The sequence below is a fragment of the Saccoglossus kowalevskii genome, chromosome 18, assembly GCF_978046115.1.
Source record: "Saccoglossus kowalevskii chromosome 18, keSacKowa6.1, whole genome shotgun sequence".
In the NCBI taxonomy this organism is placed as follows: Eukaryota; Metazoa; Hemichordata; class Enteropneusta; family Harrimaniidae; genus Saccoglossus; species Saccoglossus kowalevskii.
The window spans coordinates 29,117,810-29,359,765 of NC_140658.1; the positions used below are offsets into that span (position 1 = coordinate 29,117,810).

The window sequence follows — 241,956 nt, forward strand, 5'->3', positions numbered from 1 at the left end:
ACGAGGTCCTTTATAACGATTTAAGCGCGTTTCAGTGGACAAGTATTTGCAACACAGTGTTTTGAGTTTTGTGAAAATTTATGGAGTTTTAATGAGTTTATGAGTACGGAATATGATGGGAGGAATGATGCCTCCACGTGTTTTTTTTTCAGAGTTTTGAGATTTGTCGATGTACAGAGATATCGACGTTTTAAGAGTTGTTTTTGTTTACGTGTTGTTCCGGAATACTTCTGACGCTTTTTGAGTTGAGAGCACTTTGTAACGTTTTTTAATGTCTTTTTGAGATGGGAGTTTGGTGAGCTTATATACGTATTGTTTGATATCGCAAGTTTTTTTTCATGATTGACAGGTTTATATGTAATTCAGTAGTTTCTATCGTTTTAGTCTTTTCCCCGTCTTTTTGCCAGAGGAGTGATGTGTTATGAAAGCGAATTTGTCTTTGCATTCTGTTTCCACGCCGTATGACTTTTGTTTAGATTAACGACTTGTGAGTTCAGTTGAAGTTTATAAGCGTATATGACAGGAGTTTGATTAATAGCTTTTTATTCATTGTTTATTAGTTACCGCTTTGCAATGCTTTAACCGAGAGACGCATCCCTGGTAATCACGTGATCATGCTGTCGACTGCAGCGATTGGCTGATCGCTTGGTTACACCACCACGCCTTAGTTTTTTGACCTTTTGATATAGAGTTTGTAACCTTAGTAACGGAGACAGTGCAGCGAAGGGTTACCCTCAGCGGAACGTTTTGAGAAAAGTGAGTCGTTTGGTAGCCTTTCCCTTGTTTTTGATTTATAACCGTTGATATTTGTGACTTTATAACCATTGTATTTAGACTTTATAATCATTGTACTTAATTAGTGTGTTTTACTCTTTTTGATTTTTATCCTTTTTCTTAGTATTGTATTCAACCCGTATGACGATGAGTGGCTGACGGTATCTTTGATTTGTGAACGTGCAATGCCGAGAGGCATATCTCAGTTTGGGTGAAGGGATGTGTCATGAATTTGTTTTTGCTATCTGTTGACCGACTTAATTAGCTGATTATTAGCCGAATTGCTGTGTTATGTCTGTCATCGTGTAGGTCTATTTGAAGTTTTGGACGGAACTTTGCTCAGTGATTTGGAACTAATTACAAGATACCGTCGCTATTCTGACATCCGTAGTTATTAATGTAGTGAACGATTAATCAAAAGATATGACGTATTCAGTACTTAGTGTGATTGGCTTTATGATTGAAGGTTACGCCCTAGAGTCTTTTACTGTTTTGTAATTGGTTAGAGTTTTGAAAATGAATAAAGAGAGTTTGAGTTGGTCTTGGCGAATACTCCACGACAGACGCAGTCAGTCCGAGAGAGTCTTGGGGCGAGCCTTGACGCAGTCCAGTCTTCGGCGAGTCTTGGGTCAGCCTTGCGAGAGTCTTGGGGATTTTTTCCCACGGGCGCTGTGTCTTATAGAGTGCTTGATTGACCGACTAAGACGAGAGCTGAAACGTATTTCGTTGTGTGTGTCTTATTTGACTGTAAAGTTAAAGTGACTTTCCCGATCCCGTACCTCAAGGGGACGAGATATAGAGACGAGACGAGTTTCCCCCCTGACAAGTGTGGAGACCCCGAGAGAAAAGAATTTTACCCCTGACAGTGCATTTCATCAATTAATTACTAAATGTGAAAATCGTAATTTTCAACACTAATAATAGTCTCGCTACCTTAATACGGCGAGTTCAATTTTCAGAAACATCGGGCTGTGCTGTAGCTGGACTAGACATACCATTAGTTTGATCACATGTGGGAGAAATCGCGTCCTGTAGGAGACTGCCTGAGAAATCATTAAGGTATGTGTTGAGCCATGTTGCTAGTACACTCGTCAGGAATAAAATGATTCGCAATACCCACGTCTCGTGTTAAAAAATTCCCCTTTTTGTTGCCCCGGATGTTTACATCATGTTAACATTTTTCCCAACCAAGTCAATTATATTTATAGATTCATTACACACACACACACACACACACACACACACACACACACACACACACATGTTTATTGTAAAATAAACAAGTTTCTCCCGTTCAAAACAATTCATGAATCCAGGGGAAATCAATGTCGAGTTCGCTAAGGTGTTGAGCGATGGGTGTCAGACCTATGTCGTCATGATCCAATTTTAACACACAAACAGACACACAGATGTCCTGTTCAAAAACAGTTCATGAATCCAGGGGGGAAATCAATGCTGAGTTCGCTAAGGTGTTGAGCGATGGGTGTCAATCCTGTGTCGTCATGATCCAATTTTATCACACAAACAGACCATACAGACACACAGATGTTTATAGTAAAATAAACAGATTCACATCTGTTCCTGGATCCAGGGGAATATGAATGTCCGCTATCTAAGGCATTTGAGGGTGTCAGGGCTGCTATCAAAAAAACATCAATCGTTGGAGCGTATTTATCCCAGTGACTTCCTAGCTTAGTCAGTATGTCTAAACGAGCCACACTCGTTACACGGAATGACATAGCGTCCACAGATAATATAAGGTAAGGGATTCATTTTTACTTTTTTGTTTTTATGTTGTAAACACTACCCAATAATTCGGGATATGTGAGTTTTTTGTTTTTGAAAAAACTATCAGTTGAAACCACTAAGGAAGCATCTACCCATGAGCCTTTGCGTCTTTAAAGAATACTTATCTTTTTATGCTATGAGAGACATTGTTATAAATTGGCACAGAAAGTCTGAGTAGGTAGAAAATGTATAATAACGATGACTTGTTTACTAAAAAACGAATACTACAATATTTTCCAATGATGTCATACCACGGTCATTCCCAAAGAATGCCCTGACACAGCGAATCATGGCTTGCTTGGACTCAATGACCGAGCATATCACCCAGCTTTAAAACAATGATTATGTGCTGTGTTTTCCCAATTAGTTAGGGTGGCTTTTCACTAGACTTGACCTTTTATTTTGTCATGAAGCTCAACATATTGTGTAGCGTTACCCGCCAACATGTTTGAACATAGCAACGTTATTTTCCAACCTTAGCTCGTAAAAATGTTTTGTTTTTTAATCGGAGCACGAATGCACGCCCTCTATGTCTAAGTAATTTTTTTTTTGAATTGACCACAAAGTTGTAGCTGATTCAAAACTCTTGTCATTTTCAGACAAACAGAAGAAAGCGACAATTCAGATGAAGGGTAACTGATTTATTTATTTATTTATTTATTTATTTATTAACCATTTTCCAATTTTATGTAAGGAAAAATAAAACAGGATAAAACATGTTTTTTAACTTTTGAATTTACAGGGAAAGCAATTCACAGCTTCAAACTTTGTCAGACCTAGAACATGAATGTGGTTTTATAAGCAGGTGTGTACTCAAATACTATATGAATAATTCGTTCGATATGCGTGTGAAAATTAGTAAACAATATGAATAATAAAAATAATATAACTCTTATTTTTTCAATGAAGACGACACTCCTGAGAAATCACCTACGAAAGATAGTGTTTATTTATTTATTTATTTATTTATTTATTTATTTATTTATTTATTTATTTATTTATTTATTTATTTATTTATTTTATTTTCTTTTTTCTTTTATTTATTTATTTATACGATGTTGTATTTTTTTTGTACATAGTTCATGGTCTCCAGCCAGCAGTATAGCTACTCCAGATTTCAATCAGAAGTTGAAATTTCTTATTAAATCTGGTTCTGGCTCACATGTAACGTAAGTATACTTGGTAAAAAAACAAAAAAAACAAACAAACATGTGAGGTAAGTTGAAATGTGTTTTTCTTCTTTTTCTTTAATCTTTTTTGTCCTCTAAGAAAAGTTTGTACTCTATTTATGGAGAAATGAACACGCCTACCCACCCTCCGAGTCCAATAGGGCCTGTTAACTGTCCATCTACCTCGGGATATCAACACGGGGGTCGTAAAGACCATGTAAGGTATGTTTATTTGATTTATTTATTTTATTTATTTGTTTGTTTATTTATCTGTTTGTTTGTTTATATATTTGTGTATTTGTTTGTTTGTTTATACATTTGTGTGTTTTATTTATTTATTTATTTATTTATTTATTTATTTATTTATTTATTTATTTGTTTGTTTGTTTATTTATTTATATGTTTGTTTGTTTGTTTGTTTATTTAATTATTTATTTATATGTTTGTGTATTTATTTATTTAATTTGAATTTTATTACAGTGATACTGACACAGATGATAGTGACGAGAATATTACCGACAAGATTAATTTCAATCTTGTCAGTAAGAGAAAACGTTTTGTGAAAAAGTTTAAGGTGAGTGGAACGGACTGGGTCATAAAAGTTTCGCATACAAATGCCAATACGTTCGATGAAGTGCATAGCATATTACACGCTACTTTTCATGAACTGCTCGAACTGGCCACCTCTGACCTTGACGGACGTGACCAAATTCGCATTTCCATAAACGTACCCAACTTGAACAACAAAATTTGGCTACCATTTATACCGCTTGAGGACATGAATGTCGACAAGGTGATGTCCAAAGTGGAGAGGATTCTACAATCTTACCAAGATATATCCCTCGAAAACATCACCATCAGGACGGTATCTGTTGAAATGCCCCTTGGTGCCGGCAAAACACGTGGGAGAAAGCAACAGTTTGATACGAAGATCGCAGACAGGTTTCTGATGACCAGATGTGTTGCACAAGAGCGATCGTGGTTGCCATGGCACACGCCACAAAGACGAAAATCCACCATCGGTGTGGGATTCTATAAAGAGGAAAAAACAGCTAACTACTATATGCAAACCGTCCGAGCTAGAGAACTTTTACGGAAGGCCAGAGTCGAACAGGGACAATGTGGCATCGAAGAGATTACAAAATTCCAGAGCGTGTTACCCGATTTCAGAATACACGGATTGTCGCATGATCATTTTGACTCCATCATCTTTGTGGGCGATGTCGCAGAAGGTTCCAAAGACATATATCTGTTTCTGAAAGATAAACACTACAACGTCATCACAAACATGACTGGTTTTCTGGGAAAGGGCTACTATTGCACTCGGTGTGACAAGTCTTATTCTAACCGTTACGATCACGTGTGTCCGACTGGGTGTTTGAGTTGTGGAAATTAATGGGACTGTGTGGTTACACGATGGCAAAAACGCGGAAATTGTCACAGATTTTTCAAGAACGAAGAATGTTTTGAAAGGCATCAAAAGTCGGTTAATGGGAAAAAACCCTCTGCCAGTCAGATCAACGTTGCGAAAAATGTCACAAACTCCTCAAATATCATGATGGGTCTCACAAATGTAACAAAGTTTACTGCAAAACCTGCAAGTCTTTTCAGACGTATGAGCACCTGTGTTACATTCAACCACTCACCGATAGAAAAAAGAACCAAGAATCTGATGATTTGATGGAAGAATTTGAGGAGGATGACTCTGACAGCCATGGTATAACTACGTCTTTTACCATTTTGAATGCACGACCGACGAACATTGCACTCATATTCCAGATCTGTGCGTAGCGAGAATTCCACCGAATACGGAGAAAGTCTTCAATGGTCCACGTACCTTGAAAGATTTCTGTGAGTGGGCATTAGAAAAAGAGCATAATGGGATGATTTTCATCGCGCATAATTCAAAGGGGTACAATGGAATTATGATTCTGAAATACTGTCACGATCACAAGATACTACCCAAAGTCATCATGAATGGTTCAAAAGTCATGCAACTATACATCCGTCATGCAGATATCAAATTCATTGATAGCTTGAATTTTCTGCCCATGGCTCTATCTAAACTTCCTAAGACCTTCGAGTTTTTTCCTCACCTGTTTCCAAAAACCGCTGGAGACAATTACAGAGGACCGATACCCGGGGCTCGTTATTTTGACCCAGATGGTATAAAGGAGGCGGCTAGAAAGACATTCTACACATGGTACAATGGAGAAGTAGAAAAGATCTCTATTTATGATTTACGTAAAGAACTGCTCAAGTACTGTCGGAGCGACGTGCACATATTCGAGGAGTGTTGTTTGGCATTTAGATTGATGATGATGGATCTCACCAAAGTTGACCCCTTCAGCTGTTGCATCATGATCGCTTCCGTGTGCAACGTCATATGACACAATAGGGGTTGTGCCTGAGAAAGGGTACCTCAGCGCCCAGAATCAATCCGCAGATGCTATAAGATGGATGGAATACGAAGCACACGTCAATAACACGCATATTCAACATGTTCGTAATTCCAGAAGGGAGATGAAAATTGGACCTTATTACGTAGACGGTTATGATGCTTCTACCAAAACCTTGTATGAGTACTACGGTTGTTACTTCCATGGTTGCCCACAGTGTTTTCCCAGAAAGAATGAGACGAATCGCAAGAATGAACTCAGTATGACATCCCACTACGAAAGGCTACTGGCGAGGGAAGAGTGGTTGAAATCGAAAGGATAATCACTAGTCACCATGTAGGAATGCGATTTCAAAAACCTGATGAAGAACAATCACAAAGTCGAGAGGTTTGTCAGAAGCTTAGATATCTCAACATCAATAAGACCTCGCGATATCCAGTTGGCCACCCGACAGTCGTAACTAAAGACTTTATTGCAAAACCCACGGACTATTTCGGTATTATCAAGTGCGACGTTTTACCTCCGAGGAGATTGTATATACCAGTTCTACCTTTCAGGGTGAACAACAAACTGATGTTCCCACTCTGTTCCAAATGCGCAGAAACATTGAATCAAGACGAATGTCACCATGGTGTCAATGAACGCCAGCTGACGGGTGTTTGGTGCACTCTGGAATTGGAAAAGGCTGAAGAAGTAGGGTATCACATCACCAAGGTATACGAAGTTTGGCATTACAATGAGTCGGCAACAAATAACTCCGACACTGGAGAAGGAGGGTTGTTCACCGAGTACATCAACATGTTTCTTAAAATTAAACAAGAGTCTTCCGGTTTTCCAGCAGAGTGGTGTCGCACCGAGGAAGACCAAACCATGTACATCCAAAGGTACCGCGAAAGAATCGGACAGAAGCAAGATAACCACCAATCCAGGCCTCAGAGCTCTCGCTCTCTCTCAACTCATTCTGGGGAAAGCTGGGACAGAGATCAAACTTTGGACAGAGCACCTATGTAGAAACGCCCGCCAAACTGTTGGAAATGTTGATGGATAGTACAAAGGACGTCACAGATCTTCCTTTTGTCTCTGACGAAATGGTTCTTGTCCAGCACTGTGATAAAGAAGACTACATTACCAAAGCACCCAATACGATGTTGTACTGGCTGCCATGACGATGAGCTATGCCCGACTTAAACTCTACAGTGTTCTGGAGAAATTAGGTAGTAGATTCTTGTACTTGGAAACAGATTCCATCATTTACATCTAGCGAGCTGGAGAATGGGATCCACCGACGGGTGATTATCTCAGGGATTTGACAAGAGAAATAATTCCAGTGGATAATCACATCACACATTTCGTATCTGGAGGACCGAAGAATTACGCTTACCGACTACACTAACCGGACAAAAGTGGGAACCAGACAGTGTGTAAAGTGAGAAGGTTCACCCTCAATTACAGAAATCAGCTGGAAATTAATTTTGACTCCATGAATCGACTCGTTCGGATAACAAGCTGTCCTCTACACATCAAAGACCCTCGAAAAATAATGCGCAAGGGAGATAGAAAATTCAATAGAGAAGAAGTTAAAACGTACAGTTTAGTGTATGACAAACAGGTGATACAAGATGATTACTGTACCCTCCCATACGGCTTCTAAAAACAAAAAAACAAAAAAAAAATATATAGAAGCTAGATCATCGGTTACCCATCATCCATTCATTTGAACATTGAACAATCACATTGGCATGGGCTCTACCAAATCGGACGTGGTTCAATCACTCGTCTATTCTGGCTTATGTACACTACCTTATTTTGTTTTAAACTGGATGTTGAAAAAGTACATTGAAGAACGTAAAAGGAGACGCGATAACCAGCGAGGTCCTATGATATCGTCATGGATGCAAGATTGAAACACCCATTTACCTCTCTCGTGTGCGGTCCCACACAGTCTGGAAGACGTTTTTAGTCAAACAGATATTAGAACAATGTGACAGCGTCATATCTCCACCACCAGACGTTATCTATTGGTGCTACGGCGAATTTCAGCCAGCCTATTTGGAAATGATGAAGACAGTGCCTCGAATTAATTTTGTCGAAGGGATACCTCCACATATTGGTAGAATAATCGACCCGGCTAAAAGAAACTTGTTGGTGATAGATGATCTGATGACAGAAACGAGTAACGATAAACAAATCGCCCAGTTCTTCACGAAGGGATCTCACCATCAAAATTTATCCATGATACTGATTTTGCAGAATGTCTTTCATCAGGGCAGGCAATTGAGAACCATTAGTCTCGCACTACATTTCCCTGTTTAAAAATCCAAGGGACGCATCACAAGTCAACGTTCTGGCAAAGCAAATGTACCCCGGAAACATTAAGTTTCTTCAGGAGGCATTCCCCGATGCCACCCAAGAACCTCACGGATACCTCCTCGTGGATCTGATGCCAGACACCCCTGAAAAAGTACGCATTCGAACGAACATACTTTCATCTCAAGTACCGATAGTTTACGTGAGAAAGGTATAAAAAAGACAGTATTTCATCGTCAGTCATTTCACCATGTCATCCCATATGAGAAAGAACACTGATTTTCTCTCCGTATTGCACAAGGCCAACTCGAAACAACAAAAGGGGATAATTGATGGAGCCTCTAGTGACTCGATACAGTGTCTGTGTGAATGCTCGCTCAATGTGTTGAAAGGGACAGTCCAGCTATCACCTAGTCAGAGAAGAATATTCATGTCATACGTGAAACATCTCTGAGCACTGTCCAATAAGAAAACTCCAGTCAAGAAAAAGAAAAAAAATTCTGGTTCAGAAAGGGGGTTTCCTGGCCGCCTTGATTGCTCCCTTAATTTCGAGCATACTCCCTCCCCTACTCGGTCTTAAATAGATGGAATCCGTGAAGAGGTCTTAAATAGATGGAATCCGTGAAGAAGATGGCTTTAGTCCCTGCTGAGCTATTATCTACCATCCAAAACCAGAATGCTCAAATGACGAGACCTGTGGTGAAATCATTGACTTCGCTGGATAGAGACATGAACGACATAACGCAAATGCAAGAGTTCCCTGAAGACAAAAAAGTCAAACTGTACCAACAGGTCTATGCAAGTACTTGTTGTTGCGGGAGAAGGAAAACAAACCGATTCCAATCTACATTACGCAGCAATTACCCAGCGCTGTCGCTGTAGCCGATCAGGAATCTCAACCCAACAAAGGCGGTGTGCCAGATCAAATTACATCCGAAGTCTTACAAAGTGTTCCCAAGAGCATGCAGAGAAAAGCAAAGCTTCTACTTCAGAAAGTTAAACAGAACCAACGGGTTGACTGGGGTGAAAACGGTGAATTAATCATTGATGAACAATCCGTGCCAGGCACGCACACCATCGATTTAGTCAATGATTTTTTGCGTAAAAGGAAGAATTTCACCCCCTCAGGTTGGAGAGAATTTGCCGAAGTTATGAAAATGTCAAATGTTCCTCAATACCTTGTTGGTAATACAGATCGGTGGTCTTACATGCATACTAACACACTCAAGGGGAGAGTTCCGCAGAGACGTGGACCCCATGTGGTTTCCACTCCCATTCATCCTTGACACACGTGGGTGACGTATTAAATATAACCTCGTCGCACCCCCTCGATCTCACTTTGGTGCAGTCAGTCATGATGGATCCACGCTGTCCCGCTTTGCTTCCACTCTGTGCGTGTGAAATAACCACACCCCTAAATAATGATGAAGAAGATGGGCATCGTCCTAGACGAACGTGAAGAAATGGTTGAGTAAACAGAATACATATACTCTGCACAAACCCTCTAGACGGTCCTTTAAAAGAAGGAGGGTGGTGGTTTTCCAAGTGGATGAGCAGTAGGAGGCTGATCTATGCGATCTCTCCTCGATATCCATATACAACAGAGGATACAAGTTCTTATTGACGTGTATCAACGTTTTTTCGAAACTACCTCAAGAGCAAAGACATTAAGTTCTTTACTACAGGCAATGAGACAAAAGCCAGCATTGTGGAGAGATACAACAGAACCATCAAGGGAAAAATGTTCAGATATTTCACGAAGAACAACACATTGACTTATCTGCCTGTATTAGACGACATGGTACGTTCTTACAACAATACCCATCACAGAAGTATAAATACCAAACCCTCACTCGTTACCTACGCAAACCAGAAAAATGGTCAGAGACATATTGTACGGTGATCTAAGCACAGAAAAAAAAGGGGTGAAAGAAGAAGAAGATTTATAAACTTGGTGACAGAGTCAGAATCAGTAAAACCAAACACGTTTTCAAGAAAGGATACCTACCCAATTGGACCGAAGAGGTATTCACAATTGTTGGACATCTCAACACGCAACCACCTGTTTACAAAATTTCAGATTGCAACGGTGAAATGTTGGATGGTACTTTCTACGAAGAAGAACTTCAGAAAATAGTAAAGGACGATGATGCATTGTACATTGTGGAGAAAGTGCTGCGCAAGAGAAAACGTAAAGGCCGTGTGGAATATTTCGTTAAGTGGCGTGGGTATGATGATTCGTTTAATTCTTGGATCGGGGACTTGCAATGTTTATAAATACCGTTCACACACACAATGACCCGATTCATTTCAAAGCTCATCATGTCGGGCAGGATTTCTTTTTGACGCTCCCTAGTAATGCCTTGCTCGATGTGTTCCCGAACAACACGTTGACAAAATACACTGTCAAACTATTGAGAGCGCTTTTGTTAGATGGCAATTGGGAATTAGCATTGGCCGACATCCACTATCCAAATTTGTGGTACAACATCGTACATGACAAAAATAGGATCTTTTACGATGCCTCACCCAATCTGAGGGATCACAGAGAAATGAAATTTAATCTGGGCTACTACAACTCGAACGTTGACATTTGAGACTGTGGAGATTGATATAAGGTCTGATACGGGGGAGAAGGTGCCATTTCAACGCGGGCGAGTGATTGTGATGCTGAGTTTTCGCAAAGCTCGTCCTTGGCTAATGTGAAGAAAAATTAACAGACATCGACCTTACACTCCTCACGTGGGGGTTTATAGAAATTACTACATAAATCAGATTGGACAAGGATCTGTATTTTCTGGTGCGGGACTGCAACGCGGATATGGAATAGGAAGTATGTTTTCTGGATTGGCGAGATCGGCCGCACCTCTGTTAACACAAGGTCTGAAAGCAGTGGCAAAACCAGTGATTGATGCCGGTTTGGGTATTCTAGGTGACGTTGTACAATGGAAAACTTTAAAAAAGCGGCTTCGAGTAGAGCAAAGACTGCGGGTCGTCAAATTACTTCTTCAGTATTGAGCAATTTATTTGGAAGACCCTCTCAAATGGGGCGAGAACGCACCATCAAAAGGAAGAAGACAACAACGAGACGTGTCATTTCTTCCAAGGCTAAGAAGAGGAACTCGATCTCTTTACTATTCCTCCGACACATCGATACTGGTTCTACGCTTTTGCACATCAAGGGTAAAATCACGAATGCCAACTTGTGGTTGCATTCCCTCTTCAATCAAATCGACGTGTACCTAAATGGAAAGCAGATTTCGGACGCATCTCCCACCTACTCTTACAGAGCCATGATCGAAACGCTGGAAAAATGAATGTTGAAAACCCAAGGGCAGATGATGGTGACGCTAACATGGGACTCAAATGTCGATACACGTATACATCGCTCAGTAAGACGGTCGACATGATCGGACGAATACACGGAGACATAATTTTTCAACCAAAGTATTTACTCAATGGGGTGGAAGTTAGACTGAAATTACATCGAAGTAAAAATCAGTTCTGCTTGATCAGATAACCGAAAATCCAACATTCAAAGTAGTCATCACCGATGCTACTCTCCTGAGCCCCAACGTACAACAGGGTACTGCAAAATACCCCATTGATCGATGCGTTATGAAAATCGCTTCCATCCTGGCTGGTACTATGTCATTAAACAAAGATTTGGAATTCCTCGGTCAGTTGCCCAAAAGGATCATCTTGTGTCTGGTTTCTAATACGTCTTTCAACGGATCCTACGAAACCCATCCATTCAACTTCCAGAATTACGGTATCACATCACTCGTCCTCAACGTTAGAAGCGAGCAAGTTCCTGCAAAGCCATTGAAGGCGGACTTCACAGCGGCTGGTGGCAGAAGTTGTATCATGGCTTATTACACTCTATTTACCGGTACAAATAAAATGGGTCAAGACCAAGGCAAGGGCATCACTCGAGACGAATATCCCGAAGGGTACACAATCTTCGCATTTGACCTCAATCCCGACGAATCGGCCAGCGATTATCACCTCAATTTGATACAAGAAGGAAAGATTGGTCTTGAGATTCAGTTCAGACAAGCATTGACTGAGATTGTGCCCGTTTTGATTTATGCTGAATACGACAACGTTATCGAGATTGACAGAGACAGAAACGTATTGACTGATTTCTAGCTGCGATGGACACGAATCAACTGAATCGTATTCTGTCGACTAATTCGTACACTAGAAACATGTTCTTCAGTGTTTATGCTAGAGATCAACTGCCTAAGGCAAAAGTGTTGGAGTATCCCGCAGCGTTAGTATCAAACACCGATGACAGTAGCAGAGACGGGACACGTTGGGTGGCTTTTTATCTGAAGGATCCCTACCGTGGAGAATATTTTGATTCATACGGTAGTCAACCCTACTACACGGAATTTAAGAGATTTCTCGATAAAAACGTTTGTACATGGATCTACAATCATCAAATACTACAAGCTCCGTTCTCTACAGTGTGTGGTCAATACGTCCTGTATTACTTGCTGCGCAGATGTCGAGGGGAACCTATGAAGTTCGTAGCCGACTCTTTTACGCGTGATAGACATTTGAATGACCTTTATGTGAACAGATATATTGAAAACGTGACCGGACTCAACCTCCCTATTTATAACAAATATTTTTTCCCACGCAGTTTTACTAGATGACTCATGCTTTTGAAATTTCACATGTATATATAACTTATACCCTCTTTATATAATTATCGATTTCATAATATTTCTCTTTTTTTTCTTTTTATCACAGATGAGCGATTCTGATTAGAAAAAAGTGTGTATTGACTTTTCGATGTTACTCGTTTTTTCTTGTTTTTTTTATTATAATCGAATACTTAACAGCGTTTCAAAATGTATACTTTATATACTCAAAATGTCATTTTTTATTCTTATATTACTCAGTTTTTAATCCATTCTTTGTTGATTACTTACTCAAACAAAAAACAAAAACAAAATGTATACTTTATATATATTCTATATTTCAATTACTGTTTTTTTAATCCAACTTTTTGATTATTTACTCAAACAAAAAAAACAAAAAAAAACAAAAACAAAACAAAAACAAAATGTATATTCCATGTCACTGATCTTAGTAGTTTTACCCTTCTTTGTGTAATAAACTCCGTTAGTTTTCTAAATGACGTGTATTTATTAGTGTGTGTGTGTGTGTGTATGTGTGTCTGTCTGTTCCACTGATATCTAAAGAACCATTCATTGGATTTTGATAAAACTTGGCACATAGATGCTCTGATCTAATGCACAGATTTGATTAGGTTCGGGTAAAAATCTGTGCAATATTAATTACCTAATTTGCATAAAGATTAATAAATTTTTGGCTTTTCCCCTGATATCTCAAGTACTAATCATCACATTTCAATAAAATTTGGTACAGAGATGTCACAGGACACTGCACAGACCTGATAGTTTTTAGGGTAATATCAGTACATATTAATTAACTAATTTGCATAATTAATTTTCAGCTTTTGATATTTCAAGTAGTAATCATCACATTTTAATAAAACTTGGTACATAGATGTCATAGGACACTGCACAGACCTGATATTTTTTAGGGTAATATCAGTACATATTAATTACCTAATTTGCATAATTAATTAATTTTCAGGTTTCGATATTTCAAGTAGTAATCATCATAAATTAATAAAACTTGGTACATAGATGTCATAGGGCACTGTATAGACCTGATAGTTTTTAGGGTAATATCAGTACATATTATTACCTAATTTGCATAATTAATTAGTTTTCAGCCTTTGATATTTCAAATAGTATTCCTCACATTTCAATGAAACTTGGTACATAGTTACTCAAGGACTGTGCAGAGACCTGATTAGTTTTGGGGTAAATATTTGTGCAGATTAAATAACTTATTAGCATAATTAGTTAATTTTCAGCTTTTTGCCTGATATCTCAAGTACTAATCATTATATTTCAATGAGACTTGCTACATAGATCCTCTAGGACTATGCAGAGACCTGATTAGTTTTAGGGTAAATAATTGTGGATATTAATTACCTAACTTTTGTCCATGATTGTTCCACTGATATATAAATAACCACCAATTGAATTTTTAAGGAAACATTTAAAGAGTACTCATCATCACATTTCAATGAAACTAGGACTATGCAGAGACCTAATTAGTTTTTGGTAAATATTTATGCTTATTAATCATATAATTAACATAATTAATTAACACTGATATCTCAATTACTGATCATCACATATGAATGAAATTTGGTACATAAATGCCCTAGGACAATAGACAGGCCCGATTAATTTTGTCTAGAAATTTGTTCAGATTAATCCTCTAATAATAATTCATATTTTTTTGTTCTTTTCATATTAGTTGCCTGATTTACATAATTAGTTTTCAGCTTTTCCATCAATATATCAAATACAAGTATTTTTGAATTAATTTTTAACGTGTCTTCAATACTCTCAGCGCACGGGTGTTCTTTCTAAGCTTTCTATGATTTAGTTTGGAGGCAGCATGCATTCCAAGTTGCGTTGGGATTACGTTGATACAGTGTAATATTGTCGGCGCCGATGATCTCTTACCGGTGTGCAACGTAGCCAAAATAAAAGGCATGATCATTTGAACACTACTGTCACGCGAGAATCAATCTTGAAATTAGATTGGTATACAGGTGCATGTTGTGAATGCAGAAACAGGTGTATGTTATATTTAATTTATTCAAAAATCCTTTGTTGTGTTTGCGTGGTGTGGTCGGAGGACACGTCACTCTGACTCAGGACGCCGCACTAGCAGGACGGGCTTTCAGTCGTCCGTGTGCAAGCTGAGAGACGAGCCAACACGTTTATCACGAGGCACCTGTGACACGCCAGTCCAGGTATAAGCTGGGGCCAGGTTATTGTAGGAACATAAATTCCTTATTTCTGGCGGAAACCGTGTAGGGTGTCATAAATGAACCCGGTGTTGTTGGGAGACAGCGTTTACAGGAGGAAAATTTGTACAAACTCAGCAAGCTGTGCTCCGGGGGCTCGTCTGCACAGAGTATCATTGACCATTTGCCACTTATTGGACCTATGCTCTCGTATGGCGAAGCTTAGAAGCGACCGTACTACCAAACTTGAGCTTATTCGAACTAGACATCATCTACCGGAATCTGACGATATTGATGGACTGTAGCCTGCGATATCATGTACCGGAACCAGCCAAGTTCGACCGTCATCGTATCCTCAACCCGTGCTCAGCCACTGTCATTCTTGAAATCAAGATAGTTGGGACACTTATACATTATTTAGAGTTTATTTTGTTTACGTACAAACAGATTTAAATCTTAACAGTACTGTATGCTTTCTTTAAATTTATAATCTGTGCATAATTAATATAACTATTATAATTATTCTCACTTGACGCTGTAGGCGATTATTATAAGATATATTTCCGATGGTGACGAATATAATAAAATATATACTACCATACGTCTTGTATATGAACTTTAATGTGGGAACGATAGCTAGACCAAACATTACCAAATTGTTTCCGGCCCGTGCCAGTGACAACTACTATTACCAGACTGGTATGAGGTAATAAATTTGGGGCGAAATGATTCAAAAAACAGTTTTTGGCTGTTGCCATGGTAGCGGTGGGCCAGGATTGTTTTTTTTCCAATTAATTCCAATTAATGACGGTACGACCTACCTGTTAAGTATGAACAAAATCAGCCAAGCCAAACAAATCACAGAGGAGTTAAAAGCCGTTGCTGATAAAAACTTTGGGGTCAATTTTCTTTGTAATGAAAATAGACAAAAAAAAATTTGCCCATACTCAAGCATTTGGCGCAAAGGTATTAAAAAAAAAATCAGTTTTTAACTGTTGCCATGGAAACAGTGGGCCAAAATTTGTTTTCATATTTTACAACCTAACTAGAGTGAAGGTGTGACTTGCACCGGTTAGGCAGGCTTGAACTATGCATGTAGAACCAGCTGAGAGGTATACCTAATCCTATTGTTTGGTAACTATTTGCTGCAAATGCAACACAAATCAATATAAAAATATTACCCACACACCATTCTACAGGTTACTTGTATCATGCTGATTTTAGTATTAAATTGTTACCTCACAGTCTTCTCATTAAAAACTGTCGGGGATGGGTTGATATTTCATGCGTCCGTGTTGGCGCCAGAGCGTTGTTACACTGTTTCAAATTTCTAGTTGGTCGCGTGCCGGTCTTAGTGAGCAGTGTATTTTGACGTGTATAAAGATACATTGACAATAGATCTGCTTCCTGTCTATTTCGGGAAACCATCAAGTATTTTGTGGGACACACTCAGCATATATATTTTCTCAACCACAAAATTGGTGCTGAGACCAGGATTCAAACTGGATTCAACGGTTTCCGCGGAATAGACCAGAATTTCAGCGATTTCAAACAGTCTGCACCACCTCATCATTTCGACTCAGCAACTATGGTTAAATTACAAAGTTTACAGAACAAACGGAACAAGGCAAAGATAATTTTACTCAAGGCGATAGAACCCAAGAACATGTACGACGAAATCCACAACTCGATTACGGGGAAATCGCCGATTCTCAGGCTCGCATCAAGCGACTCCTAGATCTCCTCATAGCAGCCGATGAAAACGTGATCGATCCTTCCGATGATGATTATAACGAAATCACAGATTTTCAAACGGATATTGCCAAAAGATATGCACGAGTCGCGAGGTTTATCGAAGACTTCAAGATGAAACAACGGCACTCAGCAGTCGCGACAACGACGGATTTAAGGCAACAATTGACTGTAACCCACAGATCAGTGAAATACAAAACTTCACTTATCCACGGTCCCTCGTCACTGATGAAGCCAAACGACTAATCGATGGTTATCAGACTAATGAAGCAAACTACAAGTCAGCCTACGCCCTATTATAGAAACGCTACGGTGATACACAATTAATTGTACAAGCACATATGGAATCATTGTGGTCTCATCCAGCACCGAGTTATAATGCGACATCGCTTAAAGACTTTCACGATAGCCTTGAAACCACTGTGCGATCGCTCAGAGCTCTGGGAAAGCCTGAATCTGGATACGAAGAGCTACTAATTCCACTTCTACTCAAAAAGTTACCTGCCCAATTTCGACGTGACCTTGCTCGATCAAACGGTGATCAAACATGGACATTGGCAACTCTCAGTATAGCGATGATACGTGAGATACGTGTACTCGAAGTCGGGCTGGATGAGGACGATGTTGACGGCACATCATACCCTTCATCTATCTCTGAATTTACCACCAGCAGTCAATCTACTGGAGGTAACCAAGTAGCAACATTGCAAGGTAATGACAAATACAAATCGCAAAAACAATTCGAAATATAACCGACACAATGCTGCTACACGATACAATGACCGACGACAGACATCACAACGTGCGTCTAAACCGCCACACTGCATATACTGTAGAGGTAAACACTACACAACTGACCCCTTCTCTAAAATGGTAAAATAGTTCAAAAATGTTATGTGGAATAACTTACCATCGTAACACAAAGTAAACCAATTGAATTTAAAACCGAGAATATAAAAATGTATGTAACAGAGCTCAAAAACACTTTTTGAATATTATAAATAAATATATCATTTATTGTTGTTTTCGAACTCCCTATTCAAAAGTGCTGGCTACGGGCCTGGACCAGTCTATTCAACTAAGAGAAGAGGCCATAATACGCATACATTTCATATTTCCTCGATCAAAACACCAGACCTCAAGCTCGATAAACTCGTCACCAACTATTGGGACCTCGAAACGGTAGGCATCCATGACACCATCAAAGTAAGCGAAACCAGAGCCACCCACGATGAACAACATCGCCAATTTGTTGATCATTGCTTGTCCAGCAAGGACGGGAGGTATATTGCTACGTTGCCATGGCGACCAGATCATGATATTTTGTCGACAAACTCACAGTCAGCCACCTCACGCACCAGAAATATGATCAACAAATGACCGATTCACACACCGATAATCCTACTGCATTTAATTTGCAAAAGAATATATATGTGGACGACGTGGTTACTGGCTGTGCAACACCAATGCAAGCTTTGCAGTTTTACGAACAATCCACTGAAATGCTCGCTACACGTAAGTTTAACTTACGATCATGGAGTACGAATGACCCCCCCCCCCCAATGAACCACGAAAATCGACGGCTGTTCAAGTGACAAAGAAACAGTCTCAATTTTCGGTATTCTATGGAATTCTAGTTCCGATTATCTGCAAGTAAAGAAAATGAAATTTCCCGATTTTGGAAAGTTTACTACTAAACGAGACGTCACCTCTTACAGTGCGAGTTTATACGATCCATTGGGATTGTATTCTCCGGTTCACATCCGAGCAAAATTACTTATTCAAGCCCGATGGTTAAACAACAGTGATTGGGACCAAGCCATCGATTCTAAATTTCTCCTACAGTGGCAAGACATCGCAAAGGATCTCTATCAAGTAACAAAGAACAGCGAAATTCCACGTAAGTAATTTACGATACATGTTTTTGCAGATGCCTCAGAACGTGCTTACGGTGCTTCAGTATACTTGGTCTCTGAACACGAATCTACACTTTTTATCGCGAAGAAACGTGTCACTCCCATTGATAAACAAGCGTTGACATTATCATGACTCGAGTTGATGGGAGCATTGGCTCGGCCAGTTTGTATCGGAATCTCTTAAAGATAATTTCAATATTACCAAACGCCTACTGTGGTCGGACAATCAAATAACACTACACTGGTTGAACGGGAGAGAAACAAGATGTCTCTACTAAAAACCGCGTTTTGGAAATCACATCCCACCACCAGGAGTACCGCTACGTACCCACTTCACAGAACCCAGCTGACCTCTTAACCAGAGGTATTTCTCCGCGTCAGCTGCAGGCCCGTAGCCAGCACTTTTGAATAGGGGGTTCGAAAACAGCAATAGTATATTTGATGTAAAACGTGTTAATTTTATAATATTCAAAAAGTGTCTTTGAGCTCTGTTACAGACATTTTTATATACGTTGGTAAGTTATTTCACATAACATCTTTGAACTATTTTACTAATTTAGAGAATGGGTCCTGAGCCATTTCCCACCCACAGACAAACACAGACACACCCTTGATCCACTACGGTAAATTGTTGTACACATCTTGTACGTACCTTAGCATTATTGTCTAAGCATTTTCAAGATAGCGCACATAAAAGTGACACGATTTCATGTCGAAATCTGTCTACAATTATTCATTTTAGTATTAGTCAATTTTGTATTATGTAATTTTATTTTTGTACAGGGCCTCAGCCCATCGTACAAAATGTAATGGATAGAAAAGTGCATAGCACGTTTTAAAAACAATACAACATATATACATGTAAATATATGGCACTAAGTTAAGCTGGATTCATATTCATCTCGTCGCTTGAAAACTTTTAAAAGATACAGACGGAGCTAGTTGATATATGGTGTAGCAGTTTGTGTAGCGACGAAGTAAGCCCATACTGTCAGTATTTGCATAATTGCATAGGGTTATTGATCAGCCTTTAAATCATTATAAAATAGACATATAAAACAAAGTGAATTTCATTTTCAACAAAGCTAAATTCAAACGTATCACTGCAAAAACTAAAAAATTATTGATCTTTTTGTGTGTCTGCCTAATTCAACATTATGTTTATGGTCAAAACAGCGAAAACTCGTCAGTATATATTTAAGTCTATAATTTCTTGCCAATAAATCTCCCAGGTCATAATACTACTTTGATTTTCCGAAAGTACACAGCCTGGATGATTGTGAAATTGAGGCATGCCATTCTTGCTGACAACATTTTTTTTATTTTTTGAGTAAATATCCCTAAGAAAATTGCAGTATCTCCAACTTGTTTTTCAAACCAGACAATGCCGAAACCATATTTGAACAGGATATTTGTATGTGGGTTTCCCAAGTAAGTCTGCCGGTCTTGTTGTTTCAGTATGATATTTCATGTTTTTGGGTTCCAGCTATTTTTTACTTCAGGTAATTTTAACCAATATGAGATACGTCGCTAGAAATAACTCCAGCATAATGGCAGCCTTCCACATTCGTCCAACATCGCTACATTGGTTGTATAACTATTAATGCTAAGTAGTCATTCGCTATTTGTTAAACCGGCTATTTATACACTTTACCAACTGAGCGAACACTAGCACAAGACAAATGGCCCTATTTTCAAAACCACCACATCCTTCAGAGAGTGACTACCACTACATTATTGTCAGGGGCGGATCTAGGATTCTGGAATAGGGGAGGGGCGATAAGGTGGCCGAGGCCTAGTTCGCGAGCGCGAAGCCCTTGCGGGGGGGGGGGGGTAAAAATAGGGGGCCGCGGCCCCCTCTAAATCCGCCCCTGATTGTTTCAATGTTGTTTTAATATTTAACATCAGCTGCTTGAACGCGATCTTCATTACACCATCGCGGAATCACCGAATAAAAGCTTGCCCATTCATAACACCTTTATTTTATTTGCTGCTGTTGAGCTGAGATGGCGTAACTTCACGTTTGATATTTAAAGCTCGCTGCCACCAAAATGCTCATTACTATGCAATTTCTGATAGTTACCTTACTGAGTCAAGTGATTTAAACGATGATAATTATTTTAATTAATGCTGTTTTTTATTATGTTCTAATCTACGACCATAAATCTATTCACTTCCAAAATTTAGGGGGTTTGACCGACCCCCCCCAAACTACGGGTGACCGAACCCCCCCCCAAACTACGGGACTGAGCTGAGTGATTCTCGTATTTGGTGGTTTGGCCCCGATTGGTTAACTAATAGAGCATTATGGCCGAAATGTGAATTGTTTCCTACTCCTACCGAAATAACCGACAGTGTCAACAAGCAATCGGATGCTGCGACTGCGCAAAAATGTCTCACAGAAACTGCGATACATCATATGTCAACTGTCACTAAGCCAACTTTGGTGCAAACAGAATTCGGCGACATACTACCAGCTACAAATATGCGTGATACTCCATTGAATACTGACAATTTTCCGCGCCAAGTTGGACACATTATTGACAATATATTTCAAGTCAATAATTATCGAGATCTCTCTCATTGATTACGAGTTACGCTCTTGTACGACGTTTTGTCCATAATATTAAAGCTAAGCTAACTGGACGGCCATTGAACATTTCTAGTCGCCATGGAAACGTACCGACTGCGTCCGAGATCAACGACACTGAGCACAGGTGGTTGAAAGCTGTTCAACACATTCACTACTCGGACGAAATACTCTATCTACAGCGCCAGGCGAAACAAGTTGGACCACTTTGTAATCAACTCAAGTTATTTCTCGATGATGACGGGATTCTACGAGCAGGAGGCCGACTCCAGAACACATCTCTTCCCTATGATAGTATTCATCCAATTTTACTACCAGGGAAACACGCTTTCACGTCGGCGGTCATACGTGATACCCACCGTCGTTTACAACATGCAGGACCAAATGCAACCGCAACCAGTATACGCGAACGCTATTGGATTATATCCATTCGCCATATGTGAACATAGAACTCAATAAATGTGTGGTGTGTAAGCGAGTAGATGGGCCAGCCTATTCCAAACCGATCCCCGCTCCACTTCCTACTTTCCGGGTTCAAGAAGCAGACCCCTTTTCCGTGTGCGGTATCGACTATACAGGGCATTTATTCGTCAAAGATCCTATCTCAAAATCAGTTGTGAAAACCTATATTTGTCTGTTTACGTGTGCGATAACACGAGCAGTTCACTTGGAGCTTGTGCCAGACTTAACAACAACAACATCATTTATTCAAGCCTTCCGACGTTTTTCAGCTAGACGTAGTACTCCTAAATTTATTGTTTCGGACAATGCCACTACGTTTGTATCAGCCGCCAATGAACTCAAAACCCTGATGTCTGATCCTGCAGTTCAGCGATACCTGACAAATCACCGAATCAACTGGGAATTTGCTCTCAAACGATCTCCATAGAATGGGTGATTTTTCGAGCGTATGATAGCCATTACTAAGACTAGCTTAAAGAAAATTCTCGGTCGTGTCTGTGTAACTTATATCAACATGGAGACGATTGTGACGGAGATCGAGTCAGCAATCAACGATCGCACCCTTACACATCTTTCTACTGACGACAACGGTTTAAATCCACTTACGCCCTCCCACTTGGTCAACGGAAGAAATATTTGCTCAGGGGCGGATCTAGGATGCTGGAATAGGAGGGGGGGCGATAAGTTGGCCAAATGCCAAGTTCACGAGCGCCGATGGCGCGAAGACCTGTTGGTTGTTAAAAATAGGGGGCTCGGCCCCTCTAAATCCGCCAATGTTGTCAATCCTAACACCAATTTCGCTGCAGATCATCATATGCGTATTTAACTACCTTGTTAAGTAAGCTAAACTCTGCTGCGCATTTGTTTTGCGCATGCAAACTCCCTAGCTTAGTTGAAAAAAAAGTGTGTGTTCTGTGTGTATGCTGTCAATGTTTGCTCGATCGTGACTTGCGGTGTATGCAATGTCAGCCAAAGGAAAATTCCTCTCTGGGAAGGAAAAAAGAAGACGTATCCTTGTGGCAATTTTGTAGCGAGTCATTCGGGGGAACTGCGGCGATTGACCATCAGTGGTGAGAGTGACCGGGATGTAAACAAAGAAGATGGCGCAGCAGACGACAATATTACTTGTAATAAAGATATTCCGTCGGACGAAGGCATCATAATGGTGAATTTGGACATTTTAGCCAAGGGTTTAAACAGTTGCAATTTTTTGTTCTGAACATCTAAGACTTAGTAGTTGCGTGCGTTGCCTCCGTCAACAACGTATACACCAACAAAACACAACACGAAGAAGGGAAGACACGCGGTATGGGTTCATTTGACATTAATACTAAACTAGCTACAGGTATGTTTCTTATATTTTAATGTGTTGATATGTTTTTTAAGATTACTGCACCAAAGTGTTGCCTTGTCGTGTTAAGCAATTAAGAATGTAGTAATAGTAGATAGATAGTATTGTATTATCTGAGTTTTCTTAAATTCTGTTTGAATACTTTATATATTTGATACATTTTTACATACAATTTTTGCTTTAAACCACGTCTATAAATAGACATGTTGGTGGCACAAGTGCGAACGTGATAGAAAACACCACTTTATTACGCATTGCTTTAATGTTAACTTTCGACCAATGAGGGACATTCCCGCCTAGTGTTCAGAATCCCACCGAGCGTATAAATAGGACGCGCAAGTATTTTAGCGCTAGTCTTTACCGCGTTGTTGTGTTCAACGTTTGCTTACATAATTCTTTATGGTAAATTCTCCGATATATCAGTGGATATACTATATTGACGTAATAAACTACTCTACGTGTTCATTACTTACGTATTCGTTTCCTGTAATTGATTTTGCTGCATATCCTGGCATTTCTTACTTATTTTGAATATAACCCTGTCACAAATCATAACCCCACATGCCTTGAATTAAATTACTAATTAATTAAAAATATCATTCCTACTCGGTGCGGGGGGGGGAATTATTAGATTGGATTTTAAATTTAATTTACATAGCTATTTTATTTGTCAATATTGTCTTTCTTTAAAGGTATGATCAATGCTGGTATTTGCGAACGTCATGTCAATTCTATGTTTACTGCAATGTCAATACCAAGCATACATAGTACAACATTGAAATGAAAAGAAGAGAGACTGGTGAAGCAATTATACAAGTAGCCAAGGAATCCACTCTCCCTTGCAGAGTCTTCTTGACCTAGGGAGCCACAGAGAGCTGCAACTAGATTCTGCCACAGGCGACATTTTACACCAAACTTTTTGGTATTCCGCGTATTTTTAAAATTCTTTTGTTACTTATATTCTTAGCTTCTGTTGAAAAAAATGTGTGTTATTTAAAATAAATATATCATATATGTTTAAGTTCAGTGCTAAAATATTTTCAAAATGTTAAAATAATGAAAAAGTAGATCCTCGGCAGGAGACGTAGATGTGAATCGTTGGTTCGAATCGTCGGTGCATTCGCGTCGTTGCCTCAGAGTGATGCGGGTGCCTACCCAGTTTCCATTCTACAGCTATATATGACGTCATAACTGGGCGATGTTGGGACAAAGATAGCGAACTTCGAAATCGATATGTAAAAAGGTGTTTAGGTAATTTTCTCAAACATAAAATGCTAAGTGGGCGTGGCATTTTTTGTTCATTTTATATGAGTTTCACTCGCATAGCAATGGACCAATACATCTACTTGGGGCACCCCAAGGGAGTGACGCGAACGCACTCATGGCAAAGCAAAAAGTAGATCCTGTCATTAATATTTAAATTAGCTTGTGGCAGAGACTAGTGGGACGTTTCCTGGCGACTACCTAGCTTAGTGATAAAAGACATATAGTCTCTGCGACGGAGAATGCAAGGAGTCCTATGAACAAGCTTTAGATGATGAAATGTCTTCCTCCAAAAAACTAAATATTACATATTAATGTGTGCCAAGGTAATCAGTATTTTAACATTTTTCTGTAGTGGCCAATATTTAAAAACTATGTTAAGATTTTATTCATTGGTTTTTCATCGGCATTTAATACCATACAACCACATATTCTTATACAAAAGTTGTTGAACATGAAGGTCAACCGAACTTAATACTATGGGTTAATGACTTCCTTACAAATAGGTCGCAATATGTAAGATATAACAATACAAAATCTATAATCGTTCATACAAATAAAGGTGCTCCACAAGGTTGTGTTTTGTCTCCACTTTTATTTACCTTGTACACATATGACTGTCAATGCAATGCATCACAGCTATTTAAATATGCAGATTATACTGCTTTGGTTAGTCAGTGTGTTAATAGTGATGATGACTTTAGGGCAGAAGTTAAACATTTTTCTACTTGGTGTACTGAAAATTACTTAGAATTGAATGTCATGAAAACCAAAGAAATGGTGGTTAATTTCAGGAGATCTCCATTCACTCATTTGCCTTTATTTATTAATAATGTTGAAGTGGAAAATGTTGAGAAATACAAATATTTGGGCACAGTTATAAACAATAAGTTTAATTTTGACAGTAATGTTAATTTGCTTTTCAAAAAAGTCAATTCCAGAGTGTATTTTCTAAGACAATTAAGGAAATTTGATATTTCTAAATATGCTTTAAATACATTTTATACTGCTGTAATTCAATCAGTAATTTCTTTTTCAACAGTGTGTTGGTATGGTATTGTATTTACGACTGTAATTTGCACACAAGAATTTCATGCTGGACATGACAAAATAAAGTATATTTTATCTTTGTGTTCACATGTACTGAATGACAGTTTTCTTTACTTGAAATATATTCAGTGTTCCCTCTGGCTAGTTTGCTTGTGGCCAAATATTGTTAGCTAAATATGTAGCAACATTTCAATATCATTTGAGTTGAAATTAAACATTTAATCTGTTTTCTATTCATGCAGAATTGATGTGTCATATGATGGAGGATGGCAGAAGAGGGGAAGTGGGAGAGATTACAAAAGTTCATCAGGTAATATTATACTTTGTACTTGCCAATATTTGTAATTTATGGCAAATAATTTCACTAAGACAATGGCCAAACAAATTATTTAAGTCTGTGTGTGGTGAATAAAGTCAAATAATCAATCAATCAATCAATCAATCAATCAAAAAAAGAAAATTAGTCAATCCATGCAGTCAAATCAACCATTCAGTCAAAAAGCAATTATTAGTCTGTCCAGTCAATCAATCACCCAACCAATAATTTAACTAATAAAGATATTATATAAACGAATTAATAAAATATTTGGTAGTTGTAGTTAGTTTAATAAAATGTATTTTACTTAGGTCATGGTACAGTTCTACGCAATCAGACAAGCAAGGTACTTTCCTACAGTAAAAGATGTAAACAGTGTCATGTTTTTGAAGCTTCACAAAGAATGGGAAAGGGGACTCTGGTTAGGCAGTTCAAAAGCTATGGAGGCAGATATTGCTGTTGAAGCAATAAAAGAAATTGAGAAAAAAGTTGAAATAGACAGCATAACAATGGATAATGATACCACTACTATAGCTCGGTTGCAAAAAAAAAAATAAGAAATGACATGGTAAAAAATAAAGACAATAACCACACAAAGAAAGGATTCACTAATAAACTGTATAAGTTAAAGGAAGATAACGATTACAAGCAGTTATCAACAAAGGTCATAAACTATTTACAGAAGTGTTTTAGTTATGCAATCTCTCAAAATCGTGACAGTGTTAGTAGCATGCAAAAGAATCTGAAATCTATAATCCCACATGCATTTGGAGATCATACACATTGTGATGGCAGTTGGTGTCAATATTTAGTTGACCCTGCTAATTACAAACACAGTAGCCTGCCTTAAGGAAAGGATTTATGGGGTGATGATCTAAGAGCAAGTTCAGATAAGATTATGAAGTCTTACATAGGTAGTGCAAATGACTTAGCTAGGATGGGTTCAACACAGGGTATTGAAAATATGAATATGGTGATAGCTTCTAAGGCACCCAAAGCAAAATACTACAGTGTTCGTGTTGCAGCAGCTGTTGCTCAGAAGAACATAGGGCATACATATGTGTGTCCGATTGGTAAATTAGCTTAGACATGTAGTTCTACACCCATACTAATTGTATGTATGACTATAAATGCATGTATTTACCGGTATATTGACACAATATAGAGTAGTTAAATGTTAAGAAATTACGTATGTGTACAATCACACATAGTATAACTAAATTGTGGCACAGTAATTCACTGAATGTGCAGACATACATTGTATGTTGAGTATATACCCCTGTACTCACCTGATAGATATAATTATGAAAAATTTTGTTAAAATAAGTTAAACATTGCCCCCCTCCCCCTGATCATTTTATAGGCAATATCCCAATTTCAACACACATTAAAAAGACTGACTGTATGTTGACATTAGAGAATACTATTATGGTGAACCATATATTTTGTTATTTAATCATGTACTCTTATGTGTTTCCCCTAGGTCAACCAAAAACATAACTTGTCACCCAGTAGTGCATGTCATCTATCTGATAGCAGATTGGACGAAAAAGCTAAAACAAGAGAAGCAAAACTACAACGATTGAAACCGAAAGAGCAGAGAAGTAACAAAACTGCTGTCGCATACGACTTATTTACCACTTCCGTGTCACTGAGAATGTTCTAGAACCGTACTGTGTCTGGGTGGAATATTCTATATTTTTTAGAAAATGGTTGAATAGGTAATAGAACACTGTAGGAGGCAATAGAAGGTAATGGAACATTCTAGAAATTTGTAGTAAGTTCCAGACTCATTATGTATGCTGATGTAATGGTATATTTATAGACAGTGGGGGTATATATAGGGGAGTTGTTCAGCACTGAGTTCAGATCGGAGATCTCGTTGAATTGTATTGGAGTTTAAGTATCTAGTCATTGGAGTAGTGGAGTTTTACCGCGTTATTGTACTTGATGTTTGCAGAGTATAATAATACCAGTACCAGTTGAAACCTCATCTGTTGGCTCCGTGTTCGTATTTTATCATCGCCGCCAGGGAAGTCTTTCTGTTACTGTTGCCATTTTGGTATTTGAACCATCACACCTGTACTATACCAATTATGGTTCTGGAGTATACACGCCTGTGGTTTTTGACATAGAAACTACGTCTGGATGTATGTATTATTCTAATATTCTGGGATATCAAGAGAACTGGTTCTCAGCAACTATATGTCAGACAATACATAAGTTTGGCATGCTGACAGTGGAAAAGTCAAAATGTATCCAATGACTGAAACCATACAACTGCTACCGTTTTTTTTCAAATTTTATGGCAGAAACATCAGTGTATTCACCTTTGAATTACATGATGTTTAGGTAGATGAATTACATCCCAATGTGCTAAAAGAAAGAAAAAAAGTAAAAGAAAAAACTATGACTCAAAGAAACTCACTTTGAGGTAGTCAGTACTGATATACGGTCCGGCCATAGAGGGCACTGTTGCATATTAAACTCAGAAGTCCCCCCCCCCCCCAGTATAAACTAGATGTTTACTAGATTACAGCTAATGTTTCATTTCCTGATGTTTTTTATGCAGGTTCAGATGCAGAGATTACTCAACTATCTGCTGTTACTGGTGAGAAACAGTTTGAAGGTTATATATTGCCAAAACAACATATAAGTCCAGTTGTTTCCAGAATAACTCATTTGATGGTAAAAAATGGTGAACTGTGCTACCAGGGCCAACCAGTGAAAACAATGGATTTAAAAACATGCTTGGAAAAATTTCTGTATTTTCTTTTAGATGTCAAGAATCCTATTTTAGTTGGTCATAGTAACCATTCATTTGATTGTCGTTACCTAATAACTGCAATCAAGGAGAGTTCTTTTATTGATAGGTTTATGGCAGTTATTAGTGGTTTTGTGAATACTCTGCCATTGTTTAAATCTGTGTTTCCTGATAAAGGTTCATATGCACAACAAAGTTTGGTTGATGAATTTGTTGGTCAGGTTTATAGTGCACAAAATGCTAGTGCGGATGTACTTGCACTACAGAAATGACTTGAATGTTGCAAAATTGACTTGCCAACAATGTTAGATCATAGCTATACATTTAAATATGCTGTTAGTTATCACGATTACAATAGTAACAAGTCATCTAACTATAACACATTGCCTATACTAGTCAACAGCAAAATAATCAGCAAGTATATGGCACAGAAAATTGCAGGGTCAGGCCTGAGGTACAGTCACTTGAAGCTGGCTTATGCTAGAGGTGACATTGATGGACTTACCAGAAATACTTACAGAAAAAATAGATGGTACTGTGAGAGTTACAAAGTCAAAGAAAATCATCTTAAATATATATGAATATTTCAATAAAAAGTGAGTAATTATTGTACAGGATAGGGATGGTTATTTTTCATTTAAAAACATGCAAATACAAAATTTATATTATATCAAGCACATTCTAACTGAAGAACACACTAATATAAATCACACAATAATTAAAATTTACCTTTAAATGCATGGATAAAATTAACATTAAATTTTTGACATTATATATTTGTAATGTAAGGTAGGGAAAGGGGAACAACTAGAAATAGTGTAATTGTGATCATGACATTCTATGTAAGTTATCTTATTACAGAATCAGACATTATAAAAAAAATCTATTTTGTTTTCTCGTTTTTCTCTACCTTACGCATTATACATGGTTTTGGTGAAAACATTATTTTAGTTTGTTTGCGTTTTATTCGGAGCAATACATACATTATTGACTTTAAGAATACTTTTTATAAACGAAATGTTTTGTTTTTTCTGGTCGATGAATTTATACTTTCAACTTAAACTTGAAACAAACAAAAAACATGATTTGTATCATTATATATTTGTATTAAAATGAATACGTTAACGGTGGAAACCGAATATTAACTTTTTATTATGTACTAGTACTTGTTGACCAGAGGTGCATGTGGGTCATTATAATGTCCACGTGGAATATTATGATATACATATATGTGGGCATATAATGTCCAGATGAGTTTGTTATGTATAAGAGTCGTAAATAGTTATATGGTTGTGATATGTTTATGGATTGTTATAACGTGTATATGGGTTATGATGTTTATATGAGTGAAGATATTGTGCATATGGGCCGTTATTTCGTGTATGTGGTCGTTATAATGTGTATATTGGTTTTTGTGTAGTGTGTATGGTTATTACAATGTGTATATGAGTTATGATGTGGATATTTGTCATAGAGTTATATGTGTTGTTGTAGATTGGTTGCTATAGTGTTATATGAGGATGTGGGGTAGATGATGAGACTAGGTGGATGTGGTTATAATGCGTATATGAGTTTTTTCTAATGTGCATACAGGTTATTATGTGTGTATAGTGTTTTCTCGATGTTCCTCCTAATTGCTACCTTAAGCAATTTAGATTGTTTTGGTGAAAACAGAATTTTAGTGAGTGTTGGTCATCGCGCAGCGCATGTGCAATTTTTTTTATAGATATAGACATTTATTTCCCACAATCCAATGCACTTTTTTAATTAAATCACCGATACGAGTTTAGACCTGGGTGCATTCCCACCAATTACCACCGGTACCTTCAAATCACCAACAAATTACTTAATTAAAGCTTAGTAACCGCTCAGGTTGTACTCGTTGGTGTGCGGAACAGTCAAAGTCATCAACCTTATATAAGAACTATATCTCGCGCATGCGTGGCACGACGACCATCGCCCTTAAACTTTCACATTTTCTTTGCGTTTTATTCGAAACAATGCATAATTATTGACTTTTTAAACAATTCTAGACTGAATGTTATTGTGAAGATGGCACGCGTGGTATATCATAGTGTGAACATGACGGTATATTGGATAGGCAGAATTTATATCGGGACAAGGTAGAAAACACGCTTTAAATCATAGTCCGAAAGCCTAACTGTTGACCCGTATTTGAAGATGTGCTGGGAACCAGAATAGTTAAACTCTGATTAAGTGCTACCATGACATTAAAATCACATTTTTTGTGGATTAAAGAACAATACTCCATGAGATCCTCACACAATTGAGTGTTGATGTCCCAATTCAAAATTCATATGCAAGTCATAGGTTCTACCATACAAATGTTGTGACTAGTTTCCCCTCACCCTAACATCACTAAGTTGACAATGGTGGTGGGCGGGATGTGTAAAGGACACCAATATGAGCGTTTTCCCGACGGTATCATCCATGATAGATGTTTCCCAAAATCAAACGCGCTTTGTATGATTATATGGCGGATAAACAAAAATTGAGCTTGATAATAATTTAGAATTCTGACTGAGAATTAGCCAGCCAATGAGATTGTTTTAACAACCAATCAATCAGCTCCTTTATCGTTAACCAATCATGTACAAGGCCATATCTATTGTAACCAGTCATGAACAAGGTCAATATTTACTTTGAGTATATAAATAGGAGACAAAACGTCTCTTCTTCAGTTCGTTCAATAAAGTCATCTGTTTCAGTCCATACGCGGTTTATTCTTCCATTCAACTTGAACTACTCTTCTTAAAAATTCCCACAAAATGTTGACATTGAGTTCAAGCAACAGGAACGTCAGTCTCATGTTTTTAGGGGGGGGGCACTGAGCCCCCCGGAACACGCACACGTTCCAAAAAAAACAAAAACAAAAAAAAACATTATTATCGGATCAGATGAAATTATGGTTAATAATTCTCCGTTTTTGGTAATTTAATAAATTTATCTACCAACTAAAAGTTTGTACAGGTTGTATTATTGGGAAATTGGCATATTTCATTAGAAGTTGTGTAACTTGGCCCAAGTGTTAATCGTATGAACTACATGAGCTACATAAACATATTTTATATGATTTAAAATGGATTATCTAAATTTAATTATACTAGTACACAACACATGGTTTAACACATCATAATTTGAGATATGAGATGTTCATTATGTCATGAGACGGTCACACATGGGTATATAGCGCCCTCTGTCTGTCGACCACGCTATACGTCCAGGTTTACTATGAAATTGCGCTAACAACGTGGCATGGAGTTTGGATGTTCTCTCAACCAAATCGGCTATCCATCAAAATAATTATATAGCGCGTTGCCAAACAACGCACCAGATCCTTTGTTACGCTTGCCGCTGTGTTGCTGTTAGTAGTAACACGTGGGGTACGTTCTGGGTGTGATCAATAATTACAATATTAACAATTCATTTATGATACAGCACAAATAGCCTATATAGTTTTCATATGCGCACTACGGGAGTGTCAGCATGTATCTAGGACGGTCATTACAAGTGTTACCACGCACGCATTATTGCTACAGTGGGAATTAACGAACGAGTGTCATCACATGTATTCGACTATTTTCGGGTCGCATAGCAAATATACATACTTAAGGGTAGTGTGACCTATATTAATCAGATTAACAACAATGTTGTGCTGTACACTGTTGTACATATTTTAAATAGTCGTTTTCACTGTTGACGTAGATGGCGCCGTCATTGTGCCAGGTTGTTTTCGCTATAGACCTACGCATCTAATACAACGTATTTACTTACAAGAAATTAAAGCGCGTACTGCGCCGCGACTGCGGATGCTTTGTGCTGTATCGTGTTTAGTCATTACAATGAGATATTCCCCCAAAACCCATGTTATTTAACGAAACAGAACACAAATATTTCAAAAACACGCTTTCTTCCTCCAAATATATAGATTATACATTGTATAGAATTTGAGAAACAAATATTAGTGCATTTATTTACTTACACTATCTCTATGCCAACGGGCACACTCGTATCATTAGTGTATCACGAGTGCTCCTGTTCGTGTAGTGGTTTTGCAAACTGGATATATTGAATTATTTTTCAACTGAGCTTCACAATTGATACGGTAATATTACGTTATGGACCGAGATAATTTATACGGTGACATTACGGTATGGACTGAGGTAATTGATATGGAAATATTACGTTATGGACTGAGAGATTCAAACGGCGATATTACGTTTAGGACTGAGATAATTGATATGGTGATATTACGTTTAAGACTAAGGGAATTGATATAGTAATATTACGGTACATACTGAGAAAATCAAAAAAGTGATATTACGTTTAGGACTGAGATAATTGATATGGTGATATTCCGTTATGAGCTGAGATAAGGATATGATGACATTACGTTATGGACTAAGGGAATTGATATAGTAATATTACGTTATGGACTGAGAGAATCAAAACGGTGATATTACGTTATGAACTGAGGTAATTGATATGGTGATATTACGTTATGGACTAAGATAATTGATATGGTGGTATTACGTTATGGAATAAGGGAATTGATATAGTAATATTACGTTATGGACTGAGAGAACCAAAATGGTAATATTACGTTATGGACTGAGATAATTGATATGGTGATATTACGTTATGAGCTGAGATAATTGATATGGTAATATTGCGTAATGAACTGAGATAATTTATATGGTAATATTACGTTATGGACTAAGGGAATTGATATAGTAATATTACGTTATGAATTGAGAGAATCAAAATGGTAATATTACGTTATGGATAGAGGTTACTGATATGGTAATATTACGTTATTGACTGGGAGAATTGATATGGTAATATTACGTTATGGACTGAGATAATTAATATGGTGATATTACGTTATGGACTGAGATAATTGAAATGGTAATATTACGTTATGGACTGAGATAATTGATATGGCAATATTACGTTATGAACTGAGGTAATTGATATGGTTATATTACGTTATGGACTGCGGTAATTGATATGGTAATAATACGTTATGGACTGAGAGAATTGGTATGGTAATAATACGTTATGGACTGAGAGTATTGATATGGTAATATTACGTTATGGACTGAGATAATTGATATCGTAATATTACGTTATGGACAGAGATCATTGATATGGTAATATTACGTTATGGACTGAGATAATCGATATGGTGATATTACGTTATGGACTGAGAAAATTGATATGGTTATATCACGTTATGGACTGAGGTAATTGATATGGTAATACTACGTTATGGACTGAGATAATTGATATGGTGATATTACGTTATAGACTGAGATAATTGATATGGTAATGATACGTTATGGACTGAGATAATTGATATGGTAATATAACGTTATGGACTGAGATACTTGATATGGTTATATTACGTTATGGACTGAGGTAATTGATATGGTAATAATACGTTATGGACTGAAAGAATTGATATGGTAATAATACGTTATGGTCTGAGATAATTGATATAGCAATATTACGTTATGGACTGAGAGAATCAAAATGATGATATTACGTTATGGACTGAGGTAATTGATATGGTGATACTACGTTATGGACTGAGATAATTGATATGGTGATATTACGTTATGAAATAAGGGAATTGATATGGTTATATTACGTTATGGACTGAGGTAATTGATATGGTAATATTACGTTATGGACTGAGAGTATTGATATGGTAATATTACGTTATGGACTGAGATAATTGATATGGTGATATTACGTTATTGACTGAGATAATTGATATGGTTATATTACGTTATGGACTGAGGTAATTGATATGGTAATACTACGTTATGGACTGAGATAATTGATATGGTGATATTACGTTATGGACTGAGATAATTGATATGGTAATAATACGTTATGGACTGAGGTAATTGATATGGCGATATCATGTTATGGACTGAGAGTATTGATATGGTGATATTACGTTGAGGGCAGGATCGAATATTTCCGTATTATGATATAATAAAATGATGTAGTGAACAGAATAAATGGCAATTGTTACATACACTCTATTCAACCAAGGCGTGACGTAAGCTGATATTGGAGCGACGCAATTGAAATACATTGCACAGTACTTATAAATCACGCTCTCTGGTAATTATTAGGCTCTAATTAAACTACGCAATTAAACTACAATGCGCCCTTATTATAAATATCGCCCTCTAACGACGAAACGCTTTTCTAGCCTCAACACGACGTGCAAATCGGGAATGTACTAATATTGAAAGAAAACCAAAATAGCTTTTATTCACAGTGTTGTACTACCTCTGGTAACCAGACTTTGTCACGACTTGAATCATTGGCAAATATCTTTAATAGAGATGAAACACTATTGTAGGTCATTGTAGTGACATCACCAATTAACTACATATTAATCTGTGTCTGATATTATTATACGTTATATCATTGTTCTCTTCGATATTCCATCGCCACGGAAGAACAATTGATGATTTAAATGCTCAACACATGTGTTACCATTATTGATTAAACGCCGCCACCAAACCACCTTTCTGAGGAGTTCTCGCTGAATATACATGCCGTAAATCTATATTCATGTGCTTGAGTGATCAATTAATGATTGAAATAAATATTGATCGATTGATTGAAGAAAGGCTTGATTGATTGATTGATTGATTGATTGATTGATTGATTGATTGATTGATTGTTACTCTAATACATGTTTGATTCTGTTACGGTCCCATCAAACCTGTTTATGACTTCCATGACCGCATAGTATCCGTCGGACGATAACAGCATATAAATTCCTCTGATTAATTACAGCTTTGCTAGCCATATCATGCGTACGTGGCACCGAGACATGGCAAAACTCGAATCAAAAACTCTTTATTAGAAGATAAAACTGTAATAACCATCTGCGTTTTACTACTATTATATCTACAGACTTTTAATAATGTCTTTAATTTGCGGGGACGTGTGGAAATTGGCCCTATACGTGATGTTTGCGGTGTGGCATCGTTTGAATTGTTTCTTTACAGAACAGCTGCTTCATATTTCCGTTTCTTGTATTGACAAGAATTTTTTTAATTTTAGAACGGCCGTTCGGTCTCTCTTTTCTGACACCAAGGCGTTTCAGGTAGCTACGTGTATCAGGGTTAGTTTCGTAGAGGGAAAGCATTGGTACTCGATATTGAGCCCGGTTGAGCACCATCGAAGTTATATACGGTATTTAAACGGAATTCAAAGTAGGGTATATCAGAAATAGATCATAGTAAGGTATATCAGAAATAGATCATAGTAAGGTATATCAGAAATAGATCATAGAAAGGTATATCAGAAATAGATCATAGTAAGGTATATCAGAAATAGATCATAGTAAGGTATATCAGAAATATATCATAGTAAGGTATATCAGAAATAGATCATAGTAAGGTATATCAGAAATAGATCATAGTAAGGTATATCAGAAATAGATCATAGTAAGGTATATCAGGAATAGATCATAGTAAGGTATATCAGAAATATATCATAGTAAGGTATATTAGAAATAGATCGTAATATAGTGTCACAGTCGCCACACAACGCGAGATTCTATTTCATGTAACAAATGATGTATTTCACACACTTTGCATACGTCGAATGGAACGCACATCGAACACGGCGCGTCGTGATGTCTACATCGATTTAAGATAGGTTTCTTTTTTAAAGTTGGTTTTAAATCGCATGTCAGTGTATTTTGGAATGTTGTGTAAATTATGGATGTATAATTCTATGGCATTATAAAATATAATTGTTTTGTGTGCGTTACAGTACTTCGGCTGTTTCAACATTTTTAGAACAATTCCGTAAAACACACTAGTGAAGGAAAATTTGTTGTCACTTTGTAACAACTAAGATTATTGAAATAATTAGGAATAACACCACCCACCTGTGCCACCAACCCACAATATTGTAAGTGGCATATCTCCACATCTCAATGTATAAGTGTAATTGATTGCAAAAGAATATATTCTAGATAATTTCACTTATGAGTAGGGTCTACGTACCTTAAATAATGTATTGGTAGAAGCAATACACGCCACGTCTTGAAATAATCACGAGGGACGAACCAATGTAAATTTATATCTTTATATAATGTTTTCTGTATTGTGTGATATAGCGTAGCCCACATACTCTCCTATTCCCAGTAGAAATAATAAACCTCTATACTAATTAGTTTCAATGTATATGTTCATATTTGTAACAGAAGGAAAAACATCATATTGAGATGAAATACATATAACATTAGGTGTGTATTTAATACACATGTTCGATTTCTGGTACTACGTGGTTAGCTTATATCAACAGTAGCAACCGTAGATAGCATAACATCACTGCACTGAGGCTATATTACGTCACAGTATTAGACAGCGACGTGATATTCCGGTAGAAACTTGTATGTGAGCAAAGGTTGACGGTTTCTATTTTTGCAAATACCGCGGATCGGTAATGCATACGAATTAAAACTGCCGTCGTTCATTCCCATCAAACGTTTATTTTTAGCAATAAGACACCTAAATGGAGTTATTTAACATAGTAGTTGTTACACTGGTCATGATAGGATAATACATTTCAGTCGTCGATGGTATACTAGGAGTATGTAGCGACGCGGCACCGCCATTGCTGTAGCTGTGGGAATGACTTAGGCGTTAAATGGTTAGGTGATAAACATCTGTACACACACTGCTTCCATAAATATGCCATGTCCTTGCAATCTGACTACTAGCCACATCCGTTAAATTGTATACCGATTCAGTACTGTTTTACCGCACAGCTGCCGTACAGACAATCCAAACAATGGAATAGAAGGTTAATTTCCACAAAGCTAGGGTGCCCAAATCTGTGAAATGGCAAGTCAAGAGCAGAAATAATTAACAAGGTACGATCCTGCGTCCAGCTCATAGAATACGGAAGATTGAAGAATATATATTTGTAGACGGTCTAGATTATGGATAAACGTGAAGAGATAAAACGCTCCGTGGAGAAGTTGTTTTTAGGCGCAGCCGAAAAAGGGGACAAAAAAGCAATAAAGTATGCTTTAGAGAACGTCGTGGGATTGGACTTCAACTGCGTGGACCCGAACGGCAGGACAGCGTTGATAATAGCGGTGGAAAACGCGAGTACAGGTATGTCAGTCGGCATTTATAATTTATACTGTAAGCAGCCGAATCACCCCGGGGAGAGGGCATTGTTTTCGCACTTGGCTCATAACCGAGTCAACTATTTCAAAGACAATGGTTTCATTACCATCGAATCCTATATACGAGTAATAAAAATAGTTTAATTTCTGTTAAATGACATTCCGGCATTGTTCGAAATAATATATAGACCTGTGCCAGTTTACTAAATGTGTCTCGTTAATTTTAACACAATTTAGACAGGCGTGTGTGATATCGGGATAGCCTGCACTAAATCGGGAGTGAAGTTACAGATTCAAGTTTTAAATTATCACCCTTAGACACGAACATATTCTGGAAAAAACATTTTTGACTACAAATCGGCGCTGTAGCTGTAAAATATCTTTGTTCCCACTATCATGATATTCAAGTTGTTTGATGTATGTGACCGCGTGGTTACACGGCGTCGCGCACACCGCAAGTCATTGACCGTATATTGTGAAGCAACAATTTTTGAATCGCTTTCAATGCATTTATATTCCGATACCTGTCTCCCGCAAATTTGAGAATGGTAAAACAAAATTCAAAACATAATGTTCCCGTAATCGGAGCACATATACTAAACAACGATTCTAGTTTGATTTAAGTTGTTATTCTTGGTAAACTTTAACTATTGACGTTGCCATAGATACATTTTGGCACTGCGATTTGTCCGTAAATGCATAATAAATGAATGAATCCCCCGAGTAGCCATGTATAGCCTCTGTCAAGAAAACACAACTACTATATCTCTCTGGAATTCATCAGGGATGGATACACATGCAAAGAATCCTCAATCTTCTAGAAACGGCCTTCACCGCAAGCACGCCACTTCAAAAACCCACACAATACCGCCCTACCGTGTATAGCTGTAGACCAAGCGAGTAGCTTATGTCACGCCAATACAGTTTCTGCATGCGTATACAATGTGTAAAATATTTCGTAAAATGTTGTATTGTCAGCTCGATCCCGATACCATCAATAAATGAATATGGCATAAAAATACAGTCTTTGGGAAAGGGTAATGATCGGAGACATATTGTGGCATACATATCACTGTATAATTGCAATTTATTTCAGTTTTCATAATTCTAATAAAATACATATTAATGAATCAACGCTTGGTATCGGATTAATTGCATAACACATATGTCACATATCCCTTCTCCTGACTGAACATTTAGCCGATTCTGGCAATGTGATATCAGTTATATCAAAAATAAACAAACCCATCGTTTTTGCTATCAGTATATTTTGATTTTTACATCTGAGAAAGAACATTAATAGTGTTTCCAATTGTTGAAAACACCGCGAACAAAAAGCCAGTGATTACTCGGGCGGAGTTACGTCACAGAACGTTCTATGTTGCTAAGACGTGCACTCCTTTATTCTTATAGCCTCTGCGTGAGCTGCTGTAGAACGCCGGTCGAGAAAACAAAACAAACTCAAGTTTGAGAAAACCTCGAAGAACCAAATCTATATATGTTGCACAATGTAGAAGTAGTCTTGTTACACTACTCAAGAGTTTCAACTAGCCTAAAGCACAGGTTTTGTTTTTGTGAATTTTCTCCCATTGTTTTCACCGTTTTGGGTTGCCAGGCTGTGAAAATGCCCGGATGCTCACTCCCGAGAATAATATATTATATCAAAACAAAATTACAATTTCAACTCAAACATCCGAAATAACCTGTGGTTGATTAAATCTAATGAAGAGTGAATGACTTTCAAATCAATTGGCGCATTGCTTCACAAATCTAAACATTCCAGTGTAATATTAGAAGTCCTTATTTTTAAACGTGTTTAGGTCCAGATCCTATTTCTAATAACACGTCTGGTCATGGGTTTACCTCGGCGGGGGAGGTGTATAACAAGTGACTGGAAGGTGACGAGTGTAATGTCCTCGTGTGTTGATGCGTGGGCGCAAGTTGTGGTATGCATGCAATGTATAAGTGAACGTTACGCTGATGGCGATGTCTTGTTATGTCACCTATGTAATAATACCACACAGTCGAACTATAACATATTACATATATATATATATATATATATATACGTGTAAATTATTTAAAGTATTAAACGTAGAAATATTTACTCTACCAAAAGTGAGTCAAGTCAGCCATATGCTATAAATACAAATACTCGATGCGTTGACCCACTGTATCGTTAAACTACGGACCGTTGGTGATGGTTTTATTGCCGGCGTGGGATTGTGCATATTTTAACATGTCGTTTTTTTTATAAATAAAATTTGGTCACGCTATTATCTGAGATCTACTATTTCACAAGCATGCTTCCCAAGAGTAAAAACTCTCGTTAGAGAACATAAATCGCTTCCAATAGCAGAAAGGTACTGTATTAAATAGCAACCGTTTAAATGTACATTTAGATTGAGTATGTACACTCAGGAAATCGAAACGTATGTCATGTGCTACATTCGCGGGTGCATCGCTTTCACAGAAACCATTACATTGAATAATACGTGGCAATAATAAGAACATTGCGATGAAATGACGGCCGTTACTCTGCTGATGGTATTTAAATAGCTACGGAATTCTTGCCGGACTCTATTGGTTTCCTTCACAGTGAAATCAGTATTTCGTCCTTAATACAGCAGGTGTGTCGCGAATGCACTCAACAGGGCACTTTACCACGGCGTTTACTCTATTTCCCCTTGAATGTTTTTCGACCATTTTGTACCCCCCCCCCCCCCCCAAGTCTGGTAAATTCTGCCAATCTGGAGATAATCTCCATTTTGTGCGCATGCGCGTATGCACTGACTGGTTGGCAAGAACAGGTTGTTCGCACCCCAATATAAATACTGGTGCAGTTCGCGGTCTCTGTTATTAAATATACATGTATGTGTAAATGTTAAGAGCTAATGAATAAAGTATTACATAATTGTTGATTTAGACACAAGGTAGTTGTCAGAATTTCTCGATAATTCGTAACAACTAGAACTACATATGATTTTTCAGTATATGTACCCGAACGAAATTTTGAGATATGGTTATGACTACAATATCTCCAATTTCAGGGGTGTTTGACTCATTCTTTGTGCGAAAAGTAGTGACCACACTTTTTTATCGGGATTTCGTGAGCACCAGTCCAAAGTAAAGGCATCCATCAATCAGCGTTCTTGTAAAAACTCGCATCAATTTCAAATTTAAACCAATAGATTTTGCCGTCTCATATCACGTTATAGCTTTACTGACAAAAACACGCGTTCGATGTTTTCATGGAAACGCGACAAGGCATAATTGTGAGGTGAGACGCACGCAGCAAACTAGTAAAGATACAGAACATTTAAGTGCATTACAAATTAGCATTTTGCTGAGTGAAAGATTTCACATAAAAAATGAAAATAATAAACAAATTACCCGAAATTGTGTATAGTGTTACGCCTATTCTGTACTTTTCCTACTCAGAAATCGGTCAATACAACGTAATTCAAAAACCTAGTCCTCTTATCTACGGATCTTTATTTGGCGGGAATTCAGGAAATTCCTGCAGTATGGGTGTATTTATATTCCAAAGTGGGCACACCTCCATATTAAATATTTTAGTAGATGAATACTGCTTTTTCTATGGGTGCAGCCTATTGAATCGACAGTCAGTGCGCAGACTTCGTATTATGTTCATTTGACCTTTATGTCGTGTCAATATGTGGAAGAGTGATCACATGCATGAATGAAACACATTCCTTACCGCATTGCATTCTTTATATAATTCTCTTCTGTCTGCTCATTAACCCTTGCATACTACCTCTGACAAAATGATTGAATAACAACAAATTACTATTAATGCATATCCAAGTGATTTACATCCGCGGAAAAATCACAGGACAATGACTATATTCTCATTATTTAGCTGAAACGGACATTTGGTTAAATTTCCAATAAACAGTGAAGCATTCATTGTTGTTGTTTGATGTTGTATGCTAATAATCAAATTTAATTATAACCATAATCTTATAAAACACTAATACGCATGCGCATTTATCGTTACAGTACGACTGGAGAAACTATTGCAAATAGTTCATGATAAATCACATTCAAGTTTAGTCAAAAACATACAAAGTCATCACTAAAAATTACACGTAATTATACATATTACATCTTATTACCAACATAATAATAATAATAATAATAATAATAATAATAATAATAATAATAATAACTTACATAATAGGTGAGTGTTCTCATTATTTAGACGTGGCTGAGGCCACAATTCGAAGCATGTCAATGCTCTGTCTCATTTAACATTATTAAAATTAATTCAATTTAAAATTCAATTATTATTATTGAAACACTTCATTCTAATTAAAATCTGAAAACAAAAACTCGACGTGGGCGACGTCCTTCGTCATAATGTTGTAAATTAAGCAATACAATCATGTTGCACTGAACACGTATATTTAAAAACATGTCATTTTTTCTAAATACAATTTGGTCACGATATTATCTAATTTAAAAAAAATAAAATTAAACAAAAAAACAAAAACAAAAAAAAAACAGTTGCATTCTCTGTTCGACGATCGACAATTAACTGTATTAAAATTAGTTTTCGAAGTATTTTCTATTTTCCACTATAGTAGACTTCTGAGTTGTTTACTGTATTTCCTCTCTTTTGTAATTTTACTCATGCAACCACTATGTGCATATTGAACAAGGTAAAATATCTACCTCCTAGGTTAGCTCAAGTTGGAGCCATATTGGAAATAACAATGCATGATGGGAATTGTGAAAACAATAATAACTTAGTTGATAAACGGCACAATACGTCATATTTCGATCAGTATAGCTCGCGGACACCGTACCTGTCAGATGTTTCGTCAAGATATTAGAAACTGAAAAGGTTTAAAACTAAAGTTTTGCCGACAATAAAACTTAAATGCTCCCACCAAAAGAAACCCACACAAATTACAAATGAAGTACTTCAGTCATTATATGGATACTATTGGAAGCAATATATTGATACACGAGTGTTTAATGGGATTTGATGTGATTTATTGACCATTGAAATGACAAATCGTTGGTCAGCGGCACATTTAGCGGCACTGGGATTCGAGCACACTTCCACGATGGCCACTTGAAATGATAACGTGTTGACAATTCCATCGCATAATAAGTTATTACGTAATATATTATCAAAAGGTCTTCGTTTGATTGTTTTAGTCACAAACTATCACGAAATAAGATCTTGATGTACGAGCTTAATTAATCTAATGATAGTGTTGGACGCAGTGCGTGTGAAGATGTATTTTAAGTCGGAAAACGATTACATTCACGTAATATTTATACGATCATACTAAAGCACTGTCGAAACATCAACCAAGAGTACCCACGTGACCATGTCTAGTATATACTGAATGTATGAACGCCTTGCACACACGGAGAACTATAGTAATCAAGTTACAAAATCTATCTAGGATGGTTTTAATGTCTGGTATACACATTATCTTACTCACAGACTAGCACTGAACTAACTGAATGTGTCAATCCAGTAAGCACTGGCGTTAACTCAAAAACAAAATAATAACTTTAAGCACACACTCAAGCAAATTAGAATGAGATATGTCCGACGTTTTTATTCAAAGATTTGTAGGAGGAAATATATTTAGCGACAAATAATTGTTTTTTATTGTTGCTATAGAAATAGTGGGCTAGAATCTGTTTCTTCAAATTTTACCATCTATCTAAGGTGAAGGTGTGACCTGCCAGTTGGTCAGGTTTGAACCAAATCGGTCTATTCCAAAAAAAACATGAAAGACGACACACACACAAAAGTAATTATAAGGGCAATCCTAGCGGAGCGGATCGCCGATGCTTGTGGTTACAAAACTCGCGACCATACCAAGTATAAAATTACCTGACATTTTGAGTCCTAATTATTGTTTGAAATAGAAGCATTTACGCGGTTCAGTATACGGGTTTGCAAGAACTGTGCTCAAAATGTGCAGGTCAAAAGTATATTATTAGAAGTAGATACCAATTTAATCTTGGTATTTGACTCCACTCTCTGAACCCTAATTTGAAGAAAAAGATAAGGTAATTGTGTACAGATTGCTTGCTATCGATATCTTTGATTTGATTTATGAGATTCTAGATTTCTGCATCTCATTTCAGATGTCATTGACATACTGCTGGATCATGGTGTTGACTTGGGAGACGCATTGCTGCGAGCTGTAGACAAACAGATAGTGTCGACAGTGGAGGTAATTTGTGAACATATCAAGAAATCCAATCAACTGGTAAGAGAAACTGACTTACATAAATTGATTAGACCTTCGAGATGTTGCATGTGACCCGTTCATTGCTTCGTGGATGAGGCGGAGGTCGATGAGGAAGAGGAGGAGAAGAAGGGGAAGTAGAAGGAGGGGGAGGAAGAAGGGGGAAAAAAAGGAGGAGGCGAGTGCGGAGAAGCAAAAATAGGAGAAGCGAGAGATCGGAAAAATAAAACCAAAAATTGGGTTCATTGTCAGCCTATCTGGAGCGTTCCGTGGATGTCATACGGTCTTTATCCGAATAATATTCAGACGTGTCGATGTATACATTGAGAAATACCCCGCGTGCCTCTAATCCACTCAATTCTACACCCTGCATGAGGGTATTACTATTTGTTAAGTAACCATTTCGTTTTACCAATGATTTTGGAACGACATTAAGATTATTGCTGTATCTCGGGTTTAGTATCATGGTTGTTTAAGCACTGGCTTTTTGACCTCATCACAATTATGTCAAACGTAGTCTTGACGTGTATCATCATGGCTGACAGAGTTACTATTTCCTTCCATCCAAATTCAATCAATTAAATATACCTATGATTTGAACGTCATAAAGATAAAGCGAGCTGTGATAGTTCAGTTAGAGCAATTACTTTAAGAGTCAACGTGGATTACCAAGACATTGCGTGTTAATATTCATACTGTATTCTAATTTATCCTAAAAATTATCGTTTACAGAAGCCACGATAGTACGTTTTTATAAAATGACGTACGGCGCAGATGCGCGTGCATTTTGAATTAATTATACGTACCAGTAATTATAACACATGCACATTTGCACAGTTAATCAAATTAACACTATATTACGCGCGACTGAAAGTTCAGTTATGTGCAGTGACCACACAAACACTGCTACGACGCACCTTCGGGGCAAACGCGTATTATATCATGTCGTTCTCTTACTCTTGTTGCAAATGAATGGCGTTAGAACAATGATTTTCACGCGCGTATCGACGGGGAACGCGTTTTAGCCAACGGTCGCGTTTCTGACTTTATACTGAGTTTTATTCGACTAATTCCATATAACTCATCCCTTTAGTAGCACTGTACAAGCAGTATGTGATAGTAAAAATTATATAAAAGAAATTGTGTTAAATCTTGCCGTTCTCTGCATGTCAGTTGAAGATAACCTCCTTTCATATTTTGCAGGAAAATCTTTACTGCCGTTCTTTAAATGGGGACTTTCACCCTGATCTTACGCCACTTGTGTTAGCAGCGCACCACAACAACCATGACATCATCAAACTTCTCCTGGACTATGGTGCTAAAATTGAAGACCCAGAGTCATTCAGCTTCACATCCGCCAAATTTACGCTCCAGCATTCACAGGCAACTCTTAACATCTATAGGGCCCTGGCTAGTCAAGCTTATATGTCACTGACTTGTAGCGATCCCATCACAGATGCGTTTAAACTGAGCTCCAAGCTGAGGGAGCTGAGTGAGAGAGACTACGAGTTCCGAACTCTGTATTTAGAGTTGACCACTCAGTGTGACGAGTATGCAGCGGATTTACTGGGATGCATACGTGATACTAAAGAACAGGTGTTAGTACTGAGTCACGATGCGGAAAAGGTTTCAGCTGGAAGGCGAAATAGTCTGGAACTCCCCGTTGTGGAACAGGCTGTTAAGCATAAACAAAAACGGGTAAGTGTTGTAAATCAAAAGCGGGTAAATGAATATGGGAAAGTCGCGAGTGGGACTTTGTATTTACAGTTGTATTTCACCTTGAACAAAGCCATACATTATCGACAATTGCAGGTAAAAGGCTAGCTGTGATGACAATTAACCAAATGTTCCCAAAAATAGATTCGGAATTTGTCGCAAAAATCCATTTTAAATTTGAATAGTATATACTTTGCAAAAAATGTTAAGAGTCAACTTGAGTAGTGTTTGATTGTAAAAGTACTCGGTTTGTTGTTGCGGTTGAAATGCAAGCTATTTATTGCTAAGACATCTGATAATAAAGTATAATATTTCCAGCGAAACACAACATGATTTACAGGCGTCGGCCAACCAGGCATTCATTTATAGATGAACATCAAACTACAGTATTTACATGTAATGTGTTATATTGTTGTATTGGTAAACTGGACTTTGGGTTATCGTGTTCTGAATAAGTTGTCAAACTAATATTTATTTGTAAGATTTAATCTCGGTTCTTATACACATGTGTGCTGATGTTTTGGTATGTACAGTAACACACGCCAGGTTGCACATGTTGTGTATTAGTGCTTTTTTCCATCGAACAAACTGTGTGTTGCAAAGCAAGATCTCTAGTTTATCATAGTTTAATACTGTGAAGACGTTATTGGGTAATAAAGTAGAGTAGGGGTCTATCACGTATTACAGTGGTATCTATCTTCTGTGTGCACAGTTGTAAGCACTCAGCTAACACACCAAGAACAGGTGGATAATCAATCGTGTATATAAGTCTGTACTTTAACCCATCAACACTGATGTTTTTGCAATCTTATGTTTGTAATTGTTGTATCGCGTTTCTCTCAATTCCGTTAATTTGGAATAATAAGAAATTAACAGTCGTCGAAATTTGTAGTATATTATTATTGACAGTGTTACATATTTGATTTAAACCCGGCAACCCCAGCACACTATTAAGCGTAAGACAGATGCGTATTACAAAGAAACATGTAACAACTAAAACCGCAAATACTTGTGTTTGAAACATAACCTTCCATTTATGCAAACAATTAAAGAGATTAAACGCAGATTGCCTATATACATGCCAGCGTAGTACTTTGATGTTATATAGATATTCAAAAAGACAAGCGTTCGTTGTTGACACGTTTTCTTCAAATCTTCAAATGATTGAATAATGATTAGTGCCCATATATTTAAAGGCAGTATTCCAAACCCAGGGATTGCACCAAAGAATCATGGGACACTATTGTTTATGTTGTTTACAATGTTGATCTATTTTTTTGTTATCCATTGTAATTTTAATCCAGAAGTAATATTGTTGTGAGATTAGGCTTAACTTGAAGTGCCCCTTTAAGCTTATAATGGACGTGATGTAGATTAGCGAGATTCGCGAGTACTATTATTTGTGATTATCCAACTTAAATAGTGCTTAATATTTACATACTTAAATATAGTAAACTGTTCCATTGGAGCAGGCAAGGACTAACCATAGACTCTAGTCTCTTTCTAAGGTCTATGGTCTAACAGAATAGCAAATTAGTGTATATCCGTCAATGGCAGATTTGTAGTATGTATTTCCCATTTATTTGAAAAGTTTAATCCGAGAAAGGTCCATTCTTCAATTGTAAAACATTATTTGCTTCTGTTTCTGTTTTTGTTTAATCCGACACGGTGATTTCAATACCAGACTGCTCACCTCCATAACCATCGTAGAAAGAGACCAAGAAAACGAAACACCAATCAATTTCGCGATTTATGTCACTGTCTACATTATAGTGTATGTCACAATCTGTGTATGCTGCGGGTTATATCCCCGATACTAATATCGCAAAATAATGGGTTATACCACATGGCACTAATAGTTGTATCGATATAATGGATTACGTGGCGCGATGTTGGGTTATATCGCACGATATAATAGATTGCGTGGCGCGATGTTAGGTTATATCGCACGATATAATGGATTGCGTGGCGCGATGTAGGGTTATATCGCACGATATAATGGATTACGTGGCGCAATATTGGGTTATATCGCACGATATAATGAATTGCGTGTCTTGATGTTGAGTTGTATCGCACAATATAATGGTTTGTGTAGCGCGATGTTGGGTTATATCGCACGACTTATTGGATTGCGTGGCGCGATGTTGGGTTGTATTGCACGATATAATGGATTGTGTGGCGCGATGTTGGGTTAAATCGCACGATATAATGGTTTATGTAGCGTAATGTTGGATTATATCGCACGATATAATGGATTGCGTGGCGCGATGTTGGGTTGTACCGCGCGGTAGTGCGATACATTGAACACTTTAATATTAGTCACTGTACATATGCTATCTATGTTTATTCACAGTTTATAGCCCATCCTCACTGCCAACAACTGTTAATACAGCGATGGTACCACGGCCTGCACCAGTGGAGGAAACACAGTCTATTCAAGGCTATGATGTACACATTATACTTCGCTATCAGCTATCCAATGTATTCCATATGTTATATTGTGGCACCGGATTCGAAATCAACAAAGTTACTGCGGTCTCCGTATGTTAAATTTTCTATGCAAACAGCTTCCTCTATGGCATTCCTGATACTATTAAGTCTCCAAACATTAACTATAAATATAAAACCGTCGAGTCCAGAGGAACTTTTACATATAGCACAGTACGGAGACAAAAAAGGCCCATTCTCTGTGACAGAATGGTTGATTATAATATTTATAATAGGTAAGAATTATCATATATTAATATATGTTTATATATCATATGGCTGAGATACCGATTAACTCTCTTGCAACTCATACCTGTACATGTACCCTAAAAATCCCACCCACGACTAGTCATTGAACAAGAACTTGCAAGATGAACTTACAAATCAATGTGTTCCTCAGAAATTGGACAATTTAGTATTTTGGAGTATTTAGTGTACACACCAGCAATTTTCACTTTTTATTTTTAAGGCATGACGTGGGAAGAGTGGATATGTGCATTTACGAAGGGATTGTCGGCATTCCGAGACGACATCAAATCCAAGATGTTTGATTATACGACGTTTATTCTATACTGGACGTGGGTTGTGGCTCGTATAATTCTCTTCTCTCAGGTAAACGCAGTAATTGTATCGTGTTCTATGTGTGGCGTGAAGTACGGTGCTGGTGTATTGTAGTGTAGTGTAGTGTAGCGTAGTGTATCTGAGAGGTGGAAACCGCGACTTAAATGGTTTTACTTACTGAATTTATATTTTGACAAAACAATATTTCTACTTGCACTTCATTTAAATGGATGCAACGTAAATAACAAGTTTTTATTTATTTCACAGTTACATCTAAGATCGAATGTGTCCACGCCTACTTCAGTCAATGGAGCGTTGTTCAATATGTCCAGCATGGACTTTGAATTTATCGACGATGAAGATTATGGTGGTATCAGCGGTGACGAAGTTCAGGTCACTATTTCTACGGACATTCCTACGACCCAACCACCAAACATTGAACAGTACTCGCTACCCTTTTCTGCCGTTTTTGCGCATGGCATGTTCGGCATTGCCAAAGCTTTGAGTTTTCTTCGTCTCATACGTATTACTGTTGTTAGTTTACAAGTAGGACCTATGCAGATATCGCTGGGTAGAATGCTGCTGGACACCACCAAGTTCATGATGATATTTTGTTTAGTATGGATGGCGTTTGCATTTGGACTAAACCAGCTTTACTGGTTTCATGCAAATGAATCTGAACTAGAGTGCTTGATGGTTGGGGCGGAGAGCTGTAAACATCCGTTTGCAACGTAAGTGGGCTTTACATTATAACTTTACGCAGATACACGACGTAAGCGGGCATCAAATTGTACCTTTGCCTTAGAACACGTTGTAAGATGGCATCACATTTTAACTTTACTCCAGGATATAAGTGGGAATCACATTTTAACTTTACCCAGAAACACGATATAAGTGGGCATCACATTTTAACTTTACCCAGATACACGTGGGGATCTCATTTTAACCTTACCCCGGGCACGATGTCGGCGGGCAACTCATTTAACTTTATTAAGAAATACAGTGTTAGTGGACATGACATTTCAACTTTACCCCGGGGCACGTTGTAAGATGGCATCACATTTTAACCTTGCACCGAAAACTATGTAAGTGGGAAACCATTTTAACCTTACGCTGGGGCACGATGTAAGTGTGCATCACATTTTAACTTTACTCAGATACACGATATAAGTGGGAATCCCAATTTAACTTTACCCAGATACACGATGTGCGTGGGTGCCACATTTTAACTTTACCCAGATACACGATGTAAGTGGGTATCACATTTTAACTTTACCTAGATACACGATATAAGTGGGAATCCCAATTTAAAGGGGAACTAAATAGAGCCTATTTTGGTGTTTGTATTTATCAAGTTATGTATATTGATTATAAATTTGAAAAAAAAATTAAAAAATTGATTATCTTCAGAGTTATGATGATTTAAATATGAGAAACCATAAACCTGCGAAGGACTTCCGTTTGCGCCATCTTGCCATAAAAAAACGCCCTCATGAGGTATAAACAGGTAAGGTAACAAAGCATGATGACGAAATAGTATCTGATTAAATATAAGCAACTTAGGGAGCCATAGTTAGCTGGACTGGTGAATTGACTTCTAGTCTAGGTTGTTTCGACTTTTACGTTAATGTTATTTACAAGCATATCAACATACAAACATTATGGATGTGCGATTGTTTTTAGTCTAACTGTCTAATAAATGCTGTTTCCAGTACTGCACTGTGCGGCGTGCAAATTATTCAAAGTATCGATGCTGGAGTATGCAATCTTGAGTTCGTAGGGTGGTGGTGGAAACATTTTCGTCCATGTATTCACGGGGCTGCACTGGCAAATCATGGGACAAGTGTCGCAGGAACACCAAGCAGATTGTTCACAGACTTCCGTGTAATTTGAAATAAAACTTTCATCCGAACAAGGGGCATCGTCGACGATATACTCTCATCACTCACACTGGACTGATCTGAATCGTCACAGTATACCGTACTTCACTGATAATAAGCCCGGAGGCATGAACACGTAAAGGAAAAGTAAGGGATGAGTTTGTACTCGAGGACCAACTCAGAAAAAATTATTTTGTTTTGGGGTTAAACACTGTAACCATCTTGCAAACAACGAAAAATTATCCAAAAGAAATATTCGTTCACCACGCCGGGCTCGGGAAAATAATTTTTGAAAAAAATGCGTCATTGATTTGAACGATACTTACAATGAAGAAACAAACATGTTCATAAAAAACACACACATTTTATTACAATACGATTTACATACTGTCTGAATTTACGGTGAAATAATGGGTAGGGTCTGTGAGGAAACAGTGGACGAAGGCATTTATCATTATCTTCGTTTTGGTATGTTTTCGATCGTACGCAAACTCTCGACGCAAAACAATTTTCCACCATGAGGTTTTTCAGCACGATTTGACCTGGAACAACTTCCTTTGACATAACAGGTCATGTCTTTCATTAACCAATCAAAATGATGTGTCGTAATGATGAAATTTTCCGATTATTGACGATGATATTTTAGCGCAATGCGGAAGTGAATTACCGCAATGTTAAAATGCGATCTGTAGCACTGATTGCAACGAAAAAACGATGATTTTTTCCCCTAAAAACTGGCGATTCGCAATTTCCGAAATATAAACGACGGTTAATAGTAACCGTGGGTAAACTGAGTGTGGAGGAAGAATTTAAACACCTTTCTCGGTCGCCAACATGTCTCATCGTTCAAACCCTAGGCCTTTCATGATAGTCTCAAAGTAAACCATGCCCGATAACCAGGTACACGTCTTGACGATCACATTTTTGGCTTTTCGAAGGCTACTACTCAAAGAAATATGAATTACTCCAGAATTGCAACATCGATGTTCATCCTGAGTAAATGACAGAATAGAAACGATGCGAATCACGTTGTGTACGTTCGCCATGCACTCTGAACTTGAAATTAATGCGAGTTTTCTCATAAAACGAAAAGCATGAACCAAACTAACATGCCAATCACGATTATTATGAAATGAAACACACCTTTTACACGCATATTTTAAAGAATATCGTCGACGCCCAGTAAAAACACTCTGGGCTTATAATCGTGAATGCCCTCAACTCGATAAATACCAAGTAAAAACATAGGGATGGGCTTCATACTCGAGAGGGGCTTGTGATCGGGGAAGTACGGTACTTTAACGCAATTGGGCTTTCACTCTCAGAATACTGTGGTTCAAACGCATAAGGCTCAAACCCAAGTTTTAAAAAGCACATTGTGCATATAAAAGTTGAGTTTATACTAATAGTACACAATGCTTGGCAGCATGAACGGCTATGTACAATGGCGTATACGAATGCGATCAGATACTAAAACGTCATAGCTTTGAAAAGTACCCGGATGTTAAATATGTTCGTTCGTTAATTATTCCCCTCCATGAAAGACCTCCATGGCAAGCACTTCAAATGCCTATCCAAGCTACAGTTATAATTAAAACAAAATTAAACCACTGCAATATTATTTCGAATACAGTTTAGAATATACACAACTATAAATTAAGGCTGCATTTAGGTTCGCTTTAACTTTACCTAGATACACGATGTGCGTGGGTGCCACATTTTAACTTTACCTAGATACACGATATAAGTGGGAATCCCAATTTAACTTTACCCAGATACACGATGTGCGTGGGCACCACATTTTAACTTTACCCAGATACACGATGTGCATGGGCACCACATTTTAACTTTACCCAGATACACGATGTGCGTGGGTGCCACATTTTAACTTTACACATATACACGGTGTGCGTGGGTGCCACATTTTAACTTTACCCAGATACACGATGTGCGTGGGTGCCACATTTTAACTTTACCCAGATACACGGTGTGCGTGGATGCCACATTTTAACTTTACCTAGATACACGATATAAGTGGGAATCCCAATTTAACTTTACCCAGATACACGATGTGCGTGGGCACCACATTTTAACTTTACCCAGATACACGATGTGCATGGGCACCACATTTTAACTTTACCCAGATACACGATGTGCGTGGGTGCCACATTTTAACTTTACACATATACACGGTGTGCGTGGGTGCCACATTTTAACTTTACCCAGATACACGATGTGCGTGGGTGCCACATTTTAACTTTACCCAGATACACGGTGTGCGTGGATGCCACATTTTAACTTTACCTAGATACACGATATAAGTGGGAATCCCAATTTAACTTTACCCAGATACACGATGTGCGTGGGCACCACATTTTAACTTTACCCAGATACACGGTGTGCGTGGGCACCACATTTTAACTTTACCCAGATACACGGTGTGCGTGGGTGCCACATTTTAACTTTACCCAGATACACGATGTGCGTGGGTGCCACGTTTTAACTTTACCCAGATATACGGTGTGCGTGGGTGCCACATTTTAACTTTACCCAGATACACGATGTGCGTGGGCATCACATTTTAACTTTACCCAGATACACTGTGTGCGTGGGTGCCACATTTTAACTTTACCCAGATACACGATGTGCGTGGGCACCACATTTTAACTTTACCCAGATACACGGTGTGCGTGGGTGCCACATTTTAACTTTACCCAGATACACGGTGTGCGTGGGTGCCACATTTTAACTTTACCCAGATACACGATGTGCGTGGGCCTCAATTTTTACATCTTGTCTCAGAACATAACGTAAATGTAGTGTATATATCTATACATTCCTATATATTGTATAGAAAAATGCGTGGAATCCGCGTTATTTTCATTTGAACGTTATCGTACAATTCCAGCAATGTCAATTCTCTGTAAAACCAAAAAACGGAACAACATGCAGGATTTTATATATTATTTTATACATTATACGCGTCCACTTTTCGAGTGTAAATCAAAACACTCTGTGAACATTGGAGTGATTGATCTGTTCTATTTCAACAGTAAATGCAAAAAGTGATATTAATATTTCAAAGTTGAGTACTCAGTATCCAAGTGTGTATGTGAAGTAGGGTAAGACAGACACATATTTCTGTCGTATTTGGATTTTGTTAAAACAATTCTGTCAAATTCTGCCAGGCTAGTTATCTGAATAACTTCGACCCAGGTCTATAATCAACCCGGTACTCTTATTGTTAGTAGGAAAAGAAACGGTGACTTTAGTTTCACGCAAGACAACGTTAAATTTTGCTCTGTGCACAACATAAAGTGACACGGATACGTTGAATAAAGCGACGGGCGGGTGACTTCAAAAGAACACAATCTTTGATTAACACTTTCTCATTTAGCATAATATGATTGTTGTCCTTAGAATATGATATTGATTGTAGTTCAACCATATGACTAAAGGAACAAGTGTGTACGTTAGATACCAATACAAACACAGAAGATATACTTTGCCATAATGTGTTCACTTAGTGTAACATAGTCACTGACTGTTTACACAGTTGCTTGAGAATACCGAACACAAGACACATTCTTTATACTAATCATAGTTATAATATTACCACCCACGACTAGAACAAACACGTGTAAAATAGATTGAAGTGATTCGGAAACAGAAATTCTATCGCAATAAATGTTGGTATTCAACGCATGTCAGCCGAATAAATATACACTTCTAATTTCACAAGTTTTTGTTTCATTAAAACTTCAGATTTATATCGTATTTAGCATAAACCTTCCCGAAAAAAATAAACACTCTAAAATAAAATCCACAATATTTGCACACATTTTGACGAGAAAACAAGCCTAAAGGGTAATACATTTGACATTGTGCGGGGTGGATAAATTGTGGCACGAGGAGGGTTGTTGTTGTTGTTGTTGGCGAATATTGTATACATGTACCCCTAAGATTAATTCTATCCAGTCATCGCGCAAATTAGTATTTGTTTTCTCTTTACCCACGACAATTTTAGGCTGAAAATTCCACCCGATTTGTTTTAAAATGGTGAACTGTGAAAAAGTATTTACATTACACAATAGGAAATGATTTTTTCCCTACATTTTTATAGGATATCCGGAACACTGAACTCTTTGTTCTGGGCTTTATTCGGAGTGAACAATCTAGATAGTTTGACAGTAGAAGGCGATACAGACTGGGTAATAGAAGTTGTCGGCTACATCCTGTATGGCGCCTACCACCTGATCGCCATAATTGTCCTACTGAATATTCTGATTGCCATGATGAGTAATACATACACTCGAATCGATGTAAGTATCTTTCATTAGGAAGTGCAGGTAATTAGTCTTATTGGTTTGGACATCCCAACAAGGTCATAAAAAGTGTCATTAATGTGATTACGATTATATGTCAGCTGTCCGAATCGATGATTTATATCTGGGAATATTATTCACATAATTGCATACCAAAGAACAAAACAGTGAGAGAGGTCCGGTTCCATGCTTAGAGTATTTTACAAAATACAAATTAGATGTATAAAAGTTATTTCACGATTATAATTTGATTTGGTTTATTCGTGATGCGCTTAGCTTGTGAGGTGTAAACTGTCAGAGCGGAAATGCATACAATATATCAAAAAGTATAAGTGATGTGTGAGACGAGCTCGAACAACCAAATCTATATATGTTACACACGTTATATTGTTAAACTATTCAGGAAAGTCTAAACAACCAACCCAAAAAATATACAGTTTTGTTGAGAGTTTTCGACCGCTGTGTTTACCAGATGGGTTGTCGGGTGGTGAACATGCCCGTATGTTCGTTCCCGAGAATAGAAAACATTTATTTGTTTGTTTCAGATGGCGCCGATCTGGGTGTAACGTTTCGCAGTCAGTCGTCCGTAAGCCATCGTCGAAGCAACAACGTCCTTTTACGAATAGATAAAATAATTGCAGTGATTCTTTACAAAATATTCTTTACATTGAAAATACACAGGCCCTAAATGTATGTCTATTACAAAACAAATCATTCAATAACCAATTTGGCGCTTCTAGTTTCTTATAGGAGTGAATTCTACGAGTTATTTGTTGGCTATCGGAAAGCATATTGGCACAGTGTTAAAAAAGACCAGTTTTTATTGCGAATGAGTATTAATTTATCTGCACTAAATTCTAACGCGGGCCGCGTGACGAATGTGACATGTCGCGTAACGACTGTGAAACGAGGTACATGGACATATTTGCATTTTACATAATACCGAATACATACCATTAACTGAAGTATTCTCACGGCCGATACAGTGATCATGTACACGCAAGTCAGCTTGTACGTTATAAATTATCTATAAACCTATAGAAAAGTCGTTCACTATTTAAAAGAAATAACCCTAACCCCAACGTTTCATTCAAATCCAATTGAGAAAACTGGTTGTGCTATAATAGTTCTTCGATGTGCCGCAAAGTCAATCAGATTCTGGGCGATACGTCTACGCACACGCGCAGACTGGTCTTTCGTTGCAGGAGCGTGTATTCATCCGCGGTGACGTCACGGCGATCGTTTTGACTGGTCGACTGCAGTTTTCAAATTTATAAATGTTTATGCGCTTATGAACCGTAAATAATGTAAACGACTGAAAGCATTCTATCCAAACGACAGTTATTCGTAGCACGGACGCGTGCAGTGACTTAGGCTGATGTAACGCGGTTTAATTTATGCACAAACACAATCGCCCGTAAACTCAAATGGCCACTAAGACTCGCTGATAGCGAGAGAACCACGCTACTTTTTGTTGCCCTCTCAAATAGTCTACTCATCGCGTCCACTGATCCACTGATTTATGACAAAATAGTTATTTGGAAATATATGAGATGAGATGAGAAAAATGAGGGTGGGAGGGGGCAAAAACAATATTTTCTTGCTTTCAACGGGATCTCGGCGGCCATTTACGTGGATATTTACACAAACAGCGTCGAACACGGACCACAACTACGAATCAACTGTTCTAAGACTGTCAGAGATATTAAAACGGCAAACCTTTTTTTTTACATCTGTGTAAATACCGTGCCCAGTTTCGTTCTGACCATATTTACAACGCACATGTACGATGTCGGCGAACACTAAGATTTCGATTACAACTACTATTTTTAACATATTTAATCGATGTTGTTATTACTACTAACCATAACACATGAACTTAATATTGCGCTATTATTTTTCAAATGGCTGTAAAAAATAACTGGAATAGATACAAAGTTAACAACGTAGTTCGCACACAGCTGCTGTCGCCGGAAAACTTTAATTACACGGCGTTATTATACCTTTATTGTTCAATTGAAGACCCGGATGGACATTGGAATTGTATAGCTTATTTAATTGATGAAAATCAATAATATGTACACCGTACGTGATAAACTCAACAGTTAAAAGTCCCATCAAAATGAGGGACCACTTAATTTCATAAATAGAAACTTCCGGAAAACTGACTCATACTTACATATTTGTTTTTTTGTTTGCTGACCTTCGACAGGTGTCATACCTGCAACATTATTGTTAGACAAATCAAACAAAGGTGTACATGCAATTTACTCATGAATATGGACTCGTAAACAATTATTAAAAATTAATTATTTTCTCCCACTGCTTTCAGGAAGATGCAGACATGCAGTGGAAGTATTCCCGATCACAACTGTGGATCACTTATTTCGGAGATGAGAACACCATACACGCACCGTTCAACATCATTCCAACTTCAAGTACACTAATGAAATTTATTCGACGATTTAGTCGGAAGATGAATAAAGACTTCGAAGCCAAAAAAGCTGTAAGAGGCATCCCTGTTTTTACTCTGCATGTGTTTCTTTATTTCATTTGTACAAAATTGTATAATTTGCGATAGTTTTCTAACAACTTTTACATGTCGTGTTTGGTTAGCGATTAATTATCACATCATGATTAATTATTCTGTTGTAGTCATGAATTTGAAAACTCAAAACAACCTTGCACTTTCCTATATCTGTGACATTTTTTATATATGAGGTACGCTGTTATCAACAAAAACTCTCAATTACTAAGTTTAAACGTGTTATAGAGTTGTTTCATTTTGTGAATGACATGCCACTCAACATTTGAAATAGCAACAGTTACTTTCAAGTCCCGTTATGAGAAATTCCTGTAAACGTTCCTTTCAGATGGGACATATCTAAGCATGTAAGTGGATATTAGGGGACTTTAATAGGGGATTCTGCTGCAACCCCACAAATGTAACTCAGATTACCCTGTAATAAGATATTTATAAAATTATTCATTGACATGCATACCGATTCATGGTTATACTTGTAAATTGTAAAATAATGATATATGTAGATCTGACAAATAACGCTCTTTTCTCTACAAAACGCCTCATAACAGCAATTGGTGGCCGGTATCATAACAAGTCAATAGTTCATTTTATTAGATACTTAATATATAGACATATTGAACTCACCTGTGCATTTAGCGACGACATTTTATTGCAATTGTTTTCTAACGTACCCATAATTGTAAAATGTCGTGACGTTATATTTTAATAACGCATTCCGGCTGTTAAACGGAGTCTATACCTGAATAGTTTTCGAGTTATTCCCCGATAGCACGTATAATCGAAGGGAGCAGCTGTTAGTAATATCATCCTCATACATATTTGTTTTTATTATTACGCACTTATAAACAAACATGTAACTATGATCTGGTATGATCAATTTAACTTGAGCCAATATGACGCTGTCCTCAACGCGACGTGATTATTAAATTTCGGGAAATAGTTTTTTTCTGAAATTGAAATTAAAGTTTTAGGTAGAATGCTATTCGTGTGTGTGTGTGTGTGTGTGTGTGTGTGTGTTACATATGCGCATATTTTAGCGCATAACGCAGTGACAGCAAATCGTGTCAAAATCTGTCTATAATTAATTGTTTTAGATTTAGTCAAGAGTATTTGACTAATTTGATGGTCCACTGTCTTTCTGTTTTTTTGAGAAAAAAAACAGTAAATTACATTACATAAAATTTCATGAAGTTTTAGCAGCAGTTCACATAGACCAAAATATTATTAAAATATTGTCAATTTTGTTAATGCTTCTAAACATCAAAAAGTGCCCTGTAAGTCACTATATAAATTTGTCCACCATATATCACCGGGAAAAAATTAGAGATGTTGAGATATATCCTTGTCATAAAAAACAATGGTAAAATGCCAGAAACAGAACATGCTGTTTTCACTGAATTTTAGATTTTCTCCAAACAAAGTATGATGACCCCATATTTTCAATTCATTTATTTGCAATATATAAATATATATCGTGAACGTGATATACAAAGTATGACAATATTTTTATTACTACTTTAAGTCTATAGCTCAACATTCATCGTGCCTTGTTGTGTTTTATATTGTCCCACGCGATGCATACAACAAATGCAAACATGTATGTTTGTATATTAGAACGCGCGCTGCATAGCGATTATGGCGCGCTGCGTGATGACTATGGCGCGATGCGTGATACGCTGCGTCGCGAGTGTGGCGCATTGAATCTAAGCTTTTGCTCTTCTCAATTGATTACAGATGATGCTGTCAGTAAAGGGGGAAGAAGAGACTGCATACCGGGTAATGTATATGTATTATCTTTGTCATCTTTAAACTTACAATGTTTTAAATGTGGCTGTGACCGTCATGCATAACAAATAGATCAACGGAACTCAGACGAATACGACACCAGTATCACATCGTCGACATTTATCATCCACTCCCACATGACGCTGTCATCCTATGAATACTAATCAATTCTAATGTGTTTTATGATTCAAGTTCATGGATATCCTAATTAACGCGACAGATACAAAATGCAATTTACAGGTTCACGATACTCCCGATAACCTTTGAATTTGTTATATAGCATTTTAATGTGACAATATACATTTGTACGCAGCCCGGTGTGGTCAGTTAGGTTTTAACCGAGCTTTTAAGTTCCTTTTTCGATGTTTTTTGCATGAAGGCCAGGAAGCGCTTCCTACACACAAAAATATTTGTATTTTGTAGCCTGATCGTACGTAACTTAAACGATTATGAATTGTATAATAATAGTCTTTATTACGTGCAATTGATAATAAATACCCTTTGGAAATTTACAATAACAAAAGTATTATAATCTAAATACCGGTAGCGGTCATTACTATCTGAATCAACCACCAATTAAAGCAGCAATATATTTACCCAACATGGCCTGGCCAACATAGGAAAATATAATACGAAGTCAACAAAACCTTAAACATATATGCTTCATGCATCGTGGAATTAAGTAATAACTTCATCAATCTTCCATGTGTTGCATTGGACTTTAACATAATATTGTCAGGAAATGTCATAAGCATTCAAGCATACAAGTTATTAGACTGGAGGAGAATGTATAATGAAGTGTAAAACATTCCGACCCATTTTTGTTAAATACGTACGCATATTGTGAGCGTTTACGATGTAAACGATGGGTGTTGCTCGGCGATGTTTACAACGCGGTGAAATACATTACATACTGCCTGACTACCACCGCTTTTTAAAGTTGAAGTTCTTTCTATTGCTACATGTAATTCTGTCATCAGTATATATACTTATTTGCATGTTTTAAAACGTCACAGCTATCACACAGCGTCCTAATAATAAGTCCCAATGCGGCTTATTAAAACTCGATTAAAAAATAAACAAAAACATTTATTTATATGATTTTTGCAAACGTCCTGCGTAACAACTGTGCTGCGCTGCGTAACAACTGTGCTGCGCTGCGTAACAACTGTGCTGCGCTGCGTGACAACTGTGCTGCGCTGCGTAACAACTGTGCTGCGCTGCGTGGCGATTATAACCTTTTAATTTCTAGTACTAACCCATAAATTCTGATATCATTAATTCAACAGGAAGTCGTCAAACGTCTAGTGCAGCGATATCATTTTCGCAAGATGAGAGGAGAAGACGAAGAAGAAGGTGGTGGTGGTAAAACAGGGCCCGACCCATGGATGATGGCACTGAAAGAGGACATTTCAGGCTTCAAGTATGAAATGTTCGAAGCCATTGGCGATATGGACGTTAAAATAGACCAATTGCGAGCCAAGATCGAGGAGGATGACCCTTCCGCGACGGATGATGAGAAACGCGACTGTAGTACAACCAAGGATGACGATATGGCATCTCCCATCACGACGACGGAAGCCCAAGAGGACATCGACGTCGCCGCAGAGATTCTTCGTGCTGCGGGAATTGATGGAGATATAGCAGAACTGGATGACGATGAATTTATTGACATTGATGACCTCACCGATTAGATAGGCTATTTTTAAATACAAAGCTTTTTATATATATATGGGTTTGATGAGTCGTATGTTTCTGTAATTCATTTTATTTCGAAAATGATTCTATAACTTTTGTGGTGCATACGTTGCGGATAAAGTCTGTCATATCATCAACGAACACTAACATGATATATATATATATTTATTTCAAATCGGTGTTGAATGTTCGGACCAGGTCCTCGTTACACGCTGTACAATGACGAGATCATATGCCGTTAACCGAAGACCAATTTAATGGAGTAATGTGAGAGTCGTTATTCTAATTTACAAGGTAATTACTGAAGCTTGCGTCAGATTTACTGTCAAGCTATATGACGCTCACTACGAATGCATGATGTGAGCAGACATATACTTTATCCTGAGTCGCCCCTAAATAAGACGGCTCGAAAAAGTGTGTAATGGACGTGTTGCCGTGTTTATGTGGTCGTTATTTGCCTGTACTTATATTATTTCGTATAAAGTGTATTCTTGTTTACAGTGTAAGATGGTTGTTCGAAGTATCACTAACCTAAGATTGAAAATACCAATGCTGTACTACCAAGTAACAACCACACATGGTTGCTGCCCTAGGGTAAACTGTCAACATTCCCCAAACCCAATCAATCAGCGACTCAGCGCTCCCGAAATTAACCAGATGGTTTTAACATACGAGAGCCCAAAAGGTGTTTTTATATGGATTGAATAAATGATGTCGGTCTATTGGTTATGCTTTTACAACCTTTGGGAAAATAACATGTCAGTTAATGCGTAGTTAATTGCACATTCCCCGAGATTTCAACTGCAGTTAATACTTGCATATGTTTCGTCACGCATCAACCAAAGCGTACCAGATGTAAGTACGCATGTATTGAGGAATTAAAACAAATCGTTTCCTATTATTTGGCAAGAAAAGTTCTGGTTGATTAAAATAATAAAAACAATTAAAACATCTTTTGCTTATTTATTTTTGAGTTGCGGACTGACTTGGATTATTGTAAATTTTAATTCAGATGACAAGTGTATTAAAATGAATTTCATTTCAGGTATTGTTTCCTGTATCCGATTCCGCTCCTTAATAAGTAACCTTTAGTCAATATGCAAATAAATTGTCCGGTATGTAAATGAACTTTTATCATATTTTTGCAAAATTAATAAGGAATCAGTAATCTGTCGGATACACACTGCAGACAGATACAATTAACATTCAATATCCCCGGAAAATATCACCTGGATATAGATGTTGCAGATAATTTCAAAAGAAATGAAACATAGGACAAAACGTTTACATTTTAATCACATGTGGTCTCCATACTTGTGAAGTTCAAAGCCATTTTGTGTGTATTATGCTTACAAACGGTGTTCGCTGAATTGACATTTTTTTACTCACGCAGAGCTCCGCTGGGTAGCTATGTTTTTTGGATAATGGCCATGTTTACATAACGAGTCAGTTACATTCTCATCCTTTAATCTCCTGAGTTTTAATGTTGAATATATTTTGTGTGTAAAGTCCATGTACACAGTTTGACGTCAATTGATAGTTAATAAAATTGTTGGAAGTGTTTGTGTAAGTGTAATATAAGCGTGGAGTGACCGATTCATACAAGGTCACGCGGGTTGTATTAGTGTAGCAATCATGAAGTCTGCACAAGTAACTGTAATTGTAATGTACTTCAACCTAAAACTGTATTATTTTGTATTTGTGTTTCCAAACTGTATTGTAATAACACCCGAAGGCTCAGTGTGAACTAATTTGTGTACATGCATTATATATACCTCAATAAGTACTATAATAATCTATACTGGAGAGGGGGGAGAAATATGCCCCCCTAGTATAGAAACGAAAGTGTGGCTTACAATAGAATATAGCAATAAATAGAGTTATTAATCATTTACGTAAAGTCGATTCTCTTGATGTTATTTTGCACTAGTTGACACGACCAGCGCTGAATAACTGTATTGATGTGTGCGTGTGTATGAGAATGACGTAATTACTGTACACAGTTGAAAGGAAGGTCAGCAAGTGTTTACGTTTGTGTGCATGACTCTACTCTGAACACATGATTAAAGTATTTGAAGAATGATATACAATGATATACATCCATCCACTTATTGCAGCGTTGATTGACTCTTACTTTGGAGAGGTTTGAGCGGCATTAAAAATTATGCTTTCGTTATTTTGGAGTCATGCAATCACCGGACATTCTTTGAGATACAAGAGTTCAAAATGTCACAGAAAATTATTATTTATTGATTTATCAAAATTTTGCTCGACGGCATTGATAAAAATGTAATATATTATTGTTGACATGGATCCTAATATTGGGAAAACATTTAAACATTGACATATAATTAAGTAAGTTTTCAAGGGGATATTTTTTTTCTAATATATACAACGAGAGGTTACTTCCCAAAATGTATTGTCTATATGTGCAGTAACATGCCCAGTAGTACCATTGACGCTGCGTTCTTTAAACACCGATTTGACGCATATCGCGCAAGGAATGTCGGGAGTTTGTTCGAAAATTTGAACGTTTCGAAGTCATTTGTCGGCACGTATTCAACTGCTGTTCCAAAGGTGAATTATGCATGACATTAGTATTTCACCCACCAAAAAATATTTCACTAAAATATGTGATTAAAAGCAGCTTAAATTGTAAAAAGTAATATCAAGTTCCGTGTATGAACACTAGTGTAAAGAGGCGGCGGAGCGTTATTTTAGCCAAAATCGGCTAGTAAGGCGTCATATGTCACATCAATCTCCTTCCAATAGGTCTTAGCGATTTACCCTCCCCAGGCAGCCTTCAATTTTGTGGTCAATCACCTCACTACGCACGGTCATATTTTCGCAGTTGTTTTACCTGGAAACGTACTGCAAAAAGTAGAAAAAAATGTTTATGAAAACCGAACTATTTATTAATGTCGTAAATACGAACAATTTTAGCACGGACTATGTTGTGCAAGGTAATGTTACTGTTGTGATATGTCGCACGTGACAAACTTAAACTGAGGAAAGCAGCGTTCTGTTTACAAGTGTACATAGTTGGGAACTTATTAAACACTAATTTCACTCAAAGGGATTTCCAAACATCCCCTTTTAATCTTGTTTTCTAGTGAATATTTTAATAGTATTTCTATTTTGAACGGATTCGATTCTTTGCATCTAACAGCAATAGATCACAAAGCTTCTAGTCAGTTTATAGGGTTAATCATTCATTTTATAATCTGATACTTTGACATCTTTGAAAAGACTGCACTTTTCCAACGTAATTCATGTATATTTTAATTGTAATTACCCGAACATTTTATTCAGAGTCAGGAAGTAAAAAGTTGTATTAAACTAATTAAAGTAACCTAGTGACTTACGCATAACTGTATTAACCACCAAGGTTCTTGCAGCTCGAATATGCAAACGAGTTCTATGCAAAGCAGCTTTGTACAGTAATGATAAGTAACGCGTATCGAACTATTTGGAGTTCGATGTCACAGTTCTGTGCTGGGACAGCGCTTCCTGTGATGACACAACACAGCAGTACAACATTTGAATTCAGCTCGAACTTCCTTAAAACTTTTCTTATAAGTCTCCTGTGAGATTGGTCTATGTTAGATATGACGGATGTGCTCCCGTGCAACATGTGCATATTAAAATATCAACACAATTAACCGTTGTTATCTGCAGACACTTGCTACTTGTTCTCCATATCGTCTTACCATCAAAGAGTTGCCACTCTAAAACCAATTCAACGTGTTCATCAATCACACTACTCATATATGATTGACGTAACTTTGACGTAAACAAGTACTTGCCTAATCAAGTATGTGTTTTGCAGAGCCGTAGCTACTTTCTCTGTACCATCGGATGCGCAGAGAAATGAACCAACGCATAAAGCAGCAAAGCCATTACTAGAACTTGCAATGTTGTTTCTAATTCGGTGACCTAATTCATAACGATCTGAATGATTTGCGTGAATGACAAAAGTGTATTATTAGTGTGCAAATATTTGTTCAGGTCGTTATATCGATATTGACACAACAATTGTCACCGTCACGTGATGGCCACGTGAAAAAGAATACGTAGCAGATATCTCCAGTCGGTAATGAATAGATAACCACAGTGCATTGGGATACATAATTATTTCGGAATTTTATAGCCAATGCTTCGAAAAAAATATTAGAAATGTATGAAATAATAATAGGAAATTTAAACTATAGCATTTGTAATACAATCATAAACATGGAATTTACATGAAAAAATAAAACGTAGTTATATTCAATGCACATATAAATAAGATTCCGATAGGAAAATAAAAGATGGGTATGAAATAAGACACATCGGTCTCAGCTGAGGTGATGTAAAGGTTATTCACCTACGTCATTTTGAATGTCGTTGCTCGAGATTCTGTATAAGCATTACGCGTGGCACATCTCGCTAGATGCTTTTTTTTTGCGTAGCATAGAATTATATAATAAATCTGTATACTTCATAGATATACTTCCATACACAAAAATTATAAATAAATATAGTTGTTGAAAAAAAACCTTAAGAATTAATAATTTAGTGATTTCTTTTGCGAAACATAGAAATCATACAGCGTGTTACCTCAACACAAGTGTAAGTGACACCAATAGGTTAATCTAGTCAACACAATCAATAACATATAATTACTTATCATTACACAAATTTGTAAAATGTCAATTTTCAATGTTGTACATTAAATATTCTCTGTTATTAATATAATGCGTAATTTCTTTGACTTTATGACATTAATTACATCAATCAGACAAGGTTGCTGCTATTATTAATATTATTTGATTCTATTCGTCCTTGCAGCAGACCTTAAATTACTTGATGTAAGAAAAATTAATTGGTCACGTGACTGGGTTAATTCGTTGATTGTTAACAACACTCAACTAAAGAGAAAAACTCGTATCGTAAATTACTATTATTAACATTTCTGTCAAGATGAACCTCAAAAATGGAAAGATTGAATTTGAACAAAAGATTTATTAAGTCATTTTTTTATCACAAACAAAGGGTGACAACATACTATAATTTACCGATTTTGTTACCGTTCTATTGCTTGTGTTTAATCATTGTAAGTATTCTCGTAGCTATTTCTTATTTATTTAATCAACTGTAAACACACTTATTATGTTTGTTCATGGAACTTCAGTTTAGTGTCTATTAGTAATACACATATCACATTATCAACGTTTTATTGACATTTATAGGCAAATTACAAATACAAACATGCTGTTAATTAAATTTATTGATGTAGATTAATTATAGTTTGTAAATAATCCAAATGCATAACGCGAGTATCTTCTTGGGTCTTGGGATTGTGGGTATGAAAACCATTTGTTATTTGTAATTTATTCAAGGTCAACATCATTAATTCTCAAATCTGAACGCTGGGAATACACTAATTGCGCAATAATCGTGTTATGTGTGATGACGAAATACAATTAAATATTAATACAATAAGTGTAAGTACAATTATTTAAAGTGTGGAGTTATACAGTTCAAACCACGCAGCATCGAATGTTCCCAGAATGCATTTCACGATAACATTTATCACAGTTTCAAGCAGAAATGACATTTTGCAATCCCGTTAAAAATTGTACTTACAGAATGCAAACATACATAGGATGCACATAGATAATCCATGCCGGTATCTGGAATATTTACTCATACAAATCCCAAGCATCATGTTATAATAACAGATTGGCTGTATCACTGTTTCATAAATCATGTGCATAACCCCATTCACCCCAATATGCGGAATATCATTTTACGACCGCTAAGCAGAAAGCGAGTTAATAATACTCAAAAAAAGATATTTTATCTTCACATCGTAAGTTTATGACAACTCTTATCTTTTGTGGTTGTTATATACAATGATTCACAAAAATATAATGATGTCATCACGAGGTTACCTTATGAAGCGACCTTCCCGTATAATAAAAACCCACACATTGATTATCGTTAAAGCGCGGTAGTCGTCGCGCTGCGCATGTGCGACATTTGTATTGATAAACATTGATTTTCCCATAATCCAATGTGCTCTTCATATGGAAATCACAAGTAGGAGGTTTGACCAGGGCGCGATTTGCACTGATTACCGCCGGTGACTCCGTCGATAACTTCCAATCACGTAAAAATTACCTAATTGAAGCTTGGAATCGTCTCAGTTTGTACTCGTCGCCATCTTTGTTCATATGAGACCCATATATCTCGCGCATGCGTGACGCGACGACTACCGCCCTTCAATGACAACGAAACTATTCCAACTGGCGGCCATGTTACACGTTTTCGCTAAAGAAACCAAGGTTCAAAGTGGAGTCCCGAGATGACATATTGCTTACCCTTGTTCCGTGGCAACACTCTGGGTCGATTCTATTTAAAAATAAGGATATTCCAGTTATGTGAACATTTCAATTGTTCGCAAATTTAAAATGACATATTCAAATGTACTCTGCATGGAGTCAGACAATATTTTACATTTGCTAGTGTTAATTCTATTTTGAGTCAATAAATCTGCAAAGGAATTAGTTTGCTTTTCGAAAGTAATCTCCACATCAAATATTTCTGTATTCCATAAAACGCCTATTTCGTGTTGTTTTTTTGTCTGGGGCAGTTGACATAAATGGGGTCATTCGTAGGTAATACAGGAACAAACATGTAACATTGCTCGAGGCAACACTTGCGTTGTGTTTTGCAGGCATAACCAGGTATATTTTAGAACCATACATGTGTACAAGTGAAAAACCAATTGATCGACAAAAATTGTGTTTTTTTGACAACATGAACAAAAAACTTATATTTGGTAACTGTAAAAGTTATTTGTTTATTGTATATACATGCCCGTATTTATGGCATGCTTAAATAGAAATGTGCTGTTACGTTAGCACTGCTCGTAAAATTATTTTTAAGGCAATTACAAAACAAGCTGGTAAATTATATGAATTGCAAAGAATGTGGTTGTACATTAATATTACAACTCACACTAAAAGATGATGCCATATGTTGGAATAAAATGTGTTGACAGTTTCGAATCAGCACCGCAACGTATACTTCGTTTGTTTTGGGACGTACTCACGTGAATCAATTCTATACATGATTTCCATGCTTAGCTACAGTTTAACTCATTACTCTGCTATTCATACTATAATTTTACGGCCTCAAAGAAAATGTTCTTTCCATTATTTTTTTTCAATCATTCACCTGAATAAATTACAAATTTTCTATAACCACACCATTCTACGTGTTTACCGCCGGGTTGTCTGTGACGTTATATCAGCTGAATTACGCGTCCCACGCACATATGGGGTTAGGTGCTGAACGCGTATCTTTATTAAAGACACACGTACATCCGTGACAATTCCTACGTCAACAAGCCGCGGGTTATCGTGTCACTGCAACTTAATGATACCCTTCCATTTATGTTAGCGAAGATATTTCAGAAAATGGCACGCGTTTGATATAATTGGAAAAAGCTGACTCTGTTACTATCATTGACATGTGTACGCAGTTTTCATCGGTGGATTACCAACCAAGTATGTATAAACACAAGTCAGAAAACCACAGCTGAATGCTTGCTCTAAGGGTGCGAACGAAGATGTAGCGATAAACACCATGTGTTATTTGAGTGAAGACGTCATAGATCGTTCAACAAGGTGTATTTCGGTATCGGCACACATTATTGTAACAGTATATTAGAACCACTGGACTCGGGCACTGACACACAAAACGCAATATTCGAGTTACTTTTATAGAAGAAAATTGGTGATTCCGGACATCTACATGTTATTTTGATTGACCTGAACTTGTCTGAACCCTTATTTGTACGAAGTAGTTACGAATCTATTTCATACAAACCGACCAGACACATAACAACTAGCAAATGACTCAAATACCGATTAATATTTTGTTATAAATCCTCTGTGATTTTAAAAAGTATTTAGTTTTAAAATCATGATTCCATTATTTAATACTATTTTAAGATCGGTTCATTATATCTAATCCATAACATCTATGAAATGCACATATGACAATATTTAGCCATAACCCAGTTGGAATTCCACCATGTATAATAACCAATTAAAGTACTTGAAATATAGAAATTAGACGCCAGTGCTGGGTAAACCCAATGCAGATGAGAGCCGTTTCCACTATCCCCGCCTGTCGTGACGCAAATTAACTTGTCACAGTGTCTGCGCAAATGATAGCCAATTTTCTTTATGACTGTGTGACCCGGATGACCGGAGAGGAACGCAGCGAGCTATCACGCTTTGATTGCGTTATGATGATGAAGAATTGAGCTAAACAAACATCGATTTGGTTATATGAGTGTTTCTATTCCCTACCGGCTGACATGGTGTGACCTTATCTAACATTGCATTCCACCTGATACCGTCAATTTAATGCTTACTCCGAAGGCGCATTGTGCCGGTGAGTGATGACTGACTGAAGAATGGACAATATTATGAAGTAGAATCCTGTTAAATCGCATCACTGGAAAAAAACATCATCGCTGACTGATAGGTATAATGCATACTACTCGCAGATGGGTTTTTTAACTCAAGATACGAAGTTTGAGTAATTTTTTTAGCGCTCTGTCAAGAACACTAGTGGGTGAAACATGCTCTCTTGACGTCATGTGTTCGCGTCCATCATAGTTACAGACGGTAGAATCAGTTCTTAGTACGCTATCTTTTATTTCGTGAACGGGCGTACTAATTTCCGTCTATATTATCGGGTTAACATTCATTTGCAAACTATGATCTTGGCAAATGCCATATAATAAACATAAGTTATCGTCATAATAAATATGAAATTGTTGTTGATGACAACCTGCACGCATTACTGTCATTTCTCGAGATTGTGGGTGAAATCGCATTGTGAATAAAAAAAGCAACTATGAATATGAATTACTAGAGGAACTCATCTATATCTCACAACTTCACTTCCGGCATCGATTAACAAGCTAATACAGTGCAGGATAAAACTGTCTGTTTTTGCCGGATGTGCATCTGTTTTCCAAACGCTCACGACAACATTATTTAGCTATTTGATTTGAACAAAAACGGCGCCAGCTATTGTACTGGCAATTACGATAATTTGTTTCATCTGCTCGACTATTAAAAAATATAGATTTCGTTGTCCGCGTGATAAAATACTAATAAAAATATCAGAGTCATAGCGCCGCTTTGAAGTGTTGCTGGGGAAATGGAGCTTATTAGGGATGGCACGATTCCCTTGTCTCTATTGCTACAGTTACTGCAGGGACTATACTAAAATATTCGCAATGAAACTACACAAACCATAACGAATACAGTGCCCGGAAACGTCAGATTAAAAATTCTCTTGCATTCATTCGTATTCTTCCGCCTATGATTTGCCAGCTTATGTTTTTTTTCTTGTGTGTGTGTGTGGAACCCCTAACTTATTCTTAATTTTCAAATGCCATTTCACTCACTCTAAGTATCTGTATCGCGACGCAAAGTTTTTCCATTTGGGATCTATATCAGTCCCGTTTGCTAGTTTCGTCTTAGCGACACCGTTTATCAATATATTACGCAGTTACCCTACCGCGTGCTGCTTTAGATTAGAAACAACAGGATGAATCGGAAAAATATGGAAAAACTGTATCTCACCGCTGCCGAAAAGGGTGACAAGAAAGCGATGAAATTAGCGCTTGAGTACGCCAGAGGGCTGGACATCAACTGCACAGACGCGTCTGGTAGATCGGCTCTGATTTTGGCCATTCAAAATGGCAGTACAGGTTAGTTAACGGTTAATAGGTTTTGTGTATTTCTCCACAGTTTTATAAACTAACTACCGTAACGCATTTTAAGAACGGGTGTGATAGCTTACAACTCCACTGGTTTGTAGTATATACTTCATAAGTATTCTCAAAATAATGGTGTCGTGGACGTTATTCGGGGTTTAATTGTCAGATAATAGTGTGCTTAAAATGATACTTCTTTTAATAAACACTAACCCATTTTTAAACGGTAGAGTTCAATTATCATTATCTGTGAACTTGAATGTGTAGTAACTACAAGCTAGATAACATAGCGATGAGACTACACAGCCAACAATCTCGTTATATTTATTAGAGTAGGGTTATTTATGAATTTTCATCACTTCCAGTTAGCGAAAATACTTGGTAGAGAGTTTAAGTAAATTACACACTTTGTGACCATGAACCTACCAGGATCGTTTCACAGTCCGAATGGAATACAAATCTTGCTTCTATTGACCAGGTTCGTATAGCTGATAAAATGTGATCCGTGTACCGATTGTCAACATAAATCTTTAATAATAAATGACCGGGTTCTCTTGGGTTCGATTATATACTATTTCATAGTTAATTGTATATTTCAGTCACCTTCACACGTCGCTAAGGCGACCCCAACATTCATCTATCCCGAGGTCATTCATGTTTGATATCAATCACATATTTAGGAAATACTATAGTGAAGGATTCTTTTTAATTAGGTGTGTTTTATTATAAACATTTTCAATGCCTACGTGTCGACGTCATAAAGTTGATATTCTGGACAGTATTTAGTCGCAGATTCGGGGAAAACTCTGCATATGTCTTGGACCGCGAAGCAGTGGAATGTGCGTTGTAGCGACCGATATTCAGGTATGCCAGCAATGAGTGAGGAGCAAAACTTCAATGACATTATTCATTTCATGGCTTATTTATACTACATTTGAGCTATCCGGCGATGAACTTGAAATATTAGGTATCTCAGGTGACCGAATAATTTGACCATTATCTTCTATGTCCGGGGAATATAAATACATATTATTAAGAATATTTAGCGTATATTTGTTATTGTAAGTTTCATTTGTCGGCGATATTACGAACGTAAATAAGTGTAGTATATATCGGTAAAGATGGTTCCAAATTATTAAAATAATTCATACAAATATTTTGGCGGGAAATTTATGGAATTCAAAGGGATGATGTCCGATCATACTTAGCGCAACATCAACAATGAATGGAAGGTAGATGAAGCAAAACCAACCCCGAATGAATTTCAAGGTGGGTAAGATGAGTTCGGTGGAATGTACATTTCGAGTGTATATCTGTGATGGGACGGTGAGCTCACGATTACTACGACGTTGTACGAGATGTACTTTTTTCAATAACGTCATAGTCGGAATGTATTCTGGGATATACGAGTAACGACAATTGTCTTGGAGGCGCCGGATGCACCGCTGTAAATCCGTGTTGTGTACGGAAGTTACCGATTGAATCACGGAATGCTAGATATTTTGACGAAAATATAGACGGATATGTTTTACCGTTAATAGTATCGCAAGCTGATTGTTACTCACTACAATTATGTTTAAAATCGTGAGAGCACAACTTTATCGTCACAACGCATCGTAATTAGTGGATATCAAACGAAGCTAGTTGAGAGAGGGCATGGGATCAACTGAAAACTTCTCACACAGTCAAAACATTTGATTCACGCTTATTGGTTAGATAACCTCTCAGTAATGGCGTTATACATTTCGTCACGTGAACAGAATAACATCTTAAAACGTAAAACAACACTAGTGTTGCCAGTAACTGAAGTCACGCGTGACTAGATTTTCTGTAAATAGCATGAGATAAAAAGGAAAATAATTGCCGACAGAGTGAGTTTTGAAAACACCCTTGGGATACTTAGGAATGTTACATTTGGCTATCCGATGATCTGATTTTTTGTGTATATATCGCAAGAAGCTTCCCGGCGGTCCTCTCCATATGAACAGAGGGAGTAGTATCGTAAATATAAACGACACTTCGACTAAGCCGTTGATCACAATTAGCGTGCAGAATAAGGTTCCTAAGACAAGTGTGAGAACGTTTCTAAAAAGAAAAAAAGATGTATGATCTGTCAAGTAATAAAACCTGTCAATATTTAAATAAGTTGTTATATATAGAGACGAAGTGAATGTCATAATCCGCCGTCGTATTTCGTTTATGTACTATTTCAACTATTCTAAATCCGAAAGGGCAATACGCCCTACGCAGAATAAGGTTCCTAAGACAAGTGTGAGAACGTTTCTAAAAAGAAAAAAAGATGTATGATCTGTCAAGTAATAAAACCTGTCAATATTTAAATAAGTTGTTATATATAGAGACGAAGTGAATGTCATAATCCGCCGTCGTATTTCGTTTATGTACTATTTCAACTATTCTAAATCCGAAAGGGCAATACGCCTGTATGCACAGTGGACGCAATCAGATACCGAAGAGGATTTTAAATTTTTCGTAAATCACGTGATTATTTCCCGCGTGCATAATTCAACCTGACCAATGAACAGGCAATCCCATAATTCCGATTGGATTAATCATTGCTGTTTTATAGAGTTTTTATTTTGAGTTAAGCATGCGAGAACTATCGTTCAAAAACCAACAGTTATGAATAGTTTAGATGATATTGAACGCTTCAAACTGCACGCGTCAACAACCCCGACAAAATGCTATTAATTCAAATGTTAATTCACAGTCACTCTAGGACTTCATTAATTAGTTAATTTATTCATTGACTCACATAACAAAGAGTAAAAAACAACAACAAATCTACAACGTGTCAGATGAAAAAGACAGCTGTCTATCAAGCGCTCTAATGGCCGTGGATATAATCCGGCATTACTTGACGACAAAGAGCGCGCCTAAGTGGTTGTATTTCACGCGTGGATTCGGGAAATGGGATACTTTGCGTTGCAGTTACTTCCTGTAAATAGGAGACTAGTTTAATAAATGGAGTTCGTCGTTCAGTCCATCTTTGAACACATCACATCAATACAATGATCACCCTAACTACGGCGATTTCATGAAAGGTCGAGTACACCGATTCAAAACTGGCCCGAGATGAGATCAATTATCACTTCCCTTAAACACTCCATATGCTAATTGACCGCTAAAATATTGGTACAAGGTTTTATTTATGTTTTTTTTATTTATTTGTTAATTTTTGTTTAAATGGACATAATTTTGAAATAGCTAGATGTCTTGATTGTTATTTTAAGGTATAGAAACGAAATACGAAGGTTTATTTTGCGAAACGTGATTGTTGGCTTCCTTCGTGCTTCCCGACACTTCGTTTAACTGTTTTATTCATAGAACGCATTAACCGCGTAACTATTGACATTTTCTAAACCTATAAATTGGTATCAGATAATACGAATCGCCAGAATTATTAACCATCAAACGCCCATGCACAATAGGTTCCGTTTATCATGTCGGAGGAAGAACGATCGAATAAAATGAACTGAGCTGCGATGATTGTATATTTATCTCTCTGTGAGATCACGTCGTATTACATGTAGATGAATTAGTGAAATAATTTGGCAGAAGGAATTCCATTAGTTAATTACTATCGGTGACCGGGTATGTGAAACGATATTATCTATCACACGGAATTTAAGCATGGAATTCGGCTGTCCGAAGGTCAAAAGGCGGTAGTCGTCGCGCCACCCATGCGCGAGATATATGGGTCTCATAATAAACAAAGATAGCGATTTGACTGTTGCGCAGATCAACGAGTACAAACGTTATTAAGCTTAAATTAGGTGCTTTTTAGGTGAAGTTATCGAATGATAAAAACGACAAAAAAAAAACATTCTTGCGCGCTACGCGTTGCTATGCGCTACATGCCACAGGGGGCGCGATTTGTTTTACGTGAATCAATGCTTAATCATTTGAATTGCTTTTCTAGAAATTTATTTGAAAAGTCACCGTTTATTTATTTCAAGAGTGACACGTAGGTGAACCAAAAAAACACAAAAACAAATCATGTTTTAGTTGTCATTTTCTTTGGCATTTCTCTTATTCTGAATTAATAGCAAAAAGAACAAGTTTTCTACGGTTATGAATTTTGATTAAGTGTTAGCTCACATGAATGTGATGGACAATTATTCGTGTTTCGCCAACACTTTGAAAAGATATTTATCTATTAATGAAATGTGATGCCATTTTAATAATTATTTTGCAGATATAAACATTCACACGGTGTAATATTGAAGACACATTCGATTTGAACATATATCATACATAGTCATGTGACCTAATTAACATGCACAAATAGCATATCTGATGCACTATTAGACAGAGACATTCAACCAGTGCGTTATAGAAGACATTGGGCTCATGGTCTCAACATATTTAATAACAATATGTGGTCATGTGACCTAATTAACATGCACAAATATCATATATGATGCACTATTAGACAGAGACATTCAACCAGTGCGTTATTTAAGACATTGGGTTCATGATCTCAACATATTTAATAACAATATATGGTCATGTGACCTAATTAACATGCACAAATATCATACCTGGAGCACCATTGTAGATAGAGACATTCAACCAGCGCTTTATTCAAGACATTGGGTTCATGATCTGATCAACATATTTAATAACCATCTATTGCTTTTAAGTGTTTTGGTTACGTGATTGAGTGATAATACGTTAGGGCGATGTTATGTTTGAAGATGTTGTGTTTGAATGATGTTATGATTGGGCGAGTTTGCGTTTGGGTTATGTTGGGCGATGTTATGTTGAGGACGTTGTGTTTGAGTGATGTTATTATGAGGGGGGAATTCTTCTCTCTAGGGTTCTCCACACGTGTCAGGGGGGAATCTCGTCTCGTCTCTATATTGCGTCCCCTTGAGGTACGGGATCGGGGAAGTCACATAAGCTTTACAGTCAAATAAGACACACACAACGAAATACGTTCAACTCTCGTCTTAGTCGGTCTTTTGAGCACTCTATAAGACACAGCGCCCTGGGGAAAAGTCCCCAAGACTATCGCAAGGCTGACCCAAAACTAGCCCAAGACTGCGTCTCAAGACTAGCCCAAGACTCTCCAGGGATGGACTCTACAGGACTGGACTGCGTCTGTCCTCGTGTACTCGCCAAGACCAACTAAAACAACTTTATTCATTTTCAAAACTCTAACCAATTACAAAGCAGTAAAAAGACTCTAGGGCGTAACCTTCAATCATAAAGCCAATCACACTAAGTACTGAATACGTCATATCTTTTGATTAATCTTTCACTACATTAATAATTACGAATACTAACTGTCAGAAATAGTAGTCCGAATAGCGACGGTTATCTCGTAATTAGTTCCAAATCACTGAGCCAAGTTCCGTCCAAAACTTCAAATGGCCTAAACGATGCCAGACATAACACAGCCATTCGTTAGTAATCAGCTAATTAAGTCGATTAACAGATACGCAAAAATAAATTCATCATATTATGATTGGATGAGTTTGCGTTTGGGTTATGTTGGACGATGCTATGTTTGAAGATGTATTTGAGTGGTGTTATGTTGGATTGAGTTTGTGTTATGTTGGGCGATGTTATGTTGGGTTGAGTGTGTTATGTTGGGCGATGTTATGTTGGGTTGGGTTGAGTTTGTGTTTGGGTTATGTTGGGCGATGCTATGTGTGAAGGTGTGTTTGAGTGAGAAAGTTATATATGACGACGTTATGGGTATTGTGGTTTCAGATGTTGAGTTTTGGTGTTGTGACTATGTTTTGGGCGCTGTTTGAGTGATATTATGTTTGGGGTGTTCAGATGGGGCTTTAGATATGATGTATATAACTATAAATGAGATATCGAATGTCGCTCATACATCTCGCTAAAAGGGTGATATTGGGCATAGTATATAAGCGCAATACGCTATTTTTCCCGACAGACCAACTACAAATATGTTCGATTGAACATTTCTACATTCAACTTCTTCAACACTATTCAGAATATACCAGTATCAGGAGAGGGTAAACGCAAATGATCAGCATTTATAAAAGTCGGAAAATGTTGTATGGGTTGTGTACGTGTCTGCCGAGTATTGTGAAACACATATATTTTCAGTGGCATTTAATTGCACTGATGTTTTGAGCAATTTCACTGGGTTTAAGGTTCATAAACTTGGCAGGGAAACAATGACCTTTATTGTTATATTACATGTTATCCGTGGATTTGATTCAGTGGATTTTACTTATTGGCAAAAATAGCAAAATTATAAACCATCGAATAATTAATGCGTGTATAGGTCAAGCATATGACCTCTAGCAAGAATGAAGAGCCAATCAAATGAACATATGGTACCAATGTATGTTTATATTGCCAGTCTAGTGTGTCAAGCACCTTCTCTTACTGCCAGATCAATAATTTGACAAACATGAAAAGAATTTTTTTTCAGCTAAGCTAGAATCAACATTTCACTGGCTTTTTAGTTGTTTACTGTACAGCTACTTCGACGAGTTGTTAACATTGATGGCACGTGGTCAAACTACCAGCATAACTACTATATATGTCTTTGATGTACATGCGCTTAATTTGCGTACGGGTGAGATGAAAAAATCTAAATGAACGTCAAAGTCAAGTTAAATCATTACAACAATTCCTCAAACATTTTGCAGATTCAACAATTTGATAAAGCGATCGCAGTCAGTCGCAAAAGAAGTGGGCTCTATTAATAATATGTATATGTATATGTAGGTGAATATATATAGTGGAGAATGGGGGATATATCTAAATACCTTAAGAGTATTTATAATGTATGAGCAGCGACATTTTGAATATTTTGCAAACTATCCAAATCAAGACAGCTCATTCATTGCAAGACATCTTTAGAAATATTCTCAAATGGTAAGATAACAGACTGGCCCGTAGTTCAACTCTAAATGCTTGTTACGAGTTAAAACCTTCTTCACAATGACTCGCGCATTGCATCGAGGGGGAAAGTCGTAAGAGTAAACATATTCATAACGCAATCGAAGAACTGGTGTACCGTTCTACCGAGTATCGAGTTGTCAGAGTTTGTCCGAAATATGTTGAAATAATAAAAAATAAATGCAAATATTAATCTTAGTATAACTTAATTAGGTAAAACGGGAAATAAAAATCGGCTCATCGTCGATTCGAGACATAATAACAGTCACAGGTTTTAGTGGGCTGAAAAAAATACCAAAATCTGAACTTGGTCTCATATATAAATTGACGCGTTATAACACTGAAAATGTCAACATTTATATGACCAAATAGTGCCAATTTGTATTGTGCCAAGTATTTTGGGGATATTTTCACGCTATAGACATTTGATGACGGTCAATTTTGATATTTTCCAATGTCATATTCACCGTGACCTTTGAAAGTTCGGTATTTCGACATTGACCTATAACAAATCAAGTTTCAAATTCAATTCAAATCAAAGCAATCTATTTTTGCGGCAGACGTTCAGTCTATCAATTCACACAAGTACGCGAGATTTCGCAGTGAACGGAAAAATCACCTACTTATTACGCGTGAGCTGAATAAATTTCAATGTTCATAATAGCTCACACGCTTCAACGTTTGTTACGACAGTTCTATTTTTAGTAGATCAAAAAACTTCTCAGCTGCGCTCTCTTGACATGCCTTGCCTTTTACTTATTAATATTTAAAAATAATCGGCTGTCAAACTGGACAACGGTTGGAATTTCGAATACTAGATAAAACCTTAGACGAAAATGGCCGCGGAGATCTCGTTGAGAGCGAGAAAGCTACGAGACTTGTTTTTCTCCTCCATCAATTAACCACGGAATTATGGAAAATTCCAGAAAAATGTGAATAGGAACAAAAAATGTTGACAGATTTAACACAATGTTCTTGATTTAAATGTGCAGAGTTAAGAAGGCATATAGCTCCCCCCAGACGACATACTGCTTAACACATTCAAGTGACAACGTCCTTACCAGCGGTGTCATCAACGCATCTCGTATTTTGTATTCGAGATCGGAATAACAAATCGATTCGAGTTGTTATGTTTGTTTTGGGAAATAACTTCGCAGCTATGATCTATGTTCAGGCACGTCCCCGGGGATGTTGTCACTTCTACCATCGGTGTGTCAAAGACTTCCACTTAAAATGACGCAATATAATCGGTCAATTGTTGATAACCGGCGCATGATTGAAAGTTTCTCCAAAATCCAATTACGCCTTTAGGAGTCGAATTGCCGCGTTTCCTTCGCAATCGCTCAATATCCGTTACTCCATATGGGTGAGTTTTTTTTAGAAAAATGTGGGAAAGTAGATTGCTATTAATCGTGTAGGTTGTTTAACAACACCTGCCTCTATAGATTTTTGTGACACTTGTATTTGAAAGGTTACGCACAATCTTGACAATGTCGGTAAAATTTGCAAAGCTTTTCAATAAAATAGCGGAGCGTGTTCCGGTCGGATAATTTATCTAATTTCAAGTTATTATCCAGACATACAGAGCGAAACATCACGCACACGGCAATCGTTAGAATCACGCCACCTGTTCTCGGGTGGCGGGGGACATACGAGAATTTTGAAAGTCACGGCGTAGCCTTTCTAAGAAAAACAGTATATTAATATGCAGTGAATGCAGGGCAGACTGCGGAAAATCAAATTAGCGATTTATATCCATTGTTTGGGGTTGCTCAAAGTCACAGTGCCCCGGACGTCATCAAGCCACAAAAGTAGTTATGGACGGTGTGTTTATTAGTAGGGGAATGGACCAGGGGATTTCGAGTCAGTCTGAAAGAAAAATGCTGACCTTCCACAGTACTAGGTTAAAAACACGTGACCCTGCCCAATATCAAGCTGAAAAAATAATGCCCCTCTTCTCAGTATCAGTTAGTCCCAGTTCCGAAATCGTTCGTCCAGAACCGTTTCTCATACATGCTTTAATCGATCACATTAAAATTTAACACGAATACTATGTATGAAAACTTACATAAAATGACATGTACATCGATTTTCTTTACTATTTGATCAAATATAACTGACTGACTGCCATTTTAGCTCTCAAATTTGCTAAATTTAGATACTTATCACGAAAAGTGTCAGGAACCGCTTTGCAGAGATGAACATGATGATTTCATTCAAACGTTGTACATGTATCATAATCATGCTTATTGGCTTACAGATGTACGTCATATTTGTTTTTGAGATTAAAATGAAAATGGCCAAATAGCGGCCATTTTGTATTTATTCATGTCCATGCCAATTTCCCAATAATATATTGCCTGATTCAGTTGAAAGTTTGCACACGAGTACTATACTTTGACGGACATTTTGTTCTAAAATCCAAAAATTAGTCTGTAAATGTGGTTAAAACAGTTTCTAGTAGATAAAGAGAGTGATTTCATTCACACATTGTATCATATTAATATACTCATAGGTAATACCATACATTTTGTTGTTTTGGAATTCCACAAATTTGTTGAATTGTCTTCCTCATTTAGGTTTTTTATAGGTGAATCAACCCAATCTTGTCGTCATTCCTCTGCTCCCCACCATCATTATTATTATCATCAAATTCCGTGATGATCACTCCTTCTTTTTCTTTGACTTCATCCTTTTCCAGCTGTTCATAATAGTGGTAATTCTGTGGTGGTTGGAATGATAGTTATGATTGTGGTACTAATGTTGTTTGTTGGTGATTGTCATGATCATGAGAGTCTTAGTGGTCATAATACTGGTAGTATTGCGAGTGAGAGTGCTGGTAGTCAATGTTAGTTATGATAGTAGTAATATTATTGGTAAGATAAGTACAACGGTGATAGTGTCGAGGATACGTGATGGTCATGGCACATCAAGGCACACGTGATGGATCCAGTACTCTGATTGGTCCATCACGTTCTCTTACTTTGCTATATTTCCCTTAGTTACCTGACGTCAGCACATAGACTCGAGGTCGTTCTATATATGGAGTAGGGTTCTTCTTTTACTTTCAAAAGTTGGGCGAACATAAAACTGTTTCTTTTGTTATTTCTTTGCACACACAGCGGAAATTCCAGAACCCTCTTAATTATGAAGTCTGACTGACCAGGCAGACTGCCACGGGCATGGCGTTATTGTAGTAAATTAAATACAGATACGTCTACGGAGAACTAAAATTGGAATGTTTTAAAAATCACGTCACACAGTCACGTGACTTTGGACCGGAATCGCGGTCCAGTGGAACAATATGGCGATTACTAGTTATTTGCGCCGGGAACCAATCTGAGCGAAAATTAGATGTATGTTTACATCATGCCACCATACCAGATTCGTGTTAGTGCGTCAAAAGCAAATTCACTCAGACTTAAATTTGACAATTTCCGTTGAAGATCTGTTTTCAAATACTACTAATTCTAGAAAACCCTCACATTCAGATATAACTAATCGGACGTCGTAATTTTTCCCGCTAATATTCTGTACATTTTTATAAATTTGTGTGCAATTTCTTCTTTTATTTTGGACCAAATGGACAAACATGAACATTGTTGAATAAAAAATAGAAAAACTATTATGATGCAAGTTGAAGCGGGGAGTCGTCACCTGCGCATGCGTCAGATGGTCAGATAGCGTCATTGTTTACAAACAAACGTCTACCCATGAGCCTTTGCATTGTTGGCGTGCGTTGTTATCGTCGCTTGGGACTCAATTCCCGCGCGAGCGCAGGTGACAACCCTCCCACTTTAACAAAAATTAAACAAATGTTAACAGTGTACCTCGATAGGCGTCAACATGTTTCGATCTTTAGTCTGAAAAGTGAGTAAAACATTCAGTCATGCAGCTTAAATTAAATTTCGAAAATGAGCAAAAAGTATGATACATTCCAAGGTAACAAAAAATAGGAACCGTAGTCTGTCAACATTATCGCATTTTGGAGTAGGGGTCTTAATGTACTGACGTCACACCACTGATATTTTGTAAATCCCCCTCCCCGGGGATTGATTTCGACGTAGGTCCACGTAACGGCTCTAATTTATTTACAGATATTATAAAACTGTTACTTGCTCACAACGTGGCACTCGGCGATGCACTGCTTCGTGCTGTTGATATGCAGATTAAACAAATCGTTGATTTGATTTGCGAATATATCAAAAAAAGAAAGAAGAAGGTAAGAGCTTTCAGAGTTACCTATAATGCATATAATTGTTATTTTTAAATCTAGATATGATTTATCGTAAACATATAAACGTTGTTATGGACGTACAAAGCATGATTCGTTCTGTTAAATACCGCAAATGCGCATGCGCCCGAATTTTTCTGTATATACGGGTAATTCAAAGCGTGCAGGAGAGTTTTCATTGAACGAATAATTGATACATTTCAGCTAACATAACATTTTTTTGTCACAATAAATAATACCCTTTTCTAAAAAACTTACTCAAAACATTATCCACGTTCTTTTTCGACAATTTGAACAAAATTGAATTCATATAATTTATTTTCTTCTAAAATGTTGATACATACGCATAGGCAACCTTAAATTATATATATTTCGATGTTCCAAATAGTGCACGCCCATTATGGTTAGCAAACATCTATTGCTTGTTTTGACTACGGAACTAACAATTATTTTTACGCAGAATTCGAACTAGCGCTGTGCCCTCTACGGCGACTGTGGCGCGTTACGATTTTCTTGTCCTTTATTGGTCCCTCCGCTTGAATCAGACAGCGTTAAAAGTTTGTGGTTTAATCTAAAAATCAAATGTTAGCTCTATTAGTCACAAACATTCATATAGCTGAACGAAGTTTGTAAAAGAATTAGTCTTTTAGAATCGAAACTAAGTACCGCAGTATTTACTTGGCATTTTGCAAGCAATACGAATTCTTTATTTTAATCCACAATATACGCGTTATTTCTGAATTGCCCAAAACGCTTATAGACAACGATATATAGAAAACATCCAGTTTGTGTGTATTCCATGGAGAGATTAAACTCGTTCTTTTACTCAGATTTTGACTTGGTAACATGCAGTGACTTTGAATGAACAAAACGCCAAATAACTCATTGTATGTTGTATATTATTTCTATTTTTCTACAGGACGCCTTATACTGTCGTTCCCTGAACGAGGATTTCCATCCTGACGTCACACCAATCATACTAGCAGCCCATCACAATAACTACGATATCATTAAACTTTTGTTGGACTGTGGCGCTGAAATTCAGGACCCCGAGACCTACGAATTCCAGTCGGAAGCATACACCCTGGAACACTCTCTAGGAACTGTGAACGTCTATAGAGCTTTAGCCAGCGAGGCATACATCTCCTTGACGTGCAGCGATCCAATAAGCTCGGCATTCGAGCTGAGCTTCAAACTGAGAGAGTTGAGCGAACGAGATTATGAGTTCCGTTTTCAGTACTCTGACTTGGCTCACCAATGCGAGCAGTTTGGTGCCGGTTTGATCGGCCAGATTCGAGATTCGCAAGAACAGAATACGTTGTTATGCACGGACCCCGGTGAGATATTGGCCAATAATGCTATTGACGTACACATGCCGTATAAGGTGAAGAAAGCCATTCGATATGGTCAGAAATTGGTGAGACTGAATGTTATTACAATTCAACAATATGCTTCGACGCAAATATAGCCGCGAAAATATCACTGAGAGCCCGAAAGTCATGGTGACGATACTTGCTTTGTACCCCTCAACCATTATCTGCATTATCTTATGTGCTTTGTTATAATATTTGGCACATATGTTATCAAATATTATGAGGAGGCACAATTGTGGAAGAAATCATTGTATTGTAGGTGTTATTGTAAAACTCCGACCACAGTTGCAAAGTTGTCACTACGCTACTGTAATGATATAACTTTTTATCATAATACAACTTTATCATTTTTATGTCAGCTTTCGCTTTCTTTGTGAAAAGGAAGACCAAATTGAGTTTTGAATAGTTAATTCACTCAACGAACCAGACCGTATCTGACATTGGTGAAGAATCCTCCAAAAATTGTCTCCATAACAACGGAATAAATATAATCGATTAATCTTTGTCCGAAGCAAACCTCTCCTAAACAAAACGTGATAATTCGTCTTTAATATGTTATATGGCAATGAATAATCATTAAAAAATTCATATTTCCATGGAAACGAGTCTCAGATCTCTCACAAACTGTCCTTGTCCCTTCTAAGAATTTCATAAATATTCGCCTGTAACCTATTTAGGTTATCAATGACGAATCATTCATGAAATATGCTATTTTCCATGGCAACTGTGCCAGATCGCTAAAAAAGGTTTAATAGTGGAAAACGCGATCCCTCCTGCAAAATGCGACTTATCGAGCAATGATGAATCAATGACCAGTGGATCCAGTTCTCTTCCAAAATCTAATCAACTGGTGTTTATCAATGATTTGTGTCAATGAGGGGAACCTCTCCTGAGAATCATATGTGATGTTTTTAGTTATCTTGCAGACAGACAAACAACAAACCAATGCCGGCAAAACATGATATTGAATATTTTTGTTTTCTTACAGTTTGTGACGCATCCCAATACTCAACAGTTGCTGATTGAAAAATGGTTCAAAGGATTACCAAACTGGAGGGAACTAAGCGGCATGAAATCTTTCCTGTTCACCATCTTATTTGGACTATGCTTCCCGGTATTCTCGGTCGCTTATACAATCGCTCCGCAGCATAAATTTTCACATTTTTTGAAGATACCTTTCGTGAAATTTGTCTGTAATACTGCGTCCTCATTTGCGTTCCTGGTTCTTCTTGGCATGCAGACGATAGGTATCGACAGTGCCGTCGCTGGCGAGAATAAGCAAAATGAAGAGCGTTACGAAAAGTTACAACGAGAAAACCGTCCATCCGCTCTTACAGTGCAAGAATGGCTGATAGTTTTCTGGATCGTTGGTAAGTATTTATAGTACAGATTCAAAAAAAAATTTCATCTTAATAAGGATAGGAATAAAAAATAAAATAAAGTTCTCTTGGCAGAAAGTATTGCAGTAATCGTTCGAACAAGTCACGTGGCTGTCTTGCTCTTCACGATACCTCCTCGGCTACCTGCGAATAAGGTATATTTCTTACTTAGCAACTGAAGCCAATACTGTCGTCTGCTTCATTGTCTTAATTTCTGACTTAGCATACTGTCGTCTGCTTCATTGTCTTCATTTCTGACTTGAAACTGAACCCAATACTGTCGTCTGCTTCATTATCTTAATTTCTGACTTAGAAACTGAACCCAATACTGTCGTCTGCTTCATTGTCTTAATTTCTGACTTAGAAACTGAACCCAATACTGTCGTCTGCTTCATTATCTTAATTTCTGACTTAGAAACTGAACCCAATACTGTCGTCTGCTTCATTGTCTTAATTTTTGACTTAGAAACCGAACCCAATACTGTCGTATGCTTCATTGTCTTAATTTCTGACTTAGAAACTAAACCCAATACTGTCGCCTGCTTCATTGTCTTAATTTCTGACTTAGAAACTGAACCCAATACTGTCGTCTGCTTCATTGTCTTAATTTCTGACTTAGAAACTGAACCCAATACTGTCGTCTGCTTCATTGTCTTAATTTTTGACTTAGAAACCGAACCCAATACTGCCGTATGCTTCATTGTCTTAATTTCTGACTTAGAAACTAAACCCAATACTGTCGTCTGCTTCATTGTCTTAATTTCTGACTTAGAAACTGAACCCAATACTGTCGTCTGCTTCATTGTCTTAATTTCTGACTTAGAAACTGAACCCAATACTGTCGTCTGCTTCATCGTCTTAATTTCTGACTTAGAAACTGAACCAAATACTGTCGTCTGCTTCATTGTCTTAATTTCTGACTTAGCAACTGGAGCCAATACTGTCGTCTACTTCATTCTTTTAAGGTTGTAAATGTCACACGTTACACCACCACCTAGGCCACATGTATTAAAACGACTTACTGACGGAAATACGCCCCCACTAGAACGCAGGCATTCTTCGTAAATTTGTCTTACACCCTGTTTTCGTAATCGACCAGGTGCTCGTTCCAATTAGCGCTTATTTTAAATAAATAGGTTGTTGTCATACCTCACTATGACGCGTGCGCAACTGTGGCAATACTCTTTCACTTACCCATAAATTCCCTGTGTAGATTTTATGTTCACATGCAAAAAGCATTTTTCATGCGTGTAAAATACACTGTTTACTCAAAGTTTGACGACTATCACCCTTTAACTTGAAGCCAAAGAAATTGAAAAACCGAGGTAGCACGACTCAGTATACATTTTCTTCTTCCAGGAATGACTTGGGAGGAAATCGCAATAGTTTTGAAAAACGGGTCACGTGTCATCACAGACAATTTACAGATGAAAATATTGGACTATTCCACGTTGTTGCTGTTCTGGGGGTGGATAGGGTTACGATTTGCACTGTCAGTTCAGGTAATAACAGTGTTCACTTCTTTTCCAGGAGTCGTTCCAGTGTGTGTGGAATCCACTTTTACGAATAAAATATGTATTAGGGATGACGTCTATGTGTATTACTGCCGTTGGTGATTTGTTGAAATTGGCAAAAATAGTATCTTTCGTAATGACATTTGTTTTACATTAAGCGTTCATTCGTTATTATCACGAATTGTCATTGTACCATTAGACGTTCAATATCTTGTGGTATTTCGAGAAGCAGAATTGATATTCTTTCGAGCACATGGCTTGACAACTGATTTCCATTCTCAAACTATCATACCGCGTACTTTTCGGGCACGCAAAGCCTGATGACGTTTAACGCGAATATTGCCAGGTATAGTGTAAAATATCAATACGTCATCGCTGTAAATGATATGCACCATGGTCATGTGATAACAATAGCATTGATATAAACCGTTACTTCTCAGCCAGAATATTTCAATGTACTACACCCATGTATATGGGTACCCAAACTGAAAATAATTAAAAATAATAAACACTTCACCGTGGCGATACTTTATCGTAAACAGTTTTAGTAATAAAACATCACAATGAAGATAAATACATATATGAGTACGTGCCCCCGATTTACCTGTACCACAGTAGGGTTATACGTGTTAACTATTATTCCTACCAAAATACAACACAGAACAGAATAATTATTTAAACTTGCTCAAACATATGGTTAACCACTTTGCATCTTCAATAAATAATAAATGTGCTACTTTCAGCGCAACAAAAGTATTCTCTTCATATATATATAAATTTCAATGGTAGTTAAACCCAATCAGACAATCAACGAGAACAGTTAACAACAATTGTAAACAATCGACCAATAAAACCACTCGTTTCAGTTTAAATTGTGAAAATGTTAAAGTATGATGTTGCTGAGAGTATCCATAAGTATAGCACTTATTTAATTTCTTCTAGGTATTGGGAGGAACCAAAGAACCGTTGGTGGCTTCTGTGAACAACGGGACTCCTGTACTGGTCTACATCGATGACGGAGGCAACACTGGTGACGTCACGATCAAAATGTCAAATGGAACGATGTTGCCGGATTACATCACGACCGACCAAATGCTCACACAGATGACGCCACTTCCGTTCCAGAAAATTGAAATCTCGTACGCAGATATCATTTCTCGCGCTTTTTTCGCCGTCGCGAAAGTATTCAGCTTCATGCGCCTGATCCGAATTACGGTGGTGAACCAGCAGGTGGGCCCGATGCAAATCTCGCTAGGTCGTATGTTCCAGGATATTGCTAAGTTTATGATGATATTCTGTTTGGTATGGTTGGCGTTCTCCATTGGCTTGAATCAGTTGTACTGGTTCCACGCCCTCAAAGCAGAACTGCAGTGTAACATGGCGCACGTCGACGACTGTAAAGAAGTGTTCTCCACGTATGTATTCACTTAAATCATTTATAATTATCTCATATGAAAGAAAAAAAAGCTTAAAACACAGTATAGCTTATTACCAGGTACCTGTCATAGTCGCTATGATAACCAGGCTATTCAAAGAGTTGATCAGTATTACAGTTGATTTATAGTGATTTATAGCTGACGAAACAATTAATGTTATTTTTATTATCTTGTTATATATTTCTCTAAAATTATTAATTTATTATTATACATTTCATACACTTTTACTGTCCATACTTGAGTACTCGTTATATGTATTTCGTGAAACCATATCTGAAGTCATCTGAAATTTCACAATGATTTAGAGTTATAAATTGATCCGCATGTGCAAAGCCATCATCGATAAAATAGAGTTATGCTTACAAAGAACACTATAAAAACGATAGAACTCTGATGCAGGATAATACATGTACTTGTCACGGTCGTACATGTACTGATTTGAATAGGTCAGGTCAATAAGTGGCCATGATAATTGCACTAGCGCCCCCAATGTCGATACCAAAAAATAAGGAAAATCAAATCCGGACGCTAGAGGGCAATATGCACAAAGTGAAGGTTTTTCATTACTTTGAAATAAAATTGAAAAGTCTGCTCGAGTTAGAACGCTGTGATATTTAATTTAACTTGTATTCGTTGTATTGGGACTTCAATGACCAGTAAAATCAATGTACATGTATATAGGAGATTTCCAGAATAATTTGTCTTTGGTTTTCCCACACTTTTTCTTCAAAATAGTGCCACTAAAAATTAACCATTACTGCCCATGATCTGATTTGTCAACACAGCATGGGCACTACAATGAACACGCTTTTCTGGGCTATATTTGGAGTTACAAAACTGGACAGTCTTGAGATTTATGGAAATGACCGATGGTTCGTTGAGGGCGTAGGACAGACGTTATACGGAGCGTATCACGTGATTGGCATTATTGTGCTGCTGAATATACTAATTGCTATGATGACAAAAACGTACACAACCATCGAGGTAGATAAACCTTATACTCATTTCAGAGTGTTGGATGGGTGGAAAAGTCGGTCAGTTGGATTCATAGATGTGCCAACGAATTCACGCCATCACACGGCGTATTATGTGCATGAGACCACTTTCCCGGAAGTACCAAAACTGGGATGCAAAAACACTACTGCTTTGTCATGGCGGAAAATACAGACAAGTCAGTTTGCTGATAGTCGATATAAGGGAATTTCATTTTTGTTACGTCGATTGGAACACCCAGAAACACATATCACGCGTGAAAGTTTACGTTACACCCCAAAACGACATGCGCGCGCATGCGAAACGCCGACTTCCGGGAAAGTGGTCTGTGCGATAGATAATGGTCAGACTGGGTGTCATTTTAGAACTGGGTATACCTACATTCCCTTTCCCTTAACTTTAATATCTAATTTAAATAAATCAAATTTAACTTAGGCAAGCAACAAATGGGAAAAAAGTAATCTGTGTTTCAGACATCCTCTAAGACTACTCATACTACTATAACAACCTGTATGTATTTGAAAGCTTTAATAAAGGCGAATACGGTAGTGCATATGTCATACCAATGTTTATCTGACGACCAATTTTGCTGTTGTGTTTTTTTACTATTCTGACTATTGAATACATGGTTTATTTAATACCTCAATCACGCGAATGGCCTCCGAATCAGATTGCATTCCTACATGGGTTTTCAATGAGATATCGCAGTTATGCATATTAATGAGGTTGTTATGTCATTGTTTTATATGTCAGTCACATCTCTTGTCAAACTGCTTCAATATTGCTTGAGATATTACGCTTATGCATATTTAATAAGGTCACATGACTATATATGCTCATTTAATATGTTTATCAAATCTCTTGTCCAAAAGTTTCAACACTTTATTGGTTGAGTGTTCCTATCTGCAACAGTACTTGAGATATTACATTTATGCATATTAATGAGGTCACATGATCCTATATGTTCATCTGATATGATAGTCACATCTCTTGTCCAATAGCTTCAATATTGCACCAGTTTCATGTCCCTGTGCTTGAGATATTACAGTTACTCTAAAAATAGTCAGCAGACAATGTGTCAATGTTCTTTATGATTTATTGTTACACGATAATCTGGATGTAATTGAGTGCATACTTTCTTGAAATGTTACTTTCAATCTCATGCCAATAATGCTACGAAATGCATTATGGGCAATTACTGACGAAATAATTATGTTAATTTATTCACAGGAAGATGCCGACATTCAGTGGAAGTACTCTAGAGCTGAATTGTGGATGAGTTATTTCGGAGAGGGCGCTGCACTGCCACCGCCATTCAACTTGTTGCCTAGTAGACTTGGCGTTGAGGGCCTTATTCGTCGTTTTAAGCACGGGCTTTGTACCACTCCAGAGCACATCAAATTGGTGAGTAGTTCAAAAAAATCTTGTGAGATCAGCGCATGTCAAATCGGCTTTCAAATGGTTCTAAAACAAATGTGGAAGGTACTTACAAGAGTGTAACCCCAACCCCAACCCCAACACCGACCATCTGACCAATCAACGAGCAGCTTGTATATTTTTTTCAACGTATCAAATTCTGCATTGTGTATATGCTTCGACACACTTGCGAGAATACTTTTCTAGAATTTAAGTTCATATTTCACTTGCCGATAAGTTTATATATTTTTTTCAATATCACATATAAATATTTGAAAATAAATTACATTTTTTTTTTCAAAAACACTCTTGCAGCAACAACAATCCATGATAGAAACAAAAGTTAAGGAGTACGAGGTGAGTCCCCTCAGCTTTGATATAAACTGATTCAACGATTTAACCCGTTTAACGACACTCGTAAAGTCAATTTTGGCATTTTTTTTAAATTATCAATATAGGTAGCGAATAGAAAACTGTGTATATTTGGTTCATTGTGTATTACTTACATTAAAGCCGGACTCGGAGATTAAACGATCATTCTCGATTTCCTAAGCGATGTGCATGTCCATTTCCATTTTACAGGAGGTCATTCATGACGTAGTTCGACGATACCATTTTGAGAAGCAGCGTGACGAGGAAGAGGATGTTGACCCTTGGTTGGTTCAACTAAAACAAGACATCTCCGGATTCAAGTACGATATGTTCGAAGCACTCGGTGATATGGACAACAAGATCAACCACGTTCAGGCAAAGGTGGAGGACAGAGACGTGATTGAAAGCAGCGGGCCGGGAAGCGAAATGTTCCACCTTTTGGCGGATGCCGTGGCGTCAGAGCCACGTGATCGATACGCCGACTTGCTGTTCATTGACGATGAAGACGATGACGAAACCATTTACTCTATGTCAGATGTCCCGTCTCCTAGTACAACTACTGCCCTCAGTGTTAGCCGCGGAACGCTGGACAACCAAAGAGTCTGAATGTCTCGAATGTCTCAGCTTGATGCTTCACACTAAATCAACCAATCAGAGCTCGTGTTACACATTCTAGCGAGACGCCCTCTAATTGGTTGACAATCCTTTTCAGATGAGCAATGCATTTGGACAGTTTGAGTAGATGTGCGTCGGCGACTAGATGATCATACTTGAACAGAATCTTGCTATACGTGAATAGTCGAATAAACACGTTAATCACCATCTCTGCTCTCTGAATATATAACCATTGGCTATTAAACAAAGACTTACAAAACGTGAATGGAATAAACGCACTGAAAACATTTCTTGCTGAATAGGCTTTGAGGATGTAACTGTGATAAAAATATACATGTAGTTGCATTCTGTTAAACCCGAATATACGAATATAGGCATATGAATTATATGAAGAGTAATAACGCAATCAACTTAATATTTATGCTGTAAAGTATTATTAGGGTATTTGTATTTTCTAACCTGGGTTTGATCTCTGTAGTTAACAAAGTTGTGAATAAAAATAGGATTGCATTGAAAACTGCCAAAAGCGTGTCGTTGATTTGTGTTGATTGGCAATATACGTACAATGTTTAACTATAGTGTATATCATACATAGATATGTAGTATTATCTCAATTTAAATAATTTTCTGATCAAAGTATCATATTCCTTAGATGATATTTGAATAGTGTGTGCCTTTCTGTTGGTTGTTGCTTTGTGTGCTACGGGATCTCAATGGCGCCGATATTCTTCGAGATATAATGGTAACACCCACCATTTTATGCATTATCTCAAATATTTTAGTTGGTTACATCTGCTCTTATTGTGTTCAGACCTTATCACTTCATCACGCCTGATTTCAAAATCTCGCACTATACACCTCATTTATACATCGCGCCCTCTAGTGGCGAAGCACTTCCGTGATGTAAACAGATGCAAAGAAAGCTGTTTACATCACGAAGGATTTTAAACTCATGACGGGTAGAAATTATCCTTATTTTAAGGAGTTATTAATAGTTTAACTTTATTGTGAACATATTGAATCCACATGTACGATCAAATCATACACGCAACTATTAGTACTTTAATGAGCGCGTTTGATTGGTTATCCTTGCACGACATCACGATCATTGATTCGGGGCTGATTGGCTTGAAGTAGTGGGCGTTGTCTAAGACCACCGTGATGGACCTACTGAAACAAGACGACGCCAAGAATAATACCGCTTGTTTTTGGGGGTAACTTATTTATAGATATTTTCGAAAGTAGGTATTGCACAACATCGAAAATGTACAGGCACTTTATACTCACCAAGAAAATGTAGTAAAATTTCCATAATTTGCAGTAATCGATTGTATTTTTCGTGTGATATCATTGGCTTGCAATCACATTTTCATATTGATTTCGCTTGCTAGTGTAATTTTAGTCTTAACTCAGGAAATAAAACACACACACACGCACGTATTTATTTTGTATAAGATTATATTTTGCTCTGCATTTGTATATGCGAAAATATCGAAACGGATTTCCTTAAGTTTTATTGGGTGACAGTTAAATAAACAGTTCATCAACAATATGAAATTTATGTAAACAATGCAGCATTGTAACATAAACATAATAAATAATAACAATAAATAAATAAATAATAAATAATAACAATAAATAATAAAATCAACTCAGAATTTTAGAGATTTCGAAAACAATCGTTCGTGAGGAAAGTTAGTTCAGATTTCTCAAGCTGAATACACACTTTTCATGTTGTCCCCAGATATATCTCGCAATGTATATACAAATACCTAATGTACTGCTTCATTTAACAGTGACCTGGTGGGTGATACCTACAACACAAAATAAAAAAAGCTGGTGTATTGAAATCTCTGCCAAAAACTTAGTAGTTTACCTGGGAGCGACAACCGATGTAAAGAACGATCGAAAACTCCGTACTTTGTTGAAACTATCCTGAACAGTGCAACAAAACCAGTCAACTGTCGCACAAGTGATAATAATGCGATCCGTGGGGGGGGGGGGTAATATTAAGCCAACCGCTAACAAAATTCGGCCCGATTTTTGTGTTGAAAAATCCTTTGCATACGAACACCTAATTACACGAAGAACACATGGAACACTTTCCCGGGATATTTGAAACCGATTCGGTCATCTTATTGTAAGGTCTTCGCTGATTGGCTGCTGAGTTGGAATGACAATTTGTGATCTTATGCAAATTCAATTACGTAAGTCGCGAGGCTATTTAAAACGGCAACATCGCATTTTCAAATGATAGTTAAATCTAGACACTATAATATACATGTATTTACCACAACTGACCCCCGGGTGGCATTATATGACGGAGTATGCAATTGGTCGGCACTACGGTAAAAAGCGGTTCTCGGTTCTTCAGTACTACGACGATTCATTTGATAACCTCGACACACGTTTTACAGCGAGTTTAGCTGTCCCGCTTCCAGTAAGTGCACGAGTATTAGTTCTTACTGAGGAAAACTTTACCTAATGAATATTACACATTATTGTGACCTATATACGAATTATTTCCGGGAACAATTCAACTCAATGCAGCAGATGTGGTTAAAGTGTTGTCACCTATCGTCTGTTCAACGTCACCATAAAGAACGGTCAGTAGCGTATTACGTCATCAGTCGTTTGCATATTTATTGAGGGGCTTCAGAATGAATTGGGAATTGCATCATGTATTTTTGTCACGTTTCATTATAATAAGACCACACTATTGCAATACAGTAAAAACAACTTATGGGGGTCAATGGACAATTTTCAGAGTCTGAGATATATGTGGCATAGTATCGAAATAATAATATTCTATGCGCGATTAAAATAATATTGATACAATACGACGAATCACATGTGCGGATTAATATCGAACAGAATGCTGAAAATTAATTATTCACATTAATTTCCCTCCGTTATTGAGAGTATAGAATCGTAACCAAACAATTGTTATTAATTTTTCAGAGTTTCAGTATGATGCAAATTCCAATATGGTTCTTTATACTTGCTGGCTGCGTGTCAATTCTTCTTAGTATCGTCATTCTCGTGACGTGCATTTGTGGATATTTCAGAGTAGAGCCTTCCCCACCCGGTGACGTGGACGTCGTCATGGTGGCACGGGGAAGCGATCCCCCCGGCATGCCGCCTTCGTTTTTCCGAGACTGTCCGTCTAATGACAACCACCGGGAAGTCTCGTTAGAGGGTGTGAAGTTCAGTGATGGCAGTGATACTGGATTGCCGTTTGAAGATGAGATGAGGTTCAAACCGAAAACGCCGTATAGCGACAGAATAGTCTGTCTCTTTGCAATGGAGGATCCAATGCGAATATATGGAAAGATTGTCGGGTGTTCACATCATATGCCCAAGGCAATAACCAAGTGCATGAAGAAGATATTCCCATCGAGGCACACCGATAACGTTATCGTACGGAAGCCATACTTCCCTCTACCTATCGGAGATCCGCTCTCAATGTGAACTGTGTTCCTCCATATCACAGCTGTTAACCTAAAGATTGATGTATTTTGTAATTAACATAACCATGCTTTTCTGCACTGTCAATATTAATTAATTATTCGCACCAGACTCTGCTTAAACAAACTGCGAAATAACAAATCAGGGGTCTATATTAATTTGAATGAATATCAAATCATCAAAAAGACAGTTGTTATGGTGACAATCGGGGAATATTACGTAGAGTCTAAGGTGAAATTAACATGCTTACATGATGATTGGTTTTTCTTAGCTCCAGCTTCACCAGTCTTTTAAATTTCACATTGTACCCGCCATTTTTGAAAGGCGGAACCTGGATTGTATATTTAAGAGGCATAGTAATTACAGTATATACATTATATTATTCTCGACTTAATATTCATAAGTTCTAACCAACCTATTGTATAGATTGTATAGAGTAAATCATTATGCGAAAGGTAATGCTCATAGTACTGGTCGTTGTGTGTGGAGAGGGATGAGTCGAAGGTAGACTCGATTCGGGCGCCAGCCTGAGGTGAGTTGCGGTATATCTTGCCATGATTGAAATAAATATTGTTGGGACAGCATGCACACACTGGGTCAGTCGGAGGCGAGGCGAGAAGAGGCAGGGTACTAACTGGAATTCGTTAGGCCGTCGCTGATTGGCTGTTGAGCTGGAATGCCAATTTTTAGTTTTAAATACCCCCAGGAAAGTGTTCTCGGTTCTTCGCGTAATTAGGTGTTCGTATGCAAGGGATTTTTCCACACAAAAACGACGAATTAGGCCGAATGTTGTTATCGGTTGGCTTAATATAACCCCAACGGACCGTATTTTTGTGAAAGATTGGTATTTTTGTCCTGATTTGCAGGAATCTGAAAAACGCGTTTCACAACTTGTCTCTTATTTAGTTTTATGCGTCATTCAAGATGGCGGCGCCCATATAGTAAATATCATATTTATTTAATTATCACGTGTGCGCCAGCTGACTGTGACTCAGACAGTACGCCGTCGCACCGACCTCCGCTGCGCGTCAGTCGATACTTCCGCTGTATATATACCACATGCAACAAATACGGCACTCACATGATATCTGGGTCAGAAACAATAATGCCGAGCATTCATGTAGATTCAGATTTCCTAATACATGTATCTCCCCCGTTTGTATTGTTTTCGGGTGAATATTTCATTCGAATCTCCGCGTGTAACAGCCACAGAAAACAACACTCCTATTCATTTTATAAAGTTAGTCATTTATTGTAAAATCTAATGACATGGCAACTCGGACCTCATTTTTTAACACAGATCTTTCATATTTTACTCAAATTACCCAAAGATTTTATTCAGACTTAGAGTCTAACAACGTGTTATTAAACTGTAGTATCTTCTACTTTGAGTTTTACAGCTTTCACTTTTGTCAGTGGAAGGTAAGCATTGTATACGAAACAATATAAACTATAAAAATACGTTTTAAAAAAAATATATATATATTCGGGACATCAGGAAAACAAAGAAGACACATTTTTATTCGGTTTTATTCCTTCCAAGTAACCTAATATGCATTCGAAAACGTATGTACACACCCATGAATAAAAAATCGGAAGAAAAATAACGTCGGCTAATATACCGTCTGATTGTGTCCTACTCATTAGTTTGCCGATCTGTGCTGCAAACAAAGCAGGTACAAGCTGGTACAAGCAGATACAAATGTAAGGCCCTTGTTCCTTTATAAACATTGGGTTATACTAGAACTAATGCACCACTGGTTATAATTATGTAAGAGCCTGTGTTTGTCATCGTTGATAACTGGTCGACACCATATCGATTCTAAGTCGAAAGTCATAAGTCAGCAAAGTAATGTTTGGCGCAAGTCAACAACCCAAGGATGATTTGTGGTCAATATTGAAGGGGCAGCGATTAGTCGTATTTAGCTGTTTTACCACGTGGTCATCTTTCACTCCATGCCACCCTGCCCATTTCAATCGGAGGCATACACAGCTTATTGTGAATTCGACCCTTACGAGTGTGTACCTACAGATTATTACATTTTCGTTCAAGGGTTGGCCTTTCCTTTAAAAAATGTCCTACCAGCCGTCCTTGAGAACGTATCCGTAACGCATGTGTTAGCATCAGGTTGACTCTCCGATAGATAAGACACATACTACGATAAATTATTAACGAGATTAACTGTACACGGTCGTCACAAACAGGTACGGTTATTGTGTAAACCTCCGATGTGAAATCAACCTCAAACGTTGTGAGTGGTGAGAACGTCGAGCATAGTTGATATTGACCTTCAGTTTGAGAAACTGGACAGTTAATACCAGCAGGTTGGTAATTCGTAGCTTACGTTGCGTGGTTCCTTTGGGCTTACTATGGGGGGAAGGGGTTTCATTCAGTGATATTCAGTAATACTTAACACGTGTATATTAATATACGTACCCAAGAGAAGTGAAACATCGTGATTCAGTCGAACTGGGATATGATTTTCCTAGATAGACAAGTATGTATACATCATTGTATGTTAGAATCATAGTATTAAGTTGTAATATGGCATATTAAAATGTTTTCCAATAGTCGCCGCATGGGGCGCACTAGCTGAGCGCCACACTGATGGACGACACCGTGGTTACGGATACGTACGTCGTTAAAATGGAGGTGAACAAGATTTAAATAATACTAAAAATTAATTTGTCGTTTCCAAAAAGAAAACTTCGAACTGACCAAATGCTAAAAATAAAAGACTTGTATGTAGTCACAATGTTGGTGACCAGATTGACGCTAATTACGTTCTCGAGTATTCAGACGACACGGAAAATTACCAGATTAATAGAATTATCAATATTATCATTGGATGGACAAAATTATTGGTTTTGTCAGTACCATTGCGATTATTTAAATGAGTTCCTTTAATCGAAAGAATAAATTTCTGTCAATTGTTGGGCCAGATCGTGAAATAATTTACGGGAACCAATACTCAACATCTTATCTAATACATTCAACATGACCCCGCCCGAATATACTGGGAGAGATTTTATTTCCCCGTGTTCATGCAAACATACTTCCGGTATACAGACTTTTAATGACTCATGGTTTCAAATTTGGGTTGATTTAAATAACGCTTCGGCAGTTATCAAGTGAACTGAAATGAACATTGATTGAAAACAGTGCCAAACAACAACAAAATGGATCCTCGGACTTTTAAGCTCCGCAACAGCGCCATCAAAGATAAACTACTGAAAACATTGTTTTTATTCTAATCTGACGTCACGCGTTGTATAGTTCGTATATGGAATACGACTGTAGTCCTTAAGAAGAAATCTTCTCATAAATTTTCAGAAAGTTGGTCATAAATAGCTCCACAATGTACATTGGTTTATTGTGTACAATCTCCATGGTAACATCAAACCGCATTGTTGTGTTTCTTACAGTACCGTATTTCCCATATACTTGCTTTTCTGGAACAAATCCATAAAAGCGTTATAACACTGACAAAATGGCCACCATTTAAACACACAAAAAAAACATCATTTCTCAAAAAAAGGCTAGTGACCCGCAAATTTATTTAAGTTAATGCTATTTTGACTAGAGGTACAATATAATGCAAGTATTCTGGATATTTCCTTTTATGAGTAGACTTCTAATCTTAAAATACTTTTATTTTAGCAAATGATGTGTTTTATTTTCATATTACCTAGGTTGGTTAAGACTGGACACGTTTTTAAAAGTTGAGAAATTGACATATTTGTGAATGTAACATGTGTTATTGATATGTGATTATAATTAACAGAACACGATGGATTCGAATATCACCAGACATCTTACTGCGTTATTGCTCTTAATTCTCTGTTTACAAATTTGCTCCGCAGATTCAGGTAAGAAATCGTAATTATACATTGTTGAAACATATTTGTAGTAATTTGCTAGTTCACAATTAAAGTTCGTAAAACGAGAATAATAATTGAGTTTTATTGATGTAAAAAAAACAATGATAATTATGAAGTGGGGCACGTGAATGAACAAAGGCCCTCTCGGCCCGTGAAGGAAATAATATGCAAAATACCCGATAAACAGAAAAAATACTGAAATTGAAAAATACTTGTATTAGAGAAACTGATAATATGGTAACAAAATCATTATCAATACACAATATCTGCACCCGAAATATATTTTAGGAAGTAATAATAAGCAAAATATATCAAATGATACGTTTCGCACTTTGCTCCAATTCACAGTGTAATCATGACATACAATAAACAAATCATATAATCAATAATCACAATCAATTAATAATGTAAGTTTGTGTATAACATTTTTAACCTATATAGCTTTTGTGAAGAATAATAACAATGGAACAAAGAAATGTTTTTTAAACTAACTGAATCTGTGACTTATGTGCTGCTGAATAAGTGTGTTTACTGAAATTAAAGACTTACGTGAATCTGTATAAACAATGCCCAATAACTGAAACATACAACAACATATTTAAACACTTTCTTCATTGATATAATTAATGTACTCAATGTTGCCCTGTGGTAGTACTGTCTCAATTGCAGTCTCCCCGAGTACATACAATGGTTTGATTATTTTATTTTCAGCAAATATTTTAAAAGTATATTCACATAATTAGAACTCTTCTGAAACATGTGACGAAGACACTGTACCAACAATAATCTATATTAATAGCACCAAATTTATTATCATTTTTAATTTTTCTCTTCAATCTGAAAAAATATTATATTATCAAAATTCAGTAAGTAGTGTTTAATTAATTATCGTTATTGTTTCAATCAAATATATGTTATGTAAAATATTATTGTTGTTATAAAGTATGTGAAACTGAAAATATGTCAACGCACCAGTAACCCCAACTAAACTGCATTTTTCTGTTAAATTCTTCCTAACTAAGATCATGTCTTTGAAGGGATGTGAGCAAGAATGCAGTATGGAATTCTGTTGTTTGAGTTAAATCATTTACCGTACCAAGTCACACGAATGGAGGCCACTGTATATAACAATACAGTACACAGCTGCCGACGTTGGCTCTATCAATTACAGTTTCCATTCAAATAGATGAGTCATATAGTAGAGGAATAAGCAGCATACAATACGCATTTCCTATGAGTAACGCCCTCTATCGTCGAAACTCCTTATGACGTAAATGCGTGTAAGAAAAGTCGTTCACTTTGTCGAGTGGTTTATAGTCATCTGTCAATAAAAACATTTTTTGAGGAAAACTACTATTCTCTGAATATCATACAGTTACAGTTATGTCATTCGACGACATTGCTTACACTAAACACAGTCCCTCTGGACTGTGCACTAAATAACCTCACGTCACCCTTGACGTCACAGAATCGCGTTGTTGCTAGAGGGGGCGATTTATAAGGAAAGATGAATGACCTTATTTTTTATTTTTAAGCCCCGCATTTGAAAATATGTTCAGATTCATGTTCATTGTTTTTAAATATTACAGGATTTATGTCTTTATTTTACGTGCATTCTTATCTCATGTCTGAATCATGTATCTGTTACTGTAGATACTGTTACTCGTTGTCTTGTGTGTTGTCAACATGGTTTTCGCCGGGTTTTTTGTTGCATACCACCGCATAACGATTTGATTTAATATCTCTTTTTTATTTTTACTTTCGCAGGGCGTGACGAACTTTCTTTTATTGCCATCGTTCTCATCGCTCTGGGCGTCATCCTGGTAGCGGTACTTATATGTGTGTTACCCATGTGTCTCGTACTGTTCTGTTGCCAAGACTTCTACCCACGTCAAGACGACACCACCAAGAAGCAGCCGGGACAGGATAATGAACTAGAAATGGTAGAAACAAATCAGTCTGCGAATTTGATACCGTGATTAAGAAAACTTTTGTATGTAATTTGAAGACATACGCATAGTTACTCTAATGCAATTAGATAAGTCGTTACCAAGGAGATGACGAGACGGTGTCTTCAGTTACATCAACGCATATTGCTTCATAAACTGAGAAGATGGCCATGCCTGTTGATGAGTTCGAGTCATGTTCTTGGTATACGGCTGAAAATAGATTTAAATACTATTTCTAGTGATATTGTAAAACAGTTAGATTATAGTTACTACACATTGTAATCAAACTCAATATTTATTCCACTATTAGTATTTTTATATGGCATCATTTTTATCGAGACGGACGGAACGGAATAACATAAATTTAATATACATTTTCTATAATTTCATTCAATATCACATCCCAAGATATGCATAATATGTAAGCAATAACATCCTTTGTTTGCGCGATCCCGCAATTGAATTCTCTTCGTGTACGACAATATGGTCGTAAATGAAATTACGACATAGAATTTCCATTACGTCAATATGAAGTAACATCTTAACTCTTAACAACGATGTAAAAGTTAACAGTGTTAATAAAACATATAATACATGATGTAGAGAATACGCTTGCCGTAAAAGGGAATTGATACTTGCGTGGATCATATTGAAATGCGACATAGTGATTGTGCATAATTGACCATCACACCTAATATACAAAAAACAAAAACATGTAAAATAAAAATTGATGGCAAGGATAATCAGCAACGTCATTAACTAATAATACGTCAATTTAAAGGATTATACTATTTTTTTTCTATATCATCTTATTCGAGACGTAGTTATATGACTCCTAAGAGCTTCGCCACGGTGCGTGCCTGATAGATATTGCCGGCCCGGAGATTAAATTTAGTAATAACTATCTGGATATTACAAAGGCGTAACATGTGGGTTTTCTCTATCCGATTACTGTAGCGGTGAATATTTCACTGATCTGTGTTTTGCCGGGGGCTTGCAATGCACAAAGATAATGACTTGATATCATATTTTATCTATACTCTGTGTTGGTTCACAATTGTCGGCAACGAAGCTGGTTTAACAGATAATATTCCCGTTTTTTAATCACCTGTCGCTAGAGTGGTTACCTTGGCTGATTGTGCGTTGGAACATTCCGTTTGTTTGGGAAACTTGATATAACATTGTCGATTAACTGTGACTTCCAATTTGTTGACGGTGTTCGTAAAATTCGATATTTGAATTATTTATGATTTAACCGACCACATTTATATCTAACGCTTGATGGCGAAAGATGTAATCACCGAGTCATATTTGACCTTTATTTCTGAGTAAGAGGCACGTCCGTGAGATGGCATTAACAAGATAATGGGGAAAAAAATCTGAGAATGAATTTAAATAAAAAGGAGACGCTGAAAATGTACACAAGCATATATGAAATAAAAAATTGTATATCGGCCACTGAACGAGAAAATAATGTGCGCGAACAATCTGACCTCGTCACCCGACAGAAATGATGACTTACCCCCAAAATAATTGAGTCAAAATCCGAGTAAATGTTCTAATCAAGCAAGCACGAAATGTTATTATTACCACCAGGCCTAAAATCATTGTGTGTTACAACAGATGATTACGTTATAAATCATTTATTACATTATCGGTAAAAAGTTACTACATTATAAATTTGCATTACAGTATCAGATAATTATTGCTTTATTAGTTGTAACAAGCGCGTGCAATGTCAAGTAAAGTACAGGCCGATTTTTTTTCTCCACGTTTGTTATCACTTGACAGAGCTTTCCGCCTCATTTTTGAAAAACAATTTGACAAAAATCATGTTATCATTTGCGTGGCCTAATAGTCAACATATACACAGTGGACCGTATTTAGACGAAGGGTGAAAAGTATTAAATTTGAGCGCATCACTTGAAAATGAGCTTGTTCTATTTCTCACTGAACCGTATCATGAAATGGAACATTGATTAAAGAGGAAAGAGGACATTACAGTAATATTGTCAATTGCATAGCATGAAGCACTATAAGTCAAATATGTATGTATAAAGTACACGCAGATACCTGACTTTCAACACATACACGTGTTAAGTACAGCGATGAACTGTGAGTACAAAGACTTATAAATATTTTGAGAAATTATGCAATTGTATGATCTAAGGCTGACGGAATATGCCACGTAGTACAGTGTAGACATCATCGCTAGTTGAATATAATGAACACAGAACGACATTATTTTTTCAACACAATTCATTATTATAATAACTCGATTTAAGCGTTCTTTATTTCGGAATAAATGAGTAACCTGAAACTGAATTTGCTCTCCGTAAAAAACGCTCAAAACTTGCCTTGCTAACCTTCAGTGACGTATTCTTTATAACTCTAATAATTTTTCCAAGTCCCAGCGTAATGTGGACATGCTACTATATTGTACTTGCGTTTACAGAAAACAACTGGGTTGAGGTGGGGGATTAAACGACCGCAACCTGAATTACCAGAAGGCGATCTGCAGAACATTATATGTTTCAAAGGTGGTTACCATGGCGACTCAGACAGAAACAGCCCAATGAGTAGAAGATAGCGTCGCGATCTGTCTCACGCACTTCTAGACGGTGACAATAAATCAACCTTTGAAAGATACTATGTCCCATGAAAAATAGGACAGGTACATATTTTGATAAATTATTCAATACCGTAGATGTCGTCATTAAATTGTTATGAATCCTCTTTTTTACTTTACTTTCAGGCACACTTAATTTAATTGAAGCAACAGTATAGATATAGATATGTATTTCGTATGTCAAAGTATGTTGACTTAACTGTCCTAGCAGCATGCGTTCTGTAAACCAATTAAACGAATCCCGCATCCAAGGTGAATGTCAGAGGACATCCTCAGTTTTATCATAGGATCTTTTAGGTTTTACAAAAGAAAAAAGATTAGTTATGTAAATAAATAAGGAAGGTAAAATAAAAATCCGATAACAGAGCAATGCGTAACAATGCTGTCAGTCCAACAAAGCACATTCTTAGCATTACAATGATCTCATTAAAATAGCACATTATCAATGAACTTGCAAATAGTGGTAAATCAAAGTAAACATTAATTAAAGTCAAAATACTGGGCATTAGGGCATTACTCTATTTTTTTCATTTATTTAATCAATACATGACAGAAAAATACTAAGTGCATGCATGCATGTAGTGGCAAGCCTACTGAAAACACTCACTTGTGGCTCGATCACGGGAACCCAAAGAAGAATCGTACATTTGCCAATTCCAATTCTGAAAAGCTAAATATTCTAACTCTGAATATTTGAAAAATGATGCAAATATTGTTCCCGGTTAGATAAATTGGCTTGTTTTCAGTTGCAAAGTGGGACTGGACCATTATATAGATTATATGATTTTTGGAATTATTAGCAAAAATAAGATTCATGAGTATATAATCAGAAAGTAAAGAACTTGAATATGTTTTCAGAAAGTCGTTTATTTTTCGATTGCTCAAATAATTTAGGTGTATGGAATACATCTTAGATTATATATTGCTAAGCTGTCAACCCTCCCCACAACAAATGGTTTCACCCCAGTGATTCTTTCAGTTCAATTCACGAAATCCTATTTTATATCTTTCCTATTTGTTACTTACTGAGTTGAAGCAACGTGAAATATTCAGAGTTTCTTCTGTGAACATATTGGCAATGTAACTATGCTGAAATTGTTGTGCAAAACATGTCATATTAAGAAAAATAGACAGAAAATGTTTGCAGCCTATTAAAAGTCAACTCGGATGTAAACTTTGGATTGTTCAAATTCCAGTTTTGTTTCCTTGCGTAGATTGTCATTGTATATCGCCGAAATAAAGGATTGCAATTAACAATCCCAAACACTGTTTATTCCGTGCCTTAGTATCCTTATAAATCACCTTCCATTACATAAATGGAATACAATTGCAATTCGACGTACAGCCAATTTAGTTTTGTATATAGAATTACAAAGTGTAGATACTCATTCCATTTCATGTTTAAAGGACGCCCTCGCAATGGTGGATGTTGAGAGAATTGAAAACAACGATCAACAAGCAAGCCTGCACAAACACAACTGTTAACTACGTATGTATAACACAAAGCTGTATCAACAGCCATAATCTCTATACATAGGGTTGAGTGTTGAACTGTTTATTTCACACTGAATTGCGAGTGTGGAGTATGACGTTTACTAAGACCATAATATCCGTAGCGTATAGAACGTATACAATTGGGATACGAATATTATAGAACGATATTGCGATATTTATAACTTTTAGTTATTCTGCTACGCAAGATATTATCTATTTTATTTTCTATTTAGCTATAATTTTACATTAGTGACACAAAGGCATATTAGATATATATCATACCCGTGGTCATGGGAACGCCGAGAGAAAAAAATACAATATACGCTGAAATAATTATCATAATACACTCAGGTTGTCGTGCTCGTTCAGTGTGCGGTATAAGTGGAAGAGACACTAACGCATTTCGTCATTACATGCATCGGAGATAAGATGGCGGCGGCGTCTGTGTTTTTTATTTAAGTAGGTGCTGCATGTACCTCATCTTGACAAGGTCAGTTCTTGTTGTTTTTTGTTAATTCAGCGCTTCTTGTTCGCGCTCGATTATTGACGAGTTATCGCAGTGTACCACAGAATGTGATTATTTGGCATGGTACTGTTTGTTCTACACATACATACAACACACAGAGATTATTTGTTAATGAAAGCGACAGTTTTCTAAATAATTACTTGGTTATCTGATAGACTAATGAATAGACTGAGACACATGTGTGTCTGCAGTAACTGATACATTGATAACCATAGCAGCAACGGATTAGCTTTAAAAAAATCGTGTCAGGCATATGAAATTGTTGCGTTTATAGTCAAGGTTATATACACGGACACTGATCCGTACTTGGACTATCGATGGTTTGATTGATTGATTTCGTATTGATCCTGTTGACTAATCAATATTCATTCCATGTTGATTTACATGGATAGTTTCGCGTGTCATTCCAATTTTCCCTTGACAATCGATTACCTTTTCATATAAGGCCGTGTTCTGAGAAGTGTGTGTAAACCGTGTGGCGTATAGAATAATTGATGGATGTGTATGAAAAGAGCATTACTGGAAATAAACCCCGCACGTCATCTATGAGTCAAGCACAACTTAATAATCTTTACATTCATGTAGGCGGTGTCGGTTGGCGTCACGATGATTAACGTACTTGTCAGCTACACGCGATCGAAACGTAGACACATGTTAACTTGAATATGTCTTTACATGTACAGTATATTGCAGCTGTTAAGCTGTCGAAATCATTGCAAAGACCAATGTCGTGTTCGACCATGCTGCCACGCCAGGTCGATTAAATGTTGATTGCAATATTCACATGTTGTTTAAAGATTAACTTGTTGATTGCATTTTGAAAAGACGATCGAATGTTGACGAAATGTTGACTGAATGTTGACGTGTTGATTTAATTTTGACATGTTGACATTTTGACTAAATGTTGAATAATTAGACCTTGAATTTGACTAATATTTATTCATATCAAAAATGTGTATGCGTATATGTTAGTGTAAAGTTTGTCACAACATGGCACTACTCATGACGGACAACACCAACCAGCCACGCTGGTCGTTAGTTGTCAGATAAAAATCACCGATTTCACAGCACCGCTCTTCGTTCCAAACATGTCCATTAGTGTTTCGTGTTTCTAAGCATTACAAAATTAAATCGCCAATTTAATTACTGTACGGGTTTCCCAAGCTCAACCCCAGCGGATCAAAGCCGTGTTAATTTATATTATTTTGTTTAATTATGTCTTTAGTGTGATATACACACGTGCTTGCCAGACGATGGTGCTGATGCTAATAATGATAACATCACGCGGTAAACTATCATTGAATATCACACGGAATGTGATTGGAGAAGCACGCACAAACCACGGGGTATTTTTTTTACTCTGAAACAATAATTATATGATGTTGGTCAAAAGTCTTCGGCGTTTATACTATTTGTGTTTCAAGGAAACGGAGACATCAAATTACTGTAGATAGAGCACTTCTCAACGCAGTCCTAATGTTATCGTATTGTTGAATATGCTTTGCCCCATGCCTTTGCCCAAAACTGACGTTTAAGTGTGTATATGAACGTTTTACATTATTCATCGTACTGTGACGTTTACTTATAATTTGAAGGTGTTTAGGTTGTGCCCATCAATTGTATATCCAGTTAATACTGATTGTGTAGAAAATTGAAATGACTTGCTTGCCTTTGAAACGCAACCTGGATCAACTGCGAAACATGCCACTAATAATACACGCATGCGCAATTCACCTCCTTGTTCCCAGGCTATCGAAGGAGCTTGCCCAATTTGCTAAATTAGCATAAAGCCATTAGTTATAAAACGCTGAAAAGGGTTATTCAGAGGATAACTAAACCTCACTCAATCTACTATAATAACAGAAATATATGTATGCCCGACTCGGTTTCGTTGTGGAGGTCATGCACAATTCATATATGGAAACTGAATAATGTATAATGCATGAACGATATAAGTAACTAGATTAAATGGTTGTATTATTTTGTCGCATTTAAACCTGAGATTTATTAATTAAATGTTCATACTTTCACAGTATGTAGACCTTGTGTTCATTTATTCGAGCAAATTTAGTATCTACCATAACGGAGCCGGATGATAAGCAAATCAGTGTCATAAAATACGAAAAATATTGAATATACTAATTTTTACCAAAAGAATTAAAATAATAAAAAAAATCTACACAGCAATAATAATAAAGATGTTTACTTCTGTAACGTTCGGTCGAATTGCTACATCGTGTGGACGAGGGGCAGACTACTTATCGGTAATTCTGCGTTGGCAAGTACATGGACGTTGCGCATGCGTGAATGTAATTACCAGCTTCACGGAATATCTACGTTTACAATACCGCTTTTTCTATAGGAACCTTTAGCAAAGGCAATGACAATGACAATACAACACTAATCCTAGTAGAATTACACTTCAGACAAAAGCATGACGTGTGCACCAACCCCATAACATACGGACACGTTTTAATGAAAGTTTGTTACACGCATATGTGGGGGAAATCTAAAAATATCACAACGAGCCATTGCCTGTGATTAGAGAGCTAGTCAAAGCAAAACCACAAGACATTTGTGAAAGATTGTTCAAATATTAAGTGTGTTTGCGTCTGAAGCCTTATAATATTGTAATAAATGTATCCAGTGTATCGTACTGTCTTTTATTCTATATAGTATTGTAATAAATGTACCCAGTGTATCTTACTGCCTTTTATTCTATATAGTATTGTAATAAATGTATCCAGTGTATCGTACTACGACTGTGTATTATTCCGTATAGTATTGTAATAAATGTACCCAGTGTATCTTACTGTGTATTATTCTATATAGTATTGTAAGAAATGTACCCAGTGTATCTTACTGTGTATCATTCCATATAGTATTGTAATAAAAGTATCCAGTGTATCTGACTGTGTATCATTCCATATAGTATTGTAATAAATGTACCCAGTGTATCTTACTGTGTTTTATTCTATATAGTATTGTAATAAATGTACCCAGTGTATCTTACTGCGCATTATGCCATATAGTATTGTAATAAATGTATCCAGTGTATCTTACTGTGTATTATTCCATATAGCATTATAATAAATGTATCCCGTGTATCTTACTGTGTATCATTCCATATAGTAATGTAATATGTGTATCCGGTGTATCTTACTGTTCATTATTCCATATAACATTATAATAAAAGTATCCAATTCATCTTACTGTGTATTATTCCGTATAGTATTGTAATATGTGTATCCGGTGTATTTTACTGTGTATTATTCCATATAGCATTATAATAAAAGTATCCAGTGTATCTTACTGTGTATCATTCCATATAGTATTGTAATAAAAGTATCCAGTGTATCTGACTGTGTATTATTCCTTATAGTATTGTAAAAAATGTATCCAGTGTATCTGACTGTGTATTATTCTATATAGTATTGTAATAAATGTACCCAGTATATCTTACTGTGTATTATTCCATATAGCATTATAATAAATGTATCCAGTGTATCTTACTGTGCATCATTCCATATATTATTGTAATAAATGTACCCAGTGTATCTTACTGTGTATAATTCCATATAGTATTGTAATAAAATTATCCAGTGTATTTTACTGTGTATTATTCCATATAGTATTGTAATAAATGTACCCAGTGTATCTTACTGTGTATTATTCTATATAGTATTGTAATAAATGTATCCAGTGTATCTTACTGTGCATTATTCCATATAACATTATAATAAATGTATCCAGTGTATCTTACTGTGTATAATTCCATATAGCATTATAATAAATGTATCCTGTGTATCTTACTGTGCATCATTCCATATATTATTGTAAGAAATGTATCCAATGTATCCTAATGTGTATTATTCCATATAGCATTATAATAAATGTATCCTGTGTATCTTACTGTGTATTATTCCATATATTATTGTAATAAATGTATCCAGTGTATCTTACTGTGTATCATTCCATATAGTATTGTAATAAAAGTTTCCAGTGTATCTGACTGTGTATTATTCCGTATAGTATTGTAATAAATGTATCCAGTGTATCTTAATGTGTATTATTCTATATAGTATTGTAATAAATGTGCCCAGCGTATCTTACTGTGCATTATTCCATATAGCATTATAATAAATGTATCCAGTGTATTTTACTGTGTATCATTCCATATAGTATTGTAATAAAAGTATCCAGTGTATCTGACTGTGTATTATTCCATATAGCATTATAATAAATGTATCCAGTGTATCTTACTGGGTATCATTCCATATAGTATTGTAATAAAAGTATCCAGTGTATCTGACTGTGTATTATTCCGTATAGTATTGTAATAAAAGTATCCAGTGTATCTGACTGTGTATTATTCCGTATAGTATTGTAAAAAATGTATCCAGTGTATCTTACTGTGTTTTATTCTATATAGTATTGTAATAAATGTACCCAGTATATCTTACTGTGTATTATTCCATATAGCATTATAATAAATGTATCCAGTGTATCTTACTGTGCATCATTCCATATATTATTGTAATAAATGTACCCAGTGTATCTTACTGTGTATAATTCCATATAGTATTGTAATAAAATTATCCAGTGTATTTTACTGTGTATTATTCCATATAGTATTGTAATAAATGTACCCAGTGTATCTTACTGTGTATTATTCTATATAGTATTGTAATAAATGTATCCAGTGTATCTTACTGTGCATTATTCCATATAACATTATAATAAATGTATCCAGTGTATCTTACTGTGTATAATTCCATATAGCATTATAATAAATGTATCCTGTGTATCTTACTGTGCATCATTCCATATATTATTGTAAGAAATGTATCCAGTGTATCTGACTGTGTATTATTCCATATAGCATTATAATAAATGTATCCTGTGTATCTTACTGTGTATTATTCCATATATTATTGTAATAAATGTATCCAGTGTATCTTACTGTGTATTATTCCATATAGCATTATAATAAATGTATCCAGTGTATCTTACTGTGTATCATTCCATATAGTATTGTAATAAAAGTATCCAGTGTATCTGACTGTGTATTATTCCGTATAGTATTGTAATAAAAGTATCCAGTGTATCTGACTGTGTATTATTCCGTATAGTATTGTGATAAATGTATTCAGTGTATCCTACTGTATATTATTCCGTATAGTATTGTAATAAATGTATCCAGTGTATCTTACTATGTATCATTCCATATATTATTGTAATAAAAGTATCCAGTGTATCTGACTGTGTATTACTCCGTATAGTATTGTAATAAATGTATTCAGTGTATCTTACTGTGTTTTATTCCATATAGCATTGTAATAAATGTACCCAGTGTATCTTACTGTGCATTATTCCGTATAGTATTGTAATAAATGCATTCAATGTATCTTACTGTGCTTTATTCCATATAGTGCAGTAATAAATGTATCCAGTGTATCTTACTGTGTTTTATTCCGTTTAGTATTGTAATAAATGTATCTAGTGTATCGTACTGTCTTTTATCCTATATAGTATTGTAATGAATGTATCCTGTGTATCTTACTGTGTATCATTCCATATAGTATTGTAATAAATGTATCCAGTGTATCTTACTGTGTTTTATTCCATATAGTACTGTAATAAATGTATCCAGCGTATCTTACTTTGTATTATTCCGTATAGTAATGTAATAAATGTATTCAGTGTATCTTACTGTGCATTAGTCCGTGTAGTATTGTAATAATTGTATCCAGTGTATCTTACTGTGTTTTATTCTATATAGTATTGTCATAAATGTATCCAGTGTATCTTACTGTGTTTTATTCTATATAGTATTGTAATAAATGTATCCAGTGTATCTTACTGTGTATCATTCCATATAGTATTGTAATACAAGTATCCAGTGTATCTGACTGTGTATTATTCCATATAGTATTGTAATAAATGTATCCAGTGTATCTTACTGTGTTTTTATTCTATATATTATTGTAATAAATGTATCCAGTGTATCTTACTGTGCATTATTCCGTATAGTACTGTAATACGTGTATCCAGTGTATCTTAATGTGTATTGTTCTGTATAGTATTGTAATAAATGTATCCAGTGTATCTTACTGTGCATTAGTCCGTATAGTATTGTAATAAATGTATCCAGTGTATCTTACTGTGTTTTATTCTATGTAGTATTGTAATAAATGTATCCAGTGTATCTTACTGTGTTTTATTCCACATAGTATTGTAATAAATGTACCAGTGTATCTTACTGTTTTATTCCATATAGTATTGTAATAAATGTATTCTGTGTATCTTACTGTGTTTTATTACAAATAGTATTGTAATAAATTTATCCAGTGTGTCTTACTGTGTATTATTCTATATAGTATTGTAATAGATGTATCCAGTGTATCTTACTGTATTATTCCATACAGTATTGTAATAAATGTTTTCATTGTATCTTGATATGTCGTATAATGACTATATCCAGATTATGTGAATATATTATTTTGTATAGTAGCGTAATAAGCGTATCCAGTATATGTAATTGAGTATGTTTTCGTATAGAAAGGTAATATAATTTTGATTGTTTTTTTTCCTAGTAGTATCGCATAAGTGTATTTGCTTTAGTCGTATTTGAGTAGAATTGTGTAAACGTCTCTGTGGACACATACTGTAGGAACAGAAAAACGTACATGCAAATATTGAACAGAATGCGTTCATGTTACCGTTGCTAAGAAGATGTTCTGCGTAAACACATCCATGGCTTGAGAATAAAGAAATATCCTATGACTCAGGTTACAGACTGGATTATTATGAACAGTGGGACAAACATGCCACCGATACACATTGATAGTGATTGAAAATAACTGTTGAGTTGTAAGAACCTCTAGATGTAGCTGGTTCGTGGGCAATAAAGTAAATGATACGTTTTCCCCTGATGTAGAAGTCCTCCAAGATAACGTCAGTCGTGACTAGAACGCGTTACTTAGCAATTCCCACTACGGTAACTGATGAAATGAAGCCAAGGCAATTGTTAAAATATACTTTTCTACTCAATGCATTTGTGAATTTCGAGTGATTCGACTGAGAGGCCATCTGCCTGACAGATTCAGGCATTTGCAGTTGTTATATTGTTCGATGAATATTAAGATCGAGAATTAAAATTCATCTGATAGAATAGTGTAATACCAACTTGTCAGATGTCTCCAAATTTTACGGCAAATTGCCTGCATCCAATAGCCGTTGAGAAACAACCGTCGTCTTTAGACTTGTTGGGCTCATGGTAAGCTACAGTAATTACGCAGTGTGTGTTTTTTTAACCAAGAGCGTTTAAATAGACAATTAGAAGGCAGTGTTTTTGTCTCCAATTACATTATATAGTGGTAGTGCTCTGTTCCTCACATGGATGGAATCATTCTGTTTTTTACATCTGACTTTCAGCCACAAACAACGCACACAAGCAGGATGCGAAAAACAAAAATCATTAACTATACGTCACAGAGAAAATTAAAAAAAACGAGCCAAAGGGCGAAAAAGCAGCAACATCATCATAATCATATGTAACTCAAAGCAATATGAAGGTAAACGTAATTTGCACAGTAGTTTACCATCTGATAGTCGAGCACAGTCCACAAATCACACGAACAGTTTAATTTCCCGACACATGCTGTGCTATAAAAAGAAATCAACATCACGCCTAATCATTATCCTATATAAACCTTGTCTCAGCAGCAGAGACACCACTTCTACTCCCCATGTGCTTATCATTGAGACGGAATGTAATTTGTTAAGGATTGAGAAAAAACCGTGATATCATCAGCAAGCGTGAATCAGACTCTTTATCGGTACATTACTTCACCCTCTCAGTCTGCTAATTTTACCCGGCTTAAACTAAATAAATCTGTCCGTGTCATCAGCCGATTTAGGTTGTTCACCAGTCCATGCACATGCACTACTAATAATGCAGTCTTATCTCTTCCGGGCTCCACGACAACCACTGCTGAGATCAATCACGACTCACACGATTTCTACCCCGCACCCGTTAAGTGTATTAGCGCCGATATTACGCATATAACTTCACTACGACACCTTCTCAAATACCGGCTCGCACTTTGCGTCATGTTTTAACTCTAGTATCAAATAATCTTGAAACAGCGCTCTAAGCGGAAGTGACGTCACATTCAGCGCAGTAAATATCGTAGGCGTCGCTTTTTTTAGTTTAAATAAACACTTTTTGCAGTGGGATTATAATACATTTTGCAGCAGTGGGGTTTTGTCAATTAAGCTTTACATGGACTCCATTTTGAATACGAACAATGTTCATTTCTATATGGAATTGATTATTTGGATATTCGAAAATATCCCTGGAGTTGGTTATTCCATTAATGTATTAGACAGAAACATTATTCTTTAATTGCCTCAAGAGACATAGTCTGTATTTAGTCTGATTTCATCTTTGTTAGTGTTGCGAATACGTATACCATACATACATGTCTACAACCAGTTGGATTTCCACTTTAGTAATGATGCATCCAGACTATGATATTATCTTTCCACAGTAATGAATAATTCTAGTTCCAATTATATACTATAGTTACGTGATGGTTCGACATAGCGCCGTCCCCTCAACATATCGGGGGTCGACACGTTAATTGTTGTGAATACACTGTCAATGGTTATAATATATTCATAATATATTCATAAATACCACGAATATATATTTCACATAGATTATTTATTTATTGTGTTCTTGATATTTTTTTTATAAACATTAAATTATGTAAATAATGTATTCGAAGGCTCTGATGGAAATTATTACGTAATAACTGATGTGAAATATATGAATAAATTGAAATACAATGATAATATCTGTAATTTTTATTAGTGTGTCTACTGACATAGAAACAATATTCGCCCTTGGAATGAGATCGTCATTTGCAGAAAATAAAATCCATAGTCTGTTAAGTTTGTATTTTGACGGCCTTTGCATATTAAACTTTCACGAAATTTGAACACCGATAAATGAATGTGTTTGGAGTGCACGTGATTTCAAATCATCGCACATCGCAGACCCATAACTCTGAATGTCAGAAATGAAACAATACTTGGCATCACGATGTGCTTAATTACGTGACATTACTAACTCCACATGTACGTGATAACACTTAGCGTCCAATAGGCATAATTTAGATGGTTTTAACAAGCGAGGACAATCAGTGCAATTGAGCTGAATAACTAGAAAGGTTTAACTAAAGCAACACAATTTACTTAAAAACTAACACAAACAAAGTGCCTGTGATTACCCATAATGCTTATGTGGTTTGTACTAATAAACGTTTGACGAATGTTACTAGTTCACAACCAACTGTGGACTCTGAAAACATAAATAAATTATCTTCGTTTATCCAAAATCATTATGTTTCATATTTTGCTAGAGTAATTGTGTATACATAACTTACTTTATAACAATGCTAAATGATTCTTAGATAGCCAAGAAAATGTTATTTTTTCAATATTCATAATGACTTGACTTCAAACTGTTAAAATGTCAGAGCCCTACCGCAAGCGGAAGCCTACTCAATTTTTAATTTTAATATTTCTGGCGCATTTATTATTTTCAATATATTTCACTTAATGTAAGTCCCAAAATACAGAAAGTTTGCCTGAAGATAAAACTAATAATACACGCCCACATCTAAAGGTAAGATAATTTCTCAAATTGTTGATCATTTGTTTTAGTTTTTGCCTATGTCTATTTTGAGTGAAAACAACGATACACATTTCCAAGCGAAACAAACATGTACTTTTGGATATTGAGAAAAAACGTGTTTTATAAAAATCACACTTAGAACAAACTTAAAATAAATGTCATTTGATTTTGATAAATAAGTTTTAAATTGAGAAATCTCGAACTCTGCATATTAAAAACGCATAAAGAGAAAACAAGGAATAAATAGAAAATCATGACGTAATACATGAATTGCAAGAAAATTTGAAGCGCTCAGACTTCGCAAGTGTTGCCATCCCTAAGGTTCATGTATATAATCTATTTTTTTTGAAAATGATTATAATGTTCGAAAGATATTAATCTGTGCATATTCTGACTAATTATCAAGATTGTATCATTGGTGAAGCTAGGTTGTAGGTCTTACTTAGATTTGACCCCATAATACTGACGTGTGTGATAAGTTCATACGTGATGTGTATTGCCAAATATTATAGCTTTAATTAAGTTAAAGTTATTGTAGTTGAATTGTGATAAGTCTATATGTGTTGTGTATTGCCCCATATCATAGCCTTAATTAAGTTAAATTAGTTGAATTGTTATAAGTTTATACGTGATGTGTATTGCCCCATATTATAGCCTTAATTAAGTTAAAGTAGTTGAATTGTCATAAGTTTATCAGTGATGTGTATTGCCCCATATCATAGCCTTAATTAAGTTAAAGTAGTTGAATTGTTATAAGTTTATACGTGATGTGTATTGCCCCATATTATAGCCTTAATTAAGTTAAAGTAGATGAATTGTGATAAGTTTATACGAGATGTGTATTGCCCATATTATAATTCAGGTAAAGTATTTTAACGACGTTCCGAATAGACCGTTTTGTAGCTTTCCGGTGCGCGTTGTATTCTGAGTGATTACGTCATCATACGTTCATCTTGTTTTTGCATACAAACAAATTAACACAATGAATGTAAATTTAGTGGCGTTTCAACTAATGTATTCACCTCATATACAGTGGTGTGTGACAGACATATATTTTGACTAGTAATTATTAGTTAGCAATTATTTCCAAAATGTACCGCTTGAGGCTCAAGCAGTCAAATATTACTACAAGCAGCGCGCCACGCTTAGTCCATTTAATCCGGACAACATGTGCTGCACCATTTTCATTTACAACAAAAAACGATCAAAAATAAATGCTGACGCTGTCAGGTATCCAACTCGCGGTATTAAACTATTTATAATGTAAGAGATGATATCACAATAATAGTTTCTTTGAAATGCAAGTTTTGTCAATTTTTCATTGGCGATCAATCTTTACTGGAGAGACCGGGAAATGGAAATTAATGTTTAATGGAATGAAATATGATAATACGCAAAAAAGAGACCAAAATAAAAATGATTACATTGTGAATGTATCTATACAAAAGAAATGAGCCAAAAACATACTTAAAAGTTTATGTTTTACAATATCCCCTTTCACATTGCACTACATTTTCTACGGTGTGTTCCATTGCACATTGATTTTTTACTGCCTAACCAATATCTGATATTTCTGCTGTATTTGTTTTTCCAAAAGTATGTTTTGCAATGTGTGATCAGAATGTCAAATTTACCTCAACATCTTATAAAAGACAATTTATAGAGGTGCTAAAAACTCATCACCAACTCAAGTAGTCGACTTCATCGTTTGGCAGCTTATCTACATGTTTGTTTGTTTTTTCATCCATTAAAAGAAACAACCAGGCGCTGGGAATTAGTCTAAGAATTGTATAGTATGGTTATAAACTAAGTATAGTTTAATGTTGAAACTATTATTCTAACAAAAAATAAACATATTAGAACGCACAAAGCATATCCAAAAATAACTGTACAAAACGTATACAATGCAGTGCAAAACACATATGAACTGTAATATTCCGAGCCCGTTCTTATCTTCGTCAAATTATTATTAAATTACTTTAGTAAGCACAAAATCAGATAACAAGTGTTAAACAAAATTAAAAGAATGTGTTGGCATTTCCAGCTACAACTTTTCAATTTACAATGAATCAAACAAAGATGTCAATATCAAACAAACTACCTAAAGTCATTTACATTGATTCTTTAAGACACGTTTAAAACACAATGAAATACAATAAAATTCAATAAAATTCAATAATAATTCAATAATAATTCAATTATTCAAAGGTGAGCAGTAAGTACAGAATAAATATCGTTTCTAATATTGAACATTCAATTACAAAATAATGCTACGTTATATGTGCCTAAGTAGCAGTGCTAGTATGTGCAAAGTATGCATGTTGATGTCACACAGCTTAATTGGAAAGCTACAATTAATACATGCGATGTTATATCGAGCAATAGGTCTTAAAACGGGGGTGGGGGGTCGTCACTTGCGCACGCGCGGGAATTGAGTCCCAAGCGATGAACACACACGCTAAAACGCAAAGGCTCATGGGTAGACGCTTGTTTGTAAACAGTGATACACTATAGCCATCTGACGCATGCGCAGGTGGCGACACCCGCGCTTTAACAATATATAGTACCTTGAGACATATATCACTAATTTTTTCAGAGTTGAACGTTTCTCCCAAGTACAAATCATAATATACCTCATTTTTGCTTCAAGCATGTATATTAGTTGCCGAACAGAGTAACATAATTGAAATGTTTTACAAATACTATGAAGCAAACGATCTTTCATTACAAACAACATCACTCATTCCATTTTCCGCTTCACGTCTCTAAAATAACGATGTCGGTAGACAAATGTTGCTGTATCCCTAAACAAATTGAGCATGATTACAAAGCCCTGCACGTGACGTGTGCTGGGAGTATGTAAATGGAAAAACTAAGAATTCCATGGTGATAGCACATTTCATTGAACATAAATATTTCACTTACTTTGATATGTTTTCTCTGACAGCTCTCTGTCACGTAATTGGAGTTTTACAGTTGGCTCTGTCTATTGGGATTTTCTTTATTACAAATTGGCAGAAACTCCGCAACTCATTATTGCTAAAAACATGCTTCAGTAAGTGTTTCTTATCCTACCAATATTGCATTGGGCCGGTAATATAGCTATCATGCACTGGGGATAGTGCCAGAAACTTTTCTTGAATTTTAGTTAGTCATGCTAGTTAGTTATTTAGCAAGAAATCTATGTTGGCAGCAAAATCATGTGGCTGATCAAAAAAAAATTCTGGTAACAAGCCTTGGACATACATGCTACAAGCGAAATATAAGTTGGTCAGTTACAGCACTCATGAAAAACAAGTGTTCAAATTTTTGACTATTTTTGCTAGAAATCCAAGATGGCTGTCAAACCACATGGCTGATCTAATTTAGTTTTAATTTTATTTCGCTCGTAATAAACTTGGGTCATACATAATATATGAAAAATAGAAAAAAAACATTCAACAATTCAGCCATTTTTGCATGTGACAAACCGCGGAATACATATTGGTCGTCTAGGGCGCTAATAGTTTTAAATAATTCAGAGGAATATATGCATAATGACGTGAGCAGTCACCAGACTGAACCAAACAATGTATTTTCCATGCGTCGTGTGCATGTAGCATCGACCACACGCACCAAATGTTACGGTTACATATATCAATGGAACAGTAGACGCAATGACTAAAAAGAATGAAACACTATTTGTATCATGACTTTCTCGCACTAAACGAGATCTCGGCGTCAATTCGCTTCTAAAGAGATGTTGAGAAAAACATGTAAAATACATCTGAGTGCAACATCTTCATTCAGAATAAATTACAGTATATTCTTTCTATTAGTATATGGCGTTCTATTGGGTGGTGACGGTTATAACTTCTAATCCCACTTCGTACTGTTTCAAGTTATGTTTACTGTTTATATCCTCATCACAACATGCCATAACGGATTTCAACTCTTTTCATAAGCTTCCAGATCTAACATTGTTTTCGTCTGTCGGTCTGGGTTCAGAGTCCTCTATGACTACGAACAATTTTACTTGCAATTATGCACTATATTATTCAAAAAAATCTTGTAAAACATGTCTTACCGGAATGAAAATGTCGAAATGATTGATTACTGCTATTATATAAGGTATTAAGAAAACTCGTGCTACGTAATTAACCCTGGTTCGATGTAACGTTATACTAACCCTAATTAGAATATATACTGCATCCTATGCTATTGTATCCATACACTTAGGATTGAAGTCGTCTCGATTTCAACTAAGATTGTTTCAGAGACTTAATAAGTCTATAAGATTACATGTAGGCGTCGGATTATAAATATTGATATACATATTGTGTTGTTTCTGCACGTTTGGTTGTTCGTTTAACGTGAAGATAATTCATTTCTTTCCAACTGATTACATTAGTGACGTTTACACGCAACCGGACCAGCACTGAAACCACTAACTCTGGGAACCGCGCCCTCCTTTGATACCTCTAGAAAGGTGAAAAACAGGTATAGTGCTGTTATATATTCCAATTCACGGCGACAACACTTATTGTTGTATTATTCAATGAATTGGTGAATGTATCATCAAAATGTGCATATGCCGTGTCACAATAAGGTTGTCAATGTTCCCGGAAATAAAACAGTCGGTTATGAATTTACATATCGTTATCTGGACAGAAAAAAACACACCCTTTGAGTAAATCGGCCAACAGATTCGAGAGGTTGAAATTGATGACTACGATACTGACAAGTTATATATTACTTGAAAGTTGTCGGTTATGATTGATATGAAAAAAACTTATAAGTTATAATTGCGTTTTTACATCGAATTCACCCAATAGTTACGTTCGCGCACAGTGCCCTTGCACGGCTAAGAGATCAAACACGCCAGCCCATGCTATGCCCATGATCTGCGTTTAAGACCCGGGCCAGATCTTTAGCACGGGCTAACGAAGGGTTGCGCGAACGCTCAGCTCAGACTAAGCACTAAAAACGCCATTGTCAATGTTCATTTTAGAAGATTTATTATTATATTCATAACTATTCACTTCGGTATGCCATTGCTGACGTCTGACATTCAAAAGGAACACGACTAGGGAGTTCTTGAGAAAACAATGAACCAACTTTTATTCTGCAATCGGCACTTTATGAATTTGCTTTGGTATTGTTTTATAGCCGAATAACTAGAATGTATATCATAGTTAAAAGGACTGTAGATTTGTACATTCTTAACAAGTTTGTGCGCTCCTTAGCCCGAGCTAACCACTGTTTCCTCCTGTTCGTGTACGAAATTGAGTCTAGCCGATATGCAAACATACGGCATTAGCTTAAAATTTTAGCCCGTAGTAGGTGTAGCCTGAACACGACTATGATGATCTCTCATTGGAAATTGTTTACACTACTGCATATCTATCAGAGGCATGGATAGCAGAGTGGATAAATAACCACGAATGGGATTAATGGGATTAAGGTCGTTTAAACAATGACCAAGTTTACGAGGGAGAATTTAATATGTCAGAACAGCCTGTGCTGGAAGAGTACGGTGGTTCCGATCTAAGACTTGGTCTGATTGCATGGATATTCCGAACGGAAATCTATTAAAATTCAACAGAGCATTTGTGTTCACTGGTAATTTAACCTCACAACCATTGATTATTTGGGGCAATTAAACTGTTTGAAAGCACTCATTTCTCGATAATTTGATCTAACTCATGTATATTTAGGTTTTATATTTAGCTGCATCAGGGTAATTTTAAGGTATAACGTTCCAGCTTTCCGTCTCCACACAGCAGTTAAGTGGTTTAAAAGAGAATAGCGTCATCACAGTTGAATTATAGAAACGTTCAACCAATCAGATTGCTCATTCTATCTGGTAAAGAGAATACAATGTATACAACAGTGATCCAGGTGTGTGTAAATCGAATACGATAACATAGTTGTGACAGAAATAATTAGACGTATCTTCACATTCCCACTGCTGTACTCTTATTGATGGTGAAAGCACCGACTGGAAACCCCTCTGAATACATGAGACGGTGAATGAAATTTTAGTATTTCTAACAACGAATCTGATTGGTTTATGGCTTGGCTATCGCGCCCAATCATACCTTCAACATACTACAAGCTTATCAATAGACTTACCGCATAGGTTCGTGGAGAATTAATCGTAAACTATTCATGTAAATGTGTTATTTTTCTGATCTCACGAGTGATACACGCATGTGTAAAGCAATATATATTGACAATATTCATAACACATTTAAGATACTGTAAGCCAAACCAAGGAACGTTATGTCGTAGAAAGCCCATACTGTGCGAACATAAATAAAACCCGATGCAAGCAGGATATCAAAATACTAAACTCGGTCAATACGCCATCGTCGTATGTTCTTGTCTGATTCAACCACGTGAACACATGCGCATGTTTAAATATTCATCTACTGCCGAACACCATTGTGTTAGCAGTAGAAGCTCACACAGTCTGCCTGCAGCAGTCGGTACCTGGATAGATATATCCGCGTGATCCGTAACATTATTTTCGGTGAGTCAATTTGTACAAAGAACATCAAAGTTCATCCCATAGGCTGATGGTTCTAGTCTCGACGGTTTCCGCGCATGTTGTAGAGAATCGACCATGAACAGTAACGTATTTTGCGAATTTTACTAACACAAGGTAAGTATCTAGATTTGCATGACTTGAACATGTAACGTAAGTTATGTGAGATTTGAACAAATATTCTCAGTTGAGTTTCGAGTTATTTTATTGATTTGATTGTTGTACTAAGACCCGTTTTAGCTGCTCTTTCTTTCATAGATGTTCAACATTTCGCACATTATAATGTATATCTTTCAATGAAAATCTGAATGACCACGTGTTTACTACATATACTATGTGCTTACCATGTATTCGACGTTCTAAGTACAAATTTATTGCTCTTAGTACTAACTACAAAATAGCTACACACAATTGAATATTCGTCACGAAGAACGAGAGATGGTAGCCTAGCAACCGTATAAACCGATACTCGTGATATTGTATTCAATGCCTAGCAGCACTAGATCGATGTCACCATGGCGAAAGTTGCAATCCATGAATGTTAAAATATTCACACAGTCAGAAATTAAATTGAAATATCATACTTCCGTATATTGAAATTTGACAGGTAACACTTGAGTGTAATCCCACTTACTTCCGGTTAACCATGAGGTAATATCCGCTGTGTGGTGTGATGCAAGTGTTAAATATACGCCGAGTGCTCCCAATCATGAGAAAACTCTTCAAATTTAGAAAGATTAAAGTAGAAAATAAGAGTTTGAGTGTTGGTTTTTGCGGTAAAACTGTAAATAATGTTTCCCGTCCATTTTTTTTTCTAAAAATTATTCTACTGAGGAAAACACGATGTTGCAAATATGCACAGGTATGATTATATAGAAATAATAAATATATATATATGAAAGTCATTGTAGTGTTCTAAACTTATCGTGTAGTATCCATGGCAACATGGCAATCGTAGACATTGATCATACACGATGTGTATGCGGTGTTTTACTGCGTATTTCATATGGTAGCGAAACTGATTATTTGAAATTTGCTCAGAAATACCGTGACATTCATAATAAATAAATATGTTCACTATATGCAAATAGCGCAATTACAATACCATTAAATGTTGAACATCCACAGAAATAGATGCAGAGATGTTTATTCAATTGCAATAACAAAACGTCACTGTTTATGAGCACTGACGTAAATCACAAATTGAACACATATCACATTACCGTCTGCAACTACATGTTGACACTACTATTGACTACGAGCAGCAAAATGAAGCGTGATGTTAAATATTGATCATTTTATACAAGACAAGTATATATACTTTCACTTTGGACCATATTCACACGACACGTTGTTGCCCATGATTATAAATATTTGATTTTGTAAAAGGATCAATACGAATCGTTAAATGAATTCAGTGAAAATCACACGTACAGTCAAGTCTTAGCGTAACCGACATTGTAACACAGCAAATGACGGTGATTATAATGAGCCTTATCAAAATGATTATGAATAAATGAAAGTGGTAATTTGACATCTGGTGATTTCATACATTTCTATACGTCTGTTAACACTCTATGCTTGAGTATTCTTTTGTTCATTTAGCAGTACCGGATTCTGCCGTTAATTCGCCCTGGGCCATTAAACGCAAGTTTTGGTTTTAAAGCAAATAAAATGGGACCAAGAAATCGCCCAGAGCGATTTTTCGGTAGTTTTCAAAGTTTTTTTTTTTTTTTAATATTTTGGCGTCATTTTTCGGACATTGCAATCTTTCCTGCCGCCTAAAATAGTCTATTTACGTTTTTATTCAAGGGTATGTTTATTGTGACTAGCGTGAATGGGTAAGCTGCGTTCCGACAATAAGCTGTTATCACTGTAAACAATGTTTAATTCTTCTTCTAATGCTCAGTTTATCATTTGAAAACAACTATTTTTGTATTTGAAAAAAATAAATCAAGCCGTTTTCCCATCAAAATCTAAGCCAAAATAACGTACTATTTAAATGAGCTATGGTAATTTGAACACGTTGGCATCACCCAGCATTTTGATTGGTTAATCAGCGATTTGACCTATTGGTCAACTCATGCAAGAGAAAGAACATGGCGGATACCCTACAGCATCGAGCGTTTACATGGGACCAGAATCATAATCAAAATTAGGAAATTAATTTGAATTGTATTTTAATTTCATAACAATTTATTTTGTGTACGTATTATAATCACTATTGAGTAATAATCAACAAATGTGAAACGCAGCATGACCGGATTGCGCAACCGTGATCGTTTGCTACTACGCAATGCAGTTGTGTTCGGTAATATAAGCCCACAGTCGTCGTGTTTGATGCGACTCCCATATGCCATATACAACGCGTGTAAAATACGTTGCTTCTTTACAGAAAATTCGATCGCTGGCAACTGAACTATTGGTGAAGAAAGGCATGTCTTTAAACCACTGACAGGAACGCATGTGCTTGCCTATTTCCTTCCCAATGCTTTTTGAATGCACGAATCGCAGTGTTTAATAATTGATTGCGTCGAACGTGGGTTGTATTCCTGGTATGAGAATGGATCGTATTTCCTCCACAACCGCGCACCTGTTTTTGGCAGGCAGCTGAAAATACCCCAATTTGGAGATGCCTCATTGTTCAGGTATTATAAGTATAGGACACATCCATGCCGGTATTGATTATGACGTCACAGATTTGCATAACTCGTTCATTTCGGGCAAAATGTGTTTTATTCATTGTGGAGGCATCGAGTAAATAATTGATGATAAGCATTACGACAGCAGTAATTATATGTGGCGCCTTTCCCTCACTCGATTCGTTTAAGATGATTTTCCCAAATTGTCTGCGTCATTGTTCACGTTTGAGTCCCACTACATGTAATCTAGTATTATTATACATCTGTCACCGTAACGCCACAAGTTACAGCGTGCTGTAATTTTGCGGTATTTTACGAGGTATTGTCACCTTACCATATAAGGAAATGCGAATTCCAAATGTGAAATGATTACGCGCATAAGCGTCTTTTAATAATAAAAACAAACGCGGCTGCCACCAGGGTTTGTCCGTACTCCACACAAAGAAGTTCGCTAAATCTGTTCTAAACTTTTTAGATTTCAGCATTCCTATGATGTATCATTGGGAGGAAAAGATGTATAATAATAAAGTTATTACGAGGATACTGCGCAAAGTATGCACTCAGACAGTACGCCGTCGCATCGAACTTCGCTGTACTGTCTTCGTGCATACTTTTCGGTATCCTCGGAGTAACCTCATGTATACAACGCATGCAATACACATTGTTGTTCACACAAAATAATCTAGAATATAATTTTATCAGCCCTAGAAGCTTATAAGCGCTAGTTGATAACTGACATCCTTACCATAAATACAGAACAGAAACCAAAGCTTAATTTTCCGATGCGTGAAATAAATGTTAGAAGTCTGAAAAAATCTACGATGAACAGTTAATTCCTTGTTCAAGCTATCAATCCCACTAACGTCCAAATGCTTCCTAAATCGGACACGTAAAAGCAGCACATACAAAGTAATAACACAATATGTCAGGCTTCATCTTTAAACGAGCAGCTGATTAAATTGTATTATATGACGGAGGTCTTTGAGGGTAAAATATTACAGTTCGGTTATTACAACGCTTATGTCTCTAAGTGAGGGTTGTATAAGTTATACCACCGCGAGCACTCACAATAAATGTCGACTACGTGCGAAATCAATAACATATTATGTTAGTATATATAATGAACTTTGTACTCTGCTTGGCGTTCAACAATCAACAATCTCTCAAACTGAGATAATTGATTTGAAGAATATCTACTGAAACTGTACTAATCTGTTTATTTCATGGAATCATAAAGAATTTTACGGGTTTTGACTGACCTTTACGACTTTTTATTGGAGCAGATTGAAACATAGGAATTATGTATTAGAAAATTGTAATTGTATGAGCACTGTACATGAGGATGCCCCGGGGGAATTGACACAGCATGCTGAGCGATCTGCATTCAAGGCATTATAATAATAATTTGTAACATACGACGCCCGGGGAGACACCTAGACATCTTCCTTTGCTACTTTGAGAAAAAAAAAACTGTTTGCAAATTTAAAGATGATTGTATTTCAAACTGTTTTATTGTGGACTTTCGGATTATTACAAGGGTAGTTAAAATAGCCTTATTTAAGGACATCTCCTGTTTTCATACTGTTGGATTTTATAAAGTAGGCAAACAACAGCTTTAATTTGCTTTTAAAATGTGTACACATGTACAAATATGCTTACTTTTCGAGTTCAAGTTTACAATTGAATCATGAAACCCCTATGTATGTATCCGCTAGTCTCTTGTACATGGCAATCAAATATAAGGTTGACTTTGATCAGTGTGATGTCTGCTGTTTCATACCTAATGTATTAATATTGAAAATCTGACATGCCACTCGTCGTTTGTAACACAGAAAGATTTATGGTGCGCCTGATTGCGCCATCGCCTTGTAGGATGCACAGACGATTTGGTTATTTTGCACAAAATCAAATGATTCGTACGAATATAACCTTTCTCAGGGCATCGTATCAATTAAAACATTTACGTGTCATGCAGTGGCGTGATAAATATATATTTGAAGGAAGACATTTGTGATTAATGCACAACTGGCTGGGAACGAGGATTAATGCACAACTGGCTGCGAACGAGACAGCATGTTGCGTCACGTACACGGACAGAATACCACGTGATACTGAAACCGACGAGTTAATTATTGACCTTAGAAGAATGAATTACGCGTGTGACTGTACTACTGGCATTGTTAATGGTTTCAGTATGTGGAGCGGTTCATGAGTGAGAAACTCTAAAACTACCCTTTCTAAACTAGAGGAGATACAATTGGTGATATAACCTTCTTGTTTTTTGTAAATAGTGATTTTATAATACAAAGATATCACTCAACCTTTTGTTGAACAACAGATATGCAGCTATAATGTTCATTTCACAAATAGCCTATAATGATCGTAATATCAAACATTTTGTGCCATTGTGTGAAACCGATTTTTACTATTAAGTGTGGGTGAATGTCAAGTCATGCATTCTGTGCTGTTTTATCTAATATGACAATTAATTCCGTACTGACACACGTACATACTGATTATGTAACGTGCATTACAAAAAGTAAAGTCAATAACACCTTTTGATTTTAAAATTCTGAGCAATGGCTGATGCACAGTCCCTCTATCCCCGGTCTGGAAACGGTCATTGTATTAGGTGTGAATTGGTCTCATTCTTTGGCAAAGGCGCGTTGCTGGTATACGCAAAGCATTGTCATGTGATCAATACACAGTCGCTCACTATTTTTGACATCGTCAGTGCTATGTGTTTTTTTAAAACTTAGTTGTTTATTCCAGAATTCGAACTTTTTCACATAATTTTTTAATCAGGATATCTGTGTAAGGTCATATTTTAGCCCGCGAGTAGTTTTTTAATTCATCTATTTTACCAGCAGCGACACATTTTCACAATAAATTTTCATACTTTTACACCCAGAAATTGTTTGTGTATGATTTTGGGGTGATTGGAATGAACTCTATTTTATTTACCATACTTCTCGACGCGAAACCAATATTTTCCTTTGATTTTGACATTTTATGGTCGAAACATATCATTAAAAATTGGTTGGCTGATTTTTTATGTGTCACATCGCATTTTATTTACGTTAAATTGGTCGATTTTTATGCATGCTTTTTCGATCGTAAATGCAAATGGCGACGTTTAAATTGACAATGTACTCAATTCTGTGCTAAAAAAATCATTTATATACAAAGATTGAAGCATTGTTTTATACTTTTGCATCGAATAAAGTCATTAGTTTTTGTATAGTTGACTTGAACTGTTATGAACCTCCGAGAATCAGAAATATCACAGGTTTTTCGATCGACTACGTTAACATGAACGACGCCATTTTAACAAGATATTTTCAGCGATGTCAGCATGTTGGTACGTGAAGTTTTTTCCCTATTAAATCTAGAAGATGAACCCAACTCCCGATATTAATTTTTACATGGCTGGACTGGATGTTTATGAGTTGGTAGGCTGGTTTTGATGCGTATAAGGGTTCAAAAACCCCAAATTTCATAGTGCTATTTTTGTTTACATGCTTTGTTTACGTTGTGGTTGCCCAAATTTGAAGCCAAAGTGAAGTCATACAATGAGGTATCGCTTTGCATGACGGTAAATTTGCCGAATTTGATGAATATTCTGACTGTATTGTAATATGTTTGACTTCCTGGGTCCCTCGGCCCAGGTGTGAACGGTTTGTTTACCCGCAACGCGGTTCGAGACAAAAGTACGCTTGTCGTTTCCAGACCGGGGATAGAGGGACCGTGGCTGATGCTTTTCCCGTCCTTTGTTATGGACATGCATTGAGGAATGTTAGCATATAGTAGCGTGCGTAAGATATACACTCTGGACTCCATGGTACTATCAAATATTAATACATTATTTTTGTGTCCAGGGTCGGATTCTGAATATTTATATTGAACTGAGTCTCCTAACAAGTCTATTGGATTTTTTTCCAAAAATGTTCATTCATACATTTTGACTGGCTGAACACCTCTAAAGAAGGGGTGTAGTATCAGTGCCGGCGGCACAAGAGGGGCTACTAGAGGGGCGGTCGCCCCCTAGAAAAAATGTATGGGGCGCCGCCTCTCCAAAATCAAGCTGAAACCCTTTGTGTCAGCAAAATTTGCCCCTCAAAATGCAGGAAATAGAGTTTCAGAGGGTCTAGATTTCAATTTGTCAAGGGGGAGTGAGACCCCCTAGCAAGTTCGCGCCGAAGGCTGGTGAGCAGATCTAGCCGCCTCTGAGTATTTTCGTCTTCTTTGTTTGTTTGAACCAATACTTTAATATTATATATATTCATGCACAAATTAACTGGGGCAGACAAAAAATGTAACTAATAAGCACATATGGATATTATACAGGTCAGTTAAAATGGCTCAGAATATAATCTACTTTACTTAATTAATTTATTAGTCAGTCAGGTATTTGACGTTCGCTCGAAAATGACCTTGAATGCAATATTACGTTGACGAATCGGACGTTATCTGGACTAACCTGCATTTTAGCTAATTCAAGGGCATCTTTCGAAGACTTATAAATGTATTATGTAAACTTATTTCACTTTGAATTTACTGCTGTCTTGCATACACGACATATACATCAGCACTTACCAACACAACAGTTTAAGTAACTTGCAACATAGCACATACATTGTTATGCATTTTCTAGTGTTCTTGGCTATTATACCCACAAGATTGCCTCACAACTGAAACCAAACTAGCGGTTTATAAAATAAAATGGCTTCGTTTGGCTGCCTTCATTAAATGCCAGAACACAAGAAACTCGTAGTAAGCTTCAGACAATTTAATTCCTCTATGTTGTTCTCAGTTCGCTATCATGGTAATGTACATTTCAGTTACGTACATCTGTTTTCAATCACATATATTACTATCCAGCAAAATTTCTGACGATATTATTCTTCTGTGTGCCCGTGTTCCTCCTTTATATACCCAAATACATGCGGTACGCATTTTCTATTTGTAAACCTTATATTTGTAGGATAACGAACATTTCAAATTCACTGCAAATATTCGCACCCAATCGGATCCCTTTCACTTACTTTAGTTCTTGGATAACCAATTTGGATAACCAAATTTGGGATTATTCATATGTATAAAGAACAACACATTTCATCAGCAGACACTTTAAGTGCATGGTAACGCTCATTTCACTGTACCCTGAGACAGTGACATTTCAATTAATAAAAACATATTTTACAATAGCATATGGTAGTAAATAAATTGCATAAATTATAAGTTGATGTATTCGAAATTATATAAATATTGTATATTTAGTTTTCCCAAATGGCACCTAATAACCATATCCCATCACTGGGACTGTAACGTGCATTTCATTTTTAGAGATATTACGTAACACATGGCTAAACTAATGGAATATAAGAATGAAAAAATCTTCATTTTTATAACCCATATATGATAATTCCGTTCTCAGATTCGAGAGAACTGCACATTTGCACCTCCTTATTGTGTTTTGGGGAGAAATTCGTTTCCGACATGCTACAAAAAAGCGCCTTTCACGTGGTTCGATTAAACACATACATACATACATACATACATACATACATACATACATACATACATACATACATACATACATACATACATACATAGAGAATAACCGGTGATAGTTACTCAGATCAATAAAGTCAGCAACTCTGTGTTTACGTCCACGCCCAGATTTTATTTCAAAAATCAGAATCTATAACTTTGCGAGAAAGCATAAATATATGCTATATCTGCTATCAACAACTAAATATGCGTCATTCACAGCCGGAAATGTGATATAATAAATAAGTATAAAAAATAATGAATAATGCACCACACTCCCCTAAGTAGGCTGACTTTAAATTGCATTACCTGTTGTAATTTCCTGTCTGTATATCCCAGCGAAATAAAATTGGTATTATTCAAACATGTATACATGCATTGTATTTCCCGATGATTATTTTTCTGGCATAGATTGCTCTTATCGTAACGATAGCTACACATAAATTCAGTATTGCGTACGACTGTCATAGGGGAAAACATGACGTATTTTCGATACACATTTTGAGGTTTCCATTTTATTTTTTACATCAATTATTAATATGCCGCGTACAATACAGTATTGTTATGACGTACAAAATTAATAGTTGTTCATCATGATCATTGCCAGAGTCGTACATTCGTAAACCATAGTAAATATCTCATTTTTGAAGTTCATGTGTTAGTAAGGCGCTGGCATTAGGGAATTCATTCTACGAAGTGCACGTTTATACAACCAATATCATGATAGGTTAGTCAAAATACGGTCCACATTTAATTATATCATATTGATTTTAAAATTTCGTTTTTACTATCGGCAGTGAACGCTGGCGGTAATAACAACACGCAATTATGAGGATTTCTGCGCGCACAGCAGTTAAATTGGAAAATTACCACGGAGTAATTTATTTTCTGAGATGTGCACAACACCCCATTGTGTGTGTGACGTTTTCATATATACTCATGGAGAATGAGTAACTAGGGACGGGGCGTTTAAAATCATGGGGAGATTGTGGAATAGTTGTTCATTCTCATGCCTATGTTTTAGAGGGGATAGCATTTTTATGCCAATCATGATGGAGATTTTAGACACTCAATAAAAAAATGATCATGATTGAGTATTGTTATTGATTATTGAGTATTACATATGAATATAGTACTTCTGTTCAAACGTTCAACTGAATCAGATGATATGACCATCAGTTTATCATTTTTGTTTAAATGTGCACCAATATCCCAATATGTATAATTCTGATACGAAGTTTGATGAAATCACGCTGTTCATTTGGCGACAAATTCGGTATTATCTATAAATGTAGTACGTGTGTGCAAACTTTAATTTTTATTTGAATCTCGATAAAAATATGACGTCAAATAAGTATAATCATGATACAACCTTTGAATGAAGTAATGTCAGTAAAACGGTGCCGGGCATGTTTAAGCATCTCAATTTAGCAGATTTGAAAACAAAAAGCCAGTCAGTTGTATTTGATCAAATGATTAAATCAACATACACTGTCTTGTGTTACGTTTTATTGCAATCGTTCAAAACATGTCTGACATCAAATGCTCCTAACGCACGGAGCCCAAATTAGTAGTCTCTGACTTGAGATTTCCCCCGGCCCCTCCCCCCAGTAATAAACGCCCCGTCCCTTACTAGCGTTGGTGGAGTTGCGTATATCCAATAGAGTACCTGCACAAATCCCACACTAACTAATGCAGCATAACATGGACAACCCATGGGTATTGTAATTACCATAGTTAGAAAGAAATGTCCAATTAACTCACGATGTGATCTGATCATAAGTTATTCAAGTGATCCGCAAACGAAGATGTCGTGATGCATTACTTCATCGGGGTGAATGTTAATTTAGCACACGATCGCGAATAACACATATCGCCGGTGTATTCATTAGATTGACCAAGAAACCGACTGATATTGTTAATACATTCAGAATGTGCCTCAGCTGTGCTAAACACGTTTTTTGATTGTATCACATAAGGTCCTAAATTGTTCACTGATTTGTATTTTGGTGGTAATCCTAAATTGAAAAACAAAATGTTTAGCTACAAATAGCATTGATGTTTATTTGTCAATACATATTCAAGCCTGTATGACATTTATTCCCCATAATTGCTGACCTCAGCTTTTTACTAGCGAGTGTGACAAATCGTTCTTTTTGTTGTCAACTGGGTTACTCAGGGTTGGATTTCCCATTTTGACAATACTGGGAATCATTCTCGGGGATATTAACTCGTTCACTCCTCTAAATACACACAACACGATAGTTCAGTACAATACTCGTTGTCAGCAGAGCGGTGACCCAAGCCACCGCCCCAAGCTCAAACTTTATTAAACTCTTTTTAAAATCATATATTACTATACAGTCCGGCAGATTTTGACACAAACAGTGCCCTCGCCAATCACGGGTATTGTCTATAACCATCAAAATAGTCCATAACAACTGTATGGCAATTACGACTTCTGTTTTCATGCCAATAATTGTCTACCGTGACACGCCCGACAATACTTGTATGTGCTTAAATCCAAATACCTTCCATTTTTGTGTATTGTTCGTAGTGTTCGTATGACATTCCTTTGTTGTGTTATCGATCGGGCATAACGTTATTTCTACTTTTAGTTGTTGAATGGTATTATATATTCAAAACATGAGAGAGACGTGTTTACTACACAAAAAAACAACAAAAAACTCCACAATATTGTTCTCAAAAGCTATTTAATATATTTTCAATACAAAAAATAACAATCAATTAGTATCAATTAAATAATTGAAAAAATACGGGACATATTGAATTTTAATTAATCTGAAACAATATATAAAGAATATCATTTTCCCAGATGACAATTCGGAATGCTTCGTTGCTTTTCCCAACTTATGTTTATGATCTAGAGAGTCTATGTACATAAACAATATCCACGTGCTACTACATGAGCAGCATGTGGAGTAATTCGCTCTATCGATGGTATAATGGCAATTTATTTTGCCATCGCCGCATCAACCAACCACGGTCGAGCACAAGCACGAGCACCAATTTTCCTGAACAATCGTATCAATTAGTGAACGAACGTAGCCTTACTCATTTGATAAATTCAAAGTATTTCACATTTGGTACTTTCTATTGGCTATTATGTCATCATATAATTTCCCATTTGCGATCGAGTAATTTTCTTTTCAATTGACAGTGAGACAGTGGAGGAAGAACTCCGAGACATCTCGTCTAGCTACAGTGACCAATTTGTCTCACTAGCCTTGTAAATATATATGTTCACACACATGATCTTAATTCACTGAAAACGTGATCACGTCCACTAATTGGCGCTTCTGAAATGCGCAACAATATATGTTCAATGTAGCGATTCATTCAATTAGGGGAGTTTGATGAAATAAACAAAATAATCCAAATTGCTTTTTTGAGTCGAGATAAACTCATTTAGAGAATAATGGTATCCTTAATCATCCTGGCAATAGGTAATCAGAAATACTTGAGTATGAATTACTATTAAGGGTTAAATTTTCCCCAGAAAGGTTTCGCATATTGGTTCTCTGAAATGACCTCGTAGTATAGACGTTCTTCACTGGCTTCGAACAACATACGTTACGTATACGACGAACACGACAATATAAAACATTGTAACTGAACACCTGCCAATGACAATGAGCAATAACTACATTTTATCATTACAATTGAACGCCAAACAATGATAATAAAAATAACGTGAATCAGGTGCTGTAGTACAATAGCCGTTAAAACATAAATATAGTTGTGGTAGTTTTCAAGCCTACCTATGGCAATGCACACAATATACATCTATATACATCTATATGTTATAGTCGAACACCTGCCTGCCTGTGGCCATACTCACAGCATCAAATTATAGCGACCTGTGACAAGGAAAACAACACCTCATCGTTCTACTCGAAAACCTACCTGCCTATGACAGTAAACACAACCTCTTATGCAGCCATTGTCAGTAATGAACACTAATTCATATTTTGCATATTGTTTTATTCGGCTAGACAATACATTGTCAAAATCGAGTGTTCTGTGATTAACAAGTGTGTTTGTGTGCTCATTGTCCACAGTTCACGAATGAGTTCACAGCCTATTTTTGGCACAAAGTATAAAATATTTTAATATCAGACATCTTGATCACTGCACACAGTGCACAGAAACGAAGATCAAATAACGGCATGCACAGATGAAATGGGGTGTTCTCATATTACTTTTCAATTATTTCCATGGTTACTAGTTGAACGATATTCAGTTTCACTTCTTCGAGGCATTTGTTAGATTGTTACCGGAAATGCATACGGTATAGTAATCAGATCAGGTGGTCTATGCATGCCAGGCTTCATTTATTCAGTGTACCAATTTGAGTCCTAATTACCCGGAAGTTCAGTTTGAGGTTAAAATTAGTTCACCTGCAGATGAAATCACTTATAATTACATTCGAAAAAATGCTACCTCATTTTTGAATGATGTTGTATTGTATGGTACGTAGAGCAATAAATAAAATAAAAAATTGAACTCACGCTCTGAATGAGTTAGATAATGTAAATTCATATGATTGTTGGTCGTCAAGAGATAATTGAAATATGGCTCTTAAAGGCATAGTTAGTACAAGAAGTTGTTATTTGATGAGTAAACAAGACAAGTAACTTTACCACCATGCTGTACGATTCTATCTGCTGGATCGTGAATTGGTCATGTTGGTTAGGGTTAGGGTATAACATTATTTATATAACCGATCATACTGTTTAGTTTGATAGTTATACATTATATTATTAACTGTGTCAACAGTAGTGAATTGTTAGCTTTGTAAACAATCAGAGGTTACGTTATTTAAATTCCGCTGAAAGAATGAGTGCACACAAAATGAAGTCACAGTGAATCCCGCTGAAAAAATAAGCGTGTAGCCTATTTATAATGTACACCAGATCCCACTTGAAGAATAAGTATGTAAACACCGTGGTCGCCAAGTCTATTGATAATGTACTCTAGACTCCATTGGAAGAAAAAGGCTGTGGTCCTGAGGCTATCGATAAATTACACAAGATCCCACTAAAAGAATAAGAGTGTACTCACGGAGGTCACCTAGTCTATCGATAATGTACACAATATCTCACTTGATGAATAAGGGTGAACTCACTGAGGTCACCTAGTCTATCGATAATGTACACAATATCTCACTTGATGAATAAGGGTGAACTCACTGAGGTCACCTAGTCTATCGATAATGTACACAATATCTCACTTGATGAATAATGGTGAACTCACTGAGGTCACCTAGTCTATCGATAATGTACACAATATCTCACTTGATGAATAAGGGTGAACTCACTGAGGTCACCTAGTCTATCGATAATGTACACAATATCTCACTTGATGAATAAGGGTGAACTCACTGAGGTCACCTAGTCTATTGATAATGTACACAATATCTCACTTGATGAATAAGGGTGAACTCACTGAGGTCACCTAGTCTATCGATAATGTACACAATATCTCACTTGATGAATAAGGGTGAACTCACTGAGGTCACCTAGTCTATCGATAATGTACACAATATCTCACTTGATGAATAAGGGTGAACTCACTGAGGTCACCTAGTCTATCGATAATGTACACAATATCTCACTTGATGAATAAGGGTGAACTCACTGAGGTCACCTAGTCTATCGATAATGTACACAAGATCCCACTGGAAGAATAACGGTGAACACACTGAGGTCACCTAGTATATTGATAATGTACACAAGATCCCACTTGAAGAATAAGGGTGAACACACTGAGGTCACCTAGTCTATTGATAATGTACACAAGATCCCACTGGAAGAATAAGGGTGAACTCACTGAGGTCACTTAGTCTATCGATAATGTACACAAGATCTCACTTGAAGAATAAGGGTGAACACACTGAGGTCACCTAGTCTATTGATAATGTACACAAGATCCCACTGGAAGAATAAGGGTGAACTCACTGAGGTCACTTAGTCTATCGATAATGTACACAAGATCTCACTTGAAGAATAAGGGTGAACTCACTGAGGTCACCTAGTCTATCGATAATGTACACAATATCTCACTTGATGAATAAGGGTGAACTCACTGAGGTCACCTAGTCTATCGATAATGTACACAAGATCTCACTGGAAGAGTAAGGGTGAACTCACTGAGGTCACCTAGTCTATCGATAATGTACACAATATCTCACTTGAAGAATAAGGGTGAACTCACTGAGGTCACCTAGTCTATCGATAATGTACACAAGATCTCACTGGAAGAGTAAGGGTGAACTCACTGAGGTCACCTAGTCTATCGATAATGTACACAATATCTCACTTGATGAATAAGGGTGAACTCACTGAGGTCACCTAGTCTATTGATAATGTACACAAGATCTCACTGGAAGAATAAAGGTGAACTCACTGAGGTCACCTAGTCTATCGATAATGTACACAATATCTCACTTGATGAATACGGGTGAACTCACTGAGGTCACCTAGTCTATTGATAATGTACACAAGATCTCACTGGAAGAGTAAGGGTGAACTCACTGAGGTCACCTAGTCTATCGATAATGTACACAGTATCTCACTTGAAGAATAAGGGTGAACTCACTGAGGTCACCTATTCTATCGATAATGTACACAATATCTCACTTGATGAATAAGGGTGAACTCACTGAGGTCACCTAGACTACTGATAATGTACACAAGATCTCACTGGAAGAATAAAGGTGAACTCACTGAGGTCACCTAGTCTATCGATAATGTACACAATATCTCACTTGATGAATAAGGGTGAACTCACTGAGGTCACCTAGCCTATCGATAATGTACACAATATCTCACTTGATGAATAAGAGTGAACTCACTGAGGTCACCTAGTCTATTGATAATGTACACAATATCTCACTTGACGAATAAGGGTGAACTCACTGAGGTCACCTAGTCTATTGATAATGTACACAATATCTCACTTGATGAATAAGGGTGAACTCACTGAGGTCACCTAATCTATCGATAATGTACACAAGATCTCACTGGAAGAATAAAGGTGTACTCACTGAGCTCACCTAGTCTATCGATAATGTACACAAGATCTCACTTGAAGAATAAGGGTGTATTCACTAAGGTTAACAAGTCTATTGATAATGTACACTAGATCTCACTTGGAAAATGAAGGTGTACTCAGTGAGGTCACAGAGCCTATTGATAATGTACACAAGATCTCACTGGAGGAATAAGGGTGAACTCACTGAGGTCACCTAGTCTATCGATAATGTACACAAGAACTCACTTGAAAAATGAGGGTGTACTCACTGAGGTCACAGAGCCTATTGATAATGTACACAAGATCTCACTTGAAGAATAAGGGTTTACTCACTGAGGTCACCTAGTCTATCGATAATGTACACAAGATCTCACTGGAAGAATAAAGGTGTACTCACTGAGGTTTATCCTTGTACAATTTCGTTTTCCCAGAGTGTCATAGGATTCATCAAATGGGCATCCTTGTACAATTTCGTCTTCCCAGAGTGTCATAGGTTTCATCAAATGGTTATTCTTGTACAATTTCGTCTTCCCAGAGTGTCATAGGTTTCATCAAATGGCTATCCTTGTACAATTTCGTTTTCCCAGAGTGTCATAGGATTCATCAAATGGCTATCCTTGTACAATTTCGTTTTCCCAGAGTGTCATTGGATTCATCAAATGGTTATCCTTGTACAATTTCGTCTCCCCAGAGTGTCATAGGATTCATCAAATGGTTATCCTTGTACAATTTCGTTTTCCCAGAGTGTCATAGGATTCATCAAATGCTTATCCTTGTACAATTTCGTCTTCCCAGAGTGTCATAGGTTTCATCAAATGGTTATCCTTGTACAATTTCGTCTCCCCAGAGTGTGACAGGATTCATCAAATCGTTATCCTTGTACAATTTCGTCTTCCCAGAGTGTCATAGGATTCATCAAATGGTTATCCTTGTACAATTTCGTCTTTCCAGAGTGTCATAGGATTCATCAAATGGTTATCCTTGTACAATTTCGTCTTCCCAGAGTGTCATAGGATTCATCAAATGGTTATCCTTGTACAATTTCGTTTTCCCAGAGTGTCATAGGTTTCATCAAATGGTTATCCTTGTACAATTTCGTCTCCCCAGAGTGTCTTAGGATTCATCAAATGCTTATCCTTGTACAATTTCGTCTTCCCAGAGTGTCATAGGTTTCATCAAATGGTTATCCTTGTACAATTTCGTCTTCCCAGAGTGTCATAGGTTTCATCAAATGGTTATCCTTGTACAATTTCGTCTTCCCAGAGTGTCATAGGTTTCATCAAATGCTTATCCTTGTACAGTTTCGTCTCCCCAGAGTGTCTTAGGATTCATCAAATGGTTATCCTTGTACAATTTCGTTTTCCCAGAGTGTCATAGGATTCATCAAATGGTTATCCTTGTACAATTTCGTTTTCCCAGAGTGTCATAGGATTCATCAAATGCTTATCCTTGTACAATTTCGTCTCCCCAGAGTGTCATAGGATTCATCAAATGGCTATCCTTGTACAATTTCGTCTTCCCAGAGTGTCATAGGTTTCATCAAATGGTTATCCTTGTACAGTTTCGTCTCCCCAGAGTGTCTTAGGATTCATCAAATGGTTATCCTTGTACAATTTCGTTTTCCCAGAGTGTCATAGGATTCATCAAATGGTTATCCTTGTACAATTTCGTTTTCCCAGAGTGTCATAGGATTCATCAAATGGTTATCCTTGTACAGTTTCGTCTCCCCAGAGTGTCATAGGTTTCATCAAATGGTTATCCTTGTACAATTTCGTCTCCCCAGAGTGTCACAGGATTCATCAAATGGTTATCCTTGTACAATTTCGTTTTCCCAGAGTGTCATAGGATTCATCAAATGGTTATCCTTGTACAGTTTCGTCTCCCCAGAGTGTCATAGGTTTCATCAAATGGTTATCCTTGTACAATTTCGTCTCCCCAGAGTGTCATTGGATTCATCAAATGGTTATCCTTGTACAATTTCGTCTTCCCAGAGTGTCATAGGATTCATCAAATGGTTATCCTTGTACAATTTCTTCTTCCCAGAGTGTCATAGGTTTCATCAAATGGTTATCCTTGTACAATTTCGTCTCCCCAGAGTGTCATAGGATTCATCAAATGGTTATCCTTGTACAATTTCGTCTTCCCAGAGTGTCATAGGTTTCATCAAATGGTTATCCTTGTACAATTTCGTCTCCCCAGAGTGTCATAGGATTCATCAAATGGTTATCCTTGTACAATTTCGTCTTCCCAGAGTGTCATAGGATTCATCAAATGGTTATCCTTGTACAATTACGTCTCCCCAGAGTGTCATAGGTTTCATCAAATGGTTATCCTTGTACAATTTCGTCTCCCCAGAGTGTCATAGGATTCATCAAATGGTTATCCTTGTACAATTTCGTCTTCCCAGAGTGTCACAGGATTCATCAAATGGTTATCCTTGTACAATTTCGTCTTCCCAGAGTGTGACAGGATTCATCAAATGGTTATCCTTGTACAATTTCGTCTTCCCAGAGTGTCATAGGTTTCATCAAATGGTTATCCTTGTACAATTTCGTCTCCCCAGAGTGTCATAGGATTCATCAAATGGTTATCCTTGTACAATTTCGTCTTCCCAGAGTGTCATAGGATTCATCAAATGGTTATCCTTGTACAATTTCGTCTTCCCAGAGTGTCACAGGATTCATCAAATGGTTATCCTTGTACAATTTCGTCTTCCCAGAGTGTCATAGGATTCATCAAATGGCTATCCTTGTACAATTTCGTCTTCCCAGAGTGTCATAGGTTTCATTAAATGGTTATTCTTGTACAATTTCGTTTTCCCAGAGTGTCATAGGATTCATCAAATGGTTATCCTTGTACAATTTCGTTTTCCCAGAGTGTCATAGGATTCATCAAATGGTTATCCTTGTACAAATTCGTTTTCCCAGAGTGTCATAGGATTCATCAAATGGTTATCCTTGTACAATTTCGTTTTCCCAGAGTGTCATAGGATTCATCAAATGATTATCCTTGTACAATTTCGTCTCCCCAGAGTGTCATAGGATTCATCAAATGGTTATCCTTGTACAATTTCGTCTTCCCAGAGTGTCATAGGTTTCATCAAATGGTTATTCTTGTACAATTTCGTTTTCCCAGAGTGTCATAGGATTCATCAAATGGTTATCCTTGTACAATTTCGTTTTCCCAGAGTGTCATAGGGTTCATCAAATGGCTATCCTTGTACAATTTCGTCTTCCCAGAGTGTCATAGGTTTCATCAAATGGTTATTCTTGTACAATTTCGTTTTCCCAGATTGTCATAGGATTCATCAAATGGTTATCCTTGTACAATTTCGTCTTCTCAGAGTGTCATAGGATTCATCAAATGGTTATCCTTGTACAATTTCGTCTTCCCAGAGTGTCATAGGATTCATCAAATGGTTATCCTTGTACAATTTCGTTTTCCCAGAGTGTCATAGGATTCATCAAATGGCTATCCTTGTACAATTTCGTCTTCCCAGAGTGTCATAGGTTTCATCAAATGGTTATTCTTGTACAATTTCGTTTTCCCAGATTGTCATAGGATTCATCAAATGGTTATCCTTGTACAATTTCGTTTTCCCAGAGTGTCATAGGATTCATCAAATGGCTATCCTTGTACAATTTCGTCTTCCCAGAGTGTCATAGGATTCATCAAATGGCTATCCTTGTACAATTTCGTTTTCCCAGAGTGTCATATGATTCATCAAATGGTTATCCTTGTACAATTTCGTTTTTTCCAGAGTGTCATAGGATTCATCAAATGGCTATCCTTGTACAATTTCGTCTTCCCAGAGTGTCATAGGATTCATCAAATGGTTATCCTTGTACAATTTCGTTTTCCCAGAGTGTCATAGGATTCATCAAATGGTTATCCTTGTACAAATTCGTTTTCCCAGAGTGTCATAGGATTCATCAAATGGTTATCCTTGTACAATTTCGTTTTCCCAGAGTGTCATAGGATTCATCAAATGATTATCCTTGTACAATTTCGTCTCCCCAGAGTGTCATAGGATTCATCAAATGGTTATCCTTGTACAATTTCGTCTTCCCAGAGTGTCATAGGTTTCATCAAATGGTTATTCTTGTACAATTTCGTTTTCCCAGAGTGTCATAGGATTCATCAAATGGTTATCCTTGTACAATTTCGTTTTCCCAGAGTGTCATAGGGTTCATCAAATGGCTATCCTTGTACAATTTCGTTTTCCCAGAGTGTCATAGGTTTCATCAAATGGTTATTCTTGTACAATTTCGTTTTCCCAGATTGTCATAGGATTCATCAAATGGTTATCCTTGTACAATTTCGTCTTCCCAGAGTGTCATAGGATTCATCAAATGGTTATCCTTGTACAATTTCGTCTTCCCAGAGTGTCATAGGATTCATCAAATGGTTATCCTTGTAAAATTTCGTTTTCCCAGAGTGTCATAGGATTCATCAAATGGCTATCCTTGTACAATTTCGTCTTCCCAGAGTGTCATAGGTTTCATCAAATGGTTATTCTTGTACAATTTCGTTTTCCCAGATTGTCATAGGATTCATCAAATGGTTATCCTTGTACAATTTCGTTTTCCCAGAGTGTCATAGGATTCATCAAATGGCTATCCTTGTACAATTTCGTCTTCCCAGAGTGTCATAGGATTCATCAAATGGCTATCCTTGTACAATTTCGTTTTCCCAGAGTGTCATATGATTCATCAAATGGTTATCCTTGTACAATTTCGTTTTTTCCAGAGTGTCATAGGATTCATCAAATGGCTATCCTTGTACAATTTCGTCTTCCCAGAGTGTCATAGGATTCATCAAATGGTTATCCTTGTACAATTTCGTCTTCCCAGAGTGTCATAGGATTCATCAAATGGTTATCCTTGTACAATTTCGTCTTCCCAGAGTGTCATAGGATTCATCAAATGGTTATCCTTGTACAATTTCGTCTTCCCAGAGTGTCATAGGATTCATCAAATGGTTATCCTTGTACAATTTCGTCTCCTCAGAGTATCACCAGTACTAACCTGCTTTTAATTTAGTTTTCAGTGACGATATTAAAGTCTGATTTTAATTTCGAAATATAACAACTACAAAAATGACACATTGTCGAATGTGCCAGTCACCTTACTAACTTAGCTACTTGGCGTGCCATTAAATTGCCGTGGTAAGCCAGTTAAGCCAGTAAGAAGTTATTACTCTCCAGCTGAGTGTGAGTAATTATAAGCACATAGACACTGCCCATTCATTCGTCACTTCGCGGTCACGTAGGGCATATCCCACTATGACATTCACTCAGTTAACCAGTCAAGCGTCTAGTGACTCATTTAACATCATCTCGTCTTACTTGAACAAGCCGTTACATGTTAATTTTAAAATTTTCAAACAATGGCAGTCAAATTCCTTTTCTTCAGTAAAAGTATGTACAAAAGTAATCATAGAATAGCCAGTCTGCCACGAACGATTTTTAGGGTGATGTTATTCCATACAATATAACTAATACAACATAAAACAACATATCTTGGACAAATCATTGAACAGCAATCAGCACCACAAGAGTATTACATAACCTAACCGTGAGTAAAATCTGTCTTTTATGTTATCATACATTTTGTTATTAGTGAGCATAACCAAATTATAAATTGGGCCAGTAATGAATTCTATATAATTAAAATTAATTATTTAATTGCATTCCCAGGTATTCACTCAGCATTACAGTTTTATTGAACAATTTGTATGTATTTGCAACGATTTTCTTGTTAAACTTGGACGAATAGATAGGTTTCCTATTGGCTAACATCTTTGATCAAAAGTATTACAAAATATTCCATGGTTTTAGTTTGTGAATGGTAAGAGCAGTTGACTGTGGCGTTCACCATATTCAGTTTTGCCATCCTACCCAAGTGTAAATCATGCTGTATGATCAGATCAAATTTAAAATACTTGAGTAATTAGATGTTTTTGAGTTTTCCTAAATCCAGAAAATATATTAGTAGACTACATCAGTCAATGTTAAAGTCACGGGCGAATCCGAAAACTCCCCCTCTCAATGCGTGCGTCCTTCCGCTTCTGTATCTCAGACATGCCTAGCACATTCATTTATTTCATATAATTCAAGATGGCCGAATTTCAGCCATTTTAGTGATAACAACTCGTCAGATCGGATTGAAAATGACCGACTGGCGGTCATTTTTTTTTTGAAGAAATGCAGTGTCAGAGTTATATATTTCAATCAAACGTAATGGGTTCTTGATGCACTTAATTTTTTCCAGATTTGATTCAAAATGCTGATTTTTGATCCATATTGCTAACATGGATAGACTGATCATGATCAAATTCCATACATACGTCATTTAACACATTTGCATATGCATAAATGCATAAAATATATCATGGCTACAACATAGAGAGGAATCGCTCAAATAAACTGGCTCAACTTTGTATCATTTCTGTCACATGAGTGTAAATAGTTATTTGGCAGTCACTAAAACCTGGATAGGGACTTGTCATTGACAATATCACCACAGCTTTGATTGTAAAAACATATTGTGTGTGTCGAAAGGCTTAAGAGATAACCGGCTTAAACATAAGTAGTTGATACGTATATGCTAGAGATACCCTTGATGCTTGCCATGTTGAAATATTGTAAGTATAAACGAAAATATAAGCTAGCAACGCTCGTTTTTTTTGCCTACTACTATTGACAGGAAACCCAATTGTACATGTGTCTGAAGTCTTAAGAGACAAACAAGAGGACATATCCTAATGCATTTGTTGTATCCAAAAAATTGAAGATTAATGACATACTTCTATACTGTATTCATGTGTGCATTGCCGCAATAATGCCCGTATGTTACCAGAAAATGCTACCCAAGAACACGCGAGCATTGTTTAAAAATAATACCTTAAACAAGTCGGCGCTTGTTTTTTTATTTTATTCTCCTCCCTAGATAATAATATAATAATATTCTGCAATATGCCGGCTTTGCCGATGTACGCATGCGCCAATTCATCAGATAACGTTAACGGGAAAACTGTGTGGTCGAGGCAAACAAGCGATGAAGACTCGAGTGACTCGTGTGTTTTACGAGACGTGGAATTAATAGCGCACCTCCTTCTGCCATCGCCTTGTATTCTTCGTGTAATCCAGCCCTCCGACATCGCAATCGTGGACGGAATAACGACGTACTTTGGAACACGTTTTTCTGATTTACCTAAACGTGCCATCATACAATTTAAAACAGGGAGAAATAAGGTCAGTGCCCCTTCATCGACATGTTCATTTGGCAGATACTATCCACGTAACAGATGAATGCGATTACAAGTCACTGTGCAGCTCGTCACGATTAATCTGTACTAATTAGTTGCGGTGGCAACCGCGTAATTTACATATTTCGTCGATATAAATAACGTACTCCATTACATATGTGTGTCTCGTTACACACAGACATTGACAACTTAACGCGGGTGGCGTTCAAATGAATGTACGAGGTGTTAACACGTCATAAAATAATTAACCTGTGTGCGACGTGGAGCAGCGGACATTTATGTATGTTCATCTCAGTGCTGAATATCACATATAACGCACATATATATATATTCGTTTTGGTGGAAATCCACGCAGGATGTCGACAATAATATTCCGCCTCTGGCATACATTAAAATTTGACTTTGACCTTATAATCGATCGGCAATAACAGAGACGCAAGTAAAGAACTTACTATTACCTGATTTGTAGACTTCGATAATGCAAAAAGAAGTCGTCAAAAATATACAGTTTACTCTCGAGGTTACTCTCATTAAAAAGCTACATAATATGTGCTGCTGAAGGTACCTTTCCCTCTTTGGGTATAAGTGTCTGAAAATAGGTCCACAATTGTCAAAACTTTAGCCAGGAAATGACTCATATATCAAAAAACTCTTATCAGTATAAAAAACAGTCAAAAAGTGATATCCATTTTCGGGGGTCATGAAAAGATTTTAGCGTATGTTCAGTTTTGTAGCGAACATGTAGATTTGATATTGTAGACATGGATATTGACCTTGCGAGATTACGATTAAGCTATTTTGTTCAATTCTCACTTTATGAAGCAAGACACTGCAATATCTGAGTCATCTTGTTATCCATACAACAAGATATATAGAAGTACATAGGGGTGTGTGTCAGTTACTTGCAATTAGTTTACAAGCAACTGGTTGTGGCATTAAATCAAATTTAATTCAGCAGAATCAATACTGACGCGCTCTCAGTAACGTAGCAACCGGGTCACGACTCGAAACCCGTTTATTGAAATTTACCTTTCATGTCCTTCGGGAGCGTTACACATTTCACATCTCATTGCTTCCCAGCATGCATTTTCTACTTCCGAATAAACCTCAGAAAATCTCTTGGTCACGTGTTTGATAGTCGTGACTACTTGTATCGTCACAGCGGGAAGAGAGATTTGTTTCACTATACATTTTGTGCGCAAATAGGTCAATTATTCTGGCGTTTGATTTAATCAATTAGATGCAAGAGATGACATATTCAAATTACGCAATCAATTATTGTAGACCGAATACAACATGTATGGCGACTATGATTAAACTTTAATATTAATAAATCTAGAAGAACAACTTATTCCTTCTCAATAAGAAGATTACATAACATGTGATGCGTTTTTTGTATGCTATAAAATAATAATCTTATCAACGTTTAGGCAAAATAAAAATAAAGGCCTGGGGCAACATCCCAATTGCTTATGCAATTTTTAAAACAATGCTTTTGGTATCGATTATTCTCATGTAAATTTAACAAATATGCGTGTGGCATAAAAATCGATATAACACTGCCTGTAAGCTACATAAAGCATTCGCGCCGCGTCATGTTCAATATTCGGCGTTCTTTATTTATCAACCACGCGCGTGACGACTGTACCGTTCAAATATGCTAATTATCACACATGGTAAATTGTGTCACGGTAACATAGATCTAAAAGAGCCTACTTAATTATATATTCTTTCGAGAATCGGTGATGATCAGGGCCGGTTGAGATTGCACACCACCGTTACAATACATCCATTTCAAACAAATTTCAAGTCAGATATGAACTTATTAATAGAGTTTAAATTATCTGTGATACAATTTTATACACCTTTCACTAAGACTGGCTTATTTTTTATGACTGCGAATTCTCTTGACATTTTCATTCCTTATTTGGACGTCATACATCCATGAATTCAGATTCCAAGGTCTATCGAGATGATTTGATATAATCCACCCACGACACCAACTAAAACAGTATACGGCGACAAGTACCATTACATCACCTTACGAAAGAATAAGTCAAACAATGTCGTGACTACAGTATATTTAAAGACGGTTAAGCCTAATACACGTGAGCTTATCAGACATGGGTATAATTTACAGTCCAGTCAACCCTAGCTAATAACATGCGACAGGAGTAAGTCATCGTCGTATATTAAACAGAATACTGCCTTGGAATATAGCTGCATTTTGAACTGACTTGGACGAGTCTGATTTTTTAAAAGTGTTCATATCGTAGTCCTCATCATTTAATTTCACGTTTCAGAAGGTAACACAAATGGGACGTGTGATAATAACTAAATCCCAAAGAGGAGAATACACCGTTAATATACTAATACTTGAGTCCATTATTGAGGAACCGCTTATACGTAACGTAAATAAGACGTTCATATATTCGATGACGTGGTTGTCCGTTGAAAACTGATGACGTTTCTAGTGCTTCTGTAAGAGAGTGTGCGACTTATTGGAACGGTGGTGTGTGTCTCACTAAAATTGCACTTTCATTTTGCAATACAAATAGACACGTGAATTAAATGCTAACTGTACCGCGTATTGGTAATAATTAACACGAATCAAAATATATTTGAGTTTGTCAGAAATTCAGTCATAATCTGTAACAATTTAAAAACAAATTTCGAAAATGGAAAGATTTCAAGCAGTATGGTCGAAATACAATAACAATAACGCTGACAGAATATAATGGATTTGATATATCATTATCCAATTAAAACAATCATGGCGCGTGTTCCTCTGTGGTCGGCGTAAAAGTACACAGATGTGGATACGCTACGCTGACGCAAAGGGTTTTAAACTTCTTGGAAGATGAGATCATTATAATGTATGTTATTGTCACATTTAACATGGCTGACAGATTTCAACTTATTGAAAAAAAATGTTGTCAGATTATTGAAGTATATTTGAATGGCACGCAGCTTAGGCTTTTCGAACGATAACACGGCCAATGCAAGCTTACCACACCAGTGTGTTAAGTGTTTTCCGTGAATGTCTGTCTACTTATTTAATTGGTTAAGTTGCCATGGCGTCATTAACTTGTATGTAGTGATGAGTGCGCGAATTAATGTGAGTACCGAGACTGCGTACTTAGTCTTGTTTCCCACATCTGTTCGAACTTAGACAGATAAATTGTATCCGGCGAAATCATCGTTATCAGCGGAATCATCGTTATCATGGGAATCATACTGGGAACTTGTAATATGTCAAAACAACGCATTTGTCAATGACGAATGCCTTGAGCCGACGAGTATTTTATTAATACAGATATCATATATATATATATATATTTATATATTATTAAGTATGGGAACATATCGATTCGATTTAAGAAAATATAACTATAAACCTCATTCTCTGTGCGTTTCGTTAAAATGCGGAAGATCATTCACATCATTTTACACATGTTGATCAAGATGTGAAATTTTGTTTTTTGAAATGATCTAACAAAGCTGTTTATGTAGATTAGATTTGGCTTCATTAAATTCATATTACGAATCTAATTGTGCAAACATACACAATTTGTAGTCCTGCGGCATCGCCCTTTTATGTTGTTAATAATACACAAAACCCTTGTTCTACCAACCACCTTCCAACATACCGATATTGAAGTATGTCATTTAATTTCTATTTCTTTTTAGGAGGAATTCTCTTTGATCGCTTGGTGATGTAGTTTTGGTTTGTTACCATGGTTACGACACGGATTCTGAATAATGTGATAAATGTTCTAACCGTATTATTGTTTCATTTTTTCTTGACGGAAGGTGAGTAATTTACGTGAGGAAACGCTTTCAGAATCGTGACACAATGTACTGATTTGGAATTAATCGGTTTGCGTCGGTCGGACTACTTCAATGTGGTTTACAGTTTGTTTTACGTTCAGTTGATAATTTGTCATCATTCTATTCTCAGCGTGTATTAAAAATATAACAGAACGTTGGTTCAATGTAGGATGAATATCAGTGACGGCTAATACGAATTACTAGTTGGTAGTTAACCTCTCCGTATGTAATAATGTATGAGTAATGCTTACAAATAATATTTTTTAAAGGTTGGGCATTGCTACTCTCAAATTATTTCTGAAATGAATAAAAGCAAAAAACAAACAAAACAACGATGTTATTTATACACCATAAATGATTCCACTAATTTAATTCGAAATCCCGGTACATTAATATAATAGTGAAGAGTCGGACAGGGTTGTACTGGCCGCCTTCGTGATACAAAATGTGTACATGACGATTTATTTAGTTTTGCCATTATTTATGTTGTTTATTTATAGACATCAAATAAAACTGGTGTCATTCTTAGGCGAACATCAAAAGATAGCTATCTAAACATTTGGAAACAGACAAGGAGCGTCGAAGATATTTTAAACCAAATCTCTCGATGTATATGTTAATTTGACAATTACCGTCTATGTGTCAGTGTTGTCGTAACACCTATTTAATTTGATATATTAAGGTTTTAAATTGTCATTGAATGTATGAATACATTTCTCATATAGATGCGCTAACATGTCTTATTCCATGCAAATAACGTTTTTAGGAGGTATCTCGGACTCGTTTTTGAGTTTAATGTTCATTAGAGATTTCAATGTTCACAGCATAATAACAAATAATAAACGCAAAATTGAGTTTCCCCGAAAAATTTATGAAATGGTTCATCTTCTCCTTAAATTCACGACCTTTTCCGCTTACATATTTGTTATTGGTTTTCAAAGAATAATGTTTTATGAGGTAATCGTTGGAAATACATTAAAATAAATTATGTCGTGCGTTGGCCATTTCGCATATGGTCACGTGACCGTATAAGTCAATAACGACGTTTATTACTCTGATGGGTTAAACAGAATATCATTGCGAGCCAATTTAAATTAAAATATTTTGTCCGGTTGTAGTTTAAAGTTCCTGTCTCGTTGAAAAAAATAAATCGTAGAAACCTTCTAAGGGTATCCAATGGTAGATCGTAATATTGCAAATATTTTATTATATTAAAAATAAGGTTCGTTTTACCTGGGTGATACTAAATTTATGAGTGACTCGTTTTGCGGGAAACACTAGAAAGAGATAATTTGTAGCAGGAAGTGACAACCACGTGACACTCAATATTACGCGCTGATTAGTTTTATTGTGACGAGTATCGACGTGCATGCTCGTAGCTGTAAAACTCACCTTATCGAGTCAGTCTAACTTGAAGCAACCAATATACACGCGGATTACCCCAATAGACATGAACATGCAGGAGTAACTTGCCTCATCAGTGAAATGATTGTGGAGAAATGCTCGAAACTATCAACCTATTTTTTCTGCGTGTTTCATTGAACAAGTTTCTAATCAAAAATGTTTACAGTAATTAAAAACTACAAACGTTTCAACTGGAACCCTCGTCTGGCAAGTCACGGAAGGACTCTTTAAGTTGGTGGGTACGTGTGACCTTTTATATGGGTTGGAAATTCCGAAAACGTTCGCGGCTAACCTAGTTATTTTATTGTCAACAATTGGATATCGGACGCCTTTAGAATTACGGAGTCTTCGCAGTCTGTAATTGGTTGCATGCGTAAACTGATTTCAATTTCAATGTAATGATGTTATATCCATGGGGGAGGTTGTGTCTGCTATGGCTAGACATGACTCCTTTTTATTAGATATAATAGATGAAAGTTCAACTTTCGTTTAAATGTACAAATATTTTGTGTATCAACATAAACGTATCAAGGTATAGTACGCACATTAATTTGACTCTATTAACAATGCGACGATCCAGTGGTGAAAAAGTGTCTTCCGTTCGTTTCCTTCATCTAACTTAAAGTTTCAATTGTTTTCTATAGCAGGAAAGCCGACGGCAAGGAATAAATTTCGTTCCAGAGTGCGTCGAACAGGTACATTCAGCAGTGGCGCTGGATTCGTAGGAAGCGGAGGTAAGTTCTAAAACGATTTGGTTTCCCGGGGTTACCCAAATTGCATCGCAACGACGAGATAAAGAGTTTTTCGGTGAATCAATTCAGGATTTTCTGATTCAGCATGTAGTTATCCGTGCATAGTTATGACCTTCACACAGAATTTAATTATTTGTCCACGGAGTGCTGTATTCACGGTTTCCATGGTTACATCGTCGTATCACTCAAGCTTTAAAGAAGGTAATGGTACGCTCTGGCAACCAATGACGATCTGCGGACTGTTCACGCACGTTATCTACTTAAAAAATAGATAGCTTTGTCAACTAAGAAGTCTTTGGTGTTGCCGACAAGTCTAGACGGTGATGCATGATAATATACATCGCAGTGGATACGGTAATCCCCATTAAAATGTAAATTGGCCAAAATGTGCCGGATTATGAGATATTGTAGCTGTCACGCAACTTGTTTTTAACCAGAATAACAACATTTTAGAATTTAATCAGCCGATTTGAACTGATAGAAAACTTCACACTGAACACCCATAGCCCAATGAACACGCAACAAATAAAATCTCTGACCAGTGGATGAAAATAATTACCATGGATTAACAGGTGCTGTTGGTATATCGCCATTTATCGAGTGACAGTAGGTCAAAATATATCGGCAAATATCGAGTGACAGTAGGTCAAACTATATCGCCATATATCGAGTGACAGTGGGCCAAACTATATCGCCATACATCGAGTGACAGTTGGTCAAACTATATCGGCATATATCGAGTGACAGTAGGTCAAACTATATCGGCATATATCGAGTGACAGTAGGTTAAACTATATCGGCATATATCAAGTGACAGTAGGTCAAACTATATCGCCATACATCGATTGACAGTAGGCCAAACTATACCGGCATATATCGAGTGACAGTAGGTCAAACTATACCGGGATATATCGAGTGAAAGTGGGTCAAACTATATCGCCATATATCCAGTGACAGTAGGTCAAACTATATTGCCATACATCGATTGACAATAGGTCAAACTATATCGCCATATATCGAGTGACAGTAGGTAAAAGTATATCGCCATATATCCAGTGACAGTAGGTCAAACTATATCGCCATATATCGAGTGACAGTAGGCCAAACTTTATCGCCATATATCGAGTGACAGTAGGTCAAACTATATCGCCATATATCGAATGACAGTAGGTCAAACTATATCGCCATATATCGAATGACAGTAGGTCAAACTATATCGCCATATATCGAGTGACATTAGGTCAAACTATATCGCCATATATCGAGTGACAGTAGGTCAAACTATATCGCCATATATCGAGTGACAGTAGGTCAAACTATATCGCCATATATCGAGTGACAGTAGGTCAAACTATATCGCCATATATTGAGTGACAGTAGTTCAAACTATATCGCCATATATCCAGTGACAGTAGGTCAAACTATATCGCCATACATCGATTGACAGTAGGTCAAACTATATCGCCATATATCGAGTGACAGTAGGTAAAACTATATCGCCATATATCCAGTGACAGTAGGTCAAACTATATCGCCATATGTCGAGTGACAGTAGGCCAAACTTTATCGCCATATATCGAGTAACAGTAGGTAAAACTATATCGCCATATATCCAGTGACAGTAGGTCAAACTATATCGCCATATATCGAGTGACAGTAGGCCAAACTTTATCGCCATATATCGAGTGACAGTAGGTAAAACTATATCGCCATATATCCAGTGACAGTAGGTCAAACTATATCGCCATATATCGAGTGACAGTAGGCCAAACTATATCGCCATATATCGAGTGACAGTAGGCCAAACTTTATCGCCATATATCGAGTGACAGTAGGTCAAACTATATCGCCATATATCGAGTAACAGTAGGTCAAACTATATCGCCATATATCGAGTGACAGTAGGTCAAACTATATCGCCATATATCGAGTGACAGTAGGTCAAACTATATCGGCATACATCGAGTGACAGTAGGTCAAACTATATGGCCATATATCAAGTGACAGTAGGTCAAACTATATCGCCATATATCGAGTGACAGTAGGTCAAACTATATCGCCATATATCGAGTGACAGTAGGTCAAACTATATCGCCATATATCGAGTGACAGTAGGTCAAACTATATCGCCATATATCGAATGACAGTAGGTCAAACTATATCGCCATATATCGAGTGACAGTAGGCCAAACTTTATCGCCATATATCGAGTGACAGTAGGTCAAACTATATCGCCATATATCGAGTGACAGTAGGTCAAACTATATGGCCATATATCAAGTGACAGTAGGTCAAACTATATCGCCATATATCGAGTGACAGTAGGTCAAACTATATCGCCATATATCGAGTGACAATAGGTCAAACTATATCGCCATATATCGAGTGACAGTAGGTCAAACTATATCGCCATATATCGAGTGACAGTAGGCCTAACTTTATTGCCATATATCGAATGACAGTAGGTCAAACTATATCGCCATATATCGAGTGACAGTAGGCCAAACTTTATTGCCATATATCGAATGACAGTAGGTTAAAATATATCGCCATATATCGAGTGACAGTAGGCCAAACTTTATCGCCATATATCGAATGACAGTAGGTCAAACTATATCGCCATATATCGAGTGACAGTAGGCCAAACTTTATCGCCATATATCGAATGACAGTAGGTTAAAATATATCGCCATATATCGAGTGACAGTAGGTCAAAATATATGGCCATATATCGAATGACAGTAGGCCAAAATATATGGCCATATATGTAGGTCATCAGTGGTATATATAGCATATCTCCGTATACTATTTCCCTTTTCAATAATATTATTCAAGATTATTTTACTACACGCTGCCGTACAATTAAACGGCGCGTTCCCACTGTTTAATCGATACCACGAGGTGTCTGCCTATCTTGTGAAGTCAACAAATATTAGTGGACATTTTCATGAGTTATAATAATTTCTTCTATAAGTGAATATGCAACATTTGTGTGTATACCAATATTCAAAAAAATAAAAACAATAACATTGTCACGGCTGGATTAGTCTAGCGTATTGGCTAATTCGACATTCCAATCCACATGTGTTGTTTAAAGAACAATGCGACCAGGATCATTTCCTTTAAACGAATTTAGGTCATATTCATCGCAAAAATGAACATTTTTCGTAGTGTCGTTTCCCATGAAAGTTACTTAACCTTGTTCATTACCATTCATTCTTTCCCCAAATGTAAATAGGTGATTGAAAATACTTCTTAAATTTTAACGGTACGTAATCGACGCCCATAGCAAGTATTTTCAGTCGTCTGACCCATCGTTGTCGTGTAAAGAATTTGTTACATTACGTATATTTAGAGAAGAGGGATTTGTGCTAAGAATGCTTGGCAGCAGTACAACTACATTTGATTATAAATCTGTGTAAAGATTTCCCTCAGCAGAAAGAACATTAGAAATGTCTTCAGCATTGTATCATCTTCCCACCACTGGTAGCTGCTTTCTGCTTTTTAAAAGCTCGGTATTTATGCACACAATTATTTACCCAACCGTTATTTTGATTTTATTTATGCCATCAATTCATCCTTAGTAGACGGAGATTGCATTCTGACATTCAACGGAGTTCATTTTGGGCGTGATGGATCACTGGGCAGTAATTACGTTATATATCCCCATAAACTCGTTTATAAGTCGGTTCTCGGTCGGATCTTATGCATCGCCGATGGGGTTGAACCAGTCTGTGCTCAACGCCGGTTTGTCATAGCAATCAACGTCTAATTCCTGAGAAAATGATTCACTCCATGCAGCGAGTTTTGATATTCTGACGGTGTGCGTGCGAGCCGATGTTATAGGCGGTTTTCTTGTATAAATATTCAGAGTTACAATTAAATATGAATGAACTCACAGAATGTCACGTGGGACTCATTTCGAACACTACGCGGCGCGGCGACTCTAACACCATCTTTGTCAATGGCTTTCGTTTTCACTGTTTCTGTCGGTGAACTGCCCAGTACGTTTGAGGTGTTATACGAAAAACAACAAACTTAAAAGCCTGACCCCATAAACAGTTGTACAATAATCAATAGTCTCGTCCTTCAAACATATATGTATTACACCTCTGCATAGCAGGTAAATGTTTGATTTGAAACACCGGGAAATTCTGAAAAAGTTGCATTCTTTTGCATTCGTCGTAGACCTTGAACGAACCTACAAGTTTCTGACAGAATATTTCGCAAAGCAAAAATGTTATTATCTCGTTTTGAGGAATATATACTGTCGATATCATTGCTCCGGCTACAGTTATGAATGGCAATATAATTCAATTAAATACGTACATTTTTAAAAGTAAAGAGGATAGTCTCGATTCATGTCTGGTAGGTTTATAGACTAGGATTAACAAATTGTATATCCTTGCGAAGGGCTGTGTAAACGAAATCACATTCCGTTCAGAATCTAGAAACCCTAGAGATACGTGGATTTGATTGGATTTGATTGGAATTGTAGATCCCGGACTACTTCAAGTTGGCTTCTGTTCGTCGAAGGTGAGCTCATAGTTAGCTGAATGTTCATCTAATAAATGTAGGTAACCATGGTAACTGCACTGTACCGAGCAGGGTGCATCTGAATATGAATAGCATAACATATGCCACACTCAATTTCTATGACAACCGCATCTGTCGTGATACAAGGATGTGTTCAGCCCGAGTGGTCAACTCGGTGTGTAGTCAGATTCGTGGCAAAGCACTGTGGTGCAGTCGATGTCCGTTTACCATGCACTTGCAGACTCCTATGAGTAGATATGAAACGTGTCAATCCAGGTTAATGGATTAAAACTCTTATTGACCAACGTTCATAGATTCGATCGAACAATATTGACGATATAAAAAGCGTCTTGTTACGTCATAGAAGCACTTAGTTTTCGAAGGCGAGGCAATGCAACGGCGCATTCTTCTGATACACCAGTGAATCAGCACATACAATAGCACATAGACATTTCAGCAAAAAACGCTATGGACATTAACGAAGCCGTAGAGGAACGCCCTGCTTCAAATAATATCCAACTCAAGGACACGCAGACGTTTTCGATTAGGCGTATTAGGAATTCACGAGTTGTCGATATTTCCAGCCGGTAATAGGTTGACCTTTGTTTACAATCACGTATCCATTAAAGGTTACTGTAAACCTCATGGGGGTTTTCGTTTATATCACTCAGTCTGATGGTACGTTTAGTTTTGTAATATTTACAATTGAAATCGTCCTTGACTGAAACGTTCCGGATAGTTCAATTAATGTCACAATTTTATACAGGTAACATGGAGTGTGTTACCAATTATATATTTACATCCCGACACAAAATCTAATTGTATTTATAAGCGTACAAAACAGCGAACAATTACCGACTTATACTGCTAGAGACAGGAGAAATGCGTAATTTAAAGCGGTTGTCGGTTTTACTCGATTTTATTGCAAAACACTATATAAAGTGTGAAAAGACTAGAAAACTGTGAAAGAAATATGACGTTACGGTTGAGTCATTTCGCTTTACTCAAAAGCATGTAGATTTCCTGCCTTATTGTTGAATGAATTTCGCAATTAAGCAATATTAGGAAGCCGTCTATAACTATTTACCGTTGAACCATTGGACATAGGTACATCAGCAATTAAATGATATAATCTAGAAGGTTTTTGAGTACAAAATAATGATTTAGGATATAATGTGTGTGTTCAACCCCCTAGGAAATAAAGCAAAAAGAGGTTATTCAGATAGTATATGAAAGTAAATTATTGGCATCAGTAATTTACGATTACTTGGCATGACTCGTCTGCACAGGAAATCGTGGGATGTAGCAATGTAGACACAGTGCAATAACAACCGTGCATCCATCCAGCGCAAATGTAATTATCAGTTTGAGGGAAAGAATATCACCGCTTCGTTATTTCAAGGACTACTCGTGACCACATTCTTGCATGTACTGCGGCTATATTGCATCGTTAATGCACCGGAACCTGTATTAAACCTCCATGGTGCAGCCAACGTTACTTTGCATATGAAAGAATTATACCTCCACGCTTTGCTGTATCAAATAACTATATATTATTTCGATAATACACACAGCATTATGATTTATAATTGTATTTTAGCGTTCAACTCGTTTAATCAAGCGCATTAAATTAATATTACATAGCAGTAACACTCGCTGTCTATATTGCCTTCTTATGCGATATTCTCAATACCTATCCATACCATTTACAGATACTTTCACAATAACTTAGAATTATTAAGGGAGCTGGATCGTCATTTGCATGCTATATTTGCAACTTACGATTGTTAAAATGTGGACGTAAAAAAACTCAGCACAGTATATATTGCCTTTTATAAATGTTATTTCTAAGACAGTATCTAGATTATGTGGTAGATGACTTATATGTGAAACGTTAAAACAAAGTAGAACATAGTTGGCATGTGGTTAGAATGTATTTTTGTACATTTCCTAAAAGTTGAGTTGTAAACTATTTATTTTAAGACCTAGTGTTTTCAAAAATATTATGCCAATAATTTTCAAAGCACTTTTGACATTGGCAGAGGCAAACAGTAGACGCAACTGTAAGTATGTATAGATTGATATACGAGTAGCTATGAATTTAAGCAATATGATGAACTACTAATATAATCAGTAAATTCGACGCAAATATTGTTTGGTTTCTGAACCTGTAGATGACATATTACTAAGTAATAAGCAAATGACTAATCAGTGATAAACAGCGATAGAAATTACGCAATAACCCTGCAGGCACGCGAGCTCACTGGTTCTCATTGCACGGGGCTACGCCCCAACGAATTCGAGGCCAACAAAAAAAGAAATCTAAACTACCTTTCGATTTTTGAGTCGGGGTTAAAACACATAAATTGAGCATGGCACTGTAAACATAGTACAACTATACAGAGATAGGCAACACAGTCAAACTGTTGTTTTCAACACTCCGGTTAATTTGATATTGGCCTCATTTGGAGTGCATTGTTGATTTAGTCAGATCTTCTCTTGCCTTGTGGAAAACCTAATTTTACCCAACTTGCATATTATTTGTTTGCTATATTGAATTGATCATTTTAAAGTTTAGTACCAATATACAAGTGATGAGTAAACCTGCATAAGATGATTGTTTATGAAAATAAATTTGCTGCTATCTTAACCCTTTGAACGTCAAGATCTTTTTTGTCATCATTCACAAAATAATTGATTTTGATTAAACCAGTAGTCAAAAGAAAATTTGGTCGATTTGGTAAACAATTACCACTATAGAAGAATAGAAATAAATCTGCAAAATATTACGTAAAATGTTAGAATTAGAAAATGTCTGATTTATTTAGCGGAGTTGACGAAAGCATGTGCGTGTTTCTGTGAAGAAGAAACATGATAATTTGTGTTAAAAATAAGATAAAGTAAATAATAAAGACAAGCTTACTTCGGCGATTAATCATTTACCAGCAAACTGTGCCAATAAGTCTGAGCTGAAACGGCATATAACCTCGATACGGATACTTATATCGTTGGATAAAAGATTCTATCTTGAAAATAGTATTAACTTTATATCGAATTTGGTTTGAAGACACGCTTTAGATTTGTCGCGGTGAATACACTTACAGACGTTTGTTGTGCATATGCATGGCTATATAACAAGTTTAGGAAACACAACATGATAGAGGGGCGTTGTAAGGGCGTAGCCCAAAACAACTTCACGTTGTCCCGTGGCGTTAGCTGCTTATACACTGACTATTTAAATTTAAAATTACCATAATTTCCCACACAACAAATCTTTCTCAAATGTTTTCCACCTCAGAATCCATTACTACACCTGCAAATCACAAGTTGCAACGTGGCGCTGATTGGCTGCTCGCACTGTCAAATGTAAACATGCACTGCAAGATCCGGTGATTGGTTCTGTTATCTTCCGACTTAGTAGTTGCAAAATTATTTTAATATAAATAATATTTAAATAATTTATTAAATAATTTAAATAATATGTGTACGTGCTAACTTTTGAATGTATTTGTTGTTCCTACACAGGATTGCACTTGGAACCATGGGAAATAGCCCTAATCGTTGGCGGCGTTGGGTGTTGCGTTCTTATAGTGCTTTGTATGTGTTGCAAAACGAAGAAAAAGAAGGCCCAAGAACAACTGGAATACAAAGCCGTCAGTGAGGGAGAAGAGAGTATTCAACTCCAGGATAGACCAGTCGCCTGCAATGAAAGGAAAGACTCCTACCCAACATCGCCGGGATACCACAGTTTAAAACTTGGGGGTGTGGAGCAAGAGGATGAGGAAACAACGTCATGTACGCGGTTATCAGGCTCAAATGTCCCGGATAATATGACGTCACTTCCGACCGAGTCACTACACCAGAATGGCAGTGTAGTTATCCAAGGCGTGAGTTCCGGCTATACTACCGTGGAGTTTTCAAAACCACCAGAGGGGCAAACGATCTCTGTATCAACGGTTTCATGCTCAGGGCCTTCATTGGACGGAACTGCAGTATCACCCATATCAATACAGCCGCATCTTGCATCGCAATCGAATGACCTGCCACCGGAAGTAAAAACAGGCAACGGTCCCTATGTTTTAGCAGACTCCGCTCATCAAGGTACTCAGACGCCTGACGGCCAACCTCCGCTATATGCCGACGTTATAAACGCGATGAGGAACGAACCTTTAGTTCGACTTCGACGGAACTCACCTCCGAAAATGTGAGCGAATTTATTTGAGGGCTGATAAGTTTCTATACAGAGTACCCTCAACTATATATTGTTGAAAGCACGCCCACTGTCACCGTAGCGGCGTTTCTCATGGGATCGTACTTATCACCGTCACTTGTCTAAAACATGATCACGTACTATGAGTTAATGCGAAGCTACATACAAGATTGTGCCTGATTGGCTACCCAACCCTAACACCTAACAGTCAGACCGATCATAGAACAGCTTGTTTGTGGACAGGTTATTTGACGTATCAAATTCTGACTCGTATTTATATGGTTCGGCTCAATTGACACCTTTTACTGCCAATGCATGCTACCACGTTCCCGGATGTGCTTCCATCAATAATATGTACGGTGGATAAAATCACGTGACAAAATAGTATGAAAGTCCCAAATGAGAGTTGTATTCTACTCCTGTATTCAAGCCAATTATGGTTTTACAGTCGCAGTAATAACAAATAATACACGGCCGCAATTGTCTTCACTTGGCGTGCCAATATGAAACTTATATGTAACAAGCTCTTGTATTTGCCGATAATGAGAGTCGTGCTCATTTGTTACAGGGTATTTATTTTGCACTAAATCAAGTAAATTCGCACTTATCATTATAGAAATGCTGTGAAAGTGTAAAAGAAAAGTATTGCTGCAAACAGTGCCTGAATAATGCTTATGTGAGAGGAATATTTACTAATGGATGTTATGCTTTTTTTATTTTAATGTATGCTAATAGCTTTTGATTATAAGCATCTTTTTCTTAAGGGGTCCATCAATTGTAACTATGAGGATGGGATGGCTGGGAGAGTGTGACCAGTGCAATTTATTGTTCGCTGTGTCATATCCGTATGTTTTATCAAATGATATCAAATTGTCAACCCCAAAATTTCATTTTGTAAATTCCTAATTAAGGTAGCGGGACTATTATTTGCATACTTGTTTTCATCTTCCAGTTGTGACTAAATGACTACAAATAAACCCAGGAAAGTATATATTTTTAGAATCGCCAGACTTCAAGCTTTTCACAAGTGTATTTTGCATGCCTGTATCTACATTCTACGACGCGTTACTCAATCAAAGGTGAAAAATTACTTTTTCTGTAAAAAAAATAATTACGCATTTATGCTGACGGTAAGAAGTATTTTTTTCACTTTTCCTAGCTGTTCAATAGTCTGGTAAATTGAATGTGTCTGGTCAGTTTTATGCAAGCAACGCGTTTTAAAAAATAGTGTCCTGAATTTCAATTACTGTTTTAGTCGCATTGCCTCCAACTCAAACCACAACTCGTTGGTAAATAATCGATGAAATAGTTTGTCTGGACATATTCAAGTTCCTCTCACTGTCACCTTAAAGCTGTGAAAATTTGGTGTTAATCCGACGACAATAAGTATACGTTATTTTTTGTTAAAGACCTTGTATATTAAAAAACATAAACTCCTAGAAAACGTCCATGAAGTAACAGCAAAGATTTTCAAGCTTGTTTATCGGCACAATCAATTTGTTTTCCCATCAAGGTCTGTTTTAACATGTGTAGGGACATCCAAATGTGTAAGGCTATTGGAAACCAAAACAATAAAGGAATGGGATAGCTATAATTGGATAAATTCGGCATATGAACACACCAAAATCAATGATTTTTTTTCAGTGGCTGTGTGACCTTGTGTCTAACGCATTCATATGCAAATGACTAATCTGTGAAACAAACAGGGGCGGAGACAAACGACTCAAATGTTTGGAAACTCTCATTGTGTGTCAGACAGCTACTGGTAACACATCCTAACATTGCTTTGTCTTGAGTTTATCGTTGAAACTTATAGGCACACAGATTAAACCTGTGTTGCTGATTTTGGAAAACACTACTGAGGCTTCCTTGCTTCCCTTCAGAAAATCTACATTTTAACCAACTTACATGACATTCTATATTATGTTGACTTTATCACATGAAGGTTTATAGTGCATTTCATCAATTAATAAATAAATGTGAAAATCGTAATTTTCAACACAAATAATAGTCTCGCTACCTTAACCTAGAACTCTCAAACCGGAGTTGTAGAACTGGGCTGCCTATATTGTGCCTCTCTGATGTGCTCAGCCATTGTCTAGGGATCTCATTATGCTATTGTTGAACCTATACACATTGCACATGTGCCATACTCACTAATTTATTCATTTGAAACAGATTATATATATATATATACCTTTGATATGCATTATGGGTAATAATAGCCTGCATGATGCATTTGATTTAAGTAGTCTTTAATTTTACATGTGACTACAGGACACCTTATTTTTAATATTCATATAGACTATTTAAATTAGTTGAATTAAACAAAAAGAGAACACACTGAATGATAATAAAGATACACTGTATATTTCCCACCATGCAATGGGCTTAGACGATTGAAAATATCAATTGTACGTGTTAATTTTATTCAACAACTTAGAACCGTATTTGTCCACATATGTATACAGTACTTATACATCAAACACTTTCTATTGCTATCTGCGAAGTATTTTAAGCATGTTTAGGTTTGTAACGTATCTACAAATCTATAGATTATATATATCGTACTGCACTGTGAGTGTAAGTTCACAGACACTCACTAGAATGGTTTTAGAAAAGAAACCCAGAAAACAAATTTAACTACATATTTATCTAAGTACTATTGACCAAAAGCTGTATTTTCAAACAAAAGTAATTTGATGTACCAGAATATATGGGGCTAATTATTTTTAGATTTTTAGTGTTTTTTATTCATTTAAATGTTATACAATATTATTCGGCACATGCACATACCCATCCTTCAATAGAAAATCAATAGTCGTAAAGACATTTTAACAAAGTGCAATGGACATATTCCAATATATACGAGACAAAGTACACAAATTTACACACATATACTCGGACATAGGACAATGTAACCAGTAATGCAGAAATGTGCCAGACGATTGTATACTGGAGTCGTAGTTTGGTCTGGTAGAAGTGAGCGGTAGTGCGTGTACAACACATACAACGTTTACACAAAACGAAAATTGAACAATTTTATGATCCTGTAGATGTTGAATGGTGTACGTGATAAAGTAGATATTGTGAAAATGAGTACAACATATCACTTTATAATAATAATAATATCATTTATAATGAAGCACTTGTTATTTGATTGAAGAGCGTGTACATCTTTTTGATGATTTTGTTCAAATTGTACATTTTCTATTTTTCCGAATCTATTACTTTAAAAAAAACAGAAATGGAAAAATGTTATCATTTCGATGACCTAATTTATGAATTTGCTCAATAATGACGTCATTCAACAAGTGTACACATACTTAGTGGAATACACCATATCAGTATGTATATATACAATTTTACAAATCACTGATTCACTGGTTCTATAGTTTGTAATGCCATTTGCAAACACAATAAATGTAGTATAAATGATGAATGTCCGACCTTTCGGATAATAAATAATTACCGATTCGTCTGAAATGTTTGCTCACATTTTTATTAGGTAAAGAACTGTATCTGACATTAGAAACCGTTTATAGACTGAAAATTATAATGCTTTAAATAAAAACAAACAAACATGCAATAATGTATTAAAAGATTCTGAAATCGACACTTTCATTGCTGAACATGGATAACAAATAGAACAAATAATTATTTTCCTCAATCTACTTACGCACTTCATATTCTTTTCAGCGGATCAAAACATGTTTATATATAAGATTTAGGAAGTAAAGGCTTGGAAGAATGTGTTAACGAACATGGGTTTCAATAATACCAATTCCAATTTTGTTATTTCTTGTTCATTCCACAACACAGAAGTCAAGGATATTATTTTGGTGAAAATGATGATGATGAAATGTATTTAATTATACTACTTAATGTTTAAATAGAATTTTCCATGCACGATTGTTGGTGAAAATGACACAACCATGTTGGCCGAGAACTGTTTTTCTTTTTAAACAATGGTATACAGTTTATATTTGTTCATGAATATAGTATTTATAATAGCTGTTTAGATGTGAATAGTGGAATTTGTATTGAAATAAACCCCAAAAACGCATTATTTTGCATTCGTCTCTTCTTTGTTTTTACAATAACTCTGAATGACCACATTTTGAATGAATATTACCAGAAACATAGTTATATATATTTCAATAGATAATACATTGCAATTGTCATCGTGGTTTTTTGTTATTTTTGTGTTCAAATTACTATAGTGAAAGAACAATATGGTAAATGACAACTACGGCAGTTCTACTAAATGTGCACATACAAGAAATGTAAAAATTACTCATTACAAAAGATGTTGTTAATATATACAAAAATAGGCTTAATTGATACGTCGGTAAAGATTACTGAAAAAAGATCTCTAGAAAAGACACCCAAAACTTATGTGGTAACAACCTAGTTGAATTTATGTAATACATATTATGTTACATTATGCAAAAGTTTAAGAATCAAGTGTTCACGTATTTCTTGTTTTCGGCCAAGTAACGGTAAACTTTAAAATTCTTTATTATCGTTCTATCCATGCACACAATATCTGGCGTAAGCATGTTGTTATGTGCTAGATTATGTTTTGCCCACATATTAGAATAAACAGATTAAGTAAATTCAAGTTTTCCTTCAATAACTCCAAGATTATGTCAATATTAAACAATTCAATCTCTCAGACGTTGCCACAGTAACATACAATAACTGAAAAAAAAATGCATAGTAACGATGTATGATGCATGCTTGACAGATAAATGTTCTATGTAATAACTTACGTAATTACGAACAGTACATCTAGCAATTTGCAAATTGTTGGTGCTTTCAAACAATTGTATCGAAGAAGTGTCATTTAAAAGGTAAGTAAGTTATCTGAAGTTTGAAACAAAGTTTTCCATGTGTGGTCGCACTGTTTAATTGTCGGCTCTACTGTCGACTTATCGAAAAAGCAGAACTGTTCATATTACTGATTGTCCCGTCGTCGTTCGTTGGCGTCAATTTTACATTTTCTACTTCTTTTTGAGAATGGCTGAAAGGTCAGCTTGCTTTGATAATTTGTATATATGTACCTTGGGTGGTTCTTTCTCAGATTTGTATCTTCAAACGTAATTTTTGCTAAAAGGTGTTATTTTCAACTTTTTCGTGAAAATGCTAGACCAGTTGCTACGATATATCATAATTCGCAACCTTGGGTGGACCTCAGTTGGATTTGTGACCTTCAATTTTCTACTTATTTTGGATTTTTTTTTCACTTTTGGTACAAAGGCTATCCATTTCTTCTTCAAAATGGAAAATGCCTCCCCCAATTGCTTTTATATTTTATATGTAGACAGCTTGGATGGAACTCTGACAGACACATTTTCAATTTTAGTGTGAATATCTTTGTCATTTTTGGTAACAAGCTATATCAGCAGAGCTGTGTAAACCGATATGCTGCTGGCTTTGTCTCATCCCTGTCGTCCTATGGCTGACTCGAGAATTAGGATAAATAGAAAACTTGTTTTATTTAGCTTGCACACAATATCGGATGTAAGATTTCACAGTTTAGAGAAATAAATTGTTAAATGATCTGTGTCCATGGCTATTGTAAGTTTATCATTTGCCTTCACGCAGAGAGTAAGGAATCGATTCTTTTCAACCAGGTGTCTGTTAAATTTATTAAATTTTTCTGGCAAATACTTTCTTAGACAAATACTGCCCTCAACATATCTACTTATGTAACAGTGTATTTGAATCGAATCTAGGAATATTTTGAATAACTATAGAGGGCGGTGTTTCGATAAGTAGCAAGGGAAATAACCAAATAATATAACATATATTATACATACCACAATTGCGATGAAAGAAGTATATTGTAATATGCTTTGAGAATTTCCTTGTCATGTTTTCAAAACAAAAGACAAAACTATAATGTTTCTTGAAATACACAGTTTCAAAAACATTGTGAAATATTATGAGACAATTAGGAATATTTAACGCTATTTTGTTATAATTTTGAATTCCTTGCAAAAGCGAAATTTATTTATTTATTTCAACTTCCTTTATAGTAACATTGTGGATTACTAAACAGTTGTAACCGTGGACTAGTAGAATAAAGAAATAAGTGCATTAACATGGTACAGTCATTACAAACATAACTATGATATTAAAATTTACGTAATTAAGGATACATTAAACAAAAATTAAATATCAGTATAAAAGCATTGTTGCGTAAATTGTACTTATGTGCCAAGGGGAAATGAACTGCCAATACAAGTCTATGTATAACTTTTATTGAAAGTGCTGAAATCAATTAGTATGTTGTTATACTCATCCTAAATGTCTGCCGAGAATGATGAAACGTATAATTGTCTAATGAATAGGCTGCAGGCAGTCATGAATGGTGGTTTGGTTTGAAAAGTGTGTTTGTGCTCGTTTTCTGGAATACTTTTGAAAATAAGTGCTTCATGAACACATATGTGTTTGTATTTATATCATTAGATATGCGATCAAAACCGACTGGTGACGTGCAAAAAATGTTTTGAAATTTCTAACGATTGACTCGTTTTTCCCCAAAAGACGCATTTGTTTGTTTTATCACTCTAAGCCTTGTAACTTCGAGATGAAAACTCTGATTTACGCGCTGAATGGTTTAAACTATGGGTATGTGAATGTGTTTGACACTACATGAGCACCTGACTGTATATCTAACAATTTATTTTTAGCTTATTATTTTAGTTTTTTTTATTTCAAAACACGCATTTTCGATAGTCTAACATGAACTCGTGACCTAATATTTGTTTTTAAAAAAGTGCAGACACATTCCTGTGTGTGAATTTCATTTGAAAAAGACGTAAACATTCCAGCCAATTCGGCTCACCCAGTCTTCATTTACAGTGGTTCAAAGTTAGTGGAAGCGGCAGAAAATGAAAAATGAAACATCAGTTATGTAACAAACGCGTTTCATGCGTCACAAATACGGTTTAAAATTTTCTGACAATAATGATTTTTGCAAAAAAAAAACAACAACAAAATCGAAAATGTTCTATGATTACGGCGGCCATTTTCAATCCGTTATAAACGCGTTTTGTTTTAGAGGATAATCTACTCTTGACTTGTAATGTATCTGCAAACAACATTATTGTTGTTGTTATTGTTGTTGTAGTTGTTGTTGTTGTTGTTGTTGTTGTTGTAGATTAATTGTTGAACAAGAGATGTTAATGATCTAGGGTGCGTGATTCAAGGCGAGGATATGATCGCGCACGTTTGTTCTTAATTCAAGGCGAAGACACCGTGACCGCTTGTGTCGGTGGACTGTAAAACACAACCCGAATAAGAAGCTTCACAGATAAAACTGATATTACCCAATACGGTAGATGTCAAACGCTGCGAAATCTGGTATTTACAATTGTAGTGATCGTGAATTGCTTAAAGGTTTTTTTAGATATTGCGCCGACCGATAGCTTGGTTTAACTCGGCCAAGTAAAATGACTCATTCTTTTTTGGCTACTAGCGTGTTCGTACAAAACGACTTCTGTCCAATGCGACTGTAAAATAGTCCTTCCTTCGACCTATGCCAACATGACCCTGGTCGTCCTGCAAAACAAAAGAATGAATTATGTCATTCACAGAAACTGCGATAAGGAAACCAGTATATCGAAACATACAGACAGTCTGTGGTCGAGAAATTTCAGGAGTTTTAGTTTTAGAGCTGCCACTTTCGACATTGGTAATTTCTTCTTTGATCTACCACGTTTGCGCTTTCGGAATTTTCCAGACATTGTAAACAGTGATTCTTCTCTTTCAAATACGGAAGCGCAACTAAAGTTCACACTCAAAATCCCGTGATCCTTTTCAAACAGAGCGGTGTGTGATGCGCCAAACCAGCAGCTTCTCCCTAACTATTGATTACTAGTATCGTAATCTGTTGTAATCCGCGAACCAATAAGTTGAATCGTGAATAGTACAATAAAGTCGATAGATCCTGAGACATGCCATGTGTTTTTTATCATATTTCTTCAACTTCTAAACGTAATTTCATTCTGTAACTTACACTATTACTTGGATAATTTGAGCTAAGTTCAGAAAATCAAAAACAAAACAAAAATAAAATAAGCCACGAGCGAGTCGCTACCTTAATGTTTATGTATTTAAAATGTTTACTTACACCTGTAAATAAATCAGAATGATATAATGCGCTGGTGGGTCTCTAGACTGGCAAAGTCGGAACTTATTTTTTGTTTTACAAAAAGAAATAATTAATTATTTGTTGTTTTAGTCCTTTTAGCGTGAGCGCGAAAACTAAGCTGACCGCTAAAAAAATCCCGACTGGACGCATCTGCGGGCATTTGACTAATATTAATTATTCATGTGTCATTGTTTATTCATGAGTGGGTGTGTGATAGTAAACGTGACGTTTTAAAGATTAATTTGATTCGATCGCAGAGAGGATACTTCAACTAATGTAAATTGCATGTTCTTACATTTGCCGAGCTCTTTATTCTGGGAGTATTATGTTGTTAGCCTTGATTTTTCCTTTAACACAACTGCATCGATACACTGGTGAGACACAAATTATGATTTATTCTGGCGTGTGTATTGCAAGATTTACACCCTCCCTGCCGTGAGCAGCCTGTAGCAGAACAAAAATGGTGGACGGACGTTTCGGCTATGAACGCTACGGCCCCGCTACTACCTACGCTATTATGTTCGCTTTTCAAATTGTTTGTCGATGATTAGATTGAGTAGTGAATGACATCAGTATTGTTTTACACTCTAAGCTTATTAATCATGTCATTCAACTGATGAAAACAAATATATGTAATATATTGGTTAAGTTGAGTTCAATAATATGTCAAAGTTTTTAAAGACAATGTTCTGTGACCAGTCACGTGACCAAACTGTGCACACCAGCTGGTTACATTGTTCAAAATAGAATATCCTGTCATTGCCAGATTGACTGTACAAAGAGACCATTGACTGTCTTGAATTCTAAAAGAAAAAAAACTGGCAACAACAGAAAGTAAGCGACATTATTTTTTTTTCTCATCGAAATGTATGTGTTCGTGATTTTAACATTAATTCTCGTTGATAGAAAACAACTTAGAGGAATTCAGTGATCTATTAGTGTGAATATGCTACTCCGGCAACACTGGCATGTGGGAATGTTTGTTCTGAGTATCGAGTGAAAGTATACTGTTAAAATCGGATTAAATATAATTTTCACAGCATGATTATATATATAAATGTGTGCAATGCTGTGATATTTGACATTTAAATAGCAGTTTTAGTTGATACGAGTGACATCGAAAACAAACGAGCATCGTTTTTCTAATAAATTAATATGAATTTTATCATGTTTAACGGAAGAAAAATGTCGCTAAAATATATTGCACAATAATATTATGTATATATCTATATATATATATATATATAGATTAAATTTTAATAACGGAATGTGCTGCACATTATTTGGCTTTGAAGAATTATAATATATCTGCGATAAAGTACACCCCACACGGCGACAAAACAATAAGGACGTAGTCAGCGCTGGTCACGTGGTTAAAAGCAATTTTGCATTCACATCACGTCGAGTCCGCTGTTCATTCACATCACCTTCGACTGAACTGCCATGCATTGGACTGTCTGATTCGGACATATTTCTGTATTTAATGACTGCATACGGGTAAGTAATAACTATCTTACGCATCTTATGAAAATCATCTGGCATTTTATGTAGCTTCAAGGTTGAAAAATGAACCATTTCCCTCCAATTCTTATCCCTCCTTAAATGGTTCATATTTATGAATGGTTGGCCTTAAGTGGGGAAAAGGGCGTGGACATCTTTTCTAAGAAACTCGTTTCGCTTGCTCAGATGCGCCAGATTCGCAGTCATGACTGCGCAGCCTAGTTGGAGGGCATGGTTTCTCATCCAACGAAGTAACAGCATCGGCTAGGTGCGGTGAAAAATCAAATTTTTATTCTGTGAGAAGCTATGGAGCAGTTCATAACCGTTATTTGCGTGGATGAATGATTTGTGCGTGGTATGAGTCACTATTAATAATGTTCTAAATGTAATAAATTATTTATAATGTTTGTGGACGGCATGCCTAATCACACTGCCGTGTCAAGAGACGCTTGGAACGCGCACTGTACCCATATCATTTTTTTACACAAAGACTAATTATAAAAAACGCTATGCCCAATATTATGCCCACTCACGTGGTCAATAAACTAAATTATAAAAGCGGGTTTAAGTTAAAGCGTGAATTACCAGTGATTGCCTTCATAATGTAATTGAACTTGCGGTGGCTTGATTACCTGTGTGTTTATCATTTTTGACAGGTGCGATTGGCAGTTCAATAAAACAGATCTTCTTGCTCGAGCGTGCTGATACAGTTTCTAATTCACTGATGAATCGCGTGTACAGATGAGCTCATTGTATTCCTTTCTTTTCACTCCGGATTGTGCCTACTATAATGTATTCATAGTGTATATATATCCACGAACAATAGCTACTTTGTTTAAACAAATCCGATTTTCTTATTCAATATAGCGTTATAGTATAATCGTACAGTCCCAAAGAATGTTGTCACATTGTTGTTACGTCATATCATTGACGATAGATGTGGTGTCTCGGAAATCTAATATGGATATTGTTCAAACTTGATATGAATTGTGAGCGGCTACGATTCCGCCACTCCCCGAGGCTACTAAACCAGCGGTTAACTAAATTTTAAAAGCAATAACGAAATATAAATAACGTGAATTGTTCAAATAGGAATTTACGTACCTGCCACTATGTGTTAATGCATATCATTTGTTTTAATTAGTCAAGCTTGTCTATGGATTTTAAGAAAATGAGTACCACTAAGATTTCCACCTCCAAACAAATCAGAAAGCAATTTTGTATTCGTAATTGATACGAATATAATAATGCAGTTGATTTGGAGTGAGGGATTATTATAATTGCGACAGCAAAAAAATACCTTTTTATGCGTCGTAATTTGTCGTAAGTAGCGAAGTCATTCAGCATGGCCCACTGGCGAATCGTTGCATAATTTGAATACTGATTCTATTACTGAGCTAATAACTGACAATTATAATGCAACCGGTCGTTGTCAGACCACCTATTATGCCCTTGAGTAATAGTGCTCCCTAGGTTTGGTACGTAATGATCGAAATGAAAGTGACATAATAATTATTAGTATACTAGAAATGGAAAATCAAATTGTTGTTGAACGAATGATTTGTAGGTCGATACAACTCCGAATAATTACGGGTTCCTGGATCTTCGTCACGGTCGAACCCTGACATTTAGGTGTGTGATAACTCATCGTGTGATAACAACCAAGGGTTAAACTGAATAACATGACGATTAACTGATCTATGTTTGAAAACATTCGTATGAAAACATTTGAATAATAGATCGGTTTCCTTGTTGCATGGCAACAAAGCAATATAATATTGGTGGATCGTATAACTTGACGTGTGTGATTTGCATATATAAACATTTCAGCGCATATGCAGGATATGTACCGTGACGTCACATGAAATTCAAATATGTTTACAATTAATTATTCATCTTCATCAACAACATGATAGATTCTATTGTTCTTCCTGGGTCTGCAACAAATGCATTGTCATGGAAATATATTCAAACGTCACGAACCAAAGGAGTGACATTATTCTCCTTCCATTGACATTTCTCCTTCAATTGAAATTTTTCTGTTTTTTTCCATCAACAAATCAATAAAGCGCGGCACGGTTCACACTGTCACAGCGCAAAATAAAGAGACGTATGAAAAGTTCTAAAACACTTTTTTAGGATTAAGTTTGCTACATTATATTTTGTAATTGACTGTATGAAATCTAACAAGTAAAAAATAGCGTAATTACCTTGTTTTTGAATTGTGAACCTCAATTAGATATTCACATTCAAATCCAAAATGGCTGCCAAAGTAGGGAAATAGTAAAGTCATCGTTTCCATGGAAACACCGGGTACTAACGATTTGTATTTGCTTTTTGTTATTTGCCACACAGAAAAATATAAATATTTTGAATTGTTTCTAAAAATTCAATTTTTTACCAACTTTGATGCACTGAGAGATACATAGTGTGTATTTGTATGTGATTGCGTAAGGCCAACTGTCTTGCGAGTAATATACCTATGGCATACCCTATAACGCTCATCGACGATATTTATTGGTCGTTACTATGGTCACTGTCACTGTGATATAATGCTGGTTGTAAATTACCGATGTGATCTGTCCCGCGGGCGTAGATTGATTCTATGTGTAGATGGGGCCGTCTCTTAGAAGATTATGCGCACTTAGAGACGAGCGCTGATAGACTGTGTGACGTCAGATCCTCCATCTAGATGTTAGTAGATTGAGTTTCGTGATATTGTGATTGGTTAATTGTGTTGTAGACGTCCTTGCGATGAAGCGCAATCAACGCGCATGCGCGAATTGACACATTTGTCTGGATTGAGATTATACCCGAGTGTTGTTTCAATTAAACTTACGGTCTGGTTGCCATGGAATGAACAAAAAATCAGACGTCTCATTTTCTAGACAAGTACACATACGATGTACAGAAACACAGGGACGGCGAATGAGAAACGCAGGAGAAAGGAAACGATTCTGGATTTCTTCTAAGATCAGAGGGCCCACTCGACAATTAATAGCTTGTTCGGGTAGAGTTTTTAAGTTTTAAATGACCAATCAAATTGCGTCATTCAGAAAGAAAAATACACGTTTTTGCTTTTGGTAAGTTAATGTGACATTATTGATATATATATTTGTTCTCACTTCTCAGGTAATAAATGAATATTCTCCACAAAGAATATCGTACCATGTCATAAGACACTCAATCCGGCAATGTCATGTATTCGCTTCTTGACTATGTTACTTAGTGGTCGGTGCCATCAATGGCACACACTCTGTCAACCACGACGCCATGTATTTATCAATATTCTAGATCACTTTTATTAGATGGACAGTTCCCCTCCGTAAATAGAAAACCTGATAATATACACACGTTATGCGATTGAATCCTGTGTTGCGCGCTGTTATGTAAATTCACACGTGCTTGTAACTATTCACACGGCACATTCTCAATGGAAGTATTTTCTAGTAAAAAAATTAAATAACCAGACTGAATTAATAGTTCATCTCCAACCTTGTTAACAGCTACTTCAGAACCTACTCTGCGATTGATAATTGTTTTTTGTGTATTGCATAAGTATAATAATTATTCAATTCACGTATATATTTCATCCATACCATATGCCATAATATGCATAATCACGTAATGCAGACAATGTGGCGCCGTATTCTGTTTCCATAGTCGCATTACATGACTTGACACATATAAGTATACACTTGTGCAGCGAATTTTGTGTTGTTATTCAAGTTTATTTCGATAACACCATAACGGGTACATTTAATTACCTTTGTAGATACATTTGTAATATAAAATTCGCTTTATTTACACGTTCATGTGTAATCATTCCAAACATCTGTTCATCGTGTGAATTCGCTTTTCTCGACATTGTATCATTCTATGGAAGTGGATATATAGACATTGACGCCTAATTCTCCAATAGCTTCGAATACGTGACGCAATTAAGAAATATCATCAAGCATCCCCTCTCAGGGTATAATTAAAAACATTGAACACGCATCGTAAAATAGATTGAATGAGAAGTATTTGCAAATATTGCAAACAGCTTGTCAGTTGCCCGAGTACATATAATGAATACTGAATAATTTTGGTTATACTGTCCGATGAAACGACACAAGAAACACTACTAAATGTAACACGTCTGTATTTCTATTCACACTGGCATATAGATAAAAGTGCATCGTGTCTTAAGAGAGAAACACATCACATTTACAGATGATCAGATGAGACTGATGATTTCAAAGTTGACGTGCAGACTTGACACGTATAAAGGATGGCATTAGAGTAGCGAACTGATGTTATACAACACAACGTAGAATTAAATATTTCGCTGATAATTACGATCTTTTTACCATAGCTTTCTTAAATCATAATGCTACATAGAGCTACGTTTGACTCATTATGCTGTAGTCAATGTACATGCTATGACATTGCAATGCCCCTATAATAACCGAACTGATAAATAAGGTGTCGTATTGTCGTACTGAAGATATTTGCGCTAAATTATTAAAAATGCAGAATGGATAAAATATTGTTGTGCCGCGTCCCCTCAGTAGAGCCGAGTTAAAGTTCTACTTTGGGCTGAACACCAACAAGATTTCAATGAGGAAATTTACGCTACCTAGATTGATTTGTATTATATAATTAAATATTGTCACACAGCATGGTCATGTAGTCATAAACATGTCTTTGAAATGTATTTTTCCTGGCCAAATATTTATCATCAGCTCTTCAAAAAGACAGTGATATAAAATGTCGGGAACTATTAGCGAACACACCAACTTTCACTTGTAATTTCAACATGAATCAGAACATAATGTCGGAGAAGAACTTATTAACGACAATTTCTTAAATTATATTATGTAAGGGTTATCACATAGTTTTTATTATACTTCAGTGTGAGTTTATTTTGTTTAGATCTGTAATATCAAGTATTGTTTTCATTGACTGTATTATGTCAATTAATACAGTTCACATGCATTTGCGACTTCGCAGTTACATTCAGAATTATACATATATGTTGTTCGCATTTGTCAATTTTATCAGGACTAACCAATAAACCTGAGCTTGCTTTGAAGAGAACCACATTCCTGTCTTCTGAGATCTGTCACCAAAAGTGCACGAATTTTGCAGGAAACGCAGACGATTTTGATTCAAAAGCACCGCATACAAATTTAAGCAGATTAGTCTGCAGCATCACATCACGAATTGACTATCAATCACGTTCTGACGTAGACATTATGTTAATAATTGATGTGATTCGTGAATGTAAGATATCAGTAATGGCAAGATAAATACGGTTGTATTTCAATACGAGTACACACAGTGATACGGTTGTATTTCAATACGAGTACACACAGTGATACGATTGTATTTCAATACGAGTACACACAGTGATACGGTTGTATTTCAATACGAGTACACACAGTGATACGGTTGTATTTCAATACGAGTACACACAGTGATACGGTTGTATTTCAATACGAGTACACACAGTGATACGATTGTATTTCAATACGAGTACACACAGTGATACGGTTGTATTTCAATACGAGTACACACAGTGATACGGTTGTATTTCAATACGAGTACACACAGTGATACGGTTGTATTTCAATACGAGTACACACAGTGATACGGTTGTATTTCAATACGAGTACACACAGTGGTACGGTTGTATTTCAATACGAGTACACACAGTGGTACGGTTGTATTTCAATACGAGTACACACAGTGATACGGTTGTATTTCAATACGAGTACACACAGTGGTACGGTTGTATTTCAATACGAGTACACACAGTGGTACGATTGTATTTCAATACGAGTACACACAGTAATACGGTGGTATTTCAATACGAGTACACACAGTGATACGGTTGTATTTCAATACGAGTACACACAGTGATACGATTGTATTTCAATACGAGTACACACAATGATACGGTTGTATTTCAATACGAGTACACACAGTGGTACGGTTGTATTTCAATACGAGTACACACAGTGGTGTGATTGTATTTCAATACGAGTACACACAGTGGTACGGTTGTATTTCAATACGAGTACACACAGTGGTACGGTTGTATTTCAATACGAGTACACACAGTGGTACGGTTGTATTTCAACACGAGTACACACAGTGGTACGATTGTATTTCAACACGAGTACACACAGTGGTACGGTTGTATTTCAATACGAGTACACACAGTGGTACGGTTGTATTTCAATACGAGTACACACAATGATACGGTTGTATTTCAATACGAGTACACACAGTGGTACGATTGTATTTCAACACGAGTACACACAGTGGTACGGTTGTATTTCAATACGAGTACACACAGTGATACGGTTGTATTTCAATACGAGTACACACAGTGGTACGGTTGTATTTCAATACGAGTACACACAGTGGTGTGATTGTATTTCAATACGAGTACACACAGTAATACGGTGGTATTTCAATACGAGTACACACAGTGATACGGTTGTATTTCAATACGAGTACACACAGTGATACGATTGTATTTCAATAAGAGTACACACAGTGATACGGTTGTATTTCAATACGAGTACACACAGTGATACGGTTGTATTTCAATACGAGTACACACAGTGATACGATTGTATTTCAATACGAGTACACACAGTGATACGGTTGTATTTCAATACGAGTACACACAGTGATACGGTTGTATTTCAATACGAGTACACACAGTGATACGGTTGTATTTCAATACGAGTACACACAGTGATACGGTTGTATTTCAATACGAGTACACACAGTGGTACGGTTGTATTTCAATACGAGTACACACAGTGGTACGGTTGTATTTCAATACGAGTACACACAATGATACGGTTGTATTTCAATACGAGAACACACAGTGGTACGGTTGTATTTCAATACGAGTACACACAGTGGTACGATTGTATTTCAACACGAGTACACACAGTGGTACGGTTGTATTTCAATACGAGTACACACAGTGGTACGGTTGTATTTCAATACGAGTACACACAGTGGTGTGATTGTATTTCAATACGAGTACACACAGTAATACGGTGGTATTTCAATACGAGTACACACAGTGATACGGTTGTATTTCAATACGAGTACACACAGCCATACGGTTGTATTTCAATAGGAGTACACACAGTGATACGGTTGTATTTCAATACGAGTACACACAGTGATACGGTTGTATTTCAATACGAGTACACACAGTGATACGGTTGTATTTCAATCGGAGTACACACAGTGATACGGTTGTATTTCAATACGAGTACACACAGTGATACGGTTGTATTTCAATACGAGTACACACAGTGGTACGGTTGTATTTCAATACGAGTACACACAGTGATACGGTTGTATTTCAATACGAGTACACACAGTGATACGGTTGTATTTCAATACGAGTACACACAGTGATACGGTTGTATTTCAATACGAGTACACACAGTGATACGGTTGTATTTCAATACGAGTACACACAGTGATACGGTTGTATTTCAATACGAGTACACACAGTGATACGGTTGTATTTCAATACGAGTACACACAGTGATACGGTTGTATTTCAATACGAGTACACACAATCATACGGTTGTATTTCAATACGAGTACACACAGTGATACGGTTGTATTTCAATACGAGTAAACACAGTGATACGGTTGTCTTTCAATACGAGTACACACAGTGGTACGGTTGTATTTCAATACGAGTACACACAGTGATACGGTTGTATTTCAATACGAGTACACACAGTGATACGGTTGTATTTCAATACGAGTACACACAATGGTACGGTTGTATTTCAATGCGAGTACACACATTAATACGCTGGTATTTCAATACGAGTACACACAGTAATACGCTGGTATTTCAATACGAGTACACACAGTGATACGGTTGTATTTCAATACGAGTACACACAGTGATACGGTTGTGTTTCAATACGAGTACACACAGTGATACGGTTGTATTTCAATACGAGTACACACAGTAATACGGTGGTATTTCAATACGAGTACACACAGTAATACGGTGGTATTTCAATACGAGTACACACAGTGATACGGTTGTATTTCAATACGAGTACACACAGTGATACGGTTGTGTTTCAATACGAGTACATACATGCACTCATCGGGAATATAATGTTAAACTGTACGTGTGGCATTTGATTACACATTTGAACAGACATCATAAATGATTACACTATTTATTCATTAACCACCCTTCCTAACTTTCGTAACACCACTTGAGTAATACGGTTATGATAATATAGATCAGACAGGGTTATCTCATCCCGACGTAGTTTACAGTTTTCATCATGAATACCGTCTCGACACTGTCTTGAAACCATCAATCATGCCCGGCAAGACATTGATACAAAATCCCTATAAATCAGCGTGTTTGATGCAAACCATGTAATATTCTGAGTCTGATAAAACATGAACTGTGACGTAATTGCAGTTGATCAATTATACAATTAATAAATACGTATATATGCAGAGTGAACAATATTTATTGTCTAGTTGTAATTAGTTACTCGAATCAAATTCGTAAACCTAGTTTATACAACATCTTCACGTTTGTCTTTAACATCCACATAAAAAATTCCCATTCCACCTTGCAGGCCCCCTGACTTATCATATATTCCGATTGTGTTTCAGTATTGACAATTCATGTCTTGGCTGGCAGTGTGATTATGAAGAGACGAATTGTCTGGGTGTACGACCTGTTGTATCGCAGTCTTCTTAGAAACTAATGGGGTCAGCTTGGGACGAGCGTCCCAGCAGGCAGTAAAGCGTCGGCGCGTGGTCACCTATATCACGCGGTTTAGTTAATAGAACATATTTCGGATTTAACAAACATCTACATTGACTGTCTTTTAAATCAGGCCATATTCTTGACACGGTGAAGAATCCCTCTTGTCGATGATGATTATTGCCGAACTCGTAATTATTTGGTCTGATCAATTAAAAGCTTACCTGAGATCGAACACTAAACATATTTGACACTATTGTTGGCTAATGACTGGGTGACCCTGAATTACTGTGATCTGTACGCCGAATAACTGTGATTAGTTGAGCCGTACCCTGAATCATTGTGATTGGTTGATCTGTACCCTGGACTGAATCACTTACATAGTGTTCACGTTAAGGTATTCTCAAGAATGTGACTTTGACAACTTTGCCAAGTCATGTGAGTGATTATTACGCTTGGATAACACAATAAATTGGAATATTGTCTTTATGATATGGGCATACAACCCTTTCACATAACCCCATGCGGAAAATGTATGTAATACCAGCACTTGCAATTTGCACATAAAAATGTCAGTTGAGAGTGACATTCAACAAATATTTAAAAACATGTTTAAAAATATCACGCCAAAATTATAAATGCGTCTCTACCTGTCATTAATCAAAATCGATCGGGATGTTAAGCGATGCGATAATAACTTATTAAAACATGCGTGAATCGTGTGAATACCAATACTCGACACAGTATATTTAATTATTGGGTTCTTACACATTAGGACACTTCAAAAGAAATTTAAACTTGACATATCAGAGTTCACTTAAACTGGAAATTTCAGGTAATATCGATCCAATACAAAAATCAATTATAATCGATAACATTCTTGAATTTGATATGGTGGGGTTTTTACTATTGAAATATTTGAAAAGATATTTATCATTGTCGATATTGAAAGATTTAGGGCAAATGCCTCATAAATGAATCAGAAGTTATTCATTTTACGATATATTCTACAGCAGACAACAATGAGGATGGAGATACCAGACTGATTTCGAAACAATTATATTATAGCTGTAATTAATTAGTGAATGGTGGCCATTTTATCAGTATAGAACACTTGACCATTAGTTCACATGACATTATGATATATTTCAAATTGTAATCTGTGACATAAGGTAGAAACATAAATATCGTGAGTTTTTAACATAGATTATATAAAGCGATCCACCATGCTATATTGTTTTTTAATATTAATAAAACTATATGAATTTTCCCAAAATATGGCAGTGTGACCCATAACAGAATTTACCTTTACCGTGGCACTATATGGGCATGTTTAAACGAACATCTTTATGAGATTGTTTTCTGAAGTATATGAGTAGATTTCTACCTTAATAAGAATTATTTTCTCAATGATAATACTATTTAAACTGTATAATTCGCCCTATCAGCGCTATGACCAAACAGTGCACGTGTTTTTTATAAATACATTAAATAGAAGTATTTATTTTAATCTATATTATTATGAAATAACATTTTTATAATGGAAAAGGTTCATCACGAGTGTTTCTCTCTGCGGCAAATAATCGATGTTACAGTAAGTGATGAATATTTAAAGAATATCCGCACAATGGGAGAGAATACCGCGAGATTTTGAACAGTTTTACGAGATATATACACGGCTTGCGCAACTATAAGCACGCTCTCGCCCAATCAGAATGACGTATTTAGGCAATTGAAATGCTGGTATATTATAATTTGCTATACATGTTGACGTAACAAACTATCGATAAAGAGTTTTTTCCAGAGTTGAGTTATCGACCCTGTAACTTTGCGTAAAGTGAACTATAAATTACAATTTTATCACTTCCAAAGTACGAGTAGTTTTTATTATTCATGTACTGGGGTGGTTGCTAAGAAACAGATTAAAGCAATACAAAGGGTAGTACTTGTTACGTAATGATTCGAAAGAGATATGCTGTTCTTTGGGACCAATTATAAGACATATTGTCCGTCATGGTGGTAATGGCATTTTGCAAAAAACAAACAAACAAACACACGAACCAATCATGACAACTTCACAAACATAGTACAGACATAATCCTTCAGCAAAGCACTCGGTCAAAATAGAAATAAACTCAAAATTCATAGTGTTTCTTATTTTTAAAACAATACTTCCTGGATATTTGCTTTGTCTGTCCATGGAGTTTCTTTACCACTGACCTCGCTTCCAGTCTTCCTGAAACAGGAAGTGTTTGAGGGCGCACGACTTATGAAAGGGGTCCACATCGATCTTATTCCAACTGTAAGTGATGACATTATTTTTTTTTAAATTATAAGTATTCACGTCTACAATCATTATATGTTATCAATAACATATTTTGACACTTCAAACGAGAGCCCTCTAATAAAAACAAACCGTAAAGAATACGCTTAGTAATGGTTTTGTGGTGCTTCACCACAAAATGGCGGAGTGCGGTGGTAGACATATTTTTGTTGTTCTGACCGCAAGAAATTACGAGAAAAATAACTACCTCTTTATTCTTAAATTCTACGTCAGGCTTTTTTGTTTACCTCAGGCGCGGCAACAATGAACGACCGTGCGGCCACAAATCTCATAAAACATATTACGCTGGCAGTTCAGGCCGTTACTTCTCACTAACGTTATTTAACCAAATACTTAGGAATCTCGAAAGAAAAAAAGAAAGAAACAAATACAATTTTTCATAATACAATCTATTCCAGTAAACAAAAATTATCAAATGATACTCCAGCTCTGTAGGAACAGTGTATCGTCACTTGCTACTTAAGCGTGTCGACACACCCATGTCTATGAAATAATTATAGTAGAAAATATTCAAAGATACTGATCTACATCAATAATATGTAGCTTAAATTCCATGCGAGTAGGCGCAGTCGAGCAGTTTAATTGATTCACTAAAAATATAACAGACGTTACCATAGATCGTCAAAGCGCGCGAACTGCGGGTGTAGAGTTAATATTTCACGCGCGAGTTGAGCGGGATTTAAGATGGCGCCACACAAATGATTCAAAATACTATTCAAAGTTAAGCAAATATTTTCGGTCTGTTGTCAGAAGACTATTGCCTTAGCATTGGACAACATTAAAACCTCGCTTCACATAATTTTTGAAATAATTATAGAGTTCTGTTTGTGAGCGCCCTTAAGCTGTTCTTGTTGTGCTTATTGAATGATTTGCAATATGATTTAACAATAATATAAACATATGTCGTTTTTTGTGTTATTCAATTTTGAATTCTTCCCATCAACGACGCGGATAAGTACAATGCACGATTCTATAAAGGAAATGAGTTAATACATTACGAAATGACGCAAGCATTTATCTTTAATCTTCCCATGCACATCATCATCATGAAATACAATTTTATAATGGAAAAGTTTGGTCGCGGGGGTCCCCTTTGTTACATATAGCCGCCGTATCTTATGTCAATTCCATAGACGATCACTTTCAACATTTCACTCGTATCAGAGTTTTGTAGCATGCAATATAGACCACAGGGGAGTAGTCAAACAAACTAATGGCATGTATGTTTCAATCATACATTATTTGCAATTTGTGTCGACGTAATAAAATATCGATAAAGATCTCCTTTTTCCAGGGTTGGGATATTGACCCCGTGATATTGCATAAAGTGCACCATATATCAAGCGTTTATCACCTCAAATGTAAGCATAGCTAACTTATTATATATTGATAATCCTACCGATGATTGGCTAACATATAATAGCAACAATAGGGGATCCATAGATTATCAAATAAACAATTAATAATTCAAACCACTAAATAAAAAAGGCAGTATTTGTCACCCAATCTTTGAATATTAAACACTTTGTTCAGTGTGGACGAATTGAAACCACTTTTCAGTGCGTATAAACCGTGTTTTCCTTCTATGGCAGCGGGGTGATGTTGGGATAATTTGGGGTGGAGGTTCAGAGATAAATCGGAAGTAGGAATATGGTGTTACATCTGGACAATTGTGGATTTTTTATTCCTTCTGCTGGGAATATGTCGGGCAGTTTTGCCGTCAATTATCCCTGGCGGAGAACACTGATATGTTAATTAATTGGCGAGAAATTGAAATTGGACACAATATCGATACGTGTAAATCGAACATGGCACATGGCAAGCTTTCAAGTCTTTTTAATATATTAAATCAAATCACGTTAGGTATACTAAAATGAAACGCAGAGTCCTAGCTAATTGCAAACCTGAATTCAATTCCCTATGAATAATTTCAGACACATTTTCTCATGATTAACAATGAACGTGTTAATTGTATTAACAAGTAACACTTTGTTATTATCATTCCTAATCAATAGTATTTTCTAGATGTCTTCCAGGCAATGTCGGTTGATTCTATCATTATGAGGTTATTAGGAGGATACTGCAAAGTATGCACGAAGACAGTACAGCCGGAGGTTGCGCGGAGGTCGATGCGATCGCGTACTGTCTGAGGACAGAATCCTCGTAATAACCTTATTATTATATATCTTTTCCTCCCAAGAATACATCATGGGAATGCCGAAATCCAAAACGTTTAGAACAGATTTAGCGAACCACTTTGTGTGGGGACCGGTCAAACCCTGGGGACAGCCATGTTTGTTTGTTTGTGTTATTAGTGGACGCTTATGCGTGCAATCTTTCCATATTTGGAATTCGCGTTTCCTAATATGGTAGGATTTAAATACCCAGTGCAATACCGCAAAATTACGATACGCTGTAATTTACGTTACGGTGACAGATGTATACTAATAGTAAATATTAAAACATCTTTTTTATTTCTATTGTATATTCACTAAAAATTAATATTATAATTCTGATTATATGATTACTTCCTGTGCATCTACTCAAATAAAAGATATAAACGACGTGAAAACGCCTGCACCTGGGTTCCGACATTTATAAGCCGGTTAAGTGCGACCTTCATCCTAATTTGCACGCATGCGTGTTGCTAAAGTGAAGTATTTGTTTTATGATTCATCCATTCGGATTGCCCATGAGATAATTTGGAGGCTAATGGTATAGGTATTTGTTCAGATGCGCATGTTTTTGCCACTCAAAGTACAGCGCCACAGTAATCGCACCGTGATATGTTCGACATCGGTCCACATACCACGTAGATAACGAGTGTAAAATATAATGTTTGTTCATTTACACGAAGTGCGCTACTTGACGACTGCGGTGTTTTTAATCGCGGTGCCACAGTCTTCGGGAATAAATACATGTAGAAGCGCTGCTAAGTTAGTTCTGTAGAAATACAAATCGCGGATCCCGTTTGTGTGAATTCAAAACAAAGCTAATGTCTGAAACAATCGCTATTATTAGCATTTTTATTCAATGTCATCTCCGTTATCAGTACATTGTCAAGTCACTCAACGTACATCGTTTTCGTTATCCTTTGGGATTTCCAGCAAATGACGTCATTTGAGTTCAGACTGCGTGCAAGGTATAACCATGTAATTGCCGATATAGAGTGTGATATACACAGAATATTTAATGAATACATCTTCATTGCTCATGTCAAGTGATGTTAAAAATGGCGCACACGTCTTTAACTCACGTTTACGTCTACAACGGAAGCGACATCCACGCTTTATCTCAATAACTCCGTTACAATGGCGTTACACAATATATGTTTTTTTCAGATTTGTGAATTTTTGTCGGCGAATATGTTTAGTTATGTAATACATAATAAATAATGTGCAAAACGTCATACATGGTTAGATTCCAAAGTTTCCCTTACTTACATTTATGATCGATAAAGCTCTCTTCGTTACACTGTGTTATAGATGATAATCTTAATAACAATTATATTCATTGCCGTTGAATAAAAAGCAATGACGACATTATAAATACACTATTTTATAGTTCTACAGAGTTTATATAATTTATATAGATTCCAAAGTCAGTTAAAATCGAAATAGTCAAAAATATACTTGTGTCTTATATAATAAGACTTAGTTCAGAAGGAAAAAACACATGTATCAGTTACATATCTGCCTTTATAGCAATTATTTATACAACAATTATCATTGTAATTGTTATTCGTCTGTAGTCAGGCTGCTGGCTGAGTCAGACAATCAGATTACCTCTGCATGAAAACTATAAATAGGTATACTTTGATGCAGTCACTCATGCCAGTGAATGTTGTCGGGATTCTTTCAGAGAAAATGGCTGCAAAATGTTTGTTTTCATTATTAATATATTAATTTTTCTTTAATTATAATTGCCAATTTATGTTTAAATTATATGCAGTGGACATTAGTCTATACACATATCTCTTTCATAAAGTACCATACATCTATCGCACACAAAATAATAAAAATAAAATTAAACTTTAAATACACGACTGTTTCAAAACATTGCTGATATATTTTAAAATCTGAATCATCTTGTATGCCCGCTAGGTATAAGTTAAATTAAATATTAAATAAATGAACCAAGAATGAAATAACCTCAACATAGAATAAACATTTACAGCATAAATGTTGCAAAATCTTGTAGAACGCCATAGAAATTAAAGAATTCTATGGAAATCGAGAGTTACATATGTTTTCAATATTTTTACGGATGTGAATTATTCTCAATTCCGTGCAAGTTTTTTAGTAGATACATCACTACAGAAATATATATAAGAATTATTAAAATCAATGTCAGCAGTTGTGGAATTAATGAGGGAGAAAGTTCTTTAATATTCAACATTGTATAGATTTTATATAAAAAACAAATGTCTATAGCTCTTTATAGAATTCAATAGAACTCTAAAGACGTTTTTCGTAATGGCCCATTTCTTCCATTCAATAGCTCAGAGAATCTTACCACTGTTCTTTAGTACTGTCTAGGAATTTATTTAAGCACAGTTGTCTGGAAGGAAAAATAAGGCAGCTGACAATTTGCATCCAATTAAATATATTTAGGATTGCCAGGTTATACAAAATAAATTTGCATTCTTTAAAAAGTAGTACAAGCCTTCTTATTCTTATTCTTATTTTTAAATCTGGATTCAAACTACCAGGGAATTCAAACTACCAGGGAATTCTAGCTGCTTCGTCAAATTATTCTCAAGATGTTTTCAAAACTACTTCAGTATGGTATAACTAACTATGAAAGACAAGTGAATTATAAAGTTAAATGTAAAAATGGTTTAACAAGTGAATTATAAAGTTAAATGTAAAAATGGTTTAACAAGTGAATTATAAAGTTAAATGTAAAAATGGTTTAACAAGTGAATTATAAAGTTAAATGTAAAAATGGTTTAACAAGTGAATTATAAAGTTAAATGTAAAAATGGTTTAACAAGTGAATTATAAAGTTAAATGTAAAAATGGTTTAACAAGTGAATTATAAAGTTAAATGTAAAAATGGTTTAAGTGAATTATAAAGTTAAATGTAAAAATGGTTTAACAAGTGAATTATAAAGTTAAATGTAAAAATGGTTTAACAAGTGAATTATAAAGTTAAATGTAAAAATGGTTTAACAAGTGAATTATAAAGTTAAATGTAAAAATGGTTTAGAGGAGAAATATCATTTCAATAAAGGTGTTTATTAATAAGGTGTTAATTAATTTATTCCTAAATAATTTCTCGGAAAACATCACTTCTGAAACACGTGATCCGCCAATCTTGGGGAACATCCCTGTCTACACTACGCTGATGATATTTGCATAATTTCAGACACAAAACAAGGCTTATCTAGGCTTGAAATGATGAAAGTCAAATTATACCCCAATGAAAGATATCCGTATTAATGTAAATTTCTCCCAAAATAGGAATTTGTTATGAGCAACGTAGGTACGCCCTTGATTTATTCATCAAAAAACAAAATATTTTCACGGAATCCAAATCTCTAAAAACTCACTGTTGAAAGAAGCTATTAAGAAATTAATGGCAAACGTTATGTGAAAGTAACCTTTTGCTAAATAACACCAAGAAAAGCCATCAAATAAGTAAATCACCAGAGGCACATTTCACAAAGAATAAATAAGATAAATTTACCCTCACTGCCATGTGATTACTAACTACTCTTCGAACACAATAATGATGAATGTGTTTGTGTGACTTTTCACAAACTGGTAGTTTAATAATAAATGAAAACCTACCACAGTTTGCATGACACGCACAGTATTAAGTGGGCATTACGAGTCACGGAACTAGTCGACAACTCGTTTGCCTACTTAACCTTGCGATGATCGGCTGCATTAACAAATAGCTGAAGTGTTATTAGTGTGAATTGAATGTACATTGCAGATGTATACATTGAGTGTACAATTGATGAGTGAAGACATTATATTATTACAGATGGATTGTTTGTCATTTACGGTGAATGCATTTGAAAATTCATTTCAAAGTTCTAAATATAGATACTGACTTGATACAATCTTGTTCTATATATCTGCATATCGCCCAATTAAATGAGCGGAGTACATCAGGTGTTATTGGAAAATTCACAGACGACAACGTGACAACCCGTTACATCAGTTAGACGTGTATAGCTCCATCACCTGGATGATAAACACTAATCGTCATTCTGAAAAATGTCGTCCCTTTTCTTGCAGAAGTACAGTATCACTTTATACTTAGTAGCATAGTGGCGTGTGGTTAGTTACTAGGTGTCTGTAGACGGATCAAGCGTTCACCATGGCGGGACTTCGATTTGTGTTGTGCTACCTTCTGCTCATTAGTGCAGGTCAGTCACATTTACACTCAATAAATGCACACAGTGCTGCTGTTATTGGTTTTTAGGGGGTATAACAGTGGGCAGCTTATAGTCGTGTTTTTCGATTTGAACAGGTATTGAAGTTGCAGTCACAGTGCTCAGTAGTACAAATGTGTTTATTATATTTTATAAATTAATGAAGCACAAGATTTTTTTTGATTGATATAATAAACTAGAAAAATACGCATGCGCGTTTGAATACGGGTACGTACCGTCAATTGACAGTAGGTACCATGATCCCTTGTGCTGCTGAAACAACGTCTTAGTTTACAATATATCTCCGTATTTCATCCTAGACATTATAGTCTTTACTTATGCAGTGGGCACGGAGAGTAGCAGAGGTAGTGGTAAACTGGGAGATGATCAGGATGAAGAAACCGAGACTGCCCCGAAGCCGAAACCTGACTCTAGCAGCACCGAAGGTAATGCCTATATTAGTAATCAACATGTTTAACTGTGTCATTCTGTGATGGTAGTATTTAAAAACAACCTCTTCAATGCCGGTAACGGTTTGTTGCAAGGAGTGGTTCCGTTCAGGTTTTATTCTTATTAATTTTTTACAAATGGTTGTTTTATCAATAATTTGAACTTAATGAGATTAACTTTTCCAAGACAATTTGATGTTATCCGTTTTAAATACTTTAAAGCGAGGAAGTCACCTGCGCATGCGTCAAATGGAAATATCATTGTTTACAAAAAGCGTCTACCCATGAGACTTTGCGTTTTTGGCGTGTGTTGTTATCGTCGGTTGGGACTCAATTACCGCGCAGGTGACAACCCTCCCGCTTTAATCTTTTTACTCATATATATTAACAATAGCAAGTGTCAAAGTGTGTCGTAACCTCATATACAGAAACTACGAGCTAATTATACGTGTATTTTGGGTACAGGGAGATTTTTAAATAACAAAACATGTTTGAATTCCCACGTGGTATATATTTTATCACATCTATTAGACATCCACCATTCACAGCTGCATCTAACATACGCCTCTCACACCCGCTCTCCCACAAAATATATTATTTATATTATGTATTACAGGCGACATTGAACAGCATTCATACATTGTACATTCATTGTTTGCTGGGAAATAAACCTGCGAAATACACAGTAAACGTTACATTCAGTAATGTGAATCACTAAATTTATCAAGTATAACAAATTTTTGGAATGAATCTAGAACTTCCGAAAATCAAGTTATTTTACCACTCACCAGATAAAAATGTCAGAACACCGTGAAAGTGACTAAAATAACTTTCTCACGAACGTACCACGCCTGACCACACCTTCTATCTTCATTCACAAGCCAGTCAGCTTACAGCGTTCTCGGTGAGCATCGGTATGCCACGCTAGCACCCGAACTCCGCACAGTTCGATGCGCGTTACTTATCATCACTGCACAAAGCAGCTTTGCATAGAACTCATTTGCATATTCGAATATGTTCGAACTACAAGACCCTGTCGGTTAACAAAGTTATGCGTAAGTCACTCGGTTACTTTAATCACTTTATTAAGAGGTTTCACGCCCTGACTCTAATAAAATGTTCAGTTATTTATACAAAATATACATGACTTGCGTTAGAAAATTACAATCCTTTCCTACATGCCAAAGCACTAGTTTCTACTATAAATGACTAACTTTATAAACTTACTAGAACCTGTGTGTTCTATTGCTGTTAGACGCGCAAAATCGAACCCGTTCAAGCCAGAAATAGTATTGATATATTCACCAGAATACAAGATGAACGGAAATGTTAGGAAACCCCTTTCAGTGAAATTAGTCTTTAATGTTTCTTTCCCAACTATATTCGTTAACAGAACGTTTCTTTCCTCCAAGTTTTAGTGTATCACGTGCGCCATTTCACCACTATAACATTACCTCGCAAAACATAGTCCGCGATAAAATGGTTCGTATTTACGTTTTTACTGAAGTCTGACATTAATAAATAGTTCGGATGTCACATACGTTTTTTCCCCACTTTTTGTAGTACGTTTTCAGATGTAACAGGTACAAGAAAATGGCCGTGCGTAGTGAGGTGATTGACCACAAAATTGAAGGCTGCCTGTGGCAGATGCACTATTGCGTAAAGCGCAAAGGCCTCTGGGAAAGAGATTGGCTAGAACCCTCAGAGCGCAGAACGCGCCGCAGCGATCCCGGATGTGACGTTTCAATGGCGGCCTCGCTGTACATATTTGTTTTATATAAAGAATATCTTAATATCCATTCTGACACGTTTGCTGTCTATTTCGGGTGGCTAAAGTTCTTTCAAAGCCTTGAAAGCAACAGCGGCCGGGGCAGCAGCAGTGTAGCGAACGACAATTTGTTATGCGCAGTATCGTTGCGCAGTAGTTTAAATGACGTTATCTATGTGATATACCATGGTGACATGATACCAAGATCCCGTCACAATCTCGCTCTCGCATAAGCGTTCCAACTCAGAAAAAATGCGAATGCGCATGCCCGAGGTAACTAGGATACTGGGATGTCCAGTGGATCAAAATAGCTGCCCACGATATGACGGATTACGAGAACTATATTTTCTGTACATTTTCGATGTATTACATTTTTCACTATGATAGTGACAAGAAAAGTTTATTTTTTTTCATTACAAACCTTGAACATTGATATGCGTCATGTCAGAAGGTCGTAGCCTCAGTCTCGCTATCTACGAGAAGAGACTTGAATGGGATCTTGACATGATGTCACCATACAGTACTATGCGAGTTGCAAACCCCAAGTAATGTACCTCTGGTAATATCCATTATAATTCCATGTTATGTGACTGAGTCTCAACCAACCACATCATGTCCAACAGTGATATGTGATAATTAAATAATTAATAACATATGTTTGTGAGGGCAATATTAATATGATATTGATTGTGTCATGTGATCGAGTCTCAACTAATCACAGCATGCGTAACATTGAGATATGATAAGACGGCGACATGATGGGGAAACAAGTCTCTTTGCTCTTTAGTACTCAGTAAGATATCAGCAGGAATTTGTAATTTACAAATAATAGATTGATAACAAAAGACGATTTTTAATAATTCACGGCCGTCATCACACGTATTAATGACGTATACAACGCGCTTACTGTATATTTATCTAAATACATTATCACTTTCACTGACAGTTCCAACAGGTACATGACGTCTGTGACCTTTAAAGATGAAAATAAATCAATAACTCAGACATCAAAGTAACGTGTTCTATTCATTCTATGCATAATACTGGTAAAATCTTGATACTGAACTTTAGTACAATAGGTGGGTCTGAACGCACTGGAAAGTTTTACATCGATCAATATGAAATCAATTGAGTTCACAAGGTTAGCAGGAACACACCGGGGAATTCATAGCATGATTTTATCCATGTACATAAGTGAAACAAGGCGTAAAACATTTTGTCGGTGAAGGCTGACTATTCGCTTATAAAAGTTTCTGGGGAGGCTAGTCGAGAACTTTTTTAAATTCGCATGACCGCTAAAACCTTAATAATGGATACTTAAAGAGAATGACAACTACTCATAGGACAAAAATGAGAACAAAACAAGAAAGTGATTTTTCATTTGGAGTTCTATCTAAACCAAACAAATAAGACACACAGAAGCGTTCAAACACATAAAGTAGACAGATTACCTACCTGGTATTTTCTAAAATAAGGGTGTTTGATTTTTTCCTACATGTCCGTATGTAATAAAAAAGAGGGTACATATTTATTCACAAATCAGTGGACAGTTATTTTTTTGGAGCACTCATATATCAGCCAAGTGCCCCGAACAAGTCACACTGATGATTAGGTGAGTAGGGGTGATTGGTCACTTAATATCGTGTTTACTGTTTCTCAAAAGTGCAATGTGGCATTAATATGTTATTTATAAATTGAAAAAGTAAGTGACCAACCACAAATATTTCAAAATATTTGATACCAAGAACATTTAGATCCAGCTAATTTCAAGGGCTGCGCAATAGCGTTACCATTTAGCATGAGAATATGTAGATTGAATTAAATACGACATTACATTATTTTGTGTATATTGTATGAAATGCCGCCCTTTTGAGTTTTTTATTGACCAGCCACTTACTATTCGGCATTGTATGGGAACTTGTAAATTAACTAGCTATCTCACAATTACGTGACACTAGCAACATTTGATTATAACAGTGATGTAATATTCGTATACTCTGCAATTTAATATTTGTGTGATACGCACAGCATACAGCAGTTTAATCTCAGCCAGTACGATAAGATAAAACACATTGAGTATAATCTATTTGAACTCGTGTGGAATCACGAATGAGATAACATCATACGACTTTACTTTAATGACCTCTTATTCTGGTTATGTTTTAACTGATATATCTACGTACAATTTAGAGTATGAAATTACGTCATAGGTGAATATTTTTTTATATGTACAGATAGCCGCGATCTAAAAAGCCGTTTAAAAATACACGCAAAACCGTCGCCGCCCAGTTAAATGCTGCCACAGGCAGTCCAAAATATATCTGAATCTTTCCAGATTTGTTTCTATGGCGATATTTTTGCAGACAACGCAATATGCCATCAATTGTATGGTACTTGACAGCGATGGCTATAATTGTGTTACTTTCCGTATAATTCATCATTATTCCCCATTCATCAGTTATTGCTTCGCATAAGGTAGTGAGTATTTGTGATTACAACTACAGTAATATACGCACTGCAATCGCACCATTCCGTGAAACGAAACAACCCAATATGATCGCATATACATAATAAGATTTACTATTTGTAACTAGATCCCTATTCATCGATCGATGTTCAATATGGGTCCCATGCGATGTTGACAACGTGTATGAAATACGTACTAGTTTGTTTACGAGAAATTCGAACTCACAACTGAGTCACCGAGCTATGTAGAATGTTACGAGCCACACGGCGGTGCATAGCAGTATTAGTACCACCTATAACATTCATATCATGACAAACAAACAATAATTATCGGAAAAAAATATGTTTCTTCTCCTTCTAGACAGCAATTTTGAAAATGATATCTGCATAGTGAATATATGTCTGCGTAGTAATATCTTCTTTAATCAGACATGCCATGTTAAAATGGACAACCCATACAGGAGAATTTATTCAAGTCGCACAAATGTAGCGGCATAATCATTAATTATTGGAATGAATGTAATTTTACTCGCGTGATACTGCCTTCAGTACGACGAAACACAGAGGGGATTATACTCGATCATCCTAGACAATCATAAAACACATTTATACACGCACCCGTCAATTAAATTGCAGTGTATTGCTTTTGCCATTGAGAAAAGATTTCATTTTAAAGTTGATACCATTGGGTAAATGCACTAGTGTGTGTATACACGCCCTCTATGGTAGCGGTATATGTGCCTATGTAAACTTACAAAAACAATCAACTAAGTGATTGCGTGCCGTCAAAGGAAGAAAATCTCCATTACACACTCACCTGCAGGGTACTTTGTCTTATTACATATATACTGCAGTTTATTTTGATTCGTCCCTGAAATCAAAATCGGTATTTCCACAACCCATATGCAAATGAGGTCTGAGAGCAAACAAAGTAGTCCCTTCATGAGTACCATTTTTCGAAATAAACAATATTTAGAAGTACGATATTTTCCCCTTGGGGTACATGAATATACTTGCCGAGTGAAATGAAATTTGAACAACAGTAATGGTACTTTTAGGCAGTCACTTATTTTGAGTCAAACTAATTTGCATATCACCCATGCAATAATGTTTTCGGTATTTTCACGGTCGATATGCAAATGAACATGGTATTTCCATTGGCTACCGAACTATTTTTATTTTGTAAACACATTTTCGTCTGCTATTTTTATCCGGTTCAAATCGTTCAGCAACATTTTTGGCATGTCAGGTGTACATCACATAAAATACTATGATTGGGAGAACTTAATGTACGTTGATCACCTGGAAATTAAGTTATATAAACCTTGAAGGGCTCTGGAAAGACCCACCCGCAGTAAAATCAGCGATTACTATAGAGCCGCAACCGTTGAACATCGAGATACCAGGAGGTTTCTGCTGGCGACATTGCAGCGTTACTGAGTTCCAAATAAAGATTATTAGCGCCAAATGAGCAACATTTTAACCGGTAACCAAGACTCATTCAATCCACGACCAGCAAGCAATATCACAAAAGAAGTTGTAGCTTGCAGCTCAGCGACGACCGCTGTCGACGAAAGTCATCCCGTCTGTGGAGTACCGCAGTCACGGTTGCACGGCTTGTTTGCCAATGCACAATTCTGTGGCGGAACTTTTAACTTCAACATAAACAGTGTATCATAATCGTCCAGTTCAAGTTCTGGTTCTGTCGTGGCCCCAACTAAACGTCCACGAATAATTTATTCAGACAGTGATTCAGATTAGACGTATGATTATTATATTTCCACACAGACAGTGACACGCGTTCTACACTGGCACGCGCTGCTAGGGCCTAACACTGTCTTGGAACATATTAATGGGCAATGGGGTTCCCGATCTAAATTCCATTCGATTTGTTGCACGTTCTTTCTTTAATATGAAATAATCAAATATGGAACATATGTAATAATAACAGAACCCCACACCCTCCCTGTGGCTTTCGTTGCGTATGGAAGTTATTTTCACTCGAGATGCGGTGTATTCTGCTGTACTTTCACTCGCTACGGCCGCAGGATATACCGCATCACTCGTGAAAATAACTTCCATACGCAACGAAAGCCACGGGGAGGGTGTGGGATTCTGTCATATTATGCTTTGACCATTATTTTTGTTGGGGTAGTAGTTTAAACAGAAACAGAAGAAAGTGTCTCAATTTAGTCTATATATTCATCTACACATATTATTCTTTCATATATTATCTTATCGTAGTTTATTCTACCCCCATCCCAAGCGACACTATCACAACAAACAACAAATCTAGCACAATAGTACACTGTAGTTGAATATCCGGAACTGAATCGAGTGTATTCATAGAGCGTATTCGTGTATGAAAGGAGACACGTGTGTGCCATTCTTATATATGCACAGTGATCTAACATGGAAATAAGTTATAAATAAATAGGATTTTTGGCAGTACCGATTTTGCATAATTTATGTGAAACGGTAAACTACACTTAATCCAAGTCGGTAAAAGACAATTTTACACTCCGCTCAATTACATGGTTAGATGCATCCACATGTGTCCACTTTACTGCTAACTCAAATAATCAACAAATCTGTCAGATGAATATTACAGGTAAATTGGTTTAATTCGCATGAATGAGCGTCGCTTTTTCTTTGAATAGAATAATACATTTTTAATATTATTAACGGGTAACCGTATGGCCGTGTTGATGTTGTGTATGTCTGTCGTTCGGCTGTCCGTCCGTTCAACTTTTTCTCAAATACTGTAGCTTTTTTGGCTGAATTTGGAGGGTGATAAATTGTAGATCGTGAACTCTTTTTGGTGATGGATGTGATGGTCATCAAATGTATTTCTTGTGGAAACTAACATTAAAACAAATATAGACATATATTATGGTTAAGGCGTTAATTGGGAATAGGTCATTCTTGTTTCCATTACTGGATAATATAGGTCAAGATTGTTGATGCTGTTTTTGCTTATGTTGATCATTTCATATTTATCTTACTGTTACTGGTTACTGCTCTTCTAATGGAAATCACAAGTATGAAATTTGACTATGGCGCGACTTGCACTGAATACTGCCGGTGACTTCTTCGATACCTTCCAATCACCTAATTAAAGCTTGGAAACGTTTCAGTTAGTACTCGTTGATCAAAGTCGTCATCTTTGTTTATATGAGACCCATATATCTCCCGCAAGCGTGGCGCGACGACTACCGCCCTTTATTTATTGTTTTGGTTAAAGCACCATAGTCTTTGCACCTGCACAGTGTTCATGAGTCCCATGTGGCATTAATACAAAAATGGCGGCCGAACGCCGTACTCGGGCACACACACCACGTGATGAAGGAATTTACAAATGATATATTTTTCTTTTTATCGCTCAGTTATGTGGAGGCTAGAATTGACAGGAAAATCTCATTATTAAGGCCTGGAAAATATCCGAAAATATCGTTAAATAAAATTGATGATTCTTTGCGAGTTTTAATGAACCGCTTTTTTACTGGCAATGTTGCTGTTTCCTGCAAATATATTTTATGTAGTTTTCATTTGATATGTTCCATATATTACTCTATATATTATGCACACAACATGTTCTAGTTGATATTCCCCTAATGGCGCATTTAACTGTCATTTTTCAGATATGTGGGAACCCTGGGAAATCGCCGTTCTTATCATAGGTGTTCTGGTTGTATGTGTGCTAATCGCCTGTATCGTGTATCAGCTGATAGCAATAAGAAAGAATAGAGGCCCGATGGTCCTGGCGATCAACTCAAAGCAGAAAGACGCTGAAAAGTCCGCCGCGGAGAGCAAGAATGGGTACATACAGGCACCGATTGCTGAACATGATCCAAACGGATTCTTGGTAAACAACGAGGAAACTAAGAAATCAACCACCCCTAGTCCAACGGATGAAGACAAAGGTGTGACACAATCTCCGATTGTAAATGAAGATGAAAAATCTGCAGAAGCCCTCTCGTCGCCGGAAATAACTACAGACTTAACTGCGGACACGACGCGGTTGATCGAAGATAAGAAGGAGGCGGAGGGAATTAACGACAAACAAACTCCGCCGACTTATTTTGAAGTCTCCAATGAAGAGGAGGGGGAAAAGCCAGAAATCTGAAATTTGGCAGTTCCAAATTTTGCTATTGTATCTAAGATAGTTAAATTGTGAACACTAATTGGTTCGTTTTTTTGATCATGATAACCTGCATCCTGTTCAAAATATGGTGTGTTTTTATTGTCCATTTCCCGTGTAAACATATCCAAAGGTAATACCACTGAATAGTGAATACTACCACGGCACGTTGTTGTCCTTTCAAGCGTCTTTCTTAACTTTGATGGAAGTTTGTCGTCTGAACTTAATTATTCGTGGAAATATTGTCCATTCTGTTCACCCATCGCCATATTTACCCTACAGTGTCTAACCGCTACACTGAGGCTCCATTGAAATGCACATCTTGTGTATGTTCCAAACAAATAACGTTGAAGATTTTACACCCATGAAGCCAATGTATAGACAAAGAAGGGAACGGACGGCAAATCGGGTCTACGACCACGCCATGGCGTCTTATACCTAGCATTGTGTAGTGTTAAAACACCGAGAACACATATTTATGTCAACGATGTTAGAAAACATTTTTAAGGGAATCAACAGAAGTTATGTTTAATGTCATGCATACACATTGCCAGTATGCGAGTCCGGCAGATGTATTTCCTATTGTAATGTACATGTATTCAACTTCTAGCGAATTAGGGTAATAATTTGTAGTGAGTACTTTCCTCTAGGTCAAGCACTAATTAAAACATTCGCCAATAATTGCTTTTTTTTTATCCATCAATACCGGACGTGACTTCGTATCAGGAACACCTATCGGTTGCCTGGACAACGAGTTTAACAATGTAGCGTTGATGTCGATATTCGTGATTTTGAAATGCACGTTTTACAGGTCACTCCTGGACCAATGAAAGCTTCCAAATCTGGTCGATGTGGGCGATGTTTAAACAAAGGCATGTAATTTTAGTCGTTTTGTTTATCCTCGGGGGCGGAGCTACGTCACGGACGTTCTACGTTGCTAAGACGCGCACCATTGTACCACGTATTTCTATGGGCTTTGTGCGCGCTGCTGTGGAACGCCGGTGAAAACTCGAGAAAACAACACAAACTCAACTTTGAAGTAATCCCGAACAACCAAATTCATATATGTTACACACGTAGGGCTAATCTTGTTACACTGTTCAGAGGACTCTCAACAACCATCGCAAAGTACCGTTTTCTGTGAGTTTTTGGTCTTTGTTTTCACCGCGAGGGTTGCCAGGCGGTAGAAAATGCCCGGATGTCCGCCCCCGAGGATTGCCAAAAAAGTGTAAAATACTAGTTGTAGTTATAAATTAAGTGTGTTCTGTGAAATTCGAATAATGCCAGTAGTCGACCATTTCTATAATTCGCGCCTTCTGGCGGCGAAGTCTTTTTGTGACGTAATTGGGTGAATGGAACACCATTTACAGCATCAATATTGTTCTGATTTGATTTTTACTATATTCTATGTAACGAAAATACACAACCAAACTGAGTTGTACATTTCAGGAATCGCATCTACGCCATTTTGACATCGCAGTTCTTCGCCGTCGGAGAGCGCGACGTATTGGAAAAGATGTATAAAAATGTTACTTTCTACACGTGTCAGTTATGTGAATAATGATGACGACCTCGTTGTCGTATCACTCTACTATGCCGTATTGCAAAATAGCGTCATAGTATGATAACTTAATATGCAAATTTTGTAATGCTTTCAATTTGTATATCAATGTAATCATTATCAAGTCTGACCATCAATTGTAGGTTGTTTATATGTTTACGTACCCAAGTAAAATTTTATAATATTTAATTTAGTTATCATATTTTCTGTAAAAGGGCTTCCCATCTTCTGTAACAACTATTTTTATCACAAAACGGGGCCTTGCCTTAAAGTATATCTATGTAGTAGAACTAGACTGAAAGGTAGGCAAGGTCCATAAGGTGCTTTTAAATGTTCTGTCAACTTGCGAGAAAAGTATCAATGGAACAAAGAAAAAGAACACTCTGAGTCTATGGACAGCTGCTGCCAGAATTAAATTGATAATCACTTGTGAATGGTCGAAATGCGAATCGATCAAATAGAGATTCAGTTTGTAATGGATTAATATATAATTAATGAACCTTTTGATTTTGTGCTAATGACTTGAAGCGGCGGAGTCGTCACCTGCGCATGCATCAGTTGGCCTTAGCGCGTCATGATTGTTTAAAAACGAGCGTCTACCCATGAGCCTTTGCGTATTTAGCGTGTGTTGTTATCGTCGCTTGGGACTCAATTCCCGCGCGTGCGCAGGTGATGACCCTCCCACTTTAAACAGGTGTCATTGTAGATTGCTATACGGAGATTGTATTTACAAAACGTTCTACAATTGCAATTATGTTATCCAAAACCAGTTTTTTGGAATATGCTTAGATTTTATCACCTTGCTCTATTAGATTTATAAAAAACAATTTGTAAAGTTGCATTACGGATTAACTTGTACGCATGTGCGCAAATTAGTTGATACATACGATAACAATCACAGCGCATGCGTATTAGTTTGCGTATTCGTTTGGTTACATCAAATGAATACTGTTATGTGTACTGCAAAATCCTACTTTTGTTTTTAATAAATGATAATCCAATGATAATCATATACATGATCAAACAACAATTTTACGAAATATGTGTTTTCGTCTAAACAGTATCTTTAAAATTCTTCTTAAATTTGAATATTAATTCCAGTATGAATTTGATGCTAGTGAAAAAATAGTATGAATTTCCGTAAAATGTTCCAAGTATAAATTACAGTGAATGTTGTCTTTTGCAAAAGCTCAGTTTTACGTATAGTGTTTATAAGTAATAAAATACACTAGGTGCATTTGTCAATATGTTTGTCTTGTACTAGTATCTGGTAAATGAATTCTTCTATCGCCCTCAACGACAGTTCAAAATAGTTTGAGTTTCGACATGTAAACTCAAATATCAACCAAATGATGCACATATTATATTATGTACTGAAGAGGGCGCTAGTCGGAGAAGTTAGGCTGCCCACTCTGAGACCGCCGTTACATTCATTTTTGTATGCTCTTTGTATGATTGTATTAGCATGTAAGTTGCGATATTCCGTTTTGCTCATTACTGACACATTTGTCATAATGAGCACTTGATCAATTCATAGCACAATGCGAGTAAATAAATTAGCAATATTAATGATATTACGTTACTGAGCGTACACTTAAAACAATAGGGGCAATATTTGAGGAGAGAGAAGATTTTACAACCACATGAAAATGTTTGTAAAGCCGTTTCGGCTTTTGTCCTTCAGATGCTTTTACGGGTACATGTAATACCGACTATATTTTTTTTAGAAAAGATCATAATATACAATGTAGATAAAATGCAAAGTTTGCGCATCTGTTAACAAGTATAACATATTATACATATGTTCAATAACGACCTAATGAGTTAATTCAAGATGTGTTGTGAATTTGCAAATCTAAGAACATGCAACAAACAACTGACAAGAATATATAAAACAATCCATCAGAGCTAAACAACTGACTGCAAGGTTTCATAAAGTGCTGTAGAAATATGCAAAACTGTGTAAACAATTACAGCAACCCAGTCACAAAGATGATCTCAGGGACGATTTGACAAATTTTGATGAAGATAACTAATTGTTCACACTTGTCGAAACAGCCGAGCCATTTATTGGTTATATTCCTTAACGCCCATATCATCGGAACGATTCTATTGAATAGTTCCTTCTAACTATGTTAGTATTAATTAAATTGTAACAAGTAAATGAGTAAATTACCTTGTCGGAAGGACTGATGTATGTGTCAATTACGAGTACAAAAAGTGTACATACAGGGGCGGATACAGGATTTTTTTTATAGGGGGGGGGGTCCAAACTTTAAAATCGCCAGACTAAGTTAATGATTTTTGTCTATTACACAAAAACAAGCAGAGCTTTTATTGTATTCAATATGTGTCTAGGGCTATACTTGAAAACTGGAGATAAGAAAATGGGTTCCAAAATGTTGCAGATGATGAAACTTCCGTTCACCAATCCAAATAATCTCTGCAGTATACCAATAATCGTCTTCCTCCTCAAAATCACAGGGGCTATCTCGCGTACCAATAACAGACTTGAGGGTCCCGAGTAGAGAAGTTGGTATGTAGATACAGTCAGAGAATGAGTCAGTCAACCCAAAAATTCAGCCAACACATATATTTCAGTTATAAACAGAGACAGGTATACTGTTGATTTAATGCAATAACGTCAATACGAACCTCACCATATAACAAGCACAATATAGCAAAGCCTGCTAGTAAATGCTATACAATATTAACCCAGTGGCGCTATATCAAATTAATCCGCCAGGACCTTGCCTAGTCACTAACTAAATTAACCTGATTAACCTGACAGTGCCTAACGCTCAAGCACTGCTATACTGCTATAGACTGCTATGCAAATAAAGTACCTCCAACAAAGCAATAAATGCCGCCCACAGCAGTTCCCACGCTATACAAAAAGCAGGGCGTGTGGATGGGAAAAGTCAACAACGTCCACACAGTAAATACTAAATCACCACTCAGTACAAACACACATGCATGTACCCAAACACGCACACAAACAAGGTGGGGTAAATGCAATGATTAAAGTGCACATTGTCACAATAAAATCAGTAAAATCACCTCACAAAATGCGACTAACTAAACAGCTTAACCAATCTACCAAAGAGAGTGCGTCGCTGCCCCAAATACGCCGCCAAACGAAGAGAATCGTCGTGGTTTCTCAAAAGAGTGACCAAAAGGAATGTTGCCAAAAAACACCGTGCAAACACGAAATGCGCATACAGTATAAAATTACCTAAGATAATGACCACAAGCGGCGGTCAAAACGGCCCAGGTAACGCACGGGGAAAATTAGGAAAATTCACAACGCGTGCTACAGGGAAATGACGCAATCTCGACGGCCACACAGAAAAAAACTACACAAGTTGTTTCTCTCCTCCAGAGCAACGCTTCCAGAATGTTCCAGAATAACAATTTCATAACTTGTTACGTATAATACATAGTACGCAAAAAAATACAAAACTATTGAATTACAGAGTCGAAATGCATACAAATAAATAATGAATCACACAAAATAATAACTACCGAAAACCATGCTAGGTAGCACGTTTACCATAAGAGGGCGCTGTATCACAAAACTGCGTAGTGCATATTTAAGCGATTTAATTCAAACATTAGGCAACAATGCCATGTATTATGGGTTTAGCATGCCTAAAGTAAGCCCGGGTTACACCCTCCCCCTTCAACCCTCAGGTCGTCCCTGACCTATCCGTCTCTTCGTCCAACGTCCTTCAGACTTTGGGTAACATCCTTCAGACTTCGGGTATCATCCTTCCCGGCTCAACCCCGAAAGTGGAATACGCACATACACAGACACACAGCATACCAGCTGCATACACACCCAGAGGGTATGCGAACAATCAAAAAATAGTCCAACAAACCATGAACAGTTACAACAACGCTAGTCTGTTCACCTCCAGAGGGCATACACAAGGTGCTTTCTCTCATGCTCCGAGAACCCGTCTCAAAGAGACAAAGGTGGAGCTTTACTGCTGAGACGCGATGGCAGGGTCCTCTCCAGGTTCGCTATCTCCAGTCTCTTCATCTTTGTATTTCCTGTTCTCCGGCTTGATAGGTGTACCTGAAATACGAAAACCTGAATTGTGTGAACGAGAAGTGTTCCACCAGGAAAACCAACAAAGACACATAAAGACCTCAAGAAACCACAAAAAAGGGAAACAGAAAAAAGTACAAACAACCGTCACACTTGAAGCTAGTCATCTTTACTATACTTTTTCCATTATATATCCACAAATCATTTCATTGACGAGCGACATCTCTTTCTTCATACACTGCTGCTGCAATGCCATATTGACATATTTATCGAGCAGGACTGTAGGATTAGACTCATTACCATCCAGCAAAGCTCTCTGTGACTGATCAAAACCATACCTCAATGGTGGTCTGCATTCATGTGAAGATCTTCTGACGTTCAGGGTCTCTGTCACATTACCAGACGCACAAGCTATAACATGACTTGCCTCAGATTCATTGCTGTTCAGTGGGTACCTCAGGACTGTTCTGGGGCTCACTTTCAGGAATTGTAGGCTGCTCACCATGTCTGTCACCACCAACAACTTCAGATCCAACAGATTCTGCATCTTGGTGAACCAATTCAAACGCAGGGCTGGCCATCACTGCCTCAGCAACCACAGGCTCAACACTAGATCTCTGTGGTACTGGATGTTCAATCCAATACACAAATCCATCTTCAGAACTCTCTTTTTCAGACTCTGACTCAGATTCCGAACTGCTCGGCATGCACCTAGCTCTAGTTCTCATCCTGACTGATGCAGAGTCTTCCTTGCCCTCTCCCTCATTGGACCATCAGAGTAAGGCATGGGCAATGTGCTACAGTACAATAACAGATTCCTGTGCAGCACTCAACTGGTTCCATCTCCAGTCTCGCATCTCAATTCATAAACAGGCACATCAGGATTCATGCTTCTTTCCCCATCGATCAGCGATCTTGTGCTTCCCTCGTATATTAATGTTACGAACCAGCACTCTATCACCAGGATGTAAGACCGCTTCCTTTGCCTTCAATCCATAACGCTTACGGTTGTAGTCTTGATGCTTGACTACCTTCTTTGATGCTAAGTCATATGCAACCGTCAACCTCTCTCTCAGGCGTGACACATACTCATCATGATCGTCTCCCTCACAGCTGTCTGGTTGTAGACCAAGATAAATATCCACCAGTAAGCATGGTTGTCTTCCATACATCAAGTAGTACAGAGAATACCCAGTGGTCTCGCTTCTAGTGCAGTTGTACCCGTGCACCATCGAGCTAACATACTTCTTCCAGTCAGCTTTTTGATCTTCACTTAACGTGCCCAACATGTCAATGAGGGTTTTGTTGTATCTCTCACACTGCCTATTCCCTTAAGAATGGTAAGGGGTGGTGCGGGACTTGTCCACCCCTAACATCTTACACAACTCTTGGATCACCTTGGACTCAAAGTTCCTGCCTTGGTCCGAATGGAGTCGGATGGGAAACCATAGTGAAGCAGAAAATGCTCCATTAAAGACGCTGCTGTAGTCTTCGCAGTCTGATTCTTCGTGGGCACCGCTACCGCATTCTTGGTAAAGTGATATTCCATGCACACAAGCTGAAGGGGTTGACTTGTCCTAATGCTTCAAGGGTCAACTTCCGCATTGTGCAGGTCTGCACTTTCGCATCCACATAACGTTCCATCCTTGGCCAATAAAACCTCAACCGCAACAAGTCAAGTGTTCTCTCCTTGCCAGGGTGCCCCATGTCATCGTCAAGCGCTTCCATGGCTGTACCATGGTATGCTTCAGGCAGAACCAGCTGATAGCACTCCTTTCCTTCCGCATCTGTTAGAGCCAACTTAACCTCAGCAAACTCACCGCTTCTCTCCTGTAGAGAGGGTCTGTGGGATCTTTCAGCACACCAACACAGTCTACCAATCACTGGATCCTTTCGCTGTAGCTCCCTCCATTCATCCATGATGACAGTGGGAAGCGCTGGACCATGCACCCATTTCTCAGGTTCTTCCAGCTGATCATCAACAGCTTCCGCAGAGACTCCCAGTAGTTCCACCACAGGCATGGCTGAGGTGTGTTGAGCACTGCTTATGGCTGCAACAGTCTCCTTCCGCATAGTCTCACATTCCCTTACACCAGGCGGGATCCAATCAAGCCAGCCACCACGACCAGTATCATCCATAGTATACCCTTGTTTTGGTCTACGAGACAAGTCGTCTGCATAACCATTCAGTTTACCAGGTCTATACTGCAACTGGTATTGCGATAATGCAGCAAGCCATTGGTGTCTGGTCGCGTCCAATTTCGTCATAATAGTCAGGATACGCTAGGACAGGTGGGGTCGTCAGCCGCTCAACCAAAGTCTCGAATGCCTTGGCCGCTGACTCTCTGGCACCAGTTTCATCTTACTCCCTCTACCTCGTTCCCTAAACCTGCCTTCACCAGCCGCTGGAACACCTGTTGAAGTCTGTGCAAGTGTTCTTCGAAGGTATCCGAGTACACCACAATGTCATCTTGTAGTTCAGTCCTTCCAAACACTTCTCAATAATCCGCTGAAACTCACTGGCGCTGGTTGCCAGTCCAATGGGAAGCCTGAGACACTAAAAGTGACTAACCGGTGTGCTGAATGCCGTCTTCTCTACATCTCTGTCGTCCATGACCACCTGCCAGTACCCAGACTTCAAGTCTAACGTACTGAACAACGTCGCCTCCTTCAAAGCATCGAAAGACTCATCAATGCGTGGTAGAGCATACGCATCTCTGATAGTGTGCTCATTCAACTTTCGATAGTCTATGCACAGCCATGTGCTTCCATCTTTCTTGGTCACCATTACAATCAGGGACTGTGCGACTCGCGTATAACACCACTGTCAATCATCCCCTGCCACACCTTAGTTCTTTATGATGGGCCGGTGGTAAACATCTATGTCGCTCTCTTATCAGCTCATCATTCGTCAGCCTTATCCTATGCTTCTCCAGATCACAAGATCCTAAGTCATTGTCATGTTTGGAAAAAAACATCTGCGTTGCGTTCGAAACAGTCCTTCACCTCAGCCAACTGATGTTGATGAAGCTGGGCTTGAGACATGTCAAAGTTCACTCCGTTCACATCAAAGTGCCTACTCACATCATCAACTTCTCCCATACCAGTGTTCTGGGAGGTCGCACTGCGTCCCAGATGCTCTATCTGCACCACAGCGCTCGCCTCAGCTATGATCGCACCAGGTTTAACGACGACAGGTTTATCGATAGTGTTACTGATCCTCACTGGCACATGCAAATTCCTCTTGTGGCAACTCAACACGCAGGACTCGTCACTATATCACATGCCGTTTTGTTGCTGGGCTCCACCATGACCACATACTTGTCATGCTGAGTCCCACCACGCACCTTGCCCCAAACAATGCGGTCAGTATCAGGTCGCACCATAAGCGGCGTCTTGCACAAAGCCTTAACCTCACCAATATGACCAGTAGGACCAACAAACTTGTCTCTGGCTTTGAGTGCAAGAACAAGTTTCTCTGCCTACTGAGAAATTTTCCAGGCTGTAAATAATTCATCGCACTTCGCATAACTTTTGGATATTTTATAGTGGCACAATATTGCCTCGCTATTCTAAGAGTGACGCAATACATGACTGGTATTTTGGTAACCTTGGCTGCTAGAGCAATCGGCCTCTATTGCTTAAACAGAGTTCTAAAAATTATAATCTATTGATGAAACTATCAATATTTATTAAAGAGATTTTTGTTTACAAGCTTTAATGATAATGAACCCATTTTGATGTGAATAGATGGTATATGTTGTATGACGGGGAAAAGTGTTGCAAGATGTCGTTGTCAATTTTCGCGGTGGTCAGCAATTCGTATTCGTAAAGTGCAGTTAAACTTTTCTTCGCAGTTGGCTCTCGATAAACAACTAATTTATGCGTGCCTTTCGATCATACATACACAACTAGTTGATCTAATAGGGCAGTTATTTTGGGAAAAGTGAAACAAACCGAGTAATTTCAGTGAAAGTGAGAGATAAAATCAAATGTATTTAAGCCCTTTTGTTTTGTGAAACAAATTCAATCTGTATGGAGATCAAATCTATTTGATCTGTCACAAATCTACTCCTTGTCAAATCCAGGATGTTCACATATTAACCTGTGTGTGTCAAATTCACAGAATTATTTGCATAAATGTAGCAGTTTACTCATCTACATACATAATTAGTTTCATATCCTAGTTTGACACCATAGCTAAGTTTAGTATATTGAGCTTAAAATAAAAACACAATTGGTGAAGTTTAACAACATTTGAAATCCTGGCAGTCACACATCTTATTGCAAATACATTTGCTGTAAAACGAAATAAACTATTGGAAACTAAATGGGAAAGTTTACTTTTATTTATTCATATGTGATGTGATGCAGGTGAATGTAATAATTGTGGAATATACGCGAGTTTACTATCTATCGAAAATCTATGTCCGAGCTTTGTTACCGCACAGTGACATGTGAGAGGCTCTTTATTTCAACTATAATGACCTAAAACGACAAATTAAAAAATATCTTCCAATTTTTGAGATACTATTAATTCACAGTACCGTTAAAGTCCTATTATAAACCGCGGTTTATATTACAATGTATCAATTTAAAAATTGGGATCAAAAGCTCAAGTTCGGGGTGCGGTTTCTATTACATACATATTGCAATCACTAAATGGGCGTGGTCATTTTTTGTCCACAACACATGCACAAAACAAACAATACACCATACAATCTCTTGAATAGGCGTCGGGGAAGAGTGAAAGGCCTTATTTTGGTTCTAAAATAGGTGTTACGAAATGTTGAAAAATTACAGTCAATCAAAAAAAAATTCCACATGATACAAAAAATACTCAGTATTTTTAATGTAATATGCATTTATTTTTTTAATTTTCTTGGTAACAAAAAGTATATTCTAACAGAAGTTTCAAATAAAAACACGAATGCACTGCTTAGTAGCAAATGATCACATGTAGCTCGATCCGGCCATGCAACTTACTTGTTTTCGAAGTGTTGATATTGGTGATTATTATTTAGTAGTGATTACAATAACGCACGAAAAATAAATTCATTGAATTGTTATAAAATGCAAGTAAAATTCAACTTAGTTTCCCTGTAAGCGAATGATTTCAGTCACATGTAAACAGCCGATACGATATCCGCCATGCTTTTGAATGCTCACGTGACGTATTATTGACCGGATAGGTCAAGTCGCTAATTAACCAATCAAAATGCTGGATGGTGCCCACGTGTCTAAATTACATCGCTCATTTAAATATGTTAATGACAGTTCAGCGACCTCATGGTGAACGCAACACGGAAGAGATTTACCGATAATGTAGTGCGATCTTTTGCCTTTGATTTCCATGGGAAAACGGCATGATTTTTTTTTTAAATCAAGAAATTATTTGTTTTCGAAAGATAAATTATTCTTCAATGCTCAGTTTACGGTGATAAAAGCTCATTGTCTAAAACTTACGAAACACAGACGTATTCAGAAAGAGTATTGACAGAGGTCGCCGCCAGAACAAAAGCAGTTTCAGTGCCTGTCTGACATCTTATCACCGCTGAACAATAAATAGGTGTGAATATTTTTAGGCATGTTGTTGAAACAAATGAATAGGATTAGGAACAATGCCGTTTTGGAACAGCTGGTTGAAACAATGAAGTCAGTCACGGTCTTGTTGAATTGGGGGTGCGGTTAGTAATAGGTACTTTTCTAGTTTTCAATTTTTGTTAAGAACTCTTTAACCCCGAAGCCGGAATTGGGGGTGCGGTTACTATTACGTATGCGGTTTATATTAGGACTTTAACGGTATCCATTAATATATTGTTTTAGGACTTAACTGTTGATATTATAGAGCCATTTTATAAACGCACTTTGTCATATGTGATAAAGAAAACTCGTGATATTGTGCGAAAAAAGTCTATCAAGTTGAAGTTGAAGTTGAAATAATCTGTCACATAGAAAACTTCAGATATATAACATGTGCAAACACTGGGAAAATGGACTTTAATCAAAATGCTGATATGAATTGGAGTATCTTTGCAATGTTTGTCTTGGTTGCTGTGTGATCGGTATGTCTGATTATAAATATATCAATCAATATATTTGCCAGTATTGTGAATTGGACAAGTACAAACGTAACTCTAGCATCCCGTCCAGGTGACATTTGACCTCACTGTGCCACATCATCCAATTTTATCACTCTGGATTTGTTAATAATTAAATCGTACCAACTGCCGAGTAGTGACCTTTAAACCCACCACTGCGTTTTATTCTTTATTCTTTAGGTGGTGTCAAACTACCATTCTCTATTTCTACGCATTTGTGAATTCAGGACAATTACACGCATTTAATAAGGCATATATCTATAATTTTAAAGTATTAACACCGCGAGTGTACCAGGGTCACAGTGCGTCTTAGACCCGAGGGTATTAGGACCACGATTGACAGCCAATCCGCCAGGAGGACCTGTACACATCGAACAGGCGTGGAAGTAGGCTGTTACTGGCGTTTACTTGGCTACTATAGAGACGTGAATGTTCTAGCAGGTAATAAGGATACTAATTACCTCCTCCTTTTAACAGGTGTAGCTATATATAAGAAGTAAGCAGTGTTTGATTCCACAGTATTCCACTTCTAGATTTAGTAATGTTTTTGCATGCAGGTGTGCAGTTGCATATTGATAAACTATGTGGTGTCAATTTCAATAATTTGCCCTTAACATAAGGCATTGAAACGACCAGATACGTAATATTCAGACAAGTCATTGAAAATGACACAGTCCCCGTTAATTTTTTGAAAGTTCGCTTTGTGCTCATCATATTAAAGCAGAGGAGTTGTCGCGAGCGTGTCCTTGAAACTTGAGTTCAAAGTGGCGTATACAACAGATTGTTTATTTACATCAAAACACCTGTTCCGTGTAGTAGTTTTATGGCGAAAAATAAAAACAGCCGTCATTCGGCCATCTTTGATTTGATTATGAAACACACTGATATGTAGGATGTATGTGCCAAATACAAATGAAAATCGTACATAAAATGTGGAAATATAGTAGTAAGGCCAAAAAGTCAGATGGCTGTCAATCGGCCATCCTTGACCAGATTTTGAAACAAATTGTCATGGACTGTGGACATGCATCCTAACATGTATAAAGTACATGTATGTGCCAAATTTTAATGAGAACTGACAGAGCACGTCCAAGATACCGCATAAAAAAATCAAAGAAAGTTAAGAAAGAACTCCCGTGTGCTGAAGGAATAGCGATCATGATGTAATATTCGAGAATATTTGAAAATGATAAACAAATTATGAATAATCTATTAAATAAGGAGCCACCAGTAGTCATCTACATACAGTAGTTCAGAAGACTTCATCTGGATCAAACTTGACAAATCTTTTTTCCATTTAAATGAAGATATATTTTTATGTACGTTATACCTCAGTCCCCAGTCTTCCAGTATCTTTAACTGGAAAGAATCTAACTTGTTCCAGCTTTTAGAAAAAGATATAGCTAAATATGCGACAAAGGGTGCAATTATCTTGACTGGCGATTTTAATGCACGGACAAAAAATGAAGAGGACACTGTTATTTACAATAACCCAGACCATCAATCCTCTGACACTATTAGTAGCCTAAAAAAAAAGAACATCACAGGATCTCTGTTTTAAAAATCATTATGGTGAACTTTTATTAGACCTGTGTATGAGTTCTGATTTAGTAATCCTCAATGGTAGATGCCCAGGAGACATGACAGGGAAATTTACATGTCACCAAAGAGGTGGCAGTAGCACTGTAGACTACACAATTGTTAGTCATAGCCTTTTTGATCAAGTCAATCTTTTTCACATTCATCCTCTTAATTTATACCTTTCAGACCACTGCCAAATCTCTTCACACCTAAAAACAAACGCAATATTAAATTATAGCAAATCTAAAGAAACGTGTACTGCACCAAAAACAAACTTCACTTACCTTTGGAATGAACATTCCAAACTGCAATTTAGTAATGCTTTACAGACAAAAGATATATGTAAACTTATTTATAATTTTAATAATACTAATTTTAACAATGACAGAGATTCTGTTAATACAGCAAGTACTTTATTGTCAAACATACTTTTTGAGGCAGCTGATATAAGTTTAAAAAAACGTAAAATTAAAAATATTTCATCTACAAAACATAAAATTACTAAATCAAAGTGGTTTAATAATGACCTCCTAAATTTAAAGAAGGAAATACAGAATCTTTCATCTAAATTCAGTAAAGACCCAAACAATAAACATTTGAGATTCAAATGCTATAATCTTAAACGTGAATACAAACGAATGCTGAACAAAAGAAAGAGAAAATATAAAAATGAAATCCTAAATAAATTAGACAATCTTGGAAAATCCCACCCTGATAAATACTGGGAAATGATAAATGACTTGAAAGGCAAGCAACAGGAAATAAATAACTCTGAAAATATTGAGGACCAAAAATGGTATGAACATTTCAAAAATCTAAATGAATCTAAATCTGACAACAGATACATTGAAGAAACTAGTTGCCTTCCAGACTACACATCATCCTCTGTAGACAGCCTGGATGGATTTATCTCTGAACTAGAAATCCAAAGGGCAATTAACAACTTAAAAAATGGTAAAGCTACAGGTACAGACAGGATTAAAAATGAAATGATTAAAACAGGGCGCAATGCATTAATTAAACCCCTGCAAAAACTATTCAATTTAATCTTAGCAAGTGGCAATTTTCCTACCAACTGGAACATAGGTATTATCACACCTATACACAAAAAAGGTGACAAAGCCAACCCAGACAACTATAGGGGTATAACTCTGCTCAATACTGTAAAATGACTAATTTTCACTGGGTTTAAATTTCACTGATTTACCATGTCGGGCATATTCAGTGGGTTTTAAATTCACGGTTTCGTCATTTAGATAATGTGTTCTATGCTAAATTGTACATATTCACTGTGTTTTAATTTAGCGCATTTTTCCAGTCAGCGAAATAAGCTAAATTAAAACCCAGTGAATAATTACCCCCTTTACAGTACTCTGAGCAAACTGTTTACATCCATCATGAAACAAAGGCTTACAGTTTATCTACAAGAAAAGAACTATATAATTAAAGAACAAATTGGATTCATGCCAAAATTTGGCACAAGAGACCACATTTTTGTTCTTAAACAGCTGCTAACTAAATATCTTCAAAATAAAAAATATATATTTGCCTGTTTCATAGACTTCCAAAAGGCCTTTGATTCAGTTTGGCACCATGGCCTATTATACAAACTAAGACAAATTGGCATTTCTGGCAATTTCTATCAAGTAATTAAAAACATCTATCAAAACTCAACAAGTACAGTCAAAACCAAAAATGGCATGACTAAATGTTTCCCTGTTCAAAGAGGCATCAGACAAGGGGATGGCCTTAGCCCTCTCCTTTTTAATATATTCGTGAACGATATTAAATCACACATTGAATCTGGCAAAAATGACCCACCAATGCTACTAAACAATAGGCTCTCTTGCTTACTTTATGCTGATGACTTGGTTCTTTTGTCAGAAACAAGTAGTGGTTTACAAAACGCTATTAACAATCTACAGGATTACTGCAAACAATGGATGCTACATATAAACATTTCTAAATCTAAATCAATGATCTTCAATAAATCAGGCAAGCTTCTAAATAATTTCAAATTCCAAATCAATGGCTCTGAATTAGAGAGAGTCTCAGCATATAAATATCTTGGAATGAAACTAAATTTAACAGGGAAATTTGATGTAGCACAACAGGATCTGAAAAATAGGGCACTGAAGGCATGTTTCAAAATTAAACAGCTACTATATTCAGAAACATTAATCCCAATTAAAATATACTTAAAAATGTTTGACTCAATGATCAAACCAATTCTTTTATACTGTTGTGAAATTTGGGCGGGTGACATTGTGAATAATAAAAAATACTTTATGAATCTCATGTCACCCATGGAAAAAATGCACATTAAATATTGCAAATTCCTACTCAAGGTCAATAGTAGAGCAACAAACATTGCATGCTTAATTGAATTAGGGAGATACCAATTAATTATCACTGGCATCAAACAAATGTTAAAATATTGGCTTAGAATTAAAAAAATGCCTGATAATACACTAATATATGATGCGTACAAGCTTGGCATCGCTCTAGACAATTCTGGCACTCAAAACTGGGTATCCAGCATAAAAAATTGCCTAGAGTATACAAGCATGGAAAGTGCATGGAGTGATAAAAACATAGAAGATAACTTTATTGAACAAATAACTGACAAACTAATAACCAAATTTAAAGTACATGCCAGGAACACTCTAAACAACGATAATAAAGGCATCAACCACAAAAATAAACTTCGTACCTATAGGCAGCTAAAAAAGGACTTTACATTTGAAAAATACTTAGATATAATAAAAAACCCGCATCATCGATCTTCATTATCAAAATTTAGACTAAGTGCTCATGTTTTGCAGATTGAAATGGGAAGATACAGTAATGTAGAAATAAGTGACAGAAAATGTCCAGTCTGTGATGAAAATGAAATAGAGGATGAAGAACACTTCCTGCTCAAATGTAAACTCTACACAAATGTGAGAGAACCCCTAATTACCATGACAAAACATCTTAATAATATTACATCAAATGAAGAAAAAATGATAGCCATAATGACTAGTGATAATGAGTCAATTATAATAGAACTGTCGAAATATATTTACAACTGTTTCAATCTGAGAGAAGAAAATATTAAAAAAAACAGTATGTCATCTGCCTCAAAATCTAAATAGTTACATGTATTTTAATTTTATTTAATGTGTTTAATGTTATTTTTTTATTTTTACTTCTTTTTTTTTTCTATACTTTATTGTACACTTTTGTCAAGATCCTAATAAGGATACGATTACAATAAAGATTATTATTACACATAGACATCATATACCTACAATAAGCCTACTTAAAAATATGCATAAAAATTTCTGACAAACAATCACAATCTAAATATCTAAAATTCAAACCACTATCTTAATATCAATATGTGTGTCAATAAATATTATATTTATTTATTTTCACTTACGTATATTAATAAGAAAGGCATCACAATCTTTAGAGTCCCTTTGATTGGTTCGTATATCCCGAAAATTGACATGGTAAAATTACAACCATCATACAGCTCAGTACCATAACAAATAATAATTTACGGCAGACGTACTTCTTGGTACATAAAATTCAAAGTAATCCCCAACGCGTCTCATTTGTTACTGCGTATAAATTGACACTATCTGGGGCATGTTGCACGCGAGGAGTACCAACCAAAAATACACACAGGACATTTTAAGAGGCTCGAAACAAAACCTATTCACTAATTTTCGTTTCGAAAACATCTACGACGGCTTAAAACCCTGCACCCCGTCCCGCATGTTTTTTTTTACCAGGCAGGAGACGCCGCAATCTCCCAGGCAGAGTTCTATTACGAATATATCGGTGATCTAACCGCAAGGAACTCTGGGAAGGAGAATGGAGACCCCGGTCAGCGTGGCGTTGCCCCAGTAGTTTCCACTGTGCATCCAGTAGTTAATGCCGACATCACGGTCTATACATTCCACATGAAGCATGGTATTCAGCTTAACCATATTTTCTTTTTTGCTCCATGGCTTAACTTAATAGGAACAGTAACTCCATTTGAGTGATATCGTGCCGTGAAATATTCAATGAAAAAAATAGTGAAACACGAGGCCCAAGCTGGGGGCCCACATAAGGTGTTGCAATAGTGTAAATATAACAAAGCCAGACACCGATTGTTTCCTTTGCTAGGTAAAATCAATGTACAGAATACTCGGATGAAACAACTAAAGTAAACTAGGATATATTAGAGCCAATGAATTCGTAATTTCCGACGAAAAGGGCCGGGAAAAAATACCCCTCATAACAAATCACCGTCGATCGTTACAAATCACTGTGTTGTAGGGGCGGTAAACAAATGAGACACCGATTGTCAAATTGTTTTGGTAATCATCGTATGTCAATTCATTTCATTTGTTCAGGGTACTCTGACACAAAAATAAGGTAAACCAGCCTACTTAGTGCTAATGACTTTGTGATTTCCCACACGAAGAACGTTCTCAGAAATAATCCGACATGCTGATCAGCACACCAACAATCGGCATCAAAATTGATCACAGCTGTCACGGTAAATTCGGTATGTTTTACGAGTTTTTTTTTTCTCCAAATCCCAACATATATTTACACATGTAGGCGAATTTTGTCAGCTCTGTGTAAATAGATATTTTTACTGGGAATGTGCCCCATTTTACGTACGAGAAGCCCTTACACAATGCAGTAGTCATCAACACACATTAACATCCCATACCTACTAATCGACTTGATAGCTTCATAATTTGGGGAGGGTGGGGGTGAAAGTGCACCATGCAAGTTTCCAAATGTGTAAAGGAAAATAAAGGAAAAAAGTACAATACAATGTTGGTAAGTGGTACAAAGGAAATATCTTCTTACGGCAGTGACTTGATACAACTACATTGATGCTGGAGGTCACCATATTTGTTCTCACGTTCAATAATACGGTGATAAATCAGGATTCACAAGTACAACGAATTTACACAACATTTTACCATGAAATCGAACCTACCAACCATTTTCATATCTTCAACACTGCCATGGTTTTAGCAATGATGAATTTCACATTCGTTATTTTCTTGACTGGGCTCACACAGGGTTCAATGTTCCGTGGCTTGAATGTAATTGTACACCACACGTGAATGTAAACTAGCTTGCACAGTAATTCGTTTCACAGTCATTGAGGTTATATATTTGTTCAATTACCTATTTATTTTATTTACTTATACGATAATAACAAATCATACATGTAATTTCTTTGACCTTATCATAATGTAAACTGATACATGTCATCTCCCGGGCATTTGCTTCGTTTTTGTACAACACACTGGAAATACCAAAATGGCTGACACCATCATAAATTGCTGGTCATAAAAAATAGAATACGCATGCGCAACATGCAAATTAGTCCACTCACTGATTCCTATTAGTTGTATTCATGCAATTGGGCAGAAAAAAATTTATAAAAAAATACATCAAAAATGCTAAATTTTAATTAAAATTTAATCAATCATTAGTAACATTCTTACCAAGTTATATAAAAATCGTTTTAATGCTTCTTGAGATATAACTGAAATAGCTTAAAATTCACACATTATTATGCAGATGAGCTCATTAATATGCATGGATGTCAACCAAAAACTAATCAAATCTGCGCATTGCCCCAGACAAGCTATATATCAAGTTTCATTGAAATCCGAACATTGGTTCTTGAGATATCGATGGAACAGACACAGACACAGACACAGACACACAGACAGACACAGACAGACACACACACACACACACACACACACACACACACACACACACACACACACACACAGACAGACACACTGACTGCAAAGACTCCCTTTTTGTGCTTCGCACACGGGAGTCAAAAACAAGATGCCTGCCAGTCGACCATCTTTGATCCAATTGTGAAATAAATCGTCATGGACATGTATCCTAACATGTATAATCTATGTACCAAGTTTGAATGACAACTGACAAAGCATGTCCAAAATACAACATTTTCAAAAAAACAAGATGGCTGCCAGTCGGCCTTTTTGAATCAAATCGCTAAACCACTGCATGTGCATATATCCCACATAAGGTACTAGGCACATGCAAAGAATGAACGGAATCGGTCCAAGGGATTCTGAGATACGACTCTGGACGGACACACAGACGCACGGACGCATGGGCGGACGAAGACCGAATTATAAGTCTCCGAACGGGGACTAAAAAATGATAACGTATTTTGTGGATAATAAAATGTAACTGCGAGACATGTCTCATACCGGTATGGATATAAGCAGTGCATGATGGGATGGGAAAACAATTCATATCAATAATAAAGGTGCACTTTTAAGATGTTAACTCAAACTGTACATTTGAAATTGTTTCATTTTCGTCTTAAATATGTTAAAATTAGGTTCTTCAAATGGAAAGCAAGGGTTTCATGAAATAAATCCACGGCAACAGGGGGGGGGGGTATAATGAAGTCTTGTTATATCATCCAGTGCGCAAGAACGAACACGTAGATGGGTGAGGAGTCTAAGCAATTTGCATGAATTTTAATCAATTAGTATGCTGTAAGAGCTACTACACAGTTCCCACATAGACTTGGTCGAATCTGATTCCAGTTGTATTTACGCCAGTATTTAAAAGGGAACTAAATAGAGCCTATTTTGGTGTTTCTATTTATCAAGTTATGTATATTGATTATAAATTTGAAAAAAAAAATTAAAAAAAATTATTATCTTCAGAGTTATGATGATTTAAATATGACAAACCATAAATCTGCGAAGGACTTCCGTTTGTGCCATCTTGCCATAAAAAACGCCCTCATGAGGTATAAACAGGTAAGATAACAAAGCATGATGACGAAATAGTATCTGATTAAATATAAGCAACTTAGGGAGTCATAGTTGGCTGGACTGGTGAATTGACTTCTAGTCTAGGTTATTTCGACTTTTACGTTAATGTTATTTACAAGCATATCAACATACAAACATTATGGATGTGCGATTGATCAAGACAGGCATTTTGTTTTGTTTTTTGTCTAACTGTCTAATAAATGCTGTTTCCAGTACTGCACTGTGCAGCGTGCAAATTATTCAAGTATGGAGTATGCAATCTTGAGTTCGTAGGGTGGTGGTAGAAACATTTTCGTCCATGTATTCAGGGGGCTGCACTGGCAAATCATGGGATAATTGTCACAAGAACACCAAGCAGATTGTTCACAGACTTCCGTGTAATTTGAAATAAAACTATCATCCGAACAATGGGCATCGTCAACGATATACTCTCATCACTCACACTGGACTGATCTGAATCTTCACAGTATGCCGTACTTCCCTGATCATAAGCCCGGAGGCATGAACACGTAAGGGAAAAGTAAGGGATGAGCTTATACTCGAGGAACAACTCTGAAAAGATGATTTTGTTTTGGGGTTAAACACTGTAATTATCCTGCTGACAAATTATCCAAAATTATCCAAAAAAATTATTCGTTCACCACGCCGGGCTCGGGAAAATAATACTTATTTTTGAAAAAAAATGCGTCATTGATTTCCACGACACTATCAGGGGGGAAATTCTTCTCCTCTGGGGTTCTCCACACGTGCCAGGGGGAATTTTGTCTCGTCTCTCTATCGCGTCCCCTTGAGGTACGGGATCGGGAAAGTCACTTAAACCTTAAAGTCAAATAGACGCACACAACAAAATACGGTTCAATAGCTAGTCTTTAGTCGGTCAGTCAAGTACTCTATAAGACACAGCGCCCTGGAGTAAAGTCCCCAAGACTATCGCAAGGCTGACTCAAGACTCTGTCCCAAGACTCTCCAAGACTGCGTCTGTCTTTCATTAACCAATCAAAATGTCGTAATGATGAAATTTTTCGATTATTGACGATTTTTTAACGCAATGCGGAAGTGAATTACCGCAATGTTAAAATGCGATCTGTAGCACTGATTGCAACGAAAAAACGATGATTTTTTCCCTAAAAACTGGCAATTCGCAATTTTCGAAATATAAACGACGGTTAATAGTAACCGTGGGTAAACTGAGTGTGGAGGAAAAATTTAAACACCTTTCACGGTCGCCAACATCATGTCACATCGTTCAAACCCTGGGCCTTTCATGATAGTCTCAAAGTAAACCATGCCCAATAACCAGGTACACGACTTAACGATCACATTTTTGGCTTTTCGAAAGCTACTACTCAAAGAAATATGGAATACTCCAGTATTGCAACATCGGGGTTCATCCTGAGTAAATGACAGAATAGAAAGGATGCGAACCACATTGTGTACGTTTGCCATGCACTCTGAAATTAATGCGAGTTTTCTCATAAAAACTAAAAGCACGAACCAAACTACCATGCCAATCACAATTATTATGAAATGAAACGCACCTTTTACACGCATATTTTAAAGAATATCGTCGACACCCAGTAAAAACACTCCTTTTATATAATATTTATAATCGTGAATGCTCTCAACTCGATGAATATACCTAGTGAAAATATAGGAATGGGCTTTATACTCGGGAGGGGCTTACGATCGGGAAAGTACTAACAGTACTTTAACGCAATTGGGCTTCCACTTTCAGCATACTGTGGTTCAAACGCCTAAAGGCTCTAACCCAAGTTTTAAAAAGCCGTTGTGCATATAAAAGTTGAGTATATACTAGTAGTACACAATGCTTGGCAGCATGAATGGCTATGTACAATGGCGTATACAAATGCGACCAGATACTAAAATGTCATAGCTTTGAAAAGTACCCGAATGTTAAATATGTTCGTTCGTTATTTATTCCCCTCCATGAATGGCCTCCATGGTGTTTAATTGCAAGCACTTCAAATGCCTATCTAAGCTACATGTACAGTTATAATTATAACAAAATTAAACCACTGCAATATTATTTCTAATACAGTTTAGAATATACACAACTATAAATTAAGGCCGCATTTAGATTCGCTTTAAGACAGATCACACAATCAATGCGTACATACGTTATCACTGTTAATTATTATTATAATATACACAGTAAAAACAAATTACTTGAAAATAAAATGAACCGAGTATTAAAGCAATGTTTTTTTACTTATCTTCCTAAATTCTCTTCCAGTGATAAAATACTGCAACCATCAAGCTTGACATTCTCATATATAACAGGTCAATATATTTAGACTCATGGCAAGTATCCCAACCAGCTGCAGTGAGGGTGAACCTGAAGCAAAGAAGACAAAATTGTCTAAAGACGTAAGTACAGTAGTATAACCTGTACAAACAGCACGATGAGTAACATATATTGCTTCTTATTTTAAATTGCATTGTTTTTGTCAGGGAGCCTGGAGACATGACATTTTTGAATTTGTACATCCTCACAACAAAGTTTTGTGAAACTTTTTTGGAGGGTAGTATTATCTCTGATGTATTAATATTGTATATGTTTTTATTTCATAAAGCAATATAATATTGTTGGTATTTTGAAAAAAAATGGCAAATTATAAAAAAATACTTATTCCAGCAAATTCAGACTGTTTCTTTCTAGGCGTTCCAACGTATAGCTCCTAACTCTCTGTACAACGTTCCATGTATTAACCAAAAGTTGTAATTAAAGTTAGGCGAATGTGGTGAACCCATTGCATTAATATTTGCCAAATTCTGTCTGTTTGCTGCTCTCTATGCGAGTCATGCCTATTAATTATAAAAGGTCTGGCTATTCAAATAGTTTTCTCTTTTGATAATGTAGCGAAGCAGATGGCATGGGTTTGTTGTATAATGGCCGGATACAATACGAGTGTTCACAAGTATCATTCAAATCAGTTTTGTATTTGTGTTTTGCCTGAGAAATAGATAAATATGTTTCATTGTGATTTTATACAGTGAATGCTTATTTCTGCTCACTTTGTTCTGTCAAATCTGAGATAATCGTTCTGTTCTGCGTTTTACTTGGAACTTGTTAATTTTGTGATGTCAAGTTCTCTGGACATTGCGCTGAAAATTGAACTGTTGTGTCTCACATATTACTACATAACATAAGTTGTTTACGTGTGTCTGCTTTCAGTGTGAAAACATTGACCTACATGTGTGATACATGATTCAGGAAAATTATTGTTCGTTAAGTTACTGATACATTGAATTTCTATTACCAATTTTCATAATGGTGTACAACAAATCAACAATGCATTTTGGGAATGTGATGTCAAATAAAAGAAATTGTATTTATTATGAATGGTCTTGACAACAGATACATGGCACCAAGGGTTCATTTTACACTATCCATGCAATACATGCAATACATGCTTAGTCCAACTTTTTAATTATGTTTACCAACAGGACCCTGCTGTGTTGATGGTATGCAACAGATGGTTGCCTAAAGCATTAGACTACTCAATCTCTTTCATCAATAGACAACTAGCAATATTATTGGCAAGGGATGGAAAACGTGTGTATTCAATGGCAGTGGAGGCAACTGATGAAGACAAAAGGGATGCTGATAAACACAACATTGAATTGTTGTTGTTTCGTCATCGCAATAAAGAGTCATATACTCCAGATGAGGGGTGGTTAAACAGTTGGAGAGATGGTTTCCCTCAGCTTGAGGGAATTAAAAATGACATATCATTGGTGATTGGCCATTTTTGCCCTGAAGAAGAGTCCACTGCTGATGCTGCTTGTGGTATTCAGAAGGTTATGCCAAAAGCTCATCTAGCACTCTTCTGTCATAATACACCTACTAATATGAGTGATACTGCAAATAAAGACAAACTGGATAAGGACATTTTGGAATATGCACAGAAAGCATCGTTAGTGTTATCACTGGGCAAACATGTACACGATGATCTCGACCTTAAGTTTATGGCATTGGATCCTAGAGAAGATGGGTCTACGCCCATATTTCAGGTGTATATTCCCGGACCAGATGATGAGGTTCTCCAGCAAAACATAAGTCATGTTAAAATGGAATCAGAAGTTAACGTGCTTACAGTAGCAAACAATTCTACAGATACCTCACATTTTGAGTTGATAAAGTCTGCAATGGTTGATGTAGCAGAAACAAACCACAACAACCATAAGAACACTATTCTGACTGTTGGTTGTTTAGATACAAATGCAAATAAAGGCACAAGTAAAGACAGACACTTACAGGTCGTAACTCGTGAATGTACATCTCTAAAAAAGCTGATAACTCTTACCAAGCAGTGTAACCTCATCGTCGATCCAGATGTAAACAAGCCATTCAGTCTTACAGCTTTACATTGCATAGCAACTGCAACACCAGTACTTGTGAATGGAAATTCTGGATTTGCTCAATTTATTGAAGAAGAGGATGGTTTCGATGTACTAGCAAGCAATGCTGTTGTTGATACTGGCATTAATTTTAATGGAGACATAGAGATGAATAAAGATAAAGAAGAATGGAAAAAGCTCCTGTACCGGACACTGGATAAGTATGATGTATCTCTCAAATGGGCTAGCATGATGAAAGATGCCTTGAACAAGTCAATCACTTCTGGGCGCATTTTTCATTGCAGGGAAAATTTTGTGAAGTGCTGTAACAGCATCCTTTCCTTGTGCAAAGGTAGGAACATGTTTCAATTCATTCCATATTTAAATATTCAAAAACAGTAGATAATCAAGCTCCAACGCTCATGGTGTGAACTTGTTCAAACAATAAACTTATCCATGTATTTGAATACACTTGCTAGAAAAAAATCATAAAAGGCCTGTGCACAAGTCACCCTATCCCTGCATGTTCATTAAATAAGCCCAGACCAAACTGTTCAATCACTCATGTCGTAATGACTCTTTTGGGATATATTGCGTTTAGATGATGAAAAAAATGAAACACCATCTAATCCAGTCACTGGACTTTCCCAGCAGTTAGATGAAGACAAAAGAATTGAACAAGGTAGGACATTATATCAAACTTATTTGTATCACTTTAGTAGTTGTCGGTATGTATATATGTATACATATTTATATGGGAAAGTGCACTGGCATGAAAAGTAGTGTGTGAGATATGTAGCAGTTGCAAGAGCACAATGCACTTTTTATTTTATTACGCTAATATTCTCAGATTTCCTGCAAACTACTGAGTAAATTTAAGGATTCTGTCTGTTAAATTTGAATGAACAATCTTTTTGGAATCTTTTTTACAGAACGTTTTAAAATCAATAAGATATGTATCCTGCTGTCTCCACGTAGCCTTTACGATCAGAGTTTATTCTGTGCAGCTTTGATATGTTTTAACACCTAGTAAAAAATATCACAGGTTTCAAAAATATAACTTCTTTAATCATGGAGGGCTAATACAAGGATGATGCAGATTACGGCTTTGGAGTATGTTCAGAATAAGCTTTAAATATAACACCATCACCAGGATGCATACTCAAACTAGTTATTTAATTTGATTTCTTTATAAGGAATAATGCATGACAAAACATGTTTCTCTTTATATAATTACAGATCGTGATATCAATCCAGGTAGTTCTCCAAAACATTCTACAAATAGTGGAAACTCATCACATAACCCTACAGGTCAGTTAAATTTACAATAAGTATTTAAGTTTAAATACTAATTATTCTTCAATCACATAGGCTTGAATAATACACATTTGATTTGAAGTAACTGATTGCATGAAACAGGATAAAAATCACTGCTCACCTCATGTTCGTGAATACAAAATTGTGTTTATAATTGTGACAGGAGAATCATGTTACGAGCACGGCCGTGTAAATATATATGTCCATTCTGGAGAAAAACAGGTGGATCAAAAATTGAGGCAAATTGAAAATTTGAAGACTACTAGAGCACAAATAGAGGCAGAGGGTGACATAGAAACCAGAGAATCGAAGGAAGGCTGCCTCATCCTGCCCGTTATATGCAAGCGCGTCAGAGCATTGGATAGGCTTTGGTCACAGATGTGGTCAGGAGAGCTGAATCAGATGATTCAAAAGGAGATCGTCACACCAGATTTCCTGCAAAGTGTAAATTTAACTGAGGTCAAGTTGACAACCAATATTCTTACATGGGAGTACAACAGATGCAGAGCAGAACTTATCCTTGTTATTGGAGGTGAGTTATAAAACATTATCTGTCAAAGTTCGTTTGTAATATTTTTTCATCTACGTTTGGTAGCATTGGTATTATAATTATTAGGAGAAATTTAACATCATTTTTTCAAGAAGGTATTAGAAGATATTAGAAGATATTAATAACAATTTTAAAGGAAACCATCTTGAAGATTTGTTGAAATGTTATAGGTTTAACGTAACTATTCTTTTTGTTTGTTTACATAATTCTGTGTAACTGATGATGAATACGTGAGAGATAAATACCCAATGAAATCTGACTTAAAGCCAAGTGAAGATACAAAAGAGGTATACTATCAGGATAAAAGTCGTTTCTTAATAGAGATGTACTTTGCAAATCGTCTAACAATCATATGTGTGTGGTAGCAATAAGAAATATGTTGGTTTTCAACTAATGTACACCGCCGTACAGTGTTAAATATTGCAACAATAAGGAGACTCTTACAAAACCAAAATGTAGACATTTTTTACACATTTAGATTTGATTCAATTACAGGGACAACAGCATACTACATCAGACACAGAAGGCAAAGACATTATTTCAATGGAAACACATTGTGTCGGTAAGCTATAACGATACTATAAATGGTGATACGTTGGGGGATGGTTTCTTCATTTTGTCAGTAATCACTAAATGTTTCTTTCTAACACATAGTGGCTGTTGAATGTGACTCCAAAAACATCCACAGAGAGTTAGTGCGCAACGTGTTTCAAAACTACGGTAATGTTATTTCCGAACATTGGAGACGTTACGAGGATGTAGAGATTGCACGTTTCAATCTGGACAACTGCGATGTGATAAGGATTATTGATGATGTAAAAGATCAACCGGAAAAGCTGTATTTCCTTGGTGTGATGAAAGTCGTAGCAGTTAACAGTGAAATGGAATCTTTTGTAGAATATAACAAAGATAAGATGACTACATACGATGACAATGGTATGTTTATTATTAAGGTTTCTATTCATATATTACCGCATTGAATTAAGTTCATTCCAGTCATAATTATCCTTATGATACAGCTTAATTTAAAAATTAAAAAATAAATAATTGATAACATAGGATTATAAATGTTCTATATATTTTCAGCTCTATATGGTTTTCTCCACACAAATGGTGTGGATATCCAAAGTATCGTGAGAAAAACAATGGCTCAGTTGAAATCCAATAACGCTTTTCTGAGAGGTATGTCTCTATTACTGATTGAACCATCACCGGAGGCATATATGGGTGTAGCCACACACTTCCTGGAAGATGCCATAGAAAATAGGAAATTACTGATATCAAAAAATAAAGAGCTAAAAGAAAAGAGCGATTCAGTAGTAGAGTTGGAGAGAAGCCTGAAAGAAAGGTTTGTATACGAGGACAAATTACGTAAAATTCTAGCAGAATTGCAGATTGCTAGGAGTAGAGACAATGACAAGCTGAAAGAATTTGAAGTTGCGACATTGAAAAAAGATGAACGGATCAACGACTTGATGCAACAGTTATCAAAAACCAAGGAACAGTTGGAATATGAGAAGATGTTACATACTACATTAGAGAAGTCGGCGCAGTCAGATACAGAAACAAAGAAACAAGTTGTCCATGGTGCAAGCCCAGATGAAAAGCCAACAAATATAGACACTAAGAATGATAATAAACATGGCGATGGAAGTAAAGAGGTAAGTAAAAATGGACTTGTTTTCACACTGAGGTAACATAATTTATTCAGATAAAATGTATTCTTATCATACCTCTCATTGCAGGAATCAGTACACTCAGACACAGAGAAGAAAGAAAAAGATGTGTACAGTGCACTCCCCAGTGTTGATGAGAAACAAGCGACGACAGACACTAAAACCGACAATAAACAAAGACTTGATGTTAGTGGTAGGGATACTGGTAGTGATGATGGTGGCGACAATGATGATGATGGTGACAGTGATGATGGCGGTGACAGTGATGATGGTAGTGGCAGTGATGTTGATGGAAATAGTGATAATGGCAGTGATAGTGATGATGACAGTGCAAATAACGAGGTAAGTATTCAAATATGATGAAATGCACTGATATCAAGGTCTTGCATTTGAACAATCTATTATCCCGGAACACAACAAAGTTTTGCTGCTTTAAAACAATTCAAGATTCACGATTATATATAAAAATATCCACCACCACTTCCAATATTCAATTGACTTTCATAGCATATCAAATTATAGAATCACAGTCCTTAACTTGCTGACACAAAGTTTGTGGAGCATGACATTTGACATGTCAAATGAACAGTGCCCTCTAGTGGCAACTAGCGTCCCTTTTCTGTTTTCTGTGTTCAAATTTTAATAAAAGCACAAAATTTAAAACATTTGTATATTTTAATGTTATCATTAAAATAATATGTCATTCTTAGTTCTCTCTGGAATCAAATCATTGGTTTTAAAAATTTGAAAAACAAAATGCAACCTTACAAATAATGCATGTAAAATATTACATGTAGTATTCATATAATATAGAATCTGTACCCGTGGTATTGACCGTCGTAATTGTTTACGTTCTGTGTTTGTGCAGTGACTGGTTGGCACTCATACTAGTTATTAAATATACATATATGTGTTTCTGCTGATACAACAACTTATGAGCAATGTTAACACAGCGAGGCATTGAACAAGAGACTCTGTGCTCATTAAAATGCATAACTGTAATATCTAAAACACTGATGCAAAGGACAAGTGATATGATTGAACTAAAAGATAACCATACATGGCAATGTGAACTCATTTATATGCATAACTGTAATATCTAAAACACTGATGCATAAGACAAGTGATATGATTGAACTAAAAGATAACCACACATGGCAATGTGAACTCATTTATATGCATAACTGTAATATCTAAAACACTGATGCATAGGACAAGTGATATAATTGAACTAAAAGATAACCATACATGGCAATGTGAACTCATTTATATGCATAACTGTAATATCTGAAACACTGATGCATAGGACAAGTGATATAATTGAACTAAAAGATAACCATACATGGCAATGTGAACTCATTTATATGCATAACTGTAATATCTAAAACACTGATGCATAGGACAAGTGATATAATTGAACTAAAAGATAACCATACATGGCAATGTGAACTCATTTATATGCATAACTGTAATATCTGAAACACTGATGCATAGGACAAGTGATATAATTGAACTAAAAGATAACCATACATGGCAATGTGAACTCATTTATATGCATAACTGTAATATCTAAAACACTGATGCATAGGACAAGTGATATAATTGAACTAAAAGATAACCATACATGGCAATGTGAACTCATTTATATGCATAACTGTAATATCTAAAACACTGATGCATAGGACAAGGGATATGATTGAACTAAAAGATAACCACACATGGCAATGTGAACTCATTTATATGCATAACTGTAATATCTGAAACACTGATGCATAGGACAAGTGGTACGATTGAACTAAAAGATAACCATACATGCCAATGTGAACTCATTTATATGCATAACTGTAATATCTGACACACTGATGCATAGGACAAGTGATATGATTGAACTAAAAGATAACCATACATGGCAATGTGAACTCATTTATATGCATAACTGTAATATCTGAAACACTGATGCATAGGACAAGGGATATGATTGAACTAAAAGATAACCATACATGGCAATGTGAACTCATTTGTATGAACAATTGATATATCTGAAACATTGTAAAGCCTAGGACATGCAATCAATGTCACAATGAAAGCAATGAACTAAAGGTGATGACTAATTTATGAGATGGTCATATATAATCATTGGACCTCATTAATATGCATAAGCACATGGCTTATTATACATGTTTTGTGTATATTCTGAAAAAGAACCTTTGATCACCAAATAAGGTTAATATAAACTACCCAAATGGTAATCATGTGACCTCATTAATTATGAAACAGATGGCTCTAAGTTTGGGCTCCACTGAAGCAGCTTGCAACTTTACTTCTACTTTCTCTTGTAACATTTTTCATCATGTCATTCCAATATTGAAAGCTACTTCTTGGTTTGACAGATATATTGTTTTGAATTGTTGTATTGCCTCTCACTCAGGTTTTAGACGAGGACCTGAAACAATTTCATGCACTATGCACAACCAATGTTGAGTCGAGAAGAAGGATCTAATTATGATGTATTGTGGGTATTCCTTTAGAATTGCAACAGTTTTGAAACTTTGTATGAGGATTAGTGCTTGTCTGCCAATTACTAGCCATCAGCCATTTTCACCTTGTTCGACAGTCAGGTGGTTGTTTTGATTAACACAGTTGACCATGGTTAGGGGTCACCATACGACACTAGAAATTCTTCGACCATGTTTCAACTGTTCGTCTGTACAATAAAAATGCACTGCACAATGAAAACATTGCCACAATAACTATGATTTTAATTTTCTGTTTTCTGACTGTGAAAGGACAAGAGAAAGTTGTATGCTGATGGACGAGGTACAGCTGATGTCCAGAGTGATGACGAAGAACATGGTGATGACCACGGTGATGGTGAAGAACATGGTGATGGTGAATAAGTTATTCGTTTGAAAAAGACTGGTTTCTAACAGGAACAAACAATCTGAACAGATTGCCAAGATATGAACCTCCCCAAGCATCAATCTGACAGAAATTAAAGGTCAAAGAGTAACTGCTCTTTGAGTTAATAAATATTTAAGTTTATAAGTAAATATGTATTGTGTTTGCTGACTTCAGTTTTAAAAACGCAACTTTTGCATTCCATATCAGTCAACACATTCGGGAGATGGGATGGTGTTATTACCACACATATTTAAAGCCAGTAATAAACATACTAGTCATTTGGGATGCAATCAAAAAGATTAGGATGCATTATCCAGCAAAATTGTCAGTTTTTGTCCATGACGATTTGTTTCACGATTGAATAAAAGATAGCCGACTGGCAGTCATCTTGTTTATTGAAAATGTTGTATCTTAGACAAGCTATGTCAGTTTTGGTTCAAATTTGGTACATACATTATATATGTTATGATACATATGCATGGTGATTCATTTTGCGATTGAATCAAACTGGCAGACTTGTATTTAAAATATAATATCATTGTATTAATTATCATATTTTTGTCACATACATCATAATACACGCATGAATGTTTATATGTAGGAATATCTTCAAATAGGTGTATTAAATGTTCATAGTGAACAAATCAAAATAAATAATAAATGCATACCATCTCATACTTTGATTATGACTATGACTGACACTCAAAGTTGTATATTCTCAAACATACATTGTACTTATGCTTCCTTGTCATTAAATTGAAAAATGTTTTAATGTCCCGCCATGAAAATGGAAGAATTTAGGAAGAGTCTTGGTAACGCCAAAACATACGTTTATAATACTGCACACATGCATTTTAGTTGAGATTGGATACAAAAATATGAGAAAAAGCAAGTTTGTATCATATTACTTACTTACTTACTTACTTTGGCCTGTCGCCCCTCCTGGAACATAGACCATCGACGACAGCTCTCCAGCGTGTGTGGTTCTGTGCTGCAGTCTTAAGCTGCCCCCAGATATTAGATTCAAATTAAAAAAAAAAATTAATAAATCGTTTTTGTTTATATTAGACTACTCCTCTTTATATTATTATATTTTTGCACATTTACCTCCAGGCTAAAAAAATCTAAAGGAATCCATTACAAAATTGGATTAGGGTCAATTGTCCACAGAGACAAAATGTATTCCAGATCTGTGCTAACAGTCATTAGAAACAATAACTCATAGACACGATATCGTTAAAACATGGTTTAATAAATAATAACAGTCCTACCCCATATATAATTCTTAGAAACAATACCCAATTCTATTATGGATTAATCTTTTACCTAATATGGTGCTCCAATACCCACAATTTATATGAAATGTTGGCAAGACTTGTAGACGAAATAACTCAATTGTATAAAGTTGGAGGTGCTTTATATAATGTATAATGTTCAACAGCACCCTCTAGTCGATTTAGTCTATTCGGTGAATTATTTAATAAAAAGTATATATTTGTGTTTGTACAACAATACTCACAAGCAGAATATCAGAGAGAACTATCTACTCAGTATAGTAGACCATGAGTCAAATCTCAGAATGTGACTAGAAATAGAACAGCGCCCTCTAGTAGATTTAGTCTATTTGGTGAATTATTCTATAAAAAGTATATATTTGTGTTTGTACAACAATACTCACAAGCAGAATATCAGAGAGAACCATCTACTCAGCATAGTAGACCATGAGACAAATCTCAGAATGTGACTAGATATAGAACAGCGCCCTCTAGTAGATTTAGTCTATTTGGTGAATTATTCTATAAAAAGTATATATTTGTGTTTGTACAACAATACTCACAAGCAGAATATCAGAGAGAACCATCTACTCAGCATAGTAGACCATGAGACAAATCTCAGAATGTGACTAGATATAGAACAGCGCCCTCTAGTAGATTTAGTCTATTTGGTGAATTATTCTATAAAAAGTATATATTTGTGTTTGTACAACAATACTCACAAGCAGAATATCAGAGAGAACCATCTACTCAGCATAGTAGACCATGAGTCAAATCTCAGAATGTGACTAGATATAGAACAGCGCCCTCTAGTAGATTTAGTCTATTTGGTGAATTATTCTATAAAAAGTATATATTTGTGTTTGTACAACAATACTCACAAGCAGAATATCAGAAAGAACCATCTACTCAGCATAGTAGACCATGAGACAAATCTCAGAATGTGACTAGATATAGAACAGCGCCCTCTAGTAGATTTAGTCTATTTGGTGAATTATTCTATAAAAAGTATATATTTGTGTTTGTACAACAATACTCACAAGCAGAATATCAGAGAGAACTATCTACTCAGCATAGTAGACCATGAGTCAAATCTCAGAATGTGACTAGATATAGGACAGCGCCATCTAGTAGATTTAGTTTATTTGGTGAATTATTCTATAAAAAGTATATATTTGTGTTTGTACAACATTACTCGCAAGCAGAATATCAGAGAGAGCTATCGATTTCTTTCCGTCAATCATACATGTAGCCATGTGTCACATACACTTAGTCGTGTTACATATGTTTAGCCAAAACATGTACTTTTTGCCAAGTCATGTTACACACGTTCAATCACGTTACATACGTTCATCTATGTTATATACGTTTAGTCATTTTGAATTGAATCGCTAAACCACTGCATGTGCATATGTCCCACATAAAGTGTACTAGACACATGCAAAGAATGAACGGATTCTGAAATATGACTCTGGACAGATGGACGGACGGACACACAGACGGACGGACAGACTCAGGAAATCACGGACGGTCGGGGACAACCTAACATCCTAACATGTATGATCTATGTACTAAATTTGAATGAAAACTGACAAAGCATGTCCAAAATACAACATTTTCAAAAAACAAGATGGCTGCCAGTCGACCATTTTGAATCGAATAGCTAAACCACTGCATGTGTCCCACATAAAGTACTAGACACATGCAAAGGATGAACAGAATCGGTCGAAGGGATTCTGAGATATGACTCCAGACGGACACACAGACGCACAGACACCCAGAGACCGAATTATAAGTCCTCGTTTTCGGACTTCGTCCGAACGGGGACTAATAAACCATGTCCCGCACTATAATAATGAATACCAAAAATAGTTGAATGCATTTCCACTGTTTGTCAAGTCATTAATTGATCTTGAATCATAAAATTAGTGAAATGAAACTGACTTCATACAGAACATTATATGTTTTGTATGGAATGCAACTAAGATATATAGAGATGCTTGTGGTAAATTTCCGTATTTTCATCTCGTGCATAGTCACCTGTGCTCTCGCTGTCGCTCGCAAATGTCGTAAATTACGAAATTTGGACGAGATTTACGAACAAAATAAATATCTATTAGTAGGATTTACGAACACATTTTGTACAAAATACCCTCGCAAATCGCCCTCATTTAATTGTCAAGACTCGACTATGATCATCACGCGTGTTACGGTTTGAGTGATTGTCATTTTAAAGTTAAACAATGTCCCGTTACTTCTAAGATTGCAACAATTGTTACATGGTGATCGCGATCAACACGGAACTGCCACTGAATGTATTTTTCCACTCTAAAGTTATTTTGGTGTCATCGCACATGCGTAGTTTAGTCGACATGTGTTTCAAGATACCCCGCGACATTACTCTCAGTATGGAACGGTTTCATGTCGCCCTTATCAAACACGTGATTTGTTTATTTATTGAAAATGGAGACTACGTCAAAAAGGAGCAGACAACTGCTCGACGAGTATTTTTCACGACGAGATGGAGAAACCGCTAAATCGTGTTCAGAACCAGAAACATATGGGTGTCCTAACCCTGACAGCACCAAGAAACGGAAAGTTGATCGTACTGCAGCACGATTTCAGAAATAATGGAAGGTTAGCTGCGGTTCCGTAGCTCTTTGGTGCGTCATACAATCTAATTTTGCCCTACCAATTTCATTCGGACGTCTTGTTTTTATTTTTGTTGTTGTATGTCGAACATGGGCCGGCCAGTGTCTGTCACGTAAATAATGCGGTCGGCAACATAGGGCTATGATTCCACAGCTAATGGAAGGTGAGACAATGTTAGCGAATCGATCGAAAAATACTATAATTTGTGTAACATTCTTACCGGGCATTCTTAGCATTGAGATCGAGTTACAAGACCGAAAGTTACTTTTTCACTTTAATTCAGAAATTTCGATGAAAATAAATAGTCATTTTGTGTCGTCATAAACGTCAACATGCGGGTTTGCATGATGAGCACGGGAGATTACTTCATAATAATATTGATTGGTATAGAGTTTTTTTCTGAGAAATTTCCCGTGAAAATTTATTCACAGACTTGTGTTCTAGGCAGTGAACTTTTGAATGATGACTATTTTCCCCACTGTTAACAATGTGAGCTTATCATGAATATGTTTAATTAATACTGAGTTATTCAAATAAAGGTTCTGGTGTCTACCAGATGTTTTGTGATGTTTTGTTGTACCATCATAAATGGTACATTTTGTGGAGCAGACTGCCTAATTTGATGTCATGAAATTACACACAAAATTAGAGCTCAGGTTGCACCAGCAAGCACCATTTTCAGCATGCTGTTCTTGTTTTCGGCGGACGACAGAGGGGACACCTCCCTCTCCTTCCCCGTTGTGCTCGGTCGCGGGAAAATGCTCTGCAGTTTCCAGACAAAGTTTACTAATACTTTTTTTTCTTGATTAGTAAATTTACTATTACCTAGCAAATTCCAGAGAGAGCCCAGAGTCACTCATAGGCAGGGATTACTATCGTATCCATGTACGTATCTGTACGGATATTATTGTTTGTTCTATCAATATCTCAAACATCACTAGATAGTTTTGAATGCAGTTTGGCGAACTTTATGATGGACGCCATACCTGGGCTCTCTCTGGAATTTGCTAGGTAATAGTAAATTTACTAATCAAGAAAAAAAAGTATTAGTAAACTTTGTCTGGAAACTGCAGAGCATTTTCCCGCGACCGAGCACAACGGGGAAGGAGAGGGAGGTGTCCCCTCTGTCGTCCGCCGAAAACAAGAACAGCATGCTGAAAATGGTGCTTGCTGGTGCAACCTGAGCTCTAATTTTGTGTGTAATTTCATGACATCAAATTAGGCAGTCTGCTCCACAAAATGTACCATTTATGATGGTACAACAAAACATCACAAAACATCTGGTAGACACCAGAACCTTTATTTGAATAACTCAGTATTAATTAAACATATTCATGATAAGCTCACATTGTTAACAGTGGGGAAAATAGTCATCATTCAAAAGTTCACTGCCTAGAACACAAGTCTGTGAATAAATTTTCACGGGAAATTTCTCAGAAAAAAACTCTATACCAATCAATATTATTATGAAGTAATCTCCCGTGCTCATCATGCAAACCCGCATGTTGACGTTTATGACGACACAAAATGACTATTTATTTTCATCGAAATTTCTGAATTAAAGTGAAAAAGTAACTTTCGGTCTTGTAACTCGATCTCAATGCTAAGAATGCCCGGTAAGAATGTTACACAAATTATAGTATTTTTCGATCGATTCGCTAACATTGTCTCACCTTCCATTAGCTGTGGAATCATAGCCCTATGTTGCCGACCGCATTATTTACGTGACAGACACTGGCCGGCCCATGTTCGACATACAACAACAAAAATAAAAACAAGACGTCCGAATGAAATTGGTAGGGCAAAATTATATTGTATGACGCACCAAAGAGCTACGGAACCGCAGCTAACCTTCCATTATTTCTGAAATCGTGCTGCAGTACGATCAACTTTCCGTTTCTTGGTGCTGTCAGGGTTAGGACACCCATACGTTTCTGGTTCTGAACACGATTTAGCGGTTTCTCCATCTCGTCGTGAAAAATACTCGTCGAGCAGTTGTCTGCTCCTTTTTGACGTAGTCTCCATTTTCAATAAATAAACAAATCACGTGTTTGATAAGGGCGACATGAAACCGTTCCATACTGAGAGTAATGTCGCGGGGTATCTTGAAACACATGTCGACTAAACTACGCATGTGCGATGACACCAAAATAACTTTAGAGTGGAAAAATACATTCAGTGGCAGTTCCGTGTTGATCGCGATCACCATGTAACAATTGTTGCAATCTTAGAAGTAACGGGACATTGTTTAACTTTAAAATGACAATCACTCAAACCGTAACACGCGTGATGATCATAGTCGAGTCTTGACAATTAAATGAGGGCGATTTGCGAGGGTATTTTGTACAAAATGTGTTCGTAAATCCTACTAATAGATATTTATTTTGTTCGTAAATCTCGTCCAAATTTCGTAATTTACGACATTTGCGAGCGACAGCGAGAGCACAGCATGATACTTGGTTAGTTTTTATGTACAATCTGTACAAATTAATTATTAACTGAATATATCACATTTTTGTGTATCTTTAAAGCAGCTTGTTTTTTCTGTTTTGTTTTGTCAACTAGATTGAAACTTGACACAATTATACTTGCATGACTCATAATTACATGTTATATGCTAATACAATTATTTGCGTAACACGCTATGGCCATCTGACGCAGGTGATGAATCCCCCGCTTTAACTACGTCATAAGCCCTTTCCATTTAGGCAAAAAGTGGTGAAGTAACAGATGTTAAATCCACAGATAATAAACAGATGAGACTACATTTAGATTTACATTTTATTTATTACAAAGTGTTGATTGGTATTTTTGTGGTATATGTGTATGGCCAAATAAAATATGGCACCATTGACATTTATGGATTATAATTTACATATTTCTTATAATTAACATATTAATATTAATACTTTTCTAATTCACACATTTTCCCAACTAGTCTATAATGTACATTTGTATATATAACTATCCATTGATAGTGACTATAACCATAATCAAACCATGTAAGCATTTCCCATACACAATTGTAATCACAAACAACCATAAACTATTTATATTCAGTGTGTTCATTTTCTAATCATAAACTATTTATATTCATTATAAACTATTTATATTCATACGCATGGACATTATCCTATTGTACTGACCAGACAACTCATCTCTTCCTAAATACAAGTCAAGTAGGTTAGTACCAGCAGTAACCGACACTCTGCGATTGTACTCATTATCAGCCGCCACCAATACCAATGTGTGATATTCACGCTCATCAGCAAACATACAGTGAGGAAAAGACAGAGGGACCATAATATACCCTACATACGGCAATCTCTCACCACCAGCTCCTGTGACGACAAAGGAATCATCAAGGGGCTTCACCTTAATGTCTGAAAGGTGTTTACGGTAGAAAGCATTCCCTGCAAACCCATATCCAGCAAATAAAAAAGGAACCCTCACAGTTTGATCCAACCAATCGAACCACACACTGTTCGCCATCAAGAGTGGTTTTTGGCCTTTTGGCCTTGAGAAGTATGTACACAATCTGGTTCTTCGTCTTTTCTAGAAGATGGATCCCCATCACCATAACAATGTTCAACACTCTTTCGTACATGCTATGCAACAGGATGTCGACTGCGCTTGCGTTTCCAGAAGCGGCGATTAACTCCGTGGTGGTGTTTTCCAGACTTGATCAAACTCTCGCTACTATCGGGATTCCCGACAGCACGCATGGGTCACCTAGATGAAATATGTCTCGACTTCCCACAAGCGTAACAGGTAACCACTCTGATCTGGCTGGGCACTCCCGTGCTATGTGACCCAACTCATCACACACAACACCGAACTGGCGGTTGCCATGCTGCAGTGCAACCAGATGCAGAGCTAAAGGCAGAGGTTTTGTCAACAGAGGGCAGACTTGCCACATCTTTGACCATCAACTTCCCCTTCATCATTTCTATGACATCTGCTTGTTGTTTTAGCAGTGTCGTCATATTAGTTCTCTCAGCACCATCATGCTGTCTATCACTCTCTCTATTGTCTCCAACTAATGATACGCGAACTTTAATGTTGGCGACCCTGTCGCTCATCCTGTCTGGCCATTCCTTTTCATCCTGTTCTGTCATGCGCGTTTCACACCACAATTGTTGGAAAGTGGAGATGTTCTCAAACTTGTGTTGCATCGCATGCTTCATGTCTGCGCAAATTATGCCAGAAAACGGTTCTCAATGTCAGATCAACCTCAGTGGCTGCAATGCCTCCCCGCTCTTTGACTGTATTGAGAGCAAGTTGCAATCGCATACCATAGTCCTTTATACCCTCACCTTCTCTTTGCCAACTGTCCTTGTAAAACCTCTCCAATAGCATCGAACCACTCTCTACTTCACCATAGGGGACTTCCAATGTTGCGATGATGTCGTCAACATGTGCATCCTCACCCATATTCATGACCAACTCCGCTGCATCACCCTTTAATGACGCCTTTACCGCAGTGTTCAGAGTGCTCTGTAATAGGCTCTCATCTCTCCTTAGACAGCCAATAACATACTTCCATTGTCAGAAGCTTGCATCTCCCTTGCGCTGATCATGACCAGAAAACGTAGGCACGTGGGGTCTCGCATATGCCCCAGGGCCAACTGCATACCGAATGCGTTCTCCCCCTTCAATGCTGTTCCAAGGTGTGGTGGCACCTTTTGGTGTTTCCCCGCCAGGGCAGCCAACCACGCCTTCCCTTGCAGTGTCATGTGATCTATCCATCTCGCGATAGCGTCGTTCACGTTCCTTACGCATTTCCTCCTCAAGAAACTCATCAGTTTGTTTCTGTTCAAGCTCCTCGTTTACCAATCTGCGGGCTCTCTCACGCAGTTCAGTGGCCTCGCTCTCATCAAGCAATCGCCTGTACATCTCAGTAAGTTCCGCACCACCCGACGCAGGTGATGGTACTGTTCCACCCCGCGTACTGTACCAACAACCAAAAAAAGACAAAAGCCACCACAGGAGTAATCAAATAAATGAACTACTCCGCCACAAGCACAAAGTGAACCCAATGTAACAACCGAACAACGACTGATCATCCTTGTTGTCCAATTACCAACCGAGCCTACACGTTTGGGTGCCAATCTGCCACCCCCGCCCTCTGGCGTTCATGAGACTCCGACAGGGCGAGGCAGATGATGAAACTTTGTTCACCATTCCAAATAATCTCCGCAGGATACCAATAATCGTCTTCTTCCTCAAAATCACAGGGGCTGTCTCGCGTACCAAAGACAGACGTGAGGGTCCAAGTAGAGAAGTTGGTATGTGGATACAGTCAGAGAATGAGTCAGTCAACCCCAAAATTCAGCCAACACATATATTTCAGTTATAAACAGGGACAGGTATACTGTTGATTTAATGCAATAACGTCAATACGAACCTCACCATATAACAAGCACAATATAGCAAAGCCTGCTAGTAAATGCTATACAATATTAACCCAGTGGCACCTCGTCACTGAAAAAAATTAAGTTATATCAAATTAATCCTCCAGGACCTTGCCCAGTCACTAACTAAATTAACCTGATTAACCTGACAGTGCCTAACACTCAAGCACCGCTATACAGCTGTAGACTGCTATACAAATAAAGTACCTCGGAACAAAGCAATAAATGCCACAGACAGCAGTTCCACGCTATACAAGAAGCAGAGCGTGTGGATGGAAAAAGTCAACAAAGTCCACACAGTAAATACTAAATCACCAACTCAGTACAAACACACATGCATGTACCCAAACACGCACACAAACGAGGCGGGGTAAATACAATGATTAAAATGCACAATGTCACAATAAAATCAGTAAAATCACCTCACAGTGCTGATTACAAAATGCGACTAACTAAACAGCTTAAAGCGCGGTAGTCATCGCGCTGCGCATGTTCAACATTTGTGTTGATAAACTTGATTTTCCCACAATCCAATGCACTCTTCAAATGGAAATCACAAGTACGAGGTTTGACCTGGGCGCGACTTGCACTAATTACCGCCGGTGACTCCTTTGATACCTTCCAATCACATGAAAATTACCTAATTAAAGCTTGGAAACATGTCAGTTTGTACTCGTTGATCTGCTCAACAGTCAAAGTCGCCATCTTTGTTTATATGAGACCTATATATCTCGCACATGCGCAGCGCGACGACTACCGCGCTTTAACCAGTCAACCAAAGAGAGTGCGTCGCTGCCCCAAATACGCCGCCAAACGAGAATCGTCGTGGTTTCTCAAAAGAGTGACCAAAACGAATTTCGCCAAAAAACAACCGAAACAACACGGTGCAAAGGCCTAACAAGAAATGCGCATACAGTAAAAAATTACCTAAGATACTGACCACAAGCAGTGGTCAAAACGGCCCAGGCAACGTACGGGGAAAATGAGGAAAATTCACGAGGCGTTCTACGGGGAAATGACGCAATCTCGGCGGCCACACACAAAAAACTACACAATACGAGAAAAAGTGCTCTCACTGTCCACAGAAAGCTACAATGATGTAAATCACAATTTTTTGATGCGATAAAAGTTCACGTGACAAATTGCAATCAATGACGCTTCGGGACCCCTTTCCGAACAGTGATAGTTGACCTACCAGTCACGACGAACTTCACACGGGTTGAACTAGAAGTCCATCGGTGCACCTCAACAACAGTGTTTTTCTTCGGCATTTCCTCCGTCCCGGAATCCCCGATCCGCTTCCGATCTCCACTCAGAGGCCACACAGTCTTTCCCGACGGCACAGTACGACGCGACGTTGCCAGCTCGAACCCCAAGATCGTTCGTTGTTTCTCTCCTCCAGAGCAACGCTTCCAGAATGTTCCAGAATAACAATTTCATAACTTGTCACCACAGTCAGCTGGCGCACACGTGATAATAAAATAAATACGATATTTACTATATGGGGGCCGCCATCTTGAATAACGCATAAAACTCTCTTATTTAGTTGTATGCGTCATTCAAGATGGCGGCCCCCATATACTAGTAGTAAATATCGTATTTATTTTATTATCACGTGTGCGCCAGCTGACTGTGCTTGTCATGTATCCTCGGGGGCGGACATCAAAACAAAGACCAAAAACTCGCAGAAAACGGTACTTTGCGATGGTTGTTGAGAGTCCCCTGAACAGTGTAACAAGATTAGGCCTACATATGTAACATATATGAATTTGGTTGTTCAGGATTACTTCAAAGTTGAGTTTGTGTTGTTTTCTCGAGTTTTCACCGATGGAGCCACCGGCGTTCCACAGCAGCGCGCACAAAGCCCATAGAAATACGTGGTACAGTGGTGCGCGTCTTAGCAACGTAGAACGTCCGTGACGTAGCTCCGCCCCCGAGGATAATACATAGTACGCAAAAAAATACAAAAACTATTGAATTACAAAGTCGAAACGCATACAAATAAATAATGAATCACACAAAATACTAACTACCGAAAACCATGCTCGATAGCACAAATTTACCACAAGAGGGCGCTGTATCACAAAACTGCATAGTGCATATTTAAACAATAGGCAACAATGCCATGTATTATGGGTCTAGCATCACGAACATAGTGGCGAATTTGCCATTCATTATAATATAATATAATCTTTTTTATTATTTTCTTTCGCTTATTACGGCCAGTCCAGAATAATATTTCAGTTAACTTGGATCGATTGCTTATTGCGTGCTGTTTGGTCCTGGAATTGGTAATAGTAATAGAATTGAAAATAGTGATAGTGAATACTGGTTTAGTTGGCGTGGTTACAATGATATATTTATATATATATTCTGCATATATATTTGAAGTGTATTACAACCATTCATATGAGCAACGAATAAACATTTAAATCCACTGGTAATTTGTATACACGACATATAAAATATAAATATAACTTTGTTGATAATTTGTGTTTTTTCAGATAATCTCGCTATCTTCTAGTGAAACGTCCAGCAAGTTATTACTTGATTTGTTCACATATCATGTCCGCGTTGAGCTAGAAGTTCGAAAATATTCGTAGTTCTTGGCATCAAATCGGTACGATGACGGCGTATGCGTGTATTCTGTTCGAAATTATGCCAGGTGTCACCTTTTTTAGTTCGGTTACATGTGTGTTGTTATCGTGCATTTAATGTCGACAGTCTATTTGCCATCAAATTCAATACAATGTGTACAATATCAAAATATTTTATATACGTTATTCATCTTGTATCAATATTCTTAGTCATATGCCGCACATGGGGTGTATACAGCTGCGCACTTTTTCTTCAAAACTGAAAACGATTTGTAATGTTCACTAGGCGTAAACATATTATTGTCTCAATCACTTAACAAAGTCGATGTATGCAGTTATTGCCGTCTAAACATGCAGTGAGTCTCACTATTTTAACTCACATCAATACATAAGGTTCAAACTTCCGATATTGTAACATCCGTGACGGTGTCAATCAAGCATCGACACTTCCTTGAACATATAGTCACTGCAAATAAACCGTCATTGCCAACGACATTGCTGATTCGAGCACACCAAGAACAAAACATCGCAAAAAATGCACGACGAAATATTTTGTACTTGAACGCGTAGATAAACGGATTGATGACTGAATTTGAAAACGCCAATAGGACGAAGAAAGAATACCAGATGCTATTGTACACGACTGGTCCGTCGCGGTTATAAACAAAAACGAGAATTGATTGGGTGCACACACTGCGAAGGCTAGCGCGACCAATAGTAATACTCGTATCACACGGCTACGGGCTTCCAAAGAGAGATTTCGCAGGTCCATGCTCTGAGCCGATGCGGTTGGCGTTTCTTTTGAGACTCTTCAAAATATTGTAATAGCACCATAGCATGATAAGCAGCGGTATAAGGTACGTGGATAGGTAGCTGAACACGCCGATGATAACGCTAGCCGTAAAACCTGGTCTAATGAATCGACAAAAAGCGTTGTTTCCTGTCTCCCAGAATTCCATATAGAATATAAATGGTAACTCGGATATCGCCCACGTGGAACCTATCATCACCCCCGCAGTACGATTGTTAAATTTCATCAGATAGAACAAAGGGGGCACGATCGCAAAGTAACGCTCTAATGACATTGAAACCAGGTTGAAAACTGAACATTTTATTCCTACCCAGAAAAGCAGTTGGCTTTCCCAGAAACGACAGTAAAACAGTCCTACGAATCCATGTGGGTAATCCACGGTGACAGCGGCTGTCATGTAACGGTTCAGAACTAAGAGTTAGGAGGTCCACATCCGGGGGGCTACTTCCATAGAAGTGCAATACGGGTATGTGCCGCCCGGCTGGGGTGTAATTTCACGTTATTTTGTTTAGAAGTGGGTGGTCATTTATCAATGGTTTGGTTTAGAAGTGTGTAGCATTTATTTACTTTTTCACAGGTCCTTATATTCAAAGCAAGATACCGGAAAAGGTTGAAAGTTGTGATTGCGAAAGCTGTGAGCTGGGTGTTTTTTTTCACTGAAAAATACTTGTGTTTAGAAGTGGGTATATAAATAGATCCACATGTCTGCGACAGCAAGGCTCAGTATACAATTATTGGCCATAGTGTGCATTTTCTTACTCCATATTACAATGATACACACCGCTCCGTTACCCAGAGTTCCAATGACACCTAGTATTATCTCACAGTAGTTAAACCAGTCAACAATAGGTATTCCATCACCACTGTATGTTGATGAGTTGGTGGCGTTGGTTACCATGGTTAATACCTCGCGACTTCCTCAAATTGCAAATCGCTGACAGATTGAAGTCACAGCCAAGATTTGTCATTTCAAAATAACCTGTAAAGACCAAAAATGTAAATTTTATAAATGTCGATTTTGTTAAAAAGATAATTTTTCCATATGCCAATACTGCTACGACAGCACCAAAACACTAATACAAATACTAGAAGTGTGTAAAATGAAGCACTTTCGAGTTTGTTTGTTTGTTTGTTTACTCAAGGATGGGGGCCAAACCATGTGATCAATTGTAATTCAAATCAAAAACATTTTAATGACATTTTCAGTAAATAATGTGTCATTTCAATCAATCATTTATTTAACGCAATAAAATTAAAAAAAATACAATACTACAGAAAATGTTGTGACACGTGAAGGAAATTAACTAGAAGCTAAAAGCTTTTATCTTTAACACCTCAATTTGTGGCAATAATAAAAGTATACTGAAACCAATTAAACAATAGTAACATATGTTTTGTTCCATATACAAAATATAGCACTTAAAAATACAAATAAAGAGAGCAAATACACAAAAAACATACAAGTAAAATTAACAATATGAAATAAGTATGTATTAATTATTTTAAACATTATATTTTATATCAATAGCTAGCAGTGAGGGATTTCTTATATTTATATTCAAACAGTTGTAAGTTGTTTAAGTTTCTGAACTCGGTAGGCATGTTATTCCAAAATTTCATACCATGTCTCTTGATATTAAAGTCAGATTATTGAGATTTATATTAGAAGGAATGAATTTTGTGTTGTGATTGTGATTTGTTTTATTATTACGAAAGAAATTTGTGAAAGAAGCTGGGAGAAGATTTTTGCAGCACTGTTACATAAACTGTGCTGTTTGTATTTTATTTATGTCAAAGATAGTCAGAGTAAACTATGTGGTATCTTAAAAAGGGGTAGACTACTTTCTTTATAGTGTGATTGTGTAATCATGTGTAATGCTTTTCTTTGTAAAAGATACAATTTTTGTAATTTTGACACATGTGTTTTTCCCCCAGACTATGTTACAATAATATAATGGGGGCAAAATGACAGCATTGTACATTTTTTGAAGACAAGATTGGGGCAAAATGTTTTTAACATAATTCATTATACCAACACCTTTGGCAACATAGGTAATAACTTTTTTAATATGAGTCCAATTAATGTTTTCATCAATTATTGTCCCTAGAAATTTGGTGTCTTTCACTTGCTTTTAATATTATAGCTCCATTTATATAAATATGTAGATCCACTGGGCTGTGTTTTTTTTTATTTGAAAACAATATAAAATTTGTCTTTTTAACATTGATAGATAGTTTATCTGCAGATAACTAGTTTGCTATATCAATTAATTCAAGGTTGATTTGTGTTATTGCATAGTTTAAATCTCTGTTACTATAAAATAGGTTTGTATCATTTGCAAACATAATAGGAGATAACAATGATTTATATCATTCATGTATAATATGAAAAGTAGGGGTCCAAGTATGGAGCCCTGTGGCACCCCACATTTGATTTTCCGATAAGATGATTATACATTATTGTATTTAACAGCCTGATGACGATTATTAAGATAACTTTCAAACCATTTATATGGGATACCTCTGATTCCATAATTTATTTAAAAGTATGCTATGATCAATTGTGTTGAAAGCTTTTGATAGGTCTTAATATAACCCTATAGGGTATTCTCCTTTTTCAGTTGCAATATTCATTTTATCAATTAATTGTATTGATGCCATAAAAGTTGATTGTTTTTTTTCTAAATCCATATTGGTTTGTTGCTATTATGCCATATTTTGTCAAAAATTCATTTAGTCTGCTGTAGATAATTTTCTAAAGTAGTTTTTATATGGCAGGCAATACAGATATTGGGCGATAATTACTAAAATGTGATGGTTCAATGGATTTGTAAACTGGAGTAACACAAGCTGTAAACAATTTATCAGCAACAATTCCTTTTGTTAGTGATAAATTAAATATAAGTGTTACCGGTAGTGGTTCACTTAGGTCTGGTAGTAATTCTCTCAAAATCCCGGGTTTAATGTCATCGTACCTAGCACTTTTCCCATTTTTCAAGATACTAAAGTAGTACGTAAATTTATAATCTTTGTGCAGCCACTGGCCGAAAGAAAATAAACTTGTCCATTCTATTACCTAAATATTTGTGAAAGGATGTCCTTGTGACTACAATATTATTCTGAAGATTTGGCCCTATGTTTGTGAAATATTCATTAAATTTATCAACTATTTCATTTTTGTTGTAATTTTTGTTGTTGTCTGCCCTACTACTTTTATTTCTACCTAATAATGTGTTAATTATTTTTGATTGAATTTATTTTTGTAATATAATGAATTTTTCTAGCCAGTTTTAATAAATGTGTGAGTCGGTTCTTATATGTTATATACTTCTCTTTATTTATTTCAGTTGGGTTTTATTTTTATTTTTATAGAGTTTGTGTTTTCTTTGACATGAATGAACATCCAATAGTTTTATTTGTTTATTTTTATTTTCTTCATTGGTATGCATACATCATATAATTTTGTTAATTTACTAATAAATTGGTTATATGATTCATTGGGATCACATGATTCCAATATTTCACTCCAGCTTTCTTTATCTTTGCATATTTTTAATTTCTGTATACTTCTGTATTTTGCA

At 36.6% G+C, this 241,956-nt stretch overlaps 7 protein-coding genes and 2 pseudogenes across 8 annotated transcripts; 8 read left to right on the forward strand and 1 right to left on the reverse strand.

The window, feature by feature from the left end:
* The first annotated feature begins 22,542 nt into the window (after positions 1 to 22,542).
* On the forward strand, positions 22,543 to 27,674 carry LOC146732018 (uncharacterized; annotated as a pseudogene).
* A 9,982-nt stretch (positions 27,675 to 37,656) lies between these two features.
* On the forward strand, positions 37,657 to 63,116 carry LOC102810376 (short transient receptor potential channel 4-like). Its single transcript, XM_078007769.2, has 10 exons — positions 37,657 to 37,960; positions 44,116 to 44,240; positions 45,423 to 45,917; positions 48,289 to 48,658; positions 48,892 to 49,034; positions 49,251 to 49,714; positions 54,987 to 55,185; positions 57,521 to 57,694; positions 59,468 to 59,509; positions 60,808 to 63,116. The coding sequence occupies exons 1-10, from the start codon at positions 37,783 to 37,785 to the stop codon at positions 61,210 to 61,212; spliced, it is 2,595 nt and encodes an 864-aa protein (XP_077863895.1). The 5' UTR covers positions 37,657 to 37,782; the 3' UTR covers positions 61,213 to 63,116.
* Positions 63,117 to 70,682: 7,566 nt separating this feature from the next.
* On the forward strand, positions 70,683 to 91,773 carry LOC102800504 (short transient receptor potential channel 4-like). Its single transcript, XM_085492883.1, has 10 exons — positions 70,683 to 71,000; positions 82,013 to 82,137; positions 83,069 to 83,566; positions 84,511 to 84,892; positions 86,261 to 86,403; positions 87,358 to 87,830; positions 88,637 to 88,835; positions 90,075 to 90,248; positions 90,576 to 90,617; positions 90,843 to 91,773. Exons 1-10 carry the CDS (start codon positions 70,838 to 70,840, stop codon positions 91,236 to 91,238), a joined length of 2,595 nt encoding a protein of 864 aa, XP_085349009.1. The 5' UTR covers positions 70,683 to 70,837; the 3' UTR covers positions 91,239 to 91,773.
* Positions 91,774 to 93,729: 1,956 nt separating this feature from the next.
* LOC144348381 (uncharacterized) lies at positions 93,730 to 95,174 on the forward strand. The gene is made up of 2 exons (XM_078007770.2): positions 93,730 to 93,853; positions 94,209 to 95,174. Exon 2 carries the CDS (start codon positions 94,218 to 94,220, stop codon positions 94,716 to 94,718), a length of 501 nt encoding a protein of 166 aa, XP_077863896.1. The 5' UTR covers positions 93,730 to 93,853; positions 94,209 to 94,217; the 3' UTR covers positions 94,719 to 95,174.
* A 9,771-nt stretch (positions 95,175 to 104,945) lies between these two features.
* LOC102800616 (uncharacterized) lies at positions 104,946 to 162,749 on the forward strand. The gene is made up of 4 exons (XM_078007771.2): positions 104,946 to 105,159; positions 147,641 to 147,763; positions 149,830 to 149,919; positions 157,999 to 162,749. Exons 2-4 carry the CDS (start codon positions 147,688 to 147,690, stop codon positions 158,679 to 158,681), a joined length of 849 nt encoding a protein of 282 aa, XP_077863897.1. The 5' UTR covers positions 104,946 to 105,159; positions 147,641 to 147,687; the 3' UTR covers positions 158,682 to 162,749.
* Positions 162,750 to 168,256: 5,507 nt separating this feature from the next.
* LOC102800732 (uncharacterized) lies at positions 168,257 to 197,488 on the forward strand. Of its 2 annotated transcripts, none has more exons than XM_006814285.3 (4): positions 168,257 to 168,344; positions 185,722 to 185,852; positions 186,179 to 186,304; positions 194,183 to 197,488. In XM_006814285.3, exons 2-4 carry the CDS (start codon positions 185,804 to 185,806, stop codon positions 194,665 to 194,667), a joined length of 660 nt encoding a protein of 219 aa, XP_006814348.1. In that variant the 5' UTR covers positions 168,257 to 168,344; positions 185,722 to 185,803; the 3' UTR covers positions 194,668 to 197,488. The 2 variants fall into 2 exon arrangements, with proteins under 2 accessions (XP_006814348.1, XP_085349556.1); XM_085493430.1 differs by lacking the exon at positions 168,257 to 168,344 and adding an exon at positions 177,402 to 177,564.
* Positions 197,489 to 206,825: 9,337 nt separating this feature from the next.
* LOC102800835 (uncharacterized) lies at positions 206,826 to 221,043 on the forward strand. The gene is made up of 6 exons (XM_006814286.3): positions 206,826 to 206,839; positions 217,076 to 217,209; positions 218,290 to 219,535; positions 219,785 to 219,865; positions 220,423 to 220,494; positions 220,664 to 221,043. Exons 2-6 carry the CDS (start codon positions 217,141 to 217,143, stop codon positions 221,041 to 221,043), a joined length of 1,848 nt encoding a protein of 615 aa, XP_006814349.2. The 5' UTR covers positions 206,826 to 206,839; positions 217,076 to 217,140.
* Positions 221,044 to 221,261: 218 nt separating this feature from the next.
* Positions 221,262 to 225,776, forward strand: LOC144348384 (uncharacterized). Its single transcript, XM_078007772.2, has 6 exons — positions 221,262 to 221,337; positions 221,546 to 221,612; positions 221,705 to 221,986; positions 222,137 to 222,711; positions 222,796 to 223,068; positions 225,513 to 225,776. The coding sequence occupies exons 1-6, from the start codon at positions 221,299 to 221,301 to the stop codon at positions 225,621 to 225,623; spliced, it is 1,347 nt and encodes a 448-aa protein (XP_077863898.1). The 5' UTR covers positions 221,262 to 221,298; the 3' UTR covers positions 225,624 to 225,776.
* A 12,183-nt stretch (positions 225,777 to 237,959) lies between these two features.
* Positions 237,960 to 239,273, reverse strand: LOC144357174 (galanin receptor type 1-like; annotated as a pseudogene).
* Positions 239,274 to 241,956: the final 2,683 nt, after the last annotated feature.

Coding starts and splice junctions, on each gene's coding strand:
- LOC102800504 (XM_085492883.1), top strand. CDS start 70,838: ATGAATCGGAAAAATATGGAAAAACTGTATCTCACCGCTGCCGAAAAG. Junction 83,567..84,510: donor TTCGATATGGTCAGAAATTG/GTGAGACTGAAT, acceptor GTTTTCTTACAG/TTTGTGACGCATCCCAATAC. Junction 90,618..90,842: donor CAAAAGTTAAGGAGTACGAG/GTGAGTCCCCTC, acceptor TCCATTTTACAG/GAGGTCATTCATGACGTAGT.
- LOC102800835 (XM_006814286.3), top strand. CDS start 217,141: ATGGCAAGTATCCCAACCAGCTGCAGTGAGGGTGAACCTGAAGCAAAG. Junction 217,210..218,289: donor AGACAAAATTGTCTAAAGAC/GTAAGTACAGTA, acceptor GTTTACCAACAG/GACCCTGCTGTGTTGATGGT. Junction 220,495..220,663: donor CTCATCACATAACCCTACAG/GTCAGTTAAATT, acceptor TAATTGTGACAG/GAGAATCATGTTACGAGCAC.
- LOC102810376 (XM_078007769.2), top strand. CDS start 37,783: ATGGATAAACGTGAAGAGATAAAACGCTCCGTGGAGAAGTTGTTTTTA. Junction 48,659..48,891: donor GATTATAATATTTATAATAG/GTAAGAATTATC, acceptor TTTATTTTTAAG/GCATGACGTGGGAAGAGTGG. Junction 59,510..60,807: donor AAGAAGAGACTGCATACCGG/GTAATGTATATG, acceptor TTAATTCAACAG/GAAGTCGTCAAACGTCTAGT.
- LOC144348384 (XM_078007772.2), top strand. CDS start 221,299: ATGAAATCTGACTTAAAGCCAAGTGAAGATACAAAAGAG. Junction 221,338..221,545: donor CAAGTGAAGATACAAAAGAG/GTATACTATCAG, acceptor ATTCAATTACAG/GGACAACAGCATACTACATC. Junction 223,069..225,512: donor ATGACAGTGCAAATAACGAG/GTAAGTATTCAA, acceptor TGACTGTGAAAG/GACAAGAGAAAGTTGTATGC.
- LOC102800732 (XM_006814285.3), top strand. CDS start 185,804: ATGGCGGGACTTCGATTTGTGTTGTGCTACCTTCTGCTCATTAGTGCA. Junction 185,853..186,178: donor CCTTCTGCTCATTAGTGCAG/GTCAGTCACATT, acceptor ATTTCATCCTAG/ACATTATAGTCTTTACTTAT. Junction 186,305..194,182: donor TGACTCTAGCAGCACCGAAG/GTAATGCCTATA, acceptor GTCATTTTTCAG/ATATGTGGGAACCCTGGGAA.
- LOC102800616 (XM_078007771.2), top strand. CDS start 147,688: ATGGTTACGACACGGATTCTGAATAATGTGATAAATGTTCTAACCGTA. Junction 147,764..149,829: donor TCATTTTTTCTTGACGGAAG/GTGAGTAATTTA, acceptor TGTTTTCTATAG/CAGGAAAGCCGACGGCAAGG. Junction 149,920..157,998: donor TGGATTCGTAGGAAGCGGAG/GTAAGTTCTAAA, acceptor GTTCCTACACAG/GATTGCACTTGGAACCATGG.
- LOC144348381 (XM_078007770.2), top strand. CDS start 94,218: ATGATGCAAATTCCAATATGGTTCTTTATACTTGCTGGCTGCGTGTCA.